This window comes from Calonectris borealis, chromosome 19 (genome assembly GCF_964195595.1).
Source record: "Calonectris borealis chromosome 19, bCalBor7.hap1.2, whole genome shotgun sequence".
In the NCBI taxonomy this organism is placed as follows: Eukaryota; Metazoa; Chordata; class Aves; order Procellariiformes; family Procellariidae; genus Calonectris; species Calonectris borealis.
In genome coordinates this window covers 10,359,333-10,647,690 of record NC_134330.1, presented here as the reverse complement: position 1 = coordinate 10,647,690, position 288,358 = coordinate 10,359,333, and positions in this window count along the sequence as shown.

The following is a 288,358-nucleotide window of genomic DNA, read 5'->3' as shown; positions in this document are numbered from 1 at the left end:
ACACATGGTAGCAAAACAGCCAGCTAGACAAACAGAATGTATCACACTAGAACGAGCACTGATGATTTTGTAATGACTCCGGCAGCTTTCAGCATATTAGCTACTACTGTAAAAAACAACATGCAAATGTCTGAGTCCAGTTTACAGTAAAAAGCAAGTTATGCTCATGTTACCAGAGCAGCAGTCAGTGAGTAATACAGCACAGTATGCCCTCTCCCTTATCAAATTTAGTCTAGAGCTAATTGGCAAGCACTGGCACGGGAGTGCTGCTGGATGCATGTTGCACGGGTGATCCTTCCTCAGGCCGCGTGACTTGCAGACCACCACGGTGAAACTTTGCATTGGAGATCCTACCAGATAAGGACATCAGGATGGATTGAGTAGAATACAAAAGTGTTTCCTTGGGAGGAAACACAAGACTGCAAATGCTATTACAACCTGAGCCCAATACAAAATAAAAGTGCTTTGAGCTGCTGTGGCATCCACAATATTGCATTTGATGCAAAACAAGAGAGAACGAATGTGCTTAAGGGCTGTACTTCCAGTGGTCCATTTCATAGACTAATTTGTGTGCAGGCTGATACTTTCAGTATGTTTCTGTACTAACAGAGAATAATCATAGGATAAGTAGAGCAAGGTAAGTACATATGCTGCCATTGTTTTCTTGCAGCATAATAGCATCATCAATGAAGCCTGAATGCAGCCCAATTAGCATACAGTAATTAGAATCACTGCTGCTTTTTCATTTACTTTTGCACACCATGATGAGGTGTTGGTTGCAGTATGCAGGGCTGCAGTCCTATAGATAATGCCGATTGTGCAAAGCGTGTATCCTATTCCCTCATCAAAAGAAACAAGGGAGACATTAAACTGCCTTAAGGTGCTAAAATTTCAATTTTGACCTGACTCAGGAAAGTCTCCAGCTTACCCAAAGAATATCTAAGCACAGGCTGTGTTCCCAAGGGATAAGCGCACCTGTAATACATGTTGCCTTTAAAGGCAAATGGAAGCTTTAATGAAAAATATGATTTTCTAAAAGACATTCTCTTTTAGCCTGGAACTTTTAACAGCTTGACTGCGGCTTAGAGCTTAGACAAGCCTTAGTAACTCGGCTGAAGAAACCCTTGCAATTGTCCTGTTTTGTTACATGGCTGCCCTTGGAAAGAGCAGATGGCAGATATTTGGAGAGGGCTCTTTCAGAGCAGCCAGTAACCAGGCATTTGTTGAAGTGTGGCTCGGCTGTGGACTATTTATAACCCATCCACCACTGAAGAGTCTCTTAATGCTTCTCCAGACTTAAATGGCTAACTTTTATGGCCCATTTATGGCCCATTTCAACAAAGCAGTTAAACATGTTCCAGGACTGGTATCTATATGTAAATAAAGGAAGTTGTACTTGGCTGGCACCCAGGCTCCCCACCCCACCTCCCTGGGCTGGCAAGCTGGCCTGCACAGCCCCGAGCCCCACAGCCGCTCTCGCTGGACGTGGGGCAGCAGGGCTGGGGAGCAGCACCCTCATAACAGAGCTCTCCATGAGGCTCACTTAAGAGCACCCCCTTTCCCTTTGAAATCCATCCTGCAGCACCTGAAACTCATCGGCAGCACCACAGCCTCGCCGGCCAGGGGAGGTGCCTTTACCTCTGCACCTCCCCTGCTGCTCCCAGCACTTGCAGCACACACCCTACCCCACACCAAGAGTCACGCCAGCCAAACACAGTTTAATTAGGATTTATACCAAGGCTGGAAAGTCAGAGGTTAGTCTGGACTGGTCTGGAGGGGCTTAAAAACCTGCAGATTTTTAATGGGTTTTGTTCATATACCCCACAGAAGAAGGTAATCACGTAAGCCAGGGTGGAGGACATGGTGCTTTCTATGACTGGAAATGATGATATAGCAAGAAAGGGCATATAAGGAGAAGTATTACATAAGATGTAGGTTTTACACGCTTTATAAAGACTCTCTTAGCACTTGTTAGTGGTGGGAACCTCCCCGTGTGCCAACCAGTCTGAAATGGGAAGGATAGAAAAGTGCCTTCCATTTAAAGAAATGGGCTGTGAACGTGCTGTCAATGTCTGTGATTCTTTTTATTGATTTACAGCGTGTAAGCCATAAATCATTCTACCTTTTACTGAGCCTATAACTATACATCACTCTGTCAGGGAAACTCCTCAAATTTTAAGGGGGACGTGCAAGAAAACAGACTTCTGTTTCATCGACTCGGCTAGATGAGCTGCAATGGCCAAGGCTAGATTTAACACACACGGTGGGGTGGATACATATAGACAAAACACTTAATTTGAACAGCTGCCCATATCTGCTGCTCTTTACCTCTTCCAGGATTAATCTTTGGCTACAAGGGGACAGATGCAAGCCATACTTTCATTGGCAGGAACTACACAGGGGTTTACTTCTGTTGCAAAACAGATCTCAAACACGCACAACCCCTGCACCAGGGCACCCCAGCTGCAGAAGTGCCTCTGATAGCACCAATTAAGAGGGACCAGTGTGGCTGGGGAGCAGTGCTGTTAGCTGGAGCAGAAGCAGCGTTTGTCCTGAAGGTGGATCTGCCCACTGCAGCAACTATCCACTCTGCGAGAATCTTAAAATAATAAAAATCAATAAAATAATAAACAACTGTTTTACAACAGATTTCAGGAGAAAACCTACATTTAATGAATTTATAGACAAATTTCCAGCTGGCTTCCACCAAGGATTCCACCAACTCTTCCCAGTTCTCAAGAAGCAGCCCTGCAGAATTAGATAGTTCAGGTTTGGTTGAACGGCAGCATTCAGCAGTTACATTCTTGCTACAAAAATCTTACCTGAAGGCCAAGACTCAGCTAAAGACTCCTACAAAATCCAACTGCTTTCTGCAGAACTCCCCTAGGTTCACTCCCAGCAAAGTAATGAAGACCTCCTTTGCAATGGGAGCAGCACTAAGCCATAAGGGTTCTGGGGTGCTGCACAAAACTGGGATCAGTGTGGACTTCACCCATAAAGGGAGCTTGCAGAGCACCATCTACTGGCGCTAAGAAGTCTTCCTCCCTTGGTAGGTCCTGTCATGCTTGGGGTGTTTTATGTTTTAAATAACCTTGCTGATCTGCCTTGTAAGGCATTTCATTCTTTGTATGCTAATTTAAACCCAAAGGCAAAAATGCATTCTTCTTCAGCAAGAGATGTACACACCTCCTTGAATTGTGAGTCTGGCACAGGTGCAAAATTAAGGGTGTGATTTAGCGCTTTGCTGAGGAAGGACTGCTTGCTGCATGAGCACAGGGCTTGCTGGATTGGGACCTCGCTGCTTTAAGGTTTTCTGATTAAACATCCCCACTGGATTACACTGCAGGAGGCTCTGAAGAGCAGTTCTCTGCCAGAGTGAAGCAACTGGGATAATTCAGCTCTTCTGCTTGCTCAGGGCTGATCACTGAAGGGGCAGAAATTAATTTCCTATAAACACAGGCATATTTTTTTCACTACCTTGGCAAATGCAGTTGTAAAGAAGCCATTACAGGAGCTGATCTTTATGATGCGTGACTTTGACTTGTCCCAACGGGGGATATTTTATGAGGCATTTACATAAACATATACAAATCAAAACGGCCAGCTGTGCTCCTCCCGTACCTGCAATGTATAGATACTTCAGCTAATTCCAGGTCTACACAATCAGCCACCCCAAAGTAGGATCAGGTTGAGCGTCTGGGATGGACAAACTGAAGTGAGATCTGATACGCATCCCAAATCCCTATGAGACTTTGTGTAGCTGTCTCAGCACACAGCTAGGCACACTGAGGCACTCAGAAATAAACAAACTATCAGATTCCCTGCGATGCCTGTATGTGGGGTTGACACTGTTCATCAGGACTCCACTACGGTCCTACTAAAAGACATTAGTTAAAACAGTTGGCCCAGGACTTACCTGAAGTGGAGGTTTAAGAGTCTTTCGTGTTATATTTCGGGCATTGCTTGGTGGAAACTCAATAGTCAGAAAGTGTTATCACGTCAGGATGAGAAACAGTATAGGGATGACACTGACAACATGCTTTCTCTTGGAAGACCTGGATGGTGCAGGACTTCATTTTTTGACCTCAGTATCTAGAATTCAGTGCCTAAAATCAGTCCTTTGTTCCTTAAACTCGCAAACATTTATTCAGCTTGATCACCATGGCCAAGGGCAGGGAAGGAGCCAGAGGCAGAACCTGAGTCCCTGATTTCTGCCTTGCCATTTCCTCCATTCACCTTCTCAACTTCCATCTCCCTCCAGATCCCTTCTCTCTACGCTAGTCGGCATCAGCCAGTTGGCCAACTCTTTTTCACTTACTACTGCTATTTTCTTTCAAAACATCAATCTTGGGCAGCTGACGTCAGTTCAAACACACACGCCTTTGCCAGGATTCAGTCTTCAACTCAGTTGCCTCCCCATCAGGCAGTACCCAGATCGCTTTTACGCTGTGCCCTCAAGCCAAGGTTGCTCCAGCATGGCAGCGTGTCCATCCTTTTATTCCTCTGCTGATGCACATGGGAAGCCAGGCTTCTCATAAGGGAAAGGGAAAACTGCTGATTCAGCTAAACACTGGAGCCAGGGGAAGGTGTCTCTGAAGGCTGGTTGTCAGGCCAGGCTTAGCAGCTGATTGAACTGAATTAAGTTCTCTGCCTCCTGTTTATTTCTCTAAATGACAGAGGGCCCCTTTGTACTTCCCGGTCAGGCTTGTTAAGCTTATGTCTGGCAATGATTCGTATTGATTTGACGGGCTTCCTCATGCTCACAGATCTACTCTGACCACTGAGAGTTGTTTAATTACAACAAAGAGACGAAGAATTTCTGGGAACCTAAAAGATCCATCTCAAAGGATCCAAATAAGAATTAATGCAGAAACCCAGAGCAGTTCTGCAAAGTTACACCACAACTTCTTAACAGAGAAAACAGTTATCCTACAGAGTAGTAGATCCTACAGAAAACAGCCTTCCACTAGATGACCTTACAGAGATGCTCTTTCCTACCGCAAAGCAATGAAAAACACATTGTAGCTGGATGCCCCATACATGGACCTTCCCGGGGACAGGATCCTCTACAAGCGAATTAACATCCCGGCTCTGCACACTCTCTCAGCTCACAGGCAGACGCACGCATCTTTTACACAATGCTCCTGGGGTTTGAGAAGTACATGGACTGACTGAGGAGGACAAGGAGGCTGGTGTCCCCTCCGCAGCACGTGGCACGTTCAAGCCCCTCCTCTCTTCCCCCAGCTATACCATAGCTCCACTCATCCTATTTGATCCCTGTTAATACATATAAAATCTCAGACCAGCTGCTCCCTGAGCATTCAGGAAATAACAGCTAAAGTCTATTCAAGAAACTACATTCAATGGATGGGGAGAGAAAAAACACATTGCTTTGAAAGCATGGCCTGATTTCCTTTCCATTTCCATCAAACGGAGCTTTCCAAACTCTTCTACTATTTCACTAGCTTTCAAAATAAGGTCACCTCCTTGAATAAGCTGTGTTTGATTTCAGCAGGCTATGCAGCCTGATCAATACAACTGTCCCTGCTCTCCACCTCTCCTGGTCTGTTCTCATTTGCTTGAAACCACATCTGAACTGCACCTGCTTCTTCATCATCTGGAAGACCTGTTTATATTACAGAGGACCACTGCTTCCCTGTGTCTGCTGCTCCAGAGAAAGCTCAGGCCAGCTTTGACTGGCCGTGTCGTCTGTAGTAAGATTGTTAACTGGTTACCTGGCCTTTTGATTACTGGTTTAAAGAATGGTAATTGGCTCCCTAGAAGGTCTTAGTATCCCAAAGGTGTAGGAAAGCGGGCTGAAGATGAAATGAGCTTGCTGCACCGTGGGTTGGAGCGGCTCTCACCCTCTTCCAGGGGCTTTCAGATCCCGGACTCTTGGTGCTCAGAGAGAGGCAGGAGTGAGGTCCGCTTTGGGACCAGATCTGGCCAGCACAGAACACAAGATGGGATGGGACAACGGGTATGTGGAGCAAGATTGCTAATTCTGGCAAAAGGGAGATTCCTGATCTGTGACCACAGCGTATTATTCACACAGCCCTGCATGGATGCTTCCCCGTGCAGAAACCACACAGAAAGCTCACCCCCTACTTGCCTTCCACTTATGCTATATTTTAGGGGTTGAACACGCTTTGTGCAGGTTCTGTCTGAAGTGCACAGTGAATTTAGAGAAAGATTAAGGTAGCAGCTTCTCCAGATTTCTAGGACCGAAGCACTCCAGTGCTTCCCTGCTGATGAAGTCTTTCGTCTTGCCCTCCAACCTAGCTCTGACTGATCCACGGAGACAGGCTCAGATATATACAAATGTCAAACCTCTAAGCTTGATTACACTTTATAAATGCCACAGTGGGAGAAAGGGAAGCCTCTCCCTCTTCATGAGCTATTGTCTTTAACTGGATACGAGTGTCAGACTGGAAAGCACCACCGGTTGAAAATCAGTCAGTACACCTAACAACCGGGTTAATTTGAAGTTGGGAATCTGAAAGCTTTCACATCAGTTTGCTGCTGCAAAACAAACCCAGCCCACCCTTTCAGCAGCTAAGTGATCAGAACACAGCATCAGTTCAAAAAGCACTCAATGGTATTCTCATCCATCATTTTCTGTCCCTTTATTTATTTATTTTTCCCAAACTGGTGGATATCGATTACCCAGTCTACAGACTTGCATAGATCAATACCTGTTTTCAGAAGAATATTGTGCAAAGCTAAAGAAATTAGTTTATTTTATAATGGGGAAGAAACAGGGTGTCAATCAGACCTTTGGACTTTCCTGTCAAGGCAGTGCAGCGCTCCATGCTAAAGTACAAACATATGAGACAGCAGAAATAGGCCAGGCTGGTAGGAAAAGGGACTTGTGTTTTATAGGAAAGGAGGCAGGAAGGGAAGAGGAATCGAAGCATTGCAGTGGAGATGCTGCCCATCCCGAGATCCCGCTACACTCATTTGTGCTTTCCCTGCCACATCTTTTCCTTTCCTGTAGCACAGCAAACATGGCCCTTGGCTTCGCAGTGATGAGCAGTTTGTGGTTTCACCTGGAGCAGTGAGGAAAGTGATGCTTTTTTCAGTCATATGCACAGCAGTTAATTAGACCCCACCTATGTACTGCTGCAGGGCAATCAAAACCTAGCAGAACTTGAGGCTGAAATGTTCACATCTACCTAATTGCCAATAAAAATCAAAAAGAAATGGAAGTTGACATCCCACAGATACCTTAAATTTCAACCTTAACACCCAAACCACAGGTTATCAGCATTCAACAGCATTATGAGAAGCCCTAGACGTCACTGCGAAGACCTGGCCCCAGTTGGATGAAGTTGTTTACCAGCACATGTGAAGAGACAGGCCTTTCTCTGAAGAGTTTGACCATCTAAACTAACAAAGGTGGTGGTGTCCTGATAATCAAGCAGAGTTCATATAAAGAAACAATACTTTATAACTGACTAATCAAGTCTCATAAGAAAAGAGCTCTTCTCCCAAAGTTTAGTACACAAACTAGGATATTTTCCTGAAGAATTCACTTGCTCCTACCAGCCTCCTCCATAACCAAGTCGTTTGTTGAATTTCTACCTTGGTATCACACAGCCTGGGAGCAGCTAGCCCCAGGAGACATGAGCTTTGCTTCTTTAACAAGCAGTCTCAGAGGAAAGCCTTGCCGATATCAGCGTTTGCAGTTAGAGCAGCAAAAGTCACTGGACTGCCCATCTCTTTTCCTTGGAAATGGCAAAGGTACCAAGGGAACAGAATCACAAAAACAGTACCTGGAATTTGATACCATAAAATGAAAACCTTCACCTGGCACAGGTGCTCACAGGAAATTATGTTTCTGCTGCGAAATTCTTTGGGTCCCCCTAGGTACAGCTACTTCCTTCTTTAATTTGCATCTCCTGTCCAGACTTGACTTTATTTAGCATCAGTGCCATACTGGTACAGCATTTCTATTGCTCTTAAACTGTATGCCTCCGTATGTGGTACAGCCTGTGCAACTGCTCTGTTCTGCACTCCAATTAAACTGCATACCGAGAACATGTTGACATTGTTAAGGTTAATGACCTAATGATGAGCACCAGGAAGCAGGTTTGCAATAAAATGGTCTGTACTGATTGCTTCCATGATGAATGCGAACAATATGTTGGACTGGGAACAATATGTTAAACAATATGTTGTGGTTTATCAATGTCACGGCACAGCGCTGCCGCAGTGGCTGCTGTCTGGTGATCCTCAGGAGGGTCACTTTGAAAACGAACACAAGAAACGATCGCTTCTCGCAGGGGAGGAACGGGTAGTACCAACCATAAGGAAGGAAGGAAGAAAAGCCTGATCCTGCCCAGCTGAGGATCATCAGGAACTGGGGGCCAGACCTGGCATGGAAACACAGATTTGTTACACCTGCCACTAGAAATGAGCCACCTTCTAAAAGGCTAAGTTAAAATGATACAAGGACTGGAGTTTAATGTAAGACAGATTTGGTGTCCCTGAGAAACAGGCACAGTGAAGCAGACATTAATACAGAGGAACGGCTCAGCTGTTATGTGAATAAATATAAAAAATTTAATAGCTGAAAAACAGACCTTCTGAAGAAGTATTTTCCTTCTTCATGGAAAAGTTTAATTTCTTGGGGAAAAAAAAAATAACAAAAAAACCCTTTCATCCTAAAAAGCCTTGCTTGGAAAAGTAACTGCAGGGCCTTGATGCAGGTGATGCAGACCCTCAAAGGGCTGCTCTGTACATCCCCAGGACACAGCCACAGAAGAGCCTGGGGACAAGGCAGCTGCTGCCACCCACGTTTTGGAATTGCCTGCCCAACACCAACAAAACCCCACAGGAGCAGCACCCACAACACAAACTCCCAAAACTCAAGTTAATTAGAACCACATTAGCATCAAGCAACACAGAAACCAGGGCACGCAGCTGAGCAGCGTGACTCTGCAGCAGCAAGAGCCACCTCTGCTGCTGTCTGGTTTCAGCAAAGCACTGAATCAGAGGGAAGCACTGTGCTAATGGTAACACGTTCATGAAAGCCATCAGGTGGGCAAATAATCAAACCTTCCACACGGCCCAGACAGAAAGCTCAAACCTCTAGAAACAGAGAAACACTGAACGTGAGAAGCAGCAATGTTCAGCTTAGCAAAAAAACCACCACTTCACATCAATACATATAAACTCATTTTTCAAATTATGAAAAATAGAGATAAACATATAATTAATATCCTACTAGCCACAAGTTAGCCCTCAATTTTACAACCTCAATGTGCAAAACCCCTAACTAGGACGAGCACAGACAGCTTGACATACTCACCAGACAAACCCTCTGCAGACACCCACTCCCTCCCAAGCCCCGTACACTGTGGCAAGACAAATCTGAAGGCTCCTTTGGGCTCCTCCCCTCCACCCACACCCCCCCAGCTGGAGCATAATTACAATATGGATGATTTCACTGTATGAAAGGAAAAGTCTAGCCTAGCTAGACTTCTGAGAGCTCCTGCAGCACTGTGAGCTTGGTGTCAGTGTCAAAAGTTTGGCTTTTAGCAGGTGTCAGTAGTGAAAGACGGCAACCAGGTTGTCTTGTTGCTAGAAGTAGGTGGCAATTTTAGCAGAAGAAAATACCTACATCTGGAAGTAATCCGTGACTCCTTTGGCAAAAGCTGTCAATGAAATCGCTTGCTGAGGCACTGATAATCTCACCACAGAAGTGAAGCAAGACTGGTAGAGACTGTCCAGGCTGATTCATGGGCTCAGGGAAGATGGACAAGGTTTTAAGACACCTCAGTCCTGCAATAGGAGAGGGAAGGGCTTCTCCAGGGCGGAATTCAGAGCACATCTGAGGAATGTGTCTTTAAATCCCCGTTGACTATAAAAAGACACGAACTCCTTAATTGAATTAAGTATGTAATATTTGGCAGTGCGAATACCCCTCCCTCCCCACACATGCTCTTCGTGTCAAGGGCTTGCGTGAATTTATTTGCAGCTCTTGTCTTCCTAACAAAGGAGAAATATTTAGAGCATTGGACTGGGAGTCAAGAGCCTGTGTTTCTGCCCCTAGGTCTGAGTTAAGAAAAATCATTTAGCTCAGTGATCCAGGAAAATGAATGCCCTACATTTTGGCAGTAAAGCTGGATAACAGTTTCAAATATTCAGCTAATAGATCTTGGGCTCCTTGGTCACTTAGGAGCTTCGAAAATGTTATTCTGCATCTACCAGACTGAGATGGATTTTATGCACTGCTGTCTTCAACGCATTTGTGGCCTTCCTATGAAAAGTTCCCCATTTACACCTTTTATTTAGGTTCTTCTCTGGAAGTCAAGCTTTCCCTGTAACTCTGGCTTCAGTGTCAGGTACGGAGGGGCTGACCGTAGCTCTGTGCTCTTTAAGAGATACGGGCTCACTAACATCAAGCATGTAGGTTTTTTCACCTTAGTATCAGAGTAGTAAATTTTTCATATCTGCTTCACAAAGTAAAGAAAAAATTGCATTCAGTGTAGAGAAAATGTACTCTTTGTCAATACCAATCAAGTTTTAGAGCAAATAATTTAATTACAAATGAAAGACAACAACAAAACCCAAGGAAAGCTAGTACTTCCCCAGATGCAAGAACATGTCAATTTGTTTCTAACTCATTTTGACTGGTGATATATCCTATATGATCTCCAAAAGTCATTCAAGTATTTATAATGATGTTAGCTGAAACAAAAGCTTGGAAAGACTCTGGCTTTACAGAATGAATTTCAAAACCATATGCAGGGATTTAGCTGTGTGACTCCCATTAAAAATCAGTAGGATCCTGGAGGCTAAAATCCTTGAAAACTGACCTCTGCCAATTTGAAGCTGTCTGTGCCATCCCATTAAAAAGTTGCAATGCTTTAGGTTAATGCTAAAACCCTCTGATGAGAACAAATAAGCTTAAAAAATACCAAGCCAGAAATCACCTTGCTTCTATTGCTCTGGAAATACAAAGCCAGCTAATCGAAGCTCTGATTCTGCATAATTCTTGAAAAAAACTGCATCCAGTTTGAACCCCTGTCTGTCCTGAAGTCCACAGGCTTTTATTCTTTGGAGGTCTTTTTATTTCCAGCAATCTCAGCAGTTTTGAGGATTCAAACAGAGCAAATGTGGGGGACGCCCTGTCTTGGAAACTTGGCAGGGGAGAGCCCAGGGGCTGCTGGTACCTCTGACCTCGCACAAACCTTTCTACCTCCCTACAGACTCTCTTAGAAAAGGCGATGCATTGGAAAATAACTGCCAGCCACCCCATGCCTTGCCTTTATCTAACGTCAGAGATGAGGGGATGTTGGAAAACATGTTAACATGCTGCAGCTTACATAGTTTCAAACAGGCTGAGGCATTTTTTTGTGTATGTGTTAGACGATCTCGGGAAAGGAAAACAAATAGTTGACCAGCTCCAGCTATCAGGACTGCAGACATGAATTCCCTTGCCTATGGCAGGAATGAAAGGTTCAGATAGATGCACTTTTGAAGCTGGAAAGGTTTTAGAAGTCATCACTCCTGTCTGTTAATTACTGCTCCCAGTTGCAGCCCCAGTCCCACGGGGAGGTCCATCTCCCAGAGCTGGCTGAGCCTAACTGGCTTCAGTTTGCTTTGAAGAGGGCAAAGGGCTGTGACTCCTGAGTGGGGACAGGATGGCTGCAGGTCTCCTTCCTTGACAGCAGACTGTCCAACAGCTCTCCATCAGCTCCTGAAATACTGCAGTTTGCTGTTCCATGTATCAGATTAATCTGGTACTGATTTAGGTATGGCAACCTCAAAGGTGTCCTGCTAAAAGCCCTGCTCACTAAGGAGCAAGAACCAAAGAGCATTCATGAGGTCGCCTACCACTGACATCTGAAGGACAGACATCCTGCCTGAGTCACCTGCTTAGACGCCCTCCCCAGTCAATGGGTGATTCCTACAGTCCTGTATTTTGGGAGGGGATGAGTCACGCTCTGAGCCTGCCAAGCCTTCTCAAGGGAGCCTGGATGCCTGATTTTGAGAGGAGTGTAATTACGCAGGCTAGAGCTGAACTCCGGTTACCATAGTTATTATTTCATCTACAAATCAAAAACACAATTGTTGGGTCTGTTGTGGGGTCCTTCCCTGAGCAATACTAATACAAAGAATCCCACCAAAATCAGCAAACACCAGCAAAAGTCATAATTTCCACTTGACACATGTCAGGTGGGATTGGGCCCTGGGCAGGAGTCTTCCAGTTCAGATCGGGATCCTTTCATAAAAATCACTAGTTACCCCTTTGATGTGTGCTTATCTACTGCTCTGCACTTCGGAAGGAAAGGGAATCGCACCGGTTCCTGCGTGCTAAGGTATTTGCCTTGCTAATGAAGACGGCGCATATTCACTTTTGATCTGCCGAGAAATGGGAAGTGAAAAATTAAAGCCGATTTCCACCACTAATATTGTCACTGAACATCACTGCACTGTCTCCCGGCTGTGATCTATATGCATGCTGCTGCCTGTGGGAGTCGATGTCATTTAAAAACATGTCAGGTTGGTTGGCCCCAATGGATGCCCCGAGTATGAACGCCCAGCTGCAGCACTGCCCTGCCTGGGCTTTGTGCAAAGCTCGCTGAGCTCCCTTAACAGAGAAACAAAACCAGCATGTTTAAACCAACATCTTCAATGTTTGGTTTAAAACTGGATCCCATGCAAAGGCATATTAAGAAAAAACTGGCATAGGAAGCATCCCTTCCCTTCAGTCAGGAATCCTTCCTCTTGACCACTTGCAGTTTGGGTCTGCGAGGTGGAAGCATGGTGCACGAAGGGGTTTTTACCATTCTGGGCTGCTTCCCCAGATCTCAGTTGGCCTGTGCACAGCACAAGCTGGTGGAGGCTCCGCGGCTTAGCCTGAGGACGAGGAGTCATTCAAGGGATGAAACATCTGCTGATGCAGAGCATGGACTAGATACAGGGGAGCTTCAAAACAAAACCCATCTCCCTTTAATGCAGCAAGTATCTCCTTCTTCTCTCCCAAATTTCAGAATAATTTCACTTAGAGCAGCAGAAATTGCTGTTGTTCCCTGGAACAAAAGAGATCAAAACCTCGTCCCACTGAAGTCCCTGGCTAAAGTAATGAAAAGCAAGCTTTGACCCTAAACACCTTGGGGTCTGATATAGACAAGTTCGTAGAAAAGCTTCTGTGGCAGCACGAACAGACTGTCCGTCAGGATCCTTGATCTGTACAAACAAAAGAGAAAATGTGGATAAAAGGGGCAAAAACAGCAGAGGGACCCAGTGTTTACCAGAGCTGCCTCTTCTTCCGTGTCACTGAAATGGCACTGGAGGACAAACGCAAAGTTCATAGGTCACTGGGTGCTGAAAAGAGGTTTGCTGAAGTCTGGGCTTTTTGGCGTTTGTCGCCTCTTTTGTACAGACCCTCCCCTCAGCCCTGTCCCCTGGAAGACACGAAGTCATCCCACGCAGCCCTGAACCTGCCCAGAGTCCCACCGTGCACGCAGCATCATTTCACTCACGTCGAGCTCCTTTTTATTGACTAGATCCGTAATGTGTGAAGGTCATTGCCTCACTTCACACGTCTCAGCAGTGCTGTATTTCCACATTTAGCCACTTCAGTTTGTCAATATTAACATCTGTTACTATTTAACACCTGCCACTGCTCTAACGCACGCGGGTTTTAGCACGCAGACACAGCGATCCAGCCTGGCACGCTGCTCCGCATGGCGAGGGGAGGAGGGGACGAGTCGCGCGCTCCGATTCATCTGCTCACCCGGGAAGCCGGAATGCCGGCTCGCTCACACTCCCCGAGGAGAAAGGAAACCCCGAGAAGCAGCTCGCCTGCCGCGGGGACAGACGAGGATCAGTGCTGGAAGCTGTTGTTTGCTCTAACGGAGCTGTACGTGGCAGCTCTACCGTGTTCCTGCCATTTATCCAGCAGATCAATTGTTTTCACTGCAGTGGTGGGAGAAAAAAAAAACAACCCACAACTCCGAGCTGTGAACTTTCTGTCAAGATTTCCCGTAGTCAGAATTTGGCCTCCCTGGGGTCCTTGTTATTATGAAAAAATAACAGCGCGTGAATGTTAGCAGCTCCAAATATTTGCGCGGCTCATGATTCATTTTTTATTCACCTAAGTCTTTAACGAATATGTAATGTGGCCATGACAGCTGAGTCATAACTAGAGATGGGCTGATGCTGTAAAATCCCCCTCCGCACGAGAACCTTCCCAGAGTACAGAACTGTTGAACTCAAAGGTTTTTACACAGACTTTTAAAGTTGCTCCACCCTCACTGTATACCACTGCAGGCCCCAATTTTGCATAAAATCCTGGTCTCTTGCATTTCCTATTGCCCAACACCAGCCTCCCAAGCTCCCTCACCCAAGGAGCTCGATGCTACAGTGCATCATGCAACGACCAGCTGTGCGATAACTTTGCTGAAGCCCCAGGTCCCACGGCATGCACCCCAAACCAGAGCTGGCTGACTCTGAGCTTAGTCCATAGAGGATATATCAGGCTTTGGGACCCAGGCTAATGCTGGCCACTGAATAGGGCTCTTGATAGCCAAAAAGTAACTTCAAACATTTTTTGACATTGCATACGTGGCACAGCCAAGCACAAGGCCTCTTGTATTAGCGGAAGACAACCGGGAATGTCAGATAAGTAAGAATTGACTCCAAAGCAAGCCCAGATGTTACAATTTCACTCTAACTGCCTTTCATTTCCACATGCCTTTGCATTTCCCGGTTGTGACTGCGAGCAGAAATACCCGCAGAAATACCCCAGCCTGCTCCTGGAGAAATGCCTCACAGTTTTGCAAACTGAGAAGTCCAGAGAAACATCCAAATCCAAGGGAAGGCATAACTAAACTGAAATCTATTTAAATGGCTTCTTCAAGGCTCATCTGCCACTGTACATCACTGCCTGCAGTCCTGATGGTGGCATCTCCAGTAGCCAGCACAAAACCACATAAATCAGAGCAAACACCAGCGAACAGATGCAGCTGTTTACTGAATGCCCCTGTGACCATTGGGACAAATTCAATCTTTCTGCTGCTAGGCTTCTTCTGCTGAACAGGGCTCTTCATTTTTACATTCCCTTGAACTACATGGGATTTCATTTTCTCATGAGTAATGTGTCTCATGAAAGCAACGTCCAACTGGGACATCATTACAAAGCCTCAAAACATTATTTTTGTAGAAAAATCCCAGTAGAATAAATTCGTATACTCCTATTTAATTAATGGTGTGGACAATTGCTTGCAGATTCTCCAAGCCATGGCAATCAGCCAAGCTCAATGTCTTTAAAAGAGGTTTCAAGTATCAGTTTTCCACCTCCAAAACTCCCTCACTCCTCTGACAAGATAAATATATTTACTGCTGATTTGCCTTACCTGTTCAGGTAAAAATCCAACAGTTTCTTATAATTTCAAATAGCTGTCTTGAAATTCCATTGTTTGTTTAATATCTATTTATTTGGTAAAAACAAGTTCTATGTCTATTCAGCTGTGCCTGCCTTGTGGGAATTTTACAGACTACTAATTCTATGCATACAATATCCACTATAAATAGGAATGACTGGTCACCATGTGAAGCAATTACAGTGTTTCTGGTCCTTCTCAGCTCCTGAAGAGAATGAGAAAGAGACAGAAAAAAGAAAAAAAAAAAAGAAAGAAAAAGAAAAGAAAGGGAAAGAAAAAGGAAAGAAAGTAAAAGAAAAGGAAAGAAAGGGGAAGGAGAAGGGAAAGGGAAAGGGGAAAGGGAAGGGGAAGGGGAAGGAAAGGGGAAGGAAGAGAAGGGAAGGGAAAAAGGAAGGGAAGGGAAAAGAAAAGGAGAAAAAAGAAAGGGAAAAGAAAAAAGATAAGGAGAAAAAACAAAGGGAAAAGAAAAGAAAAAGGACATATTCCGCTCCCCCGCCCCCAAATGGCAAATCTCCATCTCTGTACAGCGATGGAAGCTGTAGCGCAGATAGCTACAGCTAGTAGGGGTAATGTGAAGAAGTTGAATTTGGTAACTCGGGAAGCTGATCTTGAAGGAACCAGAAATTTAAACAATCCTAAATGCTTTCTATTTCTCTATTTCTTCCAGTGTCTCTTATTAAATTAGGGCCTTTCATATACAATATTCCCTCTGCCTCCTGCAGGAGCACCAAGATTCTTTCATATATGAGCTTGTCATACACTTTCTTTTATTCTTCACTAAGGCACTGGAGAACATTGGAGGATAACAGCTATAGCATAACCCAGGGCAAGTATTAGGTAGCACTTGATAGTCCTGTGTTGTCATCAGGAAAGTTCACACATCTAGGTCCCACGGCCTCAGGGGAACAAGTGATGCCTTGACTCAGAAACACAAATCTAAATGGTTGAAGTGTAAAATATTGGAGCAAGAAGCACTATTACAGACTATAATGAGAAACAGGCTAGAAATCTCTAAAGATTAGGTAAGATTCTCCGAGAGCTAGTCATACAATGCTGCTAGTGATGGCTAGAGCCCTGAAAAACTGAAGATGTAACAGGAAGGTTTTCACCAAATAACTGAATAAGATAAAGATGAAAGAATTAAAAGCTGTCAGTACAGTGAAGTTCAGCATGGGAGGGAAAAAAAGGGAAAAAAAGAAAAATACCATTTTGATAGTTCTTGCACAGATTTTCACAGGACTGGGAAGATATGAATTAAAATCTGACTTTCAGCATCTTCCTTTGCTTCCTTCCCCGCACCTCGCTACAACCTTCTGTCCTTGCTGGTAAATGCAAAAGAAGAAATGTTTGGAAGATATTCCCTAGAAATAGGAAAACACACACTAGTACACAAATGTGGCAATATCCAGATCTACCTTTGTGAGGATCTTCTAGGGCTTAACAATTCCTCCGTACAGATTTCCTCCAACTGGCCAGTTACCAGTTCATACGTACTCAGGGGTCCTTGACTATCGAATATCCTCAAAAGGATGAGCAGCAGCAGGTTTTGACAGATCCCTCTCACTCACCCACCCAAACCCAAGAAGTAATATGTGGGAAATGAAGTCGGGTAAGCTTTCAGGCCTGCAAATTGCTTCACTTGGATTTTACCTTAGAAGCAAACTCAATCCCATAGCAGCATTAGCTGGTTTCAGACCACTGGATATCTGTCTTGTAATCAAAAATTTCACCTCTTGTCTGGTACAGCTTTCTTTTGACATTATTCACAAACCAGAGAGAGGACCTAAATACAAATGTTGTCAAAACCAATGATTAAAAGAAGAAAAATCTTCAGAAAGAGATATTACAGTTGATGTTGAACTTGTCCTGACAGCAACCCCAGCATCTTCCAGTCGTCTTCAGAAAACCAGAGATGAAAAAGGGAGAGACTTTGCCAGTGTGTGGGCTGATGGCACCAACTTCCAGCCGATGTTACCAGGCTGTGAGGACTGACGAGGCTCTCCCAGGGCTGAGGACCCACTTCTGAAAGCATGATACACTCTGATCTTTAAAGTGCCTCAGAAAGAAATGCTCTCCATGAGGCAGAAACAAATTCGGGTACAATAAATTTCATAATGGTGTGGTCTGGCTAAGCCAATTCCAACCCCAGTGGAAGGCTAATGAGGGAAAAACTGCCCAAACATTTATTCTCACTGTAGCTCTGACACCTTAGTGGGAGGTAAAAGCAGATATTGTTCTCCTGGAAGGGACGTACATTTGTTACTGTGGGCAACGGCCTCTCCAGATATACTGACTTGGCTTAGAGGCCATATTTGCAAGACATAGTGTTCCTTGAGCCCTCATTTCAGATAATTGCCCTCTATTACCTCCGAAATATTCCCAGCAGACTTTGATTTTCAATGCAGTACTAATAGTTCATATTACTCCCAGAACATTGCAGAGGCACAGTGCTCACTGCAGACTTTAAAAAGAGTTTTGCAAAAAATCAGCAGAGCCATACATAATACTCCTGGCACAAACATTTGCTTCTGGAATGTCTCCAGTAGAATTACAAATAGGAAGATGACTAAGAACGTCTCTGTGTGTATGGCACAGATAGATGCACCTAATCCCACTAGAAGAAATACAAAAGGTGTGCAAGAGAAAAGAAATGTTCATCAGCACCAAAACATCAAACTCACTACCTGAGCCAGGAGCTGTGGCTCATGATGGTCACAAAAGTGCCTGGATTTTGCAGTGGTTTGGGATCTGGCAGAGGGCCATAGTCTCACTGTGGTGGAGCAAGGAGGTGACTTTATAGGGACTCATCCTGAATAATAAGATTCATCTTTAGTATTCCCAACACACAATAAGAAGGAAATCAGGGTCTCCTGAGTAGCACTTGGAAACAAGGAAATAAACTTGCATCATCTGTTACTTTTTACAAAAGGGAGAAGGGAAGATATTGAGTGACTACAAAAATACTTGTCCTTCCCAAGTACCAGATGTATTGTGCTGACAGTGGTCAGCACTTGGCAAAGGGAGCAAACCGGGGAAGATAATGAACAGGAATTTCATGGAAAGAGAATTTTTCAGTTTTAGCTTTCCATGTGATTCTCCCACTCAGTTTTCTACTAGCAAAGGAATTCACTTGGACGTCAAAGAGGCAGACTAGTCATATTTCTTCTACCTGGAGAAACATGTCAGCCCCAAATGGACATAACTTAACCTGAACTTTTCAAAATGCCCAGTGATTTTAAATTGGTGACAAATTCCAGGAGTAAAAAAAGGTATCTTTAAAGGATGCTCAGTGTGGTCATCTAAAAATCAAATCACATCACAGCGTAAATTCACAACAAGTCACAGGTAAAAATTGTTTTTGCTCATCGAATAGCCACTTTGTATGAAACGATACTTCACCTATTGTACAGATACACACACAGAAATGTAACAGTGATCAAAACTTGAAATGAGCAGAATTTGCATTGGTTTTGCCAAAAGCGTGTAATGAATTAGTAATCTTCAGTAGAAATTAGAACACTCACATTCCCCAATAGATGAAAGAATGGCTGAAAGTCATGGCAAAATGCTTTCCTACTTCAAAATGCTCTGCAGTATGGAAAAAAAAAGGACAAAATGAATATGAACAAATTTTCATGAGCAGCGTGTTCCCCTTTGATCAGCTCTGCTAGGTAGTAAATACTATATGCACAAGTACATAGCCACTAATTGAATCAGCTGTATGCTTTAATAATTGGAATTGACTGAAGAGGCTTTCAGTGGGTGTTTTCCCAGGACCCCTCTCCTCAGCATATCCGTTACATTTCTTGTCTTATTTGCTCACATTTCAATTTTAAATCCCGCCATTCCTAACATGACAGCAGCGCTTTCATGAGACTGCCTGGGCCCAGAGAAGGCTGTCAGAGCTAACACGCTGATCCTAGGAAAGGGAGCCTGATTAAAAACCTCATTGTGTCAGCCAGGCAATCAGATGTTCATTATCCTATGACACACGACTACTGAAATGGAACATTCACATATTTTAAACTTGAGAGATTTGTACTTTAATATAATTATTTTTGAAAGATTCTTCATCAGAAAGGTTAATAAGAGCAATATAGGTTAATAACAGCACTAAGGCAGCTGACATAATCAGATAATTGACCTTATTGATATGTTAAGTGCCCTATGCTTCACCTTGGGATGTGTGACTGCTCTCCACAGTCAATTATCTTATAATGATGCCTGCTTCTTAAGGTCTTATTGCTTGAATATTGGGCTTCATCCAAGGTTTTCGGTGTACCCCCCCTTCCTCCTGCAAACCCTTTCCTGTAGGATTTCTGCTCCACTTTCATCTAGGACTATGCTAACATATAACAGGCACTTTTCATAAATACGCTGACGCAGAGAGTGTCATCGATTGCCTATAAATTCAGTTGGTTTCCTTCCAAAAAACTGGGGTGGATTCCCATTGTTTCCCTTCAGTGGGGAACAGCCCTCTGCTCCGCACAGCCTCTCCGGGGCTGCTCCCGGGCGCGGGATGCCCGATGTGCGGCATTGCCGATGCTCCTGCCCCGCCGGCTTAACACATGCTGCTGCCCACCAAACCAGACAGATACAGCTCTCGAGCCCGGCACGAAGGGATGCTACGTGGTGTATGAAGCCTTGCTCACTCACCCTTCATGGGATTTCTCCCATGAGCAAGGCTGTTCGCTCAGGCTGCCTTCGCAGATGCACAGTGATCCCTTTGCTCTTCACGTGACATCAAGCATAAGAAAAAAAGCTGTACCTGCATGAAAAGAAATAGCAATTTCCCCCCAGTTTTTCCCTCCAGGTAGGTGTCGTGGCCCTGCTCAAACCTGCTTCTCCTTCCCAGCCTGACTGCACGTGTGCCCACTCCAAACTGTGCTGAATTTTCTAAATACAGCACATACCTATGTACAAGTGAGGCTGGTTAGCAGAGCGCAGGGACCCACTGGATTTCTGTGCTGGGCTGCATGAGGAAGGTATGGGTCTGGGTGTTACCTGGCTTAACCCCCTCAACCCTTAGCTAGGAGCGGTGTTCAGGATGCTGCTGTTATTGATACGTGCTCCTTATTTGTGGAAAATGATAGGCAGACATGGCGGGGTCTGAATGAGTTCTTACTGAACTGCCACAGCACGCGCCGGCCTCGCTGCACGCAAACGGGTGATGTGCTGGAGCTGTAATACGCCCTGCACCACCGCTGCCCGTGACAGGGTGATTCCTCTTTCTCCTCACACCCCCGGGAGAGCAAAGGAATTGCTGAGAATCTGTCAGTGGCAAAAGGGCTCATTAGAAGGGGCCGGCCGAGAGATGCTCCCGGGTCTCCCAGGCAGACTGCCCCTGCCCAGTCCCCAGCTTTAGAAATCTTTCCTTCATCTGATTTTGCTCATGTCCATGCAAATGGTGCTCTCATCTCAAGGGTGGCAAAATTAATTCATAACATGCCAGGGAGTTACGAAGTTTTGGCTACATTCCGGTTTCTTTTTCTTTTTACTTGAAACAATGTGTGCTTTGGGGGGAAGCGGACAGGATTTTGGAAGAGAAACAGAAAGGCTTGAACTTTGAGCTACAGGTGCTGGAGTTTGAAAAGTGTTTGTGATCCTGGCTGTCTGCCTCGCGTCTCCTGTTCCTCTTCTCTGTCTGCCATCTGATCTCCCTCCCAGGTGCCTAGGCACGCTCTAAAACATTGCATTCGCTCGACACTGCATCCTCTTGTCACCTAATGGGCTTAAAATTGGGATAATACTCGGCTAAAAGGCATTAGCTAATTTTGTGAGAGGCCGGGTACGAATCGACACTTCTGAGCGCACACCAGAACGGGGCTGCGACGCAGAGGCCAGCAAAGATAGAGGTTTACTCTGCTACCACTGTGAAAATGAGGGTTGTAGGGGAAGCCATTATTTCCGAGGCATTTCCTAGTTCTTCCCCAGCACGTCTTTGAAGCGCTCTGCGGTATTTTCACCTCTAACTGATGTAAATGGCAGGCCAGTCTAATGCTGTCCTGCAGTTTAACAAATGCGATGGCAAAATGTAATGGCAGGCTGCTATTTGGTAGCCTCTCAGGCAGGACCTCCAGCAGCAATCTGCTGTGCTCCAGGCTTCTCACAGACATGAGAAATGAAGGATTGCCCTGCACTATTTATTAGTAAACCTGTTCTCTGCAGTTTTACCTGATGGGACTGCTCTGATCACCATAATTCAACAAATAAAATTTAATCTGTCTGAGTTGCTATCAGTTAATATCTTAACAGGGATATCTTTGCAGCAGTTTTAGCCCAGTAGTCCAATTAAGTTGCACAGGCAGGGTATCTTTCATAATCTCAGGCACTTTGAAAGCTTTGGGGATGTATCTGCTGAAAGAAAATTGCCTCATCCTGGCACCAGTACTTTCGGCAAGACAATGCAGGGCTGTAGTTACCTCCATGAGCCAAAGAATAAAAACACAAAAGGTGGATTAGGCCAAAACAAACCAAAATAGCCTGGGAAATACTAAAATAATTCCACCTAAATTTCTGCCTGACCATCTCCTGCCTGCAGGGCAGTGGGCACTGCCATTAGCTCTGAAGCCACGCTAGCCATCAAGGTCCCCTTAGTTCCCTCCCAAAACTGGCTTTTCATTTTCAGGGAGGGAGGACAGATGGTCAGCTTTAGCTTGACACTATCCCTCTTACCTTGTTGCCTTTCATTCATTTTTAATACACCACCCTTGGACTGCTGGGACTGTCTGGGAAAATGTAGATGTCTGTGATTAAAGCGATGAGGAAGAAGGGAGCCTACAGGATGCTTTTAGCTGTTTTCCAGCTCATATGGAAACATATAACACAGGGTGATCACAGCTGGTCTAGGCTGAGTACTTGCAGGAGAGGTTGCAGTTGTGCAATATGCTTTAAAGTTTGCAGAAAAAGAGACTCTACACACTAACAGACATTCACATTTTCAGCACTCTCCAGTGATAAGGTTTTACAGTCCTTCCCATAACATTATCTATTAGTAGCCACAAAGAATCCAAGCAGAACAAATGGTTTTAAAGGAACCAAGAAAAAATATGAGCTCAGAGCAACACGTTTTGCTTCTGATCCATCACCTAGTAGACTGGAAAAGTGAGATGGGCCCTGTTAAATATATCATTCTGGTGATACATGGGGCAGGGGGAGGCACACCCAGAAGGACACATCTGACCAACTCAGGTTTCAGGGTGTACTTGTTCCATTGACAAGTAAAAACATTAGTTGAAAATATCCTGGTGCTCTAGCTCTGCTCTGAAAAGGATCCTCAGAAGCAGATCACCTTTAGAGTGCCATGAATTTTTTGTCCAGGCATTTCTCTGGGAGGAATTCAAAGGAACCAAGGATTTGGCCTGAGAAGCTCAGCTTGCCCCCATGCCAGAGAGCTCTGCTCCCATCGTCAGGGTGCTCCATTTCCCTGCAGTTCTGGCAGGCTTTCAGGGACATTAGTTGGGATGAATTTCAATCTGTGTGTGTGGCATCCATGCATTTCCTCCCTGCTGCACCAGTGCACCTCTGTTAATGCCCAGTAATGCTATAACAACTCAGAGGAGCACCTCTAGTGCTCAATGCTGTATGCAGGCACAGGGAGGGAAAATCCCTGCCTGCCAAATGTTTCAAGCTGGGGAGAGACAGTGAACAGAGACAGCTTGCCCTCATTTTATGAACAAAAGGTTGGCTGTACCCCTTTGGATATAAACTGGATGGTAATTAAGAATCTGACTGACTTTTTAGACACTGAAGTAAAGTCCTTTGAAAAGCTCAGGGGTTTGGTCTGTTGTAATCAATTAAATTGATGGCTACTCACAGCAAATCTGGGCCACTGCCAGCAAGCTGCTGTGGCTTAGGAGGAGCGACTGTAGGGCTCCTCTTCCCCAAGGCGTGTCCATCTGCAGAAGGGATAAGCTGTCCAGAATGGCTCAGTTGTCCTAACTACATCCCTGATGATGCTCATGCTTAGATCAACCCTGAATAGCACTGAAAACTCCATCTTTTCTCTTTGAATAAACAAAAGCCAAACTAAGACAGCTCACGCTGCTTTAAAGCGCCATAAATATTGCCGAGTTTGCAAAAAGTACTGGCCAGCTCTCACAGAAATCACTGGGACTGTCTGGAGCTCACGAAGGGGAAAACCCGAGTAGAGGAGTGGCTTTTGGTCCACACAATCTGCTTATAAATACTCTGGTCGACTGGAGCTACTAGAGAAACCATGACAAAGCTAGCGAGCACCTGGGAGGGAGGAGAAGGAAGGAGCAAGGTCCCAGTCTAAATTATTTGTACATTGTCCCTGTGGAGAAAGAGGCTCCAACATGTGCTGAACCCTAATTAGGCATGAAGGAAACCTGTGAACATCCTAACCCATGCAAAACATTTCAATCAGAGTTCACACCACATTAGACATCAGAGAATCAAAAGACAAGGAACAAATCCCTGAGAAGCAGCTTCAGTATTTCCACTGCTTACAGAAGTGTGTGTTTTAAACCAGTGAGAATCTTTTGAGCAAGGACTCCCATTTGCCTGTTTTACTGCATCATCTACCAAGACATTTATGACAGCATACAAATAATACATAGCAGTGATTAATAAATAATAAAGTGAAGCACGGTACAAACTCTGAGCTGAATCCATTTCCTCTCCTGAAGTTCTACAGCAGAGCCAACACTTGCAGCTGCATTGCAGAAAATACAGTATTTGTACAAAAGTTGAAAAGTACCACTGTCATAATTAGATTTTCCATTAGGCTTGTGTGGCATAATTAAAAATGTAATTTCTCTGTAAGCACATAGCAGTGCTCTAGGAAAAGGGTGTCACTACTTATTAAGGGCATATGCAGGTACTTTAGCTAACCATAAATTGATTAAGTACTAAACTAGGCTATGGAGTCTAATTGTTTTGAACAAATACCTACTTACTGCATGTGAAAGGACACATTGCCTTGCCTGTTGGAAAGCATAATTTATTCCAACAATTACTAACTTTACTGTTGAATCCATTTAGCTCTGTTCTCAGCGCCAGGTACCCAAATGTGTCCTACGGACACCATGGAAGCCACTTGCAGCGTTATCAGACAGCAGCAGTTCTTGAAGTCGAACAACTCGGATGAAAGTGAGAGCATGGCAGGACACCGCAGGCAGGACCGGGTGTGCCCCTGTCCCTCTGTGGCTCCAGGTGAGCCATGTAGCCACCTTGGGCGTCTATTTGCCCTCTGCAACTGCAGACTGCAATAGCTTAACCTTCCTTTGCAAAGTACCGGCTAACACTCCTCCCCGTGTATTTCTGACTGAGATTTACAAAGGAGCAGAAGGGAGCCAGTTGTTAAAATCAGATAAGCTCCCCTGAAATTCCTAGCTGCTATTATTAGCCAGATTTGACATATTTTTACTCAAGCAGGCAGCTGTGGTTTGCATGAGCCCAAGTTAGAACTTAGTGGCCTGCTCTTCACAGGCGTGAGGACTTGGGACACTCCCAAGTCCTCAAAAAGTCTTGGAGGAGCCTCTGAAAAAAAACCCCACGGCTTATATTTCCAGGAAGGATTTCTGCAGTGTTTAGAAACTCCTAAAGCAGCAGCACTGAAACGATGAGCTATAGGCCTCTGCAGCCTCTCGGGACAATTCACCCAGCTCATAATCAGGCAATTGCTTGCCCACCACCTCAGCCCTGCTTCGGCTGACATGGAGATGGGCAGGGAGTTGGCACGTTAACGCACAAGGGCAATGCAACGGTCCACCCGGGTGCAGCTGATCTGGTGCTGTCCCAACAGCACTTGAGGAGCTCAGGGAGGAAGCAGAGCTTCCCAACGTGAACTTAAAATACAGCTGATGCAAGAAAGAAGTACCTGTCAGGCTGGTGGGATTTGAAACAATAAGCCTGATTCTCCTGGCACTGTGATTTCCTACTGTTGTGCTTGCATAAAGTCATCTTAGCTTTTCCTGCTAATAAATGAGAAGACAATCCGACCCAGCGCGTTCATTGACAAGCTCTGCAAAAGAAACCTCAGGAATATTTTATTCCTCCCACATTAGGAACGTACAGAACATACAGAGAAATTTACCATCGCATAATGATCCCTATTATGCACAGGGAGGCTGACAAAATTTCCATCATTACACCCCTGACAAGTACTCAGAACTGCGGGGGCTTTCAGGCTTTCTTTTGAAAGAAAAAAGACCTGCAAAGTAGCTTTAATATCTTAAATATGGAGCATGAACTTCATCCTCTCCCTATTCACAAACACCTTCAATACATCTCCTTCCTTCACAGCTCGTTAATCCCTACTCCTCTGCTCTTCAGACATTTAAATTCTTTCCACAGATCTAACACAGCAGAGGTGTTTATATCATGTTTAATCAGCACTCGCCAGCTCTGAACGCCCCTCATGACCTTACTGTTTTTTGAGTGACGAAAGATCATTATGAAATCATCCAAGTGCAATGGTGAGGACCTCGCCAGAGCCCAAAGCCCTTGTGCCGTTACCAAACCACAATCCCCCCGACACGTTTTCTCCTGTTTGTGCATCCAAAAATGCCCATCAAATGGTTCAGTTATCATTGAAACATTGATTAAAATCCTGAATCTGAAGGACAAGCAGATTGGCAGTGATTTAGCAACTTGCTCGGCATTGCGCTGTTTTAGGGCAGCACTACACATTGCGGGATGCAAATCTGATGCAGTTACTCTGTGGTTGGAGGCTCCAAAGGCGCCAACCCTGACCCCAAAGCTCTGACCGATGACACTGGTGGGTGATTTGCTTTGTTAACTTTGCACACACAGAGCTGCCTTCCAGTGCCATTTTCATCTTCCTCATTGCCATCTGAATACCAATATAAGTAAATATCAAAGAAACGCGTGTGAGGAGCGAGCGTGTGGGGCTCGTAGTCACGGCATCCACGGGCTATTTTGTCTTCCTTGCCTTTTTTTTGTCCTTTCTGTGTGTCCGCATTTCCCCTCCTACCTCAGATCTGCACTTTTGCTACTCTGATTTCCTTGCCTGTTCCACCATAGCTATTAGACCTTCTCAACCTGGGTGTCCTCTTTGCCTCTTTCCAGCCTCCCTAACCAGCTCTTCTTCCCCCTGCTGCTCAGCAGAGGAAAGAGCAGAGACTGAGAAAGTTAATGAACATCACACCGGGGTTACTGCTTCCAGCACTCTCCCTCTCGTGCACACTGCGGGCCAGGCACACACGTGAGCCCCAGAGCAGTAATTAAGGGATTTTAGGAGGATAATGCCCTCGGAGGGCTTCGGCAGATTGACACATGGTATTTCTTCGTAATAATGACTGTCCTGAAACGTATCGGATCCGTGTGCTGCTGTGTTTCCGGCAATTTGTAAGAACTGTTCAATGTGTAGCCAGCTGGAACACAAAACAGCACATAATTGTTCTATTACTGCAGACTTCAATTGTTTCTCTTTTATTCATTAAATGGCCATTTATTGGAAGAAAGGTCCTTTTTTTAGATGCATTTTTACACAGCTCTAGATTGGACTTGCCAGGACTGAACAAGGGCAGACCTTCCCTTTTCTCACTGTGCTCTTGGAAGGAAAATGGGGGCACAAACGCTGGAATTTTTGTTTTTTAATGGAGATGTTGAAAGCCTTTTACATTCTGCATTGAAACAAAAACGAGGCCTTTTGAAATGTTGCGTGGGAGTCAAGGGAGAAGGCCACCCACGCTGACTATGGGAGAGGCGAGAGCACGGGTCTGCTGGGCAGCAGCCCTGAACGTGTCTCCTTTGAATCAAGAGAGGGCACAAGGACTAACGTTAGGGAAAGAAGGACTGCTATTGCAGGAAGCCACACAGGGCAAGGGAGAAGACGAACTGTCTGGAGCTTACAGTGCTCACCTGGAAGTCAGGAGACGTGACGACTTGCACTGGGGTCCCAAGTGAGCGCCCAGATGGGAGATGGTGGTGTAAGTCTCTGTTTTAGACCAGCAGTTCCACAACAGGCCAGGAATTTCTTGAAAAAAGGCTCACCAAAGCCCAAGAAACATATCCCATGCAGACTTGAAAAGCGTTGTAGAACTAACTGCGCTATCTTGAGAACTTTTTCCCATACAATCAGTATTATCTTGATTTGCAAGTGTTTTACACAATACACAGAGCCAAAACCCAAACCCAGGAACCCCAGGTCTGAGATTCCTAATTCCCATTTCAACTGTTGCTCCCCCAGCAGAAGAGCAGAAGGTGGACATTTTAACCAGTGCATTCTGGTCAGACCACACTACCTGGCAAGCTGACGCTGACCTATACTTCACTCTACCACAAAAAAGTGAAACATCACATTAAAATATATATACAGGAGGAAATTCCTCTTGCTCTCCTAGCCTTTCTTTAAGCTATTGAAATGGCTTAAAAAAAAAAAAAAAAAAGCAAGACGTAATTGTTTCCTGTGCAAATGTTGTGCCAGACTTTATTTTTATGGGCTGTATTTATTGACTTTAGCTATTTTTCCAGCATGCTGCACAGCGTTAGACTTGGCAGGAAGTCCTACAAAGTGAAATAACATCTCTGAAAAAGTGGGAATTCTCATTGTTTGGCATGGTCAAAGAAAACTCCAGCCAAGCAAACTTATGACCTTCTCTCATGTCAGACTCAAACCCAGGCCAGGCCAGCCACTAGATCAGCCTCTTCATTCCGCTGAAGTCACGAGAAGATCCAAATTTGGGGGTCTGATCCAACACCTAAGTGAAGTCATTTGCCCCCATCTGCTCTACTCCACACCTCCACTAAGAGCACCTATTTGCCAATGCAATCACAAGCAGAGATTTGTACCTTGTGTGGATACCGATTTGTTCTCAGGGGAGCAAAAAAAGACACCCAGTCTCACCAGGAGCCATTAGTGAGTTAATTGCAGCTGTTTAAGAGTTAGGTCTTAATGTGCCCGTCAACTCCAGGCACTTGCTACACTTCCCAGGATTTTGTATGCATCCGAGACAGATGTCTCCAAGGCAATCAGAAAAGTCCCACAGTATACACTGAAGAAGACAGAAGACAACTGAAGAGATTTATGTTGGATGGAATGACAAGCTCAAGAGTTTAACTGCACATGGCATTTCTGGAAGCTTGCCAGCTCCAAGTTTAGTGTGTTTTGTGTACTTCACTCATAACTGTTTATTGTGACAGGTAAACACTTGTTTTGAAAGCTTGCAGGCGTACTATTAAAACAGAAGTGTTCCTGACATAGTCAAGCTGTGCTGTCAAATGTTTATCTTTTGAATGATGAATGCTGGCTTTCCTTTTCATTCCTCTCAGTCTGCGTGGAACAGATTTGAACAGTCTCTCCCAACTTGTTTGGGCTCATTTCACCTGGGGGACATAGCTGAAAGCTGATGGGCCAGAGAGCAGCCCCGTAGTTAGCAGCCCATGTGCCAATAAATGAAGGTGATGCAGAGAACAAAGGAGGAACAATAGGGTAAGCAAGAGCAAGCTCAGTGTCAGGTCTGTCTGCAAATGCAAATGCAGATGTTGAGCTTTAGAAACTACACTGGAGTTCAGCGGAGAGGGCTATTTCCAGCGCTTAGAGCATCTCTGAGGCATATATTTCACAAGTCAAATTCTGGAGACCTATGCTAACTAAAAAAGTTAGAAGCAACTGTAACAAATTTTTCACAATATTATTTTTTACTCTTTTTTTTAAGTAAGAAACTAGAAAACCTGGAAACAGTTAAGTCACAGTATTGGAAGTATACATAGCCTGTGAAATTGCAGACAATCACAATAGTTATTGGCAAAAATGAACAGAGTGTCTTATGGATGAGAATTAAAATTCCCCACTTGGTGCAAATATGCCTTCTACAGAACTAGAAGAAAAGGCTGTGAAAAGACGACAGTAATTTCTGTGTATCTTAGCGTAATTGCGCATGTTAAAAGGCTGTGGAATTCAGCGATGATCCCATGGGCTTTCAAGTGGATTTCAGATAATTTCACCGTGTGTCAGTTATAGATTGAGACATAAGATTTTGGGGAAAAAAGTACAATCTTTGATTAGATGAAATAGCATCAGATTTCCATGAAAATGCAAATGCTTAATGAATTCATTGCTAATGCAGTTCTGCTGCTTCTTTGTTCTGTTGCAGTGGTACTTCAACCGTGGGTTTGCTGACCTGCACTGGGGCCAATTTAAGCAGCACCATTGTAACGGCTGCCTGCTGGGGGCACATGGACGAGAATGAGACTCGATAATTCATGACTGATTTGAGGAAATCAGTCTTACACAATGCGTAAGCCATGGAACTGCCCGCTACAGGAGGCTTTGGAAGTGTTCATCTCACACAGGAGTCAAAGGAGGATTGAGTATTCGTCAGGATATTGAAAATATTAGGGATCACAAGAATAAAAAAAATAAAAACTGTTTCCAAAAAGACATTAAACAGTGAAGTGCAAGTGCTTAGAGAGTATGTAATTACAAGGGCAAAAGAAGAAAAGAGCCCCTCATCACCAAATCTGTAAATTCAGTAGGTCCATGTCCCAGCTTACTGTACAGAGGTTGGCCTTATAGAAAAGCTTATACACTAAATTAGGCTATTTCAGCAGAAGGTGGAATTAGGACTTTACTGCCTAGGGAGACACATATATTATACCTTTGATCCATGCTTAGCACAGAGAATTTCTGCAGGGTTGTTACTCAGTGGAGGGATCGCTCTGAACCCATTACGGAGTGCACGCATTGCATCCCTCTGGCAGGAACATCTGGTGACCCATAAACCAGCCAAAGCACGGGAGCTGTGGCAGAGCTGCTCGGGCAGGTTTATTTACAGCACATCAAACCTCCAGCCGGCAGCTCAGGCCGGCGGGCACTCCTGTGGGGTGCCACCACCTGCCGAGTAAGGAGGGCTGAGCTCGCTTCAACGACTTGGAGCCCTCTCCAACCGTTTGCGTTGTAGATCCCGTGGTCTGCCTTGTGCAGGGGAGAAGGGGCTGGGGGTCAGGGAGACAGCAGGGAGAAAAACCTGGGGAAGGGATATGGTGGGAGCCGGCCTCTGACCGGTACTCCAGCTCCTCACAGCTTTTGGATGAGCAGAGTGAGTCTGTGCTGCGTCAGTGCTACATGCCACGTTACCACTACGGGGTTGGGTATTCAAGGTCCTGAAGTCAGATTTACTCTTTCATCAAACCATGGCCCTAGTAAGCGGAGCAGTTGAGACAAGGGGTAAACAAGCACCAGCCCAGCATTTACCTCTTCGTTCGATTTGCTCTTTCAGCCTAAAATATTTCCCCTTTCTTTCCCCCTTACAGCTGTTTCTTCAGGTACGGATGTAGCATGACATCTAAATATAAATCACCACAAGCAGCTGCTTATTTCAATGCATGTCAGGAGTTACGACACCAGGGCCAAGTCCTTGAGTGCTGAGCATCCTCCCCACTCCGAACCCTGCTGAAGTTTGTACAGAAACAGGCTGGCTACAAAGTGCTTCTGTCTGTCCTTCCCCCAGATTTAGCGATCAACAGAGCAAACTACTTCATCATTTTTCTCCTGATGAAAAGTGTACTGTGTCTTGTGCAAAACAAGAGGTGATCCCTGTGCTGGGAGTCTATGGTAACTATTGCTTTTGTCCTGTCAAATAAAAAGCATATGAAAAAGGCAGTAATAAAAAAGCATTAAGACTCACACAAGGCTTGTTAAATGATTTAAATCTTCATAATGTATAGCATTTTCCTGGTAATTAAGCTCAAACATTGAGTTGGGTTAAATTCTTACCACTGTTAGATAACACTTCAAATGCTCCCTCACACTCAGGTATTTTTTTCTCTACCACAGCCCTGACAATCGAAGGCAGTTACTTTGAAAAGCGCAGGAATTGCTTCCTATTGATGGGGCACAGCACGGCAGTGCAAAGTCCATTTCACGCTCACCTTATACCACTGCACAAGCTCAGTCAGACCCCAGCTCTCGTAAAAAGAGATCTGGTCGGAATATGCGGCTTCTTTGTCAAAAAAGAGCAGAAAACTTGGAAAGAGAGGGGGAGAGAGGAGAGGAGAGGAGTCGCATTTTTATGTGAAGTGGCAAGAAGAGGAGGTAGATGCTCTCTGCTCATGTTGCTATTTTATTTTTCTAAAGTTTGCACTGATAAACAATTTCAAGGGCAAGTCCTGACCTGCCCTGGGAACAAGCTATTTGCCCATAAGCAAAGATCAATGGTTGTTCCCATTTTCTTTCCCACTTCTTCCTCCCTCTTCCTGCTGTTTTTGCCCTTCTATTTATCTGCTCTTGGTTTACATATTCCAGCTTTTGTTCTCAGCTCTTTCTTGCTTTCCTGCCCTCTCAGCGTTCAGTTATATCCAGCTACACCACCCAACACATTCCTTACAAAACAATTCTTCTTAATTAGAAAAGCCTGATGCCTTCTACTGGGAAGTACAATATTCAGATGGGAGGGTTTGATCCCATGCAGTAAAAGACAACCATCCTCATCACACCTACATACATAATCCCATCACTCACAAGCCCATCTGAGCTGCATGTTGTCCAATTTAGACTGCAATCACATTTAATATTGTGTTTTAAACACAACCAGGTCAAGGCAGTATTGCAAAATCAGCTAGGTAAATAGATGTGATGCACACATAGGCTTTGCAGTTTGGTCAGCCAACCTACAAAGTCCCAATAGGTTAACGGACATTGCTAACTCTTGCTTGGCAAGGGAAAAAACATTTAGATATTCAGTAAATGCTGCAGGTGAAGCCTTCAACCCCTCAAAGTTACACAAAAAAATTCTCAAAATTTAGGTCTATTTTCAAAATCCTCCCAGGCTGGCTTCATATATCATCCAAGTTGAAACTGTTCTCATGATATATTATACATGGAGACTGCACTACATCATCAGAGTTCTGACACTGCCATGTTCAGGGTATGCTAGGATACAACGTAATGAATTACAACAGTGGACATTGACAAATACACTTTAGGGGAAGTTTAAATTAATTTTTTTAGCTGCTTGCAGTTGGCTTAGAAAGTAATTTTTATTAAATAAACTAGTGGGAGAGCGGGCAGATTCAGAGCCCTTGAGAAAGGGAATGGCAGAGCAGAGAGAACACAGGACAGAGAGCAAGGAAGCGATTTCAGCTCCGAGATTAACATGCTCTGTGATTTTGGAAAAGTCAGCTGGGCTAAATGCTGACTGTGCTCACCCACAAGCATGCAGGTCTGCTGAAGCACCCATGTGTCTGGATCAAACACAGATGCCAAGTTCATAGGTGCGATCCCACGTCTGTGGATTGGACATCAAACAATTCCCACCGACTTCAGTGGGGTAATGTATTGTTGTAAGCACCTGGCATACAAGGCGTATTGTGTATCAAAGGGCTGCAGCAGATGGGCTCTCACCTGGAAAATTCATAATCATCCAATGTTTTTTTTAATAAAAATAAAGCAGTAATACCAATAAGAAAAGGATAAGGTACAGCTGATAAAGCCAAACAAAAAAACCTTTTATGAGAAGCAAAACCTAGTACCTTCGAGAAAGCCCAGAATACTAAACATCTTTTCCCTCTTAAGGAATCTTTTGTCATTTCATGGGGAATCAATTAACCACAGTGTCTTATTCAGGTAGATTTAGATTAGTGCCATATCCCTTCACTATAGATAATTAACCTCAGTTTCTGAATTAGCAGCAAAATAAGCCAGTTATTAGTTTTTATAATGACTAGAACTCAATATTTTGGGTAGTTAAACACCCAAGAGTTTAAATTAAAATAGACATCTGACAGAAATCCCTAAAGTGTTCTTCAGATCATTAATACTATAAATTCCGCAGTAGATTGAACTGACAATGTTCCCTTTTCCTTCTGGAGCACTCCAAAGGGATGAGCTACTCCCTTGAATCAGCATTCAGTTTGATCTCTGAAATAATCTCTCCTTGATACCTAAAGTCTCAAGGCCAACAGCATAGTTAAAATCATATCCTCCTCTTACCAGAAGTGTTATGTCTAGTGAAGTGAGAAAAAAAAACTATAGAAAAGCCTACTTTCCTGGTCTACCTATAGACTGCTCCATACATTACCAAGACAAACTGATGCTCACATCCTAGAGCAAAATCTTGGCTAGGGTCAGAGCCCAGGGCAGCAGTGCAGAGAGAGTGCCGGGAGCAGGGGGAGACCATGGGGCTGTCACTGCCTCCTGAGCCATGGGGAGAGAGCGGGCTGTGCACAGCTCCCTGTGATCCTAAATGTGCAATTGGCCTCTTCACACCTCAGGTCTCCTGCCGTGGAAGTGTGGGGCACAAGGGCGAGAAGCCCATCCATGAGGCAACAGGGCTCAAGGATCTTGAGGAGATGCTGCTTCATCCCCCTGCCCCACAGCTGTATCATCTCTGCGTGTCTCATCCCTGGGAGATGCTCTTCCTCAGCACCCTCAACCCGTGCTGAACACTGCTCGCCATCAAAAAGCCTTTCTAATACCTAGCCTGCATCACTTTTGCTGTAAAGTGAGCCTGTTGCTTGATGTCCTACTTATATTTGGCTTTTTTTCCCACCAACATGACACTGAGACTTGCTGAACCTCTGATCCAGTCTTTACTTTCCTCTACTCATCAGTTCCCTTTCTGCAGAACCGCTGCCTCTTCCTCATCCTCTGTGCATTGATTATTCCTGCCCAAGATTCGTGCCTTGCACTTGTCTCTAATTTAATTCCTCCCCCCCCCCCCCCCCAACCCATTTCTGCAATTTTTTGAACTCATTTGAATTCTCACCCTGTGTCCAACATATTTGCAGTCCCTCCTAGCTTGGTGCCGTCTGTAAATTTAATGAGCGTACTATCTATTCTGTCATTCAGGTTGTTAATGGAAATGTTGAACAGAACCGATTGCCTCCCTCCTCCCCAAGCCTCAGTCAGTCTGTCTGTCCCTTTTAAGGGCTTGCAGGGGATATTTCCCCTGCAGAGAGGTGGCGGTACATCTAACACTGACTTCTGTGGAAACTGTGTAGTCAGTGAGTCTCAAAGGCGGCAACACAAATCCTGAATATGCTGCTCAGTGCACTGCAGACCTTACCAGAGGCGTGCTTTATTCCATTTTAGCTCCAACCAGCTATGCACAACACCACAAAGGAAAGAAAGAAAGAATAAAAGCTCTAGGGATTGTCCTTCTGCAAGTAAAATGTGTATTCTAAGAGAAACGAATGTTTACCTTCCCATTTATGTGAATCAATTAGCAATAAATATCCCCAAGGCATAGAAAAGACTAACACAGATAACAAAGGATATGCCCCAAATAATGGGAGGATTAGAAAAAGGCATACACAAGTAATAAAATATCAGCTACAGATGCCACTTGAGAAGATTGCAAAACAGAGAAGAGTAAGTAGTTGAAGAAGGAAAGAAAGCAGAGGTGACGAGAAGATTGCAGTAGCAGTAAAGATAAATGATGAGTGTGCTTTTTGAGTATATATGCTAGAGTTAAAAGAGTTCAGTGTAGAGACAGGAAGGTCTCCAGGAGAACAGAAGGGTAATTTATAAACAAAAGAGCCAGACAGGGCTTCTATGCCCAAAAATAAGTCCCTTTTTTTTCCCAGTTCTATCAGTTGCTCTAAGAAAAGATATTACCTTTCCCTACAAACCTTACCTCTTGACAATACCAAAATAGAAAGATATATTTGCCCTGGCATTCTGAAAGGACAATGGGAAATAGATGCTGAGAGCCTAGAGAGAAAGAAACATTTTAAGAATGAAAAAGGACCAGAGTTAGAGCTTCTCAGGAATTACATTTTATCTCTTGAAAAATGTCACCAAAAAGGAATAAAAATTTGTTCCCCTTTCTCAATAGCTTCATTTTTGCCAGAATGTTTTCATCAAAAACCGAAATCTTTCAATCAAAAACCTCTAGGCCCCCAAACAAAACATATGTAGCTTTAAAGCAAACTGAAGTTTCCTATTTGGGCCTTTTAGGGCTTTGTAGCATCATTGCAATACAAATCATGAAGCACGAGCATCAAGGCAATTTGATTTTTTTTTAAAACCCTTCACTAGGCTTTTAATATTGATTTTTGCTGGCTTTTAAGCAAAACCAGTAATAAAAAGTGGACAAAGGACGGAAGGTGATCTGGTTCCACGCAAGGTGGATGGGAAACGCTGGGGCAGCCTGGGCGCAGGTAGCCATCCATTGCTGGGCTCAGGTTGGGCTGCTACAGGGGACATTGGCATCTGTAAGATGGCACTGGCAGCCCTTGGGGAGAGGGCAGGAGGACAGAGACCTCCTAGGTGTGGGCGGCAGTCTAAAAGCAGGGATCCGTGCTTTTTGGTGCCAGGTTCACATCTCCATCAGCATCATCCTCTTTGGGATCTGGTCCTCCTTTGACATTCCCCTTCCCACAGGCTCCACCTGGCCCTGGGTCGCTCCCAGCTCTTCTCCCTGCCACTGTTGCTCTGGACCAGCAACATCTCATCCTGGGCTCATCTGGCACCTCTCCTACCCAGGTCTTGCTGACAGTAAAGAGCAAAAGGAGTACACAGGGAGTAAGCCGGGAGGCGAGGGAAGAGCTGTTTTCATTTGGAGAAATTTTGATGCTGTTTTTGGTTCTCAGCACGTCAGCAGAAACTCAAGGCTTGTCAGGAGGCTGCTCCCAATCCAGTAATTACTGGAGGTGCCTCTAACTCAGCCCTGTCTTGATCTTACGCTGCGTGATCACTTTATTATTCAGTTTTATTTTATTATTCAGTTTGATTTGGCAGCTGCCCGAGAAACCTAAGGCTACTCAAGCTGTATATTTTAAGATCTTTAAAATCTGTTGATATAAATTCTTTTAAAGTCTTCAGGCCTGAGTCAACATTGTTAATTCTGAAGCTCCAGCCCATCAACTTGGCAAGACACTTCACACACGCGTGCACACACGTATGCACAAAGCTCAGCAGCGGCTTAAATGGGGATCTCGCTGCAGAAGCTGTGATTTTCCCTCTGGCTCACAGCCAGCCCGACTCAGGGGCATTGTCTGAGGGCTTCAGCAGAGACAGAGAAAGTTCAGCTATTTGGTCAGTGCCAGAACTGGGCACTTAGAGGAGAGGAAAACATTATTCCCATTAGGAAATTAAAAGGAAAAACAAAAAAAAAGTCTTGTTTACTGCACAACTCCCTTTTGCTCTGGTGGGGATATGGGTGCTAATCTGCTGGTCCTTCCTCCAAGGCACGTAGTGAGTAAGACTTTCTTGGCCACGGCAAACATTCTCTCTCTCTCCCTCTCTGTCCAGGGGGAATTTTGGACCCTTCTCCAGGTGGAGGCTGTCCCTTTGCAAGGATCTAACCTCTCACCTCGCTTTATTGGGTCCTTGGATCTCATCTCTTCAAGGGAGAGATGTGCAGGTTGTTTAATGTTCAGGTTTGATTTCCTTATGTACTTTGATTTCCGATTACTCACCCTCCTCTCGGCCTTTTTCATGATCAAAACAAAGATCCAGCTTTCCCCCTCTGACTTCAAACAGTTTTAATCCTGCCTCCCTAACGTCTATTTTCCTTCTAATTCCCTGAAGAATTTCTCTTCTGGGATCGTCCCTGTTCACATTCTCTTACATGTTCAAAGTCCTTCACATTCTTCTTTCATCCATGCCGTGCTCACCTATCACAGACTCCTCTGATTCCACTTCTTCAAGGGCAGCAATGTGTATTTTCATCCACAACTTTAACAGGTTAGAACAGCTGGATCCTTACTGCCGCTCTCTGTTCACACATCAGAGGGCCAAAGAGAGCCCTGGAGACAATTCAGCCGCTCGTGCGGAGGCTTAGCCAGGGCTCTCCTGCTCAGAAGCTCTGCAGTGGTGCAGAAGGCCTTGTCCATACACAGAATTGTTCCTGAAGTGTAGCAGGGGTTGGCATCCAGCTTGCATCTGGCAACCACGGCACAGTAACCATCTGCTGTCCACTGGTGGATGCTGGGGGTCTCGGGGTGGCAGTCACTCTTTGGTAAAGACAGGAGACGGACTCAACCACTCAAAATACATTTGTTTTTATCTGTAGGACTTGGTATTTCCTTTAATATAGCCCTGCAATGTTGTCACCTCATAGTCAGCAGGTTGAGAAGGTACATGTCACTACTAAATTACTACATACTGTTATGTGGCTTTGTTTAACTGTTGTCATTAACTTCACTTTTCAGTGCTGTAATTAGTCCTTTAATTAGTCCTCACTTTGCTGCCAGCAGTGCTCTCCATCTCTTCTAGGCTTTCCAATGACAAAATCCCTCCTGTGATACCTCCTGGTAGGTGTCTTCTTTCATAGCTGAAGGACTTGTGGCCCTTGAGCCCCCTGTTACCATGCCAGATTTGGCTGTAGCTTTCTCAAACTTTGCTACTGCTCTTCTTCAGCCTCGCTGGCTTGGAGCAGCTGCAGGTGGCTCACAGAATGTCCTGCGGTGATGGGAGCCCTGGGCTCTGCCCGTGTCCTGGTGCTGAGCAGTGGAGACTGCCCACACCAAGGTTTCCTCAGAGCTCTCACTTCTCTATGTCTGCACTGCACTGCCCAGACCCTCCTGCTTCCTCCACTATAAAATCACGTTATAGGACAGTGCATGGTATTACATAGTTCCCTTTAAAAGGTCATTACACATTTTTCTAGCAAAGGGTTTCTAACTCCTGTCCCGACAGTGAATACATCACCACTTTTGCTCCTGCTGGATGTTCCAGCAATAGCAAGCCATCTAGGTTACGACCAGCCCTTACACAAACTGCAGTATCAAATCCCCATTTCCTGTCATGTTCCCATAGGATAATGCCTAAGGGATGGCAGAAATCAATGATAGCCCAAACCAAACCCAAGAATTCTCCCTTAAGGAGTCATTCAACATCGGTTTACAAGAAACAAATCTGCATCACTCTGTGGTGCAGGGAAGCTGGAAGGGAGCACAAGGGGGCCAGAAGGTCTGTGCCAGCCCTGCTGGAGCTCTGCTCGCAGCCGGGCAGCTCACCTGCAGGAAAGGAAAGAAGCACACCCCAAGCCTCCCCGCTGTCCCTGAGGAGCATCTTCCTTGCAAAACCTGTTTCAGACTAGTCCTCCCTCCAGATTTTAATATCCCGTGGTTTCACATCACCTTATACCTTTGAAAATATTTATTAGGGGCGCTTTCAAGATAAAGTAGTGCTCACATTCTGTGTTAATATTCTGTTTTACATCAGTTCTCGTACATCTCCCTTCTCACCCTAGCGCTTGTGTACTTTCCAGTAGTGATTTAAGTAACATGCCTAATATCTGTCATGCACGGCTTGATCTTCCTCTTTCGTGATAAAAAGGACTCCAAATATCTAAGTAAGAAAACTCCCTTTCTATCAGGATATTATTTTTTTTTCCAGGAGACATCCTCCTGGTAACTTGGCATATTAGCTGATCTGAATCAGAGCTGGAGGATTATTCCTCTAGGCCATTTTTCTTCAGTGTGGAGGCATGTATATATGCATTTGGAAAAACAAAAGACAACTCAACCTGCTGTTAGAAGAACTAATAACTTCTAGGGCTATGATCCCTCTTGGCAAATCCTTCCTTTTAGGAAGTGCAAGAGAGCTGCCAGCTCAGCATCCTCCGTCATTAATACTGCCAGGCTTTAAAGCAGCGCTTCTGAGTTTGCACCCGAGCCTTGCTTACAAATAAGATGGCTCTCCATTCAATAATCACCTAATACAAAGCCACTGATTTTCTTTTGTCTTCTTGTTGACTTCATCATATCTTGGGTCAGGCCCCTATCTTGTCAGACAACTTTTGATGTGTTCAGGCACCTAAGACAACTGCAATCAATGAGGGTTGGATGTGCAAGTATTTTGGAATAACCCTGTTGCACTTTGGGGGCCCAGACACCTTTCAAGATCTGGCCCTAAGTGATTCATCCACTGGAAGTCTATAGCTCAGCCATGCAATTAATCCAATTCTGCTAAGTTTTGGTCTGGTGCTCTAACCTCCAAGACCATTCTTTCTCCCTGATAATACAGATGGCAGAGAAAAGCTGTTTAAAGGATGAGGCATACTGGATAAGAAGACCAGCCTAGCAAGTGTAATGGAGACTGGAGTAGCATAAACTTTAAATAGCTTTGAAAGTCATTAGACTAACAGTGTGTAAATATATAAAACCAGTCAGTCTGCACATCGCTCACAAATTCGCCATCGCTGGTCAATTGGAATCCTGGAGAAGCTGGTGTTCCAAGCCCTAATGCATTGTATTTAATGTTGCGGTGGGGCTGGCTGTACTAATTACATGTAAGTTTTCCAAGATTTCTGCCGGGAGTATTTCACAGAAAAGATAATTGTTCTTTGGGGGGTTTCAGCACTGGTTTATTTAATTATGTTGGAGTTTTCATATATATTGTGAAAATGCTAGCAGAAAGAAAACTGTCTTAGCCAGATGTAGAGTATACTGGGGAAAAGTAAAGCAGAAAGAGATTTTGGGAGGAGGCTGAAGGTGATCCTGGCTGCTGAAGGCATTCAGGAGCTTGGAAGGGACCACATGAAGAACAGATGTAACCTGTAACAGGAGCCTCAACTTCCCAAAGAGCACTGATGCTTCTTAGAGTACTACCCAGGGTGGGGGGATACCAGCTGATAAAGCTCTGACAGCACCAAATTGGTATGGTGTAAGTACCTTCCTCAGCATCAGGTAGAAGAGAGGGAAATGCTGCTAAAATCTGACATTATTTACCCCAAGAAATGCCTGGGAAGCTTTGGGCACATTCTGGTTTGATCCAGGTGCATGCTTGCCTCCCTCTCCCTCCCTCCCATGTGAGCATGAAGCAAAGGGGTGTCTCGTGTGTTTATATTCCACAGTCTTGCAGAGCCTGTTTTCCTCCTTCCTTCTCACTGCAATTACTAACCTGGATTAAGAACATCCAAGAGCGGAAGGAGAAAATGGCAAGTTGCAACAATCCACTGGTGAGAAACTAAATGGGACATCAGTCTCCAACCTTGACTCAGGATTACCTATATTAAAAGTACTGCCACATGGCAGACAGAAGCTACTAATTTGAGCAGCAGCAGCAGCTCTCACAGAGGGGAACATCTCAAAATAGCACTGCTTTTGCATTGTTACCATAAAAACAAAAAAAAAGTTTCAAATTATCTGCTTGTAGTCTGTCATTCATGCAAAATTAGCCCTAGAAAGGTCTAGTCTGATAAATATTTCACTTAATATGCCTCAAAGAATTTCAAAGTTATGGAAGCGCCTTAATTCCACATTCTCAAAATGAAACTTTTAGACTTTTAAATTTCTGTTTTGAAATAACTTTTTTAAAATTTTGTCTTCATTTTACACCAAAAAAGAAGCAGTTTAAAGAACGCCAAAGGTAAGGAAAGCATTTTGGCTCACCTGAAGGAAAGGTTTCTGTTGACCTGGTCTGAAAGAGATTTCTTTTCTTCATTCATGAAATTCACAAATCAGACTTTTGGGAGGAATCCTGAAGCGGGCTGGGAAATCCTTTGAAATCACCTAACTTCTCATGAGCTGGGAAAAAATATCCTAATCCTCTCCACAAGAGACTGAAGAAACATTTTGACAGGCAGCCTTTAGTCAAGGGTAACAGAAGTGATTGCTGCTGTCTCTTGCTGTTTCAGAAATAATCCACAAGAAACTGATGGCTGCCAATGAGGAACAGCTGTTCATTAAGAGACCCAGTCAAACTGATAGCATAAAAAGCTGTTTTCTGCCAAATTCTAGAGGAATACGCCGCAGAAACACCTTTCATACCACGTAGGCAGCTTCTGTATTTTCAAAAAGCAATATCTGTGCCAATTTCACCAAGATCATAAAACCAGTCAATTATTTTTTGACTCCCACCACTGTAAACTGAAGTCAGTCGGATTCCGCTTAATTCACTTCTCCTCTTTTACAGCTCATGAGACAGTTCCTTAAACAAATGGTAGCACAGGCTAATAAAACAGAGCAGTAATAATAATGAATAAACTGCTCATTAAAATAATAATACTGCTATCACTAAAAGAATAATGAAAACCTCTTTTACATAATTCTACTTGCCCTGATTATTCTGTACAGAGCAACGCAGGAGCTTGGACAAGGCTGCAGAGGCAGCCGCGTTGAGAAGGCAGCGAGCACCCAGTGCCCAGCTCACCTGTCACTCAAAGAGCACCCCCAGCTCACACTCCTATATCCTGTTGGCTTCACCTGCTTTTCCACTTTTAATTAGTCCTTTCAACTAAAGCCACCTGAACTCATTTGTTTTCTAGATACTGAAGTTTTGTCTCTGCCCACCCTCTTTTCCTATTCATACTCAGTGCTTTGGATAAATTTTTCCTGAAAACACCACGTCTCAAATGAGTGTGATATTCTGTATTTAAGGGTTAAATACCTGTTTTCAAAAATAAGTGCTATATTAGCATATGGAAAACGAAGCAAGCACGAATATTTGTAATCCTGGGTGTACTGACAATCGACTCAAGGCTGCGTACCTGCAAAACTTAAATGCGTTTCAATTGACTTATCTCTCAAGGTTTGACTGAGCAAAGATACAGGCTCAGCTGCGGCTGGAGCCAGCGAGTCTTTGCCCGAGGAAGGGAGGACTTCAGGTCTTGGCTCTGAACACAAAGCATTCTTGAAACACATTTACATTAACCACAGGCTTTTCAATTCATCCTAAAACCCAAAATTGTACTCGATTTTCCTGACAGCCCTGCTTCCATATAGCTGCATTAATGAGCATTCAGTTTTCAAGAGCTATAAAGAGGCCCTTTGTAACTGTGGTCCTTTACATATGTGGTTATCGTGGCATTTCCCAGTGGTGTGACAGTAAGTCAGAGCAGAACTTCAGAACATCAGGTTTATATACTAATGTAAGTGAGTACATCTCCCTTGTACACTACCGAGGGGAGACAAACAGGTTCCCCACCCAGATTTTGAGATTCCTATTATGAGAAAAGCCTACATCTACTTATGGGTTCACCACCCACCCATGCAGGCTGGTCTCAAGCAGGGTGCAGCAAGTACCAAGAAGCCACGGAAAGGGCATAAAATAGGGCAGAGAGACCGTCATGCCCAAAGGAAACAGCAGAGTGTCAAAAAGCAGTATATTTAACCTAAAAAAGCAGAATATTTAGCCTATTGAACTCATCAGGAGTTTTGCTTTTGAATTCAGCTGAGGTCTCAAACAGGAGTTTAGCCAGGTCACCAGTCCTGACACCAGAACCATGCAATAAATGATGTTTCAGTTTGCTGGCACATGTGAAAACGGGGATGGGTTTTCATTTGGTAATAAATGGAAATGATGGGGTTTTTTATGTTGGACAAATATTTTTTTAAATGCATTTTTTAAAAAATTCATGGCATTCTGGATGTAAAATATTCCTTCTTAGTTGAAGTTCTCACCCTCTTCTCAGCTTCCAAAAACTGTAGGAAATTTGAAAAAAAAAGCAGTTTTTAAGAGAACTGAATTATTAGAATAGATATTGAAATGGACTATGGTTTTAATTTATTCCTCCCGCTCACAGCCCCCCAGTAAAGAAATTATTTTATTAAATGTTCAGTTATTTCTTCTTCAGAAATGTTCTCCTAGCTCTGATTAACACAAATTCACCAGAAGATAACAGATGTCCCAGAACAGGACAAATCTTGACTTCCATAAACACACAGCCCTTTCCTAACACCTCGCTGTGCACAGGATCAGTCCTGGTCCAGGTCTAGTGTTTACTAGCAGTGGTATGAGAAGGAGCATCAACTCATTAAACCAGAAACCTAAACTGCTTCCTATGCTGGGTCAGTTTTACTGAAGCCCAGTGCACAGTTTTATCAATATCTGCTTATTTTTACCAGCCTCTGCTTAGCAGGAAGGGATGCACTGACTTCAGCTCGCCCAGCCCAGCCGTTCCCAGCACCTTGCCTGCAGGCCAGGAGCTACAGTAGGCAGAGATCCTTTGGACACCATGCACAAGGTCAGAAATACAATTTCCCAAGAGGAACGTGGGCATACTCTGTGTGTGGGACCTCGGCAGTGTCTGAGCAGTATTTCCTTCCAGGTCTGGAGGGGAGTCCAGACGAGGTGGACTCTCTGCAGCGCCCAAAAAAGATCGGGCTTGATCCTGCTTTCTTACCCAAGCTGACAACACACAGAAAAAACCACAGGAGACTCTCAGGTAGTCATTTCTGCCTGTCTGTACCTTGGTTTGCTTGTGTCCTATTTGCAAAGAGCCCTGGCAGTATATCTCTGCATACACAATCTACTGAATATTTCCTAGACAAGTATAAAATATATTTTAACTGCTGTACCATAATTCTCTTCTTTTAATTAGAAAGTGTGCTAAATACTTGTGTCCTCGGGGATTCTCACAGAACTAGTCAAGTTTCTGATCATGGAAGTTTCGCGTTAATGAGACTTTTAGTTTGACTTACAAAAGCTCTTACATTTACACAGCAAGGCTTTTAACTTCAAAGTCCTTGAGAATTGTTGTTGTGCATCTGCCTTGTCTGGGGCCTGAATTCACAGTTCTGGTCTCTGTTTATTATATAGGGAATGTTTTGTTTAGTGTTTATAGATATATATTTACAGCATTTAGGGATATTAGAGCTTATACCAAGCTCCATTACTATAAACACTGATCAAAGGGAGAGTTAAACGAAGCTGAAGCACTAGAGGAAAATATCTCTGCAGTCACAATGGGAAAGGGCAACTGGGAGAAGAGGGGAAGCTGCCTGCCTGGTTATGCCACTTCCAAACCCTCCAGCTCTTCCCTCTGCCTTCCCATCCCCCCACCTGCAAACCACCGACCCCAAACGCATTTTGACAGAGCAGGGAAAGCACCGCAGTTCCTGCAAGTGTGCATTTGCTTGGCACTGTCTATATCTAGGCACATCCAGCGCTTTTCAAGCTCCAGAAAGCCTATAAATGCCAGGCAAGACAAGTGCTGAAGTTTCTGTTTTTATTATGTTTCCTAGTTTCATTTTTTTCCTGTGGGAGACAGAAAAGGAAATTGTTTTGGTGACCGTTTAAGTCAGTGTAGATCCATAAATACTTTTCCACCGTGTTTATTTATCTTACACTGCTATGAATGTTTTTCTAGAGTCACACTAATGCCCTTGTAAGTCATATGTCACATCCATCTCCTCATCAATTTTCCTTTTAAACCCTGTCACGTAAGGAAAATCAGAGAAGTCGGTTGCAGCTTGAACATTATCTGGTTTTAGACAGTTCACTTTTCAGTTTTATACGGGATTTGGAATGCAGATGCTCAGTTGCTGTAATTTAAGGTTTTGATACTGAAGTAGTGCAGCTCTACAGCACTTGCACACCTTTGCACACCTACTGTCACCCTCCCTCTGCTGTTTTCTAGATGTCCACTACCCCTCTGACATACCGAGGCCCCTCTTCAAACAGCTCCCCCGACACACACACGCTAATTAATATTAGATACAAAGCTCTAAGCATGGACATGACCTATATTGAACAGCTCCAGACAAAAACCAGGAATTTTGGTAATTTAGGACCCTAAACTGAACTTGGACTCACTCTTTTAAAAAGTTGGCCTTAGATGTGGGTTGTGAGCACTTGAAAATCCATCCTTGAGGTCTTTTAGAAGAACATCAGGCTTGAGGGGTAGCCACAGGGACCAGCTGGGAAGCAGCACTTCCTCGGGTTTGCCATGCACCCTGGAGTTCCCCAAAACGGGGACAAACAGGTACAAACCCAAAGCTGAGAGATGAACAAAGGCTCACGGACACACTGAGCAAACTCGTCCCCAAGGAAAGCTGGGGTGATTTACGGGAGCACAAACCCGTCCTCCACCTTCACTGACTGACACTCACAGCGAAGATCTGTTTGCTCCTGGCAATGCTGGGGCTTCGGCAGCTCTTCCCGATCTTTCTCTAGCTATGAACTGGAGAAAACAACATGTTCATCCTGGAAGCAAGAACCCTCCAGCGAGGAGGAATAAGCAATGTTTGGTGCATTCATAATATAGATATTATTTGGCAAACTAGTTAAACAAATTGTTTCCTTTCAGGATCCTAGTGATGTGTGTGGTTGGCAAGTCTTCTTCCCTGCTGCTCGGCCACCTGCTCTCCCTACTGCTAAGCTAGCTCCATCTCCAGCCCCAGCTGCCTGCTGCTCTGGCTGCAGCCCTGCAAGAGGCTGCCTGCGCTTCAGCCAGCGACGCTGTGACCGCTGTATATCCATGGGGCAAGGGTGTATTTCATGTATGTCATGGGCATCTTTCAACTAATGTGTTACAGACTGGGCAATGTTCGCCGTCTCCCTCTGGGAACCTTGGTCGTACGGGTGGGCTGGTGTAGGCATCACCCCAGACTGGTCAGTGCTGGTGAGATTCAGCGGAGATGGACCAGCCACAGCACTGCTCCAGCAACCTCCGGCCCAGGCTTAGGTTTAGGGGCAGCCGCAGCTCACACTGAGCTGGGAGTGGGGAGGCTCAGACAGACCATCTGACACAGGAGCCCTCCCTGCCTGCCAGCGCCAAGGGCAGGGCGAACATCTCCCACTGGTAAAAACATCCCTCTCAAACCATTTCCCACCTTCTGTTGTATCTATTGGATTATTATTCATCCCTGTTTCCTGTGATGACAATATTACCTGAAGACCTTTGCAAACAAGACAGCAGAGTCCCCACCCCGAGGATCTGCTGTGTAAGCACAGCAAGACTGAGACAGACTGAAAAGCATGGACTCTGATCCTCTGCCTACAGGAGAGAAGCCCCACTGCCTTGTAGTTGGAGGTTAAACTAAATCTCTTACATGATAAAACTTTCTCACCAAGTGCATCTTTGTCCCCCTCCTGTGGCTGGATCTGATCATACACACGTGTTAGTGTGGTGGCCAGAGTTGGATGGACCCTCGGCAATGAAGAAAGCAAATATTTTTCATTGAAACCAATGATATTTGAAAGGTGCTCCTGCCCTGTCCTGCCTATCCTCTTCTCCAGAGAGCACGGACCTGAAAAACTGGAGTGGGTGACTTCTGCTGTAGAAAGAAATGTTGCTCTTCCCCAAATACTAACTTCAGTCTCTTTGACTCTCTCAGCCCTTTGCTCCTCCTCAGGGACAACCACGAAGAGTCCAGTCCACCCCGGCTGTGCTGGCTTCTGCACTGGACTTGCCACAAATGCATTCATTCTGCCACCTGCGTATGCCATTTTAAAATAATCCTTCTGCCGCCTCTGAAGAGGAGATTACCCTTGAAAATTAAGTTAGAGCTGGCTGCCTGTAGAAATGATTACAGCCATGTTAGGAAATTCTTTTAAAGTCTCTCTGGAGTTTGGGGAAATAAATAAATAAATGGATCGTCACGATGTATCTGCTCGGGGTTCCCACTGTTCCCTGGGTGCAGCTGTCATGTGAACTCTTCTGTAACGGGACGGGAACGGAGACATCCCAGGAGGATTTATCCTGACCCTGCTGCTGCCCTGCCTGACCCATCTTTGCCCTGTGAAGAGATTCTGGCAGTCAGTGCTTGAAAAACAGCCTTTTATGTTCTTACTTTCCCCCTCTTTCATTAATTTGCAGTCACAACCATCGCTATTTGATCCATGCGGCCAAAAACGTCCAGCTTCATTATTCAGACTGTTTGCAGCTGAACAGACCAGAAGGCCAAGTGCACACAGACACACAAGCTCTGCAGACCTCTAGGCAAGGCACAACACTTGAAGTTTAACAACCAAGTGCCTTAGGATGTTTTGTACCTTTTCCAAATGCTTTTTTTGCAGTTTCTGTGTCATTCTTGCTGAACCTCACTTCCTGAAGGTTTTTATTATGCGAGAATTTGTCACAAGAAGTCTGCATTAAGGATAGGGAATTAAACCCGAGTCTCCCAAATCCAGATCAGTACCACAACCTTTGGCTCATCTTCTCGCCTCACTTGTCTAGCAAAGGGTACTGTGCAAAGGTACACAAGAATACATTATACCCCAAGGTCAAGAGCGTCGTATGAAAAGGATGAATATATACAAGCCCATGTCCTAGAAATCTGCTCTGTACCCTCCATGGGTTTGCAAATAGCACTACTTAGCAGCAGAAATTAAATCCACAGCCTTTTAGCAAAGCAGGAACAGCTCGTTGCTACTGCTGCTATTCTATGAACCTCAGAGGGTAACACATCCAACATCACCGCCCGTGCTAGGAGGGATGTGTTAGCTCTCTGAATATCCCTGATTAACACAGCTTTATCCCAGCGTTTTGTATCATCCACATATGCACCGCAACAAGGCTTGCGTAGGCTAATAATATCTTGTACCAACACAGCAGCGGTTTCAATAATTTCAATAATTCAAGTGGGTCTGCTGCCAGGCAGCGCTGCCGAGGCGTGTGGAGACCACCAGGAACCCCTGCGGTTTGTGCTACAGCCAGGCCAGGAACGAGATCTTGCGCTGCACCTCGCAGCCCCTCTGGGGACGCATCAGGACCTTGCAGAGCCCAGCAGGTTTTTGGCAGCCTGGGGAACTGCTTTAACATACCGCAGGTTCCCTTGAGCACTTCTGTAACCCCCCAGTGCAGAGGGGCTGTTGTGAGGCTGAATCCAGGCCCCCCACTTTGCCTGAAAAATAAAGCATGTGCTGGATAATCACTCCTCTTTGTTCAAAGGCTGAAACAACAGGTATTACACAGGTTGGTGGCAGTGTTGTGGGTACCACTTGCTCTTTTTTACCTACACACCTTCCTCGCTTAACCTCTCCCTTCCATGACACCAATCTCCTCCTTAAACAAACACATCTTTGCTCTACAAGGCAGGCAATTCTGTGTAACGCAGAGAAAACCCAGGCTCCTTTTTCACGCAGGGGAAATCCTTCAGCAGAGGTAAAGCCCTAGGATGCTAATCTGAATCACCAACTCGGATTTTAAAAATAGTGGCCCAGCAGGATAACAGACTCAGCCCCGCAGCTCGCTGCTGGCCTGGCTGCTGCCTCTCTTTCCTTGGCGGAGCATGGCCGCTGCGGGCTCCCCTGCCGGGAAGCCTCCCTCCAGCTCTGCTGCAAAGGGTTTTTCCTCATCTCCACGCTACGTTTATAAATGGATATGGCCATCGAAACATCCTTCTTTCAGGAGCTTTAGATGTCTCGCCTAGAGTAGGCACCATGAGCATTAATTAATCACTGTGTGCGGGAGATTTGCTGGGTCGGTGGCAGTGAGTCAGTGCAACAAGCGCCCAGCCTGAAAAGAGCACCTGGAACAGCCAGGTAAACCATCCCGGGACCAGGGGGCTTGAGGATCTTGCTCTTTTTGGTGGTGGCGGCTTTTGGGTTTTGTGTTTCTTTCCTTTGTGTTTCTCATACAGAAATATCATCTCCCTTTCCTCAGATCAGAAACTGAATGTGCTGCTGAGGGGATTGTCCCAGCGTGTGACCCTTGTACTTTCGAGACGGATGAGAACAGGGCGTTGTGTGTTGTGTGGATGCGTACCCATGTGCGTAAGGCCGATGTCCCTGCCATGACTTCACCAGCTCATGGCTTCCTGCATTGTTGTGGGAGCAGGGCAAGCCCTGGGAAGGACGGGGATGAAGGGCTGAGTGGAGAGTAGAGGAAGGTCAGGGGGTGAGAAAGGCTCGTGAGATGCCTACAGCCCATGGGCTCCTTCTGAAAAGCTACGGAACAGACTGCCAGGACACAGCGTTTGTTGAAAGACCTGCCCCAGCAGGACTGCTTACGGTAGCTCAAGAGAAACGGGAAGCAAATAGAAACCTTTGACAAAGCAATGCTAGAAGAGTCTTGAGAGAATTGATGGGGTTTTCAAAAGGCCTCGGCATCTGTCTGATTTTCTCCCACCTGCAATCAATGGGATTTTTACCGCTGACTCTGGCAGGAGCAGTGGTACAGAAAGTCTCTGAGCCATGCTGATCCTAAGCCACTTTGCACAGCCTCACGTCTTCAGTGGCTGGTAGTGATTTCCCCTCTTGCTGCTAGCAGCGAGGTAGGTGCACTTTCTGAAACGCTATCCCTTCCCCGCACTGCATCACGCTCCATTATATTGGGAAGCAACCTCTGCATTGCTCTCTGTTGCTGAATCGAGAAATTCTCCTGCATGCAGAATGAAAGCTCAAACGCCCTCCTTTATACCACTGATACTCTTCCCACCCTGCCTGCTGTGGAAAATCACTTCTATGCCAGGCACTGTGTGCTAGAGAAGATCTTTCTTCCTGCAAAATGTTATTAACCATTTTTTGTGAGTGTGCTACCTCCAGAATCCTTCCTTCAGCGTTAGCTGTTGGCTAGCACTCCCTGTGCCTAGTGCTGGCATTTGCTATCAGCGGGAATGAAACAGAACAAAACAAACCAAAAACATATTTGCTTTTCAAGATGGCTGCAGTGGGAGTGTGGCACAACATAGGGCCCTAGGGAGGAGCATTTGGTTCACTTAGCCTGAATCTGAGGATTGTGAATGTGAACGCAGTTTAACATAAAGGTCATCAGATAGCTGGCATAGCTCCTATCCACATTCTTTTGTGTAAAGTCTGCCATGCAGCGTGAGAGACAAGGGTTTGCACTCCTGGGACACGCTATCAAGCTGCCTCTTGCTGACACTATTGCCCTGAGAAATGGTAATCTCCAAGCAGAGATAGCAGAGTGTGTGCCTCCCTGGTTTACAGGGGATCCTCAGCCTGGAACATAACTCTGCATGGCTCCTGACACTTGGCATACGGCATGATTTCTGCTGAGCTTTTTCAAATAGTCTGGTTTGAGGAACACAGGGAAACCACGTATATTGCGACCTGCAATTGTATCTGTGCTCTGTGTTTGGAAATGGTAGGGGTTGTCTCCCTTCTCTTCTCAAGTTGATCTGACCCACGATGGTCTCACCACTGCAGTGCTGAAGTTTCTCAACTCTTCCTGGTGCAGGGGATGTTCGGGACGTCCCATTGCATGTCATGGGAAGATTTCCTACTGAATTCAGTGGGTCAAGGATTGGGAGAAGGAGCTCAGCCCACAGAAGACAGATTTTAGTTCAACAGAGAGAGCACTTGTGTTTTCTGCCATTGTAAGCAGTTCAGTCTGGCTTGCCTTGGAGGGCAGCAAGCAGCTGCTATCGATGTCTCTTTAAAAAAAGACATCAGTATCACTCAGAAAACTTAGGTTTCATTTAGTCTAGTTAAAACTACTCTCTGTTATGTTCTACTGCAATCATTTAAAACAAAGGAGTTAATCAACACTTTGATTCTCCAGGTCTCTACATCACAGTGTCTGGGAATGGGAATAAGCCAGTAGTTTTTTGTTTAAACACCAAAAGAGTGTCAGAAAAGATTAAGCAATTGCTTTGTGAATTTCTACAGAGGAAAGTGCTCACGGATGCAAGTGTCAGCTGGGCTGATGTTGTTTGCCACTGTAACAAATGAACAATGGCACCTATCCGTGCCCTGAACTTGCCATAGTCAAAACCGAACTGCTAGAGCAATGATGGGGTATTCTCATGTGCCTCCACATAGCAGACTAAAACAGGCAAGCAGAAAAGAGAGATGATTTGAGGGTAGAAAGGGGGCCGGTGCAGGTATAAGCATTACCCATGTTTTGGCTATTTTTCAACCACAACACAAGAGGATTCTCTGAGATTGCAATAATCAGGGGGTTAGTAGTAAGGGTGGCAATGAACCAAAAGCCTGGACCGAACAGTCAGTGGACCAGGGGAACTTCTACAACCCAGTCTGAGTAGTCCATACCAGTGAAGTGCCAACACATAGCGCACCAGATGCAGAGATGAGTTGCTGAGTTTCTTACATGAATTTCTTTGCTGAAAGACAAACATACCTCTTTCCTTCAGCTACCACAAAATTCAGATACTACCACTCACACCTGTCTTGAATATCCTGTGCCACTATGACTTTCCTAATTCAAAAAAAGAGATAATGGAACTGGAAAAGACACCAAGAAAGGCTGCAAGGATAATGAAAGGTATGGATCAGCTTTATAAAAGCAGCACTATCAGGGACACAAATGCAAAGATACAGAAACAACCTCCAGTTCAGGACGTGCTCAAATCCCTCTTTCTTGCGAGCTGGGAGAGTGAAGCTGGGAAGGGTTGCTCTGTACACATGCTGTTTGTGCACTCTTCCTTTGAACAACCGGCCACTGCTGCAGACAGGTCCTGCCTGACTTTTAGCCTAAACTAAATGCAGCCACGAATATGGCATTGTATCATATGGGAAAGAGAAATATTTCTTTCCCTTACTGATACAAGTCACTTTTCTGATCTTCATGCAAAGATCCCCAGGATCTAGGGACCAGATGCTTAAAAGCACCTAACTGAAATGAAATTTAGGCACTCAAACACCTTGAGTATTTGGGTCGAGTTGTTTCCATGTACTGCTAAAAGCTCCGTCACATTCAGGGTAAACGTGAAGGCTGCAGCACAACCAGACTTGTGGAGCCACTGGGGCAGAGCCAAGGCATTTTTCAAAGCTTATCATGTTATATTCCACTCAGAGAACAAAATGGGGAATTTTAGATTTTAATTTGTCACTTTACATGTAAATTACATGTTGTATATTTTCACAAGTTAATTCAGCCAATATTTATAATAACGGAAATCTGCTGCTTGGATTTCTAAACAAAAATTCCCCATATTGCTTGTGCTTCCCTGCATGGGCTGTTTCATTTTAGCTTTTCTGTGTTCTCTCTTTGAGACTGCCTAAAAGAGTTTGTGGGGGGAAAGAAGGACTAAGAAAAAACAAGAACAAGAAATAATTGTTAGGATTACTCAGCAGGATGGCTGGACAACATTTTGGTTTTTGTAGGCAGAACTACTGCAGTGCTTAAAATTAAGCGCATGCTTAAGTGTTTTGTTGATCTGAAGCCAGAATACTCAAAACTGTATCTGATTAGTCCCTTCCGACCTGGTCCAAAGCCCATTAAAACAGTTACAAAACTTTATGATGCCTAAAATGTGCTAAAGTGCCCCAAACATCAGTTGAGATCACTCGGTACAACCACAGCCCTTCCCCAGCAAGGAGGCTGATCACATTTAGTCCCCTGGAAACCAGGAGATGAAAAGTTAAGTATGTTGACATTTTCTTCCAAGAGCGAAGGAATTGGAAAAATAAAGCAACCATCAGGAAATGATGCCTTTCAGGAACCTAGAAAGACAATATTCCTCCCTCGCCTTTCCTCTGTGTCTCAGGGTTTCGTTGTTATTATGTGGGCTATAAGCCACTTGGAAAGCTCGGCGTATAAAGCTGCATGAATTACAATACACGGAGATTGACTGGGTTGTAACCTGTAATGTATTACTTATTTTTTATTTTAATTGCAAGCAGTCTCTGAAACATTATAGAGCATATAGTGCTAGACACAGCAGAAGTAATTAAAATGAGAGGGCCACATGCAGTCGGCAGTAAAACACCAAATGTAGGCAGCTTAGGAAAAATGTCATCGATTCAGCATCACAGAGGCCGGGAGGAGAAGAGGCGGGATTGAGATTGTCAACAGCAGATCATACCCAAAATGCAGCAGCAAGCGCTACAACCATTTAAAGCAAAAGCAGCCGAGGGAAGTATTGTCATAGAGCTGCAAATGTCTCAAACGGACGGTGACACGTCAGCTCCTGAAGGTGGTTTCAAAGAAACAAGCCGAGCCTGAACAAGCTGCTCTTCTCCCATCTCTGCGAGGAAGAATCTGGGTCACGATTTCTCCCGCAGGAAAAATGAAACGCTCTCACACCATATTAAAAATAGTAGTAATTAACTAAAGGAGGTAGAAAAAGAATTCATGGCTGTTTGTTTGAGATGGATGCAAAGAGATACAACTGCAATTCAACTCTAAGCAAGGCCAGAGAGCTCATTTGAGGTGAGCTGTTGTTTTGTTCAGCTTGCTTGTCCAACGCCTCCTCCAAGACAGACCTAGTGTGAAAATTACTTCAAAACATTAACATACCCACGTTCCTGCACACCCTAACTGGGTGTCACCCTGATTTGTGTTAAATGGCATTGACCGTCTGAATGTAATTGGCTACAGCAAAGGTTAATGATCATTTCTACCTTTAAATAGTTTATGAAGATGTTTGATGCCTTCTAACAAGGCAGCTATTGGAACTTGCTGCTCTTTCCACTGACTATCATTGATCTTTCTTCTTGAAATGATTATCCCCAGGCAACCTATAAATCTCACTTACTCTGGCTCAAAAATGCTGGACAATATAATGAACTGTTATGAGGGCAAAGACAGTGGACAGGGTCACCTCTTATGAGCTAGCAGCATATGTGCTTAGCCTGTGTGCTTGGACCTGCACAGCTTTACGTACGTATCAGAGAGGCAAAGAAAGAAACAGAAACCTTAAGGCAGATTTTTTTAATTAAAGAGCATGCATTAGTTCCAAGTATATCATTATATGACAGCTTTACATGCTGCTAAATACAATGGGCTTGGTAGCAATCTGGGGTATAACATCACACCCCACCTCTGAATTCAAAAACTCTCCTGCTACAAAAGTATCTGCAAGGGCAATTCCTTCCCCATCGCTTCACTTGCAGTGAGAGTCCAACAGGTCTTTATCAGAGACCGAGAACAGAGAAATTAAAAGCTGCAAATGTCCAGACCAGTCAAAACTTTCATCAAAGCCCCAAGTAACAGTGCACAAGTGCTTGAGAATTTTACATTGAAGGGTTTTGATGGTTACAAGAGTCTGTAAGGTCCTGTGTGAAAACAAACCAAAGATCCTCAGCTATCTCTCCCCCGCTTCAGGTTGATTTCAAGCGTGCATGTGTGTGCATGTTTGGGAGCAGGGACAGTCATCATTATCTTTGACAGGAAATCCACAGTCTAATAGGCAAGCAGTTTCAGGGACTTGGATGTGTTTAGTTTCTGCTTCCAACTACTGAATATCTTAATGTGGGGTTTTTTTGGCAGATAGAAAAGCTGTTTATCTCCATATATCTTGAGAATAGCTTGTCAGCAAGTTACTTTTTACTGCAGTAAACATTGCTTGTATTTCCTACATCTGGAGGACCTCTTATGAGAACTCCTAACCAGATCACAAATCCTTGAACTCCAAACTTGAGCCAGGTTTGCCCTCGGAATTTTGAGCTGTTAGGTCCAAGACCTAAGCTTCCTACATGCTTAACCCTTTTCTCTGAGGTTAGAAGGAAATCAAGAGTAATATTTCACACGTACTATTGGTCAGTAGAAACGACCCATGTTTTTATCTAGTTTTCTAGTTAGAATTGTCCACAATTACAGAAGGTGATTGAAACAGGTAACTCCAGCTACAGTATTATCACCAGATAAAAAGCAGACTGCAAGCTCAGCCTTTTTCCCTTAACTCCTTCAAGGAGGAAGAAAACGAGATGGAAAAGGCAAAAAATTTGCGTAACATCAGTGAAGTCACTGAAGACAGAATCGAGGGAGATGGAGGCAATGGGAAGATCCGTGGATAAAGCTGGTATTTCTGCTGCCCATGCTCGCAGGAGTACGGCGAGCAGTTCATTTTACGCTCAGGGCTTCCCAAGTGTTAGGTAGATCAACACCGAGTTACCCGTGCTGTGCAGAGCGTGGGGACAGTACTGCTGCAGAGCACGCTCTGCAACGCTGCAACCAGCAGCAAGCCCTGTGCAGCGCTTCCCTTAACTGCACTGCATCCTTACCCCGATGTCAAGGAAGAAGCAGTGCTGGTGAGCTCTTCTTCCTCCTCCTGGCGTGATCCAACAGAGTTAATCAGGAAAGATGTTTGTCCACACCATCATTTTTAATGGGTCCAAAAAGACCCATTAAAAGAGAAGAAAAAAGAAAAAAGACGGGCAGTTCTTAAACCCCAGACAGTGAACACAAATATAAATCTCCCTAGGCAAACCAGGGTAAAGTCCTGATGCACTTTACAAGCTGTAAACGCTGCTTTTATTAGCCATTTATGGGCCACTTTTCCCAACGCAGCTTTAATATTAAACAATAAAGCTCACAATACACTTACAAAGAAAAACAGACTCTCTCATTTACTCCTGAATTGGAAGTGTGGCATCTCCTGATCACATGAAATCAGCAGAAATAAGGTTATTCAGTTTAGGCTGCATATTTTTCATGCTTGATGCCCCACACAGTGCAAACTGTGCAGTGAGACAGAGAAGAAAAAATTTGGAAGCCACTGGAAATCGTTGTGATGAACTTTTGGAAAGTGTTGAGCAGCCCTGTTACCCACATCAGTATGCACACAGACTTCAAGGAAATACATCCTTGTGGTTATGGGTATTTATCATTTATAATCTGATACATCAGATGTCTCGTGTAAGATAAGGTCTGACTGTACCAGGGACTGCATGTAAAATGCATGCAGTTTATATGCAAAATAAGAGTAACTTCTTATTTTGAGCCTATTTTGAGTCAGAATAGGAAAGGAAAGTACTGCTAATCCTGACTATAAATGGAAAACAGGCTTGGGGAGTGAAGTGAATTGGCCAAGATTACACAGGAACCAGAAAGAGAATGAACATCAGCATCTCACCCACACAAAATCTGTGCAAAACACATGCTGTCCCTCAGCGGAGCTGATGCGAAGGTCGCTTTGGGCCTCTAAAGGATTTCAACAGCTGGCCAGTGTGGGGAATGGTGGACCTGGTCATGTGCCACCCAAATCACAACTGCCCAGGCCTTCTGGTGCAAGCAAGAGGATTTGTAATCGCACTGCACCAGCATGTGCTGCTTTATCCCTTCACAGGCCCTGATGTGCTCAAGCTTGGCTTCAAGAAGGCCAAAGAAAATCCAGCTGTTCTGTTTCTTTTTTTCAGCTGGCAGCCACACAGACGTACATGCATTTGGCCAGTCTTCCAACCCAAACCACACCAGGCTGGCGGGCCTGTAAAAAAATCTCAAACTCGATGGGCCAAGTCTCCCTGTGTCTGGAATTTGCTAGAGATGGCTCAGTTAACCAAAGCAGAGGGACCGAGATTCCCTTGCTGAGTAGGCAACTGCTGAAGCAAAACCAAGCTCCCAAATGAGCTTACCCATCACACTGCTGTGCACAGGCGTGCATTAGGAATATCCCAAAACAAGGAGCAAGTTTTAGTGTGGACTGGGCCTGGTTCATCCGGCTGGAGGGGAAGACAGAAGTAGCATGTTGAAGATTTGATCTGTGGAGACAATTGCACTATAGGGACACTCTCCATGGGGTCCTGCAAATCTAGTACCTGGGCCTCCAAATCCCAGCTCACCCAATTTGCCCTCAAATTGCTCTCACCCCAGTCCCTCTGAACTGTTGTAGAGGGTTTCTTTGCCTCATTAAACAAGTCTGTTCCTCCTTAAGATGTTTAAGGAACATCTCTGTTTGGAAAACAGACTGCCCAGTGGTTTGTAAACTAATTTGAGGTCCTTTAACATAAAAATGTTCTAACCAATTACAACTGATGCAAATTTAATGATAGAAAACAGGCCTCGACAGAGTGTGGATCCAAGTCTTCTCAAACGTGGCAGGGAGCGTGATGCTATACATGGACCACAGTCTGGGTCTGGTGAACTCTGTGAGCAGAGCACGTGCACCAAGCAGTGCCAAAGCTCAGTCAAGACCAGAGCTTTGCCTATTGACTCATTTAATATGATTATTAACTAAATCACACCAATACTAATTATTATGGAAAACTCCAATGATTTTGTAAGGAAACGTTTCTGGAAAAAATTCTACTAAAATCCAGATAGCTCTGGAAGGGAGAACACAAGATAGGCAAACCCCCAGCTTCCCCATGGTGACACTCTCGCCCTCAACAAGTGCTCATGTACCACTCTGCACAAGCTGTAGAAGTAGCAGTCAAGTTAGACTTAATTATAGAGCATATTCCTGAACCACTCTGCCATAAGAAGTGGCTTTTGCCCAGGATGCCTCTAAAACCCTCTTACTTTCCACTTAGCTGGCCGTGTACAAGTTGGGTTACCCACCTCACAAGGAAAATTGTCTTCAATGGCTTAGTGCATGTTTACCTCCAGCACTCTGCAGATGTGATACCTGATCCAAAGCCAGACAGCTGGCACAAGCCCATCCATCACTTAAACATCCCTCACCTTAAAAGGAGCAGCGGGATCTGCCAATCTGCTGCAAATATGCCCACCGTACTTACAGCAGTCATTTCTCCCCAGCCACCCAAAATAAACACTCCAGAATATTCAATACAACATGTTCATTTTATTTTTTTCTGCTGGATTATTGGCTACAATCAAACCTCTGTGCCCGTGTCAGCCACTGACAGCAGTGCACGGCTACGTCCTGTTTGCACGGTGCCACCGAACAGTCGCTGAGCTGTGGCCACGCACCCGGGAGGTTTGTGTTGTCTTTAAAGAACAGAGACTGCTGTTTTCTCAACGGAGTGAGTGTGGAAAGCAGCTTGTTTTACATGGATTAAACAATTATTGACACTGTGACAGAAAAGGGCTTTTGGACTGTGTCTGCTACAAGAATAATAGAGTGAATGGATTTTTTTTTTTCCCTGAGCTCTCAGAATTTTTAGTAAATGCTGGTTATTAAAGGGGCCTAGAAAAACACTGGGAAATAAAAAAGGATCATGCAGTTAAAACTATGCCATTCTTAAACGTAGCCACAAATCAGTGACTAGGGAAAGAGGAAACTTGCCATTTAAAGACAAACTGCTCCTATTTAGTTAAGCCTAGGAGCTTGAAGCAGCAATTGTCAACAAGAGAATAAGGAATATTACCCTTGAAAATATATACAAATTTTAATTACAGTTGGCATTTTTGAGACTGGTGCTGAGGATTGTCATCAGATGGAAAATTGCTGTCATCTTTCTACCCTTAGGGACACGAATGCTCAGTGAAAATGACTGTAACTGTAAACCAGGCTCCAACCTGCTTTGATGTCGGCTTTGCAGTTTGAAAGAAAACCTTAAGCTGTTGTATTTAGATAACAAGCCACTGTCAATTGAGCAAGACCTCTCCACAACATGGCAGGGGATGGTAAACTCTTCCAGCTGTTAGCAGACAGGTCTGTGTGGGGTGACAGACTCCCTTCAGCTCTGTTCCTGCACCCCCTCGTCCCAGCCCTGGCAGCAGAAACCTCTGCGGAGCGGGGCCTTCGCCCTCCAGAGACGATGCTGCCGGGGGGCAGAAGGGCAGGGTCCTGTGGTGGGAGAGGGGAGGTGGAGCCGTGCCATAGCCAAGGGAAGGGGAAATTAGCGGGCAGCAGCCCGGCTCTGCCACACCCGCCTTCGCAAAGCTGCAGGTGACGTGGCAGGGCTTCCCCTTCCCATCGGATACATGAAGCTCACACTCTGCATTTCTAATCATTTGATGACAAGTTTTTAGTGAGGAAAAAGAAGCAGCTGTAATAGTTAAAACATCAGATCTGCTTTCTAGGGACCGTGCTTTCTGGGGCTCTCCCTTCCAGGGCAAACATTGACTTGTCCATGGATTCATGGGCCAGTGGCCCACTTTTTGCTCACTGAGGATACCGGCTCAGTCCAGATGTTTGGAGTTGAGCCCTACCGGGACCCTGAGCCAGCGCTTCCCACTGCTCAGAGCAAAAGCAAACCTCTCACCTAACACAGCCCTCATGGAAAATCAAAGTCTGATTTTTCTGAGTTTGGGCAACCAAAACCAGCAATCAAAGTTTTGCTAATGAAGCCAAGGCTGTGCTGCAGCACTCTACTTCAGAAACAGAGCTGGTAACAGCTCTCTTACACAGGCGTGTGATGGTAAATTCAGATCTCCGACGCTCACAAGCTGCTATACGGACAGCAAAGACAGGCATCCGTGGAGGAAGAGGCAGCTACACGATAGTGCAGTTTGAAAATAGGCCCAGACTGCAGATTCCAGCTTCTGAAATAAGGACTCAAATTCTGGTCCTCTCCTTCCCTGCTCTTTCCAGCTCTCTGCAAGCTTGGAAGGGGGTAATGCTGGGGAAAAATGGATCCCAATCCAGTGTTTTACAAAGACAAAGCTGGAATTTCTATGAGCTGACTTACAAAACTATCCATTGAGCCAGAGACTGGAAAATATCAAATTTATTCTCCAAAGAGGAGATGGGTCTGGAAGAGAAGTTTCTTATTTAAAGGTATAAGGAACTGAAACAAAGCAGCAGCATCTCCCTTCATTTTAAAACCAATACAAAAGAAGTAAGGGGCTTTGATATTGGTAATAGCATAAAAGAAGTGTGTGCTGTCAGTCAGTGAGCTCATCTTTTTGACCCGCTTTTCAGCTCTGTCTCTGGGCAGTGTACCTGAGATCTAACACAAAGTAATTGTCAGTTTGTTGTGACTTTGACTGGAAATCCCAGTGCTGAGAGGGAAATCTGCTGGGCTTTGATATAGAGATTTTGGTAGCGTCTATGCCTTCCCATCTCAGAACACACTCATTTGATGTATTGTTGAGTAAGGTATTTGTTATCTTTTCAGAGAACATGCATGTAACTTGGTAAATCTATTTCCTGACTGCCTTCTAAGACAGATAGTACAGGGGTTGTTTCTGAGGCACCAGTTTATCTGATACAGGGAACAAGGCTGGAGACAAATGTAAAGACCTCCAAGTGTTGGCATTACATGTCACTCTCAGGTCCTCCTCTGGTTTCTTCCAGGTACGCTATGCTAGAGACCAGGTTCCCTTCATGTAAACTATACTGTAATTTCATTTTTATCTAGCACATCAAGGGATTTAGGAGACAGTCTGTCCTGGATAAGGAATACGTACTGGCAGCAGCAGGAACGGCATGTCTCCCTCCAGAACCCATACACTGCCCGTCAGTACAGGCTCATCCATTCCCATATTGGGATGGACTTGTTCCCACTGTCAGCGTCCCAGCATGCTCCCATCTAGCCATTACAGGACGAGGCTGGTTATTTTTCTGCCAACATTAAATTGTGATAGGTTTTTCTCAGCCTTTGCCAGGCTCCCCCATTTGCTGTGCGAGGAGAGACCCACACTTGACATTTTCTTCCGTAACCTCAAGGAAGCTGAGCCTCTCTAAACCTGTTTTGGGACACTGCCATGAGCCTCTTATGAGTATTAAGGCATCCTGGATGAGCAGCATGCAGCACGGCCATACCAGTACTGATGATAGATGCCAGGTCCTTTCCACACTGCTACTGCATTTCTATACATGCAAGAGAGGTATCAGTAGCTTTTGCAATAACCTTTTATTGCTCTGCACCAAATGCCTTGGGGAAAACAAAACTTAGGGTATCTCTCTGTGACAGGGAAGGGTACCAACATACCTGGTCTGGTCCTGGGGTAACCAGCACACCTTCAGTGCTGGCCCCTTCTTTGTTGCTAGGGCTCTAACCTAATCCTTTTACGCAGGATTGCTGTGAGGCTGTAATTCCCTGGGTCATCCCTTTATCTCTTTTGAATTATCCTAGCAAGCCTCTAATCTTTTACAATTTTTTTTTTTATTTCCCAGGATTTGATTTGCTAAGTTTCACCCCCAGAGCTCCCCATTAGCTGGTGTGATGTTTTGCTGGGGTTTTCTTGTTGTTGTTCCTATGAAGTTTTAGAAATGCCTTTTTCTGTTCCATAGCACTTTTGACAGTTCTATCACAGAAGTATCTCTACCTTGCCTTACCATCTAAGAATGATATATAAATGAATCTCTGCCTTTTGACAAGCCCAAGTTATTTCATGAATGCCGATTAACAGTTTATCCACACAGATATGTTTATAATTACATCCATTACACAAAAGGTAACTGAGGCCCTAGGAAAGTGTGACACCCCCTTCTTGAAAGAGCAACTCACAGCCGTCACTCAGAAGAGATCAAAATGTCCTTTCCCAGAAATTCTACAGTCACCGATGTCCACGATTTGAACAATTCCTGCTTGCAGCGGACCTGGGCTGCCATCCCTGGCATGCCAGCACACCCAGGAACGGCCAGCCTGGCCTTGCCAGGAGATAAGCACCTCTTACAAAGGTACAAAGAGAGCCGAGCATGTTTAACATCTTGCTGGATCAGCCTCATAATGTGTTTAAAACAATGGAAGAGGAAAGCATGTGTTCCTTTCAGCACAATCTGTGCCTTATAATCAAGTCTAAGTGTTCACAACCCGCTTGGATCCTAATGAGGAGAATGACTTAAATGGCAAAATGTTCTGCTCTTTCTACAGGTTTACAAAAATGAAATTAAACATAGGCTTTCTATTACAAAACAATAGGCAAATTGAAGACCAATTATGCAAACCCATCAGAGAACCTGGTGAACTGTGGAGAATTTTGCATTTCTGAGGCGGAACGACTTTTTAGATGCAAAAAAACCCTCTACTCCAAGAAATTGAGAACATCTGTGCCATCAAAGAAAGAATGCAGTGAATAATTGGACAATCATAGACAGGCAGCCATTTGAATATGAAGCTGTTTGTAATGTTGCAGTGGAAGGGAAATTACAGAATGCCAGCGTTGCTTGGCTGTCAAACGCCTGTGCTTTTCCCTTTGTGCCTATTATGGCATGTTGTGTGCTCACTTTACAAGAGTCTGCGGGCTCGACAGTGGGGTCTCTAGGGTTATCTGCTTCCATTATTTTGCACATCAGACACATAATGAAAAAGGAGCAGGCAGAGAGGTCCTTGAGCATTTACTTCCTCCAGCATCCAAGTTTAAGTACACCTTTAACCTCTCCCTGACAGACAGCCCAACCTGCAGCCATCCCCTAGACAGCTGACATGCAGCACGGAGCAAATATTCTCTCTCTCTCAGCTGACAAATTTCTGTGACCCCTTGCCTCGAGCAATGATATTATCCTCATTTCCAGCAGGCAAATCCCACACAGACATTCCCGAGGGGGAGACACGCTGAGCCACCTCACAGCCTGCAACCTTGCAGACTCCCAACCCCTCTGCAGAAGTGACCCACAGAAAACCCCTCATTGCATCAGTTGATGGCATCTAACCGCTCGCTGGACTGCTTTGAAACACAGGCACAGGGGCCCAAGAGATCTGAGCAACACTTGAGGCCGTGGTTCACCTCTGTCTGCAGTATCCAAAATTATTTGTCCCCAGGAAGACAAGACTGAGTTGGGCATATATTGTTTCGAGGAACACATACCTCTGTACCAGCTCCACACTGCTCCTCAGCACAACCTCTCTTGCAACGCAAATTGTGCTGCCACATGTCGTGGAACTATAGTATTAGGGCAAATGTTTCAGGTCATCTTCCAGGACAAAAAGAGGAAAATAAAAGTGATCAACTTAGTTGTGATTTCATGGCTAGTTGCACAGATATTCACATGTTACTTTGCACAGTCAGTCTAATAACCAGCTTTCAGAAGGACAGACAGCGTAATGAATGGGTTGTAAAACACGCTCATAAAAACATTATAGCATGTCTCAGAGCATTTGTTAGCTGTTTGTGATTTACTGGGCCCCCTGTTTTACATTTTCTTATAATTTGCGCATTTCCTATGAAAAATAAGCATTCAATGTGCATGCAATTTATTTTAATTTCCCTCCCCCCTCACAAGATGATAAAACTTTTACAGCCATGCAAGAATGGCGATATTGTAGTCACGAGGTTCATTATACAGTAATTAATACACGTTAAGTATCCTGTAAATATTATGTTATAATGGCTTTAAGTAAATACATACTGTACATTAGCAGTACCTATTAAGTCAGCGCCACTTAAAATGAAATGTGAGTAATTAATTTGTTTAAAAAGTCTAATGTCAACTTGGATATTCTTTAAAAATTACGGTACAATGTTGCAAGCGTAAGCGGTGAGTCAGTCAGCATTTAATTATGGAACTTTGACATTAATGGTTACTTTCCTGGTTTATTTAAGTGGATTGGACACATGGGCCAGCATTGAAGGAATGAGAGGGGTAGAAGGAAGGTTTCATTGTTATGAGAAGCTAAAAAGCCAAAATAATATATCCCATTATCATTACTGTGAATGGCTGCAAACTTGCACGTGGATTATTACTTGCAGCATCTCGTTGCAAAAGGCCCAGCCTGTCAGCACCCGATAACCTGCTCCACGCGGACAATGCAGCCACAGTAACGCTGCCTTCGGGAGGAACTGCTGGGACTCCACTGTGGTTTTGTCCATTTTAGGCATTATACCACTTTATTAAGGAATGGTGCCTGGCGCAGCCACGCAGTAACAGAAGCAGAGGCTTTGTTCTCTTCTCAGCTAGAGACTTAGACACTGCCTTTGTCCTGCACAATGTTTTCCTTCCCATCGTGAAAGGCAGCCCCTCACAAGATTATCAGCCTTTTAACAATTTCAGTCATTCTCCACTGTCCTAAATACACAAAGGGAAAAAAAAAGATTTCCCCCAATTCCTTCACTTTTTTTTTTCCTGCCATGAAGCACAAATGCAAGAAAAGGTGAAACATGCTGAATGAGGGGCCCAGGAAAGGTCATTTTTTCTTTCACCTGTGCACTCAGTAAGAATAGACAACAGAAGGCAAAATCTATTCTAAGGCACCTTATATGTATTCATTTTCCATAGAAGTCTTCATCTTAGGATGCAAGTATCTAATGAATGCCTATCCGATTAGACTTACTCATTTACTGCTGAGTATGTATAGGCAGCTATCTGGAGTTTTATAGATGCCAAAAAAAAAATGCAGCTCCGTTGATTGCAGCCTCAATCTTTACCAAGAGGTGGGGTGCAGATATTTCATAAACACACACTCTGTTACAGAGCAAGTGATCAGACCCAGCTCTCCCAAGTCTCTTATCAACGTCTGTAGCCCCAAATAATTTCCTCTCTAAAGGCAAATTCACTAAAACTTAACTAAGGCAACAGAGTTCCACCACAAATGAAAGTAGTTTAAGAAGCTTGCCTTCCATTAATGGAAATTGTTAAAAAGTCCTTCATCCAGATATTCAGACATATTGCCAGGACCACGGATGCAAGAGGTCTTGAACTCTTTCCACTTTTCCATGGTCAGTTCCTTCAGGTTTGCCATCAAACAAGACCTGAATAAGCTTTCTTTGGAAGATAAATCTCTCTCTAAACATGTATATAGTCTGTTGCTTAACAGTTTTGGTAATGCATTTTATGGGGTAACTACGACCTTCAAAGGGATGGCTAGAACTGACATCCTCCTTGGGTGGTCAGGGAAGCATGGCCAAGACAAAACTGTGAATGCTGGGAGGCATTTCAAGATGATGGGGATAAATGACAAGAGCTCAAGAAAGGCCAAACAAGACCAAAGGTTTACACGTGCGTGTAAACAGAAAACTTTAGTCTAGAAGCTGTGGTCTGGCTAAGCTATGCTGAACTAGACCAAAGACAAGAAAGTGAGGTTTAAGATACATTTTCCTTCCCTTCCTCCTGAGGCCAGCAGCCACTGTCTGGTCTCTAGCAAATCAGGGCAGCGTGAAACTATCCTAATTTATTTCCATCTGATAGAGCCCAAAGTGCCATTTGGGCAGCTGGGTATCATCTGGCTGTACTACCTTCTGGGCAAACCCTTTCCCCAGGCAATTACCCATCAAAAAAGATCACTTCAGGTGTGAAGCAGACCCTCTGGCTGCTCTGCTGTGAGAAAGTGGCTGGGACAGGTCTGAAACCTGGGTCCTCTGTATTACAGAAGTCCCTGAAATCTTGCATTTTATTTAATGCTTCAGCATTGGCTTTAGAAACAGGGAGAACAGCAGCATTCAGTGGCATGCTGGTGAATACAAGTGCATGGATAAACAGCATACCAAAGAGGCAGCGCTAGTGGCTGGAGGTGGGAGATTTGCATCCCATGATGGGATCTCCCATAGCTTTCTTCAAAGGTAAATCACTTAATAACCCTGTGCCTCAGTCTCCCTACTGCTAAATCACTATAAAGTTTGGCTACCTCCCAAGACGTTCCTGGGCTTATCTAATTAATATTCACAAGGCATCCAGAGATAAAGCAGTTTTATAAGTGTATTGTATGGCTTGTAATCTTTTGATGTTGCCATGCAAAGGAGATATCACACAGCACAGGAATACCCTGGGAGAGCTCCAAGTCCGCTTTTCACTTCCAAGAGCTCTTTTCTTGCAGTGACCCCTCCTTTCAGCAGCATATTCACCTTGGCCCCTTGTGAGCGGGAGTGATGTGCAGCATCCCTGCTACAAGCTTCCACAAGCCATGAAAACCTGCTGTTATGACCAGAGAGAAGTAACCAGCACTATTATTTGTATCATTTGCTGAGGTTTGTAACCTAGAATTAATTTTCAAATTGAGTCCAAACGCTGCCTATTTCACACATATCTGGGTAGCAGACAAGAGCCCTTTTAGCAACAGAAGCAAACAGAGCTACAATCAAGCAGCTCAAAGCACAACCCTCTAATAGTTCAGTAATCAGTAATAATCAACCCTTCTCTTTATGTTCAGGGAGACCTAATAGAACCCAGCTATTCTACAGTGAATACATTTTCATTTATAAGACTAAATGCAAGCATACGTTATCTACTTAATTAAAATCTAAATTCTCTAACCAACCATTTATTGTTTCTCCTGTGTGCACGTTACATACATTACTGGTGTTTTCCTGAAATCCATTGCTAATGGATTAAAATAACTTGATGAAATGTTTCATTTGCTGCATGTGGTTATGAAAGAACACAAAATCCTCTGATGCTGCGCATTTAGGGAACTCCTCTCCACCGTTACCCCAGGACAGCACCTCCCACTTCTCTGTGCTAGGACCCTGATCCTTCCCCCAGGTTCCTCTTGTCTTTGGGGACAGTGAAAACGTGACTCTCTCAAACACCAGTGCAACTGCTCAGACTGGAAACTCATCTTAGAAGCACTCGGTCAGCAAAGGTTTCAGTAAAACTTCCACAGTGCAGACATGATGGGGTCACAAAGTCATAGGAGGTAAAGTGACAAGGGAAATTATTAGCTATACAAGGGGAAAGATTTGAGATCCTAAATGTACAAGTCTACTGTCAGTTTTGACACTGTAAGGGGTCCAAACCATCTGCACGGGTTTGACAGACGTGACAGACACTACAGAGACCTGCACCCTCTGAAGTAACAGCTGGGAGCCAGGCAGGACATGCCAGGGCATCTCTAATGGCTCTAGACACCCACCTTCAGGCAACAGAAATGCTCCCAAGTGTTCAGTTCCCCTCCGAAAAGGGAGAGACTTTGAGTATGGGAGTCCTCTCTATAAATCTGCCAGACTTGGGGAAGAAAAGACAGTAGAAATTAATTACCTGCCATTGTTTAAGTAGAAAGGAGGATTCCGACTACACGTTGTCCTTGGTTGTTTCCCTTTCTCTGATGTAATGCTGTTCTTAAAATCTTTCTGAGCAGGATTGCATGGCCATGCTGAGTTAGCTCAGTTTGTGTGTTTGTGGCACTAGTAGCCACTGATGAGCATATGCCCTTGGGATCCCAGGTACCTGTGTCTGCACTACCATGGCCAGAAGAGGAATCCCTCAATACTTAAAGACTAAATTTTCCTCAGAAAGCTCAAACGTCTGCTGTAAGGACTTGAATGTCATTGCTTCACTGGTGGTGAAACATCCGTTTCCTTGCTCAGAAAATGGGGTGTTTTCATGCCTCTTTTTCCCAGGTGAGCAGAGAACCTCCATCCACCCTCTGAGGGGGGACAGCTGCCCCCTTCTCCAATGAAAGGCTGTGCTTTATTTATGTCCAAATTATGAGCATCTTCAAAGGGTCACAATCTTTACCAGTGGTGCTAAACCTGGCTCATTCTCTGGCTCTTGGAAGTTACATTTCCTTGTTCCTGCCTCTCCTTTGCGTAGGTGTTAAATACCATTAGCTATTTTGAGTGTCATGAAGAATCTCCACCATAGGAAAGCAGGGAGGGGGAGAAGAGGCTTACAGGTGAGGCAGTATCAAATTAAGGCTGATGGCTAGTGTTCTTGAATGGAAGGAACCTCCTGACAGCCTCACATCATTACTGCAAATCACAATATTTATAGAGATGCCACCAGGAATTCTGCTTTGCTTCCAGCAGACACAAAGTAAAAGGGCATCTCCTTCAAGCCATTCAGTCTATTCTGCATTATAATTAAAAACAATTTCTATCCTCAATGGGGTTTTGATTCAGGTAACTCATTACCCCCAAGAGCCATTTGTGAGACTAAATTGCGAATGCAAATTAACGCCAGCTTTAACAATAATGTTTTTTTTCTTCCTTTCTGCCTCTTTTGCCAACTTCCATTTTTGGAAATTTTCTTGCCTTTGATATCAAGCGGATGTCCAGAGCAGATCTGCCAGAGGACAAAGAGGGTTTTGTGCTCCTTTTCTTATTAAATGCTCTTTTGTGCTCCCTTGCTGCAATACTGGCATGTCAGGCAATCCCAGTGCAGTGCTATAGCTTCAGTCAGAAATGCAGAGGGACCTGCCTCTCCCCAGCTGCAGCCCTATGCCAGGGCTTTTCTCTGTCAGCTGAGAGAGTGGAGTTACTTGCTGTAGTTACAGGCAGGAATTCCCCCAGATGTCTCTGCACACTCATAGCACAACGGGCAATTGTTCTGGATATTACTGTAATATGAGTATGTATCCTCTGCAGGGAAACCAAAACTCTCCAGCCACAAAGGCTCTGCTCTGACTCCACCTGTCCTTGACATGGTTTGCTCTCTAAGTAGCCATCTTCGTATTTTATCAGGTCATTATATTATAATTGTTTTGCATGCACTTTTCTGTAACTCCTGGCTGTATAACCAGTCTGACGCTGTCTCAAATCAGGCATAGCCGAAGGACGCCTGCTATTCTTCACAAAGAACAGAGCAGTAAATACAAGAACCGAAAAGCTTCGCTTCTGTTCCTTGCTTAGACAACATGCGACCACAGTAGCAGCGAGGAGTGACACAAGTTTTTGGATTTGGTTTAAAAGGGCAGAAGTGCTTACACAGTGATGCAGCATTGATCGAACACAGCTTACCCACACGCTCACATCAAAAGGAGAGTGAGAGTCCCCTGTGTTGCCCATCAAACACACACAAAAGGCCAAACAGGTAAAACTGACCAAATAATTATTGTTAAAAACTGGAAGTAGGCCAGAGATCCTGACCCCAGGAGATGTCTGAAATGCACAGCCAGTCGCTGCTGCTGAGCCCTGCTGGTGTTGTAACAAAAGGCAAAGTTGTTATTTATTGCCCTTTATTCCTGTAGCATTTGATGTCTTTAATGCAGTCTGCACATAGGCGTGTGATGAAGTGCTCTTACTTCCATTTCACGTATGAGGAAAGAGAGACATAGCCTCAAATTCTCAGAAGGTACTTGAGCACCCAATGCCCTTGGAAATCAGTTGTAGTGGAGCTCTGAAATACCTCGGAAAAACACAGACGCCTGAGGGGCCCATCCAGACTTCCTAATATTGCGAGCTGCATACTGACACCTCATCGAGAGCCCCGAGATGTGACAAATGAATGCCCTCAGCAAGCAGGAGCATGCTGGCAGCCTTGCCAGAGACAGCAGCTCTCGAGGGCGGCATCCACGGGCACAGCTGGCCCTGTGGAGGAGCCGGCAGTCCGGGCAAGGATGCCCTGCCGAAGGAAAGCTGCATCTCAAGCACGCAGAGCACCAGCATGCTCAGAGTCAGAGCACCAAGGCTGGGGGACATGTTTTAGAGCACCCCTTCTCCATGATGTAGGTTCAGCAGGGGTTCCAGGGATTATTCCCAGCAAGTGGAAGTATTTTGAGGATCCTCTGACTCCTATGTGAGAATCCCAGCTCTGCTCCTGACTTTTCCGTGGCCAAATTATTCTTAATCTTTCTGTGTCCCCATCTGGAGGAGTCGGCTACTGCTGCTAGCCTCAGATTTGATGGATTAACTTGTTACTAATTCCACTGTGTTCGACAAGTGCTGAGTATCCCTTACTAATCAGCAGAAACTTATTAATTCTCATTATGAGTGCTTCTCATGTCCTTTCTGATAAAACTCACTGGGAGATACAATAGTTATCCAGAACAGAGGCATAGTCCCTTGGAAAATCAGCAGGAAAAAACAATCAGCCTATTTCTTTGCAAAAATAACTGGATAGCATTATGGGAATTTGCCCCACATTAGATTTCCAGAGGAATTTTCTACTCACTCAACTTCTTAATATTAGAGGGTTTTCCCCACAGAGAAACTGCCTTTTTAACCCACATTTTCTGGGTAATTGGACTGGAAATGCATTTTTCATGGCCGAGAATGGAGCTGGCTCCTCTACAGTTGCCAGCCCACACCCCAGAGGCTCTTCACTTTGTCCCCTGAACACGAAGCTGACGGCAGTCTTCCCAGTGGGTTGCCAGATGCAAACATCTGTGCTCCTCATCACTCCATTCCCTCCCGGGACAAAGTGCCAGAAAGGATGCCACAAAGCAAAGCTCCTCAGGAAACCCCTTCCTGCAGAGCAACGCAGCTGCTTGTATTTGGGATGAAGGGAAGCATCTCCCACTTGCGAAGGTTGCTCATCACAGCTACGAAACACCGCATGTATAAGGCTAAATTAACAAGGTGATCTCATGATTGAAGTCAAATGCCCAAGTCCAAATGAATCCGAACACAGAGTTAGAGACAATCCCCTTATAATGGTATTTGCAGGATGCAGGCTGGGAGGCAGGTGGTGACGTTGACCGTATACAGGGAGCTCCCACCCCAGAGCAGGGCTGGCCTCCACCAAATAGAGACCTGGAGGTATTGTCCTCTAACGAATGCCAGCTTCTGCTTCCTCTCTGTGCCCCTTTTGCAAAGAACGGGAGTGAGGTGGGGTGGGTTTTTTTTGTTTGTGGGGGGTTTTTTTGTTCTTTTTTTTTTTTTTTTAAAAACGTGGCTGACATTTTGACTTTGACTGTGAGCTACTTGGAACAGATCTCTTGCCCTATGCATATTCATGATAAACCATCATCCTTGCTGACACATCAGTCACCTTTGGAGCTAAAATGATGAACCACAACAACTCGTGATAGCATCAGGCTCCCACCCTCTACCTGCTGAGGCACCAGAACAAGCAATTTGAAAGCGAAGGCAGCACTTTCCCATACTAGAGATGGAGTTTTCAGTTTGACTCTGGAAAATAAAAAAAATAAGCAAGAAAACAACTCCACACTTTCTTTTTTGATCTTCCGGTGGAAAAAGAAACTGAAAATTGTATTTTTGGTCAAACAAAGCATTCATTTGTAGGAATACTGTAATTCTTTACCTCCTTGAAAAAAAACCACAAGACGTCAAAAATTATTTATAGAAAAAGCCTATGTTTCACTTCTATTAATTAGTTTCCCTTAAATTCCACATGCAAATTCACCTACCAAATTCATTCATCATTCTGAGTCCATCTATAGGCAAAACGTTCTTCCTTTTTGCATGCAACTATTGATTTGGAGTCGAAGTTCTTGAGCAAAGCAGTAAGCCCATGTCTCAAACAGAGAGAGAACAACCAGAATGATATCACACATCAGGTTGTGTCAGAAATGGCTTCCTGAAAGAAAAGATTACTTAATTTACCAAATAACTTGTAAATTCATGTGTGGCATGAGCAAGACTCAAGGGAGTCTTCTAAATTATAACAAAGGCCTCTTGCTCCTCCCTACCCATTTCACTTGAATGAAATAAAGGCCAAGAGAATGTGGTCTGAGACATCTTTTGGAACAAGATGTGACTCCCCCCGATGTATGGAGGGGGATTGGCCAGATTTGGTCCCTAGAGCAGTTTGGCATGACAGCGGCAGCAGCTTTGGCCTGTGGAGCTGCTGCCTAGAGTAGTTCAGCCCCTTGCAGCCTCCCTTGCTCGCCCCTTTACCTATATACTCTCTCCTATATATTACATATGTAGTTGTCCCCCTTATCCTTCCCTGACCCTTTCTCTGCCACCTCCAAATCTGTGCCGTTCATGTTCTCAGTACGCCCTCCCTCTTACCAAATTCCCTTCTTGAAATGCAAGGACACAGCAGGTCATGGAAGATGCTGGAGGGATGGGATCGAATCCCATAATTTCCTTTCCAGGAGGCAGATGCTCCCTCCCCAGACAGTACACAACAACACTAAAAGAGATCTCCCTTCAGATGTTTTCCTATCAACTGAGCAAACTGCATACACACCCGATGCTGTCAGTGAATGTTGAGAGTGAGAAGTGGGATGGCTGGATGGGACTGAAGGAGTTCCCAGCATGGGGAGATGCCCGGTCTTTCTACCTCCAGGCTGTGCAGAGTGCTGCTGTTTTAAGAGCTACCTGGAGGTGGAGTCTCCCCAAAATGCAGGCCATTTCTGAATCTCTTTCCTGTGCCTGGGTGGGCTATTTTCAGTTGCAGGCTCGCTGCGGCAGCAGTATTTTGCTTGCAACCCAATACATAGAAGCGTTAATAGGCTGTCTGAAGAGACATTTTAGTTGTGAGCTGCATGTTTCTTTCTTAGTTGAAAGCACACCAGTGCACCCATAAAAGTAATATAATCTCAGGAGCAGAAGGAGCGCTGCTAGAAGGATTGGTTAGAGCCGGGTTGATTCCTGCTGTATTTTCTCAGGAAAAATCCCCAGAATGACTGTCCAAGAACTACTGAGCCGGCTGCTGGACTCAGTCCATCTCCCACCGAGGGTCTCCTGGGTCTCTCCGCTCTCGCAGGCGTTTCTCAGATTCTGCTCAGTGCCGCCTAAGACCAGGGAGGCTGCATCCTGCCGTATTATTAGATCCACCACCTTAACCATATGTCCATTCTGTTTTAAAGCACAGCTTTGGGAACCCAAGGTCTGCATTCAGTTCCGGTCCTGAGAGAATCTTTCTATATAACCTTGGGCAGGAGATTAAGTATTGGTGAACTCCAATTCCCCTTCTGCAAAATGGGGAGCAGGCTGCTTTATCTGTCCAGGCTGTCAGCTCAGTGACCCAGAGACTGGACAGGGTTGGACACATTGGACACACTGGACAGATGAGCATACACTGAGTAAAGAACAGTGTGGCCCTCTAAATGTCACTGTCATACAACTGAACATTATTCTTTGGGGGCATCAAATGGATGTTATAGTCCATCCAGCCACTGCTTAGCCTAAACATTTTGTGTACTTGCCTGTGGACTCAGGATTTCTGTGGTATCTTTTACAGCCTACATAAAAGCAAGCAGAAAGAACATCCTGCCTCGCTAATACATCCAAGCAAACCCGTTAAGTTATCCCTAGCTGCAATCTAAAACCAAGGGAACAGGCTGACAGCCCAGTGCTGCTGTTTTCTCTGATGTCTAGACCTTCTGTGCCATGCTTTCCCCTGTGAGACCTATTGCAAGAACAAGAGTATTAGTTATGGTCACCTAGCAATGTAACTAGGTCTTTGGGGAGTCTGCAGCCTGCCTATCATGTGGAGCTCTAGCCTGGAGGATCTGCTAATCCACCCATGCTGATCAGCAGAGCATAAGAGAAGCTGGCACATGGGGAACGGAAGGCAGTTTAGCCCCAGAGATTGTGTCCTTTGACCCTGGCTGAATCATTTCACTCGCTATTAAAGCAACTACGTGCACAAAACCTAGATACTGGCCAAGAAGAGCTCAGAACTGTACTGCAGGATGAATAAGGGAGGAATAAAAATGAAAGTATTTGTCCTCAACAGAAGTGCCAGGCAAGATTTAGTTCCCTAAGAGTGTTAAATAACACGCTTGCTTATGCCATCCATTGTCATGCTGCCATAAGCAGCAAACTTCATTTCTGTGGGAAACCATGAGATGCCTCAAATGCCATTTTGAACTGGTAATGCCCATTTCAGACTAGACAAATGGGACACAAGGACCCCTCAAAATGAGCTTGGAAAGCCATAGGACCTGTTCCTAGACACACTCGCAGCTGCAGGAACTCGCACATCTCCAGTGAATACCATGGAGTTACTCCAGTTTACATCAGCTGAGAATCTGAGTCAGACCTGCATTTTTCTACTCTCAGCTCATAACATTTGGATGGGATCTTACAACAGGAACATAAACAGCTCAAGTCACTAAAACCTTGAAACAAACATCCCCTATCCCATGGTGGAGAAAGTATTTACGTTCTTCAGCATTTGGGGTGGCTCAGGAGCATTGGTGGGGAACCAAAGCCCACAAGTCTAGACAAGGTGAATAAATCTACAGCTTGTCAAGCTGGTAAGGAAAAAAGGCATATTTGTTTTCTGAATGAATAAAGTTCAGTTTAACCTTTGTTCCACTAGGCTGCAATTCTGCAGAGTGTGGTAAATTCTTGCAATGGGAGCGGAGGGTATCCAGCAGGCCCCAAAGCTGTGCTTTTGCATGAATTAACAAAAACTCAGTGTTCTGTGCAAACCTCATCTGACTGTAAGCTGAGCTTCCTAACTGAGAAGCCACTTTTTTCCTGAATTAGAGAACCTTTAGAATTCAGCTCTTGAGTCTTCATTCTGAATGACAATTTGCCCCATTTTGATCATAAATCTAGTCCAGGTGCCATACTGTCTCTGCTCTGCGTTAAACCTGTGGGCTGTAGTGATAAGGGGCTCCCAAAGAGTGGGATGGCCATAGAAGATTCAGGTTTCGACACTACCAACACTCAAGGTTTGTCTAAGCTTTCTGCCCACGTGCAGTTCTAAATCTTCCTGGTTCTTCTCTTTGATCAACCATGCACACCCAAGCCATGCAAATTTTCCCACCTCCAGCTTCTCCTTCTTCCATTTATTGTGCACTGGAAGCACAAATATTCATAAACCTCAGATTAAAAACCTATTCACTGAGCTCACTTGAAGAAACTTATTTTGTCCTAATTATGCCTTGCTACTAAGAGGTAGCATGATGTCATATTCCTGAAAACAGCTCCTGGACTAAGCCACACATCCTTCAGTGCAACAGCGGTGGCAACAATAAACAATAACAAAGACACAGTGATTTCAGTATTCTGCGGGATCTAAATGCATTTTAGGTGCTCCTATTGCTAGCAAACAAACTTGTTAGTTTGATCACTCTTTTAGGATTTGTGGGAAAAGGCTGGTAACGGAGATGCGCCATCACCTGCAAGCTGAGCAACCTACATAGATGTGTTCCTTCTCTTCCTACTCATCCCAGCCCTGCACTAGAAAAGCAGCCTGGGGTGAAGCCAGGAGTGCAGAATACTAGGAAGAGACATGCAGAGACAAGGAGTTACTGTCCTCCTCTCCTAAGGATGAAGGAAAGCTTTCTACTACACCTGAGTAAGGGCTAGAGGGAAGGACTGGTCTCAGGCCATGTATGAAATGGGAGTACTGGAGGGAAATGGTTATGAAAGCAGAAAGGTTTGTGTGCTTAAAAAGTTGTGAAACTCATTACTTTTGTTAAAGTGCACTCTGAGTGGCATTACTGTGCATTATGCTCTATAAAGAATCAGATGCTCTTCTGCTGTGCTTCACACTGGCTATTAAGAGATATATTCCAGGCTGCCAATTCGTTGTATGAAGCTATTTTAGTTTTCTTCAGAGGAAACCAATGCCTTTTCAACAAATAAAGAAAAAAAAGGAAAAAGAGTTCTCTTTTCTTTCTACTATTGTTGCTAGCAATGACAAGGACTTCTAGGTCTCTGCCAAGGCTGCTCCAGGATGGATCCCTCAGGCACTGTACACAGGACCAGGTCACTGCCTTCAAAGCCTAACTAGCTTATGCCAGCTTGGGATTTGGCCCTGTATATTCAAGCCCACTTCAGCTCTCTCCACATTCTCACTTGCTATTAACTCTGCTGAGCTGTGGCCCATATCACTGTTTGCTCTGATTTTTCTTGATGTTTCATCTCTCTGACCTTCTTTGGAAGAGATAATAACAGCTTGCCTCCTTGAAAGTCAATAGTTTCCTTCACATCAAAGTAAGAAGCAAGGTCAAGATCCAGCTGCTACTAACTGATAGCTTTAAAACAATAGCTTTTGCTGGAGACCAAACTAATCTGCTCTGAGCGTTCATTGGGGATAGGTGGGAGGAGTGGGTTGAGAATGGGTCTTTACACCTTCTACTCAAAGCAGGCAGACTGCTTTGGTGACAAACTGGGACAAACAGGAGAGTGCTGATAAAAGAAATGGTGGGGCTGATCACAGAGAACATAGAGGCAACCCGCTGTTTCCCACAGGAATTGATCCAATGCAAACATTTCTTCAGAGACTAAACGCTTCTCTTTTGCAAGAAAAAAATCCTTAAAAATCTATGTATGACAACCATTGTCAAAATGCTACATTTTGTTACTTTGATAAGGCTGCGAAAGGATGCAGCCTGAGAAAGTCTGGTAAGGCTGGGAGACCATAAGGTGGTCTGTACAGAGTCCTACAAATTGCTGGTTTCCAACACAATCAAGATATAGGTGGGCAATGGGGATTAAATCACATATAAGCATATGATGTGACCAAGTTACACCCTGACGAGTTTAGTCAGTTCATTGTGCTTTAAAGCAAGTATAAAAAAAACCCAGGAGAAATACCTGGCCCAGGAGAAGACCAGTAGGACCATGAACAGATCCCAGAAGCCATCACTCCTGCTGAGGGGCAGCCCAGCTTGCTATCTCAAACCAGTGTATCCAGCAGGCAGCATAGCATGGTGTGACTGGTAAAGGTTCCTCAGGAAGCACTCACACAACGTTCACACTACATAAGCCTGGAGAGCTGTTAGAATACACACAATATGGTGGGCTGCTTGTTAGCACACTGTTGCTCCCCATTAAATCTGTTCCTCCAACACCCTCTCAGCAGCTGCAGCTCGTGTTGGTTGAGGCATCCTCCCCCTTCTGGTATCTGCTCAGGTGCAGAGCTGGCTCCTGTTCCCTCCAACCTTGGAAATGAGCCTGAAGACTTCAGTGGGGTGTCTATGGAGAATAAAGCAAAAGGGATTTTGGCCCTCAGCACAAAGAGGTGACCAGCATGTCTCTCATCAAGTCCCTATCTGAGGGTTTTTTCACTGGTCCACAGTCTCAACTTGAAACGTTGCCTCCTGAGCTGCTGTTGAAAGCCAGCTGTCTACCATTTATATTGTTAATTCATTAAAATCAGTTCTTTATCCTCTCAGGAAATCACGGCAGTCCTGCTTACTGGCAGACAATAACATTCAAGGGCTTGCTGCTGCAATCGCTGACAATATCAATTATTTAGTTTTCTGCCAATTCCTATTAGACTTTTCAGGCTAGAGAATTTACACTGTGTTATTGAATTAAAAAACAGCTAAAAGCTTTAGGGAATCCAAACTAATTAGCCAGCATTTGTAAACCCCTTTGTTCATGGTAATTTGTTTACAAGAGTAGCTCAACCTTTTAATTATGGGCACACTCATAGGCCACATACTGTACCATTACAGGCAGGATTTTTTGTTTAGTGCAAGAAGGGCAAATATGGGAAAGCTATTTTGCTTTAATGAGCTGTGATGACCTCGCTTGGCACTGGATGACCTTAAAATATAAGTGTGTCTATAATTATAACTAAGAAAAAGAAACACTCCAGATGCTTTGAGTGGGCCAGAAGTCATCAGCATCCAATTGTGTCAGCAATACAACTCCACAGGCCTGACTCTCGCTCACTCTTCAGCCTCTTTTAAAGATCTTATCTCAAGATAGCGCTTCACTCTCTTGCCTATTCCCATCTATTTCTTTTCTCCTTCTGCTTTAGACTTGAAAGACAAATGGTTTGGTTATTATAGAACAGGAGACATCCACACTTGCGATGACGATGCTGTCGTGCCAGTTTGCACTTATCTCTGCAGCAGGCTGTCGTCGCTATCTGTGCTGTAACGTGTCATCGCAATCCATGACCCTGCTCCGCAAACCACTGCCGTGGCAGGAGTACCATCAACGTTTTAAGGGTCCTTTCCCTTTAGCATGAGAGCAAGGTTTTAGTTTTGGAAGAAACACTCTGGTTCTGACTGACAGAGAATTTTTAGTCCATTAAGTAGGAAGCTGTAGCGAACCGTTTGCTTTCTCTTTTGATCAGCTTGACTGAGCTACTGGGCAGAACTGTTCCATGGGAACTGGGCAGAAGTGTTTGGGCTGAGATCCCAGGAGTAGGAGGTTTCCTGCCTGCAGTTGGTGACCATCTCTCCTTATGCAGCAATGCATGGACGTCTAAATAAAGGAAGTAGCCAAAGAATGTTTCCCAGCTGCGTCTGGTTTCTTCAGTGAAAAGCTGATGTGCAAGGCTCCTGAGCAGACCTACTCAAAATCAACAGTGAAAATCTTGACATTTGCCTTGACATTGAATAGAAATTCTGAACATGTTCATTTCTGGGATAAGGGATGGCAAAGAAGGGAAGGAAAACGCAGTGAGATGTCTCTCAATGAGGGAACATGCAGCAGATTATGGGAAAACTTGAAATGGGAAGACTGCAATAAAGTTCCTAGTTTATTTTGAATAGTTCCAAGAAACTTGTTCAGATAAAATCTATGTCTGCATTTTTTAAAAAGGTATTAAACTTAATTTTAGGGGGAAAAAATGCTAAGAAAATATTTAAAACTGCTTCATCACTGTATCAGTGTACAGCGATACACATTGTATTTGGCATCTGTCAGTCTGATCTAACATGCCGAATACAGACCGATGCAGTCTTAGTTCAAGGGCTCTGTATGAATGCAAAGCAATCTTCCCAGTCAGTCCCAGTGACGGATATGGCCCCACGGCAACCTTCACCCCTTCATCAGACAATTAACACCAGTTCAGGTGAGTCAGAGACACACACAGCATAGTGCGCGGGTATCCTGTGGACAGCATGGTCTAACCAGAGGACCAGTTTTCTTCCAGTCTCTGGCATTGGTTTGCTGGGCTCTCGACCAGGTTACTTTTCCCCTCTGTTGTTCTGTTTTCCAACCTGGAAACTGTTCCCAGCTCATCTTCCATCCTATGTCTTTTAGGCATTTTGAGGTCTGCATGGGTAGTATATAGCTGGCTAGGTCTCAGTGTGTCATTTGACAACATCACATTTAGCTCTGCTTTAAGGGCAGCTGAACATTTTGTTTCAGTAGAGTGGCTGATTTAATCTCTTTAGGAATTTTGTTATGAGGCTTAAATAGCATCCATAAAAATGGAGATGGACACAACTGTCCCTCAAACATCCAGGTCTTCCGGACCACGTTTAGTTAAAATATCATTAACTGTGCAGCATGTTTGACAAGAATGTATGACAGCACTAGCCATATGGAAAGCATAAATATTAAATACTGTATATTGCAGCCATTTGCAAGAAACTGCATTAATCCCTTGAAGGTTAATGAGAATTATTCATGTGCATCTGAGGGAGAGAAGTACTTCACTTTAGAAATTGAACAGCTTGACATGCCTGATTTTTCACTTACCAATAAATATGAAAATGGAAAATGGATGGATATCTCAGCATTGTGCCTGAATGAGAGGCTCACTGAACAACTTGGAGGTTTGTTTTTTCAAATCAATATTTTACATCATTAATATTTTCAGTTCCAGGAATCAGTGAAACAATAAATCCTGCCTGATCATAGACGGTTTGCCACTGTGTAGGTATTCTTGCAAGCGGGGAAACAGGTGTCGGAGAGTCAAGACAAACCTGGTTTATTTAGTTAAGTCCTGAGAGTAAAAAGGAGGAATCAATACCTGTGTAGGGCCTGGTTTGAGACCACATGTAAGAGGGAAAAGAGAAGTGAGGCAGAATTATCCTTGATGGGCAAGATATACAACTGACATCATGGAGACTACTCTGTTCACACTACTGAGGTATCTCATCAGAAAACATGGACAGATTTCCAAAAAGAGTTTAAGTGATTAATAAATGTGATTTCTTGCACTAATCACTATTAAAATAATTTCAAATGTTTTTGAAACAGTTTTGTTATGGCCTGTTTTTAAATTAATCACCTGCATCAGCAGAGCTATTAAAAACTTGAAATAACATTTCTGTGTGTCTTTGATGAAAATGATTTGTTGTCAGTGAAATCCTCCTGCTGCTTTGCGAGGAGCAATTTATAGAGATGGCTAAAATTTGTGGATAGTCTTCTTTTAATTAAGTATGTTTTTTTTTTTTAAATAGCATCCTTCGTAATGAAAATACTTTCCCTTCCTTTTTCTTCCAACTCGTACTTTTTTCATAATACAGTCACCATATTTATGCTGCACCATATATGGCAAATTCCAACCATTATTACTGCACAATTCATGGTATCTAGAAGAAATGAGCTCCATGCTCATATCAGAGCCTGCTGCTCAGTATCTCTACTCGGCACGAACACCATCCTATGGAAAAGTGGAACATTTAGTTGTCTCAGCAGAAAGAAAAGTAAACTGTGAATAGAAACCACACCTTCAAGAGGCTTCAGGTTAGCTGCCGGAACAGATTGTCAGCTGATGTGAACGATGGGAGATCCCGCATCTTAGGGAAGCAGTGGAGCTGGACTGATTTACACAAGTGGAAGATTTAGCTCTGCATATGCTCCCTTCAGTGTTAAATGCACGTGCTCCAAGCTTGCTCCTGCTCAGCCTGAATCTGGTAATAAAACAGATCATTGTAAAATACAGGGAACTGCCAAAGGCACCATCTCTGCAGAAGCACCTGGGGAAGTGATGCTTGTCCATCGGAGGAGTATGGGCCATTACAGCTACAGTTTGCCTAGAATCAGCCTTTGTCTTCACCACTGGCACCGTGGTGTTGGTTTGGACGTGGCGGCTCTCACTGAGGGCTGCAGCAAAGGCAGTGTTGGGGCAGGGAGAACATATGAAGTGGAGGCAAATAAGGCTGAAGCCTGCTTGAGGGGCTGAGAAAGGGGCTGATAGTCAGAGCGCACTGGGGATGCCCTAGAAACAGGGTCAGGGGAATGAGAGGGAGGCCGAGCTGACAGAGCAAGCGCGTTGCTATGTCTCTGCACAAAGAGAACTGGCAGATGGGTCAGTGCATCGCATCATACAGGTTTTTCCTTCTCAGATGTCTTGATTTCCACTCCTGGTGCTTCAGAAAAGGCTTGCATGAAAGAAGTCCAGAGTGCCAGCAGACAGACATCCCCCTGCAGCACAATGCAAGCGCTGGGAAGCTCCTGGGAGAAACACTGTGCTACTGGGAGCATCCTGCCCTATTTTCTGCACCAGAGCAGCCCCATGATGGTGTGCAGTGATGCGTGTGGGCCAGGAGCAATCGCACAGACAGCCAACTACTGGTCCCAGAGAAACCTTACTGAATCATGCACGGATCCACACACAAATTCAATCTTACGGTTATCATTAGCTGGACTTCCGAGGAATTAATGTACTTGATTCCTCTTGCTCTGTGCCCAAGGTCAGGAAAACAGCTGAGAGTGTTTTGTAGTAGGGGTGTATTTATAAATAGCTTCTAAAGGGTTAGTTAAAGGATGTTTGGATAAGTAGTTAATCAATTTGTACACATTATTATGAGACCAGCACATGCACAGTTTGCTTATGAATGCCCTACATTATCAACTACTGACATGCATATAACCATCTGATATAACACATATTAATCACTTCTGTAACAGCTATTAATAAGCATTTATAAAAACATCATTAATGTGAATCTCCTTACAAAGTCAGTTAATCCATGAGACTGCGACTCACTGACCCCAAAACAGGCTGCTTAGAAGAAATCAGGCAGGAGGTCTCTCCCCTGTCCGAAGGGTAGTTTCTCTTTGAAGAGTGCCTCATTGCCCAGAAATCTGGCAGCCTGTGAACTTCAGCAGAAGAGTTTTACTCTGTTTTCATTGTCAGACACAGCACACAATCGCTGTTAGACAGTACGAAGGAAAACACAGCTGGTGATTCTGGACTATGTTATATTTTTATTCTGAGTCATTTACCACCTCCTTTAAATAATCCCAGAAGCCTCCACAGGGGTTTACTTTTACAGCATTGGATTGCTCAGGAGTGTGCCTGTCTCTGGCCTTTTCCTCCTGCTTTTCAGTTTCTATTCTGGCCTGCTTCCACCGGAGGAGAGGATGTGCTCAAAGTCACTCAGAGGAACTTTTTAAAGCTCTGAGGATGATCCACAACTGATATAAAGCAAAGCAGATCTGGTGGTTTCAGTGAAGCCATGCATAGTCACACCAATGGTGGGTTTTCAGCTTGCAAAGTTGCGCTGATACCATTTTCCCAACGAACCAAAGCACAGCTTTGGCTGGGCAGATGTCCCATTTCCAAGCCATGGCGTAGCTTAGACCTGTTTTGGGCTCCAGCCACATACAGCTAAAATATAAATCAATGTTACCGATTGATACCGTGTGGTTGATAGCACCGACTGAAAATTTTAAATGCATGTCTTCTAATTGTTCACTTGCTCAAATCTATACTGTAGCTAAGTGCTGTTACCCTATAAGCAAAGGAAAATGGCGCACTGAATACTGAAGACTTTTTTTTTTTAAATGGGGTGTGAGACTGTACATACAGTCACTGAAATCTTGTCAGAGTGTGTCATTGGATCTGCCAGCTACCAGCACTGCTGGTAGGCCCCCCACTTTTATTTGGCTGCATTCAGCAGCCAGGTTCTCCCTGTACTTGACGGAAAAATGTCATCCAGGCAGAGGGCCATTAGGTGACAAAGTTAGAAGGGGGAATATCCCACTTTTTTTCTTTGTGCAACAGTGGACGGTTTGGGATATCAATGCTCTTAACAACCAGACTTATAGGACATCGGCACACAAGTGCTACTGTTCTGTAAAGGTATTTCACGTGAGACACACCAGATGTTACTGCATCCTGCTTTACCCTATGTTTTGGTGCTTCATGAAGCCAGAAGAAAAGACTTGCTTTGCCTAAAATTCCTCTGGAAACCCACAGATAGGGGGAAAACCAACAAGAAATGAAAGTAAAGCCAATCCATCCCTTTCCTCTGCTTTGCTGCACAATATTTGCTTGACAGGTTCACAAGGTGAACCTACCGTGAGCTGCAAGATCAGAGCCAACTTTGGGAGTAAGTGAATTTTCCACAGCTGTTTAATATCTACGGTGAGAATAATCTGCCCAGGAAACGAGATTCCTTGCCTCAGATCTGTTGTGTCCTCTTTGGCAGAAAGGGAGCAAACAGAAAGTCATTGTATCCTTCACACCCTCACTGGCTTTTGGACGGGCTGCCCAGCTGTGACTAACTGCGAGGCTCTGCTACAATGTGGATGCATCCTTTAGAGACTGAGGATTTTGTTGTCTTATAGTTGTTTGGCCTCAAAATTAACTGTTAGAGATACCAATCAGTTGTGAGTTTTTAAGCAGGTTCATCCTGTAAGTCACGAGAGAAATTTCCCTTTTAGTTAATCTGAAGGCTGGACCTTCCCTGGAAACCTAGCAGTATCTCCCCTCAGTTTTTGTGTCTATACCCCAAATGCCATCCTCTAATTTTCCAGATGATTAAAGCTGTCATTTCACTTTGGGGAGAGCAGAACTCCAAGAACCTGTGCAGTTAAAATTCAAGAAAGCGCAGCTCTTCTCTTCTCCGGGAGACATTTTGTGTGCTGCCCACAATTAGAGCAATTGGTCCCTTTACATAAGTAAAGCAATTCTTTATGGCAAATTAGCTTCTTCTTAATGAAGACTTGTTATTTTCAGTAAGTCAGCGCTTTTGGTGGGGAGATTTAATAAACTTTATTCTTCTTCCCCTCATTGTGATAAGCAAATTTAATTTTACTCGTATTATTAATAATATTAAGCATCTCTCGAACATGTATAGTAGACAATCTGAACCAGTTTGTTCAGTACGAAAATCCTCTTTTTTGATATAATATTTGGGTAAATGGAAAACATTCAGTCTCTTATAAATGGGTGTTAAAGATGTAGGGAAGATACACAGAGCAGGTGACACTGACCCTCTGGAGGGGGCCAGTAGCAGGCCCACTCATTTCTAAGAATATTGCTGACATTCCCCTTGCCTCCAAAAAGGCAACCACTGAATAAAAAAGGCTGCTGTCCTGAATTCACAAAGGTTATTTTCAAGCACTTCTGTCCTGCCCCCGTCTAAGCTAGGGAGAGATCACCACAAAGCCCACATGCCCACCCTCCCACAGCCTGGATCCAGGCTTTGGTTGCAACACGCGTCTTTTCCCAACAGACCACTGCAATATTAAACTTCACAAAATGATGCATTTGCTGTTAAGCCATAATGTTTTCTGCTTTTGCACACTGCAAAGCATTCAATAAGGCATGGGACTAAGCAAGACAGGTGCAGAACATCATATACCCATGCAGAAGCACCATATCTCCACCTTTGCTCTGGCCAGATAATCCACAAATGATACCTGCTACCTACCTACAGTCTCCAGCATATTTTTTTTTCCTGGCAAGTGCTTTCTGGGCTATCACACTGGGATATCATCAGTCAGTGCATTCCCCAGCATGGCAGCCAAAATGAGGCTAAATGCATGTTAACGAAAGGGAATATTCACCTTATGCAAAAGGTGAATCAGGGAGATAAATTCAAAAGTTTCCTGTGCCATTACTATAGGAAAGTGCTATGGAGTTTAATCAGGTCTATAGAGAACTTAGAGATACAGAAACTACTCTAAAATAGGCTATCATCTCCTATAGAGAATGAGTCCTTTTCTGAGGATGCCTTCCACCCTGGCCCTACTGCCTGGTTATCTAAAAATTCTGCATGACTCTTACAAAGGAGCAATTTTATATCCATTTCTACAATGCATTAGTACAATGGCTTGATTGGTGGAAATTCTCCTTTTACAGAACAACAATATTTACAGAGCCTAAAAAAATAATTTTCTCCCTCCCTTGCTGACCTAACTATATCCTGGAGTTTCAGAAATAATCAAAGGCTTTTCAGTCACTTTGTATGTATGAACGATGGAGACTCTGAATGTATCATTTCTTCGCTCTTCAGAGAGACTTTTCAACATAACACACTTCATTTCATTTGGACATACTCTTTTCTCTAAATGTTACTGACACAGAGACGTTGTTCTCCTTACCTCACTGTTACTAGTCATGCCTTACTGGCTCATTTGGTCCAAACACGATAAATCAATTTCCATCCAATTAGGCTACGCCTGAAGAATTAATTTGCTACACTTTAGACTGTAGTATTTTGTATGTTCCTAAACGCAATTAGAAAACTTTAATTTAATCTTACATGCCCAATACAATCGGCTGGTACATAAGACAATCCAGTTGCGGCTTGTACAGCATGCAATTGTAGTTGTAATTGATTAAAATTGTTTTTGCAAGTGTGTCTTGATGTCATGCATAACTTGATTTGCTTTGGGTCTTACTCCTGCAAGCACATATGCACATCAGAAACTTTCTCTCTGTGAGCAGTTCATGAAACCCTGCAGGACTTATGAATAGAGATAGAGTCCAGGGCTTGCTGGCCCAAAACATTAATTTTCTCCTGAAATAGTGTTTCTGTGATCAGAGATGTATAGGCTAGATGGCAGAGATGCTAGATGAATTTTCAAAACAACAAAGGTGCTTAGGCTGACCTCCACAGAGGCAACAGCAGGGAGGATTCTTCCTCCTTGCTTTCAAAATCCAACCGAAGTGCTAGGCTTAAGAGCCCAATTGTCTTAGGACAGCTCTGTTCACAGCGGAGGGTTTCAGTTTGCAATTCTCTCCATTTATGGTAACAGGATTTTAGGGTGACTAGTCTTCAAAACACAACCTGGGTGTTCTATCAGGTCTAAGGGGATCCCATCAGTCCATGCCCTTAACCCCGCAGTGGTACACAGGGAACGTGATCTTTAAAGTGCTGCAAGTGATGGATACAGGAGAGGTTAATGCTTGCAGCTGAGACCACGTCACCGTCAGGAGTGAGCAGCCTGCCCCAGGTGGGCTCTGGCAGAGGAGGGGACCCCAGCTGCAGCTATGGCTCCAGGCAGGGCTGCTCCAGCTGGCTCTGGGGACACATCCAGATCCTCGCTGCAACCCCTGGCAGGGGCAGATATGGTCCTCAGCACTCCTGCCACCTCAGCCTTGCTAATTTCGGCACCTAAAATTAAGTCATAGAAATCCCACTCCATCCCCCATCAATACACCTTGAGAAAACAGGCTCTAATTTCACCAGAGAACTGGCCACCAAAGGGTGTCCAGAAATCCATCTAGGCACTTCCAGCTTCTGTCCTAAATCCTTAACCAAATCTGGCCCCAGGTACCCAGACACTATTATAATTGGACCTAACCTAAGATCTAGCAGTTTCTTAAAAGATCTGGGAGGATATTTCACTCCTGGAAAATATTTTGCACAAAAGCCATTTCTTTGAAACATTTCAACAACAACAAAACAGCTGCTTAGCTCAGCCAAAAATGACTGGATCAAAAAACCACTGTTTCTTATTTTCAAAAGTAGGCTACAATGTGAAGGTTGACTGTAACCGGACACGACAGAATCCTAATGCCTTCAATTTTACTTACCCACTTCTGAGAAGTGTTTATATTTGAAATCATGGTGAGTTAACATGAGTTAAAGGCACATGCTCTCACCTCTCAGTATATAAGTAACGGATTGTTCCCTGGATAATACCAGGGCTTGTCAGAAATATATAACATAGACACTGTGATTTTTCACAGCATGTAGTTCTCACTATGTCAGTAGGTAAGAGAATTTCAGAGAGGTGGGAAAAAAGCAGAAGATACAACATGGAACTATTTTGTGCAATGCAAGAGATGGTGCCTGTAAGTTTGCTCCTGATTTATTTTCCCTTTTTTGTTAAGAATGGAAGCTAGAAGGGAATTTCCATTGCATATGTATGATATACAGGAGGCTTATAAAGTATTAGGCAGCACAATGAGACATAAAATGACATAATGAATGCCTGTGCTGTGGAAAACAGGTTGGTACAGTCTGGGAAAGAGGGCAAAAACATCACACAAACCTCAAAATGACCAAGAATCAGGGCCCCCTGCTAGCCTAGCTGTTGATTTGGAAAAGATATATGCCTTGTTTCTATCAACTACTACACCGCATATTGAAAAGGAAAAAGCAGATGTTAAAATGGCAATGATTTTCTGTCCAAAGCTTCATATGTTCTTTCTTCAAATGAAAGTAGCCAGCAAGCATTTTAACCCTCATTCATTTTCTGCTGGACTGTCTCAGATGGGCAGACTGGCAGGGTGAATAGCCAAAAAAAGGAAGGTTCTTTCAAAGACATTAGTATTGACATTAAATTGGCAACACTTGCACCCAGTCCCTGGTGAGGACCATGCTGACACCTTTAGATGTTTCTGATGACATGAAGAATAACCTACAGCCATGAATATGAAGGTGCCAGCAGTTCTTTTCTCAGCTCAGTGTATAACTGCTGCTCCCACAATATCCAGAAACACTACATAAACCACTTTTTTCTCCCCACTCCCAGCTTGGTGCTTATCTCTGTAGAAACCTCCCCCATCCTGCCTCGACTTAACCCTCCAGCCACTCCTAGCAAACTGGTGCCCCATGCAACACGACTAAACTTCAGCTGGCCAGAGCTGGAGTTGACTGGACTTAGGATAATTAACTTTAGCATCACTGCTTTCAGCATCATGTGCCTGTGGGTCCAGCCTCCCGTGACTGCAGGAAGCAACGCTGTCCGAGAAACCCTTCCAGAAACAGAGCAGCTTTGTTATAAAACTGACTAAGTTCACATCCCGCACTCCTGCTATACAGAGGCTGCTCCAGAACTTCCTTCCTGTGATAGCTTGAGGTTTCCACTTTATTGATGGCCAGTCTATATCTATTTGTTCTCTTTGCCATTGCAGCATAAACTCCCTTCCTCCCTGTGGGCTTAGAAAGAGCAACCATATCTCTGCTCAGCCACGCTACCAAAGCTTTCTGTTTGACAGAAGCTCTTCATCTTCTTGATCACCCTTAACAGCCCATCTCTGAAGCTGTTCCAGCACGGTTCATCCCTCTACAGCTGCCTAACCAAAAAGTACTACTGAAAGCCAGTGTATCTACTACAGGTAGAGCCATGTCATATTTCTTTCTTTCTCTCCATATCATTAACCTTATTTCCTTCAAAACACGCTTGAAATTATTTTGCTTCCATTTTAGTTTCAAACTGACAAGATAGTGCAATTCATTGCAGTGAGCCATCGCAGGCTGCCCACAACCCATAGAGCAGAAGTCTAGTCACTGCTGTCCCACTCGTGCACGAGACCAAAGCCAGAGCACCTCTGGGTATGTCTATCCACATTGCAACCAGATGCCCTGGGTGCAGAATAAGTCAGTCCTGAAGAGGTGTTTTATAATGGCTCTTTATTCAGTCAGACAGTCCCTACTGCTCCTGCTCAACGAAACCTGTGCACCAGACTTCCTACCTCTGGGAAATTACACCACTTAAAAGAGACACTTCAGTTTCTTTTTAAACAGACATCACAGCGTAAAAAAAGACAATAGATGAGGCCAGTTCTCCCACATATAGGGTAATCGAACAGTGGGTACGCTGGGAAAAATAAATGGAAAAACCAGGCATAGTATTGTAGCAACTTTTAAAGATCCTATCCAGCAAGGTGTGTAAGCATATGCTTAATGTTGAGCCCTGCACATGAGTAATTACACTAAAGCATCTTGTTTGAATTTCCATAGGTGAGCCAACCCAGTGATGCTAGAGTAGGAGTCAGGCCAGTTTCCTGGTGCTAAAACATAGTGCATTATTGACATGTTTTGCAGGATTGGGACCACCTCTTTTCTGTTCCTTTTTAATCTAGCAGGTGTTAATATATCAGGTGCTTCAAATTGTACCTCTAAAATATTCATTTTCCTGAATATTACATTTCTAGTCATATTATTTAAATGTATCAGGAAAGCTTCACTAAATCTTTTAATCCCATTTGATCTACAAACAGAGCTGCAACATGACAGGTTGGATTAATGCATTTGGCATTTGTGAAATTATAAACCTCACACAGCAAACAGACAGCAACTGCTGCTGCTCCTTCCCTTCCGCTTCTGTAACACCAGGCTAAACTAAAATAAACCCTTTCCCTACATCTACATTTGATTGAAAGATAGACATGCAGGAAAGGGTGAAGTATCCTAACTGATGGGCTCAGTGGGATATTGAATTTATGTCTACGCTTTGATGCTTCTGGGTTTCGTTTTCTGCTCCTGAGTAGAATTAATTCTGTTCCCCACAGGAGTCGATTTGGTATTCTACATAAAAACCCCCATTTTATTGTTTTAAATCCAACTTTCAGGGAAAGGCAAGAGGTCAAGGGGAGACAGAAGGAATGAAAGGTGGAGAGGGGACCTTTTACAACCCAAACGCCGTTAAGACCCTTTTTAATATAGTAAGCTCCATTTTGTCTGTCTTGGTTTCAAAAAAAGACAAGAGCTCTTTTAAAGGGGCCCCTGAATCCTCATTTCCAATTCCACGTTCTCCCTGACAACCCTCTACCTTGTGTTCTTGACAGTTATACAACTGACAGCATTACTTTTCCCCGTGTGCTCCACAGCAAGAGCCAGAAACGAGATAGCCAGCTCCCCGCAGGGCCTGATCCAACATCCCCAAAGCCAATGGGAAAAAACCCCCTTGGCTCCGACCCCACGCTCCCGCACCGGCTGCGGTGAAGCGGGTGAGCTCTGCTGAGGAGCCCCGAACCAACAAAACACTGCCTAGGCTTCCAGAGACGCTCATCAGCATTCAGAGCAGCCGCCTCCACGGCGTGGAGGACACTTCAAAGAGCGTAAAAGCGAAAGTCTATACAGAACAAAGCAATGAAAAGGAACAAAATAGGCGGTCGCAGGTAGGGAGGAAGAAAAGGACAATGCTATAACCTGGAGGGCTTTGTCTGAAAATTTGTTTCCTGACAGCCTGTGCCCATCTCGCAACATGATGTTGCTCCAGATTTTTCAGCGGTCTGAATGCTAAGACGATGGTCAGCCATGTAATATAAATATCCAGGTTTCCAGACACAGCAAAACCATTCCTCATCCATTACACAAAACCTAAGTTGACCACACTGACAGGTAGCTACTCCAGAGGTGTACAGATGTGGTGTGAGGGGATGTTCCACACGTCTGTCCATTTTCTTACCAACGTCATTCCAACAGACGTGCCCCTGGACAACCTGAAGCACCCAGGGCTTGTGCCAAAAAGGTGCTGAACCCCCTGGCCCCAGTACAGTGTCCTTGCCCAACTCTCCATCAATGGATCCACAGCAGAGATGCTCCCCACCCTTCAAAAACCAGGGCAGAGGGGCCCAAAGAGCGATGCCACGCCCAGGACCTCAAATCTGGACCAAGCTCTCATCTCCTGAGAAGACCAGCTGTCAGTTCAAAAGTATAGAAGTGCAGTTTGAAAACTAAGGACCTGAATATAACCAATATTTATCTTTGGCTGAGTTTGCAGATAGCTTGACACAAAACCTATGACCTGTATCAAATTCAAACTGTGCCTTTGCTTTGATATCTACTGTTCTGTTGAAATTTCATCAGCAAAGCCCTCCTTTGGAGGAGGATAAATCCTCCTTCAGAAGCAGGGCAGAATCCCTGTGGAGAGGCAGCACGTCTATACGGGACCCAGCATCATACAGGCGTTGACTGACCCTTCCGACGCCAGTGGAGATGTACCTACGGCCGTGGCAGTCAGGGATGCTCATATTGGGCCCAAATTTGTTTAATCCTGGGGCCTTGGATAGCTTTAATGCAGTCCTACTTATAGCCTGCAATGTGCGAATGACTCTCTGCTATTCTGGCACTAATAGTGTCAAATGGCATTAATTAAAACAAATCGCTTATAAAACAGGCTGGATTCATCAACAATAAGTGAGGAGATATTTTTCTTTTTTTTTTTTTTAGAATTTTAATGAATAAACAGCAATTCCTATTCATTATTTATCTACTTCTGAATTTTAATGAATAGTTCCCAGTGCTCATTAACAAATCTCTGTATTTATGGAAAACTGGCACTTCATAAATATCAAATTGTGCTATTTTATGTGCTGGTTTTATATAAATATAGAAATTCTGTAATTATCACTCGAACTGATCATTAAAATTCAAAAGCAGATAAATAAGCCCAGCTTTCTGCCTTATTATTCAGATAAAACATCTTTCTTTTCTTTTCTAAACGGTTCCCTGTCCCCCCACCTGTCACACCCTTTCCTCGGGGTGGCATGTGTTGCAGGTAGGGCCCTTCTGCTGTGTTATCTGGGGTTTCTGCTCTGTGCCAGCAGCGAGGGACTCTTTTGTTGGTGTGCACCGGCTTTCTCCCAGCCTCGTCTCTCCAGGTCACGAGATTCCTGGTTGGCATTCTCATTCCACACTGATCCGTCCTTTTTTCCCCTGACATTGTTATTGACTTTTGCATTATCATAGCATAAACCATTAGCCATTTTATGCAAATCCATGTGTTGAATGAAATCCGTGTCAAGTCCATAAAATCAAATTCCAACTTGCCGTGCTATGTAAGCGTATAGAGCTGCCTTCGTTAGAAACAGCTGGGAGGAAAACCCATCTGATCCGATCCAAACCAAAGTAAACCAATGCAATCCGCTCTTTACCTGATCACACTCCTCTTTGGAGCACACAACAAGTCGCATCCTGATCTCAGCTGTGTAAGTGGAAAGCTGAAGCAACACTGCTGCCGTCCAGGAAGCTGTCCCACATTTATATCACTTCACTTCAGATTAGCGCTTGTTCCAGAATCAATTATCCATGTGAAGAAAAAAAGAGTACTAACATTAAGTAACGCTTGAACAACACACTGGTAACCTGCACTTTAGCTGGCTTCACTACAAGCCGTTTGAAACCAAATCCATAGGATAAGCCAAACACTTTACAGATGTATGATGGTACTTCCATCCCATAGGACAAGGAGCTAAGGTGATGATGAAGAAAGTAAGAGATGTGTCCAGGGTCACAGAGGGGTTCTGGCTCAGTGGCAGTACCGCAATGCCTACTCAAGGGGAAAGGCACACAAGTATTTAAAAGGCAGACAAAACTGCGACTCTTACAAAGCAAAATGTATACGAACCTAAAAACTCAGGAGATTCTGCAGGTAGGTATATTATCACAGCACTGCAGCAGTCATGTTGTGTTAAAGGTTATTCCCTTAAATATCAGACCAATGAAAGCCATTGCATTTAAGGTCAGGAAAATTTGTATGTTCCCTGATTGCATCAAGCCATGAAACCAAAGGCTGTCCAGGCTTCGCCTCTCTCTTTAGAGAAATCCATGTGCGATATTCTTCCCAGGTTTTTTTAAGTTATGCGACATTCTTGCCACAGTTGCTGGAGATACTTGTGACAAGTGTTAAAAAAGTTAAACAAGATGTGATTAGCAAATGTAACAGCCATGTCTCCTAACATTTACTTTTAATTCTTTGTTTTTTCTTTTGTTCAAAAATCCTAATCTCCCTGGAGTTTTGCATGTCAATGCACCCGTGATGAAACAGACTTTGGATCTCAAAGACTATGGCTTCGTCTGAGCATCAGATCATTTATCAGGTTTGCCACGGGAAAATTCCTGTCCAGTTTCCTGACGAGGCTTTCATAATAGCTTAGCCCAAAACTTCCCTTGTGCACTTACTGGTATTTATTTGTTCCTCAGGGCTAAATCAGACCAACACTGTTCCAAATTGCAGGGTCAACCGAGTCAACACTCCTTACATCACCTGTGAGAAAAAATGACACTTTTCTCCTTTTTTAATCCATTTTAACTGTAGAAGAGTGAAGTTTAGAGAAAGTGTTGAGTTTGATGTGTTGTAAGTCTAGTTTTCCTATAGCTCTTGACATTAAGGAGGACAGGTGGTACACTAGCATTTCACCTCATTTCTTCTTCGTGCTTTCCCTTGCTTTACATAAGCTTTGCCTCGTCTCTTACACTGAAACTGTAACGATCCTGGAGCAGGAGGAGTGTGTTTAGTCTGTGTCAGTATGGCACCTCGCATGATGAGGCTCCACTTCATCACTGTAGGCCCAGAAATAAAGATAAGGAAAAAAGCAAGATGGATTAGCTACGGCACTTCCCCGTAGCCATTAAGGGCAGGTTGCAGAACCAGCTGGCCAGTCCCTGGGAGAAATCACTGAAATCCCTGTGTGCAAACCTCACCTCCCAGAACGATGCCTTTCCCGACAAGGAATGCTGCGATCAGCTGTTACCAAACAAAAAAAAACCCAACTCTTTCTCTTACACACTTATTTTCCCCTTATCTCTTTACTACTTTTTAACTCCAGCTCCGTTTTTTCGGTCTGACCCTTTTTCTATTGTGCCGAGTTCTCCACAGTGCTGGCAGCTGCTATTCAGAGAGTCTGCAAGGCAGCCGAAGGCTGAAGGTTTCATTATAGCAAAGCCCTCCTAATGTTGTGCATTGTGCATGGTTCAGCAGTGCAGTCATTAATCCTCTCCCACTGCTCTCTGCCACCCCTGGGGGAGGTTCTCCTCCAGGAGGCATATCCCCTTGGCCTGTCATGTTGAGAGGCAGAAGCTCCTGAAATATTTTTGTATTTATTGTCACAGTTGCAGCAACAGAAACATTTGACTTTTCTGTCTAAATCAATACAGAGTTTCTTCCTCTTTTTTTTTTTATAAGGACGTATGCCTACACAACTGCTTCACTGCCAAGCTCTTCAAAAGCGCAAGCAGAGGAAGAGATGTTGGATCATTCTGGTTGTAATTTCAGTACTTCTTTCAATTGCCCATCTACAAGAGGGTCAGATTTGTACTTTTCAACCACATTTCCCCTCTATTCCAGGTTTGATGTTGACCTACTTTCCCATGCCATAATTCACTAATATTCCCCTCAGCATCCAGATAATAAAGTGAGAGGAAAAATCCAAATCCGACTTGCACCAAGCAATTATTTTCACGTCCATCTGTATTCGCTGTGTTAGTGCCAGGGTTTTGTTAATGCACAATAGAGGATAATGAGATCACTTTTTAATTCTCCATCTTCTTCCATCTGAAGCTCTGAAAGCACTGGGAAAAGACAAGAGCTGTCATGTTTTACCAGTGTAACGCTTCAAACAGCAGTGTGCCTCATGGTGATTACGGCCATGTGTTGACAGGAAGGTGCAAAAAATAAGTGGATAAATAAATAAATGAACGAAAATCCTCACGTTAAACATTTGACATAGATTCAATAACGCCTCAGGCAATTTGTCTCCCTTTACAAATACTGAGCCTTTAAACTAAGTCCCCGGGTAACCCCCAGACAAAACCAGAAGCAAAGGTGGGGAGACAAAGCAGGTTAGTTGTGTAAGAGACAGAGGGCTTATTTTACAAATAGCCTGAGCTGCACATATGAAGACACAGCACTGAAAAACTCAGAAAATCTCTGCTTCAGGACTGTCCCTGGGAGAAGGAAGCGTAGGTCCAAACCCTTCCGTCACCTAATGTGTGAGCTACACGGCACGATGTCCTCATCAGGGCAAACTCACCCTTGGATTTACTGCTGAACTGGGGCTCTGGAAAGCTAGCTGTGCAAAACTGCTAATTCAACTGCAAAGCCAGCCCTGGCCTCCCCTTTCTGCACCGAGAGCTGTGCCAAGGCACAGACCGGCTACCATGCCATGAGTGGACAGGGATTGATAGGCCTGAGGGCCAGAAGAGACTATGGTGATCATCCAGTCTGACTCCACACACACCATATGCTGTAAAGATTTCACAGATGTATTATATACTGCACAGGACTTCTGGAGGCTTGAACCTGACAGCTCTGTGTATCCTGGGAGTCTGCTGCCTACAAGAGGGCGTACGAATGTTTATTACATATTGGAGCAAAATAACGAAGACCTCAGTATTAAACAATGATAACTGAAGTATACCACACATGGAGAATATAGATGCTAGTAGTTTTTTCATTTTTCTGCCTTTTAGGGTTGTTATATTCCACAGCTAGCTGTCGTTTGCTCTCCCTGGTGATACACGACGCAATGTCCTCACCATCTGCTGCATGGAAATCTCTCTCCGCTCCCCTTTCCAGAAGATGTACATGAGATTTTGCATGCCTGCCTGCGTGTGATTTGTCCGGTGCCTGTACCCGTGGCAGCCAGTTCAAGGAAGCCCATTTTGCTGTTGACAGGGGAAGCAGTGGAGTGCTGAGGTCTCATGATGCGACCCAGACTTAGGGGGGAAATGGGTTTGGGTTTCAAACTCCGCAAGTTTTTGCAGCAAAGACTAACTAGGACTACAGTGTGACAAATACAAACAGGCTGAAGGACATACTGGCTACATTCAAATCAAAGGACTTAGGAGTGCACACGACCTCCTCTGTGTCAAGTCACAAATGAGGATTTTCTAAATTATTTCAGAGTACGGTCTGGCCAATACTAGAAGCCTTTGACATAGAAGCAGAAGTTTTCCAAGCTATACTTTGTTTAAAACATGATAGTTTCAGCTAATAAAACCGCAGTGCTTTCAGAGAATCCCCAAATATGCATAACATAAGCCAGAAATAACTAGATGAACTTCCAGATCAGATGTTTTATCATATTCTTGAAATAATACTCTTGATCTACAAAAAAAATTACTAAAGAAAGCTCTGAGTAAATATAACTGAAGCAACTCTGTTGCCCTCAGTAGAACTGGGACATCTGTTTACATCAGGATTAAGCTTGGTGCACACATTTTTACTGTTCTCAAAGTCCTGTTTTGATAGAACAACTTCCGCATTCCTGAACCTTTAGGAAATTCCCCAGAGTACAAATTCCAAGGGTAAGCAGAGAGACACCACTTCAGAAGGTTTCCTATGTAACAAGAGAGTCAGCAATACCATGCCCCATCAAAAAGAAATTATGAAAAGCAAAATTTTAGACCAAAACACAGGGTTACTTTTTTTTAAAGCAGGTGGTGTTTAAATTGCCAGGTTAGTATAAATGCAATATAGCCTGGGTTTTTAATAAAAGTTAAATTTTTTTTTTACTAGTGAACTGATTATTATGTCTCCTGATATTTTTTTATACACAAATATTAACTACAGGTTAATTGTATGCCATTGAATCCACTTGTAATTGTAGTCTCTATAAAGGTGACCTTATGGTGCATGGCAGTTTCTGATGTGTGTCTGCAAGCTCCATTATTGGGAGAATTTTGTTCTGGCCTCACAAATGTCTCTGAAAGTTTTAATTGACCGGATCCATTGCTGGATAACACTAAATTATACAGATATTTAAAGTTTTTGGAAAAATTTTGTTGAGTGCACGAGTAGCTGGTGGCTAACAGCAAGGAAAGAAAAATTAGGAATGATTTACTAGAGCACACAACTGTGCTATGCACATAGACATCTTTTAAATAGAATCAGTAGCCTCCTCCAGACATATTTAATGACAAGAGAATAAACTCTTGTCATTAATAAGCTCCCAAGTTATGGTCCAAGCTCACAGCTAAAGTTGTTGTTTCTTAGCTTTGCAGTTGGTACCCTTTCAACCATAACTAAATACAGCAAAACGTAACCTCCCAAATGCTGGGAACTGGCTGGAGGATGAGGAGACCCATCCTCAGCTGTGTCCACAACCACGGCTGGACTGAAGTCAACCGAGCTCTGTGGCTTTTACCAGCCTTGCTGCGTGGTCATCTGAACTGACCTTCTCCCAAGGCCAGCAAATGGCTTGGCAGGGGAAGCTGTGGGCATCTGGAAGAAATGGCCTTGGCTTCTCTACAGCACTTACTAACACAACCCCTTGGTCATAATTTGAAAGTAATACAGAGCACGGACAGGCAGCCAGCCCAAATATAGGATGGCGAGAGATGCCCCTTGACTAGCTGGAATATTTCAAGAGAGACATTAAAAAGTGACCATAGGAGCCAGAAACCCAAATCTCATTAACTGTGTCCACACTGTACTTGACCTGAATGGCTCTGGGGTCCTGGCACTTGACTCCTGTACCAGCCCCCACCGGCAGCCTGTGCTCAGCTTGATTTCAGCTTGACTTTTTACTGCCTGTAAATCCCTTTTGCCCTGCAGCAAAGACAGAGTCCTCTGGGAAAGTAATTTTTTCTGTCTGACGTGATCGCCATGAGGGAGATCAAACAGCTGGAGACTGCGCAAGTGACGGGCCATGCCAGTGAAACCTGTTTTCAGGATACTGTAACCAGTGGATGCACCTTGGAAATGAGGTTTTTCCCTCAGAAATGTAAACTGCAACCTGCCAGACTAACAGGATATATATAGGAGGCCAATAAGTAATGAGAGTAATAGGTATAAACTAGAAGCAGAGATGATCCGCCACCACCAGTATATGGTTGTGCCTCGGCAGTAGTACATTTACACATCCAAAGACACGTGAACTGTAATGCAAATCAAAGCAATACGGTTGCAGGATGAAGCTAATCTCAGGGAGAGTGTGCGCATCTCCCAGTGACAGGACAGCCTCCACAATGTTTTGCACATCTATTTGGAAACAGAAAACTTTATGGAAAGAGCTCAGTTGTAGCTCGAGCCTTGTAACAGCCATCTCAGGCAGGTGCAGATTTTCATTGAGTTTCTGAAGTTTCCACTAGGCTGGAAGTGGATTAAGCTCAATAAATGCACAAACCTGCACAGGCTGACTGACATAGCAGGAGGTGGAATCAGGGGCTATCAGCTGCTGCTGAATCACTCAGGCAGAGAACCCTCCTCTGAAATGTTACGTGTGGCTTTGTTGAGCTTACGGCTGCTTTCTCACCTTTCTTCTCAGGAGCAACTGAATAGCTCAAGAATATTGTTAACCCTGTGCAAAGGAAAATTCATCCTGAGTAATGTATGATTTTGCAGACCCAGGATGTTTCACCGTCTCTGTAAATTTGGCAATTTTGCTGTCTGGTCACCTCCCTATCAACCTGGGCAGTGTGATTTGTTGCCCTGGAAGAAAATCACTATTATATTATCAGTACACAGCAGCAACAGTTCTAACATCTGACACAGCAGTGGTAAGTTCCTGACCTGACATTTAGAAGAGACTCTGCCTGTCTCCAGTGTGCTTTGGAGTAAGCCCTAAAGACCTTGCCCATGCTTTACGCTGGTAGTGTTGCCTGTGATCAGCACTTGACTCTTCATCTGCTGTGGCTCCTGGGGTCTTTTTATTCTTTCCGAACATTCAGCTTACAGTCAAATGTCAGCTCCTCAAAAATAAGTGGTTGGCTTGTAGTTAAGGAATGGGAAGAAGAAGGCTCGGTTAATTCCCAGCTTGACCACAAACATCCCAAGTGAGATTGGCCAGATTGCCCAGGGTCTGGTTTATTCCAGAAGCACTGAGCTCCCCTGAACTGAGTTGCTACCTAGTGGAGTTTTTATGTGCTTGGCATACTTGTAAATCAGGCCCTTAACGTCTCTGCTAACATCAACAGCTGTAGAGTAGGGACAATCTTACTGCCTTTCTTTCACTTTTTGTAAGCTGGGAGTTCATTAACAGGCACTCTGAAGCGCCTGTACAGCACCGAGCACACGGAACTCCAGTGGATTTAACAGAGAAGCAAAAAGTAAGAGTCAAGGATCAGAGACTCCCTATGAGAGGGTCAGCAGAGGGTGTTCTCCCACACCCCCAGAAGCTGATCAGAATACGCCAGAGGAAAAAAAAAGATTGTAATTCTCTCAAACGCACTTGGAAGATTACACAGGCTGACTCATGGGCACATTTAATGGGTTTCTGGCGGAGTGATTGTACCTCCTCATTTGAACTGCTCAAAATGAAGGCAGAATTTTAGTCACACAGAAATTACATCAAAAGGAAAAGCCAGATGTTTTGTGAATCCCACCCCTAATGAGCTACAAGTGCTGTTTTTCCCATTGTACAAGAAAATTATGAATTTTTAAACATATACAAAACAAATTGTTTGTGATTACATTAGACCTTCAAAAGAAAGTGGGAACATAAATTCAGAGATGAATAGCATAATATTGGATGCTTGCCTCACTGCTTGACTTCAATAACTTATCTCAATAAATCCCCCAGCAGAAAGCATCTTACGTACTTCAAGCCTGGAGAAGATGAGACATGAATGCTGGAGGAATTACAAGACAGAGGGGCTTTCTTGCAACAGTGAACAAGCTGAAAATTACAAGGTAATGGAAACTCAGCGGGAGGCCCCGTACCCTGCCATTAGCTAACTCCTACAATGATTGCTGCAGAAATCACTTAGGTTATGTAAGCACTGTACACTGTTTCTGCACTTTGCATCTCTCTCCACCTAAGCACACAGACAATTTAATTAGGCAAGAGGAGATACCTGAGCAACAGGGACTTTGGCTTGCAGATGAAACAGAGCTGCCTCCCCAACCAAACAGCAGCCCTTTGTCCCAACACAACCATCTGCCTGTCTATTTTTTGTTGCGCTTCAACACCGGCTGTACATATCGGTTTATTAAAGCGTTTATCATTTTTAAGCCAATAGAGCCCCGACCTCCCAAAACCGCACTACTACCGTGACTGTGGAGCTTAAGAAAATGAAGAATTAACAGCAGGAGACTATTAGGCTTGAGTTGCTTAAAGGGCAATTAGTGCCTGTCCCTCATGCTTCTTACCATGGTCTCATCCCATAGAAACACTTGTTATTCCAGTCTTGGCTAATAAGTCAGCTCCATATAAATGTCCGTGTGCTGTGGCTCTTATATTACCAACCGGGAGATTAATGAGGGTAAGACACTTTTCCAGTAGTAGAAGGGAAGAAGAAAGCCAACCCAGCAGGTGAAATATGGCAGAGCAGAGTGGGAACTGCACTTACAAGAAGGCACAAGAAAGTGGGCAAGAAGAAAAACGCTTCCTCCAAGCAGATACCACACAGAAACAGAGGAAATCCTCTGTTGAAAAGCTGGGAACATGAAGGAGATACAGGGGAGATCACGTTAAGCTTTCCCCAGGAGCTGGGGAAGGAGAGAGCAGTAGTAGTGGCTAATGCAGCATCACTTCGCATTTAGAAAATGACACTGGTGCTGTGAGTGGACTTACAATGCCGGCATGGGGAGGCACAGTGCCAGGATTGTGGAGCAGAGGCCTTGATCGCGGGCTCTGCACACTGCAAAAAGGCCCTCCAAGACAAGGGGCCACCAGCAGAACATCGCTCTCCCTCAAATTTTACCCTTTAAGAACTGCTCTCTCCTACCCTCCTTTATGCTATCACATCACAAACCCATCAGCAACCTGTCCTCAACCCTGAGGGTTAACGGTTGTTTGGTCTCAGAAAAGCCCAGTGAATGAGATGCCCATGCCAGCCTGAATTTCCTATGTCTTATCCCTCACTATAAAGTTTAACCCTGCAAGACCCTGGGCTCTGTGCCGCTGGCCAGATCTGGCCCTACCTCAATGGAGTTTTAGAGATGGAGAAGACAGCTTCTCCTCCAGGGACCACAGTGGCCAAGAGAGAGGTTTCAGTCATCGTAGCAGAGAGGAAACACAAGTCACAGGAGATCAAACCTGCAGCCTGATTTTTGATCTCAGGTGCTTAAAAGATAGGCATCTAAATCCATATTTAGGCACTTACATGTCTCAGTGAAGTATTTTGGGGCATGACAGTGGAAAGCCTGAGTCTGAGGAACTTCAAGCTAAACATGACTTGACACTTCTGATAGCTATGATCTCATATACCTGCCTGTGAGTCAGGCCCAACCTTGCCTGATGTCCATCACAGCATCCTCTGGAGAGAGGTCAGAATCAAGCCCAGACTGGGGCTGGTTTAAAGCATGCCTTAATGGAAACTCTTGCACTGCATGTGTAATTCTTTGGCTCCGTCTCAGCTCTCAAAGAGAGGGCTGGGAGTTATTTCCTCAGAGGTAGTGCCCTGCATGGAAGCCCCTTCCACACTACCAGCATGTGCTATAACCATCAGCAACTCCTTTGATATACACTGCTTGCATTTAAACTCAACCCTCCTCCAGCATTTTCCAATCAATACTATGCTAGGATTTCTGAGATACCTTGGTATTTTCCAGTAACTATGACAGGAAATGTGAGATATATTGCAAATGCCACTGAAGCCACTAGACGACATTTATTCCTGTGCTGGGCTTCAAATTCAGTGGGACAGATTGTGTTCTGAGCTGGAGGAGGAATGGATTTCACCCTCTGTGTCTCAAAGATGCTTTCATGTGGTGACTGTTACATCCCTGGTATGAAATATGCAATTATAAAACCTTGTATCTCACTCTATTCTAAAATAATTGTTTCTCTAAAATCAGTAAGATACTGGGTATTAACTGTTAAATATTCTTCTCTTTCTTCTGTATCCAGAGAACAAGAAGTTTAGAAACATTGGTACTCTATGTGTAAAAGTGAATCTCAGATCCCAGAACGTGCTTTGGTTTTTATGGCTTTCATTTCAGGAGCTGGTTGAATTTTTAACTCAAATCAATAAAATGCATGGGTGCATTTACACACTTATCCAGCTTTCCTGGACATGCTAGAAGATTACCAAGCTTGCCTGATTCTAATTAAAAACAGACCAGTGGGCAATCAATTTAACTTGTACCAACTTGTAATTACAACATTTGCTCTACAGCTCTCAAATAAAGGTGGCAAGGTAGGAGGGGCTTCTGCAGGATTTTTGTAGTGCTGCCCTGAAGAATCTCAGAGCAAATCACTTGTGGTAAGTTTTAGTGTGAGTACTGCATTGTTTTAAAATCGTTTCAACGCTACTTTCTACAACAATAAAATGGAAGATGTGGGAAAGTAAAAACTGTAATATTCTCGATGAATCGCCACTTATTCCGCTCCTCCCATTGTCTGACCAGGTTACTTACATGATGAGTTGCCTTCTCTGTTTTTCAGTCTGGTTGCTCGTTTACCTGTGCTAGGTGTTTCTATGAGCAGATCTCTCATTACCGCTGCTGCTTGACCATTTGAAAGCAGATTTTCATCCTCTTCTGCCTTTCCTTTTTCTCCATCACTATTCGGGCTGTAACGAGGACAAAAAATACAATCAAGTTCTTCAGTTCCATAACCACTCTTCCCTTCTGAACTGATTTTTTATTAAAAGGATTCCTGAAGAGTTATCCTGCTGCTGTTTGACCAGGACCTCAACTTGCACAGTCTGTGCCTGATTTAACCCAACAAATAGACTGTTTTCTTCCTTGTCTTGGCACTTTGTACAGCCAAGGAGTACTTGCAGCCTCAGCGTAACATTATGGCAAGACAATGTTTCCTGTGCAATAGAGACAAGGTAAAGTGCTTCCTTTTCCCTATCACCGTATGATGTTAAATTCCATACCCTATACCCAGCAGTAGAAATCTATTGACAATTCCTCCTAATTCAAGCTCTGTCAATTAAATGACAGCAAATAAATGACATCTTTAATGGCACTCCATAACTAGAATGACCCTGCAACAATTTTTGCTTTATTGCTCACTTGTGTCGATATATCAAGTATCACACAATTCTGAAAAATATCCCCAGAAGAAAAAAAAAAAAAAAGAAATAATGGAAGAAGGAAGCAAAACTAGTGAAAGAAGAGACCAGAATCTGCTTTCTGTTGTTGGGTTTACACGGTTCATCTCTTCTCTAAGACTGGGCACAGTTCAATGCAGCTGATGAGGTGACTGGTAGGTCCTTAGAGTGAAGCTGGTCTTTCGCAGCAATTCACATTTCCATCTTTATTTGTAATGCCAAGACACTCAGCTATTGCCAGACACTGAGTCAACGTTGGGTTTTCAGAGAAAAAAAATACACAGCTCAAACCTGTGATTTAATAATTTGAAGTACTGCATTGCCTCTGCTCCCTTGGAGATATCTGATGCATAGAAAAACCAAATTACTTACTGTTGATACTAACTTGTTTCACTAAGGATTCTTACTTGTTCCGAATGAACTGCAAGTGCTGGAGAGTATTAAATGCACACCACCAACCAGGAAATGCTTATAATGATAGTTATTTGCCATACATTCTCTCATCACTGGATGTCTGCAGGATGGATGTGGGACCAGGCAAGAAACAGAATCACTGAATAATTTAGGTTGGAAGGGACCTTTGGAGGTCTTTAGGCCAACCTCCTGCTCAAAGCTGTCCCAACTAGACCAGATTGCCAAGAACCTTATCTGTTTCAAATATCTCCACTGGTAGAGATCCCATAACCTCTCTGGTCCTCTGCTTGTGTCTGATCACTCTCATAATGAAATTGTTTTCTTTATATCTGGAAATGTATATCCAGGAGGGTTATATATCTGGAAATGTTTCCTTATTCCTTGTATCACTGCAATTTCCTGCACTGAACACCGTATTTGTTGCCTCTTCTCCTAACAGAGGTAAAGCTAGAATCAAGCTGTGTGGAAACCTTTGACAGCATCAGTATTTTGCAATATTCTGTAATAAGCAGGTCCTGTGCTCATATCCAGAGATGTGTTAACTCTTACTCGGATCTAAGGTCTAACTCTGAAGTTACTAAAATTAATGAGAGTTTTCACGTTAGCGATATCTAACATCCCTTGATGTCAGTGACAATTTGTGAATGCTCAACAACATTTTTAAATTATTAAATAAGAACTCAAGTGAAATCACTACTAGCTGGGATTTTGATGGGCTATTGTATATGCTGCAGTAACTTGCACTGTCAACCAAATCCATGTTTCCACAAGAATAACAGGGTGAAGAAGGATCAGTGAATTTACTAGAACGCCTGAAGCATGTCAGCACAAGAGACATGACAATAAAAGAACCACTATCACCAGCTGAAGCATTGAGCTCAGTGGTCTGAAAGCAGCTCTGGCTGGTACTTTGCTTATCATTAAGTAGGAAGTCGTTCGGTTTCTCTCCCAATATTTGCTGCTGTAGACCTCAAATATAATTCTTTCTGAACAGGAAAGCACTCCACAGATGAATCAGTTCCATTCGCCAGAAAGGCAAACTGGTCTGCTTTATAATTGATTTTCCACAGACAATTGATTTAAACTTTTCAAGCCCCTCATGATGGTAGGATTAGATCTGAGTCTTTACAGTGCCCTACAGTTTGCAGGGCGAGCTCTGAACTACGTTTCTCTTTCACAGAGAAGAGAATTGGACAAAGGGGACAGAGTTCAAGGGCAAGCCAACAGAAGGTGTTTTATATAAACATAGCCCTAAAGTACCTGTAATGAGAAAGTGTCTCTCTCACTCCCATGTATAAATGACAGAAGCGATGTTTCAATTCCATTTACCTCTCTTGGCTAGGTGGTTAACACAGAAACCTGATGTATTTTATCCTATAGCATTAGTTCAGGGAAATGTGTTTATTATGAGTTCCATTATAAAATACTTAGCACAGTCCTTTCAAGTGATAACTAGAGGTTTATTTAGGAACTAATTCAGCACCAACTACAGTTAAAAAGCAGCTTTCACATGTCAGTGGAAACTGCACTGGATCTTTACTGGCTGTTACAGTTAAAAATAATCGGTAATAGAGCTGAGGGAAAGTGATTAAACATTTTTACATGCAGCTTATTGGCATAAACAGCGTTACTTCTCCCAGTGCACTACTGTTTCCAATAAGTTTTCTTATTAGGATAGGTGCGAAATACCAAACCTCCATGGCTACTGTGTGAATATGTTTCCTTCTGAGAAAAGTTTAGTTTGGCATTCTAGAACTGGGAGTTCCCAGCCACTAGAAACGTTTTCACCCACATTAGAATGGTCAAGCAGCACCAGTAATGAGCCCTCTGCCCGTAGGGCCCCCTAGCTCAGCCATCCTTATTTTGTGAGGGAATAAAAAGACTTAAATTTACCTCAATTTACAGAATATTCTATTTTTCACAGTCCAGTTGAGCACACATCAACTCTGCTGTCCTCCAGGGGAGAGGAGGTACCATCCCCACAGGCCTGGGTGCTTCCATTGGTGGTATTTATTGGCTGGACCAGAAAGGAGTAACAGTTTACAGTGAAGATGTTTTGGAACATGTTTTAGATCAGTTAATAATGTCTGAGATTCTCGGGCTAAGGAAAAAGAAGAGATTGGGAATTTGGTGCCTGGCAAAGCTGACAATCATGTATAGTAAACATAGATTGTATAAGCTATTTATGTTCTGAATACCATGTACAATTGAAAATGACCAGTATTGGATGGAATTTTCTGCATATAATGAAAATTTCTTAAAAATTGTATTGTAAATTAGCTGAGAAACATTGCTACGACAGAAACCGAGGCAGTTGGATCTCTCAGCTAGATCTGCCCAGACCTACTCTACCAGGACACCATGGAAGGGCTTTAACAACCCCAGTGAGGTTTTCTTTAAATAGCAAACAGAACTAACAGCTTTTCTTTTTACAATACTTGTGGATAAGATAAAGGTTCCCACTGTGTTCCTGGGGGACAGATCCCTTTCCTTAAGGCTTGACCTCAGTGTGGTGCTCAGCAGCTTGCTGGCTGGCATGCAGACGACGGCATGCGGGCGGTCTGGATATCAAGGAAGTTTTTTTGCATGCCACTGCCAAGGCCTGGTGTTGTCCCTGAGCCCGCGGTCACCAGCTCCCTGCTGTACTCTCCCCATGCTCGGCTCTGCCCCGGTCCTGGCCCAAAGGTCTCTCGCAAACACCCCCAGCACACTCTGGGAAGGAGCAGTCTCCTGTCCTTTCCAAGGGTTGGACCTGACCCAGTAGCTCCCTTTTTGAAGGCAGATGATTATGATCAAGGACATATAAACACCATCTACCAAAATCACACATTACTCTTTTCCTACTACCCCTTTCCTTTCTCTGAATAACTCAACCCCATTTCTCCCTAGGAGTTTGAGCCAGAAATAGGGCTTGAGAGGAAAAAGCAGTAGGGATTTCCACATAGTCCGTCTTGCTTTTCCATCCGCAAACAGAGCCAGAACCTGGTTTGTGAATGCTATCCCAGGGGTACTGCAGTATCTGTCTCCAGACAAAGCTGTGCTAAATTCACCCACAGTCTTACTTGACCTGTCAACCCAGCACCAAGAATTCCACTGGCCCTGCCTGACACGAAGGGCGTCCTGTGCAGTGCCACAGGAGGGGTCCCTGCTTTGCAGGATGGTGGAAGCCCCCAGCAGCTCTGCCTGGGTTTTCCACAAACATTTTGCATCTGAACATCCTGCAGTGCTCTGCAAAGGGGTGATCATCTGTGGCCTCGCTACGGATGGGGAAAGCAATGTGGAAGGTTTGCCTGTGCTCACCCCGAGGGAAGCTGGGGCCACGGGCAGGGTGGGACAGAGGGTCCCCCTGTCCCTGATGTGGGCCCAAGCGCGTGGTCTTGCATTTCCAGGTCCAGCAGGGAACATCTGCCATTGCACAGGCAGCATGACCAGCGCTGGGTGGACAGTTGCTCAGACGGTTTCACAAGTCCAGCAGTGACCCCAAGACGTTAGTTCCCACCCACTGCATTCACATTCCTCCTTCCTAAAGCACAAACTGCTGTAGCCAAACAGCCTGACAATAGTGTCTGAGCCTCAGACAATCAGCTCAGGACAAAGGCAAAGATAATTGCTATTGTCTTCCCTATCATCATAACTGTGCTGGGAAGAAACAGGCTCCCACTGCCTCTCCTCGCCACACAAAATTGGGCTGTTTGTTTTTCTTCAGAGTGACACTATTAAGTTATTCTGAATTAATAGATGAGCCAGTCAATAGAAAGATTACTCCTTATGGCAGGCATGCAGGACACCCAGCTGACAAGGTGTTTTTCACATGAGAATGGCAAGGTTTTTAATAGAGTATAAATGTCTTTAATCATCCAGGCTAAACAGCTCTAAGCACAAGTTCAAGGTGACTCCAACGGCTCCTATTAAAAATCTGCATTTTCATCTTCCTTAGATTAATTCATATTTTAATTGCTCATATCACTGATTGAAGTGCTAGCGAAGGGAGCACTTTCATTCCTTTGATCTCCTGCTTTCACTACACGCAGGCAAGGTTGGACGTTAAACAAACCCACAAAACTGCTCTGTTTCAGGGGAGAGCACGTGGCACAAGTGTGGAATGGCTGAAACCACTCAGCACCAGTGGCAGCAAGGCCTGGGGACAGCCTGCCTCATGTTTCTCCCGTTAACCCATACATTTAATTGCTTACGCCACTACCAAAACAAGAGAAACTTCATCAATTTTATCAAAATTTGAAACAGGAGGATACTCAGAGAATCCTTTTTTTGCAGTGAGCTTGCAAATTTCCACCCCAGGGTCAGAGCCCTGCACATGGTCTGTAATGCAACCTGCCCCCCGCCCCTTGCAATGGGTGGCCGTGGCCCTGGGTCTCTCATCCTTCACATGGAGCTAAACCAACTGACAAAACACCTCTTCATATACAAAGACCAGTCCGTAAGCCACTGCTTCACAAAGGGGACAAACAAGAACGGCTGGGATAAATGTAGATAACATCACAAGTAGGTTGGAGAAGGGACGATGAGACCTTTTGTTCTTGCCACAGCACACCAGTGAGGAGCTTTCAAAGAAGTTGAAAGGAGAAAAATTCAAAGCCAGCAAAAAGAAATATTTTTATACTGTGATTAGCCTACAGCACTCATTGCCATGGGATGTTCCTGAAGGAAAAGCAAAAAAGATTTAAAAAGGCATTGTAAATACATATGCCTATCATGGCTGTCTAAAGTTGATGGCTGTCAAAATGGGGGAAGGGATCTTAATATTTTCGTTCAGTGTGGGCTCCTGGGAGGCGTTTGTTCCTCGTCTGTCTGTCGGCAGTTTCAACACTTGAAGTCTAAGGTATCTGCTTCTGACGCCTGTCAGAGAGAAGACCCTGAGCTAGAGCTGCTGCTGGTGCACCCAGCCTGGATGGTCCTTGCTGGTGAGTACTGACGTCAGTAGCAGCTCATGCTGCTTAGCACAAATACCATCTGAACCATCAACATATTAAAAAAACCCCAAACCCACAACATTGCATTCTTCACTCAGTAAAGCTAAGTACAACTTCTTTTCTTCCTTTTTTTCTGGGTGCCCAGGAGCATAGTATCCCTGAGGGGCTTCCACTGAGGACATGAGCACACCCCTTGGCAAGTGAAGCCTGATCATTTCTGCAAAATATATTCATTGTACAAAACCCAATATTTCTGTGTTAACAGAGGACGTTTTGCACAAAGCACTGTGTGCACCAGCTATTTCTGCACACTTCAAAGCCCCAGTGAAGTTGTGCATACCAGCAAGAGCATTCTCTCAGGCTCTAGAGATGGGGACTGCAGTGGGGCTACACTCTGTCCCTGCACTGGGGGTGATTCTTCTGGAGAGAAGAGATAAGCTGCTGATGCCCCTGGGAATTACCTGTGCCAGCAGCCCCCATCCTCCTTTCAGCTGGGACAAAGGTCTTTCACACCCGCTTGTCACCTTCCTCCCTACCAGACCAGTTTGCCCAACTTTAGATTTGCACTTCCTCCTTTAATTTGATTAGTGACAGCTGCTATTATCTGAGGAAATCTAAATTGTCTCTTCCTGTGCTAATGAATCACTGTACTACGTGTGTGGGGATTAGAGAACAAGATAGATTTATTAATACACTTCTAATTAAAGGGACAGTTCCACTGTTGCGGTGGCTTTCGGTGAAGGGGTTGTAGCAGGTTTTGGAGGTGGAGAGGAGAGCCACGGGTTGTCAATTCTAATTACAAGCCACACTTGTACCTATATATCTTCTCAGACTGCAACTAGTGAGTGGAGATACTAATTTATGTGCATGGAGCAGGGCAGCCGCATCAATGGGGATGTCACATTAAACTCTCTTGTCTGCAGGAACCAGTTCAGGTCCAGCATGGTGCTGCTGCGATTGCACCGCCTGTTCCAACAGCCAGAATGACTTTAAACCACCGATTGCCTGGAGGTGGGAGGATATACAGGGAAAGGGTCATCCTAAATTGACTTCTCTCCTACACTCCTTCTTAAGCATCCTTTATTATCTGTCAGATAACAAATCACAGCTATCTGATTAGATTTTGGGTCTGGCTGAGGCTAACCACTCTCATCTAAGATTTTTAAGTTACAGTTGCTCAGGCCTCTAACATGAGAGACTTCAATGATTTTGTTTTCAAGGTAACTGGGCACTAAAAAAATCACCAGCCAGTTTGTGAAATGCTAGTGAATGATTTTGTAAACTAAGCCTAATTACAGCAACAACAGATCTGTTTGCAAGAAGATGTGATCTGAATACTGATGCCCCAAAGAGTTACTCTCATTTAGTGTGCTTGGGAGAGTGCAAATTAAAAAAACATGCTTGCATATATTCTTTTTATCTCATATCTAATGCTAGGAACTCAGAGAGATGGCTCCCAGCCTCCCTTTACAAAATATAATGGAGCAACGTGTCTCCTGCTGTACAGCAGAGAAATGGGACTGGTCAGGAATGGCATTGCACTGTCTTCAAACCACGGCCCAAGCCAGCATCCTGAAACTGATAAAAAGCACGGGGAAAAAGAAAGTCCAAGTGTACGCATGTCTCACTCCAAGCCAGGTCATGTTTTTGGAGAGGAGAATGTCTAATCTGGTGTGGCCATTCTTACACAATTAATTTTATGTGGGGGAATCTTAACTTCTCCATGGGATGAGCCAATAAGGAACTCTAATAGAGGGAATTGAGGAAGACCTTTCTTCTTGGACCCACCTTTTATTCTAATTCTTTTGGCCCTGATTTACCTAAATACCGATGCAGTATCAGTAGGATTAAGATAGAACATGTTGTGAATAAAGCACATCCAGGAAGATGAGGTGCTCAGCTGTTCTAAGATGTTCACTGCAGCCTTAACTGTTCAGAAGAGTAATATTCATGCTTAAGGCAATACCGTTTGTGTGGTGAGGCTTAGGGGGCTGAGCAGTGTGAATTTATATACTAGTAATCTTGACCCACTGAAATCACCGGAAGTTTCTTCATAGTCTTAATCTCTGGTTTTGGATCAGACCCTGATCCTCAGCAGATGTAAATCCCTGCATCCCCACTGAAGTCACCAGAACTATGCCAGGTTCTGTCAGCTGATGCTCATGCCCTTTCTCTCCACAGTAATTCAACATGCATAATTACCTGCAAAAGCATTCTGCTGACAACAGTCTTCTCTTCTCAAATGAACTATTTTCACTGCGTTCCCAGGTTCTACATCTTCTCTAATAACATTGTACACTAGGTGGATTATCCATCACCATAAAATCATTCATTCTTTCAGATACAGTTAATTTTAATGAGGCTGGCATGGACTAACAAGCCATTGATTCACATTTACGGATACAGTAAACAACTCTTGATTTCTTTCAATCTCTACACTTGAGCATGCTAAATAGATTTAGCCAACGCTGCACGCTGGACACACACCCACCTTATTACTGGGAGATATCCAAACTTTTCCTACAAGGTTATCACTGCACTTTGCCGCAGAGGAAGAGAAACTAAGAGCATATTGGTATGAACAGACCTGCAGGATAACCTGATCTCCTGTAGTAATTTCAAATAAATGAACAAGATTTGGGTTTCAGTTATCACTTTGTGAAACTGACTCATAGCTCCAGGAAAAGCCTAAAGAAGCAGAAACGCTTTTCATTGTAGATTCTCTCTTTCATTGGAGGTTGAAAGATTAGGGGTACCCTAACGGAAGGTAGGAGGAAGAGACAGTCCCCAGCTTGACCCCAGCTAATTTTGCTGTTGGGAGCTCACTGCTGTGCTCAGTAGTAGCTCACATTGATGGCAGCAGAATCTGATGGAGAATCCCAAGCCCAAAACTGCTATTCAAAACGTAAAAAGAAAAAAAATCTTCAAACACTTCTGAGCTACCTGGCCCAAACGGCTGTGCTCCATGCTCCTTTCATTTAGATGCCTGAATTTAGCCTGTATGAAACACCCTATGATAAATCTCTACCCAGACTTGATATAGAAATTATGCATTTTTCGGCATGTGAAAAGGGCAAGTCCCAGGATTAGAAGCTAACCTGGGACTCAAACCATGAGTGGTCCAGTCAGTCTTATATTACAGGGCCAGAAGGGTCTTCAAGACAACATATAATCTATCCCCTTACTTATTTGCCTATATCCTGGAGTTATGTTTCAGAGATACTCACTTGCCCTGGCTGCAGGGCCTCCCAAGGCTGGCTGTGCCAGTCCTCACCATATATTTCATGAAAAGCTTTTCGTAGCAGGCAATCTGAATCTCTTTGGCTGCAGTATAAAGCCTAAACATCCTTGTTCTATCTACCACAGATAACAAGGACAAATTACTCTCTTCCCCTTTTTAAGTGTTTTAAAGATGCCTCATCTCCCCTTAGTCCTGCTCTGTCTTAAGTACGTGCTCTTCCACAGGCTCCTTATGCTTCTGCTCTCCACCGGTAACGATGGGACGACAGCACTGTGCCTCCCTTCCTTAGAGGGACAAACACATTTAGAAGACTATGAGTTTCAGATACTACTGTAGGCAGTATGAGTTTTTTCAAGGTACTTTGAAGTGATGGATAGCATTGTCTACTATAAATTTAGCTGAAGCGTTGGAAAACAAGAGCATTTCCCTCACAACAAATTCAAGTGGTCTTCTGATTGCTCCAAAGTCATCACAGAAAGCCACCCCACGGTATGCTGCAAAGTGACTACTACAGTGTTACACCATCCTCAGCTAAAGTCGGGAGGCCAGACTATAAAACTAAGTAATAGGAAACTTCTATGAGAATATGCCACTTGATTGAACATATTCTACTGGTTCTTAGTTGCTACATTGAGAGGAGCAGTGGGCATGCCTTACGCATGAGGCTCGACTGGATGCAGAGTGACCACCAACATGAAAGGGGGCCTGAGGGGGCTCCCACCACATGGACAGCACAGTGCACATGCTGAATCAGGCCCAAGTAACAGAGGACTACAGCTCCTGCCTCCTATCAACACGTGCATAATTCTGACATGCAATACAAACAACAATTTCTCCTTTGCCTAATTAAGAGATGTTAATTTAAGCGTTGTTTTCAGTGTTTGCTTAAAGAAGCACAATTACTTCTGGTTTCACAGCATAAAACAAAAATCTCAAATAAGCTGCAAAGATAGGGCCTTGGGTTTGGGGTCACTAAACAAACAAACTGGCTTTGACTTCCTGGGATTCACAGATCACAAAAACCTACTGCTCGTTATGTTCTTAGAAGACAAATTCTCAAGTCTCAGGGGAACATATACTAAACAGTACTTTAGCTCCTGCTCCCATCTCCAACAGTACATGGATCTATGCCTAGATCAGACCAAACAGATGTTACACATTTAAGCAATTTAGATGTCCATGTTTTCAGAAGATGCAGAGCGAGAAAACGGATACTCAGCTTTTTTTAAGCATTTAAGTGAAGCACTTAAATTAGAGGAACATGGCTCCCCATATAACTTAAGCAAGCAAGCAGTACTTGCTAAGGTCTGGCCTGTCCTCCTCCTTCCCCAGACTATAGAGGGATCTCCATGGTAGCCACATTCCTAACTTAACTGCTCGAGTTCTGAGTAGGATAAACCTGGTTGTAATTGTAGCCGAGTCTTGAAACAACCTGGGGGATGCTTCTTTTTCCCCCAAATCCATTCAGTTCCAAGGGAACAGGAATTACTATAAGGACTATTTCTTGCATTCAGCTTCAGAATATGTCTAGGAAAGGTAACTGTCACACATGATACATGGGTTGAAGAGACACTTGGGAAGCATTTGAAAGGACACAAGCCTAGAGAATGAGTCTCTAGCCATTGTTCCTTCTTCCTTACTCCTGTATGCTGCAAGGCATGCAGAGAAGAGAAAATAAGGATCCTTCTACGTTCAATAAGGAGTGGAGTCACAAAGTAAATATGGAGTGGGTACTCAACAGAGCTGTCACAAGAGCTATGGATAACCCCCATCACATCTACAGCGTCGCTATGACTGGAGCAGTCTGCAGGTGCCCGTGAGTACCAGTGGGGTGCTGAGCCCAGGGCTCCCTCCTGCGGTTTGCACAGCAGGGACCTGCCAGGGCAACATCCTGCAGTGTTAAATAAGCTCCTTAATCAGCACAGAATTCTATTCTATTCTATTCTATAATGAAGGAAAACAGGATGAGAAATAGACTACTTTACATTCAGGGCTCCAATAACCCAACACTGTAGGCTATATCACTATCAGAGGGTAAGGAAAGGGAAAAAGAAGCTAAACCTTGGTATTATTAAATGCAGCATGTAAAAACATTTAAAGTGACACCTTCATGAAGAGAGCTTTTAAATTATTCACAGTCAACGCAATACAATCCACAGCTAATTACAGTCTATACATGCAAATGAAAGTAATGATAATCATAATTACTTTGCACTTATATACTATAGCAATTTTCATCTGAAGACCTCAAAGTCTTTATAAACATTAATTAATCCTCCCATCACCCTGTTGTGCTAGGTAACTGTTACTGTAATTCTCATTTTAGAGACAGGTAAACTGGGGTTCAAAGAGGTTAAGTGATTTGCTCGTTGTCACATCTTGGTGCCGCAGGTGGGATCAGAACAGATAGCGATGTCTCGTCAGAGGGCAGCCATTACAGAATACTGCCTGGTTACAGGTGTTGGGGCTAAGGGAGCAGAGGGGTGCAGTGAGATGGGGCAGGCGAAGAGCAGATTCTTGAGCTGAGGAACAAGAGTTTGACAAAACCACTTCACTTATTCTATAAAGACAGCGCTATATTTATAGCACACCACACTGCAGTAGTTCCACTGCTGAGATCCATACATTAACCCTAAAAGCGCTGACACTGATTTTAAGGTTTGATTTTGCCTTCCGTAGAGTTGTTTTAGTTTGTTCTTTTGTTTTGTTTCCTCAAAGAAAATAATACCATAAAACTTTGTCTAGGAGACAGGTTTGCAGAGAAAACGGCAAATACAAGAATCACTGCTGTTATCAGCTTTGGCTTTATCTATCTTTATCACTTTAAAAAATGCAAAGTGACAGGATATGGTGCATTGCTGGGAAACAGGGCTGAATTTACAAAAGTTTTTGGCACATGGGCTCATATTAAGCCAACCAAGTCAGCCCTGTGCCTTCTGGTTTCTGTACACAGGCTCCAGGCTCTCAATAAAGCTTCACCACCAGGTAATGCTAAGCACAGAAGTTAAGGCAATTTGGGCTGGATGCATCTGGCAAGCAGACACCTATGGGCTTCACAAGTTAGGTATCTATTTCCCGCTGACATCCCATTAAATTTTGAGACTCCGGAGGAAGAAACATTTATACTGTGCTTCTTCAGCACCTACCCTAGGGCAGCAGTGAGGCAACCTGATAGGTGCTACCACAATAAAAGTAATTGGTCTAATACAACGCAGACCCCCCAGGACAGGTTGCTGGTTCTTTCTTGGGCTAATGGTCTGAGTCGCAGGATGCAAAAGATGAATGGATTTGAGAAATCCCCTCGGCAGTATATCAGACAGTCCAAAAGACAACAGAAAGTAACTTCAAACTCCTCTCACCTGTAATTACTTTTCTGGATTTGCATCCCGTGGCTCAGAAAATGCACTCAGATTTTGTCCTTACCCACATTTCTAAAGGCCGTTGTGTGTTAATCATTGTCTGGTACCATAAAATGCAACAGCCATCAATATCAAGCCTGCCAACTTAACAGACTCTTGTAGGGTATATTTCTATAGACCTACACAATAAGACTAATTGCATGGGCTTGCTGTAAAAGCCAGAGGTCGTTTGATTACTAGCTGTTTTGTACCATGAAAGTGCACATTAATTATTTAAAAGATGGACTTATAATTATTGTAAGCTCTAAGTAATTACCTATAATTTTGGCAAGTGTTAGAAAAACTGATAGTCTAGCAAATTCAGGTTTTAGTCATTAGTAAGCTCATAATTACATTTAAATTGCAAAATGAGAATTATGCAATTTATCTCCCCAATAATGCATAAACATTACAGTGATTGTAGGTTTTAATGGACTATATTATTACTATAAAAAGCAGAGCAGTGATGGGCAGTAAGGAGCAATTTGAGTTCATTGCTGTTATTTTACGTTATAATTGCTTATCAGTGACTGCACTGTGATGGTTCTTCTCCTTGATTAACATGGGATAAGTCCATTCCACCCATCAAACTGTACTGGAAAATAACAAAACTTACTGAAGAGTCACTAAAAAGAAGTGATTAATCTTATATCAATACAGGACTAATTGCTGTAGGTAAACAATCTAGAAATCACATATTTACTCTTTCTCTATCCCTTAAGAAAAGCTGAATTCCCAAGTCTTGGGTAGGGCTGCTTTTTCATTCAGACTTTTCAGGATCTGTTCCCATACACTCCCCACCCATGCCTGAGGCTACTCAGTCCTACTCCACCACCTATAAAGAACAAGAATTAATAAAAAATGCCACCAAGTAATACATACACAAGAGGATTTTTCAAATGCTGCTATTCCAAAGCAATCTGTGTCATCTCATATCCCAGCACGTCAATGGCAAAATTCATTTCAACATGAGAAAACCACTATAATGACTAGATACAGCTTACCAGACAACAGAACTGGTCTAGAACAGTAAATTGTTCAGCATCATTCCAGAAAGAGGAACTTTCTAATAATAATAAATGCAAACCATCAAATCTGATTAAGTAACTATGGAATTATATGCTCTGATGCTTACCGATCACCATCTGCCCCCTCTTCACAGCAGGTGCTGCAGGTGTTCATAAAAGAGTTAATCCCTGCTTAGCAAGATCCCCAATGTCTTCTTAACAGTGGCAGTAGAAAGTAAGGAGAAAAGGAGTGAGATCTGTCTGCGGCTGGGACACATTCAACTGGAGTGTGGGACAGCAGTTTCCAAAGCATACAGTGACATCCTAATAGTGCTCCCACTGAACTCAAAGGAAATTTTACGATATATAGTCACAAGGGCAGTAAATTTGCTGCAATTTAATAATGCCATTGTTCCTTTTGTTTCAGGTGATGAGTGAAGGGATTGCTACGTGTGGACTAAGCACTTCATCTATCAGACAAAGGTATCAGTCACACAAGATCTAGTAGCAATCCTGGAGAACAGATTAGGATAGGAATGTAGGATATTTTATCCAGCCGAAAATGACTGCAATTAATCCACGTTAGAAACTAGGTGAGGCAGACGGGTTTATATCCAAAACACAGCATTTTCAGCCAGCAGCACCTCTCTCTACAGCCAAACAGTGATATTGGAGTTCAATACTTCCTGAAAAGAAAAGGCAACACCAACCGCTGTGAATCACTCATGCAATTTCCTTATGGATTTCCACCTTCCCTGTTACACTGACTTTTCAGAAAATTGACCAGAGAGATTGGTAGAGGTGAAGACCTGCCATTTACCTTGAAATCGGGACCTGCCCATGCAGTTAATCATTTCATGATTTTAGTATGACTCTTGTCTACAACAGACCCTCTTGTCCATGAAAAACTTGTCCCCTCATGATGTAAATAGGAATGAAATGCTGGGACTGTACTTCCCTTGTCTGCAGTAAGACACTTTCACACTGTGTGTACCTTAGAAGCTGGAGTCCTGCCAGTACAACTGGCTTGTTTGACACCAGGGAAATTTAAGAGCTGCTTTGTGTTGTTATTTTACAAGCCCTTATACAGTGTTTGTTTTAAATGATGTGCTCTGTGATTTAGTGGTGTTTGCTGAAATGATGAAAGCCAGTGCTTGATGTGCTGTACTGTGTGACTGTTGTCTTCTCCTGGAGACAAGACATTACTTTTCACTGGAGTTTCCCAAAAGGCAGCAGCAGCTTTAGCCTTCAGGGCACCGGATCTGCTCAGAAATTCCAAAAATAAAATCCAAGGGAAATGAACATGCCTTCAGCCCAGCTCTGCACGCCATTTAGCAGAGCAGCTCTTCTGGATGATGGATGGCAGGCAGGCAGCTGCCCTGTGCAGTGGTCGATGCAGGCGGGGACCCACAGCAGCGCTGGCAGAGCCCACACCTCGGTGACCAGGGCGGTAACGCCAGCAGCACTGCAAGAGCCCTTCCGAGAGCACGCCGGGAGCTCGCCCCTACACCGCTAATGTCAGCGAGGGTTTTGTTACTCGCTTCTGGGAGCGCAGGGTCAGGTTTTTATTAGCTATACATTTGAAGGTCACGGTCAGATCATTTCTGGTGTCAGTACTCAGGCTGACCCCCACTCCCCTTTCTGCGAGCTGTGTCGTGAAGGGTCTTCTGCCTGAACAGCTTTGTTGAATCAGGCAGATGTGGCTGGTGTATATTTCTCTAACGATGAGAACCAAAGTCTCTGCCCCAGAGGGCAGACAGGAAAAGAAAGAATTACTTTTTGTCAAATGATAGGCTCTGGCTTCCTTAAAAGCAATACAGGATCATCCCTTGGAACTCAAAAGCTGATGAAATTCCTGCCCTGAAAAACTTCCAGGTTGCTACAGGGTGAAAGAGTTGGAAATAACAGGACCCTGGGGACTTCCATGCTGCTCAAGACATCTGATCCAAAACCTTCTCTCTGCCACTGCCCAGTTATCCTGTTTTCAGCTGGGATAGAGTTAATTTTCTTCCTAGCAGCTGGCACAGAGCTGTGTTTTGGATTTAGTATGAGAAGAATGTTGATAACACACTGATGGTTTAGTTGTTGCTAAGCAGTGCTTACACTAAATCAAGGACTTTTCAGCTTCCCATGCTCTGCCGACTGAGGAGGCTGGGGGTGCACAAGAAGCTGGGGGGGGCACAGCCAGGACAGCTGACCCCAGCTGGCCAAAGGGATATCCCATACGACGTCATGCTCAGTATATAAACTGGGGGAAAGCTGGCCGGGGGCCGCTGCTCAGGGACTGGCTGGGCATCGGTCGGCAGGTGGTGAGCAATTGCATCATGCATCACTTGCTTTGTGTATTCTTTTATTATTATTACTATTTTATTTCAATTATTAAACTGTTCTCATCTCAACCCATGAGTTTTCTCACTTTTCTCACTTTTACACTTCCAATTCTCTCCTCCATCCCATCGGGGGGGGAGTGAGCGAGCGGCTTTGTGGTGCTCCGTCAGCGGCTGGGGTTAAACCACGACACCAGTATCAGGTGCTTCAGTGGAGATGCACTAAGTCTTACAGGAGGTAAACAAGGGATAATGTTACCCCACAATGTCTACTGAAGGCTTCAGCCTAATCCCTGTTTAGCAGACTTTCACCTATACGCTTGAGCATGAGAATTTATACTCCTTCCAACCCTCTTGATTAAGCAGCTTAATTCTGCATCGAAACATTCAATGCCTCTTTGCACCTCCCTAAATTCCGCCCCTTTGTAGGAACTGCCAATTTATATTACAGACAAATCAAGGCTTTGAAAAAACTTCCTTTCTCTAGCAAGCACTCTTTGCCCTCCGATTCAAAAGTGTGTCTGGTCACAGGTCAGTGAGTAACCAGAAGGCATCTTACGAGAAACAACTTTTCAGCCAGTGCACATTTCCTCTCGGATGATGATAGTGACAGCTACGTGGGAACACAGGATCACTGGACTGGCAGAGCCTGGATGGGTCACTGAATCCTGTGCCCTGATAGCAGAGGCCACTACATCACATAATCTCTTTCATACATGCTTCAAGCTGCATCTCTAAACAGACAGTATTTTTGCTCCTGTTATTTTGACATGAATGCTACTCTGTTCCAGAATCTTGTTGCTTTAATGGTTAAATGCTGCTTTATTTCCAGCCTAAGTTAATGCATGGTTAATGCATATGTTTTGCTCTCAGCCAGTGCGTTCCTCTCTCTCTCTCTCTCTCTCTCTCTCTCTCTGCTCTTTACTCCCCTATGATATTTTTAGACAGCAACCAGATCATCTCTTGGTCTGTGATTTGCTAGACTAAACAAGCCAAACTCTTCAGGTCCTCTCTCTTACAGTAGGTTCCACTTTCCACTTGATCGTTCGGTTCAAGTTCACCTTTCCTGGATATGACTCACTGAAGTAGCAGTTTCAGACACAGACAGCTTGCACGGATACTTCCTTTCCCTTTGAAGACGACCTTCTTCTGACAAACCTCAACATCACATTGCCATTTCCATAGCTGTGGCACACTGATGCTTCGCATGATCAGCTAGCACAAAAGGAAATTTGCCTCATTTGTTTCTAACTGATGTCTGCTAATCTAACACGAAAAATTCTTGCTATTCATCCAAGCACATAACCTCTCACTTCATATTTTTAAGTTGTGGCAATTAACATTGCGAGCTATTTAAGACTGTACCAGTATGATAAAGTTGCTTTTTCCAACAAAAAATTGGGAGAAAAAGAAATTGCTTTGTTACAACTGCTATGAGCCTGCTTGCTCAAATTCCTCCTACAGGTTTGGCTTACACAGCTGCAAGCTACCAGGACTCTGCCAACCTCTTCACTGTTAGTCTTGAATGAACATAAGAGCTGCTCTCCAAAGGCCGGCGGTAGGAGAGAAAGAAATGTGGAGCCCTGGCTTGGCTCATGTCAAGAGAGCTCCTCACCACACAGCCCTCAAGGGAACATGTAAAATACAGTAATAGAGCTACCCAATCCATTTTGCATTATGAAGGGAAGGTCAAACCTTTGTCCTGCAGCACTCCTGCCCATAACTGTCCATCAGGTAGGTCTGGAAGGTATTGCTGCCCCTGAAGTCATCATCCCTACTTTGCTGGGCAATGAGCTCAGCTAGTCCAATCTCCTTAGGGTTCCCCAGCAGCCTGTGCCACCCGACTACCTTCCAGAGGAGATGCGTATTGTACAGAAAGCCTGGAACAAGGGCATTTGCAAGACAGGTATCACAGGCACCAAAAGCTTGATAGGCCTAATGCCGGTCTTGGTAACTTTCAGTCCTAAAAACCCCAATATACAATTACTTTGCATTTACTTCTGTTCTTGCTGATGTCCAGGGAAACATTTCGTAAGTAGCACTTATATCCTGTGAATTAGCACAAAGGCCCTTTCTTTAGTTTACAGGCACAGCAGCAGTAACTACTTGCAGTGCTCTGTATATTAGGATGTACTAACAACAGATGGGTTTTTAGGGACAGAGTCCCTGTCTGAACAGGGGACTAACACCTGCTGGGAGCCCGTGAGGCGTCTGCCCATGCAAAAGCCACCAGTGACACTGCTGCCAGAGAGGCTGGGCTACCAGGGGACTGGAGGGAACAGCTCTGAAATCCCCACAACCAGGTTTTACAGGTCCCTCTCCAGCCTGTCTGGGTCTGAGAAAAGGCAGCTGAGCCTCATTAGTGAATCAGCCAAGCAGGACAGGTAGCCTCAGGTTACACTAACGAGCCAATTAAGAGGACTTATAAAGGAAGCTTGGCTGGGTAACAAGGGAGGAGAAAGCCTGGCAGCACTGGTTGGGGAGGCAGAGCTGTGCAGCTGAAGATGGGCTGCTGCATAATTACCAAAGCTTTTTGCATTGTGCCATTGGGGGAAGGGTAGCCTTAAAAGATTAAAGATGGCTGATTTGGGGCTGTGATGTTGTTAATTTGTCTCATCAGACCCTGAAGTAAACCAAATAGCAGTAAATAATGATATTCTTGCTCTCCCTGTAAGCCCTACCCGACAGGATATCTTAGGGCATTTTGGAGGCCCTGCTTGACCTAACACCCCTGCACCCACTGTCCCAGGTCCTGCCAACACCCTTGAGGCCTTCTGAGGTAGCTGGATGGGAAGGTTGCTCAGCGGTTTATCATGGTGGTAGACTCGCCCCTATCTAACAGGCAGGGAACAGATGTTAATTACAAGGTCATTGCTGTGTTGCACAGTCAGCTCAGGCAGATTTTCACTTCTGTGCTGCAAGAGTCCTCTCCTCCTCTGCACATCCAATGTACGTGACTGGCCTGCCCTGTGGCTTGCAAGTCACTGCCAGGAGTTGTGTCTGGGGTGGTGGAGAAGTTAGAATTCACCAGTCAGGTCGTGAGATCAGAATAAATACAATAATGCAAAGCGCCTGTTATTTTCCTGCAGGGAAACACTCTTCAGTCACCTCAAATTCTAGGATGTCTGCTTTGCATTGCATAAAAAGGTGAAGTTTCAGCTATTTTAATTGTCAGAGATAGGCAGCTCACAGGAAGACCTGAGGTGTCCTGACAGCCCAGTGGCTCACGGAGCACAATTCCAACATACAGCAGTTCACAGTCACCAGGGACCAAATCCAAATACACCCAGTGTTTTACAGAAAACAAATTCCAACCCAACTCTGGCCAAGTTCTCCTCTGAGGGTGAGAATTAAAATCATGACTCCAAACAACCTTCTCAATTTAATCCAGTCACAAATCTGTCTAGACAGTAGATCATAGACAACAATTTGGGGGAGCAGAGGGGCGTTGGTCTTTTTGGTTTGGGCTTGAAGTAACTTAATGATTATACAAAATGAACTCCTTGTCAACCCATTTGCAACTCATACCTGAAGCTATTTTCGATGTCTTCAAGGATCCATTACAAACCAGAAAGCCCAGATCAATCCATTAAGATTTAATACACTTTGTGAATTTACTACAAGTTCCCTCCAAATCTGTGCAGTAGATCTTTGGCCAAGAGTTAGGGTGAGTTTTCTGCATCCAATGTCCTGTTTCATCCATTGGCCAATATCCCGTGCTCCTGAGCAATTCCTTCTGCACAAGCACTACTCGAGTCTGGTAAGCAAAAACAGCCCATAAAACTGCACGATCATTTTACAGCCATATGAGAAGAACACAGAGAGCTCTGTTCTGAGTTAAAGTCCCCAGCACATTGCTAGCATTAGACAAATAATAATAGCTGCTTGCACCAAGGTGCCTCAACTGGAAAGAATCCCAGCTTAATCTGATGGAACAAAGCTGCCTACAGGAAGAACAAACACAAATACGTCCTGCGACACCTGACTGAGCATCCAAATGCATATTCCATCCAGATGGCTATCTTCTGAGACCGCAACCTGGAATGGCAAACGGCAAAACCCATGTTTGTGTTCAGCTCATCTGAATGATTGCATGACAGGGTGAAATCAGATCTACATGGCTGGATATGGCTTAGGACTTAGCCTTAATATTCTTTTTGAAAGAATTTTTTTCCAGAGAAAGTGAGCAGTGAGCACTTTTCAAGTGCAAGACAAGAAAACCATAAGCTCTTACTTCATAGTTTTTTCAATAAAGAACACAGATAGTCTTTTCTTATTTAAACAGATGGATACCACTCCTACCTTGGAAAGAGTATGCACTGCCCTTTGTAGTTGAGTCAAAGTAAAGCTGAATGGATGAAATAAGACCTGCCAAGCACAAAGTATTATGGGGCACAGAAAACACGAGGTAGTTCTGAGAGTCCGGGGTTTGGGTCTAGACGAGGAGAAAGAGGGGAAGACTTGTTCTTATGAAACATTTCAAGGACTATCAATTTGAAGGCTCCTTTCTACAGGAAACACATTACCTCTAGTACATCCATCAGGATGTCTGGCTGTTCAGATCAAAATCTGCTAAAAGATTCACTGAATACATGCAGTTGCCGGGGTCAACTTTGTTTGTTTAATAAATGTTGGTATTCGACCAAGTGACATGAAAGAATTTCAAAATTTTACTAGTCTAAGGATTTTACAGAGCTAGAATATGGCTAGGTATTATAAAGGATCTGTGGAATTCATTAATATTCTACACCGTCCTTCACTCAATTCCTACAAAAACCCATTATATTAGTATGTCATCCTGCAGATACGCTGAGATTGTCAAAGCTGCCTACAGAATTTGGCATCCAAATTGCACCAAAGCTATTGAAATTAGGTGTTCAGATTGTCCTAAGTAATTTTTTTACAAATAGTGCTTAAAATAATACCAGAAGTAAAACCACCAGATGATGGCCTTGTGGCAACAGCACTGAGATTCAGGCAATGTAGATGCAACTGCTCTCTCCCGTACAAATTTCCTGAGTAAAGAGCAAGTACACTGCAGTATAACTGTGTCCCCAATATAAAATAGGGATAATAATTTTTTTCCATCTATTCTTATTTAAAAATTAAAGAAATGTAATGAGGACTTGGACAGTGTGTTCTGATGGCAGTATGTAACATTTAACTCCATACCCCAAGGATACTGCTAGGGTTTCCGTATATTAAACACAGAGAATTATAATCTGAGACACCACAGGCTGCTTGGCATTATCTTTTGTTAGACAAGTGCAGCAGCTGATTAACTGAAAGGCACTACTTCTAAATCCTGCCTCACTTATATCCCAAGATCATCACAGTGATAAGAACATTACTGCTACTAAGAATTACCTTTGCATGAAACCCTCTTGATAGAATTACAAGTGGAATAAGAAACTTTCAACTGTGTGGCTATTGAAATAAACAGAAACAGATTTTAATTCAAGATCTTCTATACTTGACAAGGAAAAAAATTCTGAAGACTTTTGAGACCTGCAATACTATTTCTTGGGTCTAATGTAGATATAAAGGTTTTCCCTTTCACAGAGCGTTTTCAATGATTAAATATCAGGGAGATCAAAAGAGACTTTGAATTTAACCAAAGAACTTTTTTCCACACATGGAAATGTTTTATGAATCTTCTTTTAAACATGAATCTCTGAGAAGGTGAACAAGGAAAAGACGGTAATCTGCACAGGCTTTAAGTAAACCAGAACAATACAGAAGCTAATGAAACATTAAGTGAAAATGTCCCCATCTTTGGCTACTTAATTCCTCGTATCTTGCTCTTTGGAAGGAAAAGGTAAAGATAACAGGAATAAATCAACAGTTTTGAGAAGCTGACACTGAGGCAGCATTTCATGCAGATTGTTTCATCACTAGCTCCTGTTCAGTCACAAAGATCTAATCTCAACATCTTCCGACCCTTTTCCATAGTTCATTACTTTCTAATCACTTATGGCCCTTATCGAAGAACGCTTCAAACTTCTCGGACTGGAACAAATCCATAAATCAAAGACAATAGCTTTTTTGCTTTCTTTAGCAGCTTGTCTTTTCTGTATAATCTCATCCATCTGTTGAATTTGAAATTCACTTTGTGTATGTGTATATATACTGCTAAAAAAAATAAAGAAACGAGGGAAAATATTTTTAGTACAGAATAAATTGTCCATTGACTTTCTGAGCTAGTGTGAGGCACTAACCCTGGCACCAATCCAGGGAACCATGGATACCTACTGCAGTCTGTTATCTTGCTTGTCTGCAGCGGAGTTTCTCAGTATTCCTTTATTGATATATAGTTTCTTACCCATGGGTAGACAATAGGAAAAAAGAAGGCTAACAAAATAATGAACTGACTATTTCGATGGTTGCCTGTAGTTTTCACTGAAAATTTTGCAATGCAAATTAAGAACACATGCTTATTAACCATCAATCTTTGTGTCAACTTCTGAAAGGATATAACAACCGATTTTGATATTTATTTATTTTCTGGATTCCAAAGAGGGCTCTTTCATCCTAATACTCTGCAGTAAAATCATCCCTATTGGGCCACATTAGTGACTTACAAATAGATTTCTGCTCTTTAAAGATTACACGAGTGACATTTGTTCTAGTAATTATATCTCCTAGATCAGTAGAGAGCAATGCATTCAGACCCTTTAAAATGGACCACGTCCCAGGGTTTAATGGATTTAACAAGGACTGAAACAACACTGAGGCAAAGAGGATGCGAAGGGCTAACGCAAGCTAAGAAGATGAGAAGAGATTCTTCTTCATTTCAGCTAGACAAATAGAGACTCTATTCTTCCACTTCCAATAACAAACTTGCAAGACTTGTCAATAAAAACAGCAGGAGCTAGAGCAGTGCAAAATGATGAGAAGACTTAATGTGCATTCAGCTCACCTGGGGTTTGGAGGTGGTGGTGGGGTGGTTGGGTCTTTTTTTACATATCACTGCAAGAAGAAAGTTTAGTTTAGATGGAAATAAGGCAGAACCTGTCTAGTGAAGTAGCTCAGGAGCCACTTTATAATGGCTCATTTACAGTGGTCCATTCACAGTGGACAGGGCAGGGAAGAAGAATATGCAGATTGGGACAGAGATGGGAAAATCTATTCTTAAAAAAAACAAAAAACAAAAAACAAAACACACCACACACTTGCAAAGGAGTGAGATATAAAAAGGGCTGTGAAAAGCTTGTCCTGCTCTACTTTTTTTTTGGACATCCTTTCCAAGCCTGGGCTGGTGAATGGATAAGACAGACAAGATTCCCAAAGCACACAGCAGCACGGGCCCAATGCAGCAGAAAATTCCACAGCATCTGCACACACCTCCTACTTTCTAACTAATAATAACAGTTCTTGTGAAATGGGTAAATCGGTCTCTCTAATACAGGCATATAAACAGTTCCAAACTGGAATTTTGCTTCACCCCAGACTGGTTTTGAGCTAGGTATACTACCCTAGATACATGCCTGAAAAGAAACTCAGGCTCCAGTCCTGATTCAGAAGGAGCTGATTTGATACATCTAAGACAAAACATCCATCTGGGGTTGAATTTACAGACTAAAAGCACTGGAAAGCAATAGGAATCCACAAAAATAAAGATAATACAGTTCTGGAATATAGATAAATATAAGATATATACTGTAAATGAATTTGAATTTCTGAGGCAACACAAAATGTACTATACCTCACCTCTGTGTTCCCTTTACCCAGACAACTTATTGGGATTTATTTGGAGCTAACATTTTGATGACATTTGGACACCATTTATCTCCCGATGCACAGCCCAAGTCGGCAGTGTTATTTAGGAGCTGAACAACCAAGGGATAAAAGCCAAGTTGCAGCCCAAGTCCACAGTGTTATTTAGGAGCTGAACAACCAAGGGATAAAAGCCAAGTTGCTTCTTAAGATCAGTCTCATTTGAAAGTATTTAGATAATTAATAGACGAGTTTACTCTTCCTTTTAAGTTCTTCTTTGATGCAAGTAAAACTGATAATGAAATTAAGCCTACTTGTAGTAAATAGCAAAATAATAACTACAAACACTGTTCCATATCCTTGGCACGCTTCAGTTGCTGCACCAGCGCGTAAGCCTAAATACTTGTCTGGTGCGAGTTAGTTTGGCTGGACAGCTGCTCTGTGCCGCCCCTGAAGAAGCTGCATTTCTCCACTGGGCAAGATAATATACAGCTCAAGTACTTTATAGTTTTGAGACCTCTCTGGACAAACGGTGCTATAAAAGATGTGCCATGTCTTGTCCTCAGTAATTCATCTCACTGTCAACTGGTTACCATAAAATAAGACCCCAGAGCAAGTGAGGAATAAGGTAAAGAAAGCCTGCTTAATAGGGCAATGATGCTAAAAGTACGGCTTGTCATCTCCAGTGCTGGGTTATTTGTAAAAGTTCTGTCCTCTCTAAGGACCTGGAGGTAGAACAGATATATCCTGAAATAAATCAAACTCCTATGTTTTCCATCATATCTTCTGACTATCTATATGACACCGTCATATTTTCCATCTTATCTTTTGTTATATTTTTCCATGGAAAGTCAATAAATAAGCTTTTCTTTCTTTGCTTGTCAGCTACACTTCTGAACAGTTAAAAAAAAACACAACCCACTTCAAGATGACTATTTCATAGAATATAACATCATACGTAGACTATCTCAGGCACAAAAGCAAGAGACTGTCATGTCCAACTTCTAAAGAGTGTATGAAGGGTAACTTCTTTTACATGCTTTGTCCAACTCTCTTTTCCCGCTTTAAAGATGGTTTTCAGGTTTACTTGGGAAATAACCTTTTTCCCCGGCTGGAGGTAAAAAGCACAGACTATCCTGAACTGTCACCGTTGCCCAAAGCTCACCATCAGAGTGCCAACCTAAGCACGTGCTGAAGGGACATGAATCAAATGAGAGACTCCCATGTCTGGGATGAGAATTTAGATGAGTTAAACAAAAAGTACTAAGAAGGAAGAGATCGGTTTTCCGGTTTTTCTCATTGTTCCCAAATGGCTTTCCCAAGCTGCATCCCCACAGAGGGACCAAGCAGTAACCCCAGGGGACAGCAGTGGCATCCATCTACTTTCTGTCAACCCCAAAGCACCTCCTATTGTTTGAAGATGCCACGTGTTTGGTGTGTCTGCCTGTGCAAGGGAGAGAAAGAAAAGGAAGGTTATTAAAAAAGCAGTTTGACTAAATAAGGGAGCTCATTATGTGTGCTATTTTTGTTCCTCAAATGTCTGCCTTTCTCTCTTTCCCTTGAGGTTTCTAGAGAAATCTGACAATCAGGGCTGAGGTTTACTGTCAGCTTCCATTAGGCAAATCAACCGGGCTGGGGATGGGGGAAGAACAAGGGGAAAATTGCCCTAAAAGTAAGCTGATTCAGCACCAATAATGTCTTTGTGCGTGTACCCCCTACCAAAAATAACTCAAATGAGGTGCTGTCCCATAAACGAGTCCTTTCAGAGCCTCCTGCGGTCCCCCTGTACCACAACATGAAACACCGTTTTCTGTCAGATCCGCAGAGATGGGCACGGCTAACAGCAACCGCTTTCAATGCTCTGACAAAGCAAATGACCTTCAGCGTGTTCACCTGTCATGGAACTCATTTCCATGTTGTAATTGATGTGTAAAAGTGATCTTCATTACTTGAACTAAAGACACATGAGCCTGCAAAACAGAAGACTTTCCCAAGAATAAGAACAGACTCTCTGGACATAGAGCATTGGATTTGGCATTCCAAAATCTCAGCATAAAGAAAAAAAAAAAAAAAAAGGAATTTTCTTAATCTATTTTTCACTTTTCCTTTAGAAAATACTGATTTTCCATCAGTGATTCTATATGCATTTCATCAGTTTATAGATGAAGGAGTGTAAACTGTTCTCCACAGAACAGAGGTCCAGTTTTAAGCAGAAAAGGTTTCGCGTCTTATTGTTTTTAATCACCATGCTGACAAAAAAGGCCATTATTTCAAGGAGAGGCCAGTCTCCAATGCATTGCCATTCGTCCTGGTTGCACCTTATATGTCTTCCAGGATCAGTCACTACACACAGATATAGAATAGAAAAGAAAAATTAGAGTCGTCTGCTATAGAAAATACAGATCTTTCCCTGGTTAGAAATAGTGGGGTTTTACTGCAGAACACAGCTATTTGCAAAATTGCAGCCACCAGGGCAGGAAGGCAGCTTGTACATTATGGTTTCCACAGTAATATCACTAAGAAAAAATATTCTCTTCTCCAGCTGTGAGATGTCTATGAACTGTAATCATGCATGTCGTCTTCGTCATCAAGCAGTTGTGAGGCATCATCAAATCAAACTCACTGTAAACAGGGGATTAAATTAAATTATATATCTCCTCACAATCACAGAGTCATTTAAATAAGCCCCTGACCCACAGAAAACATCACCAGTGTAGTCACAAACATAAAATGAGATTTAGGAGCTTCCACAGCACCTGTGGCTTGAGGACTTTTATGTGTTATAAATGCCAGTTAATTTGGCAGTACTGTACAGTGGGTATTACTGTTTCAGGGAATCATTGCGTCCTTCACAGAAAGGGAGAGACCTGCCCAAAGTTTTGAACAAACTGGTGGAAATGGGATCTGAATGGCCTGTCGTGCACCCATTCTCGTCTGGCCGTAAAGGCAGGCATCCCTCCCTCTCTTCCACGCGCTGCAGGAGATGCCAGCAGCAAACCTCTGTGGGAAACTCCTGCTCGTTTCTGAACGATTCAGCCAGGGTTTAAGTTTCCAGACTCAGGAGCATTTCTACCCTCCGGGTGTACTGAAGGTGACTGCTATCCATTTCCCTACCAGGCTCCAAAGCAATACCAGCCCCAGAGAGGTACTGGTGAGATGGTGACACAAAGGAGAGCGGGGGACTGAACCCTGTGTGCAGGGTGGGGACATATGTCCTCTGCAGGCTGGTAACAGAGCCCCAGACAATTTTTCAGGCTCCCAGACAAGTTCCAGGGCAGGAATGCCACAGGGGAAGAAACTCCGGTTTCTCCTCAGCCAGACACCCTTGCACTCCAGAGCCTCAGGACTTGTCTCCGTTCCTGTCCTCGTGTGCTCCTCGGCACCTCTTATCTCCAGGTCCCCAAGTCACCGATGCCTCCTCCTCCCCTCTAAAGCCACAGCTGGTGCAGTGGTAACAGCTGGCTGAAAAGCCCAAGCCAAGCCACTTAAGAGTCCACCGCTAAAAATTAACAGATGCTGTTTCCAATTCCTAAAGACCACTTGAGACTAAGCAGAAGGGACTTAGTAATTGTCTGAAGCTGGATCTATACCAAGAAAAGCCAAAGTTTGGAGGATAAAGACTGTGTTTTGCCTCTCAATATGTTTTTCTTTCCTGCAAAGCGCACCATATGCACAAGACAAGTTTTGTACTTACGTTTAATCAACCAAAACAAAAAATGGACAAAACTTTGCTAGAATGGTTTGTGATGTTCCTCTTCCACTCAACGATTTCTAAATTAATATTTTAAAGCTTAGAATAAAAGCTTTCCAATATATCTAAGTGCTTTGAGCTCCTAAGTCCCAAACCTAAGCCTTTCAGTGGAAAAGAAGTAATTTTAAAAATTAGGTTCTTCCCATTAAGGAGTCCAAAATTTCAGTCTCCTGGGCCTGGATTTTTTTTCCTGAAAAAGACAGCACTGCTGCATTTCATGGGTTTGGGAACTGCAGCGTTTGTTTTTCTTTAGCATAGCAATGGAAAAACAACCTTGCCTAAATCTTCATTTATTTTTGACAGAGTTCCCATATCCTGCAAGTTACTCCCAAGGAACAGTCACATCTACCCAAGCGAGCAGGTCGGGGAGGGAGGAGAGTCTGAGCTGGGGCAGGTCCCAGCCTGAGCTGTGGCCCCATGGGGCAGAGCTGCCCCACCACGCGAGGGGCTGTGACAGCCCCAGAAATACCAGGAAAGGCCTTTCTGAGATGGTCCCACACCACAGAAGAAAAAAATAATTTCTCCCACATGAGAGGACACTCCTGCTGCACACTCTTGTTAGGAGTCCATTTTAGAGCTGAAGCTTACAGGATAAACCATTCAACCTACAAATAATTGTCAAAAAATGCAGCTAAACGGCAAACATATGTAAGTCCTAGGCATTTCCCTGAGCCCCACTTGTTCTTTTTTTAGCCTCAGGAGAAAAGCACATTCTTGTGCATAATTTATTTCTTCAACAGAATTATGCAGAAAACTGCAACTAAATTGCTTTTCCGATTAAAACCAGAGTATTTTATATTTTCTCCTCCCCCCCATTTCTGGATTATTTGCTTTTTATCCTAGAGCCTCTTCTCCCTAGATGTAACTCTCTTATTTTGTCTAGAAAGAAAGCAAAGGCCTGTCTGCTCCTACCTTTCACAGCACATCCCCAGGTGTGGGCCAGGAGATCTCCCTCCCACAGCCCCAGCCCCACCTCTATAAATAGGGGTCATGGCAGCCCACAGGCTGGTTCTCTTGTGGGTCTTTCTGGTTTGGGGTAGGCTTGCTTAGGTGGAGGAAGTTTGTTAATGAGAGGTATTTTATCTCAAACAGTGAAATAGATTTCTAAAAGGGCTTATGCTTTTGGAATGGTGTTGGGAGGTCTATGGGTAGGTGTTCACAGGGCTGAAAAAAAACAGTTCTGCACCCAGAGCTGAACGGCACAGGTGTGTTAGCACAGGCACTTGTACAACAGCAGAGCCAGGTACAACTGCTCACAAATCACAAGGCCCAAAATCAATGCAAGAATGACCTGCATTTGGATCAAGTTACCTGCTGTTGTTCAGGTTTTCTACCTATGGGTGTGAGAGGCTAATTTTAGCAAACCTGGAAAAGGGATTGGGGATCAGTGGTTTGTGGGAGAGCAGTTTCACCTCCCTGTGAACTCATTTCCTTGTGCAGTGATGTAGTGCTTGTATTTGCATTTAGCTCTGGATGAACATATTGGCTCAGCTCTTCAAAACCCTTCCTTTGGAGACCAGTTCCAATCCAGAGGCTGGTTATAAAGCTTTGTGTGCCCACTGCCATGCTCTCAGCAGAAATAAAAAATGGATGGATTTTCACTTTCATTTAACGTCTTTGCCCAGTATGAGGAATCTGATGTGATGAGTCAGTGCTGAGCCATGCTTTATGGTGTCTGCCTGCATCTAAGAAATTAGGGTTATGGCAGATAAATATAGGCACACTCAGTATTATTTGACAGGCTTTATTTTAAGAATGATGGGGCTGTAGTTTTCTGGTTGTCTGTGCTGCTTCTGCTGTGGGGTGTTTAGCAGCACCAGTGGAAATGAAAATGCAATTGGTGCAGCTCTGTGGGGATCTCTGAGTTTTCATTATAGTAGCATGGCCACCTCCCTCCTCATTCTTGTCTTTATTGATCACGAGTGTAGTAAGTGGAAACAGGCTCTAGGTCACACTCCCAGATGAAGAAGGCCAGAAGACATGGGATGGGGGGCAGGTGGGGACTGTTGCTTTGCCATTAAATCCTCCTTGTCAGCTGAAGTAGGGTGTTTGGGTTTTTATTGTTATTAGTGGAAAAATATATCACTACTGGTCTCCTCTGCATCTCTCTCCAAGCCCATCCTTTCCCATAAACCAGGCAAAGCAGCCTGCGTAGCTGTGGTGTCTGTATTGTTCACTGGTTTAATGCAGACTTAAGGAGGGTCCCTCATTTTGGGCTTATGGAGTTACAACACACACCAAAACGTCTAAAAAGCACTCTAAGAGTGCTGTGAGCCCCTTTCCTATAAGCTGACCAGGTGCTGGTACATGGGAAGCTAGCAGTGAGTGAGTTCACGCAAGTGGCAAACCTTAAACAATCCTTGTTTAAATAAGAAATACACACCACAACCATTCAACACTCAAAGTTCTCTCAACAAGCCTGGGGGAAAAGACAGGTTTTGAAGCAAGGCCTAATTCTGGTAAAGGGAAAAAGTCCCAGGAACCCGCCCTTGGAAAACACACATCCAGGAGCCACTTATTCATATGCCACCATCAAATGCCACTGCAGGAACAGAGCTGACCTCTCACGTGTCTCTCTCTGCTCTACAAATGGGCTAATACCCCTCTACGCTGACTTGAGCTTGAGGGTGCTCCCGGGGCTTATTCCTCTGCCTTGTACTGACTGAGCGCGACCAAGTCCCTGGATAAATGTGCCAGGGGCCAGAATCCATGTGGAATAGCTGGGTCTAACCATTGGAACTGTGTCTATTGCCATCTGTGTACAGCAAGTCACAACTTCACAGACTTCTGTATATTGAGGTTGTGCTAATTTTGTTAGTGCTGGTTGAACTATGCACTTGGTATCATTCTGTTTGTCATTCATGTCTCTACTAATAGGATACATAAGCTATTATAAACCCATCACTGCAGAGGCTACTGACACATCTAATGTGTCAGAAACATACCTCTCTTTCCAAGTAACAGATCATTAGTGCACTGATGCTGTCTTTCTTGCTTGAATCCATTAATCATTGATCTTCAGCTTAAAGCTTCAAATTAACTATTTTCTCTAATTTGGCCTATTTTTTGCTCACTATTAACTTTGCTCATGATAGCATTATGTGGTCTTCTAGGGTTGTCAGAAGATCCTGGTAGGAAGGGAATTCCTTTAACAGGAGAAAAGTAGGAGAAAAGTATATTAATGGGGCAATTTTTGACTGAATTTTTGACTGAATAGAGCGAGAATTGCCAAATTTCTCCAAATTAATGACCTTTTTTGTTAGTTCTTAAGGTAATACATATGATGGCTCCCCAACAGTAACTAAAACAGTAACTACAGATAAACAGTATTTAGTGCTTTTATTTGCAAATTAGTCTGTACTATTAGGCCAGCTTTACTTCTGATGATACCTCTGGAAGGTGTTCTCTGAAGACAGGGAACCAAAATCATCTAAGGAGCTTCTGCACTGTTCCCTTGGGAAATACCGTTTTTGTTCCCCACTTTAGACTTGGCATTGCATTACTGCAGGTAATAGCCTTTTGAGAGCGGTGATTAAATGCACAGGTTGAACAAGGCTGTACATATTGTGCTTTACATTCCAGCTGATTACATTAAATATTCCAGATTCACAGGGTCCTCTCGCTATACGCAATGCTCCGCTGAGCAGACTCATCATCAATATTTAAACGTTCTTTCACATCAAGCTGCTAACAGCCCTATTTGATACATAGCAATAGAAATGATGCATCAGATTGCAATAGGTTTTACCCTTTCACCAACATCTTCTGAAACTACAGTCCCATTTTCTTTCTCTTCCTGAGCCCGCCTCACTAAGGAACCTGGTGTTACAGTCCACACACCCACTCTAATCCCAGAGACCTGCCGTCCTGCTAGCAGAAGGCAAATGGCCCTTTGGTGTGATGTCAAGAAATTACACATCCATTTGGCCCCTTGCCTTACGGCTTCTCTGCTTCGATCACAACACGCTCCAAAGCTCCTCCTGGGCTAAGTGCTTCCTGGAGGCCTTCTCCTTCCTGCTGGAGGACATGGGGTCTCATGTCTTCCAGGCTGTACACTGGCTGATGGGGAATAGGCATCCTGGACCCACTTTTCCAAGCATGTTTTCCAGAATCTTTTAGAAGGAGGGGCTGCGCAGTCTGTGCTGGATGGTACATTCAACCGGAGCCCATGTGCATCCTTTCCTGTGCCCTGAGCCAAGCTTGAATGGAGACAGGGAAGGGAAGGACGCCTCTCCACAGATACTAATAACTGAACTTACAGCAATAATAAAACATGATATGCTCCGTTAGATCTTTCATTTGAAATAAAATCCTGTGACACAGAGATATCATTATCATTTTTATCTCATCAGAAGTAAGTATCACATTTGTGGGTAAATATAATAGATCAAAATGGATGCTTCTTAGCAAAGGAATCTGTATAAATACAAACAGTGGAGATTAAAGGGCTAACAACAATGGTCTTTGCTGCTGAGGCTCCAGCAGCACCCTGCGTGCATCCCCAGCAATACATTTACACAGAAGATTTTAAAACTAAATCTATGATATTACTACTTCTCCCCTGTCAATAATCTGGTAGCCCTAGGCACACATGCCAATGGAAAAGCAGGTTGGAGTTCAAAGATGTGGCACACGAGAAGGTAGCAGGGATAATTTTCACCTGATATCACATCATCAGAAACCGCTACACAAAATTATTGTGAATTATGGGGGCCTGCTGTGCATTTGATTTCCCACAGCTGCTACCACAGCAGTCACTTTCCTGAAAATTAAGTGCATGTTTCATCTGCTCACAGGAAGGGAAGAGGGGAAAAAGGTAAAGAACGAAAAATTTATGATGGAAAACTGACTGAAAGCTCCTGTGCCATACCGTGAAACCACAGCCTGTTTCATGGCTGTACTCTGGGACAAGCGGTAGGGACACATGGTACAGTGGCACTGGGCAAGATGGCCTGTGTCAATCAGAAGTGGAGCCAGAGCAGACCTACCAGAGCTGTGTCCAGCAACTGCAATATGTTCATTCAATTTACATTCCCTGCAACTCACTTCTGTCTCTTATCTCCATCAAGGGACACTACACAAAGCAGATTATTCCAGTTTCTCTCCTCCAAAGTAGGCAGCGGCATTAAAAGCCCTTGCAATTGCCAGGAGCCGCGCAATAGCGTAATTAGCCTCCACGCCTGTCGGAAATGAGGGGCCATGGGGGAGTGAGGGGAGGGTGTTTCCTACGTTCCTGCATGTGAAACTGCAACACAAAGCTCCTTCCTAAGCACTTACTGTGTGATCACCGCGCCTGATTTGAATACCCCCGCTTGTCGGGTTGGTAGCGCTTCCCCATTGTGAAGCTGACAGGGCACAGCGCTAGACTGACAGCCCCAAGCCTGAGCAGAAAGGGAACGGCACAAATGTATTTCCCTCCTCCATCCATTATCATTCTGCTCCAACAAATGTTGACCGGAAAAGCCATGTGGTTATTTCATTTTCTGGCAGATTTTACTAGCGTGGAAACAAAGATACTTCAATCGCACTTTTGTGTCCCAAGATCACCAAGTGCTTCTTTGAGTGCTAATTAAATTTCACAACCTCCTCAAACAGTAGGTCAATCCAATCCAACATTGCTGTAGCTTTGCTTCCTATGGAAATGAAGCAGAGGTGCCCGTGCTGGCTGTCTGGGTGTGCATCTGCATGCTCTCCCCCTAACATGTGCTGGAACCACTGGCCTATTTAAAGAAGATTTGATAGAGCGGTAGAACCCCCAGAGAAAATGAATCTCCCAATTTTTTTCTGGCCCTGACCAACATCACTTCAGGGTGCAGAAGGGAAAGGCTGTTGTGTGAGTTCATCGGGCAATGCAGGCAGAAAATGCCTCAGCTATGGAAAAGCTTCAGCCAAAGCTTATACTTTCTTGGACAGTGAACTGAGAGAGAGATATCTGGAGGAAACTGGACTTGGGACATTCTGGCTCACAAAACAAATCCTTTATGGACCAGAGGAACATGGATTAGGCTAGTGAAGGACCTTCCACCAGCTCAGGCAAACCAAGCCCAGATCCAGGATCCCAGCCCAGAAGCCCTGACATTTCCTTGGGCAGAGTGATGCCTTGAACCTCGTCCCCTGCTCACAGATATGATCACCACTTTGATTCCTGCAAGGCTCCCAGCACCACAGGATTGACTGCACGTAAAATCAGGAGCAATAAAAGTCTTCACTGTGCTTCTTTTTGTGTCTGGACATTTTCTTTTAAGAAGCTGATTTTGACCTTAGGCGTTGAATTTTTAGCCTTTTCTTTCGAAAAGGAGATTGGTATGGGTCCTTAGAGTAAAAAGTGATAACAGTGTTTCTCTCAAAGAGGGCTTTTTATAAGGTAGAATGAATATGGATCCAGAGAAAAAGTGAAGAAAAGCCACCGTGATCCCTGGGCCAACTTCATCCACACAGATGGCCCTCTTCAGATCTCCCCAGGAATTCCTTTGGGGTTTTTTGGGGTCTTCACCTTCATACAGGAGGCCTGAGAGGACACGGTTCATCTGAGATAAGACAGGAGACAACCGATTTCTATCAGCCCTTGTTTTGCAAAAAGCCAGGTCCTCCTTCATTATGAAGCTGAGGCAAAGAAGAAATTACTGGAACTCATTCTAATGGTATATTTACTTTGGCGTCAAGCTGGTATTTAAGACAGATACGAAGTTATTCTGTGGGAGTCAACTGAACAGGGATTGGATTCTTATATAATATGGAAAAGGATTGAAATTTGGGGTTAATTACGAGTATTAAGTACAGTTAAAGAAAAATGGAAAAACAGAAAAGTGCAAACACATTGTAGTACCTCTTCAATATAGTATGCAGTCAAGTATGACATTTTTTGCCTGTCTGAAAGGAAAAAACTAGTTTGAGAAGCAGTGGTGGGCATTTCTGTGATCTGGATTGCGACTTGGGGGAGAAATGGAGTGGGATGAGAAAAGGAGAGGAGAGGGGTTTTGCTTTAATTCAAAGCATCTTGAGCTGTTAAAATTTTGGCCCTGTCTAGATAACAATAATGGAAGAAACACCCCTTGGCAATAAGTATCTCTTTTCTTTAAAAATTTCCCTTCCAAAAAGCCATTCTCTGCCACTAATATGTCTGTCCCCTAATAAAATAAAAATAAATACACCTCAACGGGTTTTGCCACTTGCTTTGTTCACTGTAACCTGCCGGTTAACTTCCTGTCCCTAGAAGTGCTGTCATTGCTCATTTGTGCACAGAGAGAGATCTTTGGGCAAGACATGGCCTTCCACCAGCTGGAACCGTTCAGTGGGAACAGCCATATTAGTCCCAGCATTATTCAAAATGCAGCAGAAGCAAACACAGAAATAACACTGAGTAGAAAAGCACATGATCATTAAGGGAGGAGAAGGGGGGACGCATTTCTCTGGCTTCTAAGACCGGTATTTCCAACAATAGAGGAAAAGGGATTATCTTTTTTCTTCCAAGGCTGGGAGTCCTGCTTCAGGTTTCATATAATAAGAATGGTACAGTGCAGACAGCAATAATAACCTGCTCTGAAAGCTGGTCGCTGCACAATGGCAAATTGCTCATGGGCAGTGATGGCAAAATTTAATCCCTGCTCTGCTTAGAATGCAACCCGCATAGCCACTCAAGACAACATAATAGCACTTTTGTAGCTCTCTGCTACAAACATCACTTTGAAAAGGATACAGCTGTGGAGGGGGGTCTCCACATGCGTCATTTTTGGCTGGCTACCAAGCTAGCAGAGTCTCAGACACACTGTGCTCCCTCATACAGCTCTGCCAGCTACTGCACAGTCACGCTTGGGGAAGGGAGAGGAAATGGATGGAGCTGTGTGAGCAGTAAATTCAAGATAAAATTAAGTTGCTTGACCAGGTGAACAGGTTAGGAATTCATTTGCTGAAGAACTGGGATGAAAGAAAACTGGAAGACAGCTTCAGTCTGGGATTTCATTTACAGTCTAGAAGGCACTGTATGGACTTACCCAAGGCTCTAAAGCCACAGATGTATCAAACATCAGCTATTCCTTCATCAAATGCTGACCCTATGACATGGCCATGCATAGAGGATCCCAGACAGGACTCGAAACAGCACCAGCTATTTCTCTCCCAATCTTCCCCCCACTATTTTCCTGATCTACAGTCCCACTGTTTCCAGCTGCCAAATAAATCAACTAAGCAACCAAAGGAGGCCAAAGCACACCCAGTTTCCCCTCACCACTGCGCTGGTTCTGCACAGCCACAGAAATGCCCATGTGTCCTGCTCAGCAGTCAGAGCTGTGAGGGCAATAATCTCTAAAGAGGACCAGCATGGGGAACAACAGCCTTTCTGCAGCAGCACTTGTCCAAGGCCTTGAGTGCTGAGACCATGGGCTGCGCTTTGCTTGACATGCTGCTGCGCTGCTGGGAGATGTCACAGCTCCCTCAGGAGCTCCCTGGTCCCCCTCCACTGGTGGTCCTGTCCTCTGAGCCCTGCTAGCAAAAGAGCCGACAGCAGCGTTGCCCTGGCAGAGCCAGCCGGGGAGCCTGACAGCCAGCAGGGACAGGCTGCCTTTGCCCGCAGCAGGCTGGAAGCACTCGCACGAGTGCTGCTGGCACAGATGTGTGCGTGGGAGGAACGGGGCCGATGTTCTCCAACTGGGGAGGCGGGATGAGCAGCTGAGAGCAGTGAAGTATCCAGCTGACCCAACCAGATTCAGAAGAGGATATCTGAGCCAATTCCACTCTGGGAGCACAGTTGTTGCTGGAGGGTTGCAGGAGGCAGGGGAGGAAGAGCCTGGATGGACCAGAAGGAGCAAGAATCCCCACCAGAACTGACCAAAGCAGCTTGCGCTTTGAATCTCTACCAACCTCCTGCTGACCGCTGCTGAAAGCACCGAGAAGTATCAGCCAGAATTAGTTAGCATAACAAATCCAAGAAAATTGTAAGCTTCTTATGGATCACTCAAAGAGAGATAACGTGGCGGTGTTTGTCATATGATATCACTCGGGCCACTGCATCCAAATAACGGTAGAAAGGATTTCCTTAGGATGGTCTGTTTCTCACAGCAAACCTTTGGGGTCTATTCTCCCTTCCTCGCACAAATAAAGATACAGGATTTTGAGTGAATTGCCTTGTAATTCTGTCATGAACTGAACTGCCTTCTCCTTCCTCCCCACCTCACCATATTACTGATGGTAACAAGGGAGTTATTATCAATCAAGGCAAGCTACATTGTGATCTGTGCCACTGAAATCCATTTCAGATCAGAGGATAAAATGTGATTATATTTACACTTCCTTGACACAATTCAGGCAGCAAAATAACAGCCTTCTAGAGACATTTTTCTTCTTCATATTTAGATTTGTCAGTATTGCGGAGCTGTGTGAGAAGGGAGGGAATTATTATAGCAGCTGCGATCCAGTGATACATTTTAGTTGCCTTACAAATGAAGATGTTCGGTTTATTGTGTTGTCTTCCCATCTTTTTCATCTCCAAGTTCCTTGAATACTGTCCAGAACATCCTCAGATTGATGAGATTGCATTTCAATCAATACAGCTCTATGTAAATCTATTTTTGCTTTTGACACATCCCATAAATTACTTCTACTTATAACCTTAATTGGTCTGTATTCGTCACAGGAGATGGAATTTCTAACTCATGCAGCTGTTTATAAATTAAATTTGCAATTAATGAAGAAAGTATGAGATTAAGCACTTCATACTTCCCCAATCTGAATTTGAAAAGGATATATAATCATGTTTCATAAGGTCAGACTGTGTTTGGACATTTTTATGTTAAAGGTGTAAGCTCCAAAAAAATCCCAGAAATGCAGAAACTGCCTTGACCAATGCAGTCTTAGTCAACCTAAGGTTGGGTTTGACCTGCTGGTGGGAACAAACACTATTCCTCATAACTACAGTCTCATTTCCAGTAGACAACCAGATGTTCTCTTCTCCTTCCAATGCCAGGAATGATTCTGAGCCCATCCATCCTACCCAGAACACCAAGGAAGCTTCCCTTCTCATTTTACAATACTGCCTGCCACTGAGTGTTCTAGGCACAGTCAGAAAAACCCCCAAAACTTTGCTCTAGAGTGAAAAACAACCTACTCTCAGATTTTTACATCTTCTTCCTCTTTTTAGGAATTGTATTACAACTTCTAATGCATTTCCTGGGTCTCTACAGTGTGTTTCAGGGAAGGGTCATCTCTTTTCATCTCTTCATATTCACAGTTTTCTTACCAGTAGCCATCGTGAGAACGATTCAGTATTCTCCTCACAGCCACATGCTATGCAGCAGGAGAGCTGTGAAAAGGTGAGTTAACCAAAAGCATCAATAGCAATTTTTAAGGAACAATCACGTAGAATCACTGTTCAAACTTGATAATATACCATAATACACAGAGTTCGTCTGCAGGATAGCACACTGAAACTGGGAAAGAATGAAAGCTCTTTCCTTTCTTTTAGAACTGGAATTCAGACCAATTCATTAAGAAATTGTAGGCCAATTTCTTAATACCTACAATTTTTATTTTCTCTTATTCAGTGCCTCGTTCTTCCCCATCTTCAGCAGACTGCCTTAGGCAAAGCTGTGCTCCTCTCCATTTCAGTTTTTCTCTTTTACCTTCACCACTTAAATGGTGAATTCGAAATTACAGAGTGCAACTAGGAACATATCCTTGCCCTGTCATTTAGTACAGGCACAGAAAACTCAGGAGAAAATATAAATATATAAAAAAATTAGTAGTCAAATTCCAATGTAGTCACTGCTCATGGACCCAGGTGACCAAAGCCCTCCCTGAAGACTTTCATACAAGTAAGAATCAGGATCTTGAATCTGTGGTACATTACCTGCTAATGGAAGTTTATAATATCAGTTATTAGAAATGCTGTAAATTCCTCTATGTATCCATCCAGTAAAAAAATGAGATATAGTACTGGAAGCTTCCTCAAGTATCTCAGCTAACACAATTCAAGCATATCTATGTATGTTCCCTTACATTTAGAAAGGGCTCCATGGCTAATAATAGACTGGAAACTAGTTGGACATGGGTCTTGGGAATCACACCAACAACTCTAGAAACCTGTCCTTATACAATACCAAAACCTGCTCAGCTGAGTAACTGCTCTTTGCTTTTGGAAAGGAATGGGGTTCTGGTGCAGGAAGAAGAAAGGTTTAATACAGAGCAGCGATTGCTGAAGGGAATACTGAGGACAAGAAGCTAGGAGTCAGTAAACAAGCAGATGGTTAAAGAGGAAGGTTAAGTGGAGATTAAATAAAACATTAGAAAGGAGGTGAACCGGAGCCTGAATCCTGGAGGAAACAGAAGTGTTAAGCAGTAACAGCGTGTGCATGCACGTGCATGTCTTGAGGGAAGCCTCTCCACTGCATTCTTTCTCCCTTTCTTCCTTTTATATCCACACAAAGGCCCCACACGCTTCTTAGTGCTGCACATGTCCATAGCATCCATGGAAAAGTACTGCAGGCTTTTGTAAATGCATGAGAGAGAAAATGCCAGGGCAGGCTTATGGGAGAGGTGACAAGTAGCTGAAAAAAATTTAGAGGCTCCTTGTCTTGAAAAGGTAACCTAAAAGGTTGGCTATGTGATTACGAGCACTTTCTTGCTGGATTGGCTCAAACCAAGGAATCCTCCTGACGGCCTATGGAGGGGAGATGAAGCTTCTTCAGTTTATCCACTCCAATCAACCCTCCCTCTTCAGGGCAGCTGACCAGCAACATCAATGAGCCAGCACACACAGAAGTGCTATATTGACCATTCGGATAAAGCTAATACTCACCCCGCTTCGCATACAGCCCATGCCAGGCACCCGCAGAGTGCCGTGCTGAGCGACCATCGCCGAGCGGGCTGGCCAGGACTGCCCACCGCCTCCCCTCGCCACCTCCTTCCCATTAGGGAATCTTCGGTCATCACCTCCTTTTCAATCTCAGCTATTGACCCATTTTCTAACTTTATCAAACCACCTACAAGAGGAATTACTTTCTCCCTGAGGTCAGTCTTGGAGGTGAATGTGTTTTGGAAGAGCAGTAACTTTGATAATGAAATACTTTGCCAGCCAGAGCATGCTCACTCCATGCTTTACCACCATATGGTTAAATTTTCCCCTCCATCAGATTTAATAAATAGTGTTTACAAATTCTTAGGCATGCCTCCCTAGTAAAATCCACTAAACTCACAACAAATACACTTATCATGGCATTAATTTGGTTAGAGATTTTCTCAGAGTATTGACAGCCATATCTAATTTCTAAGGATTTATTTTTATTTCAAAATATATTAGATATATTTTTTCTTTACCCACTACAATTCCTTTATAATCATGTTTCCTCCGAAGGCATGGGGCAGCTGCTTTACAACCACACACTGTTAGACTACATCCCCTCAAAAATATCCTTCAATAATTAATATTTTATATTTATTCACAAGTAAGAACTTAAACTTTCCAATACAGATCTGCAAAGCCCTGAGTTCATGCTTCCTACAACTGAACACTGACATTTCATGGTTCAAACACCACTCCCTGCTGGGAGATTATCTAGTACAGTGGTCTAGATACGAATATCTGCAGTCTGTGAAGTAGGCTTTAATACTCTTAAATACAAATTTTAATATAAATGCTCTCACTCATACTTGTTCCTTCTTAAAAATGAAACCAAGCAGACACCTAAAAAGCAGGGACTTCAATTTATATTCAGTACCAGTTCTTGATGCATTTCCTTTCTCGGTCAATCAATTGGCCCCTATTAATAACAAAATATCCGGACTAGTAGTGAACTAAGTGTCCTGCTGATAGATTCAGATGCCTACATTTCTCTTGAAATATGGATGTTATCTACCATATATGTGCAAGACTCTCTTCCACCCCAGTAGTTTTAGCATATCCGCATAGACATGTCATGGCAAATGAATGCTAACATGGCAAGGATCTAATCCACTGCAAGTATTAGCATCTCTCCGTGTTCCCTACTTACTTAGAGCCATGGATTCATCCTCTCCATTTTTTCTATGGAGAAATACTGCAGTAAAAGACTGCGATCAGTGAGCAACTGCTTAATTCCACAATACAAATGCCCACATGTCAGCAACAAGCAAAAGATTCCCACTGCATTTATACTGTTAGAGAGCTCTGAGAGCCCAGGGAAATGTGAAGTGTTTACGATGACAAGTGAACTTGGGAACGGAGTTTCCTTCTGTTTCTATTTCTCTTGATGGGACTTATTTCCTCCGTTATGACAAACCCCATTCTGAAGATGTGTGGATTGTTACAATCAAGATAAAATGTGTGCAGCACTAAGCGGGAGAAAAATAACTACCTCGGAAAGCAAGCACCCTCTGACATCTGGTCTTACCCAAGGTGCTCTCAGGTTGCATCGTGCTTCCTGCACCAGACTATGTTCTCATCCCACAAATCCATAAATAAACTTTGGGGAAGAGAGAATCTAATTCCCTCATTGCAATGGCAGACTCTATCAGATAAAACAAAACAGCACCTGAATTCATCCTCACACACCCTTCACCCTCCTCTAACAACATGACAGCAAACTGAGACCAATACATCTTCCGCTAATAAATCTAACCACCTCTGTGGTAGGAATTTTCCTGAAAAGGAGGACAGAGGTTTTACCTGGGCAAATGAATAGCTCCCGGTCATCTGCTCAGTCCATTAGCAGCCAGACTGTGCTGCATTAGTTAGCTGACGTGGGTGCATGCCTGGAATATTATCAAAAATTGATTTCTATCCAAAGATGATGTCAAGTATTTCTAAGTATGGGGAGGAGTCTTGGCAGAAGAGCGTGAACAAAGAGTTGCTAATTTTTCATATGCTCCTCATGATGAAAACTTCTTTTCTTCACTTCCGATGTTCAGTCATTAAGTTTCCAAGGTCAAATATTCAGGGCCAAAATTGCAGCTCACATGAAAGATCACTGCTGTATTGGTTTAGACCACTTCAAAATGATGGCCTTCGGCTTGATTTTTCTGAAGTCATGCTGTCTTTCCAGTTGCTTTGGACAAGGGTTTCCCATAGAACCAGTGCTTCCCGGTGACAGGAAATGCTTTTGATGTGATTAAAAAGCTTGTCACTCCAAATATGTTATTAACCAAACCATAGTGCAAACTGCAACCTCAAAACAACTGGCACAGTTTCTTCTGTGTTTGCACAACGCCTAGCACTGTGGAGGCCTGGTCTGTGCCACAGCCCATGGGATATTCCTGAAATAATAATTAATAACAACAGCTCTACAAACAACAAGAAGAAATGTACAAACAGTCGCACTTTGATTCTGGTGACAACATTCCTCTGAACATACCCAAACCACAGCACAGCTACCACACAGGCTCTGCTCTATAACCCACACTGTTTCGGTCTGCAAGGGGCCACTGATGGAAGGAATTCAATATTGTTCTATATTTGGCTAATGCAATAATCAGTAAATGTGACGCATCCTTTGCTAATGTGCTCAGTGTTATGTTTGGAAAAGGAGAAGTCAGTGAAACATCCCAGATATAAACATGTGCTATCTTCCCAACCATGGAAGTGTATTTTTCCCTTCCCTTATATTCTCTCTGTGACTTACCTATGCGCATCTGCTAAATACAACATACCCTTGATTTGGTCCACAGCCTCAAAGGCTTTTATGTGGCTTCTGCTCCACTCCAGGAATTTTGCAAACAAATTGCTGTACTGGATTTGTTTTAAAGAAAGCATTTGTTTGTTTTCAAATCATATACTTGGCTAAATAAAAAGGATCTAGCTCTGTATTTTCTCCCAGGCTGTTTGGGTTCCAGTAATTGTTTGCTGCTATATGTTTGAAAGAGATTAAGGGGACAAGGGATGGGGACTGCTGAGTGAGCCCTGCTTCCAGTTCTATGTGACCTGTAGACAGGTCGTGGAGACCTGTGGACAACACTGACCCTCCCCTCAGACCGGGGGAGAGGAAGGCTCTCTCCTCTAACGACACCTCCCATGTGCATGTCAACATCTCACCCTGGTTTCAGCCAAAGGAGAAGTACATGCGCTCCCAGAGCAGCTAATTCGTCCTGCTTTTAGACACCCACTTTAGAAGATGAATTGTGCCTTAAAAGTGTTCATTTTCCTCTGTGGACTACAAAGGGAATTTGAACAGTTAGTTCACATGAGGATGACAATGTTATAGTAATTTTGGACTGCTTAATTCTTTTCCCAGTATTTTCCTTTATTGTTTTAGTTTGTAGAAATAACAGGGATCTGGTATATAGATACCCATCTAGGCCAGAATCTCCAAAACTGGCACTGACTGGGAGCCAATCAGAGAGACACCTGGACATTTCAAGTCTCTTAAAAGGTGTCTATACCTTTTTAACAGGTATCTATACCAGAGATGCCCATTAATATCTTAAGCAAGTTTCTTCTTTATACCTCAGTTTACTCAATACAAAATGTGGACAATACTGAAACTGATGTCTGATTTCAAGGTCTTGCACTCTGCAAGACCCAGAGGCTATTTGTAGTAGTAACATAATGGGCAAAAGTGGCAGAATGAGATTTGAAATCAATGATTTCAAATGACTGATCAGAAGTTGTTGTTCAGAGATTAGATGAGAAAGAATGAGAGCTTCTAAAATATGAAAGCTCAGACCTCAGGACCTTTGAGGACAAAGATATTGCCTGCTACAGGGAAGAAGGTCATGCAAAGAATAACCTTGTAAATAGTACTATCATAATCAAAAAGATGTTTGTGAAAAGACACAGAACAAAACCACTGGAGTCAATGGATATGGACCACATTTGGTGACAGGAGTATTTGCTTCTGTAACCCCGAGTCATGTCAGGGTCAGGAAATAAAGTTCACAATCTGAGCACACTCTGGTTGTATCACACCTTGATCACACACAGGGGAAACTGCTCCAGAAAGGAAGCACAGTTTTGTTTTATGCTATGCTAACAGTAACCAGCACAGCTCATAATTTCCCCTGTGCTTCGGCAATGGAACTGGCTCCCTCCAGGTGAACAGCAGGGCAACAATTATTTTTAGTGGCTAAAAAATTAATCTGATGCTCTCTTCTTGATGTCTTCCCATTTAACTCAGAGTTAGTCTCCATCAGGGCTACAACTTCTATTTCCCTGGAATATCTTTAGCATAAGGCAGTTTCATTCTGACAGAAAGACACTCACCAGCAAGGTCCTTAAAATAGTATTTACTTCTATCATTAGGCTGACAAAATCAAGGTGACAGATAGCCCAAGCTTGGTAGAAAATGATGCTGCTACTTCACACCCACAACATAACACTGCTACAATAACAATAACGTGTACATTATGGATTATCAATCCTGGAACAGCAGAACTGGCATCTCTCTTAATCAGCTGCTAAATTATTCTTAGCTAGTCCCTAAATTAAACATGTAAACAGACAAGCCCGTAGAGAATGCTTTAGAAGTAGTTTTATGAGATCTTAAGGGCCTGATGTGCAGCACTCCGGAGAACCAAGGGTTTCTGCTTGGCTTTGGCTAAGACTGGGCAGCTCAGCACTTCTGGAGGCTGAGCCCAGGCAGCTACCTGAAAGGGTGCAGCTCCCCCAAGCTCCCCTGAATGATGCAGATACTCCTCACTGCCACAGGAGAGAGCAGGAGGGAAGGGAAGGGAAGCAGCTGCTGATCTGCTAGATACCACCAGGAAAACCCGACCCTTTTTGGATATATGTGTTTAAGGCAGGGCTGGGAACTAATAAGGATGCTGGTCTGAAGATGTTCACTTAGCCACTTAACTTCATGACCTTGTGCAAATTGCCTGACTAAGCACCATCTATAGCTATAAAAGTGGACGCAAAACACAGCCTGGATGATATATTTGAAAGCATTATGCATGATGAGTGTCTGAAAGCTGCTCCTAAGCCATTTCAATACAGAAGGAAGCCATACTGTATAAAAACCTGCTAGTGGCAGCCAGAGTAATTCTCTGCATCTAGAAGTTTCCAAAGGCACCTCATATTGACCTACAACGCACCGTTCTCCAAAAGAATAAGCACACAGCCAAATAAGAAGAAAAATGCACGTACACTGACGTACATAAATCTCCTCTGGAGGATGCAGTATAGTGACCTTTTACTGAACCACGTGTGGATTAGCTCTGCTATATTACTCAGATGTCTTGAATGAATCCCCTTCTGGAAGATCCTTGCGTATAAAACAAATAAAAGTGGAGATATTTAGCTGTTGGAATATTGCTTCACCTTTCCCAAAATTATTCTGGGCACATCTACATGTACCAGACTGTACTGAAAAGATATGAATTGATCTCACCTTTTCCCTTTTTTGTTGCTGTCAAGGTATTTTTAATCACTTGTCTAGTATTATTAGTCTTTGTATTTTCTCTTGTAAGTCCCATTCAAAGTCAAGGCTTCCTTGTGTTCCATGTCTGTGAGTGGGCCAGTTCCCTCCTCAGCCCCCTCTCAGGTTATCCTCGCTCTGCGCATGGCACGTCCACAGATCGGTCACTGTCTTCTGTGGTCAGCAGGTCCTGGTCTTATTCAGGCTTGTGGGTCTTCCTCTGAAGTCACTGATTTGGCTTTCAGGCTACACTTGCCTCTCTGCTCCCACCTCTGCTGTTGTCCTACACTTAGGTCTGCCCTTTTCTCCTCCTTTTCTACCAGGCCGGACTTACACAGTGCATCCCAGGGGGGTATAACTGTCCTGAAGAGTTCAGTGTCCAGCTGGTCACTGCAGGCAATGCTTGAGAGAAAGGGATATTTCAACCCCTTTTTAGCAACTAGGAAACTGGGGCACAAGAGAGAGACTTGCACTGGGTCAAACAGGAAGATGGAAGGTGAACCCAGATTTGAATCCTACCAGAGAAACCACAGCCACAGATATATCCTTCTGTCTTACTGCATCTCTTTTAATCTGAATGCCATTATCTTTACCTTTTTTTTTTTCCTTGTAGATAACAGCTGTAATTATCTTACAGTATTAAATACACTTTGAAAAAAAAATTGAATAACAAATTATTACTATATTGCCTGCATCCACCCCTCCAGTACACAGGAATTCCTAGTTTCACAGTGATCACAAAAGTGCTGCATCTAGTGTCATAGACAATACCAAGTATTGTTGGTAAACACTTTAAAAGCAAAATATGACTTCATAACATCTTTATATTATTGATACAGAAAAAATTTTCCTTTAAGAAAAAAAGATTGATTCAATCCCTCAGTGCTCATGCACCTGTGGAGTGGAAAGTTTTCTGGATTGCTCTTGAGAGTCAGGAATTTTTTTACCCACTTATATTTTGGCGCCTTTCATCTCAACTTCTTTCTGAAGTTGATCATCCCTGTGGTGCCTAAATGAGAGATGACAGTGAACCCATGGGGAAAATAAGGCTGATGAAATGCAAAGTAGCGTTATTTATGCTGAGTCTGTGTGCAAAGTGCATTTCAAACTTCCTTGATTTTTCAGTAATAACCAATGTTGGGGGGGATGGGGCAAGCCAATGTTTGCATTTGATATTTCTGAATATCTCGTATTTTTCTTTCTCTCTTGGCTCAGTGAAGCACAATTTTTTTTTTTTCCTCTTTGACTTGAAGATCTGAGTGATAACTAAAGCTCTGCAGGAAACGTAACTAGCATCTTTGGGGTCTGCAGATGGGAGAGAAAATAGGCTGGAGAGGGTGGGTTTGGGCAACCCCTCCTTTCAGCCTACAGGAGATGAATGTCAGCTGCTCAGATTTTGAGGCATATTGCTGTGCTTGCTGTTGGAGCCTCACATTGATGCTGTCAGTGTCATATTCCTGTTCCCCATTGAAATGAATTACTTGACTTTGAAGTATTATCATGGTTGCTCCTCTTTAAACAAATATCCTGTCTTCCTGAACAAAAGACATCAGCTGTAAAGTGCTGCTCCAGGGCTGGCCACCTCCAGGCAGGGCTGGGGAACAGCCAGCAAACCCCTCTGCCATACGCCGAGTCCAGCATGCATTTGGCCAGGATTTTGACAGTAAAGAGCCAAATACTGATTTGTCCAGAGCACGTACCATCCCTAGGACTTCACTGGCCTGAATCAGCACTATGTAAAAAATTATCCAAAGGAGGTAGGATCAATAAGATCCAGAGATAAGTCACTCAATATTTCACCTTGGAAGTATGACTGGAGGACCCATCTGACCTATAATGCAAACCCAAACAGATCAAACTCTCTCTGATATAAATCTGACATCAGTGAAATGCATTGAGTCAGGCAGGAAAACACAAGAAAACCCTGTCCTGTTGATAATCTGACATTCTGCCTTTGCTCCTCATATTGCATAAATCAGGAGGGGCAGACTTCCTCCCACTGTTTGCATGAAGGGAGTCTTGCTAATTTTTCACATCTAGCATTACAAACACAGCAGTAAGAGAGAGGGTGAGACAGCCATCAGGCACAGACTTGCAGCTCTCAGGCTCAAGGCTTCCCCACAGCGGTGGCTCCGTGCTTATGAACACTTGAAGTGCATCCCTAATGATCTCACCCAGCCGTAGCAGACAGTCAGGGGTTTGCTGCTGGTTATCAGGCACGATGGTGGACTAGCTGCCCTGCTGTGCCACTGAGAATTGCCAGAAACTTGTGAATGGAGCCTCTGTTTGGGATCTTCATTGTCTTCACCATGATTATTATACCTTTGTAATAAGGAGAAAGAAATCCAAGGGACAGGTCTACAGCTCCTTTGGTCACGGGACAGAGAGGAATGAATCCAGCGTGTCCCCAGTGCTCCCATGGCTCTGTGTCTGCTCCCACTCAAACTCCTCTGTTTAAGAGCGTGCAGGTAAGAGGGTCCCTGAACAGGCAGAACTGAAATAGCCAGTTCCAAATTTAGAAGGTAGCTCTGTTCCCCTGGGGCAATTTTTCTTTGTTCCTAGTGGCACAGCAAAGGCATTTCTTTTTTCTCCCCAAGCTAGGCTAAGCAGCTACTCCTCACTGAGATCTATTTCCATGTTTATTCTGTTTGTGTCACAGCCAGGCGCTATAAGGATGTCTATATGAGCATGGCAGCTCCAGGCTCCCTGTTGTCTAGATATCCACAGAGCCAGGCAAGCTGTATCAGCTGGCAGGGAAACAGGAGCCCAGCAGTGGGAACAGGCCTGAATTCAAGCCCAATACTACAGGAATTATTGACATAACACCCCAGGCTGTGTAGTGCAGACAACTACACTCAGATACAGCCAAGAAAAGTAGTATAGCCATAGCCTAGTTGTCATATTTGCATGAAGCTGAAAAAGTGTGCTACATTAATATCCTGGTGCACTTTGCTGGTCTAAGTCCCATCCAAAATAAGGGTCCCATTTTCCTTTAAACGATGCAGGCAATTATTTGCTTGCAATGCAAACTAAATAGATTCTGCTTTAACTTTCCAAATTAAACTCATTGATCATCAACTAGGCATGAGAAATATCAGCTGAAACTATAAATGATTGTGAAATTTAAGGTCACAGAATGGTACAAAGAAAACCATACCACAGCCGTCCCTTGAGGGTTCATGTAACGCCTGCTGTCTCCAGCTGACTCCGGTAGTGCAGCACAGACCTCTGCTCCTCAACTGAAAAGGCAATCCTGTTCGCTGGCGTAGGCTGTTTGCTCCCACTGGAACAGGCACCGGAGGGGAACACCACACTTCCTCAGTTTGTTGCACTGACTTCCAAATACATAGCTGTAAAAACAAACTATGGCCCTAAAGTTTTGTGTGAATGAACGTAAATCATACTTCAAGCATGCAAACAGCAAACCTGCTTATAAGATTTATTATTGTCAAGCTGGGCAGTTACAGCATGGAGTCAAGTTTGTGTTTTAATAAATGAAGTACCAAAGCTCTTGCCAAAAAAAGAGGAAAAAAGAATTAAGTCAAACTTAATCTGATCCAGATGGGCTGCACCAGGTTTTACCCAGCATGGCACTGGTTTGATAAGAGAGCCTGGTCTTCCACTCAAAACTGGGAAAGGCTGCTCCCCAGCCTGAGGAAATGACACACTTTAGAATCCAACTGCAAGAAGATGCAACGGACTTTTAAATGACACAAATTAAAAATTAATTAGCTCTTTGGGTTTTTTGTTGTGTGATTGGTTTTGTGCTCATGCGATTAACTGCCAGCAGGGTGGCAACCAGCAGAAATAAGCTTTGCTGCAGCCCCACAAAATGGCAGGGGTGGGTAACAATACAGAAACAGCTGGTGGCGAGAGGCTCCAGCACAGCTTAAAGAAAGGTGAGAATATCCTCCCTGACTTGCCTCATTTGTAAAAGAAAACCAGTGAGACCTTCTGCCAAAGTAACTGAACTGTGAGAGAGAGAGATACTATGTTCTGTACTCTTTTTCCCTTCCAAACAACTGCAAGAGAAATATAGTAAGCACCTTCATTGATCAGACCCTGCCCACTGAGGAACACAGCTTAGTTTGCTTTATTTCACCGCTTCTCTTGCACGGACGTACACAGCCGTGTCCTGACAATAAGGTGCTGCTAAATGCTGTTGCGGTCCTTCACCTGCTCCTAGGCGAAGGGATAGATCTGGTATCTCTGCCTGCAACTGTGCTCTGCGTCAGCCTTCCCCCAGGGATCAGGCAGACTGCTGCTATCCTACTGCTTACGTACCAAACAGCTCGAGTCCAGGTCAGAGATCCAACATCTGGGTTATTCAGTTCCTGCATTTGTTTTATTTTTTGTGGTAAAAGGATGATGTGGACTGAACCTGCCATAAACACAGGTATGGTCCAGCTCTGTCCCACATTAAGTCACTCTTATCTCAGTGTCAAATGAAGAAGCTTTTGCTTTCTCCTCTTCTTTCTGCCCTTCTTACTGAGAATGTCTCTCTTGGGGGCAGTGAGTCCCTTTTCTCATTTTCACACCCTGATCTCACTACTGTAACACCGCTAAAAAGACCAACAGGGGAGCTGGGACTCCCATACATTGACAAGGCAACTCAGCTGTGTTGCACTTTGTGCTGGGCCAGAGGATGGGGACAAATGGTATCCAAAACCTGGCAATTCTTTGCCTGTTATCACCAATGAAAATCTATTTTCTAAGAATCTAACAAACAGGTAAATGATGTCCCTGACTTGGCAACTTCTGTCTGAATTCTATCATTGCCTTCATTTTTTTTTTCTAAAGTGCCCCATATCTTGCCATCATTTTCTTGCCTTGCCTCTAGTCTCAGTGTTCAGGGTCTCAAGCAAATGAGATACATCTGCTTTCTATTTAAACCAGCAAGAAAATATTTATGCTGCAGGAGAACCTGTGGTTTTGCTTGCAGTGTCAGAGGAGGCCATTCAACGTACAGCAGGAGGCTCCAGGGCACCTGCAGACAGCTAGCTGGGCTAGATCAACTTCTCTGTATTTAAGTGGCTGGCAGCAAGCCATTAATTGTGTTTGAGTTTTTGCCTTCAGTAGGTGGTTTTGCTCCACTGGAGCCCAGCATCATGGCGGGGGAGAGGGAAGGAAAACAGAAAGGCATCACCAGTGTATACCCAGTGTTCTGACACGCTAGTTAAGTTCTAAATTATGTTTTTAATTACTTGGCATGATTAATTGAGACAGTGTCTCAAGGTCATAAAGCACCACAAAGTGACACAACTTGCCTGCCAGCTTCAATCTCTGCCACTGAAGTACTCCCTTCTCTTCTGCTCTGTCATGCTCCTTGTGCCTCCTCCCACACTATCCAGCATCTCTGTGGTTGGATGGGATCAGACTTAACACTTTAGGTACTTCTGGGGGCTAATTTGGTAGCTCTGAGCCAAGGCTGGAAAGGGAAAGGTTTGGGGATAGTAAAGCTGGACTGAAGGGTTGGGTTCCAAGGCATGTGTAAAACAGGTCTGCCAAAGCAGTAGTTAAAAAAAAAAAGTCCCATTGCTGACCTTGTGATAAAGAAACAAGAAACCTAGAAAGCCATCAGGTAGAGGTAAAAAGGGCAGAAAAATTAAGCTGCTGTAATGCCTCTCATGCAGCCAGTTCATGCAGCATGACGCAGCCTGTCTGGGTGGATGAGAGAACAGATCTGCAATACACTGAACTTGTCCCGCACCAGCCTAAAATAAGCAAGAAGATGGTCAAGGCCCTGCCCAGTGCTATTCGGCCCGAAGAGCTGTAAAGGAAGACTCACTGATCTTAAGTGTACAGCAGGAACTCCCTTGCTTTGCACCCAGTGCGTAATGATGTGTTACTGCACTGCCAATTAAAGCTGCTAAAGCTTCATGCCTTTGGGAAGGAATTTGTGTCCTTCGTGTGGCAAAACAGTGCAATGTGGCAAGGAAGAGACTGTGGAATCCAACCCTGATGCATTTTAAGGCTTCTATAAATAATTAAGGGAGCTCATTAATTAATAAAAAGAAAGTGAAATTGAAAAAGCAGGAGGAGAGGGGCAATGAATACCCACTGGGGGATAATAAGTATGTCCTACACCGCAGCTTACACAGACTGAAGTCTTTTAGGGAGAGTTGAGCTAGAGAAACAAATCTTAGTTGGAAGAAAAATCTTCTGGGAATAAGAAAGCTACTTTCTAAATCCAAGTTACACTTGGGAAGATTTTTCAAGATTTACACACTCAAGTGAGAACAACATGGGATATGTACAGATGTATCTGTTTCTCAAATACATGAGAAAAAAAAGAATCTAGCTGGTGCCTGAGGTTGGCTTGCACCAACAAGTCTTTGGGGAAGAGATAAAATACAGCAATGCAGAGAAAAACATCTTTCATTAATTAGATCATTATTAGTCTCCTCTGGCTCAAACATGGGCAGCTTTGAAACCCTAGCTAATATCAAAGAAAAGATTTACAGAAGTTCCACAACGACAGAAAGAAACAATAAAGTCTGGTAATATCCCAGTGGGCTAAGAATTGGTAGAGTACACTGACTGCAAGTTACTAATTACAGCAGCTTTGAAATCAGAAGCTTAAATCTGTGCTAAACAGCAACACGGTGCTTTGGGCCACAGTTTCAAGTGCAGAGAAGAAACGTGCCAAACGCGCGCCCGGGCACAGACAAGTCATTCTAAAAGGAAACCAGGAAACTGCAGGTGCAGCTGAATGCTTGTGAGCGCACAATTACCCAGTGGGTGTTTGCAACTGCATATTTCATATGCGCAATTACCTCTTTGCACTCCTGCCTGCATATTTTTGTATGCGATTTAAATGCTTATCTTTAAGAATATGACCTTGGTATCTGAAAATACAAAACTTGCCCAAAGTACTGATCTGAATGTCTAGTAGGCATCCGGGTTTTTAACAGGTGAAAGGGCTGTTTTATCTTATATTACTGACACACTGCCTGACATGAAATTGGTACTTTGCTTCTGATGACTTCTCATCTCCTGAACATTTCCCTTGGAAGTTTTGACATGCAGCTGGTGAGCTGTGCAGCACAAGTGAAGGGAGAGGAGATGTATGTCTACCCTACAGGAAGGAAATACAGAGAAAAGGTATTAAATGAGGTTGAAGCCTGCGATCTTGCCAAATCAAGAAAATGGAAGGTAATATAGCTGGTTGTGCTAAAGGGCTATCTTTTGCTGTCAAGCAGCCTGACGTTTGCTCTGGTTTCAAATACTTACAATCTGTCGTGAAATATCCTTTGGATTTTACTGTCAGGAACTCTGTAGAGATGCAGGTCTGTGGCTGGGTGGGCAGGAGGAGGATGTACGAGTACATTCATCCTCTGCTGCCTGCCCCACAGACCCTGCCCAGCATGGCAGCTGGCCAGCAGGGTCTGGTACACAGCTTCCATGGGAAAGAAGCACCCTTATTTTTTCAAACTCTGCTAGAAAAGCCTCCACCATGAAACAAACATGATGTACGTTTGATGCAAAATGTATTTAAGTAGAGGGAAAAGCAGTCAATAGTAAGACAATATCCTAAATAAAACTTTTACTTCCTACTTTAGAGCCTGCCTTATTACACATCATGATAGATGTTTAATAACGCTCAGCAAGCTATATGCAAGTAGTAAAGAAGTCTTTCCCAGTGCAGGGCTAACCCTTATTTCTAAATTTTCCTCCCCCGGTGTAAAAGACTCAAAGCTAGGGTAACTTTCAAATCTGCTACACCATCAGGTTTTAGTGCTCTAACTCCACTGTACTGGCATCCCATGCTCCCAGAAAATGACACTAATCCTAAAATATGTGTCTGATGTAACGTCTGTAACTAAAATGTTGGGGGTTGGGGGAAGGGGTTGGGGCTTATTTGTGCTAATATTTTGTGCTTTTATACTGCTAGCAGTCTGCCGAGCCTTCCAAGGAAGAGGAAGAGAAGGGAACAGAACTTGAAGAAATCATGCTAAAGCATGGATGTTAGTTGCAGAAAAGTTACATAGTTATTTATTACTACTCTACATTAGTTTTAAAAGACTGCATAAAGTAAGAATTGATGGATGAAATAAATAAAAAAGATATTGCCACCTGGTAGGGAAAAAAATTTCTGTCCAAGGCTGCAATGATTTATTAATATAAGTAATCAATAGCAATAGGTCCGTATCAGTTTTACATCTAATTTAAACTTTCAAGTCTCAATGTACTCATTGAATAATATAATAGATTTACATATTTTAATTATATTTTATGGATTCTGAACATAATGTAATTTTTTCAGCAGAGATGATTAATGAACAGGGCAGCCAGACAGTCTGTACAGCCATTGTGTGCAAAAGACTTCAATGTGGTATGAGCTCAACCCCTGATCAGAGCAGCAGTAGATTCACCTACACGTATAACCATGCGCATTGAACAACTGCATGCACTGAAACGAGGCACTGAAATGAGGCAACCAGAGGCCAGAGTGAAGGTGCAAACCCTTTTGGCTTTTAGCTCCTCCCTTAGCAATCAGTTACACCAGGAACATACCAAGACATGGGCTTAGAAAAGCATAGCCCAGAGAGCATATGTTCGCTGAGCAGGACTGTGTGAAATACAGAAAAGATATTTCAGGTCTTGTGCCAGGGACCTATCAAGGTGATATTCCTTAGACCAAGCACCGCTCCTGTACATGTTCAGCTGTGTTTCACAAATGGGAAACTGAGCCCTGGAAGAGGGGCAGTGAACTTGACCCAGGTCCCAGAGCAGGCAGGGACAGAGCCAGGATGAGGGACAGGGCTCCCTATGTTCACCCTTCTTATCCAGCTGTTAGGCTGAAAGAATGATTTGACAAAAGGCTGGTGTGCCCAAAACTCCTCTTCCAACCATACCAGCTAATAAAAGATACTAAATCTTTCTGCAAACCTTGCATCTCTCATATCCTTAGATAGTCACAACTATAACACCATCGCTATTACTTCTACATTCAAGTATTACCTATCAGTAAAATGCAGCTCCCTTGAACCAAGGTCAAAACCTACTGAACTACATCCCCAAGAGCTTCAGCAACCAAAGTGATTGCTGACGACAGGAAGTAAAGAAGATTTGAAATAAAAACTCAAAGGAAAACACAGAGGAAAGGAGGTCAGCATTGCCAGCTCTCTTGACTCCACTAAAGGTCTTTGATACTTCACGCTTCCTCTACAGCTTCAGCTATTTGGTCTTGTGAGCAAAGAAATAAAGTGTCTAGTTCTCGTGACTGGAGGAAAAGCTGAAAATGCAACTTCAGGGCAATCAAACAAGAAAACCTAGAAGGCAAAGAGAAAGACCCCAAAATTCATACTTAATGCAGCCCAAGGAGGTTCTAGTCTCAGTTGAAGCCTCCTCATACTCCTAAGGTATAAAATACAACTACAGCGCGTAACAACAAAAGAGCAAGCAGTCACTTGTCTTGTGCTTTGTTGGCCCCTAGCATTTGAAAGCCTCTGTATGTTGATTTAGTAGTCAATCCTCAATTACTCTCCAGCTTTCTTTTCTCCTTGTATAAAACCATTCTCTAGCATCTGTATCAGTACTACGTCAACAGAGCTCTATAATAGCCACAAAATCCATGATGTGGGATGTTTTGCAGTTTTGAGATCCCTTCACTGATTTAGGGAAGTAATTCATTGTTCTCTTTTCCTCTCTATTTCGTGCCCTCTGTGCCCTTTGCTGCTGTGAACTGCACCATCTTCCTGCCTTGGTTACATTCTTCCCTTCTCAGCAGCACACGCAGGAGCTGGCTCAAGTATGACTGACTGCAAGATCTGGGGAGGGCAAAATTTGGGTCACAGGTAGAGTTTGACTTTTACATTGTGGGGGAGAGAGGCCAGGTAGCCAACACGTTTATCTGACTGTCAGCAGTGCTTAGGAGACCTGGTGAGGAGAGGGCAACACTCCCTCAGCCCTCTTGCCATCCTGATCTCCAGTTACGTATTCAGCGGTTATTCAAAACACAGTTTCTTGCAAGACAGATCCCATAAATTCCCCTGTTCAGGATGAAATCTAGATTTCCTGATTTGCCATCCATTTCAGTGGCTTCCACATTTTTTTTTCCATTGTATTTTTCCCTTACTGTGAACTTTAGATCCTTCTGACATGCACGTAGGGGACAATTTTGGCTTGGCCTGACACAGCAGCAGTAAAAACACCCCTGGTATTTCTGTTTTCATCTGAGCCTACCTCAGTGTCTGGAATTTGATTCAGTTTTCTGGTGCAGGCAGGTCCAGGGAGACTTTCAATATGTGTTATATCTTAACAACCCACAGACCTTTCCAAGCTGAGGCTGAGTTTAAACAAATCTGAGCTGGGCTTCAGGCAACCCAACTGGGACAACTGGGCAAGCTATAAACTATGAATAGCATCTGTTGACTGCTTTGGACTGTTTCATAGCAAATGTTCACATATAGTGAGATTTTTCCTTCTATTACTCAAGTTGAATTAGACCTTATTCTGCAGAAAACATCATTGTAATAAGCTGTACTACATGAAGTTGGCAAATTTTGTAAATGTTTCCTTTGATTTTCACATATTCCCAGTTTACCATACAGTATGCTGTCCTTTTAGTCACGGAATGCTGTTTTGGGAGTAGCAACTAGTGATTTAATTCATCTTTGTTATCTTCTACTCTCATTAACTCTTTCTCTATCACATAACAAGTTTATTTTCATGTTTTAATAATTCCTTGTTATTGGTCCTAATACCACTTCCCCTGAATATGCACACAGATTACGTTTTAGTTTCACTGATTTTCCTGAAAAAATGGATTTTAAATGAAGTGTAAATTCAACTAAACCACAACAAGGTTTAGTTAGGAATTCCCCCAAAAAATCAACCTGTGATGGCTGAAACAGATGTCCACTATGAGATATTCTGAAAGGGGGCACTTCCTAAGAGAACAGCACAAAATCCGTACAGATTTACATGGTGATTGTGTTCCAGCTCTCTGCTTAAGCAACCTCACTTTTACACAATTTCCACCATAAGAGAAAACATAATGCCTTCTAACATGCAGATTAGTTAATCAAGGTTAGTTCTAGGGTTACAACTGTATCCACTAGCAGATCAGTCATGCTTAAATAGTGTTTAAAAACTAGTTGAGACTGTGTCGGCCTTGACCTCTAGACAAGGTCTTTCCTCTTCTTGCTCAGCTCTACCTTCAAATCATAAAGCAAGTTTCATTATCTTCTCTGGAGAACCTGAATGCATCACTTTCCTATTATTGTCCATGCTGTTACCATCCCAAACTTGTCCCCAGGGTCCCATCTCTCAGATGGCATCCCCGTTCCCTTCAGCCTTGGCTCCAATTCCAGCTCTCACTGATGTTTCTGCGTTTGCTCAGTAAACACACCATGTTCTGTATAATGTAAAACATGAGCATCTTATACACTGATAAAATTACTTCTGTGCTTACACAGCTACTTAATTTCATTTTGCCATTGATTTGTCATTTTAAAGTTAAATAATAAACATGGATTGGAGCCAGGATACTGAGTGCTGCTTTCTCCCCCTCTAGTTTTTGATTTATGTGTTTGTTTATTTACTGATACATTTAAGTACTCCCTATTGCATTTCACACATAATCTGGCAAATCCTGAGGATTTACTTTCACAATTGATTAGAAAAGTCAATGTTTTACAGATAGGATTAAAATGGAAAATATCTAGAAGCCTTGATGGAATCTACTTATGACAACTACTATCTCCCATAGGCTCTCCAGCCCTTAAAAAATCTATGTTGTGTGTTGTCAAACATTGTGAAGATATAACCATTTCCTGCTACAGGTATTATGTCAATTAAAAAAATATACTTGCTCATTTGTCCATCCTTCTAGGCTTTTCATTTAATCAGCACATGGGAAAAGATCATTGTTTTCCATTTGCTGGTACTTTTCTTCTCTTCAAAATTAAATCAGACAGGCTAGTAGGCAGTGCTGAGGCAAGCAGTGTGTTTTCAATATTGTCACTTCAGTTATCTAAATGTAAAGATTCTAAAAATGTCAACATGTGACATTTTGTTTTTTCCTTTTTTTTTATTTTAGCTCCAAACGATGTATTACTGCTTCAGTTTTATTTATTTTTCAATCAGTGTTTAGAATTTTTTTAATGCTTTATGACAGGGCAAACTGCTTTTTAGCTTTTTGATTCTCTGTCTAATGGTGAACCTGGCTTCCTTTTGATCCACTCTCACAACCAAAACTAAAATCAGTTATTCACACACAGCTCGCTCCACAGTGGAATAATTTTCCAGATCATGAAATTTCAGTGCAGAGTGATAAAAAGATTAGGCTGGTGTCAGAGAGCAGATTAGAGGGCAGCCTGGAGAAAAGAATTAAATCTACTCCTAATCCCATTCTCCTGGGGCTCGGGTTCTGTTGCTGGCCTTCACTGGTTCAGCTAGATGGTAAAATTCAGTTCTGTTGCACAGTGCCATCAGTGGTTTGAATTCTTAAGAGGGACTTTGTTTTGCTGTTCTTAGTGAATTTAATGCCAAAATATGGAGGGAAAGGAAGGAGATTGTGTGCTGGGGCTGAGAAATTCCTAAAGAGAGCAAGGCATCACCACATTATTAGCTGACCACTGGAATTTGTAGAACAGTCAGTATTGATTGACCTTGCCTGTTACAGAAAGGTCAAGTAAGCAGATAGGATAAGGTGATGGGGAAGCACTGTTTGTGTGTCTCAGTGCTAAAAAGTCATACAAAGCCAGAGATAGACAATGCACAGAGACCCACACAAGTCCAAGGCACTGGAAAAAAACCCAATTAAGTGAAAATTACCATCCCCATTAAGTGGCAGCCATCATTGCTTAATTGCTACCCAGGGAGGTATCCTGATTAAGAACAGATGAAGTTTAGCACATCTTATGCAGTGGGTTATTGCTCAGATATGAAGGAAAGGGAAGAAAAGGAAAATGAGAAATACAAGACTGAGGCACTTCAGTCCAAAACCGGAGGTGTTCATTTTTGCTAGATAAAACCAGAGCAGGGCTGGGGATCCACTGAATTGGGGTGTCTTTCTCTCCTCGTGCATAATGTCAGGGTCTTGCAGGGCCTGGGGCTGACACGTCCCTGTTTCGCCATTTGTTTGCTCCCAAGTGGGGAAGGAGCGGGAGGCGAATCCGCCTGCTCCAGCCAGACACTTGACCCAGCCCGGGCTGGACTGCCGGCCCGTGCAGTCATGCTCCGGCTCTGCTTCCTCTGCAGAGCTAAGAGCAGCCCAAAAGCAACTAGAATCAGGCCCACCTGTTCTCACTCTAAATCCCCTGGCCTCAGTGAAGAGTATGGCTTTGTCAAGATAATGTGACCACTGTTTTTTTTTCTCTAACCCAGCAATTCCTCTTTCTTTGGAAGAGCTTTGACCTTTAAATGAAGGTGCATGCCAAGAAAAATCCAGAGCTTGTTATCAAGACAATCTGTGGCACAGGCTGTGTGGTAATGTCCTCCCCAGGTGATGAATCAGATCTATCAGTGTCTAGATACTAAGGCCTTTTTTATCCTTGCAAACTCAGGGCTTTCCAAATCTTTAAGCCTGATCAGAGATAGAGCACTACAAGAGCTTACTTAAATCTCAGCAAGCAGAAAAGAGGGTGAAGGGGAGAGAGCTCACATAAAATAAAGAACACCACTTTTTAAAGATAAAACATAACTCTAGGTACAATAAAAGCCTTTAGAGAACAGAAGAGATCTTTGTCAGGAATGTATCTCATTTAGTCCCATTGTTTCACTGTGTGCTTTTCAGAAAGCCGGCCATTTATCTTGCCTTTTTTTCCCCAGGTTTTTTTTTTTTTCTCCTCCTTTCCTGATGCCAGTTTCCATTTCATTAGGAAATGAATCACTGATGAGGTGCTAGTCCTGTCTCCCTGCAAGCAGACCTCAAAAACAGGGTAGTCAGGAAAAAGAAAATATACAGTCTTATGACCTAAAACCTGAATGTTTTTACAAGTACAGTTTTATTTATGTTGTGCTGTGTTATGGATAGCTGTTGTTTAGTGTTTATGGCATGCAGGCTAATGATTCTGAGTCAGAGATACCTTCAACATGTTTTGAGGCTCCAAAGGAAGAAATTTTCAAAGGGAAAAGCAAAACACAGAAGAATTCCTAAACTTCCACACAATTTCCCCTGTGGGTGCTGTGAGCCAAACCTTCCTGGTTCACAGCACATTGCTGGAATGCTGTACCCGTGTCCCTGAAAGCCTCAGAGGGATTTCTCATTTTCACAGTTGGTGTACTGCGCACGCATTTGTTCGTGGAGTTATATGCCCAGACAAGGAGACAATCACATTTCTGTAGCTTGAGTACCCCTGTGATGACGCATAATGCTGTCGTGGTTTTTGCACAGAGAAGCAAACTCCCAGAAAACCCATGTCAGCTTGAGTTTGACCTTTCATTCAACAATGATGCAGATCAGGATATTTTCTATGCGACATGGCTGCATACTGAGCACACACAAGTTGTCAGATACGGTCCAGTCTACACCCAAACATCCTTAATCTGATGATCCCCGAAAAGCAAAGTCCTGACCCACACAGCAGTTCATTTTGGCTACTTCAGGTATTCCACAGTGAGAGAAAAAGGGAGGGGACGTTGCTTTCCTATCCTCTGCACGAACTCATCCAACACTCAGACTGAATTGGTATGACACACAAACCGAACTGTTGCCAGAAATGCCCATCTTGGAGCTTGAAAAATGTGTTTGTTTTTCCCAGCAACATCAGTCTAAGAAAATACATTTCTCCCTACCGAACTAGTCTCTTTTATACCCTCTGATAATACTCCTACATGACTATCATGATGCTGCGTGAGTCTTCAAAGCTTCCAGCTACGTTTTTGTTAAATCTCAGTTGGATAACCACAAAAGAAAACAAATGCATTTAGCATTTGCAGAATCCTGTCCCCCAGTTTTAGAAGGTTAAGATATATAATGCACACATTCATTTTATACAGCTTCTGAGTGACTAATTGAATGTGTCCTCCATTTAGAGAGCATGTAGCATTTTGCAAAAATGTATTGGACTGACCCACTCGTAAGATGTGCATGAGTAGGACACACCACTTGCACTCACGCCATCAAAAACTTTGACAATTGTTGTACTGGGAGGTTGATCAAACTCCTGCACAGCAATAATTCCCACAAGAGCTTCTTGTTTTGAAGATCCAGATTTACTAAACCAGCAGCCTGATTTTCAGAAGAGCCAAAAATCCAGCAGCCTTCTGAGTCTCCCTTCCCCTTTTTTTCCCAAAGCAATGCATGTGCTGCTGCATGACTTCTATTCATTCCTGCATGCACGGAATATGACGCCTAACTCCACCTGTTCTTACAAACTGCTTATAATCTTAACAGAGAATACATAAATAGCTCAGGAACAACACCGAGAACCTGATAACTAGATGGGCACAGACTAAGCATCTCAGGTGCTTGCAGTCAAAGACATGAATTCAGGGATGACAACACCAGGAGTCAGGAGCTTGCTTAAGCACATGCAGTCTGGAAGAATGAGCAAAGGACAACCACCATCAAACCCAGAGCAGGGTAGCCTAGCAATGGTGAACTTAGTCGTAAATCTTTGGCCAAATTGCTTCATTTCTCCCAGTGCCTCCTGTCAGATTTGGCTCATCACCCCTAGGAGAAAGCCGCCTTCACATGATGTAGGTAAAAAGCCTAAGGTCATGGTGCAACCCTGATTATCTATAGCCTATCAGGCCACAAAAGAAAACCCACCAAGTCACCCTTAAAACTAAACACTATCCCACCTTGTACTTCTCCTGGAAAGTGCTTTAGCTTTGCAAATTGTGTTGCTTTCTTGCTTGTTCTACAGTGAATTGGTTTGTACCTCAAACCTACTTGTAACTAAGTAAACCTATTATACTGACCTTAATGTTGCATTGTTTCTTTGCGCTCCCTGTCTCTCTCTGTCTTCCTGCTGGTCCTTGTTTTCTGTTCTTATTAAAGCATTTCCAGGTCAGAGACTGTCCTTTTTGTATTCTTTGTTGTGTTGGGTTTTTTTCCCCCTCTGTATTTTCTGTATTTCTGCATATGTATAACTCGTAGTGCAGAGAGTTTTCAGTAATGAGTTTGAATGGTTTTCCTCGTGGCCACTTTTGTTTCCTCTGTTTCTGTTTTCTCTCCTTTATGCTGGAGCAGAGGAGGAAGCCTCAAATGAGCTGTGCATCAGCCCATTGATTAAGTGGAGTACCTTACCATGCAGTAATTACCATTGCCTAAGCTATACCCAGGCACAGCAAATCATTTTTATTTCTGTATGCTCTGCAACTCAGAGAAAGAAGGCCTAGTCATAGATAGACAGCATATGAATTGCCAGAAAAACCCCAGGTTGTGTACAGATCATTTATAACCTAGCCAGCCCAGTGTTTGCAGAGGCTTTTGCCCACTAAACATCTCATAAATCATTGACTTCCTTTAAAAAGATAACAATAATTTCAAAGAGGTAAGTGGGATTGGTCTGGATCATTATGTTCTCCCTCTAGGGCAGGGAGTTGAAAGTTTTAATTTTCTTTCATCAATCTAAGTCATCACCCAAGGCTGGAGTGTGATGTTTGACTTCCACTACTGGAAGCCTTAGATCTGAACACCCTCCACAGAGCTCTCGGGTGATGTTACTGCACTTGTTCAGAAAATTGTATCATAAGACGACTGCCTGTGAGCAGAGTATTATAAGCCTGTGCCAACCCCACTGTGGGATCAAGGCCTAAAACCACCAGCAGCAGAGCCCCGTCTTTCTTCTTGTCATGGGTTTACAAGTAAAGAGAAGGGGGCAGGGAGATGTCATGTTTGTGATCAGGACTTCCCAAACAGGTTTGTGTGTACAGGCATTACAGAGCACAGCCATAGTGAGTTCAGCGTGTTTTTGGGAGCATTGAATTCACTGCACATGGTCTGTAGAGTTGATTTGTGCAGGGAACACATCTGGGGTTTCCATACATCTGGCAACCCAAGCTATTCCTCCAAACTAGCTCACTGACATATGGGAGCCTGAATAATTGTTCTAAATCCTTCAAATCTAGGCAGAAAAAGAAAATACGGCCCCATAAACTCAGACGTACAGTACTCAGGAAGGGAGGGTTACTCCTCTGTAATAGCAGCTGAAAGCTACACTTACTTTCCCACCATGTGACATTTGTGGTGGTGTGTAATTGTCTCCCCCATCAGTCCAGGACTGTATCCCTCTCTGCATCTGAATCCCACTTTCTGTTTGCTGTTTCCATCGGTTCTGGGGCAGCAGTGGGCTTTTTTGTTACATTTGTTAACAGAGGACCCTGGAATCCTTGTTTACTATTTATGGATGCTCTGATGTGCCACCAATTCCAGCCATGACAACCATAACAGAAACAAGTGCAGCCCTGAGCTAAGCATTTTTTTTCAGTTAATCTAGTGTTTTTTCTTTTTGCAAAAACTGTACATCCATTTAATATTTTGCCAAAATGTGCTAATTATTTAAAATAATTTGCTGAATAATTTATATGACTAATTTTCAGCATGTGCATTGTTTCTTTGTTTTTTTTTTTTATTGGAATCAACTTGGTTTTAGCCAGTAATCATTCTTCATATTCTCATCAAGAACAGAGGATTTTTCCGATAGGAGCTGTGCAGGAAATGAGATACTGAACATCCCCTATAGTCCATAACCATGTAAAAAATACAACAAAAGATTTAGACAAGCAGAAGGCAGTAAACAGGGAAGCTCATAAGGCACAAGTGGGAAAGAAAAGTATTACAGAGCCACCAATGACCACTGCTTGATCATGGCTCACCTGGAGTTCCTGAGTGTTTTAGAGGAACCCTGGCAGGAGGAAGTTCAGCACAGGCACAGGATGCTCCAAGCCTGAAGCATGTCAGCTTTGAGCTTTCTTGCAGTATGCTTCACATCTTCAACCTGGGAAAGAAGATGCCACATTAATATATCAAAGGACAAAGCAACTCAGAGTAGACAATGGTAGAAACCTATTTACTAACAATTTGACATTCTGGCAACAGCTTGTTGATGGCACATTGTACCAGCCACATGAAGAACTGCTTCTGCAGGCAAGAGGAAAATCAGGGCACCACGTTCATTGCTTTCTTAATCCATCTACTGACACTGCCAACAAAGACAGTCCTGCTTTTAGTACCAGATTTAGTGAGGTTTTCCAAACAACATATTCCCTATGGGCCACAGAAGGCAACTGGAATGACGGACTGCAGATGAGTGCAAGCAACAAGCAAATCAGTCAGGTCCAAATCACCTTTTCCAGCCTCGAAACAAGATCCACCTTTTCTGGATCCTTGTAGATACTGGACTCATTGGCAACGTGCCTGAGAACGCAAATACAGATGTGACAAAAGGAGACTTCTGCACTGCAGAATCATGACCACGCACCAGCTACTTCAGGGGTGCAAGGCTTGGAGGAGGGACTAAGCTGCAATGGACTAATCAGCTACTGCTTAATTAAAATTTTCAGCACCCTATTCAGGATACAGAATTGAGTTATAGTTTAATAGGAATATCACAGAGTATTTAAATAAAATGTATTTCAATAAAAGGAAATTCAGTCTAAAGACGAGATTTTAAAAGGTATGGATGTATTTCTCAGAACCATTGTTTCTACCCTTACACAAACAGACGATGTGCTCTCTAAAATCTAATACCAACCTACAATGTTTTAAGAGGACCATATTATATGTAGCTGCTTACCTAGATTTCCTTGTAAATTAAACTGAAGCTCTCAGCGATACTTATCTTCCTTTTGTTCTTTCCTCTTTAATTATACTGTGGCATTAATTATCTTATGGGCAGAAACAGTCTATAGATTGCTGCTGCTTCAAAAACTCAACCACTGCTCCTGCTACTCGCTCATACCTTATGAATATTTTCATTCAGTCAAAAAAAAAAAACCCCAACAAAAAAAGCAAGACTCTGTCCCAAGCTTTCTCCTTTTCTACAAGTTCTCTATCCCCCTGGTTCTTACCTCCTTGCTATCACCACTGATTCCCAAAGTCTGATTCATGTTTATCCTTGATCTACAGCACTTCTCTAGACTAGAAATGGTACCTGTGCTCTAAAAAGCATGACTCTTTCCTGAGTAACATGACTAAAATCGTTAGGATCTTTTCCTGTAGCCTTTATGTGGATGAGTAGTCTACCTCTAGTGTAATCCCATCTGGAGCAATTTCACAGCAGCTGTCAATAGTGTAACCATGAATTTTTTCATCTGAGAAAATTATTGTAAAATTGGATCATCATAGAGCACATTTCAGTGAAAACACTGGCTTTTTTTTTTAAGTATAAGCTCAATAAATGATGTTTCTAATGTTAAATCATGCAATGTTAACTTATTGCTAATGGCACAAACGTATGCTCACTTCACAAAATCTACCACATTAAGACCCTCTAAAGAGAGACAAAAAGGGATCTTAACAAATTTTTCAACTCATCAACTCACCATGGAGTCAACTTAAAGCATTGATTAATAGGACCCTTGCTATCCTAGCTGAACCCATAAGTAGCTTAATAAGACATACAATATTCTGCTCAGGGTTTTTAGTTTAATACTTTTTTATTGATTTTTTACAAGAAAATACAATAACATTGTGCATATAAAGCAGTCTGCACAAGGCCTGAATTTTGCACAGGCACATCAAAAGTAACATTCATTCATTTTGCATGTGTCACCGATCTGCATGACCTTTAAACTGTTATTCAGCAAGAAAATTAAATATCTAGCAAAAACCTTTGAAAGAACAATTCATTAGAGAGTACCTAGTATGTGCTACGCATTGCATCAAGTCACGCACATACACTCATCTAATGGGAAACTGTTGACATCTTTTAATGCCAGCGGTAAGCATGACAGTCTTTTTTGCAGTGAGGGGGTTATCTTGCCGCTCATGCATAGGATGTAGTTGGGCATTTATGAGCCTCATGAGAAAACAAAGAAGTCCAGTGACTTCACTGAGGTCATCCACTCCTTTTAACCACCTATATGGCATTCACAGCTGTAGCATCTCCGTACTTTGTATGGATTTCATTCCTTGTTTCTCCGCAGCCCTGTGTTACACAGAAGAGCCATCACAGCTGTCGCCCTCCTCAGGCCTCCTCACTTGTACCCCACTCCAGACCGACTACATCATCTTCCCACCACCAGCCCTCTCTTCACCCCAAGGCAGTTTGACACCCCTATTCTCAACCTGTGCTTTAAGCAGGCGGCTTTTTTTTTTGCCCCACCGAGACCAGCCTCCTTGGAGCTCATTCTCCCAAACTGGCACAACAAAACAGCTGTGTGTTTTCCCCAGCTTGAATCAGTGTTCAAGTGCTTCTGTTTGCTTGATTTCTGCTGGCAAGGACAAACTGCTCCATTCACCTCAAAGCCATCAACCGCTTCTGACTACCCTCACAGCAAGCAGCTAAGGAGTGTTTCTACCTCCATTTGTCATGGTGCCCACGCTACGTGGCTCTGAAGTCATAACACAGGGCAAGAGAAGCAGCTGCCTAGAGCACAGGACTGCTTAATGGGCAACCAGGTTATTTTTGTTCTCTATTTTATCTCACTTTGTTTTTAAATGTCTTGCCTAGAGCAAAAGGCCTAGAGCCACCACCATTGGGAAGCCCCGTCATCACACAGGGATCTTCTCCATGAGTCAGAGCGTAAGGCAGGTTTCAGTCATACTTATAATATCCTGAACAAAACTGTCTTCCCCCTGTCCAACAGTGACCCCTTTGTGACATTGCTCAATAACAAGCATAGACTTTGGGGGGAGGGGGATTGTAATCATTAAATTGTAAATCCCTTTAAATGCAAAGATCAAAGGGAAAGTTTCAATCCATTGACACATAATTAAAAATGCAGACGTGAACGGCTTTGATTCATGAATGCTTATGCACTTTTAAATTGTTGCCAGGGAGATCAGGGCATGAGAAAATTAAAAACCATTACACTTCAAAAGGATAAATGATTTTCACAGCTTTCTAACATTATTTCCTGTTGCGCAGATTTTTGTGTGTTTTAACATTTCCCCCACCCTGCCTGGGCAGATTAGTTCTGAAAAATGTCTTCGAGAAAATATTCAGGACTCAATGAGATTAAAAGAAGATTAGTGAACTTGTTGGATGGAGAGTTCCCATTGGTACTTAACGGTAAATGCTTGGGGCAGTTAAAGAGGAACCCCCCCCATACATTTTACCCTTTTACCTGCGTTTTAATTTAAAGAACTGCGACCTACCCTTTTACCTGCGTTTTAATTTAAAGAGCTGCGACCTTTTAATTCATTATTCTTTTTCTAATTGAGCCAGTACAATACAATGTGGTATAGGCCATAAGCCAAATCTCCCTGAAGTTAAAGAAAATATTCCCATGACTGTAGTGGTTTCAATCTGTTTGTTTAACATTTCTCACTTGTGAAAGTCAAAGCACTTAACTGAAAGGAAAAGGCTGCTTCCTATTTCACAAATGAAAAAATTGAGACATACAAAGTGGACATGATTCTCAACCACCATATCACAGATGTTAGACTAAATCCAGGGCTGTCAACTACAGCAAACGCTCCCACTTCTAATACGTGCTATCTCAGCTCTACCCTGCCTTCCAACTGCCACCTAAGACACCTAAGTGCTTTAAAATTATCCCAATCTTACCAGAGACAAACAGTGTTTCTTCATATTTGCAAGTGTTTAGAAGTTAATTTCTTTGACAGAAATGTCTTGTTGAAATTCACCTGTGAGTTGATGGTTTGCAATGAACTCATGGTCAGCATTTTTATTAGTGGCCCGAAAGTACATGTGAAAACAACAGGAAAATCTTTAGTGCTGAAGTCACATTGCTTCTTAACCACTGACCACATGAAGGGTGAGGATGACCAGATGAAATCTTGAAACCCATACTGTACAGGGCTAGATATTAGCTGGCCACCTTCTTCTCCCCGTACAGTTGATGGAATATAGGACAATCCATCTCATCTGCAAACACCTACATATGTAACTTCAGACATCTTCATATCATATAGATGTTTGTGGTTTATATGTCTAAAGTTACATGGGATGAATCCCACTATTTATTCAAAAGGTGCACCTTTGGGATGAAGGAGTAGGTGCAGCCCCCAGAGGCACAACAGCTCTAAATACACCAGAAATCCCATTCTGTTTGCATGCCTTGGAAATTCAGGACTCTACTTTTTTAATAAAGTAAGGTGCAGCTGAAATAACTTCCGCATCAGGCTGACTTGCTCCTCACTCCACTGTGGCATTTTTCAGCTGCCAGTCAAGCCAACCTTCACAAAATTTTCCCTGAGGGGGAAAAGCCAGAGACAAGTAGCAGCAGACTAACAGAGCACTGAACAGTTCAGCAAGCATTTGATGGTGAAAGCAAAAACCTTTTGTATTTACTTTTGAACATATGAATCAGACATTGTTTCTGTTTGAGACTGGGCTACTTCTGAAAAGTGTCTCCACGGTGGCAGCCAGCTGAGATTCAGCATAAGGGGCCATCCCAAAAATGCACTGATGCCTGCATCTGTTATCCACTGCATTCAGTGAGATAGCTCCAGGAATAAGATGCCCCACATTAAGATATCTAATATATTACCCCTTTTTGTTATTTATTATTTCTAATATCTGAATAGCAAATAAGACATGATGAATTTATCTTTCTTTCAGTTGGTTGTTGTTCAAGAACATGTTAATATTATTCTTTGTTTACAGTTATTGGATCAATAATGTTGCTACATAATACTTATTCTGCAGATTTCAGTCCAAAGGAGATTTTCTAGTCTCAGTTTCTTTGTGGCACAGACCATAACGTTTAATCCATTTACCACAAGGCTTAGATCAGTAACTTGCATTTGACTAATGCAAAAGCATCTGGTGTTGACTTGAGGACTTCAAGAAGCACAGAAGCAGTTTACTCTATTTTTTTTACTGCCTTATTTTTTATGTGAATTTGAGCCTTTCTCCACTAATGCTAATGACCCCATCAGCATTTTCTATGTGCAAAACCAAAACCCTCTTCATGTTCAAGCATCCGGATCCTCTTTTAAATCTGGCTGTTGAACACAATCTTCTTCCACATACATCCCTGCAGAATGACTGTCCTGTCTTAAGGGAGCATGAGACCAACTCCTCTGCAGGTTTAAGTGAGCTCTGATTCATCGCTATCATCAATGTACATTAACTGTTCAGCCCTAAACCTGGCAGTATTATAAGAGCAGGCTGACAACCGCTGGATAGTGGAGACTGTTTGAGCTGAGAGATGCCCCCCCATTCATGTGAATACACAGACTTCTCCAAACTCCCCTAGGGAAGGAGCTGATCATACTCCGTACCAGGAGGGTTGCCTGGCCCAGCTCAGGGCTCCTCTACAGTTGCTGGACACATATGCACTCAGTCTTTGGTTTAAAGGCATTCACTTAGCCAAAGATGAGGCACCCAATTTCATCACTCTTTCCTCAAGCTTTTTCAGAAGTATCTGTATTGTTCTGCTTGGCACTTGTTGCCTTCAAAAGCACCATGCTCCCTGTAAAATAAGGGACAAGGGCATATTTACTGCACCCTAGAGGTGCCTAAGGCAGTCCAAGAATCTCCTCTGCGGATTTGTATTGTGTTTCTGTAGCAGCACACCAAGCATAAGGTTTGTTCTCCTTGTAGTCAAACATCATGGCACAGATGGATTTGCTACAATGATGTCCAAGCTCCTGTCTAGTTGGGACACTGCATAAATATCAAGACTTCTTCCCACTCTATTTTCTGCTGCAAAACCTGTGATTTTTCTCTGGGTATATTTGTCAGCTGCTCTATTATGAGATCCGGTCTGGGATTCTCTGCTATTCACTGCATTTCTTTATCCCACTTGTCAAAACAGAATCAGGCTTTCAGTACCACGATGACACCTTAATATACTGGGGATCAGGTTATGACGGACCTACAGACACAAAGAGGAGATGGAGTAAGAAGCTCCCTTCTGCATCAGTAGGGCACTGAACCGCATCTGAACTGTGCAGATGCCATTTGACTCTCCTTCCTCTCAGACGTGATGTACACACAGGAGAAGGTCAACAGCAAAGAATGACTTTGTCCCTCAGTACACATTTGAACTACACAGCTGAAGCTGGGAAAAGTGTGAAGGGAGGGAGAGGTGTCACAGCAATCCCAATTCTCTCCAGCGTGGTACTCCTGCAATTCCTATTTCTCTTGATATCAGCTAGGAGCAGTAATGTACCAAAAGCAGGTGTGCTGTTTGCATATTGGCTTGCAAAAACAGGGAAGACAGGTTCTGATAAAACAGATGCAAAGGCAGTTTCCTATATCATGAATCTCTGCTCAGCCACCATGCCAAATACTGATCCGGATGGTCAGGATTTGACTCTTACCAGGACTAATGGCAGGAGCTAGGCAAGAACAGCTGTTCTGATTCCCGGCATGCTTGAAAGCAGGGGCAACAGGAAATCTCACAGCTGAACAAAATCCTTTACTGTTTGTTTTTATTTGTGTTCTTTCATTTCAGTAGCAAAACAGTGAACTGGCATTCAAACATTTAGGCCTCTTTCAGGGACTGGTGATGTGACTTTCTTGCTCAATTCACATTCATTCAGGTTCCAGTAATGATTACCTTTGTCCCACGCTCATCACAAGTCCAAGCTCACTGCAAGTCCAGGAAAAGGAAGAAAACAAAACTAATGAATCCAAATGGTGTTTATCAGTAATAAATTTTATAAACTCCTTGTTTATAAGCTGCTGTTTGCAGCAGCTCCAATTTACTGTGCTTAATTTGCTTTGTAGGACAAAGACCACCATAGTTTCTGACAACCTCAGTAGTTTATCAGCATACTGTGGAAGAGATTATTTTAAGATTGATAGGTAGCCAGATGGCTAGCATTCTTTTTAAGACACCTGCATATTTGAAGCAATTCTTTTCCTTAACACTCTCAGCCTCACCAGGGCTAGGACCATCATGACGGGGAAGATGAAGAGGAAATCCTCATCCAGAGATAAAAGAGCTACCAACTGCCTTTTCTGCCCTATTGGAAATTATATTAACAGTTGAGAATATCTCTTCTCACCTACTAGAGTGGTTGGCAACTGAGAGCTATCTATGTCATGAAAGACTCCCAATCCACTCTCCTGTGCACTTTTCAAAAGAAATTAGCGTTCTCCATGTTCTGCAGGTCTCCTTTTACTGAACAGCTACTTAAGCAATATGCTTCCTCTGCTCAGCTTGTCCTTGAGCTGGAGTGGTTGTTTTATACTAGGATAGAGAATATGTTATAGACATGTTTTTCAGAAAAGCTGAGTTCCTGGAAGTACATCACCACCGTACTGGGACTCAAGAGATTGGCATTCATCTTCTGACTCCATCACTGACTGACTGGATGACCTCAGCTTCACCATATATAAGGTAGTGATGAGAATCATCAAACACCTACTTGTGTGTCAAACACACAAAAGCTGGGGGTGAGCAGTGCTGAAGAACAGTGAGGCATGATTACTAATAGCTTGCATGACTATTCCCAAACACATGCAATCTCATAATATTGCCTTCATTTGGCATAACACTGCCTGAAAACACCGAGAGGAAAACACTGGTTTGCTCTAGTGTTTTATTGATAACTGGAAAGGGAGATACAAGCAGAATATCTGCATTGCCCCTGCAGGCAAACAAAATCCCCACATCCCACAGGTAATTACCATCTCCTAATTGGGTTTGAAAACAGGAGATTTGAGTCTGAATACATGGAGTTTGCACCAAAACGAACAGTTACTTGTCTGAGGGATTCAGTGGTTTCAAAACACAACAGGAAAAGACAAACTGAGGCTGAGTTGGGGCTTTACCTGTGAGTTTGCAGATAAACCTTACAGACCTCCTCTAACAAGCTGGCTACTTTTACTAGTTGAAATCAGAATTCATACTCACCCCTATTGTCACTTTTATCTGCCACTCTAGGCTCATTACATCAGTTTAACTAATGGCAATTAATATGAAAATTAAAATTGATAGCAAAATTAAGTACTTGGAAGACAGTTACTGTTCCTGCATGTAACTCTGGCATGTCTAATTACTGTTGCAACAAAACCCCAGTAACAACCCACGCTTTCCAGGCCAGCCCTAACCCAGCCCCAGACAGACACCTCTTTCCTACCGCAGCCCCCAACCTGGTCCCTGTGTCTCTGCGACGATGCTCCCCATCCCTCTCCCCAGGGTTCACTCATCACGCTCCTGTGCAGCAGTCAAATTTGAGAACTTTTAAGATGTTGTGACAGGCTAGTCCCTTTTCTTGCTGTTCACGCATGTAAAGATTTTATAGCATGGCTTACAATGCAGAGATCAAAAATAGCCACAGGCTTGCTCAATATCAATACAGACCTCTTCAAAAAGTCAGGTTTTCTGGCAACAGACTGTCAAAGTCCTCTACCTGATACAAGAGGAAAGGAAAACCGCTAGACCTGTGCATGACCTTGGGGTTTCATTTCTCTATGGCTTGGTTCACAAAATATCTATTTTGCCAATCCAGATGCTTAATTATTCAGAGTTTGTATAATACTTTGAAGGCACAAGCTGTATCCCACAGTTAAAATATTATTACGAACAGGGTTCTGATATTTTCCAGGCTTCGCTCAGCAGCACTTTGAATGTTATTTGCACCAACATTACTGTGACAATAGCCTCTCACACTAGATCAACAGCAATGTCCAAACTTTCCACCCATGGCATGCAGCATAAAACTCATCTACTTGAAATGAGCTGGCAGAATTAGAATTATCCTCTATATTTTCCATTACCAAGGCACCAGACACACATTTTACAAACATCCTTTCAGCAAGGGACTATGTCAGTTTACTGATACAATAATCAACATAAATCTGCAAAACTCTTTTGCTGACATTGTTGATAGGGAACAAAACAGAGTGTTAAACACACTCAGCCCTCATTCCCCCAGTTCAGCTTATCTGGAGTTGCTTTGTAGAGAGGATGTTGTGATTTTATGCTGGTGTATCCAATTTTATATTGATACCTGCTGTGTACGAGTGGAGCTATAACTGTGTTGTGCCCGAGAGCTATCCTTGCTATGCACTGACTATGTTGTAACTACCTCCATCGTATACTTATAAATGGTTCCAAGCAGCGAAATAACATCTGTATTGATCTAAAGAACATTTTGTTGATTAAGGACTGCAGAAGAAACCATATGAAATGCAGGCCCATTATTTAACAATGTCTTTCCAGTACCTGTGTTGGAAATATAGGAACATGAGACTGTTAAATTTTTTATCAAATGGCTCCCACTGAGATTGCTGTAATGATGCAAAGTCAAATTGCTAAGCTTTGGGTTTGCTTTGGGTTCCTCCCCCTTCTATTCTCTTCTATAGGGGGAAGGGAAAGATCTACAAATGAAAAATGCTTCTGGATATTGATATTAAAAGGATAAGTCAGGATGAAAATGCATGTCCATACTTTCTACTACAAGATGGTACACAGGTCTCGGACAGGAGCATGGCGTGTCTGAGCAACCTTTTGGTTAGGACAGCTTTTACAGATCTCCACTGGCCTGCACTTTAACAGCTTTCAGTGTGTTTAAAGTCAAATTAAAAAGATATTGTGTCATGTTAAAGGGCTATCCATCTTCAAGGCCTTATCCTTATTCCTGCAGATAGAGGAGGGGGATTTGGAAGAGAGCCCTAGGAATGGCACATGAGGGGCAATTATCCGATTTTAAAGAAACCCCCCTGGCAAGCAGAGCCAAGTGTTTTCAAGTATAGCATGGAGCAGGAGAAACTTTGCGTACAGGCACAGGGGATCAGCACAAGGCTGCCTCCTGGCAGCAGCTGACAGTTTATCGTACCTTTTAGTTCACGTCTTACATTCCTGTTTTTCTCCTGAAGAGAAATTCAGAAAACACCAACTGACATCTCTGCCAGGAAATAGGAAATGTAAATAAAACCCAACAGCCTCTTGGGAAATCCAAATTCAAAGGCTTTCAGACTCAATCCCCACACAGCTCTGAACTCCCCAAGATTGTGGGAGTCTGTTCTTGTATGAGAAATCCAGTATCAATTGTTTTACCATTGATGTTGTGTTGTAAGGGGAAAGATACCACAAGAAGGTGATGAAAATCTAAGTCAGGAAATAGAATGAAATCAATGCCTGGGGGACAGAAAGGAAAGAATGTGATATGATCCAGGATTCTGACATTGTTCAACGGAGGTTTGGCAAGCTCTTATGTTATGGACATTTTGAATATTTCTAGTTGTATTTATTGTAAGCAGAGAAAAACCTAGTGATTTTGATATCACAGGAATGCTAACATAGATTTTTATGTATATCAGTTGGGAGAGAAACCCAGTCATTGTATAGGAACCTGAGGAACGAAAGCCTTAAAATTAGTAAAGTCAGCTCCATGGAGATCACTTCCCTTCTTGATTTTTTTTGTTTTGTTTTTTTTTTTCCATCTCCCTTCTATACTCTTTAAAACTTTTCTCTGTTGAAGAAGTTAAGATGAATTATGGTAGACTGAGTGAACCAAGCTAGATAGTCAACTGAAGAAACTATTTTCAGTTCTGGTATTTTTCTACACCAGAAATCAATACCATCTGCCAAACGCTATCTTCTTGCCAGGTTGAGACAGCAGAAACCAGTGCCAGAGCACACAGTACCTTTTACACAGATAAAAGAAAAGGACCTGAACTTCAGCACCTCTACCTCCAAAGACTCATTATGGTCTTTGGTAAGTCTCTTCACATCTCTTTTCATACCAGTATTGTGGATTTAATTCAGAATGGGAGACTCTGCCCTAGCTTTGTTAGGAGGCCTATTCTGAAGATTAAAAGTATTACAGAAATATTATTACCAGGGCTGGAAAGGAATTTGTTTTCCCAGGCTGTACATTGTCTTTTTAAATCTTATCCCAAAGCACAGAAAATTGTGTATATTTTTAATATACACAAACATATTTATTTAGCCTTTCTTGCACACACCCTTCCCAGTTTTGGTTTGCGTTAATAACCACATTGAACATTTAAAAAAAAAAAAAATCTTTTTCAGCCACTGTTTTTGATAGTCATGTAGTTTAAATTCTTTTTGTAATAGTTTCATATTAGTATTTTCAGGAAATAAAAACACTTAATAAAAATTAATTCCCAGACAGTACTTACAAATTAATGCATTCTTGCAACTACCAAAAAAACTGCCCACTTTTTCATGATAATAAATATTAGGAAATATTTTTAGAAGGGATTTTGTCCTTTAGAAATAATAGCATATGAAACTGGAAATTTAAGAACACTTTGTTCTATGTGTGAAAAAATGTCTGGCGATTTGTAAGGATAAGCACAGTTTGAGCATTCTCTCAAGTGATGGTTGAGCATACAGCCTGGATTCAATCTAGACTCCTCCTCAGGGGAAGCTGGAGATCCTCTGCTGATTGAGGCACTGAATTAGGACCCAGTTCAGCTGGGTGTAATTCCTAGCTAGACCTCAGATATCCTAAGTCATTTTGAACAGATCATTTTCCATCTCCTTTCTCTACCTGTGATGGAGGGATAACAATGCATCTATTTCTACTTTATCTTCTATAATGGAATCAGTCCTTAGAGATTCTTGGTTTCTGGGGTACATATGGTACTCAGCATAAGAAGTTATACTTAGATTAAATTTGGGGCAAGTTTGACAGGTAATACTGCAGACTGAACATGGGATCTGTAAACTCTGAAAGAAGTCTGAAGGACAGCGAGTGTTTTAAACTCAGCAATTTTGCCCCAGAAACTGCATTGCTCAACCCCAGTTACAGCCTGAGCTGCTTCTGCAACGGCTGAATCAAAGCAGAGGACTCAGAGGGAAGAACCTGTAGATCCAAATCTTTTGGCGACATGCAGCCACTGAGGGAATGGCTGAGTCTGGCAGTGAGAATGCAATAAAACTGGGGAGATTCACCTAAGTAAAATAGAGCAACGGAATATTTACAGCCAGACATGAGGTCTTCCCCCTTATGGCTCTCCTTGTAATGTTTCAAGGACCTGGAAATCAATGTCAGAGTCAAGGACAGTGCTGAAACGCACCCTGGCCATGCAGCCTGGCAAATACGCAGGCAAGCCCCTTAGGGATGTTTAGACAATTTAATGGTGGAGGGTAATGCAAATGGTGTGTTCAGAGCATTTACAAAACAAACTGATTCTCTCTTACTGTTTTGCTACTGGAAGGAGACTTTTTTTCAGTTAGTTACAGTTCATTAACTGCTACCATTGGATGGTTCTTATTTTAATTTCTTTGATCTAATTCAGACAGGTGTTTTCTTTTTCAGCATTCAGCCAGAGTGTAAGTTTTGGCTTAGTTAATTAAATATATAGCTAATTTACATTAATGACTATTACAGGACACCTAGAAACATTCAGACAGTCCAATCATTCAACAGGCTGGACATTTTAATCTCATCTCCTAGAAGAAAAATGCTGCCTCATGCAATGGGAAAGCTAATGGCCCACTTCTTTGGAAAGAGCTTTGAAACACCTGAATCAAAAAACACAAATGTGTAGTTTTGGAAGAGGAATTATGGGGACACTTAACAAACATGCAGCGATTCAGCAGAGCCATGTAAAGGGAGACTCTACAGTGGTCTGAGATAGGAAAGGCAATTTCCAGTTAGCCTCCGGTCCCGCGAGAGCTTCCAGTAGTCAGGACCTGAAGGCCCACATCTGGAAATCTCAACAAAGGGACCCAAGTGTTTCCAAGTCTGAGATCTGTGGTGCTCAAATCTAATAGGCTGAAGAGAAGACAACTTTGGAAAGAGACCGAGTCCTTCCCTAACTCAGATTTAATTCAGTGTTTTATCACAAAGGTGTTATCTATGCAGTATATGTTCTCACAGGATCCAGAGAGATCTTGTGTCATTTTCCTGTCCTCTTCGGATTTGAACAGTCTGCAAGAAAAATTAGCTGCATTATCAGAGAAAGCAGACTCCAGAGTGGAATAAAATGTATTAATGATATTCATTCTCGTACCACACTACACACCAAGTATGGCCCTATGCAGAGCTGAATGATGGATGGAAGTCCTCTGACTGTGACAGTGATTACTGTGTAAGAAAGAGGCAGGAATCACAGCCATGCCCATGTTTTTCTTCTTTTCAATTTGAAGGGTCAAAATCTCTGAACCAAACTTAAAACAGTGGTGCCATGAGGCAGATGTAATAAATTGAGGGCTTCTATTAACTAAACAGAAGTTAGCTGCATGAAAAGTAAGTAACAGCTCTTTTTATCTATGGTATCTCCTGATGCTTCCTCATGAACAGAGGATTAAAAGGGAACTTAAAACTTCATATTAGAAAACATGGAAAAATAGTACTTCTTCTGATTCAGGAGAAGGACTCGGGTTAGTACAGAGAAACAAACACACAGAAAACCCCAGGAATCCCAAGGTAAACTTGTTGCTTTCCCATTGTTCATCACAGGAGGGTCACAGTTACACAACAGAACAAAGCCGAAATAAGCAAAACTGACCAGGGAAAAACATGTGCCATTACAAGGACTGAAAAAAACAACATTCCTATTCAAGTTTTATGGCACAAGCCTGACACTACTTTGGTTCAGTTTTCTATTATAGAGGCAGACGGTCTCTGAAAAGGCAACAGTAATAAATATTTGACATAAATATTACAGACAAAATCTGTCCATTGAAACTTTTTTCCTAACAAGATCTCAGATCTTGGCACCAGGCACAATTCCAGGGTGAGGGATCATGCTGCAGGGTAGAGCATTATACCACATGCTGATACAGCCGCAATAAAGAAAAATACCAAGAGTACAAAAAGCCTTTGGAGTTCAAATTTTTAAGGGGACAGTTTATTTATAAAGCCACAAATGCTTCCAGTCAAATTCCTGTTGGTTTATATATGAATAGGGGAAGTGAAATAATTGTGGGAAAGGTGGAGTCTACGGCAGAACAATTGCTTTGATTATTTCAAATGCAACCACCCCAAACTAGTTTCCAGCTAATTTCATTGCAACTCAGCATCTGGGATTTTATTGTCATCATTTTCAGTAGTCAAAAACTCTTTCAATCCCACTGAAGCTTCTCCTCTGCCTCTTGATCTCCCAGAGCATTGTAAATGTGGGACAATGTAACACAAGCCTCAAAATAGGCCATTACTTAAACAAACGGATGGGGTCATTTTCATTTATTTCATGTCAGCCATCCTCCACCCTTTGCTTTCCTTTGAGGTCGTTTTTTGATTGTCTTGTTTTGAAGCCAGGCAATTTGTCCCACACTCACTGCTGTTCATGGGCTAATTAGAATTTTAAAAGTAATTTAAACACCCTTTGCAGTGTGCTGTTAATTCCCTCCAGATTGCTGGAAACATTAGCTTCAGTGTTTGTTTATTTTAACTGACTTTAAAATATCAAACACATTAGAGGTTGTACCAGATTTGGGATAATTCACCTTTAACAATAAATTCATTACAGAAGTAAGCATCTTTCTTAATTAGCATTGGCTTGTGCTCGTGGAAAGCTCCACACCCCAAGACGACTGTAGCTGAATCACATGGTGGCAGACCTCAGTGCAGCAAGAGACCAAGCTGGGGAGGCATGGCCTCGGCACCCTGTAGCGACCAACGCAGGCTCGCACAGGGCATCTGCAGAGTTTACCTCCTCATCACTCACACGGGCTGGAGTCACAGCTTCTGGGACAACCCTGCTGCTGTCATCTGTGCTGGCTGGACTGTCATTAGCATATGTGGGCCACCTCAGACACCAGGCACACCTTGGTCTTTCCTCTTATTGCTTCAGGCCCAAGCAGCTGGAACTAGGGGCTGGTTTTGTATGAGACCCTCCCCTGGCAGAAGTCAAACCCTGACCTGAGCCCACAGACAAGTCCAGAAGAAGCACAGCCCCCAGCACGTCAAGCCTAAGCTACATCTGCTCTCCTGCGCCGTGACTCGGCGGGGACCCCAGAAGGGCTGTCCCCCTCCCTGTGCCGGCTGTCTGGGCTGCTGCAGTGCCAGCAGGCACGTGGAGCTCCGAGCACTCCTCCAGGCTCCAGCGAGGCTGCTGCTGGATCACGGCTCAGCCAGCCTGCGCCTGCAACAGAGGCACTAACAGGGACAGCACAACATGGTACAAGAAACCCTGAATTGGATCAGACATGGAAATGTTCTAGCCACCTTTACATTGATACCTTTAACTGAAAATTACTATATGCAAATTGTGTAAACAGAATTAATTGTATAAGAAATAATTATGATATAGCAGGAACCAGTGCCAGGAATTTGGGAAAGAATTAAGTGGAAAAAAATTAGCAGCAGTTTACAGAAAACAATTAATACATTCACAGTCTGCAGAGTCATTTCATTTATCTTCTCCTACATATGTCTCTGAAAAGAGAAACAATTTTATGAAAAAAAAAATCACTACTACCCAGTCCTGCACTTTGCAAACACCCTATTATTTGCGCAAACAAAAAGTTAGTGTATATTTCTCAGTAAAGATTTGACACTACTTTCCACAATGAGTATTATTATAAGCAATTAAAACTGAACTACACTTGTCAGAGAAGTGCCTACAATATACACTGGTGAGCATTAACAACCACTTCTATCTGGCTTGTTTGCTTATGCATTAATACTCTTAAGCCAGCTAAGAACATGAAAGTAGCTGTACCTGGGTTTATCTAGCCAAGTAGCCTCTCTTCAACAAGGGCCATAACTTGACACCTAGAGATGAGTAAGAACTGTGCAAATGTATATGGCACTTCCCAAGTACGCTCACAGCGACCATTTTCAACACAAGGTATTTCTTGAATCTAACATTATTTGTCTATCCAGTAACACTGAACAGGTGTCTTCTCCAAATGCTGCACAAGCTCTCTGGGTCCCACATACTGTTTTTGCAAATACAACAGTCTTTGGCAAGGAGTTTCACAGACCTACTAACACTTCTTCTGTTTGTCTTGAACACAGTTGCTACAATTTATAATGATATAATTTTATTTTCCATCTATTCCTTTCCTAAAAACTCTTAATATTTTTTTAAAAATTATTCGCTTATGTGGTAGCTATAGAGTATTGAGTTGATGTTTTTATGGAATTCAAGTGCGCTCTGAGTTGTGGCACACATTTTTTGTACAGCTATACCGCTTCAGAAATGAACAGTTTGACTTCCTAATGAGTTTACCAGTATATCACTGTAGCTTTAAAGAGACCAAATACTTTTATACCAACATAACCATGTCTGTACTTGAGGCTGCTCTAGTTGAATCGTGTGTTAGTATACCAGTTTTAAACTCAAATACTTAGCAAGGCACAAGCCAGTACAGAGACCAGCCAAAACCAAACTATCATTTTATTATCTAAGAAACACTGGCTTGCAGCAGCAGCATGAGGCAATCAGCACTGCTTCATCAGAGCCAACGCGCCCTGCTCTGCTGACACAAAAACCACTCCCTTACTTCTCCTCTATTATTAATACTCTGTGCTTTTGCTTACCCCCAGAAGAGTTTGTATACAGTGCTCAGACCCTAACACATCAAAGTATTAACAAAGTTTTTAAACCATCAGGCTGGCACTGAAAGTTGAGAAACAGTTTCTCCCTTAGGTTTCCATGGTTACTGCATCCCCAAAGTGCAATTCAAGTCACTTGTGTCATAATTTGCTCCAGGTAGCTTCCCAAGCTGTCACTGAGGTATCATCCCCCTTTGGATTAGTAAGCGTATGGCAGGGACAGCCGGTGTAACCCTAATCCTTCTCAATGGTGTTCCCAGGCAGTGTACCAGGGCTGGCTGAAAGGTGTACTGAGCGTGTCTTGCAGTGGGGTGAGCTGCCTTCTTCTGGGGTACGGCCAGCGATGGCTCTTGTTGAGTTCAACAGGACCCACGTGGACTTTTGTAGATTTTAGGTCAGCTGCTCAAGGCTCAAACCTGGCCTGGTGGGAGGCAATGAGATTTTGTCTATGGCTGAATCAGCTTTCAACTAAGCCATATTTACTGATGGCTTTTATAATTTTCCAAGAGAAAGCACAAGGCAGCAGATAGCACTGCAGGCCCAGGTCAGTGACCTCCCAGGGCTGTATTTGACATGCTCAAAGGCCTTCAGGGCATCATCGTACTTCTACAAATCCAATGCTAAAGCTCCAGAGAGCCTGACAGACTAAAGCCAATGAGAACCCACTTAAAAAGCAGCATAAAGGAACATGAAAAACACACAGAGCTTGTAAAATGCAAGCTTGTAAGTGTAGCTGGTAGATAACAGAATAATAAGTGAAGACAACAATAACTATATATAAAAAAGTCCTTAGACTAGCTGAGATTACAGGTCTAACATATTTTCCAGCTACCCAGTCCCACAGATAATCCTGTAGTAATAGGAATCACCAAGGAGACAATTCAGGCCCACGGGACAGGAGCCTACATAGCAGAGGTGCAGAAGGCAGTGCATTACAGACTAAAGCTTATAGGAACCAGTTAATTTAAATAACATGCAGGCAGCAGGGCACCATGATTCAACATGTGCAACACATTTGAGGCTCAATCATGGGATGAAAAACAAGAGCTTCAGCAGATCAGTCTACAAGAAACAGATCTAAACACTGATGCTCAAGAACATGAAAATTCTGTTACACATTCAAGGCTATAGTCTGCCATCCCTGCCCTCCCAGGATAGGGTGTCCTGTCCCAGGAACGGAAGGGCACTATCCAAAGGAGAGGATCTCCTTACAAAGACCAATCGCGCACAATCAAGACAGACATTCCTTAAGTTAGAGGCAATTTCAAGTTTCCCAGATTCAGGTATCTTGAAAGGCCTATTGCTGAGAGGCTGTCAGCTGAAAACAAGCCCTGCTCAAGCATCTGAAAGTCTAGAGGCTGAGGCAGTCTGTATTCTCTTTTAAGGGTCATGGCTTAAAGAATTAATTCAGACTGAAGGGAAGTACACTACCAAAGAAGAAATACAGGGAGATGAAAACCACCATGATTAATAAACACAGAAAATAATGTGAAATTTACTTCTTCCAAGCACTCTACTACACAGTTAAAAATGTTTTAATTTCTGATCAGTCTAGCTATATTTATCTACAAACATATAAAATGACATTATATGTCCCTTCTAGTAGATAAAATGGCAAATAGTTAACAGCATGCAAAAATAATCAGGGCAGCAAGCAGAAAAAAAGCGCTTTTCTACTTGAATTTACACATGGAAACCTAGAAAGAGACTAATTGCTCCCTGGGACCCTCTGATTAGCTAAATCTGACTTGTAAACAGCTGCAAGATCATGATATCAAGGAGTGGGTACCTCTGTTTTCTGTCTCACTGGCTGCTTGCGACACATTTTTCCCCCTGATTTGAGCTGATTGGGCCTCTCATTTACCAATTAGGGGATGAGACTGAACAGGGAGGAACAGAGGATGATTAAAAATCTGCTCTTTGCTATTTCTGCAACAACTGTGGACCATTTTCTTCCAAATTAAATCTGGCTTCTGGCTGGCGAGCTAACTGGCAAATGCAATCTCATTCCCCTAGAGCCAGAGCACATCAGCTGTACATGTGCCATTTGTGGTCCATCTGCAGGAAACATGACGTGCCAATTGCTTTTGGGTGGGCTGGGAGGGGGATGCAGCACCGTCAGGAAGCACGTCACTGAGCTTTCCTACTCCTTCCACCCAAGTGGGTAAGGTTTGGGAATCTTGTGAGACTGCTTTAAAACAACTTTGGCAATTCACGCCGTTTCCAAATACCTGCTTTTGCCAACAGGACTGGTTACTAAAGTATCATTCTTTAAATGGAAAGACAGTGGCAATGAAACCTTTTCATTGTTTAAAAATAATTATAATGCAATCTAGGAGTTCAGGCAGGTGATGTTGTGGGAAGTGTTTGTTTTCAGTTTCTGTCATCTCTACCTCTTGAGCTAGGGTAGGGTGCAAATGAACTGAACCCACACTCAGGAAGAACACTCAAACATAGCTATTTAAAATTCATTCTGAGCCAGAGAGAAGTAAAACACATATCGATAGGATAATTCTTGGGCACAGGCCTCCCACAGGAAGGCTTTAGGCCAGTTTCATAACCTTTATAATTTTATAATCTCTACCTTGGGAGGGAAGTAGTGCTCTGAGGAAAGGAGAGGTCTCTTCAGAATGACACTGTTTTTTTTTCTGAATAATTGTGGGGTTTTTTTTAAACTCATTTTCCGGAGAGAGAAATGTCATATTATATTTTATGATGTCAGATTTTTTTCAGCATGAGAGAATACTTTGGATGAGTAACTGCACAGAGGTAACAATGCCAACCAGAATTACAGCTTGCTTCTCTAGCTCCAATTCAGTGAATAGGTAAAGTGAGCTGAACAGCCTTACTGTGGTAACTGAGGCCCATTTGTCCCTCTCTAATTTGTCCTAACTAATTTGTCCCAATAATTGTCATAACTGGCAAATTCAGTTCAGGAGAGACTCAGGAGGAAAATTGTTCATAGTTACCAATGCAGATTAAAGTGAGCTGCCAGAGTTGCAAGGGGAAGCTAACAAGGCACCTGACTGTATTATGCTTGGAGTAAGCCGGAGCTGTCAGTCTTCCACTCTTGAGTACTCTCATTTGAGAAAAGCACAAGATCTTGAGTGCCTCTTGTCCTCTGTGATTGCATCTGCACTCTAGTGCTGCCATCCTCTTGGAGTTTGACTAAGCCCCATGATCACTGAGAGCATGTTTGCTGTTTTTTCAGCATACACGGGGTCAATCCATTTCTTTTTTTTTTTAGCCCTTGTTTGCCTTGCCCCAGCTGAAAGCAGATGCACACAGATACTGCCTGACATTGTCAATGGGGAAATCATGTTAACACTGGTACCTTAATGTTGACTGCAGCTTAAGCCGAAAACTGCAGCAAGTGGCCTGACTGCACAGCACCCAGTTAAAATGTTGTGCTTATTAATAAGCTTCTTTGACATTAATATGAATAAAATGGCAATAAGCCTATATTTTATTTCTGTCATTTCACTCTGCATGACTAGTACTGTAACTTTGTATGTTCCCACTACACTCATACAGATTACACTTACAAATTGCCCCTCTGAATAAAGAGCACTGCACAGGGATGACAAGTATTGATTTTCAATCTCCTTCCAAAATGACTCTATCATTGCAAGTAAGTCAGGCAATTTGCCTCACTTCACACTTCAGGCTATAGGCCTCAGATCACATTGACAGGCCTGATCCTTCAGGAGATGTTTAATTAGAAAAGAAATGAAAGGAATTACTGTAAATCAGCACTTAGTGGTGCTACAGAATTTGTAAAGCTTCTTCCTCCCTCCACCTCCCTCTCACCTACGAACTTCCTAATTTATTCTCTTATCCTCACCAGGAAGTTTGAGGTGGTTCTTTCACATAATTGGAATTGCTGCCTTTTCTCTAGGAAATGCCTCGGCATGGTCTAGCCTGAGTTCCACTCTTCGTTGACAGCTGCTCCTACACTGGCGCTGCAATAAAGAAGGGGCACACCAGCACTCACCAGGGCTGACACGGGCTCACCTTCCCCGCCAGCCAGACGGACAATGACGTGCAGTTGCCCAGCACTTTTGCTTTCAGAGCTATGTTTGAACCTAATTACGACTAACGTGCAGTAAAAATACATCTTACTAGAGGGGAATTATAATACTGTTAAGTGCTGTGCGCACAGAGAAAGCCACCGCACGCTCCTCCTGTATTCCCACTCAAAGGCACCGCCGCAGCACTGCTCTGGGACAAAGGCTCCCTCCAGCCCCAGGACCCAGATGAAGCCGTTCGGTTAAACAGACTTCTTCCACAAACAACTGGAGTTTTTGACACTTTATATCATGGTGCTTTTCAGTTTTTGTGAGGTGGGGGGTTTTTTTGGTCTTTTTTAAACAAACCTTGGGTTTATAGGCTTCCTTCCTCTGCCCCATGCTTACTTCTCTCTGTGTCACACACGAACTCGCACGCTTGCCCTCCCGGGGAGGCAGCGCTCCCGGTCCCCCGCATTTCTCCTCAGGCCCCGCGGCAGAGCAGAGAGCACGACTCCCGCCGCTGGCCTGAGGGGCAGCCGACTCGGTCGCACGCGCGGGCACGCGGCCGCGCAAGCCGGGCCCTTCCCGCCGCCGCCACGGACGACGCCCTGGAGATGGCGGAAACGCCGCGGGTTCCCTCCCGAGCCCTCTCCGCTCTCACCCGGCCGCGGCCGGGGCTGACTGGAGGGGGAAAGGGCGTTAAAAACCCCGAATACCTGCAGCGGGGGAAGGGGAGGAGAGCGGCGGCGCTGCGGGTACGCTGAGCCGCTGAGGGGGCGGCGTGCTGCGCCCGGGCCCCAGCCCGCTGCTGAGGGGAGGGCCCGGCCGTGGAAGAAGCGCGCTCACCTCCTGCCCCAGCCTTCCCGAGGCCCGGCGGCCGTCGAAGCCCTCCTGCGCCCGGCTCCGCCGGTGACGGGACGACGCGCTGCTGCCCTGCCCGGCCCATCCCGGCCCCTGAGGAGAGCCGTGAGGCGCCGTGCCCCCAGGCAGGTGAGGGGGCGGCTCGGCTGGGTGTCGCGTTAACCCGCTCAGGGAGGTCTTTAAGGCGACGCAGCCACTGCGAGGTCTCCGCGCCGGTAACAGCGCGCTTTAACGGGGCACGCCTAACCCCGCGGTGCTTGCGGCACAGGTGCGCGACCGTGAGCGGTACGGCCCTCCAGCCCCTTGAAAACCGCGGGAGTGGCTCCCCCGCCCCCTGAAGGGGGGCAGGTGGGGCGGGACCGGGAGCCTTTTGCTTAGACCCATGAAGGCTCTGTCCCCTACTGAGATAATTTAATAGCATGAACCGAGTTGTGCTCCTGTTGTGGGGGTACCTCACACATCCTAATGCAGCCCCGGTACAGGTGAATGCAACTTATATATTGACTTAAGCTGTGTAGCTCTGGTTCCCTAGGGCTAGCACTGCTGCACGTCCGTCCCAGGCAGCTCAGGCAAATGTGTGCAGGTGCCCTGGTCGTGCATCCACCAGAGAGCAGGTACCTCCTGGAAACCATAACCCTCCCACGCAGCAGTGCGCAAGGTGTGCGCTCGGTCCTGGGATCACAGGGCTTGCGTCTGCCGCTCCACTGCGTGCCTGCCAGGCTCTCACAAAAATACTGACAACCAGGCAGCCACAAGTCCAAAAATTCTCCAGAGTACAGTGCAAGTTCTTGAAATGTGCCCATGCAGGTGTCTGCAGGGCACCAGATGGCACAGTATGGGAAATCCTGGATGCGTGGTACGTTTGCTGTAGTGTTTTTCGTAGCAAGTCAGTTCGTAGTTGTGTGAATGACATATCAACCTTACCATCTGAAAGGGCTACAAGAATAACCTCTGTGCCTTTTAAGTACTTGTTAAAAAAGGACTATCTCTAAGCTAAAGAGAAGGATGTAATATCTGACTCTGAAAGAGGTTTTAAAAAATTACCTGCTGTTGGAATGTGGTAGGGAGGAAAAACCCTCCTACAGTTTTATTAAAACTTGTTACAAATGGTGAGTGCAATCATCCATCACCTTGTATAGATTACTTTTTCTTCTCTTTAGTGTGAGAAATGAAACCACTTGTTTACTGTAGCAGTAATACACGGAGAACTACTTTCAAAGCTCCCAGCTGTGCCCCATCTACCACTTACCATGGAAGTGACAAAAAAAATCACCAAAAAAGCACCAGCCAGCAGGTTCAGATGCCAATGGTCTGATAGTAGGCTGCATGTGACTGGTCTTGCTTGTGCAGTGCAGAAGTACTGAAGGAGGGGAGTTTTGTGTGAGTGGTTTTCAGCATCGCTGACGCAGGTTCCTCGGCCGTCTTGTAGTGGATGGGGCAGTGGAGGACCACCGGGCTCCTCCGTGAGTGGTGTTAGAGACTGTTCTGTGACGTGAAGGGGAAGCATGCTTCTCTTTGAGTCAAGGACAGCAAAACCTACAAAACATTTCAGATTCATTTCTATTTTTGCTGTAAAAAGTCAGGAAAAGGTCATTTTATTTTTATAAATGCATAGAAAATTTGAAACATCTGGAATCTTCAGTATTTCTTTGAACACAGTGTTGTTAGTGTAAGCTCAGTCAAGCCTATGAACTTTAACTAATGCTTTGCTGTTAATTGGGATCACCAAGGTCACCCAGATGACTTGGACTTCTTCCTTTGGTGGTGTGAGGAATTCTGGCTGCAGAACAGCCTACTTGCTATTGACGGACATGGCTTGCCAGCTGACTGTGTACAAAGGCTTTTAATAAATAGATTAGTCTCATTCTAAAGCATGTGCTAATTCAGCCCTGAACTATTGGAGTCAGTGGAAGAAATACTGGATGGATTTTTTTTTTCCTGAATGATTCAGGAGTTTAGAGAAGAGGAGTCATTGTACTAAATACTAATAAAAATACAACACTATGAACTGCTTTAAAAATACTTCATGATTAAAATGGTACTTTTCTACTCAGAATTCATTAGAACAAGAACCAAACACACAGAGTGAACCTTCTGTGCTTTATTACTACCACCATTAATATTTTCAGAAACTTCCAACTGCTTCAACCATTTGTTCTGGCACTAAAAGGGAAAGCTTTGATTTCTAGTGGTCTCAGCTAAAAACACCAGGTTGTTCTGTGAACAACAGAGCTACTGGAGTCGAGCTTCCAATGAAGTTGAGCTTTTTGTTCCTTTTTTTTCTTTCTCTTTCCACACAGAGTAACTGCAGCTCCTTAAGTGTCCTTTGTGAGAGCCACACTGAGCAAGACAGGCCAGACAGTGACCCCGAAGCAGAATATGTAACAACTGAGATCTGCTTGCCTTTTCCCTGGCAGAGGTGCTCATTTGGGTCCCTACTCTACCTAAATACTAATTGCCATAAAATGTGTAGGACTGTAATTATCTTTGAATTGTCTATTCCTATGTAAAATTTTGTTAAAATAGGCTACCATTCATAAGTTTCTGGGGGGTTGTTTTGGTTTGGTTTGGTTGTTTTGGAGGTAGATGGACAACGTGGTCACAAAGGCCTGTTTTCTTCAGGAGATAGGTCACTGGATTTAAACGGCTCAAGTTTCTAGTCATTATCCTGCGAACTTCAATTATATTTTCAGGACATTCAGGAATGAATAATGCTTCCTCAGTATCAAACAGCGACTTTACACATGGGGTTTAAAGAAGTGTAATGCACTGAAGGGAGCCCATAGTGTAGCATAACTGAATGATCAAGCGTACACAAGAATTTTACAGCCTGGGGTAAGAGGACAATGTACTTGATCTAAGTTTCTTCCCACAGCTGTGGAGGGCTGCTGAGGTAGCTAGTACTCACTGTCTACTTCTAAAGGGATTTGAAGTCTCTAGGACTGCACTGTCTCTCCCACAAGTAGTCGTGGCTTTGTGCTGGGTAGGGAGCTCCTGCACTCAGCATCATGCTCAGCCCCAGCTTGCTGGGGATTGTTACTGCTGCACAAGCTATGATAGCATCAAGCTTGCAACTGATGGAGGGGATGTTTCTTGCTGCAGCTTCTGCTGATGTTTTAGCTCTTTTGGAAAAGTAGCAGCAGCCTAAAGGTTCCTTCGTAAGTCTCTATAACCAAAACAAATAGTTCTCTATGGGTCTCTTCACAGTCTGTCGGCAGTTTGCGGTCTCTGACAGAGTGGCCACACTAGCCAGATAACATAAACTTAGTTCTGTCCAGACATTCCCAAGCACCAGTGCAAACGCTATTTTAAAGTTGCAGAGAACATATAATTTTAATAAAAATATCACAGCTTCTTTCATGCAGATGAGACCCGAGTGGTCCAGCCAAATGCCCTTCCTCACTTGCACTCCCTCCCCTGCTGGGCTGCTGCCATAGGACAGTTTTCCTCCCTATCCACTGGCAAGTACCAACAGAGAGCTCCCCTTCCGCTCCGTGTCCTCAGGGCTTTGGCTTTCCAACATTCAAGAACATGCAAGGAATAAAAGAATAATAAAATCTTGGCACCTCCTTAGGATTGTTTTTCAACAGATCTCTGCTGCATTATGTGCAGCTTGTAACTGTAAAGTCATTTTGCACTTACAAATATTTTCTGTTAGAATACAGAATGCTTTAGCCAGTCACTTATTTTCAAGTGTTTGGTAATTTTTTGTACTTTTTTATTTTAAAAAAAAATCTATTGATCTAAACATGCCACAATACAGGGCTGAATTTTCAGTGCAGAAGTTATTTATATATGCTGCAAAAGAGATTAGAATCTGCTTAATATAAATCCCTTTTTCCTTTTAAAGCTCTTATGATGTAGGTACAAGCTGTACTATACAAATGGGGAAAATGAGGACATGGGAAAAGTAAATTACTGAAGACCATGCAAAATTAGCAATGCTACTGATTATCACTACGTATTCTGTTGCTGTTATCTCAGAAAGGAGGGGGAAATAGAAAGTGTATATTCATTTCAAAAGCTTCAGATCACTGAAGAAGGAAAATGCTTTCTGATTGCCTGGCAGGAATGACTGTTGGAGGGCATCGCTGCGACTCCTTTGTTGCGCGACGGTTCTTAAATTCTGTTACTCATGCTGCTGTTTTGGTCGTTTCTTGCCTAAATGCAGGCCCTAGTCCTCGATTCACTTCAGTGGATCACTTATACATGGGGTGTTGTGGGCTCTGTCTGCCCAGGGGCCTCCTGACTACACGGGATGGCTTTTGGGGCTGAGCCATTTGGAACAAGGACAGCCTATTTTATTTCCCTGTACAGCACCATGCACAGTCCTGCCCACTCATCAGCCAGCACCTTCACTCTCTGCTCTAAATTGTGAGGACTGAAAAATGGCCCAATTTTTTTTTTCCTTATTCCCCATCTCTGTCCCTTCTGTACTGAAGTAACTAATAATCCCCAGTCCCATTTTAAAGGGATATACACCTCCTTGTGCTACTGCCTTACTTACTGAGATAACTTCTGAAGGAAACTTTTTCATTAAACCAATTTCAGCATGCTCTATTTAGTTTTTCAGAGAGTCTGTGAGAGAGAGGGAGATACATGACATAAGCTATTTATTGAACCAGTCCAAAATACTGCACTTTACTTAGAATTAAGTACTGAAAATGTTAACTTAATTGAAAGGATTAATTAGGTCGTCATAACTCTGCTCCTACTGAATAATGCACATGATGTGAGGGGAAAGAGGCAAGTATTTGGATGATGGAAGAATAGTTGATTACTAGTCGCTCACCATCTGGTCACAGTAAGTGCTGACCTTGACTTGCACGAGTACCCTTCCCCCAGAAAGACCCTACTTCTTGTTTTTAGTTGTTTTCCTCATTAGTTTTGCAGTTTCCCTTTACACTTCTTCCCTGTTTTGAGCAGTTTCAACTGATATTCTTCTCAAAGCACACCAGCCGTCTCCCACCACTCCAATATGTTTCTAAAGAGGAGGAGGAAAATTTTTCTTGAGGTGAGACTCTTCAGTCACAGGTTGTACTGGGAATCCCTTTTCCCGTCAGTAGCTCATTGCTCTACTGCTTTGTCCCACATTCCCACTCACCTTAGCCTGTATATTTGGGATTCTCTCTCCTGGTTGGAGAAAAAGCTTGCTATCATTCCAGCTGCACTTGAGCCTGTGTGGTCTGAAGCAATCATTTTATTTAAGCTGCAGTTTAAAAATAAAATCCTCTCCACAATAATTATAGTGTTGCATTAGAAAATACTGGATGTCTACATATTGCATACAAAGACTGTACTCTGTGCACTGAGATAGCTGCACCATCTGCTCTCCTGCTCCCTGTTCTTACTCCTGCAGACATTAGATAAACATGTTGAGAGAGCAGCAGGCTGTTTTCAATCATGACATATCTGGGCTGTGTTTAAAGTCAAAAGCCTTTATTTACAGCTCGGTGAAGAGAGGACTCATAATCAAGGGCAATAAACTAGATCCATAGCAGTTTAATGGTTCAAAGGCATGGGAGCCATGTATGTCAAATCTGTCACTTCTTTAAAATGGAGAAGGCTCCAAAAAGAGAAGAGAGGATACAATGCTTCCTGGTTACCATGAGATGGCCTTCAGCGCTATGGGTTGGGTTTGGAGGCACAGCAGTGGGGCAAGTATGCACTGCTTCTCATGGATGTCATAGAGTGACCTGAAAACAAATTCACTAGCTTTTACCCAATGCCTAGTGCTGAGATGTTGGCAGGAATACTTGAAGGAGGACATCCCTCCCTGGGATAAGTTACCATAGCTGCTGTTAGCAGAAAAATGGATGTCTTCCTCCGTGCTTAGAAAGGAAGGAGAGCAATGAAAGGGAAGGAGTATTGGCAGAATGGACCTGTAATGGCCTAGAAGTCAATCAGTCTGTCTCATGCCTCACTGCAGAAACCCACAGAATTCAGTGACCACCTGTGAACACGAAGCCAGTCTTTATCAACTGACTTAGTCCAATACCAGCTCAGAGTACTTACAACAACATTGAGTAGCTTCTACATCTAAACTAATAATCTAAATCCTATCTGAACCTGGGCACTGACTGGGCCTCCGCAATGTGAAGACGTAATAGTGTTCGTTACGTTCAAAGACGTCAGCTCTTCAGTGCTGTGAATGCAGGAATGGAGTTAACATGAAGTTTTAAATGTGTTGGATCGGTTGATTCGTCTTTGCAGGAGTTGTAATGGCTCTGGGATTCAGTCTTCTGGTTTAGAGCTAGTGCTTATACCAAGGTAATCGAGTGGCCAAACTGATCTAGGAAAAGACTCCAATAGCACAAGCATACAAAAAATCCCAAAGCCATGTTTTTCAAGCTGAGGTTCTCTAGCAATGTGTGCGCATTTTCCCCTGCTCGTTTCATCAACCTTTCTAATTTTACTTGTTTTCTCTCTGATCCTTGGAATTCAATTGTACTGATTTCCTGAGCATTAAACATACATGAATGTTCCCCTAGTCTGCTTAATGGCCCTAGCAAAAAGTGTTTCGACTCATTGGCAGTGCAATTGGAGCAATCACTGAACACAATCTACTCTTTCAGGATTGGATGTTGGAAACAGCTTTTTTTTTTACAGTGAGTGAGCGTGCAAAGTTATGATATTAGAAATGGCTCCTGAGAAGTGACAAATGGGCTTCAAAATGCAGCATAATGATCATTACAAGATGGGGTGGTATTTTGTTCTTGAACTGCTATACACATTTTATTGAGATGGGAGTAAAGATTCTAGAGAGTGAGGCTTCAGTAGCCAACCCAAACCCGGTTTGAGCTTTGGCAATGAGGCATTCATGAACTTTAAGTCCCATATTTCTAGGATGGTGCTAGGAAAGGATGGTGTGGCTGAGGTGGATTGGTGAAAAGTGTTTTAGAAAAGCTAAAGATACAGAAGTCTCCAAGCCTGAAGCATGTCACAGGTACAGCCTTGCAGTTCCTGGTGGTCTAGTGGCTGTCATGTTGCAAAATCTCAGGAGTCTGAATTCAAGTTAATGTTGGACTGACAGTCAATTTCTAAATTCTCTCTCATTTTCTGCTGACTGAAGCTGTTCTTGCACTGAACACTATGTACTACTTACACTTCTCTGCCAAAGATTAATAAAATGGCTCTAGTAACTGAGTCACAACCTAAAGTGCCAAAGGCACTGGTACTTTAGACTAGACCTATTATTCAGTCAAGCTGAGCAGAGTTTCTTCACTCTGCTTCAGGAACATATCCGAAGCTGTTCCCAGTGATTTCTGCTCTCTGCAGGTCTACCAGTGGCTCTGTCTGTAGGAATTTTCTACTCTCTTGAGCTTCATCCAGGGAGTCTGTCTGCCACTAGTAGGTTCTCTGCAATCCCAAAGTCCATATCTGATCATTAAAGCAGGCGGGGGGAGGCCACAAAAAGCCTCTCGTTGCAGTTTCAGAATGGCACGGGTATTTTTCTTCCTAAGCTCCGTGTACTCTCTCTATTATTATATAGTGCTTCTTTGCCTGCTCAGGCCAGGCAGTGTCAGCATCTGCCAGGAGGTCCTGCATTGTAGCACCGTGTGGATACAGACTCCTGCCCTGGGTTCATTTGTAGCCAAGGCACAGAAAGGAATAAAGGAAAACTTCCCCCTTCATCTATCAATATACTGATGATTCCTGTTCCTGGTGGGACTAGCTGAGAAGGCGGGACTCTCCCAAAGTCATGCTCATCAAATGCAGCCTGAGCTCTGAAGTGGAGGGAGCTGTGGGTTAGGTGGCACATTCGTGACATGCACCATGCCCCCCAGAGTTAAAGCTTTGATTGTCCGTATTAATCCTCTGAGAGAGGAGAAATCATCTTCGCCTGCAGAGGAAGAAGTGTAATGTCCTGTGTCCAATTTTCTTTTCATTGCTGTTTTTATTATGGAAACAAAATATTCACTGATTCTAAAATGAAAATGGAGAAAGCTAATTTTTGTAGTTCTTGCTAATAAAATTCTTAATGTGTTCTTCTCCCATTATCATAAAGATTGTTATGGTTTACTTTATCTCTGGAATCTTATTATTTTCCCCAGAATTCATGGGCGTTCCTTATCTTCAAAACTATTTTTATCTATTGAGATATTCCTCCTTTATCTTATCTTTATCCCCATAGTTAGTATGAACATGTCTTTATTATCCTACTTCTGTTTTCATAAACAATAAGTGGCTATTGATCACAAAAGCTTTAGGGTCTTTAAGAAGATGAGGCAGCAAAACTACTGGAAGCACTGGGTAAGAGTTTGAAGAAGAAAATCTGGGTTTACAAGTAACCAAAAATCTGGTAGATAGCAAGGTAATATAAAGCCATTTAAAAATGGGTAATTCCACCAGTATTGAGAAGTGTCAGCTTAATTTGCTATATTGTAAATGTGGCAGATAATACACTGAGCTGAGGCCCTCTTCATACTGGTAAAATGCAGGTCAAGTGTGTACATCAAATGTTATATGGTTCGGGGACAGGTGAAGTATAATCTGGCCGTACTGGAACCAGTGTGACTGCACTGCCTCATGCCTGAGCGTACTTAAAAATGTGTTTCAGTGAGGGTTAAAGGGCTGCTCTCCGTTCATAAGCTGTTTTTCCCTCTGGAAATATTTTGTACCTTGTAAGGACCTAAGCAAAACTAAAACAATGCAGTTGCAATGGTTTGTTGGGAAAACACCTCTGAGCTGGTTTGCACTAACATCTGTGACTTACAAGCACGAGAATTGTTCTGAGAGCAGGAAAGGTGAATGTGACCTACAACTCAGCTCCTGGTAAAGGGCTCTGCCGCACAGCCGTGGGGCACAAAGCCACCAGTATTCTGAAAATCAACAATGGGAGAGTAGGGCCTCTTCACAGTGATTATTTTCATCCCCAGAAAAACAAGAAAGAAAGAAAGAAAGAACGAACAGGAATCCAGAATGATTTTTACCTCGTATTGCACTTGCAGAGTGCAGGAAGACTGCAGTGTGTGGCCCAACCCTTGCACATGTACAGTTGTCTCACTGACCCACCTGCAGAGCCAAGGTGTGCATAGAAACTGTTAAACTTGTCGCTCACTCACACTTTCATTCACAGGCTTCTGCCACTGCCTTTGTTTAAGCTGGTCTAACAGTCCAGGCTGGTGACTGAAGGAGACAGTACAGTTAATCTTAAGGCACCGAAGCCTGTTTGACTGTGTTTAGGTAGCAATTCAACAAAAGGAGAGAATCGGAATTGTCAAGGAATTCTGTGAATTTGACTTCTGAAATCCTGAAACTTTTATTTATCCTATCCTGGGATGGCAGCAGGAGTCTGCTAGTAAGCATGTCAAGAAGAAAGACTGAAATGCCTCTAAGCTGTGCAACCCCACGCTGGAATTCACCTTGTGTTTCCTTTTGACATCTGGCCAAATGAGTTGCCTTCTCCTGGAATAACCTGAAAGCTGGCGGCTAGGTGGGAGCCAGCGCGGTGATGGATTGCCCAGGCAGCCGCAGCGATTCCAGTGTCAGCGGGTAAGGAGGCAGCTGGAATCCTTCGTTTTCAAAATGTCCCCTCCATCTCCTTTGAGCCGTCAGGACATGCAAAGCACATGAAGTACAGCATGAATCAGGCCAGCTTTGCTGACAGCACATGCTGACAGCAGGTTCTCTGGTTCAGACCCCGACTCCTGCTGTTAATCTTTCCTGCACTGAGCCAAATGCTCACAGCGGCTTTTCCTCACCCTCTCTCTGTTGAAAGCAAACTGTTACAATTGCTGCTGAGGTGAGAAGGAGAGGACAGGGCAGCCTGCGCGTCAGAGGATCAAATCTCTGGCAGAAGGGAGAACGTGCAGCCCTCGTCCTGCTTGAGCAAGGCTGGCCTCTGTGCACATTGCTATGGCAACCTCAAGCTCTTGGGTGACTTGATGCCATCAGTGAAACCTGTAGTGAGGAAAGTGTTTTGAGGCCCTCGTCGCTATTCCTTTTCCCCACACCATTGAACTCGGACCACCACTGAACTTGCCAGCTGCTGTGGAGCACAGACTCTAAGATTCCTGGAGACATAAGCTTTTCAGTTTTTTTCATTATAGCGGTTTCTGCTATAATGTCCACACATTGCTAGTACAAAAAAGACAACAGAAGGATAAAAGCTAATTATAGCTCTTGGCAAAAATGGTGGAGGCTCTCTCCATGCTGGCAGTAGTTCACTTGACATGTGATTAATGGTGGTTAGTGTGGGCACAGCCAAAGCTTGTACAACCCTAGATAAATAATAATGAAGTTTAAAAAGATAGATGCTCCTTGAGTTAATAATTTTAACAGGCTGTGAGAAATGTTGCTGTTCTCATGGTAACAGGAAAGCTGTAATTTCATCTCTAATTTGAGAATGCTTGTATAATGTGTGCAGATAGCTTTCTGATGGGAACTTTTTTCTCTCTTCTTTAATTGAAGCCTTTTTAATGAAGTGATATTATTGTGTAGTTTGGGCAAACAATTCAAAATGGACTAATTAGCACTAAACACACCGTTGAAAAGTGTAGTCAGAATTATTAGGAACTGCTGCTTGCAACCCCTGGTTTCTATATCAATAGGTGTCTGATACTGATGTACGTGGGCATCTCTCAGGGCTCTTCAGGAGATTCTGAATGCATTTGCATCTCACTGGAGTTTGCATTTGTAGAGTTACATTCATTAGATAAGAAAGAAATGCATCCACTGGTCCTCATCTCTGTACTACAAACACATGTGGCCACTATTTGAATAAACACCTCAAGAACAAAGACTCTGAAAACCCAAGGATTTGGACAATCAATTTTTTCTATCATGGCTTTGACCTAGATATTGGGATACACAAAGATACCAAGAGTCTCATCCTTTCTGTAGTAATCCTAAAAAAAAATAGAAATAAGGCACCTAAATTGCTGCAGGTGCAAGACTGAGAATGAGACTTTCTTGGAAAACCAGCAAGAATTAGGCCTGTGATTCTTTAGCACTTTTGAAAGTATTATCTGTGGTCCTTTTCAGTTTGTTACAATGGCTTAGTCATGGAAACCAAATGACAGCATACATAATGAAAGCATTTCTGCTAGTTGTACAAAAGCGTCTCCATTGACTACTAATATTAAACCATCTCCACTGCTCATTTTTCCTATTAAAGCTCTATATTCAGGTTTAATATTCTGTACCTGTTCAAGAACATTACTGCCTGATACTGGGACAGTTCCAAAGCAGTTTTAGAGTACTTAGAAATATGAATTAGTGCTTTGCTTATAGGAAAACAAAATGCAACCTTGCCCCGAATGGATGCGTACAGGGACTGAACTGGGACCTCAGTTACCCAGAGGTAGGAGTGGATGCGTAGGTGGTTTGATGAGCCTCACTCACCAGAGGGAGCTGGAGCTGAGCATGGAGGAGGAGGAAATTGCCATTTGCAGCTTCTTGGTTTTATCTTTCAGTGTAGGCAGATTGACATGTGATGAAACATACGCATTTCACAGTTAGCTTTTCAAAGGCTGTGTTACTTCAGAATCATTAACCTGGCTGAGATCTTTGCATTCTTATCTGCTTTGTTGAATATTTCCTAGCAGCAATTGGTGGTGGCTTGCATATCCTTAAAGCTGCAAAGCTAGCATTTTAATTTATCCTAATTCAGAACCTAATTGTCTTGCACTGTTGGCTAATTAAATGTTCAAAGAAGTGATAAATTAAGCAGGTTGATCATTACAACACAAGTAATTAGTCAGTCCAAGTGAATCTGAGCCTTGAAATCTACATTCCCTGAGATGGCAGGGATTTTGGGGATGTGCAAGAAAACAAAGTGTGTGTCAAGGTTCAGGAGGAAAAAACTTCCTTGAATATTTCATGTGAAGTGTCCAAAGTTCACATCAGTTTGGGGATTTTCAGGCTGTTTATTTTGTGCATAAGGAATTCTTTTTCTGGTGGCCACTAAGAGAAAATGAAGGTCCAAGGTAGCAACTTGAGATGCTGAGATTTGCAGTAGTTTCCTACAGGATTTGACGTCTTCCCGTGTTAGACACACAAAGTGTACTTTGTGAGAATAAGTATGAGTGAGTTTTTTTTAAAAAAAAACAAAAGCACAAAAACCCCAACGCTCTCAACATTAGTTAAATACCTAAATAGGCAGTTATAGATGTAATATTCCCTGGTAGGTAGCTTCCATTCACAAAGGTTTTCATACAGCGTTTTACTAAAAATTGTCCCTGGGGTCAAATTAGTTAAGATCTGAAGACCAAAATGTATGTTCTGAAAATCTCAGTCTATCTGTGCACCTGCTCAAATTCTCAAGACAACTTTCTGCCAGAAAAAAATCTGTATGATGTATCATCATAGCAGCTCGATATTCTTTCTGCTAATATATCCAAGTGCTCTTTAGTCCTCCCATACAGCCCACCCTGTACGAAGGTGCGTGTCTAGGGAAGGGGCATGTTGGCGCACTGTCCAGCAGCACCACATCAATGGGGACTGGCAGGAACGAGAACCTGGGGATGGCGTGCCTAGGACAGGACACCCCATCTTGCAGCTGAAAACAGGGATGAAAAATAGTCAGCAAAGGCACTGAGATTGTTTAATTAAAGGATGTGGGAGATCTTATCTGGAAGCTCGCCTCATTAGTTAAGCAAGCGTGGTGCTTGGCTCCTTGTTGCAAGAGAGAAGGATGCCCCAGAAGCAATCCTTGGTGTGATCCTATGGAGTGCTGCATCCTTCCCAGCCCCTCTCTGCTCTGCATAGCGTCTGGCTGTTACAAGTCAAACTCTTCCACCATGTCTTGCTTCCATACTGCTGATCCTCTCTGTGGGTTCAAGTCACAGTATGTTTTTTACCAAAAACAAATAAAGCAACTGTTTGCACCATCTCCATGCACAGCTGTCGCACTTTATTTGCAATCATATCACTCACTGTTCAGTTCCTTAGTAGAGTTTTCTTCTCTCTTCCTTTGCATTTAGGACAGTGAGATTTGAGGTTTCCAGTCTTCTGCGGTGGAAATAACAAATAATAATTGCTAACAGTGTCTCTCAAGGGTAAATTTCAAATGCAGGCTTCCCACAGGCTGTGTTTTTCTCACCTATCCACAGTGGCTGTGGTGTGGGACCAGCATTTAGATCACTCTCTCAGTGCTGCTGCAACAGCTAGACTACTCCGTCTTCTTCTGCTTGCCTCTTCTAGAGGTGATAATAAGTTTTAAAGGTTTTCTGCTTGTCTTCTCACTGCCACGAAGAAAGTGTCTTGTCATGGCTTTTCAGTTTATCTACTGTTTCCTTGTGTAGTGGTTATAACTTGTTTCCTAAACTCATAACTCCTGCTTGCTTTGCTGAATTAGCTGGTATTTCATATTGCGAATAATACTCTTAAAATTAAAACTCCTAAAAAGTTCTAATTTCTTTTTTTTTTTCTGTGCTCTAATTGGTCTAGCTGGATTATGTTAATTATATCTGATCAAAACTGCTTAATTAGCATGTCAGGTCAATTAGTGAGGGCCGTTGGGGTTTAAGATAGTTATTTTATTTTTATTTTTAGTTATAGTGTAGGCAATCCATTGTTATACATTTCATGTTTCTAGAACTATCCCTGAATTAATGGAAAGTTAACAGACTGGAATATAAGAAAATGCTTCATAAGCATCCACCAATATCTTGCACTGGGGATCACCGATACCTAAAATGCTTCTTAAATGCTTTATCATTGAAATCCGTCCTGAAAGCAGAGTTCATGGCCTCGCAGCTGGCCCACAAGGGGACAAGCACCAGGAGAGCCATGTACTACCCTGAGCCTGAGAGAGAAGGGTTAGAAAGGGGAAAGCTGCAACCACAAGTGTTCTCCCTTCCTATTCATAAAATGCAGGGATAGCAGTAATTTCCCATCTGTGAGATCCATTTGAGGAACTCCTTTTAAAATACTGAAAGGCTGCTACATGTTATGTTTATTTCTTGCAGATAACTTCTTGTAATACCCATTCATAATCAGAGAAACCTTTAGATTACATTGGCATAGAGGGTGTCAAAGAAAAGCTGTCCACAAATTTAAGGCGCTTTTTTTTTTTTTTTTAATATTCTAAATACTTGATTTATTTCTGTGAGTGTAGGTTTTCATCAAACCATCTTTCTCCTTAATTGAGCTAATAACTTTACTCCTGTCCTCCTCTTTGTTCAGTCTGGCAAGCAATTTCCCAGCCTCATCTCCCATCTCATATATCCACTTTTGATCTGATTATTAGCATTTAATCTTCTATAACATTCAGTGTATGATATTCAAACCCAGCCTTATTTAAGGAAGTAATACCTTTTGGTGTGCTGGGTGTCACACATTTCCTTTGTAAGGTAACAATTTTATCTTATGTTATTGCAAGTTATTTGCTCTCCATTTTCATTTCCCCCCCTCCCCTTTTTTAACTGGCATATGATTCCTCATAAGAAGATATAAATGGAAATGCAACTGCAGAATGAAAATTAAGGAGGCATAGATTAATATATGAAAAATGCCCAATGAGCAAGCATTGGAGGATTTAACTCAGAAATACCCAATTTACCTGCTTCTGAAGAAGCTTTTACCTCCAGGTAGCTATTGGATCCTTCTAGAAAGACTGGATACCCACCCATCCCCTAGCCTTTCCTTACTCCATATGCAATTCACTGAAATGATTCCCAGAGGCCAACTGTTGAAACGGAGATCTGGATGGAAATTGTGTGATGCCGTTGCTGTGTGTCTGGATTCATCTGTCAGGCAGAACGGTCTTCATGCTAATCAGTTCAGATCACCTCGTGTACCTCATCTGCTAGTTATGGACTATTCAGGTGGATGATCAGCTGTCTTGGTAAGTCATATGCGTGCACCAAAGTCAGGTGGTTGTAGTTAAGCAGTTTCTGTGCTAATTGCTTTTGATTCTGTTCCATGGCTGGCCCTTCAGCTTGAAGCACGGTGCTTGTGCTCGGCAGAAGAGGCAAGCTGGAGAACAGAAGTATTGTGGTTTGCTCTGATCAATTCTGAGAGCAAATACATGATTTCTGGGCTAGCACAGACAAAAACTTTGGTGCACACATACACATACAAGTCACTTTTTGCTCAGAAACCTAATGGGAGTACAGATCACTGAGACAGACCGTTCAGAGTTTAAGAGCATTTAAATGGGGGGACAGGTGGAAATCAAGAAACGGCAAGTGATCTTACAGCCAAGAAGTTGTCTCTAATGCAGGAGTATAGTGTGCACTGTTAGCAGTGGGCTGGTCTATTGAGAAGACTGATGTTACCACAGCATGCTCACCATAATGCTGCTCCTTCTTCACCAACGCATGTCTTTCCTTCAGCTACTTCCAGCTAACTTCCTAGGGATCTGTTCTAAGCTTTTTCCCAGATGCAATTTGACATTATATTTGTTTGCAGCTATAAACAAACATGAGAAATGGTGATGAACAATAGGGGCACAGTCATATTGTGATGCCTGCTGCAGTACTCACCCCTTCTCAGGTGATGACCTTCCTGCTGTCACACTTGCATGCTTGCAGCTATCAGAAGAGATCAAAGAAAGAACTTTTTTAGCAAACAAAAAAAATATTTGGTACAAATACAGAACAAAAAGCAATAAAATAGATGGCCTTCCTGCACTTCTAATTTAGTTGCCTTTCCATAGGTCTTGGTCAGCGTTGCCTTGGTCAGTTGCCTCCCTCTCCCTCCCAGCCTTCATCTGAGACACATCCATTCCCCACTTCAGGAATCAAGGAACCAGATTATCAGGAACGACCCCCCTTTTAACAGTTAACAACCTGGAGTGAGCATTCCTCGTTTTGATAAATCAAGGCTTAAAACAAATGGCTAGAAAACAATTCTCAAAGTTAATGATTTGCTGCTGTGTCTTTCAAGTACATGCCTAGGGTCCTTATCTGTGAAGCTACTGTATGGTCTTTCTTCTTGTTTCTAACTACAATTCTATCCCTATGCTATGTTGACACAGTCTGTTTCAAACACTAAGTTATTTATTATTCATCCTAGGTGCTTCATGTATGTCACATAATTAACCTCCCAAATTAACAGGGAAGAGGAATTGAAAAAACCATGACATTCTGAGCTCAAAGTCTTCTCTAAGTAGCATGAAAATGGAACACAATTGGATTTACCATTTAGGTCATCTTAGTTCAAACCTTTCCTGCAGTTACATTAAGAAAAGATGTTTCCTTTGGGTCTCATTTATGGCAATATTTTAAATAGAAGATTTTTTTGTTCTATGCAAATATATTTAAGAGACATCAGTGATCAAACTCTGAAAAAGAGAGTATTGTTATGTGCTTCAGAGACTAGTGTAACATGGCTAGAAATTCAATAATTATGCAAGAAATTAAGACTTCCTTTGTTTTCTTTCATTCTTTAAATTCGTTCATATTACAGCGCTCTCCTGATGTCCAAAGAGATACAACAGCAACAACAACAATCACCAGTTCACGAACAATGATTTACATATCAGACAAGGCAGTAGTATTCTTTAGAAAATTTTAGCACAAATACTGTCACTCTACTTACTATCTTCACACTAGATGAGTTGGAGAGTGTGGTGTGAGGTTTCTTGGTTGGTTTTCTAGCAAGTAGTGTTTTTAGTCTTGCTTCTGAGAGATGGGATGTTGTGTGTGGGGGATGTTGTTTAATTTCAGAACTGATTAGGATTGTGAATTGGTCATTTTGGGACTTGATTGCTAACAGCTGAGACATTGTGGCACATTCTGCACTGGAAGATTTGAAATGGCTGAGGGAAAACTGCTGCTAGTGATTAATAACACCTTTACTCTACACTTCCTCCAGGCAACATGCTCTGAAAACAGTGTGTGGGAGGCTTGGGCTATGCAACCACGCTCAGCTGAGAGCAAGGGGTTTGTATGCTCTTCAAGCATCTACAGAATAGGGAGGAAAATCTTTGCCAAAGATGCAGGAGATACATGTTTCTTTTTAACCTTGAAGGTCTGTGTGAATGACCATCTAGGTTTTGGTTTATTCTAGTAACTAGAATATAAATGCTTCCACTCTGGCTGTCTAATCACACTGTAAGTTCCTCAAGGCATAGCTTCTTACTCCAGAAATAAGCAACCAACATAGTAAGGCTGTGGCTTTACATCTTGCATACCACTGTAGTGCTTATTCTTGTACTCACAAATTCCAGTCATTCACTTGCAAGTGGCCTCCCCTGGGTGACCAGCTCCACAGCAGAACTTGCAGATGACCATGTATGTGTGATTATTTTTTTTTAATTTATTTTTTTAAATGCAAGGAACTAAACTAGATCCTTTTCAAACATAGCTCCAGTGTTTACTCTTTCAGTTATCCTGAGGGAAATGCAGGTGAATGCATTCAGAAAATTGGATGCATTTGGCTCTTATACCTGGTAATGCAGGTGTAGTGGCTGGGCTTTTTCTTATTTAACATGCTGACACATCCTAGCGTTACAGTGTGTGTTTCAGTGTGATTCCAGCACTCTGTGGATGCTGATGAAAGAAAGGTAGCTCCCCTTTATCCTCTAGCAAATCCTGGTGCTATACTTCCCCACCACCTATCAACACAGCCCAGCTGGCTGTTTAGCTTATCATCATCAATATACCTACACGCCTATGCACAAAAATATCCTGAAAATGCTTTTGAAGTTTCTTTCTAATGGTCCTTGCACTCTAGTCTGGCTACAAGCAGTTGTGTCAAAAATAGCAGACTTATTCCAGAAATAAGTGAATCTGTAACTGATAAGAAAACTGCCAGTATGAAATATTTACCATGGAAATATCCTGCCACCATGCTGGTCTCCTTGTGATCCCACACTGCTGATGTGCACTGGAAACAGCCTCTTTCCATGTACAAATGCACCCTTCAACCAGAGGGGAGTCCGAACCTGCTTGTGTGAGGGCTGAGAGAGCTTTAAAGCCATGCATATGTTGTTATTGTTGTCCTATATTCATTAGTGTTAATTGCAAGGTATTGGTGAAGCACTCAGTGATGGCAACCGGTGAGGACGTCACCAAATGATCTTACAAAGGCTAGTTCTGTCCTCAGTTAAAACCATGTAGAGCAAACCTCCCAGCCCTTTCTACTAGCTAGGAACAATTTTCTGTAGTCAAAAACTTAAAGAGAAGCAAGACCAACACGTACCTGGAGACGCGGATCAGCAAAAGTCTAGGCGATCCATTAGGAAACAGAGGTCTTTCTAATTACAGAGCTCGGTATAACCATCTGCTTAGTACAGCAGCGAAGGAATAGTTCAAAAAGGCAAAAGTATTAAGCTCCAAAAATTTAAGAATCCGACAGGCATGAGATGGCTCACCACTTCTGGGTTTTTGCACACTAACAAAGCTGTATTCAAGCATAATGAAAAATTCTTTTTTCTCTTTCTTGAAAAAACATAATGAGGATGCAGCATTGTGGATTTTTGTTTGGGGTTTTATTTTGGTTTCAGTAGTTTTTTCCTCTAAGTGTGTTTGTATAAAATTTCAGGCACCGATTCTCTAACTTTTTATTGAAGTCTTCACAAGTACTCTCTCTTCAACAATGTATCTAAAGACATTTTGATGTGTAAAAGCTCATGAAGAGTGGTTAATGTGATAAAAGCAGAAGCTTGAAGCAATGACATCTGAAGAGACTCTGTCTGAAAATCTTGAAATCAGATAGAATAAAGAGAAAGCTAAAATGACAAACATGTTTGATCTTATGTACTTAAACAGAAAATCATCTCTGAGCCCTGTCTTATCCTATAAAAGAGCTGATGAATGTCTTGGCTTTAGATACATGTAGCTATATGTGCTACTGAGAAAATTACATACTTGCCCCTTTGCACTAGTACTGTATTTTGGGAGTTAGAGTTTATTGATTTAAAAACCCAAATCACCCACTTAATTCCTCCTCCCCTTTCTGCCTAAAAAAAAGTATTCAAGTGGAAAACAGAAGTCGGCTTTCTTGAACAAGGAAGGAATTAATTTCCTTAAGGAAAAGCAATGAAATGCCTCCAAAAATGAAGCACTGAGATGATTTTTGGGTCAAGTAGGAAAGAAGAATGCACACAGAAGGTAGCTGTTGAGTCAAGTGCACTCACTGCAACGCAACTACACCATTTACAGGGGAAAGGGCAGGTAATTAGGGTAAGAGAAGACAATTTCTATGGCATTAAAGCTATAAATGAAGGGAGAATATGGAGGAATAATATGGCGTGAGCCCTAAACCTGTCATTTCTGTCTTCAAGTCCGCAGCTCACAGATCAAGACAGGCAGAGAGCTTGGTGACAAGGAGGTAATGATGATCATCCAACTGCCCTTAAATTTATCAACGGACTTGTATAGGCAAGCTTAGACCTAGAGCCTTTCCTTTAAAAACATAGGCTCCATTCTTGCAGACTTAAAGGAAACTTGCTTAACGTTTGCTCGTATTTTGAAATACATCTTCCCCCAAGCCCATAAAGCATGTAAAGCCTTTAAAAATGTTTTTTACACAAGAAAACGAATATTTCTTGTCTGCATTCAGGATGTTCTTAGTTCAACCCTTCCAACTACAGAAAGCTTTTAGTATACTGTGGCCCTGATTCAGTAAAGCATTTAAGTAGCTGCTTTATTGTCAGTGCAGCATTTACACATACAACTCTGAGCTCCACGTTCAGGGGCAAGAAGGCCTTGAAACTAAATAATGGTGCATTAGAAAAATTCATCTCAATTAAAAGCTGCCCCGTTCCTTCATCTTGCAAGGAGGTGCAAAGAGAAGCGCAGAAGGCTGAGACTGCGGTCTCTAGTTACTGATCCACCTGGCCAATACAGTAGCCTGTCTTGTGCTTACTAGCGCACTCCCTTTCTCACAAATCTGCTTTACTTCCCCCCACCGCTCTCTAAAGGACCTATATGTTATCTCTGGTTAGTTACTGCTGTCTCTGTCCAAAGCCAAGACGTGTCAACCTCCACATGATCTTGTGAGCAAGTCACTGTCCCAAAGGCAAAGTATCTGCATAAACAAAATCTCTAATTTCATGCAATAAAAACTGCTAAAGAAGAGTAAGGAGAAAGCATCAGGTCTAGATCAATGGAGGCTGGGGCCACCGAAGCCACCATGCATGGACTCCAGTCAGCAGACAGCAGCAGTTTTAATATTACTTTAGAGACTCTCCAATTCCTCATGCACCCACATCTCTGGTATCATGCTGAAGTTACACTTGAATGTACAATATTTGCATTCCACTTGCTAATTCATGTTGCTTGTTCTCTCTAATCTCGACATCACAGCACAAATAATTTTCATGCTCTATTTCCTATGCAGTGCAGCTTCCTGGTTTTGTAAGCAACATTATTCTTCCCATTGAAATTTCTATAGTAGACTATGTACTGGCTCTAACTTTCACCTTCCCCACTTTTCAGGAGGAGCTACACAAACAAAAGTTAAAGGAATTTTTTCTATTACCTTTTTAATGACCGTACAGGCTACTGAAAAGGTGCTAGTAACTTCTGTTCTTCCTCTTCTAAGGCCAGTTTCAAAGCCGTGGGAGCGGTTACATTCACAGGGTTGTGGCAAAACTACTTCTGACCAGTAGACAATCAAAGTAGACATAAGGCATCACCGTGAACATACTAAGGAGTCAATTGAGGAAGACGAGAGCACAGTCTGCTGAAGGCAGCCTTACACCTTCATGGACAGAATCAATGCAGAGGAGGTAAACATGAATCCTGAAGGTGGTAGGGGAGGAGAAGAAAGGTCCTCGAAGAAAATAGAATGAGTCTGCAGAAGACCATAAAGGGTGGCACAGATTTTGCAAGGTACTTGCAAAAAAAAAGCTTTTTAACTCCTTTGGCTTTGCTGGCTAGGTGACACTTTGTGCAGCTGCCACGCAGGCCCATTTTTTTCAAAACAAAGCCACAGCTAAATGTACCTAACCTAAATCAGCACATCTGTCTATGTAAGAAGTTGTCAGCTGACCCTGATGAACACTGACCAGAATATCCACTCATTCAGTTTTTGTTTGTTTTCTGTGATGTCTGCAATGTCACATCAGAACTGGTAGATCTTAGCCTGTCCTGGTTTGAGGTCTGGTTTGGCACCCAGAGAAAGTCATGTTGAGTCAAGGCTCATTCATTAGTTTTATATTTGCTGACTTTACACTAAGAAATGATTTCGGGATCCATTTCCTAGTTCTATAGCAGGGAATATAGGATTTCTTACATATACAGCCTGCAAAATGCCATAGGAGAAAACACAGTCTGTGCTGTGCAGTATAATTTAGACCATCTGTAATGACAAATCTTTCCAAGTTATATTTTTGCTGGAGCTCTCTGACACTTTTCTGTGCTGGGGTATGAGTTATATAACAGTGATTCTCAACAGACATCAACAAAAGTGTCCCCAGCTTCAGCAACACCGTAGCTCTTTAAATTATGCCTTGTCCGTGTGCATGGACACATGGAATGGAAGTTCTGATATATCCACTTTTATTCCCTCAATGTTTGCTTTCCATTCATACAGGAAACAGTATGGTGTTTCCTTTTAGCTGTGGGACAACAAGTTTTATTTCTCTTTCATTTCCTTATGAAGGTATCCTTCCTAAGTATGTCAGGAGACAGCAGCAATGCATTTTTGTGTGGCTTATAATTAAAACCTCTTTATGAAGTTTACTTTTTGCGGCATGCAGGGGCAAGGAAATATCCAATGTTATTGTTCAAGTCCACTTTATACTATATGCTTAATAGTAGCTACATGGGTGAAGTGGAGTTAGTGAGCATTAACAGCAGCATATATGCTTTAAACGGCTGCTCAATTCTTCTTTCTCTACTGTGCACTCAGAAATGGCTCGAAGGTCAGCACCATAGAAATCAGCTCTGTTTTGTGTCTAAATTCCTGCAGATTTTTGCTGTGTTCAGTGAAGGTGCAGAACAATTGTATTAGTCCTACAGGAATAGAGATTGTATCTGTAACTTGTCAACACATGGAGTCAGTTTTGAAAGTATCTCCCTGTTGCTGTCCATCTGTTGAGGGAAAAGTAAAAGGCCAATAAGCAAAGCTGGGACTCAGCTGCATAAATGTCACTCTAGATGCTCCTCCAGTTGCCACTTCAGATCAGCTTAGCTCTTTTGCAAGTCTTGTGCTACATCCACTGGCCTGTTCTGGATGTCTCTGGTTTTTAGGCAATTGAAGTTCAATTTTTAGGCCTTCAAATTGACTTTCTGGCTCTGCAACAAGTTCATCTGAGACTTAAAGCAAATCTCCTGATTCCTCTGCAAGACACAGATAATGATCCTTTCTATTTAAACAGTAGGAGGCTCAGAGAAGAACAGTAGTTACTACATGTACGTCTAGATCCTAACACAGCAGGACCTCGATCTTAGCTGATCCTCATGCTAGACCATTGATACTTATTTCATCTCTCTCTTTCCAAGCTGTCGGCATACTCTGGCCAAGAGAACAGCCTGGAGGCATTTCAGGGGACTGGATATTTTAAAATGTTATTTCTGCTTTAGGCTAAGAAACTTAACCATTCTGGGACAAATTATTTGCTGCTACTGTGCCGAGATCATTGCCACTCCATGGTAGGAAGGCTGGATTCATTCATAGCTTATACAGACGTTTTTGCTGATCCTTCCACTTGTTCACCTCCTGTTCTCTGAAGTACCACCATCTGCGTACTAAGTGGTATATAGTACACAGCCATATTTTTATTTTCTTCTGGAAAAAAAATGATGGGCTCAATTGTTTTATCCCCTAGACTAACATGCTTTCTACACAATGGTGAGCTGCATATGTTTTTGCCTTATCTGTAGCGGAGTATAACATTTTATACTGACTCGTGGGAGAATGTTAACCTGTTTGTGCCTCTAAATTAAGGGCTAGGTCAAATCTCATCAGTGCCCTTAAAAGATAACTACACTAATTTTCCCTTTTTACCTTTCTGTCACTAATTCAGAATTATAAAATACATAATTATACTGCACAGATTTTCATTCTCTCTTGTACAGCACTTAAAATGTTTTGTTCACTTACCAAATGTTTTGTTTCAATATTTATTGTCTGGATACTTTTCACGTGTCTTAGACTACTATAGATGCTCCAAAAACTCCTTTCAAAAGTCCGTATTTCCGAAACCACCTTTGTGTCTTTTTTCTTTTCACACTGCTCTCCAGAGTACATCTTCACAAAGTCACCTGCATTCTTTTTTTTTTTTTTTCCTAAATCAACAGCAGTGCTTAGAGTTTAAAAACAACGGATTATATTTTACTTGGGAGCACACAGTATGAGCTTCAAACAAACCATTAGAATAGTTTGGACAAACTGCCTTTTCTCTGACAGATATTTTTCCAGACTTCATGGGTGGGGAGGAGGGTGAGTGCAACGCAAGCGTGCAGAGTTGTGGCAAGGAGAGCAGTTTGGGGGCTGGAGCCTGCAGGACATAGAATTTTGTGCTTCGCAAATCATTGAGCTGTAGCCAATGCAGGACAGGAGATGTCTGCCACAGCCTGATCTTTTGGAGAGCACGCCATTTAAAAAATGAGCTGGAAAAGTATGGTCTAGTGTAAGGTTAAACTGTTCTATTGAAAATGGACAAACCAAAACTCAATTTGCCAGGTTTGGTTGACAATACTGAGTAATAAGCCAGGGATATGAATACCTTTTCTACATGCAGAAGACAGTTCAACGTATGGAAGCTTTTAGTGTTGTAATGGTTGAGCAGATAAAAATGGAGGGTTATTCTCTACTGCTTTTTCCTGTCAAAAAAAAAACAAGGTGGGAGAGGAATCATCTTCTTAATTTCATTGCCATGGGCAAATTCCAGTTCAGGAAACCAGTCTCTTCCCTCAGAAAGGATGATGTTGCTGGGCTGCTCCTCCCAGCCTGGCTGTGAGCTATGGCACTTCCATGGAGGATGAAGCGACTGACTGTGGTTTAGGGCTATACAAATGTGATTGCTTTGTTGATCATCAAGAAAGATGACGTGCCATTCACAAGCAGCATGCTGGAAAAAAGAATTTTTCATGGGATCATTTGTAGTTTACAATTTAACACAAAACCTGTTAAAGCACAAAAGCAGTCTGTTATAGTCCAGAAATACTGTGCACAGCAACTTTTGGTGTTTATTTATGAAAACGATACACTGTGGTTCCGGTGGGAACTGATCAAGTTGCATAAAAGATTTAAGAGTCCATTCTGTAGCTGTAATAATGCTTTTAGCGCTTTCTCAGATCCTTCCCTATATTCCAACATAGTGGCTTGTGCTAGTTTATCTTTTGGACCGTAAACCATTTTATGCCTTCAGTATTTTGGAAGCGGTATCACGATAAAACAGATTTAAGCCACAAAATAATACACACATTTTCTGTTTGGAATTGCGTTAAATCTGTTTTTGAGAAACTGACTGTATGCGAAACTATTAGCGCAGTATTGGTAATACCCTAGAATATCACTCTGAAAGTGATGGCAGGTTCTTGTTAACGAGTAATTCTGTTTTAATATAACTCTGTTGAAAAATTCATCATTGAAAAATCATGTTCAAGAAAAAAAAAAATGATTCCTCTCTGAGACTTCAAGCGATTTATTTTGTTTCGGTTTGTTTTTTAAGAATTTAATCACGAGAGTTCTTGACGCCTTTTATGAAACGAAAACTCAGGGGGTTTGTTTTTTTTTTTTTAAGTTCTTCTGTAAAAATACAACAGAATTTTGAGCCATACCCAGGCTTTTCTAAATGTTCAGCAGGTAAATATGGTAAAATTAACGACTCCAATTCAACATTTAAAACCATAATAATGGAGGCAGGACGATACTGTCCTGAGCTGATGTTAGCAGTTTGCATCATAAGGGAGCATGGCCTCAGACAGGGCAATTTCGATGTATTATTCCCGTGAAGAGAATTCGGGTATTGTAGCCAGAGTGAAGCATTAGCATCAATACCCATGCTTTAATAGGTACATGAGAAATAACTCCCTCTGCAGTGCTTAGGAGAAAGTAATTCCATTTAGGACTACATAAATTTTCAGTTTGTTAATTAGGTTGAGAGGAAAAAATAACATTAGGAACTTCCACTGGAGTTGTATTAGCTTCAAAATTGCAAAGAAATTGAAAGAGAATTTATGTTATCCAGTAACTTTGGCAATCAGCTTTCTTACAAACCAGAACCCCAAAACACTAAAATCTTCACTTAGACATGTGTTCCATTTCACTCCAGCACCATTAACCTCTTACTTTTTTTTCGTTTTTTTAATCATTTGCTTTTCATTACCATTTCTCAAAGACAAATAGTTTGTGAAGTAGTTATCCAAATATATAACATAGAATTATTCTGAAATCTGTCATTTTAGGAAGCATTAGCCGAAGCAGATGTACTCAGCCCAGGTATGCTAGGTCATATATAGGAATTACCCCAGAGAAACGGCAAGTAGCTAAAGTCTCTTTTGAAAATGTCAGGTCACCCTCCAAAAATGATTCAGCATGCTGAGATCATGACCTGTCATCACGGTAGCTTTGGTTGGGACCCTGGGAACTGCTGTTAACAGGATCACCAGTTGCCCATAACTGATGAGATTCACTGAATCTCACTGAAAGACTTAAGGAGTGTGGAAGAATGGTCAGAAGTATTTTTGATAATGCAGATGGGAGTTGAGTCTAAATCAGAAATCAGCTTTCTATCAGAAGAGTTTTATTAGGTTCAACAGAGGGGTCCAAACACTCGCAAACTGGTGCTTTAGACACACACAAGAGAGGAAAGCCTTGAAAAGTGGCCTTCCAATTCTCAGCTGAGGATCCTGATCAAGAGAGGGAGAGAGTGTGAATGTATCTGCTGAAGACCCCCTCTTAGCCTTTAACTGCTCACAGGTAAAAACACTTTTGTTCATCTATTCTTACGTGGAATAGGAAGGTCTTGGATCACTTCTGAAAGTAGCCATGAATTTCTAGCTCAATACTGATATTGGGGAAAAAGGACCCTACGCCTTTAATTCTAATCCACTGAAGTAACAAAGCTGGCAAGTGGCTCAGACCTATCCCTTGCTTATGAATAGTTATGCCTGCTCTTAAAAACGCCACTTTCAGACTTGGGTAGTTGAGCTTGTCCAATGTATTCACGACATGCCAGTTAAATAGAAGTTTGGATGAGGCATCAATGACCTCATACGCGACTCTGATCAATTCTAGAGATGGTACCTAGATTTCATCTCTCAGGATGTTTCTGTAGGCACTCACGTTCTATCCGAGTTTTCTACTTCCAGAAACCCAACTTTAGGGGTTTAAGTGTTTGCAGTAGATGAGCAAAGGAATATTTTGTCTCAGCTGTAGGCCAATATATGAGAAATAACATCAGCCTTGGTGTAATCCCTGTCCAATCTCCCTTTGCTGGCAGTTGAAAGCTGGCAGCTCTCAGATTTGCTATCTAGCTAGTGATCACAGGCAGGTCTAGGAGCTTTTGAACCAAGCCCAGTCTAACATGGGCAATCTCAAACCAGAGCAGGTAGGATTTATATGGGGGCAGGCATGAGAAGTAGTCCCCTTCAGAAGACTCTCCATCAGGCTCTTTGTGGCCAAGGGTCTTTGTGGGCTGGGCTTGATAACGCATAGGGACCATCATGGGGAAAGTGGTCTGGTGCAATCGTACTTGCTACCTTCCTGAGGGGAGCAGAAGGCAGAAGAGGAGGAGAAGTTTGGGAACTGCTGCTCCGATCTCAGGGTACAACCTCCATTTTCTGTAGCTTGTTGGAGTGGACGCTGAGCCATGTAACGGAGGGTCACTGGTGCAAAGAGCATCCTGGCATGAATAAACAGCCTCACTTACAACACAAGGCAGTCACAATTGCAGGATGTGCAACACAAGTACAAGGTATATACCTCAACACACTTCAGGAGTCAGCTCCATGGTGGGCACAACAGCCTCCAGCTATACTTGCGGTTTTCTTTTAGTTTTTGGTCCCTGCTTGTCATCTGCAACACACGCTGAAGGGAACAGCGTGCACCTCATTATTTAGATTTACCGTTCTATTTGTAGCACTTCAGAGCAAAGCAGAAGGGTTTAATAATCCTCCCCCCCACCAGCTAAGGGCTGGGGAAATCAGTGGGAAACCACAGCCCTGCTGTTTGCTTCCCCTGGCGGCAGGGGCTTGCTTTAGCTGCTGCCGGCCTGATACCGCTTTGTGTTCTGAGAGGCGTTTGCTGCAGTCACTTGATGATTTTGCCTGTAGAGCAGGATCTGATCAGACTTTTAACCTGGGGGAGGGAAGCAGAGCAAAATTCTGGTGAGTTAAATTACCTTCTGCTGCATACAATCATCTGGCATAACACAGCTCGGCAATAACATTCATGTTGCCGTTAATAGAAAACGCTTTGCATTGCACTCCAGAGATTTTTTTTTTTTCTTTTGGTATGGAAGTGATCCATGCAGATTGGAGCTGCCTGAACAAAGCCTAGGGGCTCAGACACCACCAACAGCATCTCTCTAAATGTCTCTGTCTCATTGTGTAATCTCTACATTGACTGGAGGGAAATGTGCCAATTGCTGAAGCTATAGGGCTCTGTGTATATAAAACACACACTTAGCTGAGTGGCCCTATGGGGCAACATGAGTTATTTGCTGATTTACCTCAAGTAAATCATGATAATACTTCAACAGAATTGTCTTGGCTTCAACAAAATGTGTCAAAGCATTTTTAAATAGAACACTTAATCCATGCCTCACTCCCTCATGTCGTGAAGTAAAGAAGAAAAAACATGGGTATGCACTATGCTGGTAAAAGCCTGAAAATTCTGATGAAACTCCTGGGGGGGGGGGAGGGGGAAAGTGGGGCATTTTCTAGCATGCTTAAAGATATATTGAGTTTTCTAATTAGAGAAATGAAAGCTTGTCCTGGAAACTTTTGGTCATCGTGAAAAATAAATCTAAATATAAATAATAAGAACGATAGTAACGATGTCAGAAGACCAGAATCAACATTTCATCCTATATCTCTATACGGACTGCTTCCATCAAGCTGACAGGTGCCTGTATACCTCAGAGGTAAAGATGGCTAAAGTGCTGACAGCAGAGTAGTGGTAACTTGACTGGAAGACAACCGAGTTGTCAGGCAGTCTGGATCCGGCTGGAGGAGTGAGTGGGGCTTGCAGAAGCTGGAGACTGGTGGATGTGGAATTACATTACCTGAGATGTTACCATATTTTACGTCCTTGGTCCCTAAAATGTTCAAGGGATAGTTATACTCCTGGCTAAAAGGACATCACCCCTCAAGTAATTTTATTAATGTTTCTTTATTGTTTAATGATGCTTGCATAGCCTAAGGCTGTCTACTCTGTTAAAATTAGCAGCCATGCTTTGTGATGGAAAAAGTCATCCTGTTTTCTCAACGGAGGTAAATCATTCACAAACCAAGAAAGGATGCTGCAGCCAGCCCTTAATTGAATTTTGTGGCATTCTGAATGATAATGCATGAGTCTCCTCTCCAAATCAGGAATGAGGAATTATTACACTGAAGGATAAACAGGATAAAAATTAAAATTAATGCTCCTAGAAAACAAATCAAATATTTCTGCAAATCTGTTTACTGGCATTTCTGCTCATAGACTTGTAAGTTAAAAGTCTCTGTTATTGAACCCAGACCCATCAAAGATGATCATTCCCTAGTTCCGAGCCTTTTTACTCCTGGTAAAAGACCATGAAGTTGCATAGAGCATTAAAAGCGTTACTTTAAGTAGTACAGTAAATAGACTGAGCTTATTAACCTCTGTATAAACAAGTAAGGTAGGAGTTGGATTATGGAGACTAAGGCTCATGTTTACACACATTTATCTAATGTAATTAGACATATGGGATGGGGATGGGGTGTAAACCACAAATACAGGAGAAGAAAATTGATTTATTCTCTGAAATTGTCTGCCTTTTACAGTGAGATCTAAAAGTAGATCCTATCAAGTAATAATTTGCTATGTCGTTTACAACATTTAGAAATGAAAGTGGCAATTACCAGCCCTTTTTATATGTCAAAGGTTGCTAGACAAGGTTGGCTCAGCATTTTCACAGCAAAGAGCATTCAGGTCTTTCAAATTCAGATCTCTGTCTTAATCGGACATCAGAGGAGTCAATCATAAAATAAGTAGAAACAACACAGGCAAGCTAGTTTATGGACAGCTCTTCTTGTGGCAGTGTTATGGAAGATTAAGGCTGGGAGACTTGCATATTTCTCATTGCAGAAATCCTTCCTAAGGTTGTTAGCAATTTGGAAAACTTATGCTTTTTTTGTTTTTACTGGGAAGAGAAATATATAAAGAACTTTAATGCAGAAATTTTCTGATGTAGATCTACTTCACTACACACTTAAGATTCTGTATGTTACAATGAGTTAATATTAGCTCACTAGCATGACTGATGAGATTCTATGTGATATCACAAGCTACTCAGGATTTAACTTAGTCTGTTTTCAGAATAACTTGTTCTTAAAAATGGATTTTTTTGTTGAGTAGTTTTCTTCTCTACTAAGATCAGGAGATTTTTTTTTTTTTTAAATTAATTCATTCTTTAGTTCTGGGTTCTTTAGTTCTAGTTCTTTAGTTCTAGACCTGAGGAAGTATTTTCTTTTTGCTTGGTCTCACTGTCTCTTGCCACATCAACTGTCCTCTCCGAAGTTGAGCTAACAAATTCAGGATTTTGAAAACCTTAGCTTGTAGTCTCTTGTAATAGTAAATTTTACCTGAGTTCAGCAGACTTCCCAAGTGCTTTTTCTCCTAGCTGAAAACAAACACAAACAAAACATCAGAAAACAAAACTACAATTAACACTGAAAGAACTACAGTAAGAAAGCAATTTAATGTCTGTAAATTAAAAATAGTTTTGCCTCAATAAAACACATTATAAAATAGTTGAAGCATAGAGGATCACCCCTGCTAAGAGGTTAGGTATGTCTGTGAAGTGTTAAAAAAAAAAACTACCCACAAAAAAAAAAAAACAACAAAAACAAAACCACTTGGTGAGGCTTTAACTTTTCCTGTGAAAGATAATTTTTGCACACATCTAATGCCTTGGGATTCTGTTTGCGGGAACACAGGAGCAGCTGGTTCCTTCCTGGGTGCCAAAGATCATGTCTGTGGGGTGGGGTTTTTTATCATTTCCAGTCCTTCAAACGTGTCTAGCATTATCATGTCTGAGACCACTGTTTTACCATACTCTATAGTCTACTTTACATATGAGAGTCTGGCATGTTTGCATAAGTGAAGATCATGTCAAAATACAAATTTTTCTCATGTAATGTAGAATTTGAAGCCAAATGGTTAGGTAGATAGCAATGGACTGGTACTGTTGCAATTTCATCTAATAGAAGACTTGTCCTGAGTGGGGTTTAGGTCTTTCCTGGTGTTTGTTAAGTATCTGTGTGGTTTTTCATTAGCAAACCACACCATCTGAAACCTTGTATTTTGTCAAAGGTTGTCTGTTATTAGGAATTAATTCAAGACAAGACAAGACGCGAGTCTTAGCTGTACCAGTTGCTGGGTAAACTTGATGGAGAGATATGTTCCTATATATCTCACTGTTCCTAGTGGTAAGCATTTTCTGTAATAAGCATATCTGAAAACCAGGCTGTGAACTATATTAAGTAACCTTAAAAGTGCTAGGACTGGTGAGCACCTCCTGCTCTCCTATTTGATAGATTCCCCACACACACACACAATTGTCAGCTTATTCTTAGGCATGATAAAATGAGGATGAGAATTGTCGTATAATTCATTTCATTATAAAAACATTTCAGAGTTCACTAGAGAGTTTATCTTTCTTTTTCCTCCCTTAAAAAAAACATTACCAAGAGCTCACTGCACGTAAAGATGTTTGACTCTCTTCATGTAAATAGGGAAAATCACTTTTGCCAATCAGTAGAGTATCAGCTTTGCATTAGCAACTTGGCTTGAACACAAAATGACCTTTTTACATTCATATGTATCCATCTCTCTAGAATTAATCATCCGTTCAGCTGGTAGTTTATTTAAACATAAACACACAAAAAAGGTGCAGTAAGAGCGTTTTCAGAATCCAAATATTTGCTTTCTACTTCTTTAACCACCTACCCACCACAAGGGTGAAAGCTGCCAAATGGCAGCTGAAAGCAACGTTTTGTCTTCGATTAGTCATATTTGAATTTTTTTTTTTTTTTGCCTGTGAAATAGTGCCACAGGGACAAATGTATAACAACAGAGGGCAAACTAGGTCACTGGAAAACCAACTCCTGGGGCATGTCTGGATTGTGAATGAGTTCATGACTTTTGTTAGGAGCTCCCATTCTCCCACTGAGATTATATTTCCTGCCTTAGACAGATCACGTTCACTGAGCCAACAACTGCCTCTAGGCAACCAGGATATAACGCTGTGCCCTGAGCAGCACAACACTTAACCTTGCGGGATATTGTACGCAGGGTTTGTGTGTGTGTGCAGGGAGGAGGGGGAGTCCTCTTAATATTACTTACTAACACTGACACCACAGAGCGCTTTTGCAGTAGTGTGTGCTCTCAGTCGTCTGCTCCAAGGGAAAGGATTGTGTGAAATGTTTCATCGCCCTCACAGCATGAGAAATGTATTTTATGGCTATTAATGTTAATCATTTGTGTTAGGGCTGGGCCAAGGATGCCCAGCAATAGACCAGGATCACGTTAGGTAGTTTATGGACACCAAAGGAAAAGATTGCTTATTGAGATAGAGGCCAATTTATTAGCTAAGTATTTATGCTACAGCTCTCTATGAGCTCCAGGAGGAGTGAGAAACTGTCCAATATGAGAACTGACAAAAGAAATATGCAGACATGTGCTAATCCTGTTTTGGGAGTTGGTGGGTTTGCATGTGGTTGAGCATGAGAATCAATCCCAACTGGGCCTGCTGAGCCTTGATTTCACATTTGTCTTTATAAAGTCTGGAAAGCTCACCTGGAAAGATTCCCAGTGAAAAGAGCTGGAGGTGACCGAGTTCCCCAGCTTATTTTTCAAGGTGGCAAATTCTCATGGGACTATGTTATAAAAATGGCCTGGCCAAGGGAGGAGAACATATATCCTCCAAAGGCATGCTCAAAATTAACAAGAACCTTGAGTGTTAAGTTGTGATCGATTCCCCTAGCACTCAGATAATTTCTGTAACTAAAATAAAAGCATTTCTAAAAGTATGGGCTCTTTCTGAAAGGAGGAAAACAAGGTAAAGTGTCCTCAAATGCCTACTTTGGGTTTGCTTTCTGTGTTATAACAGTGGATTGCATTTGGTGTAGGGTTAAACAACTAGAAGGCTTTATATGGTGCTGTGGCTGGTGTTGCAGTGTGTGGAGGTTTTTTATGCCCAGAATGACTTAGAACTGTAGCAGATTGATTAATCTATAACTAATATACTATTTGGAAAGCTTCCTTGAATGTCCAGAACCAGAATCTGGAAGGTAAGAGTTGCTCAGCATTACTTAGCATAGGCCTACCCAAACTTGTGAACCATTTATTGTCACTTCATCTGACAACAAAGAAAGTAAAGGTGGTCACAAACCCAACTTTGTCTATGACCTCAGAATGAAAACAAGTGAATCAGCACAAAATCCACAGGTATTTCTGCTGGGGTTGCTTTCGGGACTATCTTGAAAGCCTGCAATGCTATCCATATTTTTTGGCAAATGAAAAAGGATTGTTGTCCTAAAATGGAAGGTTTTACTACTGCATACAAGAGCTTCCTATTTGTGGTCACAGGCCACGACAGAGATCGGTTCAGACACAACTGGCCACAAGCAGATAGTCCATGGACACACAAAAGCTGTAGGTTAGACACCACAGCCCAATTAGCACCCTAATTAACACCACTACTACAATAAGAAAGGGTTATCGTAGAAATAAACATTTATCTTTAGGCCCAAATCTGCCAAATCTAAGTCTACTCAAAGCCAAATTTTCTTTTCTTCAGGTCCTCACCTGAGCTTGTGTTAGACTGATGTGTGTATAACTGACAATTCTAGAAAATATTACAAACTCCTGAAACAGCATTACTGTACAAAAAGAAATAAGAATAAAATAGTATAGTTCCAGTTGGAAGGGACCTACAATGATCATATAGTCCAAATGCCTGCCCGCTTCAGGGCTGACCAAAAGTTAAAGCATATAGAAAACAAACCTCTTTTCCTTGCATCACCTGCACACCTGAGAGCTCCCACTATCTGCAGCACCAGGTCCTGTCCCTTTTCAAAGGGCTGCATGGGTAACCTTAGGCTTGTGTGGGCTGCTTGGGTGACCTCCTCCGACAACTTGGCTCCCCCAAGCTGGCTCATCTCAACAGCATCATTAGAGGTATAGCAGCTTCTGTATGAGAAATGGAATTAATTTTAATTCCTCTTTCCAGGCATGCTCTCCATCCTCAGTTTTGAGAACTCAAACAGTCAGATATATTCAGCTTTTAGTTCTCAGTTCATGCCCATTGCTAAATACTTGGCTAGTTTCTCTGAGGAAAGCTTAAGAAAGCTCTAGAACAACTCAAATAGTCTTATTCATTGTGGAGTCCCCAAAGGATGTCAAATTTAAACTGAAGTTCTGCTTGGAGAGGAAATGAAAACAGAGGGGAAGGGGTTTGGGAGGATCAGAGGTTTTTTAATTAGTTTGTGGTTGAGGCAGTGGAATTATGTGCTGTTATACTCCAGTGCCTGTATGCACACTGTTCTCTCCAGGGTCAGCTCTGTGACAAAAGGAAAAGGTAACCTTATTGCTTCTTTCTCCCACATTCTAGTCTCAAATCAGCACAGTGCTGTTAAATTCTACTTTTACCTCTACCTCTCCCTCTCCTTGGCTTTACAAGAGTTATCCCAACGCAGAAGTGAAATGAGTTAGGTCATGTACGTATCTCGCTTCTGGACTCTTCAATCGGTATTGCGACTGCAAGGCCAGGTTGCTTTGTTTTGTTAAGTATTTAATTCAGCGATGACCTACTCTATCTTTTGTGTAAGAGAAACCATCTAGATCCATAACATCTTTTTTGTATTATGCCCCGATAGACAGCTGAACGTCACTCATGCAGCACTGGCTGCATGGATGAACAAAGCAGCTGCTGATGCTCCAGTTTTCCCCAAATGAAACACGGCATAAATAGTTTTCAGCACTGGTTCTCCAGACACTGCGCTCTCATAGAGAATGGGCTAAAGAAACGTATAGTGATGGCAAACTTTCCGTCAGCATAATGCCAGTCATTTAGAAAACTGACTTGACCTAGTTTTTGATTTGTAGAACCAAGTGACATGCAGTTTATTATGTGCAAAAAAAAAAATACTTAAAAAAATTACGTAGCGCACATACTCCTTCCTTACAATCTAATATTTCTATCATGCTGTGCATGCTGCTAATTCAAAAGGCTGATATGGTCACAGACAGCCCAGCTTCTAGGATTTACCATTCAAATATACTTGAACTGGCATGAAAAATGCAATAAAATAATTCTTTCAGACAAGTTTAGAGAGAGGTATTCCCAAAAGACAGAATTCTGGCTTCCAGTCACATAAAGCTTACACTTTGTCAATAACACAGTGAAGGAAGGCATGAATGAATTTTATTTCATTGGACAAGTGACTTGGAATACAGATAAGGCAGGGTGAGCATATAAACCTTTAAATAAATGTTTTAGCGCTATCTGGAAGGGAGGAATGCAATTGATTCCAATCTTTTCTGACAGAAAATCAGTCCTCTCAAGCTCTTGGGGCAACAAACACTAACTAAAAGTGTCTGTTACTAATAAAATCTTTAAGTACAACAAAACAAAATGTTGTCATTTGCAACTAATAGGCTACAATTAATGCAAATTATTACTCTGTAGTTTAATTGAAATATTAAACTGTGATATGAAGTCTTTGTTTTACTATGATTTTAAGAGCCATGTAACTTTGAAGAGGGATCTTTAAAGAGCTCAAGAAAAACCCAGCAGAGAAATAGCTGACAAAGCCCCAGACAAAACACAGTGTGAACAACAGCATTAGGAATACAAAATACTCTGTCGCTCAAATGCTGGGATTTTTCTCTAATGAGCATAGCTATGTTACCTTGAATTGCTACAAACAGTTAATAGAAAACACTGCTCTATGATTACGGTCAACAACATTCTTTGTTCTGCTTTGTGGGCGTTACTTTATACAAACTTGTTTTGTGGAAAATCTTGACCTTTTCTTCCCTCTCTGCCTGTTTAACATGAGACTCGTGTTATTCTCTGCAGTGATACTACAAGCTGGAGCAGTAAAAACTGCTGTTACAATTCTGGTTTTGCTTTGCAGATGCACATTATACTTCTGAATGAAGTGTTTGAATTTAGTGCTTGAGAAGAGCCATGTCTGGAACTTCTACAAGAGAAATCCACTGAAAGTGGCAACTTCTTTTACATTATAATCTAACTTAAACCAGTATACTGAGTTGCAGTTTTATTTGCAAAACCACAGGTTGTTAAAATTCACAAATCAAACTCAACATTATCATCTTTGGGGCCCAAGGATGAATGGTATTAGTAGAAAAAGGGATTGTACTCCGTCACTACGTGAATTTCAAATAAAACGGTACTTCATTCACACTGCCTGTCTCATGCCAGTTCAAAGGAGTCACTGTATTTTCAGTATTAAATGTTCTTTTCCTAATGCCTTCCATAATGGAAGCAAAAATTGTGGAATAGAATAAAAAAAGACTGGTATCTGCACAAAGTACATTCAATGGCTGCATTAATGCTTTTAGCCTAAAATATGTAATACTACTACTACTACTACAGTAGCGATCTGTTTATTAGTTGGTAGAAAACACTTCTGGATTGGACTTGCTTTCAGGTTAGTACTTATTGAAATAGACACTTTCAGATTAAGTTAGTTATTATAGCTAACGTTTAAAAAAGAAAAAATCGCATAACTTCAGGTACATGTGCTTGCAATTGTTATTATCTAATAAAGAGCGCTCCATGCCTCCCTCCATAAATCACAGAATTTCAGGATCTTAACTTCTGCCTTCCCACCTTAATTGTTCTCTTTATTTTTATAGATAACTATTCAACCTTTAGACTTCAGCGTGAACAGGCTTTGGCACCATACAAATGAAAAATACAAGTGGTAAGCTCAATATTTAGAAATAGAAAGTTGTATTTCTATTTTCATATTTCTACAGTGAGAGAGGCAATAGAATCTATTTCACTATCTTGTTACAAAACCAAACTTCCAGCACACAGGGTAGCTATTTCTTAAGGGGCTGTTTTTCAGTTTTGCCAAAGAAAGCATTCAGCAACTGCATGGAAAAAAAAAAATCAAGTATTAAACAATGGCCAACATTTTACTTACAGCTTATGGATGAGTCTATATGGTAATCTATACTTCTGCACTGTTGAACCCAAAATAATTGCATAAAACCTCCAGGGCTCAAGACTCATCTCAGAAACCTCTAAGAAATACATCCTAGAACTCTTAACACCAGCAAAGGGTGGAATACAACCCTTCTGCGATCTCCTCTCTGAATTGCTCATTTCTGGCTACGGGCACCACATGTATACATGTTTTGAAAAAATTTCTGGTTTTGAATGACACTAAAAAGTGCAAGTTTACATTCAGAATGTTTACATTCTGATAGTTAAATCTATGAAAGAAACACTCTTGTACTTAGGGAACATTTTTAATCATTAATTTTAACATTCCATCAACATGAACAGAATTTCCTGCCTTGTGACAGAGTACTTCAAATTTGAAGTTTTGAAAATATTTCTGGATAATTTCTTTCATGTTTTCTGCTTTTATGGAAACCTTTCAAAAGTTCTTGATTTCAAATAGAGAGAGGTACTAAACTTTGGTAACTAATTTTCATCCAGCTCTAATGACTACAAATCTCATCAGTGGTGGTGGGATCTTTTGTTTTATACAAAAGCTGCTCAACTAACTAACTAATGATTCTATAGGCAGTACCGACACTGTAAATCTTAAAAATCTCTTACCTTCTAGTAAATTGCTTAATTAATGAGAACTTACTGAAGCTGATTGACATACCATGGAAAACTTTCAATGGAGTGATTTGCCAAATATTTCCATCTTTGGCTGAAGGATACTTTTCTTTCATTAAATACAGTTTTTAAATAATGTTTTCCTTAATGCTGAAGAGAGCTAGTTGTGCTTCTGTAAAGAGCTGGCTGCAACAAATGACTGTGCGAGGCAATAATGTAAAAGATTACTTGGATAAGCACTTAATTAAATAAAAAAAGATAGCAAATAGTGTAGATTATAAAACCAGAAAACTGGTCTGACTTTCTCCGTATTTCAGACCATATAACTCTTTTGAAGAGTTACATAAACGTCTTTTAAAGCACTCTCTGTTTAGTAGGAAAACATGCAACTTGGAACTCCAGGTAAGGGGAGGTGTATTTGGAAATTTAAATTAGCTCCTGTGTACCCTAAGGTTGTATGCACTGTCCTTACCAGCTGCACCGGGGAGAAAACACAGGCCTCGAAAACACGATCTGAATCGCCCAGAACTAGCACCAGTTAGAAAAGGCTGACCACATCCACACTGCACAGTATTTGGCCTTTGTGCTCTCTAAGGCCCCTACAGCCATGAAACTTTCCTTTCCTTTATGTTTTTGGTTCAAAATAATGGCCACTACCAGCAGGGTGTGTTTAGAGCATGGTACAGCGAGCACACTCATGATAGCATGTGGTGACATTTCAGTGCACCACTGAACAGTGAACAACTACCTGGTGTACTATCAAAGAACTCTGCTGGGTGGAAGAGCCAGATTAGTGCTGGATATATCCATATTGTCTGGGCAGAGTTGATAACAAACTAGCCTTAAAAACAGGTTTATGTTTTCCTCTAGGACTGGCTGGGGCTCACTCTAGAAGGAGTATGGAAGTGAACTCATGTGCTTGCAGTTCGGAAAACTGCCCTACAGCAAAGCAGGGAGTTGAGGAAGACTTTGCCTTCCGTTCTTCCACTGGAGGCATCTTCCTTAACTTGCTGTACCACCTCTTTCATTTCATATCCCTGCAGTGTTTCCCCTGATTCCCTGTCCTCCTTCTGTTCTACTGAGCTCCTTTACCAGTAAGGAAGCTTGTGATAATGAGTTTTCCAAATACAGCTAGTTGAAAATATTAAATGAGTGCAAATCAATCATTTATGCATACACAGAGGGAGGAATCTGGTTTTGATCAGCCGAAGCTTTTTTCAGAATGTTAAGTCTTGAGACATTTCTGCTGACTTCATAAAACAATTAAAGCTTGTGGTGAGGGATTTTTATTGTTTGGGGTTTTTTTACTAGCTGTATCAAATAGTAAGGAAAAACACCATTAAGATTTCAACATATCCAGTTGTGCATGCTCTCCTAACAACTAACCCAAACTGTTAAATTTCTTGTCAACAGCAACCAATGATTTATGTGGATGACCCTGACTTGCTGCACCTGTAAGTTTTTAAACAGCTACACTTCCAGCTGCAACAGCTTCCAGAAGTAAGTAATCAATCTTGAACATGTTGTTTCACAAAAATAACTAGGTGATTTTAAAGCTGAGTTTTCCTCATAGTGAAAATACCAGGCTACTGCCAGATCAAGCTAGCTGTCATTCCCGTCTGCCTTCATGAAGCCACTGGGATGCACGACTGAAGTCTGCAAGGAAATCACTTTGTGTCCCTTTAAGTTGGGGAACTGTGCTAAATCAGAAGGCCCAGCGGCACTAGAAGGAAGGATTCCCAGAACATAAGCCTGAAAACATACTGTTACCAGGCAGATCAGCGGTGATGATTTTGCTGTGTAATCCACACTGACATCCCTCTAGTGCGTAAAATACCAGGCTAGTACCCGCGTCACACAGAGCACTAACGGCACACTTCGCTCCTGCTGCTCTCGCTCCCTGCTGAGCAGATGAGGCTCAGGCTGAACTCCCCCCTCTAGGAGGGCAGTGGCACTCTGAATTCATTCTTCTTGAATTTACTCCAACACAGAGAGTGAAGTAAAATCCATGTGCGGTTTCACTATGTATAGAACTACACTACGAGTCCCTCTCATATTCTCAATTTGAAATGTTGCTAATAGTACGAAAAACAAAGTAGGAAACATATAGCACTGCATTATGGGTCAAATACAACTTTAACTGATATATTTTTTGTAATTTGCTTTGCTTGGCTCTTTCACATATAATAAGAAACTGAAACAATTCACCAGAATCAGGCAATGAATACAGCATAACTTTAAATCCCAATTAGATTTTCTTTTATGGAGGGTGTGTGTGAGGAAGGAAACACACAAATCACACTAACTGGTTAGCACATTTGAGGCACTGTATACTAAATCAGTGAGGCCTCATTTACTTCTAGTCTTAATTCCAACATCTCCCCAAGGACCAAATAAATGTAAAACCTGGCTTGGCTGTAGTAACTTGTCCTACTTGTTGCAAAGTCTTACAAGAGAGTGTAAGTGTCATCCCAAATTTCCCATTACCAATACTGACAGAGAAAAGTAATTATATACATTAAGAATGAAAATTTCCTGTGCTTCGGAAGCGTTTCTTTTTGACTTGCATTTGTCTTCTCCTGAGTAACTCTTACAACTGAAGGAGGAGCTTAAATTGATATTAAATATCGCTTTATATATAGCAAGGGCAATATGTCAAACCCATTTTAAAAATAAAATAATATTGACAAAAGCGTACCAGCAGATTGAACCAGGGGTTGGGACATCCCAAGTGAAATCAAAGCATTAATAAAAGGCATTGCTGACTAACAGAAATCCATCTAAAGAAATGAGGATACAAACAAGAAATCTGTGATGGCTTCCACACCACAGGGTGGTTTTTTTTTTCTCGTCAGTTGAACTGACTATTTGAATAGGTTACCTATTTTAACTCCTCACCACGTCAATAACTTTAACTAACAAATATAATGAGATCTTGTTTTCAAAGCCACGTTCACTGGCTGATACTAGAATATTTTATAATAGTAATAGTTTTACAGTAAAGACTAGGATATTAGCGTACAGCTACTTTAATTTACAGAAGCAGCTTGAAAGGATGCTAGCACAACATTTGACAGGGCTTTTGGGACATTACTCTGCCTCTGCAACACTGCTCTGACCAAGGACAGGATACTGTGTGATTAAAATTAAAGTCTCAAAACACAGAACCCATATCTGTTACCACAGGAACAAAATGCTAGCAAGTTGAGGGTGTTTTGTAAGAAGTCGTAATTTTTGTTTACTGTATCTGTTAAATTATTTAGAAAACCTCTGCATAATTTATTTCTTTCAACAAGATACTTCCATGCCTTGATGTTACTATTTTTTGCAAAACAACCTGTATTCAAAGCTAAAATTTAAGCATGGGTAGCTTTAAATATGAGAGTGTAGACTCGGGGATTTTGTTGTTTGTTTGTTTTTAAAGAAAAACTTTCAATATTTTTGAATAGGTGATTTTGTAGAAACCAATACTAAGCAGTAGTAATACTCGGAGCAGATAGTATTGCTTGTTTTTCATAAGGGCTTTTTCATAACCTGTATGTTGTTATTGTAATTACTTACCCTTTAAAATCAGATCTGGTAGCTCTCAAAGCTTCAGAGTCCTTCATGATAGACAGCAGAGAGCATACAAAATTTCCCTAAATCCATTTCTGCATTTTTTTATAGGCCACATTAATGTTCAGGTATTAGACACAGGCATCAGTCCCAGAATCAAACTGCTTACCAGTCCTGCCCTGGTCCTGAACTCAGGTGAATATAGTTTTTCTCCGTCCCTGATTACATCACAGAAAACCACACAATTACTTCAGAACAGAACATCTTCCTTGTTAACTCCAGTTAAAGATGGTAATATGTTCTTCATCATAAATCAGTTGACTGCTTTACCGCATAGCCAAGAACTAGAGTTGGTTATAACTCACCACCAGTTTACCTAGAATGAAATGAAATTCTCATTAAACTGCAAGATGGAGGCAACTAGCCAACTTCTGAGGTTTTTTTTAACTGAGCAGATCTAATTTCAGATTTCTTCGAAGTTCAGTCTTTAATGTTCTCTCCACTGGAGTAAACTGTCGTCCCTGGTAAAGACGCTGTTCTCCTTCATAACTCCTGTATTAAGTGACCTCTCTGTTCCTATTACCTGTACCAACCCGGTGATCAGAGTTTAAAACCGAATTCTACTTATTGCAGTAAAGTGCAGCCCTTATTCCTGGTTCCCTTTTGGGCACCACTGTCACATACACAAATTTTCCCTGAGCCAGTTCTGAGAGCTAATAATTCAACTGAAACTGAACATAGCAAAAACTGTTTAACTTCTGCCATGCAGAGTAATGCCAAAGCATGCAGGAGCAGACTGTGAGAGTAGGGCAGGACAACAGCTGCCTGGATTTAGATCAGCTTAACCCGTTACAGGATTATATCCTAGAGTCAAAAGGCACAAATTGGTAAGACTTAAAAGGGGACGGCACTTACTGTGTGCAATTTTGGGAATGACTTCACCATGCCCCCTTTTCTTTTCTGCGTGAAGAGGCCTCTCACATCTCTGTCACTTCTTTATCAGGGCTTGGGAATTAGTCCCTTATTGAGAAGCAAGTCAGTACCAATCAGCTAAATCAGCGAGCCCTACCCAGTTCAGGTGCAGGGCACGACTCCTGTGTCTTACTGTTAACGTGCTGACAAACAAAAGTCTCTGATGGTGGGCTAGAGCCTGACCCTCCTTTCTCCATCCTTTAGTCAATATAGTGCCATCATTTTCTCTAATAACCTAGGCTCTCTATATTCTCCAGCTCTGCCTGCATAACCTCACTGACAGACATGCTCAGGAAACACCTCCCCAGTTCAAATTACTTTGAGATAGTACCTGAGTGACAAGAGATCCTCTGAGCTGTTTGGATCAATCAAGACAGGAATATTTTTAGTTGTGGTTGGACTTGAACCTTTCTAGAGAACCTTGTCCAAAAAAGTCATGTGAAGAAATGTAGCTGAAATGTAAACACCCAAGTTAGGCAGCAGCTGGGAGAGGGAGAGGCTGAAGATTACAGTTCTGAACAAGTTATGTGTATAAGTCCCAATTTAAACTCAGTTCTGATTTGGATCTGGCCTGAGCACTTCAGCTGATATACCTACATTTGAGCCAGCAAGTATCAGAAGACATGGAATGCAACACAAGTTCTCATCATTTCAACTCAGACTCATGTCTTTCTGACACATCATTGACTGCACACACTAGGAAGTAAGACCCACGGAGTATGGTAGATGTAATGAGAATTAATTGTGGGCAGCTATAACCAAAGATCAATGAAGTTCCAAACACTGACCACAGCCCTTGAAGAGAAAATGCTTAAACCATGCAGCAATTTACAGTTAAACACACGCAGTTTAAAAGCTATACTTTAATTGTCAAATTACTTCAGATGTCCCATTTTCATTAGTTGCTGATCTTTCCTCTTTACATATAAAAATTTGGACAAATGATGGTAGAATAAAATGGGTTCTCTTTAAAAAGAGCAATTTTGAGCACTGAATTTGCAATTGCCTTTTCTCAGGTTGCCACTAAAACTTCTTTATCTTCCTAAACCTTAGCTTACCCTCTCCTGTGAGCAGAGCTAATAGAAGGAAAGGCAACACCCCTTCTCTGGCGATCCATTGCTCCAGTCAGCTACTGAAAATTCATTAATGCACAGGTTACACAACATCCCTCTCCTACTCACAGGTGCACACAGCCCTCTCATTTACGAAGTTAATTTAGTGAGGTTAAATGATACAGTATATTTGACTGCATTTTCTCACCTCCAGCTCGAGCCCTATCAGGCTTCCTAGGTAAGAGGAGGAATACTCTCCCTGCCTTGTTTTCATACACGCTACAAAAGGGATTGCATTCCCTCCCCCCCCAACCCCAATTACTAGGCTGTGGAAAGAACTCCAATTAAGTGGTTAGCCATAATAGCATGGCAGCCCTTTAGGAAACTGCTTATCTAAATAGAGATGTACAGAAGGCAGTTTTCTCTCTAATAGTGATGCATTTTCAATTTATGCAATACAAAGTGCATTGGTCTGCAGTGTCCCTGGCTACTGATGATTAATAGCCCATACACTGCAAGGGTCTACAAAGAAAAGTGCCAAGGGAAGCAGATGCAGCAGGTTTTATATTATCACGACTGCAACAAACTCATTCAGTGGTGTCAGCTCTGACTGCAGGATTCTGATTATGAAATATGATGCGTGTTGAATTTAATGGCTTTCTCTGCCCTTCTGGTGAGTTCACTGCTTTCCAATGTCATTTTGTGTTCTCATCTGAGTGGTAATAAAAGGAATATCATTGACTGTGCTAGCTCTGTAACCACTGTGTGTTTTACAATAAATTGTGTTTCAGGACCTTTCTACCCAGGAGAGTGTGCAGGGCCAGAAAGTAATATTCCCCAGTTTTCCAATATGAAGGCTTTCTGCAAGAGGATAGGAAATTATGCAGGACTGCCCTTCTCTTGAGGCATTCCTTATGCGAGCAGGACATCTCTTTTTCAAGTGGTTATGTAGTAAAGAGGTCAGTTTGGATTGCAAATAATAAAAAAAAAAAAGATAAAACATCAAAATAAACAGCTACTGCTACAGAGCAGAAATTATGATACCTCGATGACAGAAGGATAAAAGTTGTTCAAAATAAAATTTAAATAAGGAACCTGGGCATATATGGTGTTACCCATGTAGGAATGTAAAGTCAGGGGAGATTTCTAAAGAGGAGTTTCTTTATCCAGCAAATTGTTATTTCATCCAACCTGTCAGTGAACTGTGGCCTGCGCTACTGGGTTAAGATCTCGCCTTCCAGAGAGGTGGCTTGCTAGATAGCTACAGGTGTTCTCGCAAATTCCTCTAATGCCTGCAAAGTCATTATATTGGTTTCTCAAACAAAACAAGCCTCGCTACAAACGCATTGTGCCAATATCAGCATTGAAGAGTACACACACAAGACTTCTTCACACTGGTAATCAACACTGCCCCAAGCTTTGGTGGTTTTATCCCAGGAGGGACTATGCAGGTCTGTGCACAGAGAAAAGACAGAGACTCAGAGCCGAGATATTTTGCATTACCTGAAGGGATTCCAGTATTTTCATCCCCTTTGCTCACGTGCATCTCCTGCCTATGTTAGCAACTTCAGGGGCTCAGTCACTCACACAGCTGGATCGATCAGGGGAAAGCAACGTAATAGATAAATAGAAAAAAACATTTTTTGAGATTCCCTGATAAATCAACCTGTCTGAACTTTCCCCTTGGCTTCTGCTGCAGGCTACAGCCAACTTGAAGCATTGCAGCCACAGCTAGGTTAGAGATTGTGTGAGCTAGAATGCAAGCCCCTTTACGTAGACAGGGTGAGACACAAGCAGATTCTTCCTCTTCCACCAGGAAAAAGCACAAATCAAACTATTACTCACTTCTGGCCAAATCTAGAGGCAGCAATGGAACAGCAAGAGGTGCTTCTCACACAGAGCAAAACCATATCCACAATGGCAGGAAGTACCTGAAACACAAATGGTATTTTTCTCTTCGTAAATGAACGTTCCAAAGTTTACCTGTGCTGTTTTCTTAACTACAGCTCTCTCAGATTGAGTGTTGCTACTTCTAGAAACATAAGAGAGATTTTTCCAAGCAGGGGGACAGAAAGTCATACATTTACGTTTAGTTCACTGCAATCTGAATCCAGGGCTGGTGCTTTATTTTTTATGTGATGAAACCCAACTGCAAAGGTTGTTCCTAAGAATTTCCAGTTAAGGTTCACCTGATTAGTAAACCTGTACATTCATCTGTTTTTCAGGAGACAAAGACCACCAACAAACCAGGACACATGAACACCACTGATAGATGCATGTTTCATATGCCCTAATTGAATTCTTTCTTCAACTGAGTAAGTTTGCATTCAGCAGTTCAATTGCATCCTGCACCACTTTATAAGGTTTTCACAAAGAACCTAGGAATGAAACTTCTACTTTTAGGGTAATCCAGAACATTTTTAACCTTGTTTTTGTCTCTAGTTGAAATGCCACTGGTATTCTTAATCATATTTTATGTATGAACACTTAAAAAGCTTTGCCTAAAGGACAAATGAGAATTTTCTTTTGTTCTTTCAGACTATACTTCATATATTTTCACATAAAAATGTATTGAAACAAGATTTAAAACTGTTATACATTTTATTGAGATCTACCTCCAGAGGGAGAAGAAAAGCGCATTAACATTTAACATGGTGGCTTCGTCTTTTTCCCTTTCCTTCACTGTTTGCTGTATTAACTTCAGTGGAGCCTCACAGCAGCATGTCTGTCTTAAATAGAGTAAGCCAACATGTTTAAAGCCACCTTTCTGACCACTCATCCCAACATAACCACAAGGTACACTCAACATTTACACCAATCCCTAAAATTCCCTCTGGGGAAGCCCTGGTGTTCCTGCATAGTACATCACTCAATTTGTAAACCTTTTGCCTCAGATGAATACAATTAGCCAGGTTTCTTAACAAGCTCTGCATTTTGGGAACGCCTGTACTTTCCCATTAGAAGCATGAAGCCAGGCTTGATTTCACATAGAATAGCTGATTGTCAACAAGTGCTCGTTAGTAAGATCCAAAGTCTCCACAGTCTTGCTGTTTAATTTATGAGAGCCTTGTGATTATGATAAACATGAGATGCTAGATCACTAGGGGTGGTTTTGTTAGTTTGGGCTGGGCAGAATTTTGTACCAATTATGCCTACACAAGGGCATATGCCAAGAATTGTTATTTTGTTATTTTTTTCCTTAAAGGCCATACCTGAAGTGCCCTGATAGGGAAACAGGGAAATCCGTCATCTTTCCTGTAATTCTTTAAAGCAAATGAACAACAAAGTTTCTTCCCTTTTTTCTTCCCTTTTTCTTTGTTAATATTAGATTTTTTCCTAAAATTTTGTTATAATATTTTTTAGCAAAACACAGCTATGAAACCTGGCATGCTTTAACAGCAGTTATATAATTTACTCTCTACTTATAGCGTTCTGGCATATTTAAATCTATCAGTAGGCTCTTTGTAAAGACACGCAGAGAACACAGTGTCAGTTTAATGGTGGGGGAGAGGAGCCCCGTATTCAAGGAAGCCCCCAAGACTTTCACTGTGTCCCTGGGAGCACAGGGAATAAGGCGCGTTTCCTTATTTCACCTCCACCTAATCATGGCTATTTTAAAACAGTCAGGCATCTCCATGTTTCTAAAATCTATCTATCAGGGCAGGCCTGTTCAGCCATAAGAGAATAGATGTACAGGACAGGGAGGATTAATATTCTTAGAGGTTTTCCTTAGCATGCAGGAAGCCAGCACAAAGGCACTAATAACCTCTTCAAGCAGAGTACATTTTCTCATGGGGATAATAGCTCAAGGATAGAAAGAGAGAGCTTTTATACTATAAAGGAACATTATCTTTCTTGTATGAAAACTAACCATTTTGGCTCTTTAGTGCCAAACTAAGATACCTTGATTTTACCTGTGCATTTGCACCTGTGTAAGGACAATTTTGAAATGTCAACAAAATACGTTTTAAGGAGTCTATCTTATGCCTCCCCGTTCGCACTTAATTTGTTTCATCATATAGGGATAGGAATTAAAGGCCTTCACTACAGTTTAGGCAGCTTGCCAATACCTATTTTATAGCAATAAAATATGTACAAATTAAGGAATCTCATGTGGAAAATTCATTCAACAGCCTCAAAAGCCAAATGAATGGTAATTACTTCAAACACAATGTGGTGGCAATCAGGCAAGATTGGATCATGCTTTTAAATGTATGTCTAAATTTTTAAGAACGAAGATGATTATGAATTATGAAAATAACTCAGACAATGCCACAGCAAAGACAGTGTCTGTGGAATAAGAAAGCGATCTTCTTTAAGGAACAGAGAAGACTTAATTCCAACACCTGCGTGGGAATAATCAGAGAGCAAATGTGGGGCTGATACTTTGTTTTATTTCCTTACTTCTAGCCATCATTTTATCCTTTAGGATGGCTCATGGATGCCTTAAGGTATGGAGCAAGTGGAAGCATATAAAACACGTAAAAGGATTTATCCTGCTTACTAAAAGCAATGGAAGTTCTTTCTAGTTCACATTCACATATATCGCAATATAAAAATAAATTTGCCATCTTAGTTCTCTGTGCGAGTTTTCTTCAATATGGAAAACAAGCTTAATGCTCATCCACTTATGCAATGCCAACTGAATAAACACAAAGTGGGTTTTGTTTCTCATGGGTAAAGCTGAACAGATTTAGATCAATACATACATTCCTTTTAAAAGAAGACTGGCAAACACAACCATACCTTTGTTGTCTTTTTGAGAAGTCTCTAGGAAACCTTTCCATTCAGGAAAAAGTGCAACAGAACAGGTCTAGATTATAAATATATAATTCCATTAGCAAGTAATGAAAATATAGGTGTAAACCAAAATATATACAAAATATGAGATTTATTTTTTCCATTGAAAAAAATTGCCAGGACACTGGACTGTTTTTCTTGTAGATCTATAATCTTGTAAATTAGTGGTATCACTATACCACCACAATAATTTCAAGTTGGCGAGGACCTCTGGAGGTCTCTTGGCCAACCCCCTGCTCAAAACAGCCAACTTTAAACAGTTTGCGCATGGCCTTGTACTGTTGGATAGTACTGTCAGTACACGCAGTGTGGAGTACTGCATCCAGTACTTATGTCTGCATCTAAAGAGGGCTGTTGACACACCAGAATATGTGAAAAAGACTGCAAGAATTACATGAAGTCTGGAAAACCTCCACCTCGTGATGCATTTACAAATAGGTCTACACTGCACCTCGAGCGAGTATTACATGACACCAAAGCTCGTAGGATCAGTGCAGCTGCCTTGGTGTCGAACTCCTCGCAGGCTAGTTTAGGGTTCTGGCAAATCTGCCCATGTGGGGTTAGCCAGCCACAAACCCTCCTGCCCCCAAGATTACTGCAGAAGCTAACGTGCACCTGTGCTTCAGCTGTTCCTTCACAGTCTGGCATCAGGGCTTAACTCTTCTTCAAAGTGGAAACTATATGGGATGAAGCACACATTTTCTGCTGCTGCCTGTCACAGGACCACTGCCTCCCGTTAAGGAAGGGGTAACAAAGAAAGGGGCAGCAACACTCACTGAACACGAGGCAAAACCCTCCCACTGCTGAGGACCTGCATCGGTCCTGGCTCAGGTGTCTGTACTGGCATTGCACTGAAGTGCAACATACCCCGAAGGAAGCTCAATCTACTTAGCTTATCAAAAAGAGCATTAAGAGGTCACTTGATCAATGGCTAGAATACACTATGTAGGGAGAGACCCTTAGGGTACAGGGTGTTTTAATCTGAGAGGCAAAAAGTTTAATGTGATCCAATGCCTGGGAGCTGAAACTAGGCACACTTGAATGGAAAATAAGGCATACGCTTTTGGGATAATTAAGCACCAGAACAGTATACCTAAGGGTACAGTTGAAGTTCCATCTGTGAAATCTTTAGGACTATACGTTTTGCTAAGAATATGGCAAACCACAACCAGCTGTGAGGGGCTAGAAAATCTCTTGGACAATGCAGAGTGTCAAACTGGTTGACAACAATCATTTTGTAGGTGAGCATCAAATCAAACATAGTAAGTATTGGGGGAGAAGGGGTGGAAGAGGGAAGTTTTCAAAGGACAGCTGGACCATCTGTCTCCCTTGGAAGACAAATTAGGCCCAAGACTTTGAAAATCTCTCCATAAGCATCCAGCACACTGGACCCATCCGCGTATTCATTACGTGCTGAAGGATTCTAGCTATATTTTGTTGCGGATTATGTAGGAACGTTTACCGGTTTGCCTTATTTGGGTTTGCTTTGCCAAAAGACATGCTCAAGGACTGAAGAGAGAATCTGCTACACTAGAAGCCTAGTGAATGGCACAAAAAAGTGAATAAGGAAGAAAAAGGTCTATTTCGTACTACAAGAGCTCTGGGACACAGTGACATTTTCTGGCAGAACAACTCAAATTTTGGAACTCATTGCCACAAGATGCTGTGGGTGTAAAAAAAAAAAAACCAACAGACTCAAAGAGGTATTGGACACACATCACGGAGAATAAATTGCTATAAAACATGACAGTGCAGATACAGCTTCTGGCTCAGGAAAGCTGTACTCCTCTCCTTGCTGGGAGCTGCGGGGGCAAAGCTTTCTGGGAAGGCTCACTCCAATCAAGTCATTTCACTCCAGGGAGGGATTCATCCCATGAAATCATCTCCATCTGCAAGAACTCTAAGCCAGCACTCGATTAATTTATCCAACTGTTGTATACTGTAACTCAATTCTAGTGGAGGCAACCTACAGTGCACAAGGTTGCAAATACAACTCAGCCAGGAGAGCAGTAGGGTCTCTAGAAACCACTTGTTAAGGAAAAAAACCAAAACCTCTTAAAAAGTTTTTCAAAAAAGCAGAATATCAAGAGAGACATATTCTCCCTCTCTCAAAGTTAGATGAGGTAGGAAAAGGTCTTTAACATTAACCACCAGAGTAGGAATTCTATACATTCTGTTTATTCCTATTTTTACCAGAAATTGAAATGGACTCCATAAAAAGGTCAAATAAAGTGTCAGCACTGTGTTTTCCTGAGATAATTTGGTTTCACCAAAAATCAGCAGGAGAAGAAAAAAAAATTAACTTTGGATTACTCAAAGTTAGTGAAAATGGATGCTTTCTTAAAAATTTACAAAATAAAAACAATTTATGACTTACTAGCCCAGCTGTCAGCGTCACAGTTCCAGACTGCAAAGCATTTTCACGTGTGCCCAGTATGCAGCCCTAGAGTCAACTGCCGGTAGAAGGCTGGGGAGTTAACACAATGCACACAAACTACAATCAAATGGTTGATGAGAATAAACTTCAGGATCTTTTTTAAAAAAACACAATTTTTAAGACATGTTTAAATAGATGTGATGCAACAATGAATGCTGATGGTTTAATTCTAGTTCTTCATGTATTTCTGAACTGATCCTGAAATTTGCTCCGTGCACTGACCTCCCCCTACACACCGTAGCACACAGGATCAGGCTCTAGAGCACTGGCAGCAGAGGTGAAGTGTGGGGTCTGGTGGCTGATGCAGTGGGTTAGGACTGAACACATGGCAGCCCTCCCAGGTGACCTTAAGCTCATTCCAGTGCAGCAGCAGCTCGGTGGTATTGCTGCCTTTGCATGATTAGCTTTAGACTCTTTTGCACTGTGCATTTGTTGTGCAATGTCAAATCCACAGTAGGATTTGCACTGTGGGTGCACTCACGACCACTGGAGAACACCATTTCCTAACATCTCTGTACAGTGCACCAACATGCAAGGCTGCTTTGAAAACCATAGCGAAAAAATTACCTGTTAAGGTTAGGAACTGACTATCTAGGCAGAGAGTATCCCGTCTGTAAGAAAAGACCAGCCCAATTACTTCACAGGCAGCACTGCTAGTTGTTTTGTCTTGCTACAAGTTAAACAATTCCTCAGTATAACTTGAGAGTGAATCATTGTTTTCTGGGGAGTTATTATAATTATTTCCCAGGGAACCCTTGTTAACACCAGCAACAACATGGCAAGGTCTGACATCAGTTAGAAAATGAGAACACTTGGAGCTCTCATTGATCCCCAAACCTCCCTATCTTCTATTGATATAAACCAGCTGATGTTATCTCGGCTTGCTGTGTCACAAAACACAGTGCCCTCAGCACACTGCCCTGGGGCAGACACAGCCTTGAGCTATAAGGGGGAACTTAAAGAGGGTGAGCCACATCACAGGGCACCAGAGGGGAGAGGGGGAAGGTGAAGCTTCCTGCCCCTCCTTCCTACCCTCTCACCAACTCCCAAGGAAGCTGTCCACCAGCTACTGCTTCATATACATATGTATGTGCTGGTCTTTAATCAAAGCTGTCTAAATTAGTCGTATTTAAGAAGCCTCTCCCTGTGGGAAGGTCTAGTACTACTGTCAGATTCAGAGTGGACTACTGTACCAGCTTAATGCACGAGTGAATAAAACCACCATCCAGGCTGACAAGTGCAGATGGATTGCCACCAGCTGGGGTTAGAGGTGACAATGATTGACATCGCAACAATCTCCCACTGACAAACCTGGCCTACTTAATGCACCTTGGATTCTCTGATGAGTGAATTTGATCTTACAGGCAGTTCAGCAGGTGTAGTACCTAGGTGCCCAACTTGTGGGAATTTTTTTTTTAAGCTCACTGAAGTTTTTCATCTAGAATCTTTTTATTTCAAATGCTCTTCCTCCTCTCAAGGCTATGCCATGCAATGAACATATCTTTTCTCTTTTTTTCTTGAAGTTATGAGTGAAAAACAAGCATTTTAAAACTATTTGAATGCTTGGGGGAGGAAATACTTGTTGATATTTTTTAATTATAATTCCCTCCCTTTAAACCTGTTAAGAGAAGATCAGTTAAGGTCAGGTGTGGGAACTAAGACTGCCCCCCCATTCCTGCCTTTACTCTTTGCTGACTTTTCAGCCTCTAGGCAAAGATACCTATTGTGAAACAGGAAAGAAATTACAGCTTTGGCAGTTCATAAACTTATAAACTAAAAAAAAAGAAAATTTAGAAATAGTAGCAAAAGAAGAAGTAAGACAGAAGGGTAGCAGTGAGGAAAAACTGGATATAGTGAATGTATTCCTTCTTCATTTTAAGTTAAAGTAAAAAAAAAAATTCCAAGGCTATTGCACAGAATATTTAAAAAGAGCAAAAAATTATGCTGTCTCAAAAATGAAAATGTGAGAATATGATTACCTGATGTTTTGCTGCTTCAAACTTGCAACATATATTTTTTGTTTCTCACCTACCACCTTTTATCTGTATCTTCACATCTGGGCTATACACAGCTCCTACCTGCATCCTATATCTCCTCCTATTGAAAAATAAAAGTAATACATTTCCATCCTTGAAATCCTAATAATTTGTAACAAGAAACTTAAACCAAACTTTTTTTTGGAAGAAGTTCTAAGCCTATCATAAGGGGCATTATTAAACTCACTTCCCTCCAATATTCAGTTGCACCTTGAATTCTTTTGCAGAACTGGCAACAGCAAATTCAACATGATGTCTCCTTGTTTAAGGATTTCCATTACATACACAGTTATTGCTGAACCTTAGTTTCTGAAGCTGCCAAGTAAGTGTTCTGTAAAGTAACGAAAAGACAAACATAACGTTCAAGACATTATCTGAAAATGACCACAAAATACTCCTTTGTAGATATTGGAAGTGGCAGACAATGCCTTGACTGCGGAGGGAAAAAAACCAAGGAGCTTGCAAGGGTAATTCTTGCTTCATTGCTAATAGATGAAGATCCAATACAAGTCCTGATTTTCTAGGGAGTTGTGCATATGTGTGTGTGGCTTAATTTAAACAGCTTGGCATTTCACAAAATAGATACCAAAATTGATTCTGCCTACTTCAGGCTAAACATGTGAAAATGCTGACTGACAGAATCACCTAAGGGTAATAAATCTGCCAAGTGTTTTGTTAAACAGCTATTCAGTTTGAAATGTATCCTGGCATTCTAGAATAACAATGGGCTACTGTAATGTATGGTGCATTAATTATATAGTTGACAAGAAAATTACCCTTCAAGCCAAGATTACTAAAAACTTTACTAGGCTTTTTTCTACCCTCTCCTGTTAAATACAGTATTCAATGTAGCCCTCCCAGAGGTTTTGCCCACCTCCTCCTGCAGAGTTAACCAGCATGGCAATAAAGTTCCAGGGAGATTTGCACTGATGTTTCACTGAGAACATTGGTTGCTTCCCCAAATTTTATTGGAGCTGCTAAATGCTAAATGATGAATATCAACATAAAAAACGGCCTTGGCTTTCCTCAGTATAAGTTTTTCTGATAAACATAACAAAGTATTTCTTCAATTTGTGACTGTATTTACATCCTACAACAGGTATGCTTGCAGTTCTCCGACAATCTCTCTGGAAAAAACCCACATCGGCTTTCAAACACTCGCTCACATATTGGTGAAAGAATAGGAACTCTAGTCTTGGAGGCAATGCAAAGATATTGTAAATTAGTGTAAGAATACAACAGAAATGCAAATACACTGTTACGAATGGAACATAATTTGTGTGTTTTCCAGGCAAATACTTCTCTCTGATCCCTCTGACAGTTCTTTTGGTTCAGGGCTAAATCTGGATGCCCTCAGTAAAGCGGTGCAATGGTGCTTCTGCACATAGATACCTCACCTGTAGGCTGGCACATGCAAATAAGACATTTTAGAAACTACAGTTTAAAACCGGTGAATTCTTTCCTAATAGCATCCTGACTACAGGATGTAGAAACAGAAACAGATTCAAAGGTTATAAGAGTGCTGTAAGTGTCGTGGGAGGACTTCGTCCTGTAATAATTTCTTCTAGTACGTACTTTTATTCAGAAATTTGGGGATGTGAAAAATTCTGTGTATATGACTTAAATTCTGCATCAAAGATGACTAATTCTTAATTTTACTACAGTAACTTTCTAAATAGAATTACCACTTATGCATTTGCTTTTTTGAATTAGAATCTCTCTCAATACACAACACGATTCTCTAGTGGGTTTTCAGCATTCATGCACTGTTGCTGATATGGAAAAGCACTTCTAGTACTGCCAAGACAGAAGTGCTTACTAGCAAAGAAACGTTTCAAAATTGTACTGAAATATACTCTATAGAGTTGACAACAACGTGTTAGGACTAAAGAAAATATTACACGTGCTGTAAGTTGAATTAAAATTCAAAGATCTCTTATAAGCATGAAACTGAACACTCAATTTCCTATAATTTGAGGTACAAGCATGACTTATAATCAAACACATCTGAAAAATTACACCACTGAGATTTGCCACCCTGAGGAATCGTCTGTGAGGATATATGTTTTTAGCATAATACCATGCTTCCTTTAAACTGGGTACAGAGAAATTCTTCAGTTTTAAAGCATAATTTAAATAAGCTACATCTTTTATAGTCTGCTTTACTGTAGCTTTTGTAAACTCACTATTAAAATAAATGAACAGGCATCACGGATTAAAAGACCACTCCAGTTTCAACTGTTATAAATCCCACTTTACCAAATCACATTACCTTGTAATTTATTCTAATGTAGTACGTGTTTCCCTTTAAAGCCAATTTCTATTCCTTAGGCATATGTCTAAATGCCTTTCTGATTAACCTCTCTGATCGAAAACCCACATAGCTCACGCAAAATCTTTCCATTTACCTCAACGAGCTGTTTATTATTCTCCTCTCCAGAAGTTGTGATGAGCTTGGTACTTGGAACAGTGTTTTCTTTCAAGGAAAGCTTCAGGTGAAACAATGTGTGGACTAGATGCTTAAAGAAAGCAAATCAAAATAACGTATTGTGCTCTTATGATGACCAAGAGGGGCTGCGGCACCAAAGAAGAGAGATTTCTGAATGGTAAGGTCAGTTAGTTGGTATCGACAGATGTATCCTTTCAGAATTGGTGTTAATAATCCGATGTGGGCCCAAGTTATAACCTAGCTCTAAATGTCTCTGACCTCGAGGTGAGCACAGCTTAGATGTTACAGCTAAAGTCCTATTTCTGTTTATTCCAGCAGAAGTCAAGTTTGTCTGGTTTCAGTCACAACCAACAAACAGCTTAAGACTCTTGTGTAGACCTGCACATTTACAGAAGGAAAAATTACAAAATTTCCCAAACAACAGTGTACTGAGCAGAGAACTGACATAGGATGAGGTCCGGTTGATGGGAAGGAAGTTTAAGAAGAAGAGACAGAATGCAAAGGATGCATTGTGGTAACAAAAATGGCACAGAGGGAAAGGAGGCTAAATTAGTACCTGCCAAACACTGAAATATGAAACTTGAAGCCTCTCATTTCCAATGTTTCAAACCCTCTTCCTGTCGCCCCCACCCCACTGTCAAAAGTGTATATACACGGCCTGCAACAGTTTCCACAACGTAGCCCCACTTCATCAGAGCTCTTGGGTAGAACTTGACATTGAAGAGTTCTAACTCAAGGGTTTTGTGCTGGCTTAAATTTATTTCCATCATCCATAGACTTCTTTCTCCCCAAAGAGAGAAGAGATCATGTTCCTTTTAATCTCTGTAACGTCACCTCAACATTTAATAATGCATCAAGAGAATCAACAGAGAACGGACCAAAAAACAGGCCTAAAGTCTTCCACACAATTTTCAGCTTACCAATTCTTGCTTTATCGCCATCATCTTGATGACTATCTTCCACAGATATCAGAGGCAGTCACATGGCCTAGCTATATTCCCAAATTTGTCAAATTTCATCTGAAAATTAGGTATATTGGTTTTGCCATTGCTGCACTATCTGACTTGTCTAACACAAACCAGAGCACTTGTTTCACAACTTTATCAGATCTACAGCTTTGAGGATTCAGTCTCGACCACAGATTTCAAGCAGCAGACAATGCCCAACACGCTGAAACTTGCTCAAGTGTTCCATTATGCCCACAGTCAAAACTGTATAGCTTAACCGATGTCTAGCTACGGCTGCCCAATGTTGCTGTAGTGCTTTCTAACTTTAGATTAAAGAGTCGTTATTATCACAGATCTCTTCCTCAAGTAATCTTTCATTCTTCTTTTCAAACAAGATAAAGAGATTAAGAGTCTAAGTCTCTCTTTAGATGGCATGATTTTCAAATCTTTCCTGTAACCCTTTCCCAAATCCTTTCCAATTTGCCAACATCCTTTTTGAAGTTCACACATCAAAATTGGACACACATTTCTAATAGTCAAGTAAGAGCACTCTGAAGCTAATTAGTGCAGTTCTATTTAGCAGTTTTCCATTTTACAGCTATGCTTTCACCACTTACTGCCTTTGGGCTGTACACGCTCTGTTTGTCTATGCTTGATTTGAACTGGGCTTTCCTTGGTAGGAAGGAAAAAAAGTAAATGCTTGCTTTCTTTCAAACACAATTTAATTTGTGCTTGTAGTAGATTCTACACAATTCCATTAAATCTGCTTCCAAAATGAGGTGTACTTAAGATTTTCATATTGGGGGGAAGGGGACACGGGCAATGGGGACAGCAGGGGGGACACGGGACAACACCAACATAAAAAAAAAATTTAAAAATTGCCTAACATGAGAAAAGAAATGAGTGCCATGTGGCCCATTACAACACAGACCACTGATGGCATCGCTTTGCAACTGGCAAAAGTCTCCACGTACTCCATGCTCAGGAGCAGAGGATGCTGCAGATGTAGAAGAGGCATCTTGGCTGTGATGACTTCGAAGACATCAGGTTACAAAATGGAAAATCCCTTCCCAACAGGCAGTACAATTCCAGTTGGCCATTACATTGCACAACTTCCACGGATTACTGGCAACTTTTGTAGGCAACTGCACAGCTATAGAACATCTGGCCATATTTCACAGGGTGATCGCATACTTTCTAGGCCCCACTTCATGGTTCTGTAGGAGCAGCACTGGTTACTGACACATACTGCTGAGTCTCCAGAGGCCACATGATACTGTCCCAAATCAGAAATGCCACAGCAATCAAATCACAAGAGGCATTTGTGCCAGGAATCACATAATTCATATTTTTCTTTCCCACAAAGTACATTTTCTAGATATCTTTCATGAGAATGCCCTCTGCACCATCATTGCTAGAAACAAGCAGACTCACTGTAACTAAACACAACACAGGCCAGTCTTGCAGGCTTTTAATTGCATTAAATACTTAACTCCACTCCCTATGATGTTAAAAAGGCTGCCAAAAATGCAAAGCTTGCAGGAGGAGAAAAAGCACAAGAGGAGGTTAAAACCAAGCAATAACTTTAAAGAGATGTAGCGATCGGTGACAGCAGGAGATTCCAGGTACCCATGTGGCAAGCATTAAAATCTCCATTCTCCTCTTAGAATAGACTTAGACATAGTCATTTTCATATTCTCCCACTGAAGGCAGTAAAACAGCATTAAAAGAAAAGAAAAAAAATCAACAACTTTCCTACATTTACATGAGTGCAACAGTGAAAAACAATGAAAGCAGCTTGGCATTTTTATAAGACAGTTCAAATAAAAATTAATGGCACATGTAATAATAATTCCAAGCGTATTTTGTTTCCATTTATATCCAACTAAGAGACAATTTTTGGTGCATTTGGTTTTATAGCTCTGTGTATATGCAGCAAAGTAAAAATTCTGCACATGGGAAAATAAATAAGTGGCTATATGACTGGCTGACAGCAAGATTTGTAGAGCTAATTAGTTCAATGAATAGGAAAGGCACTCAAAACTAACAGCTCATCAAATAGTTCTTCATACAAGAGATATCTGTCATCCTGCCTATGCTGAATAAATATTTTTACTGTCTTCCAGAGATCAATGCCAACAGAAGCAAACAAAAACTGAACAAAACAAAACAACAATAAAAAACCACCAAACCCCAAAAAATCCCAGCCCAAAAACCTGTGCAGTGACCCAGGCTGACCGCACTGACCGCAGCTCAGTGGGATAAGGGGTTGCTGGCAATACCAAGCCAGGAATACCTTCTGCCCTAGCCAAAAACAGCTTCCTGTGATCCAAGACTGATTAGGGTCAGAGTCAAAGCTATCGATGCACCTTAAATTTCGTAATAAACATAAATACTGTTCTCAGTTTTAGTCTGGGGCCAAAGGCCATCGTTTTGCCTAGTCAGACTGCGTCCAGAGTGGATTATACCACACTGTTATTACAGCCTTGATCAAAACAACAGGTAGGAAACAGAAGAATTAGCTCGGCCCCTCTGCTCTTGGTCTGTCCCAAAGGACTCAAATCATGGTACAGCCCATTGGATTTGCTGTAACTAGAGATGTCTCTGTAGGAGGCCCTGGATGGATTTCAGCAGAAGACACGCATTAAACTACAAAAGCATCTACCTTTCAACTTGCTTATCCATGCGCGTGCAGCTGTGACTGCAGGACAAAGTAGAATTCAATGCAATTCAACTCCCGCTCCCAGCCGCCCAGCATTGCTGACAGCCTGGGAGGACTGCGTGGAGCTGAACAGAGCGAGCACCTCAGCACCAGGCACCTAGGGACACTTGCAGAGTCTCCCAGGCACCTATGTGCAAGACCTGTTTGAAGACTCAGGATCTTGAAACGAAGTGTAGTGTAGCCCCTTAACAGAAGTCTGGGCCTACGACGAATTAGGCCATATTTTTCAGTGCTGCTCCTACCGCTACTGTTAGAGAGGTGAGAGGGGGTGGTTACTGAAAGGGGTTGGAAAAACTACTCCCCTGCCTCTACATTAAAAATCTGCACTTCCACAACCTGAGCAGCTGCCACTGAAATGAAACTGCAAATACACAAGCAAAAAACCTTGAAATTGGTTCAGGGTTCACTGAACCTCCTGCCCTGTTCCAGCAACAGGGGGGCCTGGCAGCTGGGGGTTGCCCTCAGTACCCCATCCCGATTCAGATCTCAGTGCTTGTTTCCTGTATGCAAAGCCAGGCCCAAATCATATACCTCGATCTATTTCAGATCCCACTGGAGGGGAAAAAGACAATATTTATTTATCCGTTTGCAAATTTTCTCATGCAACAAAATGTAAATTGACCCCAGCACTTCATTGCTATTAAAGAGCCAGGAGGCTGTAGCTCAAACCCCCACAAGCCAGCTGCCAGGCAGTCTGCAAATTAGGGGTTTTCAAATGTCCATAAAACATGTCCTGCCCTGCAGTGTAAGAACTGCACGTACTCCTGTTGTGCATTAAGTCCTTTCTTGGTGGCTCTCTATTATTGATGTATTGTGTTGAAAATTATGATTAATTAGGAAGACAGAACACATTCCCAAAGAGCACTCGTGGCCTAGTAGAAATGGCAACACCTTGTGTAGATGTTTGAGGTCAACTAATTTCCATGAGAGTTAGCTACAGAAGTGTTGCTTCATCAAACGGAAACAGGTTTAAGCAAGTGCTTCTGTTTTAGGGGGACCCAACGGGGCAACATACTGCAGATCAAGGAAACAATCATGTTTTGGACTAATAACAGATTAAATGATAAAAATCAACGTGTTCTAAGAAGGATATTGATAACACTGTATTTCACCTGGGTTTTTAAAACCCACATATACCACCTTATTCAACCCCCTTCTCTGAAAAATCAGATTCTCAGGGATAGTTTTATTCCCTTGGGAGAAGTTGTATGAAATACATAATTATGAGAGACAAACCGGGTTACAAGAAATTGTTCTGGGCAGAACAGTTAGTTACAGTTAGCAAAATAGAATGAAAGTACTCATCTATCTGTATCTTGTACTTCTTGATGCAGAAAAGACAATAACATACTAAGTTAATAACAAATACCCAAAACAAATACCTCCAAAAGAGGAAAAATAAAGAAGCAATGAGCATGCACTGAAGGCAGCTTACTGAAGCCAAAAGCAAGGACCTTATATCTGCCCTCCTTCTAGCAGCAAGTGCTGAGCAGGACAGAGAGGAGGAAAAGGATAAAGTTTAGAAGCAGCTGATGGGAGGGAATCAGTCACACAAGCACCAAGAGACAAAGAAACTCCCTCAAAAGGCCCCTGAGAGCTACTTTACATCTGGTCATAAACGGGCCTGCCCCATCTCTAGCAGCTCCTGCCAGCTAATATCAGCAGAGCTGTCCCTGTTACAGAGAAATGTAATAATGTTAAATAGTCCAAAGTAATTCATGGCTTATACAGTTTTATTATTGACATTCAAGTAAACCATCAGCTCCTCTGGCAAGCGATATTTCTAATTGATTTGAAATTGTGATATACCTATTATTCAATCAACTCAGTTTTGCAAACTAAATTGACATCTGAAACCATTCCAAGAGATATAATGAGACTGTAGTAGCTACATATTTAAAAGAGGAGAAAAAGTAAACCATCTGTTTGCTTTTGTATAGTAATGTAAAGCATATCCTTGCCATCTCTTTTGATTTTGCCACTGTACTCCTTTGAAGAACTACACAGAAGAAAAATGCTTAAGCTATAGCTGGCTTTCATCGTACTCCCCAGATCTTAGTCCTCTCTTGCAGCAAATCATTACAATTCTATTCGTCTTTTTATGCCTATAATCCAGAGTTTCAAGCACACCCTTGGATATAAAGGCCATTTGGGACAAACAAATTGATGAAACATTGGCCATGTCTACTAAGCATTTCAAAATTATGACATACATTTCGGTATTCAAATTCTTCTAAAACTGAGGCGCAGTAGTGAATGAAAGCAGAATTGAGTAAACTCAATCTGAACATTCATTTGTGATTTAACTTTTTAACACCACTTTGTCAAATCTTCCCAAGCTTTCTTAATAACAAAGCAGTACAACAGGCATGTTTCCACCGAGATACTGAACCTGACTCTTGAAAACATGGTACAGAAAAAGTTAATCGTAGTTTTTATTTTACTCTCCTAGTGCTAACACTGCCCCCACCGAGTTCAATAACTTTTCTCAGGTTGACTAAGACAGGTGGCCAGTGTGAAGAAGGTCCACATTCACAACTAATATTCGTGACAAATTGTTTCTACCGTGCTCACCCTCACATATTGAATTCTTCTTGTGTGTGAAAAGGTAGGCCAGTGCTGCAACTGTAATTAAGGTTCAACTGAGTTGCTATTTCCATTATCAAGCCCAATTTCCAAGGTTTAATAAGTCAGCAGTTCCAACTGCACAAGGCTGAAATTTGACATTCAAGTTACCAGCAAAGACACAGTTTGTGCTTATCTGTTTATCAAAAGCACAATTTAAATCCACTCAGCTGTTGCTGAATCAGAGATCTAAAAAGCATGGCCTGCATCTTCCTCTTCATTCCTTTAGAACTTACATGCTCTGAACACCAATTTTTCCTCTGGGGAAAGCAAGCACAGGTGTGTTTCAGTGAAGGCATTAGAAATGCCTCCTGTCCAACAAACTTAAGGCTTATTCCCATTGCTCCCTGTTTATTCACAGTCTCCAGAGACCAGAACCAGTTGTTTACTTAGTTTTGACACGAGCATGCCAAAATTAAGCAACCCGGTAATTCAGGGTGAACAACCTTCATGACGATTGTATCAAGAGCTTAAAACAGGCAAGACCTATAAGACACATTGTACAGCTTCCCAGGGAGCTCACGGCGTAAGCTGGGAGAGAAGGTCCGTGTGTGTGTCTTACTGCCGCACGGGTTGCGCCTGGGCCAGGCTCAAGGCTGGGTCCCACAGCAAGAGGCAGTGCCAGCATCAGCAGCCCCTGTCGACTCCTTTCCCCCCCACCTTGTCGACCCAGCATCAGCTCAGCCCTGCTGCCCATCACACAGCGCAGCCCTAGCACAAGAGGGGCATATGGGGCTGTGCCAAAGACAGATGCCCACGTTGGAAACCTGGGAGTTGGTACAACCTGACGGAACAAGCCCCAGGTAGGTGGGAAAACTGGGTATCGCTCTCCCAAAAATCAATAATCCCCCTGCAAACTCTGCAATCTCCTCTGTGCAAAGACCAAGTTTGCATCTAGTCTTCCAGGGGACAGCATACTTACGATGAACACAGCCAGCTTTCTATTACTTTTCCCCTTAATCAACAAGTTAGGAGACAATTACATTATAAGAAATATATAAGAAAAGGTGTAACTTTGAAGTTTGGCAAGTTATATGCATAACACTAGGTAAAAATGCAAAATGTAATACATATATGTGCAAAAATAGAAAAGACATCTGCAAAATGGTAGATGATACTTGGTATCCCAAGTATCAATCTCTTCTGGACATAAAATACACCAGTATCCCACAGCAGTAAGGTTATCGCACACGTAAGAATCAAACTATAAACGACAAGCTAGCCAGTTTGATTTACCATACTGTCCAGATCTAGCTTGGTTTTAGCTTCACAGTCTGTTCTTAGTACAGAAAGGAAATAATTTCATCCTGTATAAGAAACAGCACTGTAAAAAGTAACTGAAATGAAACACTGGGGGAAATAATCTCCTAACTTTTTTTTTCCACCAAAACTATTCATATAGAATATAGAGAAAAAATAAAGGAAAACCTAATGTACTTTTTGCATCATAAAGCAACAATGAATTCAACCTTAGCTCCTAAGAACTGGAATTTTCAAAGCTGTGTATGTAGGTCACGTATGCAAGCCCCACAAAAATGCAACAACTTCGCTAGGTTATTTCTGAAACACCTACTCTGAACGAACACAAATGTGAACAAATTCTTAGATAGTTAAAGTCAACACAGGCCTTTCCACTTGGGATGAAACACCAGCTGAGAGCTGACAGCTTTCATCTTTTCAAGTGTCAAAGTTCTGGCCTCTGCAAAAAGGTGAAGTACAGAATCCTCCTGCACAAAAGAGAAAATGAATTCATTTCTCAGCCATGATAATGAAACCTCTAGCCCTGAAAATGCTTCTTTCTCTGCTAGTCCAGACATTCAATGACTCCACTTTGTCTCAACGGCATCTTGGTGGCAGAAAAGGTATGGTCCATGTCTAGCCCCAGAAGTGAGTAGGCTTGGGATATCTTGATAAAACATCCAGGGGTTGCTTTACACAGTTTCATGTTCATTGCTTTATAGAAAAAGGGCAGCACAAGTGTCTCGCAATGTAACGAACTGAACCTTTCTGCACTGGAGCAGCTGGATATAAATCAGGAGAAAGGCTAAGCCTGTGTAAATGAGTAATGTGTGTAAAAGGCAGCAGCATATCTTGTACGCAAGTGAAATGGAGGCAAGTATGAGGTATGAGCAAGGCAATCGCAGCAATTACTCTGCATTTTTTGTCAGGAAGTTACCATAAAAAGTGTACAATGCCATACGCCAACAGTGAGGGGTGTTGCTTAGATTCTGTTTCATGTGTGATAGTGGAAGAAAGAAAAAAATTGATCAAAATACTGCACCCTGTATCTTTCTATAGCTTACTTACAGAGGAAGAATTTACTATTTCAGAGTAAGTTCCTTCACTTAATACTATTCTGGTCTTAAGATTATTGTAGTCTGGAGTAATTCCCCTGAACTGTTGCAGCCCAAAGTATCCACAAGGGATTGAGGAAAGACTTCTGCAATATGAAAAAGAGTGAAAAATGATTAGTGAAACATTTCAAGAAGAAAAAAGTCCAGCCTTGGTAATAACAATCTTAATAACAATAATACTGCTAGTATACGCAGCATATATGTCCGTTACCTACTTATAATGTGACTTTCAATCTTCACTTTTTCTTCCATATCAGTGAGAATTCAGAGCGTCTTCTCTCAAGCCAATCTAATTATAACAGTAAAAAAGAGAATGAAATACTCAAATTCACAGATTTGGTTCTCCTTCCTGCATTATGACACCTTCTTTTGTTTTAGTTATGATTGTGAAAGCTAACAATGATGAATCACATCAGAATTGAGAAGATGAGCACATATAACTTGCTAAACTATCTTCAATGTGTTATGTAATGTTCAATATTGATTTTGATTCAACTAGACTTCTATTAGAGTTATCTGTTCTAGCCAGCTGCCAAATATACCTGCTCAGTAATGTGTCCAAATTAATTAACAGTTTTGTTTTAATAATATTTCATTTTAAAGTTTAATTTTATCCACACATTAGCTTCATATTACTTATGCAAATAAAAGCTTTATGGCTATATTAGCAATAATTCATTATCATTCCCTACTGGCTTAGTGAAGGAATTTGTAACTTTGGAGTACATCCAGAGCTTTTAATTGAAGGGAACTAAGGGAAGCCTACATTTGGTTAGAATCATTTGCACATACAAATTAAATATGATTAGCATAAATCTCTCAAACTCTTTCCAGGCTCAAAGATAGATTGTCTAGGATAGGACTTTTCCTTGAGTCCTGTCTGAAGGATAACGCATTAAGGTGGAATCCAATCAGCATCCTGTGGGAAGGAGGCTGTGGCTGTTGCAGCTGGAATCTGAGACAAGAAGGTGATCTGTTTACTGAAAGTTACTTCCCACACTGCTCCATCTTCACTGCTATGGAGAGGTGACACTTGTCCCTTCCTCACCTGTCTACCCCATGTCATCTCTAAACAGAGGGAGGGAGGAAAGCAGTGGCTCTGCCCAGTGTGATTTCCCTTCCAGGGACTCAGACCAGGTGATCAGTGGTAGCAGGGAAGGAAGGAAGGAAATATCAAGATTGTACGGTCAGGTTGCAAAACCAGGTATGTTTTGGTGCAACTTTACTCTTTTCTGTTGCTTTACATCTTTACAACTAGCCCCAGATAGGGAACTTATAATGACTAAATATATACAATACTGTAAATATATGGAATAACTACCTGTTAGGTATCGCCACAGAAGTCCTACAGGGCTGGGTCTTCTAAGTTCCAGTGTTTCTCCCTCCACTTCAAAGGTGAAGGACTGGACCCTAAATTATCTCAAAAACTTATTAAGAAAATTGTATTGAGGATACGCCTTTCTTTGTGCTCTAAATGAGCTCTTGTTGGATTAGGAACTGACTCATGTTTACTTTATTATGTCCCAAGTCACATAAGGACTGTATCTTCCCCATCTCCTACAGAAGAAGATGTTTTAATTAGCCAATTATATTAGTAAAAAGCAATCTAATTTCTAGGCCAAACAATAGCATGGCACAGATATTAAAATCAAATTAGCAAGACATACCAGTGTTTTCCTTTAGCATGCAAAAACGACCTCCTGCACAGATAATTAGCATTATGTCTGTGTGGTGATCTGTAGCAATGAAAAAACACAAACAGTGGTGAGTAATGAACATGATAACAGGTATAAGAATTTCCCTCTACTGTCTCTCTCCAGCTTTTGCCCTTTTAATTTAGTTTATTAGTAATCATGGTGTGTCCTTTAAATATATGCTTTAGAAAACAAACAGCAGTATTTGCAAACAAGTAGCAATGCGGCTTCCAGGAGAAAAGAGCTAGATGCGATTCCAGGAGATTCAGTTCTCTGCTCACCGCAGACTTCCCGCAGGACACGGGCGAAGCCACACAATTTCTCTGCACCTCTGTTGCGTGAGGACAAGCATTTTCCCACCTCTTTGCTCCCTCCAATTCAAGCGAGTGTTGGGAGACAGAAGATGCCTCACCATGTACTTGTGTACAAGCCAGAGCGGTTAACCCCCAGGCACTTGTGGCTTAGCATGGTGAGGCACAATTGTAATGGGTTTTCTCCAAAAAGAAACTCCAGCAATGTAACCTTTAACTCTGGTGGGAGAAATGAAGCTTTCCGCATAAAATACACATATTAAAAAAAAAGAAGGGGGAGAGAGGGAATAGATCTTACAGCCTTGACTCCATACGCACTTTTTCTTTACTCACAACTACGAGTTGAAGCCAAAGCAGAGAATGAAAATGTTTGATCCTGTATGATGGGTGCTTTTGATTGCCAACTAGCGAAAGCTGAAAGGAACCTTTTAAATTGTGTCTAGAATCCACCTTCTGAGATGGAAACAGACTGAAAACATGTTTATTTGGAAATTAAAAACAGACATTTATAAAACAACTAGCTGCTTTGAAAAAGTGTGTTTCCACCTTCCCCTCAAAAGAAAATGGAAGCCTGTTCTTCGCTGCCTTATGCCAGCAATCTCCGCAGCAGTCATGTTCCCTGACAGCAGCTGTGCAGCAAACTGAGTCTCTGAAAAGCAACTGGATTTGCCTGAATAAGACATTTATCCTTCAAAGGCCAGGGCAGCAGAGCGCCCGTCTTGGAAAAGCTAACAGATCAATTCTGCTTAACCCCTGAACTCTGAATCCTTATTACAACCTTTCACAGGTTCCGAGGCGTAAAACCACCTCTAAACAAAACAATAACAAAGTCTGCCATACAGTAAGAGGACGAAGTGGAAGAAATATGTTAAGGTAACAGCTCTAAGGGACTGTTGCCTGACCTCCTGAGGCGCAGAGCCCCTGTTTCTGCAGCGCACCATGTGCTGCGTTAGCTTCAGTCCCAAAGTAAGGTTTGACTCGGACTGGGAGTAATTGCTCCCCTAACAGCATGTGACAGCCCAGAAATGCCCAGGATCGGTACGGACACATTTCTAATCCGCTCTAATGTATAAAGTGAATAATTTCCCTACACAAAATGGTAGCTCTTAAAGGTGCAGTACATCCACATATCTGAACCCAAATTTAATCTGTTATAAATTAGCGTAAGAGAGGGGTTACAGGACTGCAGGGACAATTTCTGCTTCCCTGGCTGTTGGTGTATCATGTGTTTCCAGCTGTATCTACTGTACTGCTGAACGAAAAGTCAGAGAGGATTTACAATCAAAAAGAAATGCAAACGAAATACAAAGTACTTCAGCGCTGTTCTGATGTAACTGCTGTCAATGTTGCTAGTTAGTCTTCTGAAGTTAATAGAATTGTACATATTTTATTTTGTCTGAAGGAGCATAAGGTCCTTTTACGAATTTTGATCCAGAATTCCTTCCCCTTACCTCACCCAGTGTGCCGCTTACCTGCTACCCTGAGAGAAACAGTAGGATCATGCACTGGATTAAACCACATGTTCTACCAGCTAAACAAAAAGGTCAATTAAAATCTCAATTCTTTACATGCCTTCTGATAAAAATGCATGTAGGGCTATCCATGTATTTTTGGAACCACCGATATTCAAACCTATGACCCCAGGGCTTGCTACACTTGCTCCTGCTAAACAGTTAGCATCAATATTTTCTTAATTGGCTGTGTCCAAAGAGGGACTAATGTTAGCCTCTTACAAAGGCCATGGTATTTTTTGTATCTATTGGAAAGCACTTAGGTATGTCATTTCTTTTGCTATTTGCTAGCTACAGTAAATAAAATATTCTGAAACTACAGTTCAGTAATTCTGCAGAATTTCATGCAAGGGGCCTGCCTGTCACCTTCCCTTCAACCGTGTGACATTATTTCTACAATCGCTCACCCAGAATCCTCCTACGTTCCACAAGGTCACCCTGCATTTTGCTGCATTTTTATTCTTGTCATCTTTGCCCCTCCTTTGAGTCAAAATGGAGTCACAGATATCAAGACTGGGCTTTATAATCACCTAAACTAATGCTTACACACAGGAAATGCTGACAGAAGCACACAGGGGAGGTAATGATTCCTGATTGTGTTAGCGTCCTGTTTCTGATGTAATGGAATAGCTTTCGGTAGCATCACAGATGGATATTTCCAACATTATGATACATGCAGATTTCCCAGTCCAGCAGCTGGAAAGCATTCGCTCAGCAATCCTCACACACATCCCCATACAAGGGCTTTGACCACCAGCGCAACTTCTTTGCAAACACCTGCAGCACCTATAGCCCTCTGTCAGGCAGGTTAGCTCAGGCGATAGCACACTTACTGAGCTTAGCCACCGCTTTCACCACAGCCAACAACAGATGGACCACGGGCGGCACTGCTGAGCTTTGGGAAGAGCCACGCAACCATCCTTGAGGTGGGGACTCCAGAGATGATCTGAGCACCACACACTTGTGCTGCGCTTGGCAGCATGTCTGCAGCAAACGGGAATGTCCCTGTCACCTTGGGCTAACGAGCCTGGGTGACTATCACAGTGAAGGCTCTAACATGGGTTGCAAAAGTATGTCCATGGCACTGGGAAATTACTTGGGTACTTGCAGCTCATGTTTGTCTTTAGCAGTTGCACTTCTCACTGCAGTGTGACCAGGCCTTAACAGTGGTGAAGAGGTAAGGAAAAAATGAGTCGGGGAATCTCGGGCACCACAGTGTGGAACTGAGATGGGAATACAGAGACAAACAGTGTACTGGGAGCACAACATGCAGGATCCAGTTATGAATGCTCCATAATCTAAGTTCTAGTGCCATGAGTTTGGAATGAACTTCCTCCCCCAGTGTTTAGCTACGAAGTGTTTGAGTAAAGAATGCTAAATTACATGCAAGTCACATTAAGAACAATCAGTTTCATGTAATAGGGAATCTAATAGTTCATAAATGAGATGCAAATTCATTTTTACGGGTGCACTATAATAAGCCAATTATTTCAGAGCTCTTCAATTATGCAGTTTCAAAAAGCTGAATTGCTTTAAATTTTTTTTTTTTAAGAAGCTTTAGGTTTTTCCATAGCTTACAAGGAAAAGAAAATATATCTGCCTTGCAAGCAACATGAAAAAACCCACCAAAACCCAACCCCAAAAAACATCATGCCAAGCTGCAAGCAGGAGCAATACAAACATAAAAGAATAAGCCAGCTGGCAAACCACAAATGTAGCAGACATGCAGACAACGGACCTCTGTGTTCCCACCAATTACAGACATTCAGGAGCCCATCCTACAGCACGCTGGGGTGAGTACCACAATGTGCTAGACTAGCATTAGGGAATCTCAAGAGCAGCGCTGATTTACTGTGCCTGCAGACAGAAATGGCATTGCAGCTCAACAGCAACATCTTACCGCTATCAAAATGGCCCTTTGTAACTTTTGGCACTCAAATCCCGAAAAGCGATGGTTTTCCTTTGGAAAAAGAATCAACGCTGAGATGTTCTTCCTGAGCCCCCCTGCACTGTTGTTCTTCTGAGAAACTGGGGACAGGAGAATATAGGTGTCACTTTTTTTAAAAAAAAAAAAAAAATTTGAAAAGATTATGCAAAAGCAGAACCATTCTCATTTCTGCACTGTGTGCAAAAAAATGAAATAGTGCAATGTTGTGGTTTAACCCCAGCCAGCAACTAAACACCACATAGCCTCTTGCTCACTCCCCCCCTCTGGTGGGATGGGGAAGAGAATTGGGAGGGTAAAAGTGAGAAAACTCGTGCATTGAGATAAAGACAGTATAATAATTGAAATAAAATAAAGTCAAATAGTAGTAATAATAATAAAATATACAAAGCAAGTGATGCACGATGCAATTGCTCACCATCTGCCAACCGATGCCCAGCCAGTCCCCGAGCAGTGATCACTGCTTCCCGGACCATGCCTCCTAATTTATATACTGGGCATGGCGTCATATGGTATGGAATACCCCGTTGGCCAGTTGGGCTAGCTGTCCTGGCTGTGCTCCCTCCCAGCTTCTTGTGCACCTGGCAGAGCATGGGAAGCTGAAAAGTCCTTGATTTAGTGTAAGCACTGCTTAGCAACAACTAAACCATCAGTGTGTTATCAACATTCTTCTCATACTAAATCCAAAACACAGCACTGTGCCAGCTGTGCCAGCTGCTAGGAAGAAAATTAACTCTATCCCAGCTGAAACCAGCCAGATTCTTTCTTACCTGTATGGTAACACAAAATGCAACTCGCACCAACTCAGCCCTAAGTTTGACTTATGTTTTTTCAAAGTCAAGCCCCATTTGGAGAAATTTTGCAAAACAACAGCAAACCCACTGCCTTCCAAAGGTGACACGATTTCACAGAAATCTTCATTTCTTCAATTTTATTGCTAATGATTATTTACAGGGGAAACAAAAGCAAAACCAGTTCAGAACCAGAGATCATGTGAAGGAGCAAACCCCTCTTTACGAGTTTTATGCCTTTTTAAGGCTTTTGCTGCACTGATTGCTATACCCAGTGTTGTTCTTCAGAGCACCTCACTACTGAACCTTGGCAGCTGGTGAGATGTGGCCTGCTTTCGGTCTGTGATTTTCAACTGGGACAAAATATAATACTATATGGGCAATTCCTATCTCTAATACAACCCTTTTTCATTCACAGAGCCACAAAACACTGTATAGGGGCGGATCACAAAGAAACTGAAAAATGACAGTTGTTCAGGTCTTGGCCACGCAATAATGAACTTAGTCTTAATATAATTGTAATGCACAGTGCCAGCCTCCATTCCTGCTACTCACCATCCTTCTTTATGCTGTTATTATTACACATACTGTGGCCTCAAAAAAAGGAATTTAGAAAAACTGTTAGTACAGAACTCAGGCACTGTCCCAGCAAGGCTATAAAGTGCTGGACTCCTGCCCGATCTTTCTCGTTACCATTTAACCTTTTTCCACACAGCAAATGCACATACATTGACTGAGGAATGGACTTCCCTTTCTGTATAATGAATAATTGTATTTTTCAGCCTTTGCTTGCAAAGCGTTTGGACCAAATGAAATGTACAGGCAAAAGTAAAAGCACTATGAGAAATGGTAACTGCAATGTAATGTAATCTGTCCCACTCCCCCAAAGGCTGCCAGCCACTGCTGATGGGCTACGAGGCCAGCTGGCGCTCAGGTACGCTCACAGCGCTGTTTATTTGTCCTGGACTGCTGAAGCTCACCTTCAGGCTCTGAGCTCTTGCCTGTTGCCCTCTTGTAGCAAGTGCAATACTGCTATCCACTGGCCTGAGTCGCTTGGTCCCTCAGAAATGCCTTCTGCTGCACCACAGGTATTCAGAGCTTCTAGTGTAGCCTCTCTCAGGGATGCCACACCAGGAAAGCAAGAAATACATCCAGAAAAGTTAAGCCAGGATTCATATACAGAGGCCATAACCTAGAGTAAACCAATTCTTACTGCTGGAGAACTTACACAAGCTTTTAGGCACATAGGCTCTTCTTTTCAGATCTGAAACAGAAGTAGCAGACCTGAAATCTGCACTGTGCGATTGCTCTCCAGTTGTATTTATTTTTGAAACGTGCTGCTTCTATTTCAGAATTCAAGTAGGCTTACATGTCTTAAGCATAGCAGCCAGTCTAGTAAAAGATACAGCCTCTACTTGGGTATCTTGTCTTAGCGCAACTTTACCACCAAAACTGTTACATGGGTTTTCCTACCATCACAGAGATCACTGTTTAAAGCCCTACAGAGTTACAGGATACTGAAAAGCAGGAAAACTTCTAGCTTTTCCCCCCTCCTTTCCATGCCCATTACAAACCTTTATCAGGTTTGCTACCAGGCCTGGCTGAGCAAGGCTTGGTCTGACATTTCTGTCAAATCTTCCTGGACAGAACATCCCAACAGATCAAGTTTCTGAGTAGCAGCAAAAGAGGCAATAAAGATACATTATAACCTAGTCTTCTACACTGTTTAAATTTTCTAGAGGTAATACAAAATTGACATTCAGATTCAGAATTAATTGTTTAGCTTTGAAAATGCTTTTTGATCAAGGCTTAGAACAATGTACATCAGAGTTTGAACACATTCCTATCTAAATCCACATGTACTGTTTGCAATTGGAAAATGATCCTCATTTTAACAAAGATCATATTCAAAAAACCAGAAATATAAAAAAAATGTTGTGAAGCATCTAACATCTGGACTTTTGTGACTAGAGACTGCGAAAGACTCAGAGGTAGCTTTTGAGAAGGTCATCACTTAGCAGAGCTGTCTTGAAAGCATAGTGTCTGAATCTGCAGCCAGTTGACCTTCTGGGACAGAATAATTTTAATAGTATTCTGGCCTTATATTGCTGTAAACTATATTGTGAATACATACATCAGTCTTGAGTAAGCAGCTTAATAATAAATTAGTTAATTTTTTTCCTTTAGCCAAAAGGCAGTGCAAGCCACAGCTTTATTTACAAAAGGTTAAACATTCCTTTAATTGGATTGCTGGCATTTAAGTGTGCAGCAGAATATCCTTCAGCAGTGTCCCTTTTATTTGTGACTGGAGAAGTGCCTAGAGAAATGCCAAGGGAAGATTTCATTTTAATAAAAAAAAGAGAAGCTTAATATCCCTTTGGAGGCTTATGTTACATCTCAAAACTACCATGAACTAATGAATTTAATCTAAAAGGTCCCCAACCACAAGACTGAAAAGAAATTGCAACACTGGCGTAGCTTGACCAAGCTGACTTTCTATGCGTGTTAGCAGTTGTATCTTTCTGCTTACATTCCGTTATGAATTCAAACACACACATCTAAAGTTTTTAGTCATTTAAAAGATATTTTTAAATGAGAAATATGGTTGCCCTACAGCATCCTAAAGACACTTCAAAGAACCCTTCGTGTCAGAGACTTGCACATAAATAGAGCAAAAGGAAAATCCACAGCCCCTCCTCCCCTGAGTCAGTGCTTTGGAAAAAATTACACGCCAAAAATTGTACTGCCTGGAAGAAAAATAGCCCCTTGTTGGCTCATATTGGGGTCAAGCTGAGGACCCAATTCTGCATGGTGCTGGAAGCTGAGTGCACTCAGCACTACTAGGCTAAGTTATCATCTCACAGTTATTATATGCACAGTATGGAAGTCTCCTGGGAGAGTGGCTAATGTACACTTTGCCTCCCTAGAAAGCAGGGTGGGAATTTATGAGGAAAGAAAATAGGGTCTATAAATTACACAAAAGACCTTTAAATAGACGTATAGGTTTCATTACTGGAGCATGTTACTGGATGGTCAAAATTAAAAACAGCTTCTAGAAAGTGGATTGCATTTAACTTTCCATTTGGGGGAAAAGAAAAAGAGAAACAATTTCAAACACAGCCTCAATTAACTGGGCAAGTTGAAGTATGATGCCAAGTTTGCATCGACACAGTAAGTGACCAACATGTAAGTTATCATCCATCAGGTACCTCTACTTTAACATTTCATTTTGCTGTCTAAAATGTGATAATTAGAACATTGCCTTAATGCTACAATGGATTTGAGAGCCAGAATCTACCTATTTTACTAATACCTGAAAGAGTATGAGTTTCTAATGCTTGTGCAATGGTTGAGCTCCAATATGCAGCAGCTGAAGAGCCAGAAGAGAGAAGAGGTACCACTGGAGAATGTGAGCAAGGAAAATCCTACCCCAAGACTTGCCTAACTCTGCCGGGATAAAGCGCAGCAGCCAGCCTTCCCCACCTACAGACCATCCCGAAGTCTTGCACTCACCAAACCTCTAATCCCATCACACCCACCTTGCGAGGCAGGACTCTCCAGAGATGTTTTACCCCTTACCGTACCTACAGTCTTACATATTTCAACATAAAGATCAGCAGTAGTTTGGGGCATGCCAGCTCTTTTCTCACCAGATACCCATATTCCCAACAACCACCAAACAATCCAGGAGAAATTTTCTATCATTCTATCAATGTTGCTTTACTGTTTAAAGTCACAGCTCCCAGTGCTTAGCTGCGACACTCCCATTTAATGAAAAAGGGAGTATTATGCCTTTGTGGTGGTACAGAAAAGATGGAGAAATAACTGTGAATACTCTAACAATCCAGAAACCAGAAGGCGTATCAAAAGAATCCACAGTTGCATTAAAGCAATAATTCATTATTTTCAAGTCACTAATACAATTTTGAGAAATTTGCAGTTGGCAACCCTGACCTTTCCAATTCTATCATCATCCTTGAAGAGAGGAAGTCTCACCAGTCCCAAAAATCAAGATGAGGGTTTCTTTCCATGACAGACCTTCAAATACATCTCGTGGCACTCAGACCTTCTTGGAGCAGAATAATCCAAATTTGAACAGAACACTTCGCATTCGCTTGCCTACTCCATCACACTGCTGCTTGAAAAGATATCCAGAGAAAGGAAAAAAATATTTCAATTTTTTACAAATTTGGAATGGTGTTTCACTCCAAAATGTCAATTGTTTTTAGTAATGGATACAATCTTTAAAATTACTCAAGACAAAAATAAAATGCCTCATTTAAGGTTAGGCAAAGCATTCATTCAGCCTCAAAAACAATTTTTTCCCTTAATTATTTTGTTTTCTCAGTCATTCTAAATCAACACTTCTGGTTTGATCTGGAACAAAACCAAATCTTTAAGATGACACTTATTCATGCAAGGTTTATCGTCCCATCCAGCTGTAATTCCATATCCAGCTCATGGAAGTGGCAGCTTCCTTCTCGTGGGATAAGTTACTGAGAAAAAAAACCCTGGTAACATCAGTTCAGTTTCTTCTATTCCGTAGCCATGATTTAAGTCATGACTATTTGACTCTAGTCACCACACTCTGTACTGGATTTTTACATTTAATGAGGTTGCAGGCTGCTGCTTTTCACTATTATCCTTAATCAAGTTTTATTGATTACTGGGACACAGCGTCAACGGAGAGAACATAACAAACAAATGGAAAAGCTGCCCAGAAGGTACTGGTAAGCTTTTTGTGTTCTAGGAAAAAAACCACTCAATGTTAAAAAATAAATGTCACTGCCTCTCCCACTCCCTCTCCAGCTGTGTACAACTTGCTGTGCACTCCCTGCAAGGTATTCTAATGATTCTGCATCATATTGTAACCCTGTACACCTGACATCTGCTTGATGTGGAGAGACTGACCATGCATGTATGCAGATGCTGAGCAAAGAAGCAGGAGGATCACTCATTCTCAATTTGATGCGGACAGGTAAACCATGTTGCCTTATACAGCCTTTCTCCCAATCAGACAGAAGAAAACCAGCAGAAGGCTGAAGGAAAGGTTGGTGAAACACAAGGGTTATTTATCTTGCAGTTATCTATAACCAACTCAATCATCTATGAGTTAATGGCGTAGAAATCACCTGGCCAGGTACTACCACAGGTAACACACTTGCAGAAAATTAACAAATCAGAAAAAGTGACCAGTTATTCTCATTATGGGGGATTAAATTAAAATGTATTTAGTATTCTACATTAAAATCCATCGGTTAAATCAGCTAAATTATAAATCCTTCATGAATGGCAGCATATGTCTTATCAAGGTAATGCTAGAACAAAAAATAAGAGAATCTGAGAGTTTAAGATACACAATATAGTTGTGCCTGAGGGATTGAGCTAATTAAAAAAATCTCTGCTAGTCCTTAAATGTTCATTATTATTTAGAATGAATGTTTGAATGAAAGCAGGGTGACAGCAGTGACCCATACTGACACGTGCATTTCCATGAACAGTGTTGTGAAAGGAAATGAGTTTGTTTGCAAGCCAGGATCCCATTAAACACTGCAACCTGTTAAGATACAGGCTCTATCTCATATTATCACACCATTCTTCAAACTCTTCCCATTCTTTTGTAGGTACAAATTGCAATTTCCCAAGACATTTCAAACTAACTCAAAAGAGTTACTGCTACTCTACCTCTAGCACTTTCCACTCTTCTCTTTATTGCTAAGGATTACTTTTGCCATGGGATATTCTATGCCTTGTAAAAAACATCCTTCAAAGAAAGCATGGTTGAACTCTTGATTTCTTGATCATAAGATTCCCTACTCTATTGCATAAGATTAATGACTAACTGTTTTCTATGAAGAACAAACAAATAACAAAGGGTTGTCTGCACAGGGTGGGAAAAAAATGCCTTAATTTCATGTGATTTATGTCTCTCTTATGCCATGAAGGAAACAAATCTCTCCCTGTGCACCTAAGTAGACCTACACAATTAATAGTCGAGAAAAAGAAAACATTACTCTAAATTTTTCCTTCATGCAATTACAGTGATCTAAAAAGGATAATCATATCTATGTAGTTCAGAATGACCAATCATCACAGGAGATAAAGTAGCCAGGTTTAAACAAATAAACCAACTCTACCACAAACTTAAGTGCATGTTAAATGCACTTAATGTGCCAAATGTACCAAAATCCGTGTCATTATCTTGATTATTTCATCCACCTCTGCCCCCTTTCTTAAGCTTCTGGTTGTTGTTCTGAAAAAAAGAAAACGCTTTTATTCTGCATTGCTTGCAGATTGTAGATACTATATGTTCCTTCCTATGACACTATTGGATGGTGACGACGTTACCCAAAGAGGGACACAGGTGGAGAGGAACTGGCTGATACTGGTGGTATTCCCATACTTCAGACAGCAGCTTACACGGACATGCCCAGCAGAAATTTAAACTACAGTGGGAGAAACACTTGGGGAAGAGAGAGCAACATAGAGCTTCCCAGCCACTACAAACCTGGCACTGAGCGAACAACCAGCGCCGAGCCCTGCGTAGGCAGTGTAGCCCTGCAAGGTACCCAGCCCAGATCCGTCAGCGTAAGCCCACAGCCACGCTTTGTCTGGGTGTGTAGAGGCTTAGAAATCTGAGACGGCAGCAGATCGTGTGCGGTTTGGGGACCACTGCAGTCTTCAATGGTCTTGTGCTATACATGGATGTTTTATAATTAGGGACTACCCAGCACTGCAAGCAAAGAGCATCTGGCTCATGGGTTTGCATTACCTGGTAATACAGGTCCCGATCCTTTCCTGGAGCTCCCCAGTGCTTCTGCAGTGGAAGTGATATGTCTAAGTTTCATTAAACGGGGGACATTTTTTAACTGTCCACGTTATGAGAGATAGCAAGGCAGAGCTTAATCAGGCATGGACTGCGAATGTTTTCCAGCTGGTACCACTCATGCTCAGCACTAGATTATTTTGTTACATTTCTCTGCCCTTTGTTACTCTTTGTTCAGAGATGGTGGGATGGAATTTACCATATCTTTAAACTGTCATTTAGTGATACAGCTGCAATGCTCATGTGCTTATCTTCCGGTTTGCAGCTTATTTTTTTCTGCTTTGTTTTTCCTACAATGTACATGTATTAGTTGCTTTCTCCTCAATTTGCTTTTTTTTTTTCTGTGTGCATTAATTCCTAAATTACAATGTGTCATATCCTTTCAACTGCTCATGAATGTCTTTGTAACTATGATATTTTATGCCAATTTAACTGTGGAGATTACAAATAAAATTATCAGCTAAAACCAGAATGATTAGTAAACCAAGATAAATGCTGTAAATTAATCATCATTTCATACATAGTACCAAGGTTTTAAAGTTTCATGTTAATACAACAGATGCAAATTGTTGAGGTGAAAGTAGTTGTGGCAATTTTAACTATATAAAATATCAGTCCTTAAACATAAACAAAACAGAGATTGGAAATTGTTAGCTAACCTTTCAGTCACACATACCTTCACAGAACAATATCCTTTTTTTAGCAGATACTTGCCAAATCGCCACACAACAGCTATTCTGTCACTTCCTATTCTTTGATTTTTCGGTTGATGTGTCGAGGAGTGTACTAATGACACAGCATGCACTGCAGCCACTGCTTCCTTTGGTTAGATTTGAAAGACTAATACTCACTTGTCTGCAAGCCTTTTTGGGGCAAGACGCACTTTTCCTTCCGAGTTTATGCAGCATTTGACACAAGGGACAGGTCCTCATTTAGGAAAAGGGCCTTAGATGCAAAGAGAACATTTTCTTCTGCAAAATAATAGAGGGAAACCTTTTAATATTAAAAGTAACAGATGTGTACCCTGACACCCTCTAACATGAAACACGCACACAAACATATTCCTCCCGTGTCCAAATACAGAAGCACACACACTCCCTCCACATTTTAAATTATAGCATTGGCTCAGCTAGACAGAAAATGTGCAGGGTTACTCCCAGACAAAGATTAATCTTTCTTTGATATATTCAATACTTCACATGCTCCACATTATCTGGTGAGTATATATGCCTTGCCTTCAAGAATGTGATGTACTATGCCATACATCATCGTCTAATTTATTGAGTGCACCTCTGCAGCATGCACTGTACATCCCTGCCCAGGGTCAGGATCACATGCCAATCTTCAGTCTTGCTTTTCCCAGCCCTGGGACTGCTCCGAGTGCCAATACCGCCATGGTCTCTACAGCCAGCTCTGGTCACACCCCTCACCTGCATAGTCCAACACTGCTTTTTTCAGAGCAGGTGTACAATCAGCATAAGGCTGAACCAGAAACAATCCATGACACTCATTAAAAGCACTATCCTGGGAAAACCGTTAAATAATAGGAAAGATGGCACCCCAGCCGGAGCCACTGGAACATGCAAAGCACCTGGATCTGCATGCTCAGACACTGGCAACCCCAACACAGACTCTCCTGGCTTTATTTTACAGAATGAAAATCCAGCTGGGGCAGTTGAGATTTCCATTTGCCACACTCACCTACTTGTATGACAGCTGTCTTTTAAAGATAAGGAAGTTGAGAGACAGAAAGACGACCCTGATTCACCCAAATTAGCTTCATCTTCAGAGAGATTTCCATGGAAATGGAGCAAAACATGCTTCTCATTCCTACACCAGATCCTCTCAAGACACTTGCTGTGCCCAGCACTCTTCCAGTGTCGGAGTCACAGGCCAAGAGGTGCTAACAGCCTATGTGGTTAGAAATGGGAGGAGGGAAAAAAGAACAGATACAAATACAGATTTCTTCTATGTGCAGGTCAGTTTGTTATATTGAAGACCTGGAGCTTCTGCAGAGAAGCAGCCTGGAGTAGCGTCCTACAGTTTCGCTATAACCACACAACAATTCGCTTTGTGTCATGTAATGGACATACTGCATAATGGTGTGATTAAAAAGACTAACCCTACGTACGCCTCTTTCTTCGGTGTACGTACAAGCATTGGCGTCTACAGCTGCACTTAAATGGAAGCATGCTGCATAAATATTGATACTTGCTGTGATTAATATTGCTATTTATATTAGCAATGAATTGGGTTCACATAAAAATAATTAGCACAGCATGCCTGGGTATTATTTGCTCCTAATTATATCACAGTTCATTTCACCAACAGCAATGTGTCACCAAGTCAATAACATCCAATGATTAATACACAGAGTGTATTACCTTAAAATAATACCCTGTGTAACTCCCTGTGTTATGATGGAATACTATTAGGAGGTCCCTGGATAATTGCTTCAGGTGAGTTCCTGACTGGAGTTACTATTACTAACATAAATTGCAAATGCAAGGTTAAAAAAAGGTGTTACTCGGCATTTTTGTTTGTTCATTTGCTTGCTTTTATTCTTTTTTCCATTATTCCCTTTCACACATCGAGAATCAAGGGTGACTGGGCGCACCAAAGCATCAGCACTACCATTCTGCAACTTGTCACCCCCAGCAGTCCTACCACTCGCTCTGGGAGCAAGTCGGTGTTATTCAAATTACCCCATTACGGAGCAACCAGAGCCTCTCCATCTTCACCCCTGAGGGCTCTAGATATACTCTTAGAAAACACCTCGCAGAACAGACGGACTCAGGCAATTACATCCCAATCACACCACCCAGGCAGCAACATAAATATAACAAACATGTAATAAACCCAGCCAACAAAATCATCCCCAGAGTCCGCCTCCTACATCTGCCCAGCCTCACTCATCTCCCAACTCCCTAGAGCAAGTCATTTAACCACTCTCTTTGCCATCTGGAAAGCTGGGACATTGCCGCTGCTACAGTACTCACAGGCTATCAGGAGACTTTGTTTACTGGAGTTTGTGAAGAAAACTGAGATTTTGGGATGAAATGAGTCGTCATGGGCTCTATTCTGCAAGATGCTGACTCTGGCCTGGATCCAGCAAAGCACTTAAGCTCTTGGTTATGCCTTAAAAAAGTAGAGCAATTTTTCCACTAACTGTATCACAGAAAATGTATTCAAAAGAGCTTAAAAAATAGCTTAGATGAAATAGGGCAATTTAATACAAGTGCTGATTCCAAGGCACAAGAAGAATGGTTTCATGTTGTTCTCAAGAGCAGTCTTTTCACTTTTGGCTTCTGATGGCACCTGCAACATTTAAACAGATGAAAGTGGCCACGTGTCAAAGTTGGAATCAAAAACTTTGAAGGATAAAGATTCACAGATCGTTTTAAGACAGCAAATACAAACTTCTCTTTGCTCATCACTTATTAGTTAAGACAAACTTGGATGTAAGTTAATACTTCTTGCCAATATCTGTCAAACATACAGCCAGCTAACGAATACTAAATATCCCACTGTATATTGCGCACCCATAAATCAGCCCAGCCAGTATTAACATACTTAGCATCTTTATGGTGTGCTACTGCCCCCATGTGTAATAAACACTCCTAACAGTAATCCTAGAACTGAAAAATGCTATCTTGGTTTTCATTATCGCAGAGCTAGTGGAGTGTCATAGATAAAATATCCTGGTTCCCTGAAGCTGAAAACCAAATGAAAAATCAGGTGAATATTTTAGTGCAGGGATGTCTGACTTTTTCTTAACCTGTTAATGCCAGGACAGCACTGTCCCTTCTCATTTACTCCATAACAACTTCATACATCTTGGACAGACATTTCTAACAATCTTGTTGGAGCATAGAAAACAACAAATCTTGAGACACTTGGGGTGAGATTTTTCGGAATAGTTCAACTCTTATTTAGGTACAAAAATAATCAAAATTTGCAAGTTTTCAGTACATTCACTGAAGTGCTTTTGAAAAATTTATCTGAGAGTGTTACTCTCAACGCTTTATGAAGAACAGGTCTCTAGAAAAAAATGAGCTTTTAAACACAATGCTTAGCATTGTGCAGAGCCTGGCAGAGCTCTAGAAATATCTCAGTGATGGGTACAAATACCCAACAAGAGGGAAAAGAAAAAAAAATCATCACAGAAGCAGCAGAAACTCTCAGCTCTGATCTATCTCTGTGTAGCAAAGGTTTCTCTCCAAGCAGAAAACAAAACCAGTTTCCTGTCCTGTCAGACTTTTCAGCTGCTGCACATCCAGCGATTTCCATCTGCAGACATAGCTAAAAGTCAAAATTCAGACAAAGTCAAGGAATCAAAAAAACCTCATGGAAAAAAATGACCAGGTCAATAATTTCATTTTTATTTCCACCAAAACCAATACTTCTAGCCTTAATTGTTGATAACAATGTCAAATAACAACAAAGAAGCCCACTTTGTCATTTTGAAAATGTTAAAATAGGGCATATTGAAATCAACCAAAAAAGGAAATTACTGCAAAAAATCCACTACCTTCTCTTGCCTAAAAAACCAGTTTTATAATCAGAATTTTTTTTATTAAAAACAACATAATGGCAGAAATTCTCAACAGCTGTACTTGGTACCTGAGGAATGAGCTACTCAGCAAGTACTTCATTTAATTTATGAAAAGAAGGATGAAGTGGCTAAAATTTGCTTCTCTTACTTTCTAAACACCTATTTCTCCCATCTAATGTAAATGAAAGCAGAGCCCATGCTCCCACACCTGCCCCAGCTCCGTTGCCAAGCTGGTCTCAGCAGGCTTGTCCCCAGCACTGGCCTTGCAAGCCAAAGGGCAATGGGGACAGGAACTCTTCCCGTATTTAGAGCATCACTTGGCTCCCACTCCTGGGAGATTGGCACAAGCCATGTGCCAAACATATGCCAATCTCCCAGGTGCAGTCCCATTTTCAACGTATTTTTAATGAGCTGGGAAGCAGTACAGCAGAGTACAGCAGCTGTCCTCTTCCCCCAGATTCCCAGGATTTAAGAGCATGAACTGCCATCACTGGAGCTGAAGCTTTGTTGTTGGGGTTATCACTCTGGCTGACTGCACTTAGTAGATCAGCCAAGGCAGGGTGCAGAGGCAAGTGTCTGACAAGTCCCTGTGTCCCTGATTTTTCTCAGAACGCACGATGACCCATCTCTTATTCTCAAATCATAGGAAATTGCCTTTTTCCAGCAGAAGATGGGGACTGAGGAATCCCCTGTTTCCATTTGTGATCCTTTTCAAAAAGGAATTGGACCACTTGCACTATCTTTCAATAGAGTCCACATAGTCCTGGGCATGTATGGGTTTATTCTAAGGGAGCCACCAAAATAACTAAGAAAATGAAACCCACAGGCTGTAGAGTCACTTGCACCTACACAGGAAAGCTTTTAGAGGTTACATTGGAAAAGAATGAAAAGTATTATTCTACTAAAATAGTCCCATATCCTCAGTTCAGGCTGTGGGGGAAGGTCTTTAACAGCCTAACCGAGTGCTTCAGAGTCAGTGAGCCCCCCAAGCTGAACCTCTGGAAATACTGCAATAATTATTATATCTAGAGCTAATACTATACAAATTTATGTTGCAGCTATTTTGCAGGCAAATACAAAGTGTGAGCCCCAGACAGGTTACACCAGAAATGGTTGTGCGCCTCACTGCCGGCTCACCAGCACCTTCCAGACTGATTTGGCTCGCAATAGAGCAGAGAAAGCAGAGGTTGGTCCCAGCCTCACACCTCCTTACTGCTTACACCAAAGGCACAAAACACACAGAAAACAGGTACATTTTAAAGCTCCAAAACAGAATCTCATCTTCTGGCCAGCTCTAACCTTAGCTATGTAGCATCTCAGATGGCAATGGGCTTCTCTGCGCTCTTTCCAACTAGCAGGAATATTCGCCTATGTTCCCATTTCACTTGTAGACTCTTTCAAGATGAATTAACCCTTTGATTGCAAGATTAATTTCCCCAATGAAAAGTACACACCTAGAGAGAGTCAAAGTGATAATGAAGACCAACACATCTGCCAAATAGAAGTAGCTACAAAACGAAGCCTGATGGATGGCTGCAGAACATTTCAGGGTGTTTGGTCCACTGTTTCCATCGTTCAGACACACGTATAGCAGGAAAGACAGATGATATATGGTTACCCACAGAACTTTATTAATACATTCAGGTTTATGAAAATATGCAGGCTAAGCTTTTTCTTTTTTTTTTTTTTTTTCAAATAAGATATTTTCCACTAACAAAACTGATTTTTAAGTATGGAACAGTCATTTGCCAGGTTTTCAAAGCCATCTGTTTTCAAAGCCTACCTTCCTTGTTGTTTACCACAGGCTGTCTATCTGTTTTAACAACCTCCACTGGGATTTCACATACCTCATTATGCAAAATCACTACTTATGCATTCACTCCAGCACTTGTCTAACTAATCTGCACTCATAACACCTTCCGTAGAAGATGCAGCATCCCTCTTCAGAGGCTGCAGATCAAAAACAATAGTAGCTGGTGTCATAGCAAGACAAAACATAGCCTTCTGTGTATTACTGTTGTGATACAGGCCTAATCCAAGACTACTTGGAGCTGCTAAAGTATAGTAAAAAATACCATATCACAAGAGATTTTGTATCATATGCAAGATAAAAAGCATCTATTTTTCATGTTGAGACTTACGCTTTTCTTCGTCAAGAGGATTCTAAGTATTTTGGTCTCCCAGTGCTCACCCCTGGCAACCCGATGAGCACCCTCAGCCTCCTCTGAAGTTCCTCATGACCTACTGTTCGGTTCATCCCAGGCACCACATGCTTTTCTTGCCAGCTTTCCATCGGTAACAGGCAGCCCTAAACATCTGACAGAGCCTAAGCTGCTGTTAACAGCCCCCGCCTGCCTCCCGCTCCACCCTCCCTCCAGATACGTTGGTATAATCAGCGGATCATTGACAACAATAGACCTTCCGAACTGCTCTGGTCTATCATGTCAAGGCCTGCTCGGGGACCCTTTAACCACACATCATTGATACAATCCATCACATTAAGAGCTTGCTGGGGGGTGCTTTAATTCACGGATTATTAACACAATAGACTATAATGTCTGGTACCATTATGGCTCTCTGTGACACAGAACATCCTCAGGTAGGTTAAAAACCAAAGAGAGAAAAAGAGAGGAAAATAAATTCTCTCTATTGGGATATTAGATTAACTGTATATAATGTTCTCCAAATAATTCTTTAAAAAATCAGAATTTATTAACATTATTTTCTTAAAAATAATTCAATAGCTCACCTTCCTTGGAAAATACAGCTACTATCTCTATGTGTCTGTATATTGCAAAATTTGAGAGCTAAATGTAAATGTAAAGCTTGCCATTCTTACATCTTTAAAACATCACAGCTGCAATGACATTGCTACGGTAAGATTTAACTCTAAAATTCAATACGACAAAGTGACTTTAAATGATGTTTATTTTACATGGGGAAGCAAGGGGAATTCCTGTTGAGATTCACAAGAGATTGAAGGTAGCAACAGAAAAAAGTGAAATTTCACGGTTGAGTTATGATTTCCCAGAAAAAATAAAATACATCAGTCCTATAAGAGACTTTTCATCTATGAAACTGAAAGCATTTTCTGAGTGAGGTAAGCATCACATCACTATCCCTTTTCACACATGAGAAAACAGAGATTGGAAACTGAACAAGGGGGTGGCCCTTTCCAAAATGTGGACATCCAGTTCTGCCTGCACCTGTACCATGTGCAAACATCACAGCCCTTAGCTCCCCCTCCTACCCCAGGATGCTACTGCATCAGAGTCTCAAAGCACTCCTTGGGGTCACTCCTTTTGCGTAACACAGCAACAGCAACACGTTCCAGGACCAGGGACTTCCAGGTTGGAGCCTCACTGCACAGGGTGGCAAAGGTGATGCAAAGAGAAGCTGTCCGCTTAGAGAGTCATCAGCAGCAAAACAGAGGCAGAAAACGAGAGCTAGCTGGAGGTGGTTTTAATAGCCAGATTGGGAACTGGCTGTGATTTTACCTAAAACTGCATCCAGCAGGGTCCAGACAGCATTGCCACAAATCTGGCAACACCTCATAGCAGCCTGAAATCAAAATGGGCTTTTGTGGAGTGATTGCTCATGGATGGAGACTCCAGAAGAGAACTACCTGTAATGTCCATGCTCATATCTCATAGCATGGCCACAGAAACAAACCCAGAATCAGTATGTGTATTTCTTTGTGTCTTTGTTTTCCTTAGACACAAAATGGAGATCGTCTTATTCACTCACTGTTGCAAAACATTTCATGGTTAAATATGCCTTTATTTATAACACCCTTTATATTGGGAAAGATTGAACTTATATAGCTGCATTAGCATTTTTAGAGTCTATCTAAGAAAAAAGATTCACTTAAATCTATTATTTGGAAACACTAATTAGGTTTGTATACACCTGTATTATACATCTCCACTGTAGCATAAATCACTGTTTCTCTTCCCTGCATTTGCTTTACTTGGCTGGTCTATTGTTCTTCACAGTGCAAGTTCAACAAGTATTCAACAAGTACTGGCATTTTGCTAGGGGAACACCTCTTTTACTGTTGGTTGATACAACTCTGCCAGCACAGATGTTCACGGTAACAGCTTTAAATGCTTGATCTGCCTTGTACACTTATGAAACGTGTCAGGTCCATCACTAGGATTAAACACTGTCATGCACTAACATCAGGAGACGGCAGGTATGCATCAGGATTATGTTGGGGTAGGCACTGGATAAATACGGAATAAAGAACAAGCCTTGCACAAAGATGTCCAAATGATTTATATGAATGCCAGCTACAAATAGGATCAGATTAACTTTCAGCTTCAGTAAATACTAGTTTCACTGGAACCAAATCCTCTGCTTCTACAGACTCTGCTAGAAATAGCAGGCTAGCTACCCAAGACGCATTACAATTACAACACTTAAGAATAGTGGTTGGGTCGCCCTAGGGCAAAACCCCATCAGTTTAGATTACAGATCAGATATCTAGCACAGACATGTTAAATGTTTGTATTTAAACTAATACATTCTCATCAGGAACAGTTCTATTCTTCACTGCACAGCTGGTTTTCAAAACAGCACAGAGCAGCAGAAACCATCTTAGCACTGTTCTTAACTATTCCTTTTTAGCTTACTCATGATGTAATTTAGAAAACTGCTAGAACGGGAATCAGAACTGCATTAAACATAAACACAACAGAAGTCAAGCTGCTGAAGACAAACATTATATAAAACAAACATCCTATAAAAAAACGAGATATGTGGCGTTAGGACCCTCAGCTCAGTGCTGTCAGAAGTGTTAAAACAGCACGCACTGTGACACTGGGAGGTGGAGCACACAGCTGGGACCCCCGGCATCCCAAACACAGAGGCCACAGCAGCTGGTTGGGGCTCTGACGGGGGCGGGCGCTCTGCGTTGAACAAACTCTCAGAGGTGTATTTATCCAAGAGGCAGCAACTCTTCCTCAGGCTGCTGGTTCAATGGTAGAGAGAGACTTTGTCAAGTGTGCTGCACTGCATGTCCCATTGCTCCCCTTCGCATCAGGCCAGATCCTGCTTCTCTCCTGTTCCACAAACACTTTTGCTTAAGGAAGGGCAGGAGTAACCAAGTAAGGTTCCAGTCAGCATAACAGGGTTGCCAGAACCTACCCATTTTGATCATAAAGTGGCCAGAGGAGGGAGGAGCATCCCTCAAATGTACTGTTGGCACTATAGCAATAGGAACTTTTTTTTTTTTTTAAGAGTTTAATGTGAGATTCCTGTCAACATCTATTTAACAAGCACTCACTCCTCATTTCCTCTTTGACCTCTAAAGCACTCCTCATTCCAATATTTAAGCACCACACTAAAACAAAATATCAAAGGGTCCAAACTATAGCACAGAAGATGGATATAAATATCTGTCCTTTTGCTTCTAATGGAGCTTGAAATTAACACCACTTTTCTATTTCATCACCATTTTTCAGAGAGTTTAAAGTCTTTAGGACAAGGACCACTTCCTCTTCCTCCTAGGTCTGCACAGTGGGAGGCTAAAAAGATGGGTCTTGGCTACTGCAGACATGATCAGAGGAGACACAAAGGCTGCTTACTAAATACTGCCATAGGAGGAAGCGCAGAGAGTATGCAGGAGATATTTAATATATACTTATAAATGGAAAGAGAGTTCTCTGCAGTTTTTAACCATTTCCAACTAGGGTAATCTTCAGTACACTACTTTAAAAATCTTCATTAAATAATCAAGTGGTAAAGCTATAAAATGCAGTTACTGAGCGAACTCCAAGAGTTAGGATTACAGATGAGCCTTAGAATTAAGACTGACAGCAACTGCTGGGGAGAAACCAGGTAAAATATTTTGCTCACCTGTGAGTTTATCTCTGGGGCTCTTTTGGCTCCCATGACCACAAGGCCTAACAGCCTCCCAATCCTACTCTGTACCTCCTCGCACTCAGCTAGAAGAGCTTCCACTACCATTTTGCAAATGAAAAAACTAATAAGATTATACACTGCTACACTGATCCAACCTACAGTAACACTATGACACCTCTCCTACAGATATCTGCGAAGCACAGGAGAGATGGGGAAGTTCTCAAAACCCTTAAAGCACGTAGGGAGCTCAAGTCCCATTCAACATCAGGATTTGTGCTCTCAAGTCAGATAACTTGTTTTAGCTACAGCCTTGGAGGGGCTTCTCTGCCCCAAAAAGGTTGCCAAAGCCTCCTCTGCTCCTACACTTCTCTCGTAGCCAACCTAGTCAATACGATGTGAGCTAGAGAAGACCCACCACTTACACTGTTGCACTTCCCTGCTTGTCTGGGGCTAGCTTTTCAAAATCTCAAGGACCTACATCCGAAAGCTTAGAATCCAATCAAAATCTCATAAGTCAATATGTTTAAACTAATAAAAAAAATTAGTATTCAGAAATCTTTCTTTCCTGGAAAAGTCTAAAACCAGAGAAAGTGCTCCCTGATTTCTCTTTGCAAAGCATGATCAACCAAATTTAAAGACTCCTGGATACATCGGTGTAGGTTAGTTCACAGAGACAAGATACCAGCACCAGTACGAAGCATTTGTGATTCACTGAAGAAACCTTGCGGCAAAGGGGTACAGCACATTTGATGTCCTAATTTTTAATACCAATAAACACTGTGGTTTCCTAACAGCCCTTCCAAGTCTTCCAGTGTCAGAAACCTGGCAACAAAACTGAACCTGTGACACATTCATCTTTAAATCTTGACATCATAGGAATTTATTAATCAGACAGATGTGGGTTTGGATTAATGTTTTTGCCACAGTTTAGTTCTAGAAATGAGTGGACTGAAACTGCCAGCATTAATATGATTGCTTTATTGTGTAGTTTACATTTGGATTTTGTAGCAAAGCTGCAGAGAATTTAATTGACTCTTTTTATAGCTTAACTCTCAGCTACAACATCAATATTAGAAGAGAAAATGTCATTTCTAATTTAACTTAATTTTTAAAGAACATGTTTCTGTAACCTTTGGTATGTAATATCTTTTTATTTTAATTGAAAAACATGTCTTTTAAGTGATAAAGTAGGCTAATATGAAAGCTGATATTCAGTTAACCCATATTTTCAAAATAAACAAGCCCTTTTTTGCATAAATGGAGGTCATCAGTCAGCTTTGGTCTAATCCCTCTGAACTCAAAAATATTACTCCAAAAAGGAAGTAACTAGAAAACATTTTATGCAGATTTGAATTGGGGTCTTTGTGTAGGCAAAGACAATTGCTGTCACCACAAACCATGCTACCAGTGCATGGAGTTCTCTTGATTTCAGAGACTGTGGGCATATTTATGTTTTTTAAAAAGCCAACATTCTACCCTGGGATTGGAAGCTACATGTTCGCTGATTTCAATTAAAATATTTAAGCTTGGGTTTTAAATCATGCTAGCAGCTCAAGCTCAAATTCCTTGCTTCTAAGGTTCTGGTCCCATGTGAATATGTAATGCACTATGATAAAGAACAGGGAAGCAAAATCAGAACATATGTGATTTAAAAGGCACATTGCAACCATTTTAAAACCAATTATCTCTTCTCAAAATACTAAAGAAGGGAGAAAACCTCCCACTCGAAAGCTTAACTGGACTCCATCCAGAGCCCTTAGCCCAGGAATTCAAAACATGAATGCTGTCCTTTTTTAAAACCTAAACTTCTTGTTGAGTTTGATTTTTCCTAGCTATATCCTTTGAGTTAAAATGGCATCCTTAAAATGGGTATTTAATGAACATAACAGGAAGTAAGTTCACATCAAGTTTTGATGAAAAATACTAGTCTAACCTTTTCTATGCTTTTGCAATTACTGCCTCTCTCAGTTCCAATTTTCTCTCCTTTATTAACAATTGCCTTTAAATAAGGTAACCATAGCAATGCTTTTCAACCTTGATGCCTTCTGTTTAGTTTGCTTGAAGATGAAGTCACAACATAATTTTCATCAACAACTCTTATGACAAACTTAATTTCAAGACTGAGATGTTATTTCAAGTAAGGTATGAGAGAGAGGGCGTTTCTGCAGAAAATAGTAATTTACCTTAAGGTTTAAAGAAATAGAACATACAGTGTCTGTTAGTACAACGTCCTTACCTCAATATTGGAGCTGATTTGAATTCTCCTAAAATTTTTCAGTCTGCTGGCATATACAGTGAATCAGAGTGAGAATTTGCATTCTGTTTTCTGTTAGCAGTTCCTTAACGTCTGTGGTAGGACAGAGCTCATAGGGTCACAGAGCACACTATGCCCAGGTACTTCTCGTGTACTGATGGCAACAAGTCAGCAAAAACAAGCTTGAAAGATCAGTACACCCTGCCACAAAGACTAAAGGGGTCAAAGGATTTTATTAGCCATTTAATTGGCTTTGAGAAAAATGCAAATACCTCCAGCAGTAACTACATTAAATTTAAAAAAAAAAAAAAAAATCAATTCAGCTGAATTTTTTCAGGAGGGTCATAAGGTGGATCACACATTAACTCTCCTTCCACATAGGCTCCCTGTGCCACACAGAATCTGAGAGGTTTGAGGGAGTCTTGCTTTGACTTGGTCCTGGCTATACATACGTACTCCTTACAAATCCATTATGTAACATACAGTATCTATAAGCACAATCTTACTTAAAAATTGCATTCCCAACATAAATTTTGACCAAAAATATGCTTAACATTCTACCCTACAGAGTACACCACACAGCTCAAATGTACTGGATATTTCCACCATTAATATTTAGGATTAAACTATAAGAGTGGAAATGCCACCTGGGGAAAAAAAAAAATAATTGTAACAATATAGAAATCTTTGTTTTATTTGAAAACACCTTGCTGGTTATCTCCAAACTAAAGGTTACCATGGGAATGTATAACCATTCTTCAGTCTTCTTTTTATTCCCTTGAGGCTATATCAGTCCCACCACACAGTCCTTCCGGGTCTCAGACATGGTCCTACATAAACTGAATCATCACTTCAGTTCTGTATCGATTCACGAACTGGACTCCAGCCTACTTCTACTGGCCATAATGCAGAAACACCTTGTCATTGACAGAAGCAGGAATGTTAAACTCTTTCTCTCTTATAGGTGGTATGTTGTTAGGTCATACAAACACCTACACTCAGATCTAACTTAAGCCATTGTCTTTGTGAACTGCTCATGTACATAAATTAACTTGTGATTAAATGCATGTAGACCAAGACCTGAGAATCATTTATAATATTTGTTGTGCCCAAGAAAAATTAAATTTAAGTTAAAGAGGCACTATTTCCAGCATCAACATTGGAAAGATGGACCCACTACATGTTTTAGTACTCTTTTCACCTGAAATTATCAATACTATCACATTATCATTCAGATCTGATCTTTCTACAAAGACTCTTTACTGACCTCTAGAAGATCCCTATTTAGCTGTACTCTTATCCTTCAGACCAGTCACTTCCTTCAGCCACAGGATTCTTCTACACACTTAGAGGCCTCCTCCGTAATCAGATTACTCATCACAGTAATCTAAAATCCACTAAAAGTACTAGGCTTTGTACAGGCTTTTTACAGGCTTTGGATCAGACCACCATGCTGGCAGCAAAACCTGTATGACATATCTGACAGTCTGGACAAAATGTTCATGTAGTTTTTCCAAGGGAAAAGAGATCCAATGGCTCTTTCCAAAGGGATTTGTTTCTCACTCCTTCTAGTAAGATGCTTACTACTGTGTAGGCTGCACAAAATATTTTGCTCAGGCAACTTGCTCTTGCCAGTTGAGACCTCAGTGTTTAATCATAATACACAATAATCCACAATACACATGGGCTGCTACTACATTTTGTAATTGCATGCAAAACACAGAACCCGACAACTGCAACATTTGTATTTATTTTGCCTTTTCCCTGCAATGTCCCTACTTCTCTCTTGTCACATTTTTACCTCCAACCAAAAGTGCTAAGTACATTTAATACTGGCAATTCCCCAGGATTTTTTTTTTTTTTAAACAAATCAGATTTTCTGCTGTTATAGCCTATTTCTCTCATTGCCCTCCCTCTGGCAACAGCAACTGCAAGTGGAAAGCTGAGACACCAAAGCTGGTTTCCTGCGGCAAAGCTCCGTGCCAGCCATTGTTCTAGCAGCACTACCTGCTCGACAGTGCTCAAGTTCAGTGCCTCTGAATGTTTTCCTTCCCTCCAGGGTGACAGCTCTGAAAAACCACCCTCTTACCATACTCATCAAATCCCCCAAAGCTTTCTGCTACTGCCACAGTAATCTAATCAACAACTCAGATACCAGCTCTCAGCAAACAACTGAATCTACATACCAGCCTCCCCTTCCCACCATCTCTTCTTCCCTTTACCTTCTGTTGAAAAATCTTGAGAATCTTGCTTGTGCCATGGGGATGTTTGCATCTTTCCCCTCTCTCACTGGTCAAAATCTACTGGTTTCCTATAAGGAACTGTAAGGATGAAAGGAAAATAAAACAATCAGACTGGGGAACTTAGCTCTGCTCCTTCCCTGCCTCTCTGGAGAACCTCAATAGCTTTGATCCTTCTACAGCAGTGGATGATTAGCACCTGCATGAATCCTCTAGGTTTTCATACAGAGGAGAAAATGTTCTCCCATTTTGGATCTCTTGCAAGGCTCATTGCTAAATCACGGCCTGCAAGCTTGCTTCAGAGAGGGAAAACAAAAAAAGCAAAAACCCATGCTTTGTCCCTAAGAATAACATGGATAGCACAGACTGCCTGCAAAAGGCATCACCAACTGAGCTGAGATGGCCTGAGGCCACCATCTGACACTGGATGTTGGCTTTTGCCAGGCCCGCTGCAAAGAGGACTGAACACTTTGCCTTTTACTGGAGACAGTGGGACAGAAACTTCTTAGTTTGCCAATCCTGACTATATCTGGCATTTCTCTCAAACCACCTGCACTTGAATGTTCAGAAACTGAATGAAGGAAAAGAATACCCTGATTTGCAGTATCAGTCACAGTAAACAATCTCAGGATTAAGAGTTTTTAAAAATAAAACACAGACTCCTACACAATCTTTGGGGATTAAGCTTGTGTTGAAGGGAAGGAAGGAGTGCAAGCCCTAAGTCTCATCTCTGACCAAAAAGAAGCCAAAACACAATGCCAACATTCATAAGACCACCAAAAGAAACTCAGAAGAGTGTTTTGTGTGAGGATTTGTAGGGTATTTTGCTCATGGCTCCCACCAAACAAGGCTGTGGGAGAAACAAAAGGCACTTGCCATTATACACAGCCCACCCACTGGGCACAAATCACTATCACTGATGCACTGAGGCTTCTTCCTCACCTGAAACCCAGGCCATTTCACCTGGTGCCAGACTGAAAACCTTTTATTATTCTTGTGTTTCAAATTATTTTATAAAATTTTCTCTAATTTATCCAGATTTCAAGTGGAGGAAAAAAACCCTTGCTTTACATAATAAGGTATATGCCTATGCATATATTTTAATAGGACAACAATCAAAACATTAATTAAGACCAAACTTCCAAAAATTTACACTTTCATCTGTGTAGATGCACTTTTATGCTCATTACCTGTCTTATTTATAAGTTCCTGGTTTTATTACGTCTTTCTTCTTCCTTATAGCAGATCAACCAAATATTTCCTAGAGCTTAAAAAGAGATATAGATCATGTACACACACGGTGACTAATAGTACAGTGAGACCAAAATTCAAACATGCATATCAGGATCAACATTTTGACTTCCCAGTTAAGCTCACCTTAATTAATGTGCAACAAGCAGCATTTGAAACTACAGGGATTTGATGTAGGAAACTACATTTGAACTACAGGGATTTGAAACAGTAGAGATTCATGTTGTGTCTCAAGTTGATTTACATATAAGTAATATTTTATTTACTTTAGAAAATGAGTATTTTACTCTATTTAACACTGCAGGGGGTGATGCAGTTTTTAATTAATTTACTGTTTTGGCTTTTTTAATGTCAAGAAAACAAATGGAGCAATATAAAAATAACAGCAAAACAGCTAATGTGGGGGTCTATAAGGTACCCATAAAAGGAGCACTTTCAATGCACTTGCAAAGTTCCTGCCACATGATTCCCATTAACGGTAATGAGCACTGGACAAATAAATTCACACATGTTGCTTTGAAGATTTATACTAAATTGGCCTTATCTTTGTTAGTACTAAAGGAATACTGGTGCTATACAATATAAAAGAGAAATCTTTCAATTTGCCCCCTGCAATTTTCTTCATTATCCACAGAATTCTCCAGTAGCCAGTCACACTACAGATGCATAATCTTTCCAATTTTACAGACAGTTAAAAATATTAACTATAGCACAACAGTCAATCTCTGCAGAATATTCTGCTAAAATGCTCCTTTGTTTAAAACACAGGCCCAGCTAGTTGTGCTCTGAAGCACATCAGAGGCCTGAACAAGTGGAACAGCACAGCAAGAAAGCTGCTGCTGTAGAAGCCAATCCATATTACCTTGCCAGATCTTTAATTGCTACGCATGTACATTTGGCTTGATCTTGTGCTGCTTTGAAGTAAAGATATTAGCTTCAATTAATCCCAAAATGACCTCAAGTTATGGGCTTTGGGAAAAAAAAAAAGAAAACAGAAAATGGCGCAGGAACAATGTGAGCTGCTTGCCCTTTTATTTCCGTCTTTTTCCCCCTTTCTCTTCTTGTCTGTTTAAGGATAGGATTTAGTACTCATGGACGATGCTAAACAGACCCTGCAAATAAAGCCTCTTCTCTACTGACTGAGAAAGAATAGCCTCAAGCTGTGCGAGCAGGTAACTCCCCACCAGTACTCCTCAGACTTGCACTGTTCTCTGTTGCCATAAGAGCTGCTGGCAAGTAGCTCGAAATGTGGCAAGTGTATCACAAACACTCTTAAGCGGATGCAAACAATCCAATGTAAACAACTGTAAATCATGAAGACAAAACCCAAGAACCCATGGATCCAAAACTGTTGCTTCAACTGATGGACCTTCTGAATGAAGAAGGTGTTACACGAGCGAGCCAGCTACCAAAAGGGAGCAAAGGACTGTACTGTTAGTAGTGTTGACAAAACCCCCCCTTCCTACCTACCATTTTCATCCCAATGAGTTCAATGCTTCTAAAATTATTCATTTCAGGGTTTTACAGAGAGGACACATCAACACTCTTAGTCAACACTCTTAGTACTTGGATACTCATACAGAAAAATCTATATATTACTTTGCCTAACACTGAGGAAAAAACCTCCCAATCCACCAGAAATTCTAAGGTCTCAAACAACATTCCTGTATCAAATTGAGTTAGAAATCAAAACTGCAAGCACGTGCTCTCTGAGAACACGCAAATGTTACATCTTTCAAAAGATAAACAAAAAAAAAAACCCCAACCCAAAGCACTAGAAACAATTCTTGAACGCCTTTTGCTTTTGCTATCGCCATACACACAGCTCAAACTACTGGTTCTGCCCCTGAGTTTAACATCTCCTGTACTGGAGAGTGCCTTCAGAGAACAGCAGGTGCTCTTTTTCTTCAGAATGGCACCTTCACAAGAAAAAAAAAGATTTGTATTTTAAAACAAGTAGCAAAACTGAACGTGTCTGACACTTCCCTTCGCTATATTCTGTATCCAGCTACGTCAAAGGCGCACTCCTTGTGACTGCTAACAACGCTGTCCTCGTGCACTACAGCTGCAGCAGGCAGTAGCAAGAATAATTGCCTACTTAAGCTTTCTGCTGGTTTTCCTGTATGCATTTTCCTTAGTTGGAAATTTTTTTGGTGTTCTAATGTGATGGCATTTTTGTGCTATTCCTTCTGACACATCAGATGTAAATGTTACTGAACCGGACTCATATTTCATAGTTTCCTCCAAATCAAAAGACTGCTGAACTACTTAGAGTTATCTCTGTGTCAGCACATTCCCTCGAGGGCAATATTGTCTTTTTCTCTTGTCAGTTAATCTGTTCATTGCAACACAAGTTTATTGAAAGCACTCTGAGTCTTAATTAGCGCTCTTTAGTTGCTGTTTCCCATAGCTGCTGTGTCTCAGTATCAAATGCTGTGGAGCAGAATTAAGATGAAATTTCATTATAGCCATGGCTTAAACCTGAAATATTTTAAGTACCTGTAGCAACATACTCTCAACTAACTTTAAGCCCTGAAATAAAAATATTTACACCTGGGAAGAAAAACAAACATCCTTGCAATTGTACGTGCATAGACATACCCATTCACAAAAAGTCTCCACGAGGCCAGGCACATTTCAATGTATTAACATAGGAGGAAGAGTCTTATCTTGGGTCACTGAGATCTGTCAACCATTAAAACAGACAACTATGGCTTACAGACAGTTTCCTAAACAATGCACATGATGTTAAAAGCACATACCTACATTGCCATTGACTCTCCTATCACGAAACTGTTCCAAAACTTTTACTCTAAACTGCCCTAAATGCCAGAAACCTTTTCCTAAAAGAAGTCGAAATGTACATTTGTCAATTTATGTGCCCTTAGTCTTGCACCACTGCTGTCTATGACATTTAAGAATTTTTCCCCTTCTTCAGCCTTCTCTCCTGACATATTACATGCAATGATCCTGTCTCAGTCCTCATTCCGCAAGGCAGAACAAGCCCAGTCTTCTAGCTTCATCTCAGAAGTTAAGCTCGCTGATCCTCCTGTTAGTATCTCTATAGCTGTTCCTGTAATAATTCATTGTTCTTGAATACAGTTGACCAGACTTGAGCACGGTATTCCAGACACAGTCTCACCCGTGCCTCGTACAACAGCAGTATAAACGCTATGGTTGTACTATCAATGATTTGCTGGATGTACTGTAGAATTGTTCTCCTCTTCCTCTTCAGATGCTTCCAAATTACAAGACCCACCTTATAAATTAAATCCTTATTACTAGCCTCTAATCATTCACTTGAATTTTATACTAATAAATTTCATAGTCTTATTTCAGTCCCTAAGACCACCCTCCACTTCCAGTGTGATGTTCTGGTTTTTTACCCTATTTGACAAAGCTCCCCAACATCGCATCGTCAGTAAATAACATTAGTAACTTCTGATTCATTCCTATTGTAATTACAATTAGTCACACATTGTTTTGGGGGGTATTCCAGCTTAATCTCCCCTCAGCCTGATATCTCCCTTAACATCACAAAATGGGGTTGTTTTCTAGCTGGTTCCTTGTACCAATTTCCAGCTTAACTAATAATTTCCCACGTGGCTCTGTAGCTAATGCCTTACTGAAATCCAAACAGATTAGATCTTAGAGACTCAAAAATCCCTTCATGGCTTTGAAAACGACACCAGCAAGACCTTATGGTTAACGTTACTTTGTTTATTTTAATTATGTGCTTTGTTGCATATTAGAAGAGAGCAGCTTTTCACATTTCTCTGCCCTTATTATATGACTGAGAGTTCTCTCTTTAATGAATCTTGGGTCTGCAGGTGAGGGAGCCTGAGCATAAGCCGGAGGTAAATCAAGCACTTTTTTTCACTATAAAAAATGTTCTACCTTCTGAGCTCTGCTGCTCTTGGTCAAAAGCTCCAAAGTTGCGATGACTGCCAATGAAAGGTTTTAGAGGAACAGCGCAATTTTTAATACCAGTGAAATACAACAGATGGATAGAGTGGGAGCAACTGTTACCCACTCTCTCAAATCCTGGCAGCTGCAGTACCCCTTGGAGCTGCAAGCAAAAAGCCTCTCCTGGATTAGAGTAATTGATGTGATCTCAGAGTGCTTGAAAACTTGACCCTGACCATTTCCGACTCCTTCCTCCTACTCACATACACTGAATTCCTAAATACCTGCATCCATGGAAGAGGAAGACCCAATTATTTGGGCTTGCATGAAACACTGGTCTAACTTGCCTGCCTCAAGACAGCCGAACAACAGAAGAGCACAGACTTTGCATTGCGGGCCGATGAAACGTACTGTAGATTTACAGTAGCGTGGTATGATGTGGATTTTTTGTGACGTCCCACACACTAGTTTGCATCACATGGAGCAGCAATGCTGCCATATCCATGCTGGCTGAATGCTATGATGCAGACACAATTCGCACAGACAAAGGGGGGAAAAAATAAACAAACTCTTGGACCAAGACTGCAGCCCAGGAACTTGCATACCACAGACTTCTGCTTCTCTACATCCATGTGAGTTAGTGATAACCGTGTTATTCTCCTTCCAAACCTTGTCATCATGTGTTGCTTGTATGCAACAGCATCTTGAAGCCCAAACAATGGCTAACGATCCCACTATGCCAAACTTACACAACACAAAAGACGACATAACAAGTATAATTTCAAGCAATTCTGAAAGAAACTTAAACAAAATTTGAATTAGCCTAATAAAAATACATAACCCTTGAAAAAAAAATGTTTTCAAATGGTTCTACATTTCAATGCTTTAAAACAATCATATGAAAAAAATCAGATAAAAGAGCTGATATGAGAGCGCCTCTGACTAGATCTTCTTTAACAGCAGAAAAACTTCAGTCTGAGAAGAGTGGGGGCCAGCTTTACACTCCCCTGGGGCTTACTTTAGTAAAGGAGTTATAGACACAGAAGTTTGGTTATGTGGCTTAGTTTATGAGACAACATATTTCCTGAGATTCGTATTTTGCATGTATGGTTATGCTATTCCCATTAGTTTTAATATGTTGCTGAGGAAATGCGTAGTTTACCAATCACATCATCATCAAAATCCTTCTTTCCCCAAGCACAAATTTAGTAAATCATACCTGTAATTTAATTCTTAATCAAGAGGCCCTTGAGCCTGACTCCCAAGACTCAGTTTATGGATTTTGTTATGCATAGTATGAAAATGAAGCAGAAATTCTAGACTTTGATCTGCTCTGGGTTCATGCCCCGTCTTCTGCCTTTCCACCATTATGAAACTAAAAGAAAGCACTATCTGGGACTCATGTTCCAGTTGTTTAAGAAATGAATTTTCAATGGAAAATACTGGCTACAATAAGGGCGCAAACAACATAAATGGTTCCAAACCTGAGCAAGCTCCCTGGTTCTAATGTTCTGTACCCAGAATTGAAAACAGGATTTTGAAACAAATTTTGCCTTGCCATTGAAAATGAGAGATGACAGTTATGCTTGGGCAATTTAAGTGTGGGAGGTTTATTTGCAAAAAAAACCAACCAAACAAACAAAAAAAACCAAACCACAAAAACAACACAACATAACAAAAAAAACAATACCAAAACTGCAATTTTTTAGACCAAAAATCAGATTGGAGTCTGAGAACTATACTCAGCTATTTTTAAAAGGATAATTAATTCAGTTCATCACTGCATAAATGAAATATTTTCCTTACTTGATCCAAAACTATATTGTACTGAAAAAACATACATGTGTATTTACTTATGCTTAGAGGGTAAAGTGGGAAATCAGCTGAAAATAAACAAAATTATTTCCTTCCCCCCAAGCTTTCTTTCAGCAATTTTTGGGGAAAAAACCCAAAAGCTAACTTAAAACTTTGAGGGTTGAAATTAAGCAGTTCCCATTTCACACCATTGCAGTTCCCCCATCTTTGCACCACAGTAATAGCAGCTGACCCAGCAGCTAGCACACACTGCTGCAGCTGAAGCCGAAGAGTGATGTCAACCTGCACAGCTGGGGGCTCGATGCCACCCATGAGCACCCAGCTGCTTTGGAAGTAAGTAAAAGAGCTCTGGGAGCCTTACTTCTGCTCGGTCAGGCCTCCAGACTAGTGGAAAATGGTTAGTATCTCACTGTATAAACCTCTCCAAGAACGGTAAAGTCTCAACTTTATGATACTTTTATCTACAGAGAGCATTTCCTGACCTAATAAGGTGGCCCCTGCAGTCTATCATAACAGGCGGTGAGAAGCATGTGCCAAACTGGTCCCTATGGAAAGTGTCCAGAGGAAATCCTAGTAAGTCCTGTTTGATGAAACAGCTTGATGTTAAGGAAGAAGACTTCGAGAATTAATGCCAAATCTTTCTGCAAAGTGATATAACAGGATGTTCCTAGGTCTGATACTACAATTCAAAAATCAAAATTCTGATGATATAATCATATAGTAAAGTCCATATTTCGCTAACAGTCCAGAAAGGGGAACAATCAGCATTGTTGGAACTTGTTTCCACAATTTGAAGACACAGAAGGAAAATTTAAGCAATAAGCATGGAAGCATGTGTGTTTTGTATACATAAAATGATATCCACACTTAACATATGTTAAGTGTACAGCACAACACTGCAAGCACATTTACTATGGCTAAAAAATGTTCTGCCACAAACCCAGATTGGGTGATCTCTTTTATTAGGAACACAAGACTTTGCATAACTAACCAAGGATGAAACCTGTTTAGGTTTGATGTTTCCTTAATTTGAAGATGATGCACCAAAATAAATGAAGTAAATAAAGAGGGCAAGATGTCCTCTTGAATAAGTATTTTATCTCAGTAAGCAACTTATTTTGTATAAAGATTTTCAATAAATAATTAAAGATAAAACATTCTGCTTTCCAGATTGGCACAGATGTTGGAAATGGTCCCACATAAATAACCCTTCCAAGTGGCAACATGAATAAAAGTCTAATCAGTACCCTAGCTGTGTGGAGTACAAAGTGAACATTTTAATACAATCAATAATCCCAAGGTAAAGAGATGATGGCTACACAGCAAGACTCGGTGGGATATAGATTTCAGGTTACAAGTCAACAAAGATGTAATAACTCACCCCAGCTGCAGCATATTCCTTGGAGGCCTACTTGCAAGCTCATTCACCACCCAGGGATATTCTCAGGAGCAGATCAAAACCACTGAAGGATGATTCCTTGCCTGACTGTGCTCTGTATGTGCCATAGGATAGCGAGCAGAAAATACAGTCACCGGAGCCCTAGTCACGTGGATTCCTAGGCACAAGAGCCTTATAAATATGAGCAAGTGAAGTGATACATCACAACACTGACTTCAGGATCTGACCCTGAGTAACTCAACCACTGCAACAGTGAGGTCTACTATTCTCACCCACCAATCAACTTCATTAATCAGTGACTAGACTAATGTGACAAGTCCACACGTTATCCTTCTTATGCACGCATCACCAATGAATGGTACCTATAGACTCAACCAGGACCTGACACATACCTTGCATGTGAAATTCAACCAGCATCCAAACCAAAACTTTGAGAAGTGTTGGTCTGGCACATTTGATTTCACATAGTACTGTTCCTTCGAGTGATACAGGAACCAAATCTTCTAAAACATTTGCCAAAATTTGTGAAAAGCTTCCAGAGCTTTATGGAAATTTCAGTTCTTACTGCACAGGTACAAAGCTTTTGCATTTAAGACTGCAGGGCTGGCTGTCTACACTAGAATGAAGAGTAACTACCCCTGAAGACATGTAAAAACACTCCTTCTGATTGAACACATCTGAGCACAGTGGATACTCAGCAACATATCTCTATTTTTATGGTAGAAAATTTTATTGCATTTTATTGTATGTTACATCTCTCTAGAGTCTAGACAGAGCTGGAATCTTGTCTGGTTTGTACAGCATTGGTCGAATTGTTAACCGAGTTTTGCAGGGCAAAATTCTTTCAACTCTGCACACCTGCATGTTTTGCTTTCCATTTTCTCCCCAGGCCACATTTTCTGCAGCTGCTGCTGCTGACTCAGAGCCATTTTAGACTTCGTTCCTGCAGAGCCCATTCCCGGCAGCTTTGACCAAAGTATCTGCCTAGGCATGAGTCCAAGGATCTTGATTATTCTTCCTGTGCCAGTACACTTTTAGAGATGTGGTAAGCCCTTAGCCACTGTTCATATCTGGAGCATAGCTATCTCCCTCTCTTCCCCAGATCCCTTCCAATAATCTTTCTCTCCCCAAGATGAACACAACTGGTGGGCATCATTTAAATTGCACATGGAGTACATCAGTTACTGATTCTGTACCAGCAAGCAAGAATTAAAATATTTATAAGAAGCACAATATGAATGACAAGCATTAATTTTTTATATCATTTTCCTATCCATTAATGGGAAACTAGGATTCATACGAAGGCAAGAATAGATGGCCTTCATTGTACACATGAATTTGTACAGATTTTTGTAATCTCCTTACATCAATGAACTTAACAAAAAGCCAAGGCTAAATAAATCACTTGCATATATGAGACATAGTAAAACAGTTTACAGTATGTTTCTTCTGATTTGCAGTAACAGTTCATTTCATAAACTACATTATAGGTTTTTTAAAAAAGATTTTCCTCTTGTGATTGAAGATAGCAGTCATGATGTTTGCATTATCCAGCTCATCTCAAGCAAATAAATTGAAACAACCAGCCACCACCACTGGAGCTGTAATAAGATGCACAGGTCCTTGTGGCCATTCAGAAACTTTCCAACGGAACATTTTCCACTGGGGGGGGGGGGGGAGGGGGGGGGCGGAATTTAAAAAAAAAATCAAGTTCATCAAAACATCTTAGTTGATTAATTTAGCTAAAATTCTGATGAAAACCAGGCAGGTTTCCATTGGAAAATTACTTCATTTCCTCATAGCTCTGCTGCAATCACCCCAGCAGGCTGATGGAAACCTGAGGATAAAGAAACTCTGAGTCCTAAACTCACAGACTAGCAAATCCACAAGCCAACTTTGCAAGGCTCCCTGTCAACTTGGTAAATCACCAGGCAAACTGCCTTGAATTTATGGTAACCCCACTGTTTCTAAAGTCTCAGCTCCTTAGAAGCCTTTTAGGGGTAGGCAAGCCTGACTCCAGGACTCCCAGCCTTCTGGGTTTTAAACACCCCAAGAATTTGGTGAAAGCCTGGATATATTTAGAAGAATCCAGGTATTTGCAGAAGTAAGTTTCAGCATTCCCATTCTGCAGGAAATTTCAATGCTTCATGTTTTCATGCCATTTGGAATAAGAAACTTACAATTTAAACATCTGGAAAACAGGACTTATGCTTTCCAAGGGGATATTTTTTATCTGTTGTCCAGAATGGAAAAAGGGGTCACACTCCTTTAGTTCTTTATTCAGAAGGCAGCAAACTGTGTGTGCAGATGAAAGTCAAAGCTTCAGTTGCTGCTGACTCATTCTGAAATGGTTGAACACTTACTAGAATAGGAACTAACGGTTTCATAGCAAGTCTGTTGGTCACTGTGCATCCAAACACAAAGGCTTGTACCAGTTTCTCTGGACTGCATAACAGGCATGCAAACGTCACAGCAATCAGCAGCGTCTTAAAAGACCGCTGCCAATATGCATCTGTTACATGACAGCTGTAAGTTTCTTCTATGCCAAACAAAATTAGAACCAAAGGAGGCAAGAGCTTTATCATCCTTATTTCAGAAACTGGAAGAACAGATCTTGTTTGTTATTCTTTTATTTCACAACTATCCTCCTCCAAACCTTTGACAGTACGTAAGCTCGAACTGGCACAGATTGTAGTATGTATTCCCATGGATGAGAACATTCCCAGCAGATGATTATAGAGTCTCTAAGAGCAAATCATAACCAGACACAGAAAGGTAGACTGAACCAACCTTTGTTCACATGCAAACTCATTTCAGACAACTGGGATTTCTGTATGAAAAACAAAGTACATCTAGTCAAACACTTTTATTTCAGAAAAGAAAAAGATGCACTTAAGTTATTAACTTTTATCCACTGCACTTCAATGAAATTGAGTATTTTTCCACAGAAAATCAATTTCATGGAAAATTTAACTGATTGGAATACATCTGTCTCCTATCATGTCAATATTTTGAAGATACTTATAATCAACAATTTCACACAAGCATAGCGATGCAGTGAATTCAACCCTGGAACATGCCTATCATTGCGCAACACAGACCTTTGGAGAGATCCCAGACCCAGCACAAAACAAGCCAGCTCCTGAGCCAGAGTAGTAGTAGGAGAAAACCAATGTTATGTCTCACCTGGGCTGATTAGCACTGGTGATTGCACTAACTTGCTGCTCCAGGGATCCAAATTGGCCTTTCCAATACTAGCCCTGGGCTAGTATTGAACACTTGGGTGGAGACAATTTTATCCATAGTCTACTGACGTTTTTGCTATGTTTTACTGTAAAAGCTGACCCAGAAAGGATGACATAAAACCAAAACTCAGGAGTAAGTTTACAACTCTAGAACTGACTGACTGCAATTTATTTAACCATGGAGTACCACAGGGAAAGGATTTATCCCAGGCCTAGTAAAAGAGCAAAGGACATCTGAGTTTGAATCCTAACGTGCACATTGACTGTCCTTCAGCACAGTCATCTATCTTTGTGTTAACTCTTCTAATTTCATACATTAGGGCTTGCAAAGGAATCAATATTTATTGAACACTGCCTCATTTGCTAATATCTTCCGCTCTGTGCTGTCACCATACAGATATCACATACCTACCATACAGATTCTACATATAAACTCACTGTATTTCCATTCTCCAGACTTGTACACCTCTGATTTATAAAGGCATTAATTTACCAGTATTTGGGGAATACTCCAACAACAGGACTCCAGAAGTGCTGAGACTCAGAAGACGATTCAAAAGTGGAATATGAACAGACTTGCAGCACCTAATCTCATAGTTGGAGTTGTTTAAATGTTTTTTCTAGCTCTGTGGCCCAGATCCGCCAGTTGAAAATTATTTCATATACAGTAAGTAATTAAAAAAAAAAAAACAAACAAAAAAAATCAATGCTTATAATCAACTCAGCTGCCTAGGTTTGTGAGATCCTATGGGAAACTTTACACAGTGTGCTGTCTGATGCTGCAAATGTGAACAGCTACATGGCTTGACTTGCCATCCATGTTTGGTTGAAGAAACTACAGGTACAGAAGCTACAGGCAGAAACTCTGCTTGTAGGCCTCCTTTATGAGCCCTGCATTTTATGATGCCCTGAGTTCAATCTAAGCCTCCAGTTCAGACCTTGTCCCATAAAGTCCAGATTTGGCAGAGGAAAAATAGCCTGGAGCTGTTGAAGCAATAATATCTGTTGTAGCTGTAACCAAGGAATTATTAAGGTAACATTATCAAATCACATACCTTACAGAATGACCCAAACATCGGTTTCAGGCAAATATGCAGCAAGGTATCATGCTGGTACATGGAGCTGTGTCTAATGGGCAACTAAAATACACTGAGGTGACACAGGCAAATAAGTCTCCTTCTAGCTGTTGGCATGCATTAAGGTTACATAAAGCAATAGGCACTGAACTGAAAGGAGGTATTTGGCTTTGATGA